Below are 243,793 nucleotides of genomic sequence, written 5' to 3'. Positions count from 1 at the left end.
ATGCATAGTTAAGGTGACATCTCCCCCTAACTCTTAGATATATGTAAGAACAGTAAGTGAAATTTTAGGCATAAATTGATTCTTTTAAGTTCATGTCCCTTTACAGCCCCTAACTTGCTCAAAAATAGCTTTAGTAAAGAGAAAAACCTCTCATAATCATGGCAGAGCTCATGCCTTTAACCTTCTGTGACACACACTTTTTTTATTTTTGTAACAAAGGGCTTCAGTCCTAAAATTACATCTGGTAACTTGTGTTCCTAAAGTGTATCTCACAATAAATAACAAACACTATTGTTTTGATCATCTTGCCCTAAATCCTGCATTTACTATAATTGTGTACTAAACATTTTATTTAGGCTCTACAGCATAGTGTATGCCTATTAGCTAGCTGATAGCTGTAGTAATGGGTTTCATGAAAAGTACCATCTGTAGGTTAACCCTAGGCAGGTGCAATACTGTCTTTGTTTTGCGTAGTTTAAAATAATTGAACAAACACCGAGGCAGGGCTGTGATCTAGCTGAGAAAGTTTTATAGTCTCATGCACCCCTACATCCACCCTGGCTTCCAAGTGATGAATTTTCAATCCCCAGAGCAAGTTCTTGCAGCGGAGCAGCTCCCGGTGCGTTGAACAAGGCGCTCGGGAACAGATCTGCAGAAGCCCAGCGTACTGCACTACCCTTGCCGCAGCTAAAATGATATGATTCCAACTCCCAAAAGGCACGAAATGGGTAAAGCGGTTGCGTCCTGGCTGAAGGCTTGTCGGATAGGGCCCATGCACATGGTGGAGGAGCTACGACCTTCCCCCCCGTGGAGTGGCGCTGCAGGCCGGAGTCCGTAGCCGCGTGTGAGCTAAGCAAGCTCGGGCGGCTCTGCACGATGCACTGTACCGTAGTGGAGTACAGCGGCTGGAAGGAGGGCTACCCGTGTGGCTACTGCGCCTCCGCCCAGGGGAAAGTCTCCACTGGTAAGTGGGTAAAGGGCTGGGCTAGAAACAAGCCCTGCAACACCGGCTCTCGCGAACGCAGAGCAGGCAGCCCCGATCTCCGTGCACTGCCCGCCCGGGAGCAGGGCGCAGCCCTCTCTGCCTGCCGCTACGTGGGGCGGAGTGCACAGCACTTCCGCCGGTGCCTGGGCAGAGGTACAGCCCGCCCAACACAGCGGGGGCATCCCGACCACCACTGGGCTGTGCCGGAGGCCTGACATACCGCTGGGACCCCGTAAGCCGCTCCCGTGCCCTTAGTAAAGAGGACGGCCCCGCCCCCTGTATTTCTACTGGAAAACCTGTGGGCTGCCTTTAGTAAAGATGGCGGAGTTCATGACCGTGTTCATTCCTATGGTGACGCAACCAAGCCGGGCTTGCCCATAACTAAAATGGCGGCGACGGCTGCTTCCGGGTTTCCCCGGGGTCTCTGGTAGAGTTCCAGGCCCGGCGCTGTCCTGAGCTGGTGGGTCAGTGCGGACTGTGGGGAAGATGGCGGCGGCCGACCGCTCCTCGAGCATCGTGGAGTACTTCGGAGGAGAGGCCGGCTACCGCTGCGGCTACTGCAAGAACGTGACTGGCAACCTCTCCCACGGTGCGGGCCGGGACCTCCTCGGGGGCGGGGGCTGGCGGGTAGGACACTGGGCGCGGGGAGATGGAGGAGTAGCCGGGGGGCGGGAGTTGGTTGCTTGAGCTGTTGGGCTGAGGAGCCCCGGGACAGGTTAAAGGGAACTGAGGGGCAGTTGGGCGGGCGGGCCGACCTGGAAGATAGCCTCTGGGGAGGGACGGGTTTGATTCTGGCTGCAGGACAGGGAGAGTTGCCCGTGTGAAGGGGGCCAGGGGAGAAGGAGAGACGTTGGGACTGGGAGAGAGGGGACTTGGGAGCATGGGTGCTGCTTTGTTTATTTTGGGCTGAGGGAAGTGTGGGAACCCGGCACGTTCATAGGTTGGCTGGTGGAAAGGGTAGGCTCTGAGGGTTAAAGATCCAGTAGCAACCTCTTCATATTAAAATACCTTGGCAAAAGCTGTCCCTTCTCCTCTTAAGCCTTTTTGTGAACCCTGCTTCCCCCCACCCCAATTTCTATCAAGCCTGTATCTGTGTAGAGTTTACATGTGTGCTATTCACTCCCAAAAGTTTTTAAAAGATCTCCTTAAAGTAGGCTATGCCACTTTTGGCTGTGGGAGATGTAGCATTTGTGGACTGAGGGAATTTGGCATTCAGATTGATAGGAGAGGTATGGGATGTGTCTGACCTTGCTGTTGACTTGCAACATGACCTTGGCAAGTCCCTTAAAGCCAAAGTTTCAAACCTGGCCTCTAATGTGGGTGCTTCCGTTTTTGGATTCCTAGCTTCAAAGAACATAGTTCTTGACATTCGAGGTGCTTAGAACCCCAACTCATAACTCAGCTCTACTCAGTGGGAGCTGTAGTCACTGAAAAGTTAGGTACATAGGTTTGAAAATGTATCCCCATACCTTTGTGGGCCTCAATTTGCCTATTCTTAACAGAGGAATAATATTTACTTATTTCATAATCAAATATTAATTTTATTTGTGAAAGACTTTCAGCTCTAAAAAGGAAACATTTAAATATTGTTTTTACACTATTAATAGATGGGTATTTCATTATGATCATTTTAATGATTTGTCTAGATGTACTTTTTGCAAGTATAAGTAGCTATTCAGTGTTGAGCAGTGTGAAACTGACAAGAATCATGTCAATTTCATGCAGCAGCTGTCCAGGCTTACAGGGTCTGTACTTGGGGAGTGGCTCCACCATGTGGGCTGCTCATGGCTGGATGCACAACAGGGCTTCTGTGGGAGTTGCTAAGCCATCCATCCATCCTGGAAGTTTAGAAGCCCAGGTATCTCTAGCCCAGGACAGTCAAAGCTGCAGGGCTACCTCAGAGCTGCAAACCCTCTCAGGTCATCCAGACTCCTAGCTGCAGAGCCAGGAAGCTGGAAGCCCTCAGGGTATGTCTGTGCTGCAGTGTTTTTTTTTTTCTAAATAGTTTTCCTTTTAATAGAAATAGACATTGAAACCAAGCAAAAAAAGTTCTATTTGAAACACAAAAAGCTAAAATCTATACTAGGCTAATACACTCTTATGCATATTTTCTCACACACATTCTTCCACCCCAACCATTGGAGTGAGGTTTTCTACCAGAACTCCTTACACTATAGGGGGGGAATTCAATCAAATCAACTTTTCAAGATTAGCCATAATTTCATGTATGACTAACAAAACAAAAAAAAAAAGACAACTTTCAGTTTTCCAAAATAATTCAAATTATCACACAATTAGTCTCTTACTTTTTAACAAAGAACTTCACCTATAATTGGTGGGAGTTGTATCCCAGCCTGGGTAGACAGACTTGAACTAGTAGGGCCTGAGCTATTGAGCTAAAAATAGCAATGTGGACATTACGGCTCAGACTCTCAAGCCCACCCGACCCCGTAGGCCTGTGATCCTGAGCTGGAACATCCACGTAGCTATTTTAGCATGGTGGCTTGAGCTAGACATAGCCTGAGTCCCGTCTTGAATTGATGTGACAGGTTTGGTCACAGAAACCCCCTTGGGACTGTCACCTCATGTGCTGAATTTGCCTCTGAGCCCATTTTCCCTGCCAGCTTCGGATTTCAGAACCCTGCCTTGTTGAGCCACACTAGCCATCTGCAAACATGCCCCCAAAACTGCAGACTTTGGGTGATCTGCTGAGCAGTTTCTGGTTATCTCCAGCGCCCAGACACTCAGCTCCCAGTGGGATCCAAACCCCAAATAAATCCATTTTACTCTGTATAAAGGTTATACAGGGTAAACTCATAAATTGTCCGCCCTCTATAACACTGATAGAGAGATATGCACAACTTTTTGCTCCTCCAGGCACTAATCACTTGCTCTGGGTTAATTAATAAACAAAAGTGATTTTATTAAGTATAAAAAGTAGGATTTAAGTGGTTCAGAGTAATAACAGAATAAAATAAGTTACCAAGCAAAATAAAACAAAATACGCAAGTCTAAGCCTAATACATTAAGGGTATGGCTACATTTGGAATTTCAAAGCGCAGTGTGAGTGTAGTCAGAGCGGCAGCGCTGGGAGAGAGCTCTCCTAGCGCTGCATGTAAACCACATCCCTTACGGGTGTAGCGTGCAGCGCTGGGAGCCGCGCTCCCAGCGCTGCTGTCCTGATTACACTGACGCTTTACAACGCTGTATTTTGCAGCACTCAGGGGGGTGTTTTTTCACACCCCAGTTGCAGCATTGTAAAGTGTGAGTGTAGCCAAGGCCTAAGAAACTGAATACAGGTAAATTTCCCCCTTAGAGATGTTCCAATAAGCTTTTTTCACAGATTAGACTTCTTCCTAGTCTTGACCCAATCCTTTCCCCTGGAACAGTTCTTGTTAGTTCCAGCTCAGGTGGTAACTAGGGGATTTCTCATGACTGGCAGCTCCTTTGTTCTGTTCCACCCCCTTTTATAGCTTTGGCCCAAGGCAGGAATCTTTTGTCTCTCTGGGTCCCACTCCTAAATGGAAAAGCACCAGGCTAAAGATGGATTCCAGTATCATGTGACATGTTCACATGTTCTGTGAGCCCCCATCTATTTTGCCAGGACTGGTCGCACATATGCAGTGGAGGCTTGAAGGTAAACAGAGCCATCTATGCTTAATTGTCCTAGTCAATGGGAGCCATCAAGATTCTAAACCACCACTTTGCATAATTACAATAGGACTTCAGAGTAATAGTTCATATTTCTAGCTTCAGATACAATAATGATGCATTCATTTAAATAGGATGAACACACTTAGTAGATCATAAGCTTTGTAATGATGCCTTACAAGAGACCTTTTGCATAAAGCATATTCCAGTTACATTATATTCACACTTACAAACATCTTTTTATAAAACATGGAGTGGGGCTTGAGCTTTTGAGCTAAAGATAGCAATGTGGACATTATGGCTCAGGCTGTCAAGCCCACCTGACCACGTAGGCCTGTGACCCTGAGCTGGAACATCCATGTAGCTATTTTAGCATGGTGGCTTGAGCTAGATATACCCTGAGAGTCCCCTCTTAAGCTGGTTCTTAGCCCTGTGTTCCCCAACCTTGGCTTCAGTCCCCTTAGTGGGACTGCCACAGACTCTGGCTCCTCAGCAGCACACCAGAAAAACAGGCTGGCTTCTGATGGAGTTTTTCAAACCTGAGATGTTTCCGTGAAATATTTCAGATTCAACACATTTGCATTTTCCTTTGAAACTGTTTGGCTGGAAAGTTCCTGACCAACTATAATGCTTCAGAACCAGAATTCCAGGATCCCCACCCAAGAAGACAGCATTATATTCATACAAGTAGTTCTGCTGTTTTTAGGTAGACTACTCTTCTGAGTAAGGGCTTGTCTACATGGGAAAGTTATACTAATATAAACTAAGCTGTGAATTTAAACTGATACACATGTGTGGACATTCTTGTTTTGGAATAAGAGTGGCTTTTTTTGGTTTAGCTTATGCTGCTTTGGAAGGAGTTTAAGATTACAGCGCCCCCCCAAAAAAAAAGAAAAAAAGAAAAAAAAGAGAACCAACTTTATTCTGGAATTATACTGGTATAACTGGTTAAACTTTCCTGCGTAGACCTACCTTAAGGATCTGCAAGGTTAGGCCCTATACTGGAGTAGCAGGAGCATGTGGTCATTTTCTGTGCACTTGACCTAATCACCTGTACAGTTCAGGCCATTTTATGGTCTATCTTGCTTCTGTTGGCTTGAGGAGTGCTCTATTTCTTGCGTTCAGAGTCCCATTGTCAGGTGATATGGTACTAATTCTTATCTTTTCATGTTGGGAATGTGGAATCCTGTTTTAAAGTTTTTATCAGAACCATCACTGCAGTAGATACCGCCGTAACTGATAGCATAGTAGGCACAGGAAGAAACTTGGATAATTCCTCCCATTACTGTGTGCCTTTTCATCTGCATTTTGTTTTGCCATTTCTTCTCGAGTTAAGGAGCTGAAACTCCTGGTATAAATCTGCAACAGGTGACCTTACAAATATATCCTGAGCTACTCACATCTAAGAAGTGGGGTATTTTGCTCCTAGCCTTGAATGGCATCACCTTAAAATTGGGGAACTATTTGTGATTGTCTCTTTCAGACATTTGTCAGTGGGGAATTTGGAGAACTAATAAATATAACCAGATTATAAAGTCTGTTCTACATTTTATATGGATGTGTTTGAATAAAAAGCTAAAATGACAAAGCACAAGTATTTTAATGCACTTAAACACAGTGACTAATTGACAGTAAAATGTTCTAAATTTAAAATAATTGGATGATTGACTTTCAGTTTTACTTCAGTCCTGTTTTCCATTGCCTGTTTTGAAATCGTCTCTTAACAAATTTTCCTTTAAGTTTTTTGTCTCTTTATTCATTGAAATGGTTAATATGAAGTTTAGAAATACAAGGAACTGTTTCTCCTAAAAATTGTGTTAGAAGAAATCCCAAATTAATCTTTTAGATTTAGAATAAGCTTTAAGTAGAAATTGCTAAATTTCAATGTTTTAAATATAACTGTGACAGTGACCTGTTGTTCATTACAGGCATGTGGGCGCATTCAATGACTGTTCAAGATTACCAGGATCTGATAGACAGAGGATGGCGAAGGTAAATTAAGAAAAACAATCTTCAAAGGGATGCTGTCATTTTAAGCTTGGTCCAAAGTTTATATTTTGTTTAAGGAAGAAAAAGCTTTCATAATACCTAAGATCAATAGAATTTTTCACTAATTAGATAGAAAAGTGAAAACAGTTTTATATTTAAACAAATATACACATTGCAGCACTGAGGAACTGAAGATGATTTTCCTTGTCCTAACTGATATACATGTAGTGTGCAAAAGAATAAATTATGGCAAGTGAATTCGATTTTCAAAACTTTCACCAACATAGGTGAATACGTATTTGTTTCTAACATACTGTTTTTAAATTATGTCCATTTGAATTATCCTTAATACAAAAATACTTAAATATTTAACATGAGGCCTACTTTTTCCTTTGGAGTTTGTGACACTAGATGACTTCTATCCGTTGACTAAGACTTGAAAAAAAGTGGGTGCCTAAAGTCAGGCTTCTAATCCTGTATTTAGTCATTCAAATAAATGACTGGGTTTTTAAAAGTGCTGAGCACCCAGCAGCACCTGTTGACTTCAGTGGGAGCTGCTGGGTACTCAGTGCTTAACGAAAATCCAACTATGTAATCAGATGACTAAACATGGGTTTAGGAGCCTAATGTTAGGCAGGCACTTCATTATTATATCTTGGTGTTTATGTTTTAGAACAATACTGAAGTACTTTATATGTCTTGAAAATGTTACTCTAATCCAGATAATCTGTAATTGCATGAGTTGGGTCAAACTGGAGAAAGTTCTTTTCACAATTCCCTCCACCCCCTTCAAAGTTGGAAGATATGGATGTGGTAGCCACCAACTCTAGCATCTCCCTGCATGGAGAAATGAATGAAGAGTGTCATAATCTTTAAAAACTGAAATATTTAAAACATATCTGTAACATTCCTGTTATGAATGATATGCAATAATTTATTTGTACAGTATGCATGAAAGAAGAAAACATATTTTGTTCAAAAAAAGTTTCAAGTACTTCTTGTTAGTAAATAAGAGAACTGCCATACAGATATGATTTTTATTCATGTGTCAGCTCTCAAAACTTTCATCAGAGAACTACTGGCCAGAGGCTAACCCTTCTCACTAGCTGCAGATATGAAAAAATACCTCATTGAGAATCCCAGCTCATGCTCCAACTATCAATAAAAGGGGTGTATTCTAGAACAGTGGTTTTCCAACTTTTTTTCTGATGACCCAGTTGAAGAAAATTGATGCCCGTGACCCAATGGAGCTGGGAATGAGGAGTTTGAGGTATGGGATGGGCTCTGGGCTGGGGCAGAGGGTTGGGGTTCAGGAGTGAGGGCTGCGGGGTTGGGCTGGGAATGAGGGGTTCAGGATATGGGAGAGGGCTCTGAGCTGGGGGTGCAGGGTCTGGGGTGGGACTGGGAATGAGGGGTTTGGGGTACAGGAGGGGGCTATGGGTTTGGGGGGGCTCAGGGTTGAGGCAGGGGATTTGCTGCGACCCAGTACTGCTCTGCGACCCACAGTTTGAAAACCACTGTTCCAGGATTCTTACCAAGGTGCTATCCTTGAGTATTTTTGTAGATGCCATTTTTTGTATCAAACTTTGACTAGCGGGGACGGGGTAATAAAATTTGAAGCTGAATTTCTGTATTTGAAGAAAAAATCATTGTTTCACCTCCTTCTGTCCCCTAACCCAGAGTCTAGTGGTTGCTGCAAGGAGGAATGCTACTTTACCTTTTCCCTAGCTTCTGTTGTTTTGGTTTTCCTACTCTGTGGATACCAATACTTGCTTCCACAGTTGCTCATAGTTTCCCCAAGGAGCAGTAGCAGAAGTATAGAATTGCCATGATCCTGATTCTTGTCAGTTTCACTGTTGTCCAGGTCTCTACAGTATTCATGAAACTGACCATTCTAACTTGTCAAGTCATTCCAACTTGACTTGGTTGTGGCTTGCAACAGCTGTGAGCAAACAGATGACTTGGAGGTATAGGTCTGGAGACTCAGATATACAGTCCTGTATCAGGAAACATCTGCAATTATAAGAACTAGGCATGTAACTTAAAAAAAATAAATAAATAAAAATAGGAATCTCACATTGTGTAGAAATTGTTAGTTTAGGACCCTCCACTCTCCAGGATAAGCTTCCATAGTAATAGGCAAGTAGATTTTTCAAGCCCTATTCTGCTTCTAATTACAGAGAATTGGGGATCACTATAATTTATATTATAGTTAAGACACTTTTTTCAACAATCGGGTAGGAAGGGGTTGAAAAGTTTGATAGGGGATGGGGCTGCATGATCAAGATAAGAGTTTTTCATAGTAGTGTTTCCAGGCCTCAGATGGCATTATTGAAAGACTTAAATATGACCTGATAAATTTAAATGTGGAAGTGCTTCGATGTAGCAGGCTGGTGAAAATGCTAAAGTACTTGCTATTTCAGTTTTGTTACTCTATTCAGTACAGGATTTTCATATTTCTTGCAGGAACAGTTTTATGTGTTTTTAGAACAATTTAGAAATTTCTGTGAATGAATTTTGTTTTGTGCTTATAACAAACATCATTACAAGTTTAATGAAGTATTTTATTATAATTTTTAGAAGTGGGAAGTATGTCTACAAGCCCATTATGAATCAAACGTGTTGTCCTCAGTATACAATAAGGTAAGAGTTTATTCCATGTGAATAGTGCCTTTAAAGCTGTGTTACAGATAAAAGGAATAATTTAAAACATGACAGTAATGAGAAAAATCATAACATCTAGGGCCACATGTTTAAAAGTAACTTGGCTTGATCATTTCCAGTTGAGATCGTGGTCATACAAACATGGTTATCTGGGGTGTTTTAGTTCCTTCTGCTTAAAATAATCAGTTGGATGGTAAACCTATTTTTGAATGGTATTGTGTTCTTTGAATGTTAAATAAGACATAAGTGGGTTCGTGCTAGCTACGACAGGCTTCATAATCTCTTTCTATTTTCCTGCACCATCCAGTCATGAATGCATCCTGGCCTATTTCATCTAGCTTGCCAGCTCAGAGCAGCAGTTACGTGAAGGCATACATGAAATGAGTTGTTGGTTGCAGACTGGCTCTTAATGGATGTCTGCATCCTACATGCAGTCTTTTTAGTATCGTCAAAAGGGAATACTGTGGATTGAATAGTCATGGAGAATGAACTATCTTTACTTCTTGAGAATGGTGGTGGATAGTATCAAGGAAGCTGTTCTTTGGATAACTGGATGACTCCCAATAACTTCTTTTCTCAAGCAATAAAACTCGCTTTATATTTTTTAACGAGAATGTACTCCTTTATCCATATACAGTTGTAAGAGTGTATAAAGGTGCATATTGTAAAGGCATCCATGTAACATAAGGTCAGCAAGTTGAAAATAATCCTTTTAATAAGTAGTTGAGCTAGTCGTTACAAGAGAATTTAAATAGACAAGAAATGAGTTATAGTATTTGATACAACTATTCATTTTTCTTTATTATAACTTTCTAGAGTTCTTCATTTTCTTTTAACTATATTTCTTGTAAAAAAAATGTAAAAATATTTGATTTCCCATTTTAGATGTCGACCTTTACATTTTCAACCTTCCAAATCTCACAAGAAAGTTCTAAAGAAAATGTTGAAATTTCTTGCTAAAGGGGATTCTTCCAAAGTGGCTGGTGATGGTAAGAAATTCTTGGTCATTGAAAAAGTGTGAGGATTATTCCCACAGAAGAGCTACTGTAGCCTACTATGTTTTTAGAAATAGTTCAGGCCCTGAAAGGGGCTTTGAAAGTTTAATGGGAGGTGTGGGGTAGGTAAGAAGTACTCTAATTTAAAAAACCAAAACCAAAACAAAAAGCTAAAAACAAGATAGAGTCTAGCCTCAGTGTTTGTTGGTTGGATTCCAAATACTGTATCTTTACAACCTGCCCTACGTTGGCTACATTGCCCTAGGAGCAGACTAGGAATGAATTGTGACAATTCATCCTGTGCTACTTCCTTTTCTGTCGAGGAGTAAGATTAACTTTTTTTTTTCATATAGCAGCTTGCTTCCCCCACCATGCACCTGGCCACTCTCTAGCTAGAGGAGTATCAGGCAAGCCTTGTCTCATCCCTGTAACTGAAGTTACAATCTGAACAGGATCAATGGAAGGGTATTTGAGGGGCCCTTATTCCCATATGTGATTACAAGAGCCCCTACTCAATAAAGCTCTGAGAAATTTAAAGAAAAACAAAACTGGCTAATTTTTTTGTGAGCCTTGCAGTTATTTTGTGCTTCCTCTATTGGCTTTGCCAAAGCAGGTTATTAGTATGAGTATCTTTCTTGTTTGAAGTGAGATTAGTTGCAGTTGTTCCATTTTAAGAAAGCAAACAGCTGTTATCGTGGATGTGTGGCACAAAGAAGACATTTGATTTTTCAGGCTTCTAAGAGGGTATTGCAAACAAACAATAAATATCTTTTTTTATGTTGGAAAAAACTTGTAAAATGGGGAAAGTGCAACACAGTTTTGGATGTTGCCATGAGCAGAGTGTGAGCTATAATTTATATAATGAAATTCAATCACACAATTTTTTCTATGCCATTTAAGCTTCTTGTTGGCTAGGCAGAGGAAAATTGTAAAGATGGAGAGGATATGTAGTGCTGTGCATGTTGGAGTCTCTATGACAGCACTGGGCAAGGTATTGTGGTATTGGAATGGAGAGTATTATTTTATTGGTGTTTGCCAGTGTACATGAAGCACAAGTACATGAATCTAATTCTTACAACCAGGGCCGGCTCTAGGCACCAGCTAAGGAAGCGGGTCCCTGGGGCAGCAAATCTGCAGGGGTGGCACTCCATCCGTTCCTGGGGTGCCACTCCGAGTTTTTTTGTTTTTTGTTTTCCTTCTTCTTTGCTTCGCCGCTTGGGACGGCAGAAAAGGTAGAGCTGGCCCTCTCACATGAGTTAATGCAGGCTCCATTCCCATCAATAAGATAGAATAGCAGTCGGAGTTATAAGTATAAGATTTCAGGCCTAAATCTGCTTCTGAATCTGAGTTTCCCTTCATGCTGTGTATATAGGCCCCCAGCTCGTTCGGAAGCTGACTGACTATCTTGGGTGGGGAGGAGAAACATGATTGTAAAACCAATCCTAAAAAGTGGGAAAAAAAGACTTTTCTTGAATATTTTTATTATAATCTTAATTGTTACTCATAACTAAGGTCCTACTTAACTTGCGATGCTGAGGAAATTGTGGATTCTGCAATATTAGGCTTCAACCGCAGTTTTGACAGTGGGAGCCCTGCCGTGTGTGTGGGACTGACAGTGGGAGTCCAGGCAGCCCGGGCCCTCGCTCTCAGCCCCGGTGGCTGACAGCAGGAACCCCCCGGCTCTCAGCCTCAGGCAGCTGACGGCAGAAAATCACGGAAAAGTAATAATGGACTTTATTACCACAAATAATAAGGTCCATTATTACTTTTCTGCATTTTTCCCTGGCTTGTCTGCAACTCAGCCGCAATTTTTTGACAGTCATCTCACAATTCAAGTAGGGCTTTACATGTGACATTAAAAGGTTAAAAAACCAAAATCTGGAAGTGATTTTTAAGTGGACTGTCTCTTTAAGTGTTGAATAAAAATCCAGTGATATATTTTGTGTTATGTAATTGCCAAAGACAATTATACCCACTGTCCCTCCCTTCTTTTTTACATGTTACTATTTCCTATCTTGATATTCTGAAATTGATTGTGTCAAGATCATAACTGTCTGCATTCTTGCTAGCTGTTGTAGCTTCTAAATGATTTGGATTCACATGAATGTTAATATAATAACTTTGGTGTGGTATGGATGTGGATTGCCTGTCTGACATTGACATTTTGTCATCTGTCTTAGTTACAGAAGAACCTATGGATTCCCACAGAGAAGACGCTGTTGCTTGCAGTTTTGTATTAAAAAATGACTCTGACATCAGTCAATCTGAACTGAAACCTCTAAGTGTGGAGGAGACGGAGAGGGTGGAGACTGAAGATAATAACGAGGAGGAGGAAATGAAAAAAGGAGTAACTATGAAGAAAGTGGAGTCAGAGCCTCCCCAGACATGTGTGGATAAAGACAGCACAGGATCTGGTGAACGATCAGATTCAGCTAAACTTGTTCATACAACACCTAAACCAGGTAGCCAAAGTTTCTTTATTTGTCCCTCCCCCTGCTTATTTTTCCCTTCATATTAGTTTTGTTAGGGTGTTATACCTTGGCTGGTAAACTTAGGGCTGTTCCTCTTTATTTCTGATGCCCACAGCTGCCCAGGGAACTACTGTCTGTAAATCAATATATGGTGCATATTGCATGACTTTTTAGTGCTCCCAATATTTTTCCAGTTCATTTTGTTCAGTTCATTGGAGCCATCCAGCAGGTATTTATGTCCATGGCTGCTAGTTTCTATGGCTTCCAGTTCATGGAAGCTTTGAGAGTCATCTAGGCTCTCCAGCCAAATAGGCAATTGATAAGTCTCCCCTCCTGAGCAGCAATAGAAAATCAAATTAGTGTCTAAAAAAGTGGACTTCATTACTTCCCTTCATGAAAACTAGTTAGCTAAGGGTTGTCTTCCTTTAGGTGGTATGTCTAGTTATCCTCTAAATTATTTTCTCTGGTATAGTTGCCTGTCTTATTGGTGCACTTTTATAAGTTCTTTTCTTCTTTTTAGGGCTTTTATGTTTCTTACGCACAAAAAACATCATTTGTATATATCCAATGGACTAGGGTTGTAGTTTCCATTTTCTGTTCAAGGACAAGTTGGGGATACTTTGCTGCAGAAGCAGAATACTAGTGTTTTTGCACTCCAGAGAAGGATAACTTTGCCTTGGCCTTGAGCCCATGGAAAAAGCCTCTATAGAAGTGCCCCTTGGCTTGTTTCATGTGTTTGGGTTGTAGCCTTATTTTTCTTTGAGAGACTTAAAGATTTAAAAAAAACCCACCCTACTTGACAGTAAAATGTGAGATAATGGAACTGTATTTTTTTTATTGTATGTGTAGTATTTGCATTTCTCTTCTTTTATACAGCAAAAATAGACATTTTCTAGTTCCTTTCACTTTCACAGACTCATGCCTTTGGACAATGCTGGGGATTTTGTGTATCAAACACTGCACAGGAATTTTTGCTAATAGAGTTTTTCTTTGGAATTAAGAAGCAGAATAGTGGAGATATTTTTAACATTTTTCGTAACTTAGGGGTAGTTTTGCATTTTTATCACATATTTGCATTTTATCAATCTCTGAACTGCCTTCAGATATGTTGTTTTCCAAAATATTCACCTTTCAAGGCAGAAACTAAGTATGAGACGTTTATTCCTAAAAACAAACAAACAAACAAAAACAAAACAACAAAGCAAGAAACAACAAATTGTGCATTCTAAAGGAATAACTTGAACAGGAGTTCTTCCATGCTGAACTCTTCTGTTTATGGGAGCTGTGATATTGCTTACTTTGGCAAAGGAGCCAGGCACTTTATAGCTCACGGACTAGGTTTTCTGAAATGATCAACCCCCGTGATGAATTGTCTTTATTAGAAAAAAGGGTGCGTTCTTACTCCTGTTAGTGAACACATGCTAACTATATTGGGTGAAACCGTAGTGAAGAAAGACAAGGCAGTTGGTAGTTTTCACACATGTTGGCAGGTAAGTGTACAGACTATGGGGGAGCCTAGAGGTTAGCTTTACCTGAAAACGTGTGTGAAAACTACACACTGCCTTCTCTTCATGAATTATTTCTTACATTAGTTAGCGACTGGCTAACGTGAAGTAAACTAAGAATACACCATTTTCTCCTAGCAAAGACTCACCCAGAGAGTGCCAGATTTTCAATGACACAACTCCCATTTAAGCACCTAAATGAAAGTGCCAGACTTCTTGTAAAAGTGCTCAACAAGAGCATTGGGAAAGCTGCTTGTTCAGCACATCTGTAAATCTGGTGCCAGATTTCTAAGACTTGTTAGAATATGGTGATTGCGTTTTTAAAAGAGTAAAATACTTTTCTACCCCCTTGTGGACATTTTACCAAAAAACAAAAAAACTAACTGTTAAAAAGACAAAGCTTTGCCGTAAACTAAGTGAACTGTTTTCCTAGACCTTGAATGCAAACTAAATAGAAATTAACAGCAGATGGCAGCCATGAGTAAAGATTAGTATAAATTGCCTTTTTTTGAAGTCAAGGTACAGTCCTCAATTTGTATAAAGAATAACATTGTGTGACACTTTTTAAACAATATAGATGCAGATACAGGAAGTTTGAAATGTAATGTTTGTATTCATTATTTCAAAAATTAAGCACATATTTTAGAAACAAATATCCGGTGCTGTCCTTCTCCTTTTTGGCAAGGCTTAAATAAAATATAAACGTGAGTTACAAACCCACCAAATCTTATTCAATATATCTATAATTTTAAATGTAGTTAGTGTTAAAGGTTACTTCTCTCAATCTGGAAAGTTTTAAACTAGATGTTTAGTTTTTGCCTTGGAAAAAGTTGATGTTTTCCATGATAAAATTTGTTTATGTAGAAATAAAAACCTCTTTACATAAACAGGTCATTGTCCTACAGAATAAGCGGTCTGTTTCTGCACATTTTCATAAGGAAAAAAGGTTTGCATATTTATATAAAAAAAGTTAAACCAATGAATTTATTCCTTTGCACGGCCGGCCCACAACATTTTGGCACCTAAGGCGGGGAGCTCAAATGATGTCCCCATGCCCTCTCGCTTGGGCCAAAACTTTGAAAGGTCTCAGTTCTGCCTTCTTCCTGTTCTACTTCTCTCATGGTACTGCTCTGCTACCTACCCCAATAAAGGAGAACTAACAACTTAAAATGCCTTGTTAAAATTTTTTAAATAACACTTAACTTTCAAACACTTGAACAGCAAATGTAACTTTTCTTGTCTGCCTAGTCTGCCTAATAAACACTGGCATTTTTCTCTGTTTGAATAATCAAAGTGGTGCTTTCCATGCCTTCTTGGTTGCAAAGATTTGAACTGCTTCCTGAAGGTCCATAGTCTGGGCCAGCTCATACTCTATTGAGATGGTTGCAAGGCCGACCAGCCTCTCCTGTGTCATTGGGTACGTCTACACTACGGGATTATTCTGATTTTACATAAACCGGTTTTGTAAAACAGATTGTATAAAGTTGAGTGCACGCGGCCACACTAAGCACATTAACTCGGCGGTGTGCGTCCATGGTCCGAGCATAGCATCGATTTCTGGAGCTCTGCACTGTGGGTAGCTATTCTGTAGCTATCCCATAGTTCCCGCAGTCTCCCCCGCCCCTTGGAATTCTGGGTTGAGATCCCAGTGCCTGATGGGGCAAAAATCATTGTCGCGGGTGGTTCTGGGTAAATGTAGTCACTCATTCCTTCCTCCGGGAAAACAACGGCACACAATCATTTTGCGCCCTTTTCCCCTGGATTGCCCTGGCAGACACCATAGCACAGCAACCATAGAGCCCGTTCAGCTTTTTTTTTTACTGTCACCGTATGTGTACTGGATGTCGCTAACAGAGGTGTTACTGTAGCGCTACACAGCAGCATTCGTTTGCTTTTGCATGATAGCAGAGACGGTTATCTGTCGTTCTGTACTGTCTGCTGCTATCATGGGTGCCCCTGGCTGAGGTCGGCCGGGGGCGCAAAGGCAAAACTGGGAATGACCTCCCGAGTCAATCCCTCCTTTATGGTTTCTAAAAGTAGAGTCAGTCCTGCCTAGAATATGGGGCAAGTGTATTAAAGAACCAGTGTATCAGAGAGCACAGCTGCTCCGTGTCAGATCCCGCAGAAATGATAAGCTACGTACCATTCACGGGGGGTGCCCCTGCAACAACCACACCCGTTGCTTCCCTCCTCCCCCAACCTTCCTGGGCTACCGTGGCAGTTTCCCTCCCCATTTGTGTCATGAAGTTATAAAGAATGCAGGAATAAGAAACAGTGACTTGTTAGTGAGATAAAATGAGGGGGAGGCAGCCTCCCGGTGCTATGACAGTCCAGGCAGGACATTAAGCGGTGCGGGGGAGAGGAGCCCAGCATGCCGCTGCTATGATAGTCCAGGCAGTACAGAATCTTTTCCTTACACAGGAAAGGAGGGGGCTGATAGAGCTCAGCCCCCAGTTGCTATGATGAGGACGGTTACCGTTCTGTACAGCCGTTCTGTACCATCTACTGGGAATGACTGGGAATTATTCCTATTTTTACCCAGGTGCCCCCGGCCAGTCTCACCTGAGGCCAGCCAGGAGCACTCATGGGCTCATGACAAGGACGGCTAGCAGTCCTACTGCGCCATCTGCCACCAGGGAGGGGAGAGGAGCGGATACTGCTCTTCACTGCCGCAGCATAGTGTCTACCAGCAGCATTCAGTAGACATAGAGTGACATTGAAAGAAGTCAAACGATTTCTTTCCCTTTCATGTGGGGGCGAAGGGAGTAGATTGTCAAGCTATACCCTGAACCACGCCGGACAATGTGTTTGAACCTACAGGCATTGGGAGCTCAGCCAAGAATGTTAATATTTTTCGGAGACTGCTGTGGACTGTGAGATAGCTGGAGTCCTCAGTACCCCCTCCCTCCCTCCATGAGCATCCATTTGATTCTTTGGCTTTCCGTTACGCTTGTCACGCAGCACTGTGTAGCCTGGAGATTTTTTTGAAACGCTTTGGCATTTCGTCTTCTGTAATGGAGCTCTGATAGAACAGATTTGTCTCCCCATACAGTGTCAGATCCAGTATCTTCCATACGGTCCATGCTGGAGCTCTTTTTGGATTTGGGACTGCATTGCCACCTGTGCTGATCAGAGCTCCACGCTGGGCAAACAGGAAATGCAATTCAAAAGTTCGCGGGGCTTTTCCTGTTTACCTGGCTACTGCATCCGAGTTCAGATTGCTGTCCAGAGCGGTCACAGTGGAGCACTGTGGGATACTGCCAGGAGGCCAATACCGTCGATTTGCGGCCACACTAACCCTAATCCGATATGGTAATACCGATTTTAGCGCTACTCTCGTTGGGGAGGAGTACAGAAACTGATTTAAAGAGCCCTTTATATCGATATAAAGGGACTTGTAGTGTGGACGGATACAGCGTTAAATCGGTTTAACGCTGCTAAAATCGGTTTAAACGCGTAGTGTAGATCAGGCCATTGTGGAGCATAGATGTGTTTTTATTACCTTCAGCCTGGAGAAGCTGTGTTTTCTGCTGGCAACTGTTAGGAAGTGTTAGAAGTATGCGCTGAGCAACAAAAGCGTTTGGAAAGAGGGTGGTTATCTTATTTGTGCACATATATTCTAGAACAGCCTTTTGAGTTGATCCTGCTGAAATGTATCTTGAAAGGGCTTTCAGTTAATCACCTAAATCACTCGCATCAATATCACGCAGGTCATCGTGTGTCAACACTATGTCTAGTGCCCTGCATTGCTGGCGTAGGTCTTCTTCAGGTATAGTGAGGAGTTTTGGAATATCATACAACATCCCAAATATACTGCTGTGTTCCTTGAGCTGCATGAAACATTCTTCAACTGACTATTGCACAATCTAGCACATGGTTAATTAAAGAATTCAACTTTGAATTGTTGTTTGAGGTCTCTTATGGGATTATCCCATGCCTCATAATCAAAATGTCGTCGTCTTCGGTGACTCTTATATTCTTGAATGAGTGGGAAAATAGCTTCAGTGTGAAGTTCCTCTGCTAACTTCTGTGCGCTCTTCAGAACGTTTTGAAATCCCTCATCTGACTGGTAAGACTGTAGGTATGACTTTGGTTTGTCCAGTTGTTCCATTGCTCCAGATATATCAAGGTCAGCATCTTGGAGTCTCTTGCTTACAACATTTATTTCAAACAGTATGTCATGCCACAGCACTAAGCCACAAATTTGAAGTTATGTTTGTTTCTGGTGATTGCATTTCCTTCTGACACTGTTCTCCCACGTCATAGCATTATCCTCCATAATGGCAGCTATGGCATCATCTATCTTCCCAGTTTGGTGTCTGATAGGCTTTATCTCTCCACTTGACTTTCCCATTGTGTGGCACTCAGTGGTTTCAGTGTCAGAGAGGATGTTCCCAGATGTTGCTTCAAAATTTGCCATCGATGGGTTGACGCAGAGAAAAATATATAGATACTTTGAATTACATTAAAAAAATCAGCAGCCTCACTAGTAGCTGATGCTGCATCACTGACCACCAAGTTCAATGAATGAGAACTGCATGGGACAAAAAATGCTCGAGGGTTTAACTCTCGGATCCATGTCTGCACTCCTCTGTTCTTTCCTCTCTTGTCAGCTATTGCAATTCCCATATTTTCCAGCTTTTTTAAGAAGCATATTTGTCATACCAGCTCCTGTAGTGACATCAGTGTCAGCAAATTCTAGAAAATGCTCTCTGACAGTCACCATTGCAGGAACATTTTCACTAGATTCTGTTGTTACAGAACGCACTGTTAAAGTCATTTGTTCCTTATGGCTGATGTCAGGTGTGCAGTCCAGAATAACAAAGTAATACCTTGCTGACTTCAGATCTGCCACAATCTTCTGTTTGACTTTTGTTGCCAGTAACTGTATGATCTCATTTTGAATCGTTTTTCCAAGGTAGTTGTGTGTGTGTGTACGTTTCTTGGATGCTCCTGGAATACGGCATCAAACTTGGCCATCAGCTCCACAATTTTAAGGATGTTTCCATTGCTTGGCACATACAGCTGATCTGAAGTGCCACGCAGTGCTAGGTTTTGGGTAGCAAGCACTCTCACCATGGCAATGAGCCTTTTTAGAACATTTTGCCAGTAAAGAGACTCTGATGCAATCTTTTCTTGATGCTGATCATCTATGGTGGCCTTTAACCTTAGTCTCATCTCAAGCTCTTTCCATCTATGGAATGCTCTCTGGTGATTTGCTACCTTCTCATGGCATGCCAAATTTCTAGCCATATTTTTCCAGTCCTTTGTTCCTGTAGAACCCAATATGGCTGGCAAATTAGACTTGAAAGAGTTTGCAACGAAAACAGTATGCAGCATTCTGAGTTTTTGGGTACATAAGCCATGGCCTCTCCAGTTTGTCACCGTTGGGGATTTCATGCCAGTCATGTGTTGGATGGAAATTTCTATTTTCGTTGCCTTTGGGGAACATGAAGTTTTTCACTTGCTTTGGCCCATGCAGTACAAGGAACGCTCAAATGAGTCCACAGTCCTGGATCATCTAGGCTTAAGGAACTAAACTCAGCAGCAGCTGTTGCTTGCACCTTCACCACACTCTTCTCTGATCTACAGTTTCCTTCAGGAATGTACATGGTTACATCCATTTGAGATGGTGATATGGATGCTGCAGTAGCTGCCAGGTCACTTGCACTCTAACTGGAAGATCAGACATCTCGTCACCACTCACATTCTCACTGGGGCCGGAAGGCTCACCGTGAACATTTGTATCTATGTATCTCAGGAGAGCTCCTTCCTGCTTAGATAGAAAAGCTTCCTTTGCTTGCTTTCTTTTTCTGAAGACTTCCCCAGAGGGGCGTTTTCTTTTTTTACTCATGACTGTGGTTCTATGCCAGCTATAGCGGCTCTCAACACTCAGTTGAAGGGGACAAATAAACAGGCTGGTAGCAAGGCCTGAGTGAGGGAAGATATCAGCGTCTTAAGGGCCTAACTGGCTCCTACTACTTCAGCTGACTGCCTGTTCTCCTCAGGTGGGTTTAGGGAAGCAGCAGGAAACAGGAAGCTCCCTGAGAAGCTGGTGTTAATCAGTCCAGGCTCCTGGGGGTGCTAGAGAGGTACATAAGAGGCTTCTCCTCCTCTTGCTCCCAGCAGCTCCTGCTGCTTTCTGTTATTCCCTCTCACCTTTTCTCCTGCCTGCCTGTTATGTCTCTTGTGCTCTCCTTTCTCCAGCACAGCACTCCATCTCTGTGCATTTAGAGCAGAGAGTACATATGCACCAGCAGCAGACACAATTTTCTATGCTCTGGGTCCTAGTGGCTCCCTCCCCCCCGTCTGGCACCTGCAGTGGCCGTCTCAGTTTGCCTCATGGTAAGGCTACCCCGTTCCTTTGCTTATATATTGTTTGTGAAATTTACAGCAGAAATGTGAAATTAAACAGATGCTGAGGACAGGCTAAGTGCTCAAAAAAAAAAAACCTCTTCAAGAGTATCATGAATATTTTAAACTCTTCTGCTGACTACTTCTAGCATCTTGGCACATAACAATCCTTGTGGTTTCCCAATCTGTCAAATGGGGATAATGATGCTTACTTATCTTTGTCAAGTGCTTTGAGATCTCTAGATGAAAAATATTATTCACCTAAACAAAAATGTTAGTTAGCTGAACAATAAGGATGATCACTTACATTGTTTTCATTACATTGGCAGGAATTGCAGAGGAAAAGAGCAGGAGTGTTGGTTGGGTGTGGCAGTTACAACCTCCTAATTATTGGCCAGTCATGCCTTTTCCCAAGGTCCTTGGGAAGTCTTCACCCTCCCAGATGTAGTGAACACTGCTCAAGTCCAATAGATTAGAACCCTTCTGGTGAATCATAGCTTCTTCCACTGGCAAGCCTGCCACCTCAGGAATGCAGTATGGTACCTCTGCTCCTGAGGCACCTTCACTCCCCTTCTAGCAAGCTTCCCATGTTTCACCAGAGGATAGTCCTGGTCTGATGGAACAGGTCTGCTGGAGAACAGACTAACTTATGGGTGGGGGACCATGGATAGACTACCTGCTCCTCTCTGATAACCCAACTGTCTCTTCCTCTTGTCTCCGTCCTCCTGCCCATATCTTCCCCGTATCTGTGAGGCAACATCACCACAGATTTATTCATATATTTAAAAGTCAGAAGGGATCATTAGATCATCTAGCCTGTCCTCTTGAATAGCAGTCCATAAAAATGTTACCTAGTTTCCGCTGTATTGAGCTCCCCTTGAAGAGCCCTGGTTGTGCTAGAGCCTCTGCAGCAGGTATCACACCTTGGAAAACAAAGCCTATGTGTGTCAAGACATCAGCCTGTCCATCTCTGGCTCCCCACAGTGCTAAGGCATGGTGTACCTGATGTTGGACAGTACAAATTTATTACCTGGTTAAGTAGCATTAGATTAGTGTGCTTATTTCTTCAAAAGTAACGAAAATGGCTGAAGAAGCCTGGGTTCATTTTTTTTTCCTGTGTGGCTCCATTTCGAATATGCATGCATGTCTTTTTTTCTACCTGACAGCAGGTCTGTAAGCTTTTCTTTGCCAATCTGTGTTGTTTCTGGCCTTCACGTTTTCACTAGCAGTAGACTGCATGAGGAATTTAGCTAACAGATGTATGTTGATGTGCATTCCAGGAAAGAATCCAACTCACTCTCCCATAGCTTTCTTGATGGTTCAGTGCTAATAGGAGTAAAAAGTAAAGTAATTTGTCACTAAAGAAAGTGGGTACTATTTCTAGAGTCATTTTCTGGATGATAATCAGGGTTTGAGAAATCCACTTGCCAGGTGCAACTGGGAAACTTTCCTGGGTGTGCCATGCCATCAGTTTCTGTACAATCTATTTTTAAAAGATAAAGTTTCTAAACTTAACAATTATGAAGATAAGTCTCCCAGTGGGAACCAATGCAGTGTCTTGCAGACATCTAGCTACAGTGTTTTTACTGTTGCACAAAATTTCCCAAATGGTAGCACTGGAGGCAGGCACTGGTGCTATTCAAAACTGAAGAGAAACTAAAAAACCAAACAAGCTCCAGAGGCAGGGAGAGAGTAGGGCAATGGAAGCCATTGTCTTCTCTCATCAGTTAGGAAGCTCTGATGAGGGCAAGGCAGAAGGAAGAGGTCCCTTCTGTTTAATAAATGACTGGTAAAAAAAAAACTAGTTTTTAAGCCCTTATTTTACTTTAACAAAAAGCCTTTGGCTGACATTATGGAAGCTTTTCTGTCTTTCACTGAGAGTAAAGAGATGGTGCTATCTGCACAAAATTCTGTTACAGACACTTTACAGCACCCAACTTTTCCCTAAATTTGTTGCCCGTGCACACTAGGGCATCCCACCTCTACCTAGTTCCTAGGGCTCAAGGCATAACCTGGTTGATTTAGGCACCCCATCCTTTCCTAGTTCTTTGGGCTCCAGGCACATAACTTTACTCCTCCGAGGACTCTGGGCTCTATTCCTCCATGGGCTCAGGGCCCATTCCCTGTCGACTCAGGGCTTAATGTTTTGGGAGTTTTCAAGGTCTTTTACCAGTGAAAGAGCCTTACACAGTAATACCCTACTTAACCTCTATTTATTAACAATCACCAAAACAGTGCACACTCTAAGCATACAATGCAGATGAACTTTTCTTGATGACCATCCAGGATCAGGTCATCTGGGGGACTTCAGCTTCTGCACGGTGTCATTGGTAGGGTGTTGAGGGCTGCCAGCTCTGATCTTGGGCCTGTGTCCTGGAGCTGGTTTCCAAGCACTTCCTTTTGGACCCCAGTTAATATAGTGAAACTTGAGTCTTGCTTAGCTGTCCCTTAACCAATCATTTTACTAAAATATTACTAAACAATTTTCTAATCAATCCTAACATATTGTAAAACAATTCTTTAACCAATCCTTCCCCACCACCATAGTTGATTTGTACCTAGCAAAATTAGTTATGCAAGAGACAGAAACAATCAAAGAACCAGACAGAGGCCATACAGATAAACAATAGCAAAGTGGGGACCGTAAGAAAAAACAAAAGTAGGGATTTTACAACCACAACTGTTGATAAGCGATTTCTTGCCAGACGGAATGCTATCAGGCAAAGTTTTCTTAAACCACCTTAAGATCAGTTTCTTTATCTGGTAATGGTGGGTACTATTAGGATAGGACTGCCTTCTTAACTTCCCGGTATTACATTGTTTTTAATGTAATTCAGGTGTCACATCTACACATTCCATTCTGCTTCTTGGCTCATGGCTGCAGAGAAAGGTCTCAGACTTACAATGTGAGTATAGGAAAAGGCCTTATCCTTACAGTTGGTTACCCACAGTCACAGTTGGTTAGATTATCCTTGCTTAGTTAGTTTTTATTCTCGTGTATGTGACCATAGTTGAAATGTTTCATAACTTTGACACTTCTGATGATGGCACTTGATTGTCCAGGATACTTCCAAAATTAAAGATAAATATCTTTACAAAATAGTCACAACAGCTAATTCTGAAATGTATTGGTTCCAGGACAACACTAATGGCATCCAAATGTTTCTTCAACAATTTGTCATAAAGTATTTGCTTACAATGGTCTCTTTTTTCATTTGCAAAAATAAATGGCCCCATTCTTCCCGATGTGGAAATAAATCCATCTCTGCACTGCCCTCTTGGTCTCTTATAACCCTTTAGCAGTAACGATCTTTCACAGCCACTAACCCAGTTTTAAGGCACGGAAATGAAACATGCACAAGGTAATGCTGACTCTGTCATTAGCTACCCTACCTTGCCATGTAGTTTTGGGAGAAGACAATGTAGCAGACAACAGCCTGTTCCTTTCTGACCTTGGACCTTGCAGAGTACCTGCAGAGTCAGGGACAGTATTGTTGCAGAATTGGCACTCTTTCTGTTTCTCTCTCCCCCCACGGCCCACTCACAAAAGCAGAGGGGATCATGAGACGTACTTAACAGGTAACACTGGCTTATTTGAAAGATATTAAAAAACAATGAAAGGCAGTACCTGAAATGTTGGGAAAAAATCGCTTCTTCACACTGTCTCTCGTGGCCTATAAATATTTTAATTTATAGATTTACATTTGGCATAAGCAGTTAAAATTAGTGTTTCATTGTAGGCAGACTGGTGCTGGTAATGAATATATAACTTATTTAAGGATGTTTTGTTGAACATTTTGTTTAAGTGCTCCTATGAGGAAAGCACAGGAAATAGTTGTTCTTTCTTCGAACTGGATGAAATCAATGTTAATTTTCCAGCTATTGATATTCCCCATATCTTGTGTTCTTAACATTGATAGCTTTTGCCTCATTGTCAATATCATACTTATAAAATGAATGGTAAAATGGAAGATTACAGTTTCTTAAGTTCTGAGTTCATTTTGTTGTATAAAAGTTCCCCGCTAAGTGATCTGGGTCTTGCTTCATTTAAGTCTTGGACCAAGGCCAAAATATTACTGCTGACTTGAAGGATCAGTCACTTTTGAAAGGTTCAATATCTTGGCCAAAGAAGCTAAGTAAAAAAAAAAAAAGATTTAAAAGAGTGGAATATTTTCTCCAATTATCTTTTTCCAAGTCTTATGTTTTCTCCAGTATACGTAATTGGACTTCATCAAAAACCATAACACAACTACCACCACCCGTAATAAAACAATAACACAACTTAATGGAAATTTTTTGACCAGCCCTGTTTATCATTGTACAATATCTGTAGAGTTTGGGTACAGAGTAGTGAGTTAATTCTTAACCCTTTAGGTTATGGAAGTATTCAGCACCCATTATTTTTAATGAACAAAAGGGAAAATTATAATTTGTATTGCCTTAATTTATGTACCTTCAACATTTGTTTGTGAAAGACCGTTTATCTGTAGCATGTAGCTGCTGGTTTTAAACTCACTATCAACCATGAAAATCAGAAAAATTCTAATAAGGGGTCTGGACTCAAGCATTTTTGTGGTTTCTCTCTCCAGAGGGATCGTTTCTGCAAAGGGAGGCTTTCTCTTCATTTGTTTCTCTGCATCATTCCAGATATGTTTTTTACCAAATGCACTAGTAGAAGGTCCCTTTGTACCTCTGGATCGGAGGGGTATGCATAAATGTAAATGATTGTCTCTCATACTAGAAATGGAAATAGGCCTGTTATAGTTTATTTAAACTCAGACATACAGTTCAGCTTCATGTGAGATAGGAAAGTGACATATCTGAATATTTAGAAAAGATGTCAGTGGGAAAGAGAGGCAGAATTTGAAGGTGAACAGGAATTCAGTGAGTCTAGTCATAAATTAGCAGCTTTAAACAATAATTAATATTGAAAATATTAATTTTGAAGTGTATAGAAATACTTTAATACCTTTCCAGTGAAAAGCAGGAGAAAAATTGCATTAGCCCATATCTGTAAGTATCAGGAGAGTTGTAATTACTGTAAGCAATGTGTTGTGTTTCCTGCCTCATGATGGGTCCAATGAAATCTAAGAATATACTCTGTGAATTAATAACTGTGACTTGCATGAATACATGTAATGTTCTGCATTCTGTCAGTTGTCTAAAAATGAATATGCTTTCTTAAAGGCATAATTAATAAGTGTAAGATTTTTCCATTTTAACTGTTTGACGTCAGTACTCCAATATGTCTGTCTTCAAGTGTTTTTACAGGTACAAAGCTTGTATATGGTTGGAAAAAGCTTTAAAAGGCTTGATTATTTTTGAAAATAAAAGCTCACTGTTTGTAAAGCATATAGTATTAGATGTTTCTTCTGTAGGTAAAAAAAATCTGAATTTAAATATGATACATATAAAAATAAAGTGAGATTTTCACAACAAAGCCAAGAATATTTTAACTTTTTTTGTAGCAGTATAATACATATTACGGCTTATGTGCCATTTTAATTTGATAAAGAAGAACATTCGTTTATTAAAGTGGAAGTGAGAGTGGTTGGTAATTTTTTCAGATCATGTAAATTACATAAATACTAGAATATCAAAATGCTTTATGTTCTAGAGAGACCTGTTGTAAAATATTGTCCCAAGTGTCTTCTATACATTATCCTGTTTCCAATGTGACTTAAATAAGATAAGAATGATATTTTGAATATTTATTTGCTTCTGAAACAAATGGAAATGCTAGAAATAGAAATACAGGAAAATATTGTGAAATTATACATTATTGTACAGTTTTTTTTCATAATTTAGAGTTGTAGATACATATTCAGACAGTAAAATTTTCAAGAACATTGAAGTCTCATTCTCAACATGATGAGGGCACTTAAGAGCTTTTAAGTCCCATTGAAAGTCATTTTTTAAGTCAACCACTTCTGAAAATGAGAATTAAACTCCAGTCAGTTATGCACTTCTGAAAATTTTACTTAGTATTCATGATCAGTTTGTAGTGGTGAAGCACTACTTTTCTCACTTATGTTATAATATATATGGTCCAATAATCTTTAAGCTATTACTAATGACTCTTTCCCATACACTTTCCTCTTATATATCTGTCTTCTTTTTAAAAATAAATACTATTTCACAACCAGACATAAGAAGTAACCATATGAGCCGACATAACAATGTGCACATTCAGAATACTGCTGACAATGGGGTGGCAATAGAGTTATTTAAAATTTTTTAAAAGTAGGCAAGGTTGTTAGTACTTTAGACTACACACTTACCTGGCCTTTAATTCTTATCTGCTCTGCATATTAGAGCTATTGGTGATGACTATATGTATGTATCAAAGGGTTTCCTGGCAGTGTGAAATAAATTCGTTCTGCTTTGTGTCCTGTGCATGATTCTGTCAGGTTGCCCTCTGCGTTGCTGATGCAATATGTCAATTCTCAGTTGGTGGTGACAAGTCTTTCCAGTGCCTCAAGGTGATCCTTTTAGTTGCTTGGATATACTGCTGTTTTACACAGTGCAGCTAAATAGGAGCAGGCCTTTGTTTGTGGATAGGTGTGGTAGTGATTTAAGCACAGTGTGTGTCAGGAATTGGGCAGTCTTGATTTGTATCCTTGACTCTGAAACTGGCTTGGGGTCTAAGCCAAGACCTTTAACTATCTACCTCAGTTTCTCCATCTCTAAACAGGGAATGATATTTGCATCATGGGGCTATTGTCGGGGCCTTGTTTATTTTGCACTTCTGCCACCACGGAATCCATCATTTATGGTATAACTTTGCTACAGAATTTAAGATTTCTTTTAAAATAAATAGGTATTTTGGTCCTTGTGGTTGTGAATATCAGCATAAAAATGTGAATGAATAAGTATAACTAGATTATCCTCCTGAATCTGTAGAAAGCAGGAAAGAGTAGCTCTGCCCATTTCTCTCAGTGGGGCATTAATTCTGAAACCAACCATTTTATTGGCTGAGCATTTTAGCTGAAATGCTCACCTACTGTGTTTACCTCTGATTTCAAATTGACTTCCATGCCAAACATCCCATTTCCTACTCAACAGCTAAAATCCTTTGTAATTTATATGAAGCAGCTATGCATTTAGACAAAAATATGCAGCATATTGGAAACTGAGTTCAGGGTACAGTGTAAAATTGAATTCAATGTCAAAATGAATGAGGGCTACTGTAATGATTATATTTTTGTTTAATTCATTTTAAAAATCTCAAATTTTAATGTAAGTGAAGCTACCATAGGATTTCTAGTTTGCCATGTCAGATCCTATGAAAGGAATGATCTTGCACCAGTTTAGGTCTGGCTTGCCTTAAGGCATGTGGGATCCTACCTAGTGGTTGCAAAATGTTCTGAACACGGAAAAGAGTGCTGTGTAAATGCTAAATATCATCATGCTATTAAAAGAAAATCTTTTGTAAAAGTATTATTCGTAACCAACTCCCTTCTGTCCCACCTTTCATGTAATAGCTATTTTTCTTGTGATATAACCTTGTTCTTTAATTCTTTATGTCCTTCTAGGAAAAGGGGCTGATTTGAGCAAGCCGCCCTGTCGAAAAGCTAAGGACATTCGGAAGGAAAGAAAATTGCACAAGCTTCTTCAAAACCAGCCACACACACTTGAAGGCTCTCCAAGTCAAGTGGAACCTCAGATTTTACTCTCTCAAAACTCTAAATCTAAAGCGAATCAACCTAAGTCCATTGAAGACTTCATTTTTGCCTCCTTACCTGATGATGCCACACATCAGTTAGAGGTATTGTCAATTACATTGCTATTAATTTATTTTTATGCACATACATAAGATAAATAATTTCTACCGTTAGAAGCAGCTTTCAAAGAAAAGACTTGTGAAAACATTTGAAGTGGAAAAGGCTCACTTTTAAAATAAAAGCATTGGAACAATGATAAACACTATTTACATTTCCAGCACTTAATTTGTCAGGTTTTGAAAATATATTTTGCTATAAAATATACATTATCAAGGAGATTTTCAGATGTACCTTAGTTATTTAGAAACGTGCTCATAAATTGCCTAGCCATTTTAAAAAAAATTCCCCTGGATATCTGATGACTGAGAAAAAAAAGGTGAGCCTTGCTGGGCCTCTAGAGGGCACTCTGGCTCTTACAGTCAGGGGCTCTGATTAACTCTTATTATTTAACAAAATACTTTGAATCATGGTGTATAAAGTCAGTTTACAAATGAAAGACTTAGAATTAGCTGAGTGTTATGAAGAGAAAAATGCAATGTAAAATTTCTAAAGCATATAAATATTTAACTGCCTATGATGATGAATCTAATAGGAAAGTAATACCTGTTCTTACAACTGAATTGAAAAGGTGTAGTACAAAACTCTTCCCTGTAAACACGTCTGAAATGATTTATAGCAGTTCATTAACATTTGCATCTGTAATTTTTTTTCTTAACTAAATGTATTGACTGCCATTATCTATTAAATGAGTTACAAAAGAATTAGTAATATACTGGTTACCAGCTGGCAAGTCTGAGTTTTGAGAACTTTCTAAGCTTTTTGTTTGTTTTTTAATTGGACAAACATTGTTCCTGGAATATGAGACAGAGAATAGCTTATAGAAGACTTTCTTGCCTCTTCTATAAACTAGCACCTGGTAGTTATTGACCACCATGAGCAGTAGCATTCATAATATTGACTGAAGTTGAGAAATATAGTGCTTTGTGCTAATAGGTTGAAAAGATCACCAGTGTGGAAAAATAATGGCTTCATTTGTACAGCCAAAAAAATAAAGAAAGAAAACCCCCAGAGGCCTGGCTCATTCTTCCAAGTTTTCTGATACAGTTAAGTTACAGGAGAGTAGGAGAGGACTTATGTATTAAGAAGGAAGGAGGGATAGTTGACAGGAAGAATCTAGACCTGTGGAATCTAGGCCAAGAGTTTAGGAGGATTTGCAGGAGGGAGCCAACACAACTGTCGAAGAGTGATTCCATGAGTTTTCATGGGTCATGGTGGATTTTATAGGCAATAACAGAATCTGCCCAGAACTGAAAATAATATTGTTTCCATGCTATCCTGGAAATTGAACACACCCTCAAATATGCCTGAAGATACAGGGTGAAGATGAGGTTGTCTATAGGGATATCACTTTTTTTCAGTCTAGGAAGCAACCATTTTCACTATAAACTAAAGTTTCCAGTTATTACTTTTCATTGGTCATGAGGATGCCTGCTGTTGTAACTCACTATTAAATTCCAATTTCTGAAGCAACTAACAAGTAGGAAATGGGGACAGCAAATGAAAAATGATTACCTAGGAAAGAGTACTGGAGAAAAGTATCTGGGATTATAATGGGGACTCCAAACTAAATATGAGTCAACAATGTAATACTGTTGCAAAAAAAGCAAATATTCTGGGATGTTTTTACAGGCATGTTTGCAAATAAGATACGAGAAGTAATTCTTCCACTCAGCATTGATAAGGGCTCAGCTAGAGTACTGTGTCCAGCTCTGGGAAAAATGTGGACAAATTGAACAAAGTCCAGAGGAGAGCAACAAAATGAGGACAGGACAAGAAGTAATGGGCTTAAATTGCAGCAAGGGAGATTTAGGTTAGACATTAAGAAAACTTCTTAACTATAAGAGTAGTTAGGCACAGGAACAAATTACCTAGGGAGGCTGTGGAATTTCTATCATTGGAGGCTTTTAAGAAAAGGTTAGGCAAACACTAATTGGGATGGTCTAGATCAGCGGTTCTCAACCAGAGTCCATGGCCCCCTGAGGGGGCTGTGAACAGGTTTCAAGGGATCTGCCAAACAAGGCCAGTGTTAGACCTGCTGGGGCCCAGGGTGGAAAGCTGAAGCCCCACCCGGGGCTGAAGCTGAAGCCTGAGCAATTGCCCTGCTTGCTACCCCATAACATCAGCCCTGGCTTTTATATGCAGAAAAACAGTTGTGGCACAACCAACTGGGCTGTGGAATTTTATAGCATGTTGGGTTGGCCTCAGAAAGAAAAAGGTTGAGAACCCCTGGTCTAGATCAATGTTTGTTTCCCAAACTTGGGACGCCTCTTGTTTAGGGAAAGCCAGGGCCGGCGCTACCATTTAGGCAGCCTAGGCAATCGCCTAGGGCACCAGAATAATTGGTGGGCGCTGTTTTGCCGCAGTGGTGCCTGTGGAGGGTCTGCTGGTCCGCAGCTCTGCTGGAGCTGCCGCAGTGGTGCCTGTGGACGGTCGACTCCTCGCTCGGCTCTGGTCAACTGCCCGCAGGCACGACTGCGGCAGCTCCACCGGAGCCGCGGAGCACCGGACCCTCCGCAGGCACCACTGCGGCAGCTCCACCGGAGCCTTGGGACCAGCGCGCGGGGTGGCGAAATTGCCGTCCGCCTAGGGCTCTCAAACCCCTAGCGCCAGTCCTGGGGAAAGCCCCTGGTGGGCCGGGCTGGTTTGTTTACCTGCTGCATCCGCAGGTTTGGCCTATCGCCGCTCCCATTGGCCATGGTTCTTTGCTCCAGGCCAATGGGAGCTTCTGGAAGCGGCATGGGCCAAGGGACGTACTGGCCACCGCTTCCAGCAGCTCCCATTGGCCTGGAGCAGCAAACCCTGGCCAGTGGGAGCTGCAATCGGCTGAACCTGCAGATGCAGCAGGTAAACAAACTAGCCCAGCCCACCAGGGGCTTTCCCTAAACAAGAGGCATCCCAAGTTTGGGAAACACTGGTCTAGATAATACTTAGTCCTGCACTGGTGTAGAGAACTAGATGACCTCTCCAACATTTATATGATTCCTGTGATTTTATGATTCCTCTCTTCTTTTCCTTTTAATTAGGAAAAGGTCTAACTGTTCTGCTGTCATCACCGCAATGGAAGAGTGGCCTCCCTCCAAAAAGTATAAAGTTCAGACTTCTAAGGCTTAAGTGCATCTAGCATTTTTGCAGCATGATGTGAAATTACAGTAAAAGCACATTTTTAAATGATGGAGATCAGTTAGTGTCTTGCATTTCACTTATTGGCTTAGTTTTTGAACACTATTAGTATATTTCTAATATAAGAGATTAATTACCTTAAAATTAATACTTAGAAAAACTCAAGTTTCATGCACTGAGAATATAAGAGAACCTTCTTCATTTATCTGATACATGGTAGATTTTTTAGCTAACACACACCTGAAAAAAATTGAAAGGTTGAAGCCTGATTTATTAATTAGACTTTAAAGCTTGATATTTTAACTGCGATCTGTTTTGCAGAAAGTCCAGATTGCTCTACTTGTGGTATCTTTCATCAACCTTTATTTATGTATGTAATTATGTGATATTGCAATAATGAATCTGTCTTTAACTTCTTCTGAAGGTGAGGGTAGTGAGATCATCTCCACCAAGTTGCCAGTTCAAAGCCACATTTCAGGAATCTTACCAGGTCTATAAACGTTACCAGATGGCTATTCACAAGGACCCACCTGATAAACCAACCATAAGTCAGGTCAGAAGGCCAAGTATAATTTTATGCAAAACCTCAACTTCCCCTCGATTTCATATGTCTTGGATGGATTCTGTGAGAAACAAATTGGACTTTATATCCATTATATACCTGTAACTCTACAGCATGAAAGCATGTAAATCAAGAGAATGGTGAATTAAACCAAACCAACATCCTGGAAGTGCAAGCTGTTTTTGGTATCTTATTGTAGGTGCCACAAATATGTAAACTTTATTGCAGACAAAAAAATGAAGAAATCGTGGGCATGGTTCAGACCATTTGGAAGAACTATACAGTAAAGCCATAGGGGAGCAGGAGAGGTGGACTATGGGAGGCACTCAGATACTAATATGAGGAGAACCATATACATATTCAGCATTTCAGAGGGGTAAATCCCAAAGCAGAGTTTCATTGATTTAGATGTGAGTCCTTACATGAGGAAGGCAAACATAATATGAACCAAAATGGGTGAGCGATAATAATCACATGCAAAAAATTGCCTGTTCAGGTTTTACTGGAGTTTGTATAAAGCTCTTTGCTACTTACAATTTAAACCAGTTTAAAAGAAAACAATATAAAAAAAATTGTGTTGTCACTATTTCACACAATGAATGGACATCATGCCAGGTATATTATTTCTCTGAAGCTAAACAGAAACCGGGCGGGAGGGCAACTTAGGTAGCAAGTATTGGGGATGTGCCTCTAAAATGAAGACTTTCAATCACTCTCTGAACTGTGCAGTCAAAATAAAATGTCTGTTGTTTTGTTCCGTTTGTATTACCAAAGGATAAGAGGACAGAATAAATTAGTACCCGCAGTATGACAGCATTATATAAATTCTAATTTAAAATATCTATAATAATTTAATATCACAATCCTTTAAACTTATGGGGTATACTTGCCTTACCCCATTTAAGATCTGATGCTAATGGCTGCGGCTTTGAAATTGCTATGAGGAGATCTTCCACTAGCCTTACCTTCAGGAGCATATAATCTGATTAGGTGTATTTAAATATTTTGCTTGTATTTTCCTTGCTCTGAAGGTGAGGTTAGTACCTGTCTCCTTTGAAGACCCACAGTTTAATTCATCCTTCAGCCAGTCAGCTACTTTATTTGCCAAGTATCAGATGGCTATACACAAGGATACACCTTCTGAATGTGGCGAGTATGAGGTACGGTTCACTGCATGCACCTTTACCAATATTTTTTGATAATGTTCAGATAAGTGGTAGCAAAGAGTATACCTTTGAACTAATCTAAGCACTGAAAACTTTACTGCTATTACAATTTGGGAAGGAAAAATAAAACATTGCATTCAGTATCTGTGCCAGGTTTTAGCTCAGAGGAAAATTTCTCAGCAGGAGAGAGACTGGATGTGTTATTGCAATCATAAAAAAAGTACTGACACCAGCAAGTAAATAGAGCAGTTGTACATGGTTTAATTAAGGAAATTTGAGACTGACATCTACAGTGAAGACAATGAATAGCAATGTGATGACTAATGACTAAATATTCTTTACATGGGTTAGAAAATGTTAGATTCAGGATACTATTTGGTAGCTGTGACAACTTTACATTTCAGATGCCATTCTTCACTGTATTTTGATGTTGTGTTGCTTCTCTATTTGTTTTGTTTGCACTACATTGCTAATGACATCATGTATGATCTGTTTTTTCCACTGCAAAAGCCAAATTAGCTTTAAGAATATGCTACAGACTGGTGGTTGCACACTCAACAAGAATACAAAGACTGTAAAGAAGCTTGCTTTCTTAAACCCCAAAAAGTGTTTATCAGATTTTAATCCTAGCTAACCAAATATACATAAGTGATTTCTTGAGAGGTGACACAAACTTTAGCTAGCAAACTTTACAGAATTTATGTCTTGTAATCTAGTTCTCTCTTTTCTACTAGGCACAAGTATAAAGTTTATATGTATTCCTTATCTAGTCAGATACTTCTTCCAAGGTTATACTTAGCTAGAACATTTCATTCTTAGGAATAAGATTTGTACCAGCAGAGGTGGTATCAGATAACTCATGGTTGCTTTCCACTTGGAATAATAAATACAGTAACTTTCTCATTTGTTTTCAGTACAAAAGTTTCAAAAAAATTTAAGGGAGGTGTGAGGGGCATTACTGAAGAATTTCTAAAATACCAGACTGTAAAGCCATGAACTCTGATTTTTCACTTCATTTGATAAGGTAGTTTTATTATAGTTCCTAACTTAGTGAAATCTGAATAATATTTAGTCATTCCTTTCACTGGCATAACCGTAGGCTATTACACAGCAAACCATGGAAAGCAATACTGGGGAGAAGGTCTAGTTGGACTCTTAGTAATATTCATGATGGTTAGATCATGAAATTTCTCTTGTTTGGGGTACAATGACTATTTCCAACTTTAATGTCTTGAGTTTTAGTCTGACACAACATCCCTTATCTTTTTTGCTCCAAAGATCTTGCTGACACAAAGAGGCAGAGATGAGGACCTGCTACTTCTAATTTCTCCTTGTTTTTTAACTAAAAAATAAATGAGGAAGTCTTCAATCATACTTTTATGAAATGAAGTCTTCATATCATGTAGCTGTTTGATTTGCAGTTCATCTTTGAACTAGGGATCAGGAATTAGAGGTGATATGAGACTTGGCAGCTCTTTGGACCAGTGCAAGAGGTCCAGCATAGGCTTTGATGGCTGTGGGCCCTGTTGATTTATTTTAAGAGGAGAGACCTGGAAAAAACAACTTGAGGATGGCTTGGTTGGAATCCTAATTTTCCCTCTCTCAAGGTATCAAGAGTGCCAGGAGGCATTTAGCTGAAATTCAGAGTGGAAGGTGGATTTTCAAGAACTTCTTAGTGCGTCTTCATCCTCCTCATCCTTGTGTAGAAATGCAGTGTAACATACTCCACTTGAATGATTTTACTGTTCTTTTTCTTGAGTATCAAGGCTAAGTGTAGTAGCCTGCTTGGGAAAAAAGACCTAGTGCCAAAGCTCATTGAAGTGAGTGGAAATACTTCTTCTGACTCTAATGCAGTGTTTCTCAAATGCGTCTACCAGGAGCTTTTCTTGTGGCCACAGTCTCCTGGGTGGTGATGGGGGGAGGGGCAAAGCAGCCACCCCTCCCCAGGGCCACCAGCAGGGGCTGGTCCTTGCCCTCTTCTGGAACCACAAACACAGTAGGAGCAGGCAACCAGTGTGAGTTCCCCACCTTCCTGGGGGCGATGGGATTCAGGCTTTGGCCCTGAGATGGTAAGCAGCAGGCTCTGACCACGTGGTGGTGGACTCCATCCCCCAGCCGCTCACCTTCCCTTCGCCCCTGGCTTTGCCTGCCTCCCCCCTCCATCTAGGGCTTAATTTGTCCCCAGCTTGCTGGGGCTAAGTAAGTCTGCTGTGAAAAGTGATATTAACAAATACACAAATATCACTTTTCACAGTAGCAGACTTACTAGCTAGCACATCTTTAAAAAAAAATCAACCAAAAAAGGCAAAACATGCAAAGCACCTTATTTGTGTTTCTATTCTGTTTAGGGCCAGTAAAGAACAGAGGCAATTGTAAGTTACTTTTGTTATTGAGTCTGCAAAAAAAAACCAACCAAACCTACATAAATAATTACAATGATTTGGATATGTATATATGCATATTTATTTATTTTTCCTAAAATTAAGTATTTTAGGAAAAAGTGTCAGGGCGGCCACCAGCAAGAGTTGGTGGCTGCACTCTAAGGTCACCAAAATTTTTGTTGTGAGAACTCCTGCTCTAATGGCCTTGGATCAGGCCCTTTGAAAGCATTAGTAAGTCTCCTTTGGTAGAAGTCATTTGAAGAAGAAGTTGTTTACCCTTAGGATTTTTTGATTGACCATTAACATGCAATGAGGCAGAGCAGGGTGACCAATGAAATAGCTAGAGGAAATGCAAGATGTTGTGTGACCACAACCAGTTGCTTCTTATGTCTGCCCTGACTTAGTCATTGTATGGTAGCAACCAACAAATATGACAAGAAGTCCAGTGCTTGGACATTGAGCAGAGAGGGTTCTGTTTTGGTTTGTGAAGGAAATAGTCCACAGAGTGGATGCTGCATACTGTTTGATATATATTAGAAGCGCCTAATTTTTCAAACTGGGGGATAAGTAAGGTGTCCTTAAGTCCTTGATCCAAGTCACTTGCAGGAGAAGATGGAAATCACCACATACAAGATTTTAAGAGCTCTTAAAACACTCTTTTCTCTCCTCTTTAGTCTATTTAATAAATTATTCAGACATTAAAAAACCCCCACTTTCTGGAGCCAAGCACTTCCTTCAGTGAACGTAGAATTAATTCTCTCTCTCCTGCGCAAGGCTTCTTATCAGGGCAGCCGCAAGAGTGGATTGAGTTTAAACTGATAAAAGCTAGTTAATGCAGAATAAAGAATAAAGACCCGTACTTCAAACAGTTAGGTCTTGTCTAGATATTGTAGCGCACATGGGTGTAGTGGATAATCTTTCTGCTCAGAAAGAGAGTACCACAATTCTCATATTTGGAGTATGGCTGGGTGCCAGTTCAGAAACTTTCCTTAGTTTTAAATTCAGCAAAAAACCTCCTGAAAATACTATGGGACCGGCCCTTTGGGAAGATGATCTTGAAATGTTGGCATAGGTATATACTGTGTACTCATATTGATATATATTTGTAGCTCAAATATTTCTCATTGCAGCAGATGGCAGTATTAGGAATAAAATAATTTTGTGACTGACAGAAAAAACTTAAGATGAAAGTTGTAAAGTAGTTAATAAAACTCTTAATCTTTGAAACTGAGTACTGCTAATATAATATGAAAGAATATTCACTTCCATGCAGGTTTAAGATGAGAACATGTACCTTTTACATCTGGATGTCAAATGAGAAGGGGGTAATGAGCCTTCTCTAAGAATATCATATTGACTGGATTTCCTGTAGCATGGCACAAGCTGCAACTGTCCTAGCTCTCAAAGACTTTTTGAAGCATTGGCTGTTTAGTCTCATTCTGAGGCCCGTGCTCAGTGTTCTTTAGAATATTTAGTTTAATTTCCTTTCTGACCACGGTTCGCTAAAAATACTAGAATAGTGCCTTTCATTCATACCTCTCAAACTGCTTTACAAAGGAAGGGAAATATAATTACAGTAACTCCTCACTTAATGTTGTAGTTATGTTTCTGAAAAATGCAACTTTAAGCGAAACAGTGTTAAGCAAATCCAATTTCCCCATAAGAATTAATGTAAATGGGGTGGGAGGGGGGGCTCCAGGGAATTTTTTTCACCAGATAAAAGACTAATTAAAAATATATACACCTCTACCTCGATATAATGCTGTCCTCGGGAGCCAAAAAATCTTACCGCGTTATAGGTGAAACCACGTTATATCAGACTTGCTTTGATCCACTGGAGTGCACAGCCCCGCCCCCCCGAGCACTGCTTTACCGCGTTATATCCAAATTCATGTTATATCTGATCGCATTATATCGAGGTAGAGGTGTGTACACACACACACAGAGAGTATAAGTTTTAAACAAACAATTAAATACTGGTACACAGCAATGACGATTGTGAAGCTTGGTTGAGGTGGTGAAGTCAGAGGGTAGGTTATTTCCCAGGGCATGCCTTACTGCTAAATGATGAACTAGCAATCGGCTGAGCCCTCAAGGGTTAACCCATTGTTGTTAATGTAGCCTCACACTCTACCAGTCAGCACAAATGGAGGGAGGGGAGGGGAGATAGCAAGGCAGACAGAGACACACACTGTATGTGACACACAGAGAGAGACATGCATTGCCCCTTTAAGTAGGGGGGGAGGGATAGCTCAGTGGTTTGAGCATTGACCTGCTAAATCCAGTGTTGTGAGTTCAATCCTTGAGGGGGCCACCTAGGGATCTGGGGCAAAATCAGTACTTGGTCCTGCTAGTGAAGGCAGGGGCTGAACTTGATGACCTTTCAAGGTCCCTTCCAGTTCAAGGAGATTGGTATATCTCCAGTTATTACTTTTATTACCTAAGTATGCTGACTCCACTCTAAGTACACTGCCTTTTTAAATAGATCAGCAAGTTGAGACAGCAGCTCCTGCCAGCAAGCTCCCTCTGTCTTGAGCCCTGTCGTGTCACTCCTCTACTCTTTGGAAATGGGGTAAGCGGGGTGCAGGAGCAGGGGGGAGAGGGACACCCTGACATTAGGCCCTCTCTTTCCTCCACCACCCTTGCACAGCAAGCAGAAGGCTCCGGAGAGCAGCTCCAAGACAGAGGGAAGGAGCAGCTTATGGTAGTGGGGGGAGGGACAACTGAACTGCTGGCAATTGCTAGCCTCCTGGGTGGCTGCCGCACAGGGAACTTAGGTGAGTGGGGAGCTGATAGGAGGGCTGCCAGTCCACCTGGTTCCCAGTCCCCACCAGCTAGCTGCAACGGGCTGCTCTTCCTGCAAGCAGTGGACAAAGCAGGCGGCTGCTAAACGGTGTTATAAGGGAGAAATGCGGAACTTTAAATGAGCATGTTCTCTAATTGATCAGTAACGTAACAACATTAACCGGAACGTCTTTAAGTGAGGAGTTATGTATTCACTTTAAGTTGGAGAAAAACTGAGATACTGAGAGGTTGTTGGTGGAAGTGATGTGCTGCTTTCCTGTCAGAACAGGCTTTCTTTTTTGGCATGTTCCTTACTCCTAGGCTAATATGTCTAACCACTGCAGTGATGGAACTGAATATCCTTCTCAGCTGCAGCTGAAGGAATTGTTTGAAAGATTGTAAAACTCTCTGTAGGTTGGCCCTCATTTGTTTATTTTACGAGTAATATGCTCATTCTGGAGCGTGTCCTTAGGGTTCCTCTTAGCATGGATCACAAGGATTTGGAGAATCAGAATCTCAGTTTTCAACAATGTTCTTTAAAAGGAAAAACTCACTGGTGCTGGAAGAAAGACTGGAGGTGCTCTTTGAGTATATGGTCAATAGCGAGACTTATTCACTGAGGTATTACTACAGATGGAATCTGACTGATATTGACACACCTGCTGAAGAGTTTTTCTGGATACCTGGGGAAATTATCTCTAGGTCTTCCCCTTTGGGCACTGTCCCTGAAGTTTCATTTGTTGAACTGGACTGAAATTGACCTGTAAACTTTGCATGATTTTGTATAGTCCAATAAACTGACCCTTTCCCTTTGGCTTTTACGATGTCTGGTATAGGCTATATGTACACTAGAGAGCTTATAGCAGCACAGCTGTATGGTCTCTTGTGTAGCTGCTCTATGCCAATGGGAGAGAGCTCTCCGGTCAACATAATTAAATCACCTCTAACAAGCGGCAGTAGTTATATTAGCGGGAGAAGCTCTCCCACTGACATACCACTGTGTGCACTATTACTTATGCTGATGAAACTCATGTCGCTTAGATGGGTGGTTTTTTTTCATGATTCTGAGTGAAAAAAGTTTTGCTGACATAAGTACTAGTTGGACATGTCCTTAATCAACTCTTCTGGACGACTTCAAGTGTCTGGTCCAATATGTATAATTGTACTAATTTGAAAGAATAAATCTTGTATCTGGCTCTGGTAAATAATGAGCATTTCATGCATGGCTTGAGGGCAGTATGTGAGTGGAACTTGTGTTGTGGCCAATATCCTTTTGCCCTTGCTTGATAAGATTGCAAAAATGACAAAAGCCAGATATTAAAAATTTCTTATGTGCCATGAGTTCCTTTATTATGATATAAAAAGGTGCTTTTTAAGACCGTATTGCTAGATTTTTTTTTTTTAAAGCAACTCAAACACTGAATTTAAAAAAATGCCTCAGGAGTTAGTTGACATTCGGGGGGTGTTTTGTGTATGTATTTTTTTTTTTTTTAAACCCTTGATTTAATTTGTGGTGTCTTTCCAAAACCACAGATATTTGGTGTGATATTTTTGCTCTGTCAGTGTGCACAGCTCTGCCTGAGCATGTGCACGAGAGAGGGTAATGGCCGTATTCTGAACAGGAAGTTAGTTGGTGTATTAACTCTGAAGTTTTATTCTCTAATATTTCTCCTTTCTTTTAAATTTAAAAGACAAGCTTTGCCTTCCTAATCAACAATTTCTTTAGTGGCCCATAAACAGCCACTCTACCTTCCTGCTCTATGTAACAACAGTAGAACCACAAGACTAACATCATTCCTTTAATAAGAATAGAAGTTTGTTCAGTTGAGTTCAGTGACTAGTTACTAGTGAAAACTGACTGAAATAATTGAACAGAGAATAGCTGTGTTCTGCTGCTGTCTGCTTCATCTGGCAGTCAAGTTTTTCTCTCTTTTATTTTATTTTTTTAAGTGTTTACATTCTACAAGTGCAAGACAGTCTCTCTTTTTGGTTCTCAACTCTCACGATTTATGTAAATTTATAGCTAGGCTAGTTGCTAGATTGAGCTCTACTTGTAGCAAAATATGTCATAGGTTATATATTTTGCTAATTTCTTGTTCCAATTAAGGTATTGTTAATTTTGGATATTAATCTCTAATAGGTTTGTCAAAGACCACAAAATGATGGTAGTATAGCTATATTAAATATAGTGCGGAAAGGAAAAGGAAGGGAGACGGTTCACTTTTTTTAAACATTCTGATGCTACGTCTCATAGCTTTGTCTTTAGCTCACTGCCTTTGCCAGTCTGTTTCTACTGGACCATTGCCTGTATCAAAAATCTCTCTCTCCCTTTCTCTATAAAATACATATTCCTCACTTAATCTTTTCTCAGTTGCCAACTACAGTGTTTTGTTTCCAACGTCCCGTTATTCAGCAGTGTCCTGGAGACGGCGGTCTTCTCGCCCCTCAGCAGCATTTCTCAGCATAGTCTTGGTGACAACTTTTTCTAGTTTTCACCTCTGAGTTTGCCATTCTCCTTGTAAGATTGTCACACTTCTTTTGGACCAAAACTGAACAGAAAAATCTTCCCTAACTCACTTAGTCCTGTTCTGAGCTGGCTCTGTCCCCCTCCTGACCCCCACCCCCCAGTTATACATCTTGGCTACCAAATAACTTCTTCTGTCTTGTGTTAACTTAAGCCCCAATCCTGCAAACCTTTACCCATGTGTTTAACTATACTACTTTAAGTAATCTCATTGAAATCAAAGCAACAATTCTCAGTAGTAGAGTTAAGCAGACAAATAAATGTTTGCAGGATCTGGACCTTAAAATTTAAACTTCTTGGACAGGAACTCTCTTACTTTTTAAAGACCCTGTATTTGTACAGTACCTAGCAGAGCAGAGCCAAACCATGGTCATAGCCTTTGGGTACTGCTATAATACAAGTAATGATCCTGCACGGCATCGAGCACATTCCAATCCCAACTTTCCCTCCACCTTCTCACTGTATCGTTCCATTCTTCCCCATGCAAAAATACCTGCTTCTTTGCCACTTTTGAATTTCAGTTTTCATTTACTCACATTGTGTACTTAAATTCATGTTCAGCTTCCTTCCTTCTTTCCTTCCTGAGTTTTAGTAGTAAACTAAATAATAAACAATCTTGTCTTCTGTGCACTGAATACACTAAAATTTGTACTGTGTTTCTCTTCTGCCTCTTACTTATATATGCACCCAATAAAGTGCTCACTCGCTAAAAATGTTTTCACCTTCATAATTGTAATTTTGAAATAGTTAATGTATAGATATCGAAATAGCAATCATTTAACAAAAGACAGTCATTTTAGTCCATTGTATTTCATAAGTATTTTGCTCAACATTTCTTTTATTTTGTTTTAAACAACACATATAATCACCTAGACAAAGCCTTAGCGTTACTTGTTACATGATCATTTGTTATACCATATTCATGGCTGTAACATTAGCGTTAAAGCAGTTCCCATTTTGTAAAGATTACGCTAAGCAACTGTATATTCTATTTGCCCATTGATACATTTCTTATTAATAATACTTTGATAATTGCATCTATGGAAACAATATATTAATCAGTGAGTTTAGTAAACCTATGATAGTTGTGAATCAAATCTCCTTCCCTCTTTGTCAGTTACAAATACTATCTAAATGATATTCATAGACTTAAGGTCAGAAGGGACCACTATGGTCATCTAGTCTGACCTCCTGCACAATGCAGGCCACAGAATCTCACCCACCCACTCCTGGAACAAACCCCTAACCTATGTCTGAGTTACTGAAGTCTTCAAATCGTGGTTTAAAGACCTCAAGGTGCAGAGAATCCTCCAGCAAGTGACCCGTGCCCCATGCTGCAAAAGAAGGCGAAAACTCTCCAGGGCCTCTGCCAATCTTCTCTGGAGGAAAATTCCTTCCCGACCCCAAATATGGCAAACAGTTAAACCCTGAGCATGTGGGCAAGACTCACCAGCCAGCACCCAAGAAAGAATTCTCTGTAGTAACTCAGATCCCACCCCATCTAACATCCCATCACAGACCATTGGGCATATTTACCTGCTAATAATCAAAGATCAATTAATCGCTAAAATTAGGCTATCCAATCATACCATCCCCTCCATAAACTTATCAAGCTTAGTCTTGAAGCCAGATATGTCTTTTCCCCCCACTACTCCCCTTGGAAGGCTGTTCCAGAACTTCACTCTTCTAATGGTTAGAAACCTTCATCTGATTTCAAGTCTAAACTTCCTAGTGTCAACTTGTTGTACTCAAGTCAGTTTCAGGCTTTGCTTAGGGTTAGTGTTCTATTGGATTTTGAGCATTTGCTGTCAACGGCTGTCAGTACAATGGTTTCTGTGATTCACCATGACAGATACACTGGAGGTGAAAGTCCTGGTGGAGGTACTCTAATTCCAAGACCCACTGAGTGCGATAATGTATTAAAAAAGTTTTGTTGTGATTGGTTCTCTAGTTGAAGACATTTCCTTCTCTGACATCTTCTTCAAAATCTCAAAACCAGTTCTGACTGGTGGGTAGAGAAAATGGTTATGCCTGGAGCATGCTTGCCCTTTGCAAGAATGCTGTAGTATTCTAGGAATACTTTTGAGAACCCAGTTGCTCCTGGAATCCGAGTTAGCTTTAATTGCCAGCAAAAATATGTTTTCATCTGTGCTTTCGTCTTGATTTGAAAACTGCACTATTTTGCATGTAGATCTTGCATCAATTAACTATTCCCTTTGTCTATCTGTTTACTATATATTGTGCTACCCTTGGAAGACCACTTTAAAGCTACAGACATCAGTGACCACTTGCTTGGAGATGTTAGCCATGTGTAGAGCATGTTACTCCAGTGCTTCAAAGATTGCAGTGGCCATCTCTTTGCTTCCAGGTCCAATTCATGTGCTGATATTAATATGTGAAGTCCTAACTATCCAAGGCCAGCCCTCCAGATGCTCATTATAACAGAGTAAATGAAGCAGGGTTCCAGGGGAAAAATACATGATTATGTGACTGAAAACTCTCAATGCATTATAAATAAGTAGAGGTGTGCATGAACTGGATTTTTTGCTTTGGGGAGAGTGTCACAAATTTGAATTTTCTTCTATTCTGGAAGAAAACCAAAGTCTTTGAAACTTCCTAGAAGCTAAAATTAGGAAAAAGTTGATCAAGACATTTTGTATTGACATAATCTAAACATTTCTTTCTAATTTTGACTTCATTTTGTAGTATGAAATAAACTGAAAAAAGTAATTGCAAAATGGAAAATCAAAACATTTCAAAAAGGTTGTATTGACCTTTATAAAATGCTTTTTTATTTTTAGTTTCTAAATGAATTTTTGTTAAAAGGCAACACACTTCCTCAGGATGTCATGATTTTGATGAATCGGTGTTTTTCAAAGGAAAAATGTTCTGTAGGAAAATTTCCAACCAGCCCTACACATGGAGGGCCAGAATTAGTGTTCCTGGGTGCTCTTGATTCTGCTATTTTCTGATCTGTGCGCTTGACTTTTCAATCTTAACTTTCTTTTAACATAGGTTTTTTGTATATAATTTCCTAGGTTATTTTAAAAAGAGGAAAAATAAATTGTATTATGTGCAATTGTAGGGTATCGTACGTTCAGGAACTTTAGCATTAAGGCTCTAGCAAGCTTCACAGAGCAAAATACAGACAAGAAATGGTGATATTTGACAGTTTATAACACAATTAAATCTGAAAGGATTTTAAGGAAGAAAACAAAAGTCTCCTTTGTGACCCTAGGGTCATCACTGCACCAAATTTCAAGTTCCTGCTACAAACTATGGTGGCGGTAGATCTCTTTGGGGAAAAAAAAAAAAAGTCAAAACATATTTATAATGGAAAATGTTAGGCAGTATGAATATAGAGTTTGCCTCCACTCCTTGTATCATAAATTTGCTACTGTATCAAGCTTCAGCTTTCCTTTTTCTTGCTTAAGCATTGGAAGCCTATAATCAGACCTTTTAGTATGTAGAAAGATGCTAATGAAATCAGTGCTGCAAGGATTTATTTACAGACTTAACAAAATTATTTGCTTATTTGTACTGAACTTGGGTGGTGGTGATGTGGGTTTGGTAAGCCAAAGGAAATGATTCAAGCCATAAAGTAAGAGGAGAAATTACTAAAGGTAGGAAAAAGTAAGTATAGATGTGATCTCTGTAATGAATAGCAATTTAACATGATGTTCTGATCACTGACCAAAAGTATATTGCAATGTATATTTTGGAGAACTTTACTCTGAATAGTGAATTTTGTGCAACCCTCCATTAAACAAGTTTTTAAGAAGTATTGATTTTTTTTCTTTTGCTGTCAGATGAATACCGTATCATTTAAAACAAGAATTTTACAGATCAAGAACACTATAGCTGTTCAGACAAACCGTAGTAAATGGAATTTTGTTCACTGATTGTGTTTTGAAGTGTTTTTAGAGTTACACATTTGTATTTGTCTTCGAGTGACTAGGACGAAGTGGTTTATGAATTTGTGATATTGTTTGGAGATGTGAGTAATTTTCATGTTGGAAAAGCTAAGTGTTAAAATCCATTCCATTTTTCTTAGGAGCGTTAATCTTAGTTTTCTGCAGTAAACTACTATAAACCTTGCATACACTTAGATAATACGTATGAAAATATTGGCTTCTTTGTTAAACCCATACACAACTGTGTATTTAGAAATCAACTTGAGGTCAAACTCTTGTGAATCATTCACTGAAAAGTACATTTAAACTATGATATTTTCACCACCTTATTTTTCTTCATCTTGAAAGACATTCAGTGGCTGCCAATATATAAATATTAGAACTGCCTCTGAGCTACAGAGACTATGAAAATGATACAGTAAAGTAGTTGCTAGGAGAGAGTAAATAATTCACTGTCATACTATTGCAAGCAAACACCCTGGCAAACCCTTTCTTCCTTACCTCCCACAGCAAAATGGGCAAAAGGGAGATATTATGTTCCTTCTAAGAATTTTGAACACTTCGGCTGTGGCAGCAGCAGGGGCACCAAGGGAAAGGAGTGAAGAGACTGGACTTGTTCGGCTGTAAGCTTTATTCAATGGGAGGGCTGCAATTCAGAATTGCTAACTAACTTTTCTAAGTCGCTATGACTACTTTCTGGGAGAACATGATGAAGTTTAAAGGATCAGGAAGGAGTTTAATGTGATGGAGGAGGAGGACAGGCCAGCGGCCATGACAGCTTGGATGTGGCTGAGTCAGCAGCTCAAACCATGGCATCTGCCATAAATATGAGAAGATGTTTGTGGCCTGAGTCTTCAGATTGTCCTCCATAAGTGCAGCAGGTTACCCAAAAGAGACCTTTTGGAGACCACTCCTTGTTTTCAGAAAAGACAGATGATAAGGTACAAGGTAGCCTAAAAAGATTCCAGAGCAATCCTGAAGTCATTGGTTGGAATCTATACACCGGTGATGAAAAGGAAGCAGTTCAACTGGAAACAGATTCTCAAATGTCCAAAATTTATACCTTGGTCCCAAGATGTGCAGAAAAAGAGTAGTAGAAATTCCAGGAGGTGACTCCCTCTCCCCTACATCTCTGCATGGCAGCTTCCTCTTGACCAGCAGCCTGAGTTTGTCAAGGGCAATATAACTATCGGTTCCTACCCCTGTGTTTTCCGGTAGTCTATCCCATTTCCTTCATGCTTGGGGGGACACAACATCGGATCAGTGGGTCCTAACCATGGAGGATCTGGGATACTGCCTTCACTTTTCTATCTGCCCTTCCCTGTCACTATACAGGGACCATCCTCATGAAGCTGTCCTTCAGCAGAAAATCCAATCTTTTTAAAGCAGAGGTCATACAGGAAGTTCCTCGGTTCCTCAGTGGGAAGAGCTTTTATTTCTGCTATTTCCTTATGCCTAAAGTGAAAGATGTTCTCTGGCCTGTTTTAGGTCTAAGAGAGTTACAAATACCTGAAGAAAATCAAGATCTGTAAGGTTACCCTAGCTTCCATTATTACTTCCCTGGAACAAGAGGACAGGCATGCGACCTTTGATTTTTAAGAAAAACATTTCCATGTAGTGATCCATCAGGACCACAGGAAGTTTCTCAGATTCATCGTGACTGGCACCCACTATTAGCAGCTGATTGTACTTTAATTTGGCCTGTCAGCTGTGCCTTTCATTTTCACAAAGTGCATGGTGGTGGTAACTGTGTTTCTTTGGAGGTTGGGGGTCAGTGTGTCCTCTTATCTAAACGATTGCCTAGTGTGAGGCTGGTCCAAGTCTCAACTGCTATCCAGTGAGACCATCATCAGGCCCACCTTCAGTACACTGGGGTTATTACTTAGTCTGGACAAATCAATTCTGAAATCTGTGCAAAGAATAGAATGTGTCAGAGAACTCCTGGATCCTACAAAAGCCAGAGCATTTCTACTTCAGTTGAGGTTCCAAATGCTGTGGTGCTTAATCATGGAAGTAAAAGCACATCCTGCTACCACAGTGCACACTTGCCTTGGGCACAGGGCAGCATGTACCTACATGGTACAGCACACTGGGCTGCCCCTCGGGAAGCTTCAAGGGTGGCTAGTATTGGTGTATGCCCCCAGGCATCAGTACCTTCTAGACTGAGTGATTCGCATATCAGAGGTAGTTTTGTTCTTCTGGACGGTTGGACAGACCCTTTGAAAGTTTGTATGGAAGTTGCCTTTGTTTCCCTGCAACCAATGCTCATATTGTTAATACATCCCTACTCCTTGGGTTGGGGGCACACATGGAAACCCTGCACGTTCAAGGTTTGTGGTCTTTTCAAGATCTGAGGATTCATAAATGACAGGGAACTGCATGCTGACCATCTAGCTTGTTCGGCCTTCTATCCATATATCATGGGAAAAAATCTGCAAGTGTTAATGGACGACAGCAACTATGTTTTATCTAAACAGGTAGGGGAGGAGAGTGTTTATCGCAACTGCATCAGTAGGTGATTCTCCTCTGGGAATTCCGCATAGCCAGATCCATTCACTTCAGAGCTGCATACCTTCCAGGGGCGCAGAACATATTGTAAGGTCACCAGGGCAATGGTATTTGACCTTACTAACCATTTCAGTCAGACCTCTGATATCTCTCCTGTTGGATCCAGATGCGATTTCTCAGGGCAATGGCTGTCTGGTCCAGGCCAGCCTGCATACCCTCCAGTTGACAGAGTGAATGCTTCATGGCTAACACTGTTGGAAAGGGCTTTCATAGATTCATAGACTCTAGGACTGGAAGGGACCTCGAGAGGTCATCGAGTCCAGTCCCCTGCCCTCATAGCAGGACCAAATACTGTCTAGACCATCCCTGATAGACATTTATCTAACCTAGTCTTAAATATCTCCAGAGATGGAGATTCCACAACCTCCCTAGGCAATTTATTCCAGTGTTTAACTACCCTGACAGTTAGGAACTTTTTTCCTAATGTCCAACCTAAATCTCCCTTGCTGCAGTTTAAGCCCATTGCTTCTTGTTCTATCATTAGAGGCTAAGGTGAACAAGTTTTCTCCCTCCTCCTGATGACACCCTTTTAGATACCTGAAAACTGCTATCATGTCCCCTCTCAGTTTTCTCTTTTCCAAACTAAATAAACCCAATTCTTTCAGCCTTCCTTCTTAGGTCATGTTCTCAAGACCTTTAATCATTCTTGTTGCTCTTCTCTGGACCCTCTCCAATTTCTCCACATCTTTCTTGAAATGCGGTGCCCAGAACTGGACACACTACTCCAGCTGAGGCCTAACCAGTGCAGAGTACAGCGGAAGAATGACTTCTCGTATCTTGTTTACAACACATCTGTTAATGCATCCCAGAATCACGTTTGCTTTTTTTACAACAGTATCACACTGTTGACTCATATTTAGCTTGTGGTCCACTATAACCCCTAGATCTCTTTCTGCCATACTCCTTCCTAGACAGTCTGTTCCCATTCTGTATGTGTGAAACTGATTGTTCCATCCTAAGTGGAGCACTTAGCATTTGTCTTTATTGAATTTCATCCACTTTACCTCAGACCATTTCTCCAATTTGTCCAGATCATTTTGAATTTTGACCCTGTCCTCCAAAGCAGTTGCAATCCCTCCCAGTTTGGTATCGTCTGCAAACTTAATAAGTGTACTTTCTATGCCAACATCTAAGTCGTTGATGAAGATATTGAACAGAGCCGGTCCCAAAACAGACCCCTGCGGAACCCCATTTGTTATACCTTTCCAGCAGGATTGGGAGCCATTAATAACTACACTCTGAGTATGGTTATCCAGCCAGTTATGCACCCACCTTATAGTAGCCCCATCTAAATTGTATTTGCCTAGTTTATCGATAAGGATATCATGCGAGACCGTATCAAATGCCTGACTAAAGTCTAGGTATACCACATCCACCGCTTCTCCCTTATTTTGCTCTAAGGATATTCTGTAATTACTGTTGAACAGTAGAAAGCCCAGGTGTACTTACCTGATGATTTTTTTTTCCTTTTAAATCTTATATCAATAGAAGTATCTCTTGGCATAGCAGGCTTTTACTAGCCACATATTGGACTATTTTTCACACCTAAAACATCAAGGTCTGACAGCTATATTAAAGTATATTTGGAAGCTATTTCAGCTTTCTATCCTTCAGTGGATAATAGATTCATTTTTTCCAACTGCATGACTATCAGATTGCTACAAGGGTTATGGTGATTAGACCCACAGGTACAAGAACCTGTTCTCCATAGGATCTGACTCTGGTGATGAGTATTTCAAAGGGCGGCCCCATTAATTTTACCAAGACTTGCTCCCTGCTCCCCCTCTCTACGAAAGTGATGTTTGTGGTTGCAATAACTTCATCAAAGACAGCAGGTGAGTTGAGAGTTTTGGTGTTAGAGCTTCCTTATACAGGTTTCTCTAAGAGTAAAGTTTACTTCTTCTTCGAGTGCTTGCTCATATCCATTCCAATTAGGTGTGCGCGCGCTGCGTGCACGTTCGTCGGGGACTTTTTACCCTAGCAACACTCGGTGGGCCGGTATGGCGCCTGATATATACCCCTGCTGGCCCGCCCGCTCCTCAGTTCCTTCTTACCGCCCGTGTCGGTGTTTGGAACTGTGGAGCACGGCTAGCTGTTCTCTACCTCCCTAGCGTTTCACTCCTGTGTAGTATCGTGTATATAGTTCTTTTACTGTAGTTCTAGTTAGTGTTTAAAATTAGCAATTTATAGTTCTGTATATAGTTATAGAGGATCGGGGGTTCGCCCCTTTTCCTCCCCCCGGTACCGGGGCCCATGCCCGGTTCACCGGGTTTCAAACCTTGTGCGGCCTGTCATCGGCCGATGCCCACAGGAGATCCGCACAACTCCTGTCTGAGGTGCCTAGGCGAGTCCCACCTTGCGGACAAGTGCCGGATCTGCAAGGCGTTTAAGCCCCGGACAAAGAAAGAGCGGGACAGTCACTTAAAGCAGCTCTTGATGGAGGCAGCGCTGACTCCCCCATCGTCGGCACTGACTCTGGCACCGGGACCAAGCGTTTCCTCCGCTCCGGACCGCCCGGCACCGACAAGGGCTTCGCTTCCCTGCCCTTCACTGGCCCAGCACCCCAGCCGGCACCGCTCCCTCTCCCCGAGGAGCAAGAAGCACAAGGCTCCTGTGGCACCTACAACTGCACCGCAGTCGGAGCGTACTTCTAAACTGGACCACCCGGCACCGTCATCTGCCGCGGCACCGAGTATCGCCGCACCGTCGATTCCAGCTCCTCTGGAGCCGTTGAGTCCGGTGCCTCTCAGCTCCCCAGCACGACCTGCGGTTGAGCTCGTCGCACCCTCCACACCGGAGACCTTCTCCGTGGCACGCGACCTCATCGTTCTCACAGAGCCTGAACTGCCCGAACCCCCGGCACAGCCGGTGCGGGTTATTCAGTCGATGGGCAAGATCACCATGGTGCGGCCGCGTTCGCCGGGCACTACCGAGCACCGTTGGTCCCGCTCCACATTGAAAGGCTATCAGTGTCGTCACTCAAGATCCCGGCGCCGCTCGCAGTCCCGGTACTGTTCCCTGCGGCACCGGTCGTACTCGCGGCAACGCTCGAGATCCCGGTCGCCGTCGTACTACTCCCGGCATCGGTCCAGATTGCGGCACCGACGCTCCTACCGCAGCCGTTCCCGGCATGACAGCACACGGCACTGGTCGACCTCCCGGCACCGAGCTGGTAGCAGGTCCCGGTCCCGATCGAGATACCACCACGACTCCCGATACCGCTCACCGGCACCGCGCAGAGGCGAAATCTATGGGTGCAGAGGCCTCGCACAGTCATCGTCAGCTCCTCCGTGGCCTTCACGTCACGTGTCCGCCTCTCCACATGGGGACAGCGCCTCCTACGGGGGTTCTGATGCACAGGCCCACCTGGATGGACCACCGCAATGGTCCTTTTGGACGCCTTGGGCCTACCACCAAGCCCAGGGCGAGCCATTGGGCCTACCACCAAGCCCAGGGCGAGCCATTGGGCCTAGCATGCTCCAGCCATTCGGAGCACTGTGCACCAGAGGCCACAGTCAGCCGGCCTCCCCCCTCGGGTACGGAGGAAGACCCTGCACGTTCCCTGGCACAGCAGGACGTCCCAGAGACGGAGGTCCCTCAGGACGAGGCTTCCGTACAAGAACCACTCCTCCCTGGGTTATCTTCTTCCTCTTCCCCGGATGAGGAGGTAGCAGGCACATCATCATCGGGGCCCCCGCCGATTGATCTCCGGGCACATCAGGACCTTCTGGGGTGCGTTACCCAAAATATAAACCTTCCTGTAGAGGAAGTTCCTGAAGTGGAGGACCCGGTGGTCAGCATACTCTCTGCAGAAGCGCCGACCAGGGTGGCCCTCCCCTTCATCAAATCCATCCAGGCAAAGGCGGACACCATATGGCAGTCTCCGGCCTCCATCCCACCCACAGCCTGCGGAGTGGAAAGAAAATATATGGTGCCATCCAAGGGGTATGAGTACCTCTACGTTCACTCCGCCCCCTTCTCGTTGTTGGTACAATCAGTCAACGAGTGGGAGCGCCATGGCCAACAAGCTCCTGCGCCAAAATCCAGAGAAGCCAGGCGCATGGACTTGCTGGGCCGCAAGATTTACTCTGCGGGAGGCCTTCAGCTCCGTGTGGTGAACCAGCAGGCCCTCTTGAGCCGATACAGCTACAACGCCTGGGAGGCTGTCGGCAAGTTCACTGAATTAGTTCCCCAGGACTCACGCCAGGAATTTTCAGCTCTTCTGGAAGAGGGAAAGAGGGTCGCCAGGACCACACTGCAAGCGTCCTTAGATGCCGCAGATTCGGCAGCCAGAACGCTGGCATCTGGTGTAGCCATGCGTCGCATTTCGTGGCTTCAGGCTTCCGGACTACGGCCCAAGTTGCAGTATACAATCCAAGACCTGCCATTCGACGGGCAGGGTCTTTTTTCTGAGAAAACAGATCCCAGACTACAGAGTCTGAAGGATAACCGGGTTATCATGCGTTCACTGGGAATGCACACACCCCAGACTCAGAGACGGTCATTCCGCCCACAATCTTAGCGCCCTTACCCCCCACCTTGACCCAGACAAGATTCTACCCGGAGATGAGGCTGCCCGAACCGCAGACGTCAGTCGGATCCTCAAGGGGGTAACAATTCTGGGTTCGCCAAACCACCGCAGGGACCCAAAGCAAACTTTTGAGAGTGCGCCCGAGAGCAGTATACCAATCCCATCCCTGGATCCTCTTCATTTTCTCAACCGCCTCCACCCCTTCCTGCCGGCGTGGTCCCAACTGACCTTGGACCGTTGGGTCCTACGCATGGTGAAGTTTGGATACCGTCTTCAGTTTATTTCTCCACCCCCCTCCCATCCTCCCTCCTCGTCCCTCTTCAGGGACCCCTCTCACGAGCAACTTATCATCCAGGAGGTTTGCAAGCTCCTATTCATCGGAGCTATAGAGGAGGTGCCGGAGGCGTTAAGGGGCAAGGGGTTTTATTCCTGGTATTTCTTAATCCTCAAGTCAAAAGGGGGCCTCCGACCCATCCTGGACCTGCGAGGACGGAACAAATTCATCAAAAAGTTCAAGTTCCGCATGGTATCCTTACGAACCATCATTCCTTCCCTGGATCCCGGAGATTGGTACGCTGCTCTCGACATGAAGGACGCATACTTCCACATTGCAATTTTTCCTCCGCACAGGAGGTATCTGCGCTTTGTGGTAAATCAGGATCGCTACCAATTTACTGTCCTCCCCTTTGGTCTCTCCTCGGCCCCTTGGGTATTCACCAAATGTATGGTGGTCGTCGCTGCTTCCCTGCACCGTCGTCGTATTCACGTCTTCCCTTACCTCAACGACTGGCTTATCCGAGGCACTTTGGAGGCGCAGGTGATCGGCCACGTCACCATCATCAGGGAGCTGTTTGTGAGTCTAGGGTTGACCATCAACCCAGACAAGTCCACTCTGGTGCCTACACAGAGGATAGAGTTCATCGGGGCAATGCTGGACTCCAACCTTGCGACAGCCAGTTTACCCCTGCAGCGGTTCCAAGCCACAGTTTCCCTGGTCAAAAGTCTACAAGCCTTTCCGACCACTTCTGCTCGAACTTGCCTCGCTCTCCTGGGGCACATGGCGGCATGCACCTTCGTCACGAGGCATGCAAGACTGCGCATGCGCCCGCTGCAGACCTGGCTCACGTCAGTCTATCGGCCAGGCAGGGACGCCATAGACACAATCATAACGATTCCACCAAATGTTCTAGGCTCCCTTGGCTGGTGGACGACGTCCTCCCAAGTGTGTGCGGGCCTACCGTTTCACCCCCCCAGCCCTCCGTGTCCCTGACAACGGACGCGTCATGGCTGGGCTGGGGTGCCCACCTGGGGACCCTACGCACACAGGGTCTCTGGTCGCCAAGGGAGCTAACGCTCCACATCAATGTGCGTGAGCTGCGAGCAGTCCGATTGGCATGCCAAACGTTTCAACGCCATTTACACGGCCGTTGTGTTGCGGTGTTCACAGACAACACAACGGCCATGTATTACATCAACAAGCAGGGCGGGACTCAGTCCTCCCCGCTGTGTCAGGAAGCAATACGCCTGTGGGACTTTTGTATAGCCCACTCTATACATCTAGTGGCCTCCTTTCTCCCGGGAGTACGGAACACCCTCGCGGATCACCTGAGCAGATCCTTTCTATCCCACAAATGGTCCATCCGTCCGGATGTCCTTTATTCGATTTTCCGGAGGTGGGGATTTCCCCGCATAGACCTGTTCGCCTCCAGATCGAACAGGAAATGCCAGGGGTTCTGCTCTCTACAGGGTCGCTCCCCGGGCTCCCTGTCGGACGCATTCCTGATCCCGTGGATGGGTCGTCTCTGTTAAGCCTTTCCACCCTTTCCTCTTGTCCACTGAGTCCTGATCAAGATCCGGAGAGACAGAGCCTGCCTCATCCTGATCACTCCGGCTTGGCCGCGGCAGCCCTGGTACACCATGCTGCCTGACCTGCCCCTGGCAGACCCAATTCCCCTGCCTCTTTGGCCGGATCTGATCACGCAAGAATTCGGCAGGATGCGCCATCCGGACCTACAGTCCCTCCATCTAACTGCATGGTTCCAGTCGGAGTTGCGCTGTTCCGCAGCAGTACAACAAGTGTTGCTGGGCAGCAGGAAGCCTTCCACGCGTTCAACCTACCTCGCAAAATGGAAGCGCTTCTGCCACTGGTGCAGCCAACACGGCCATTCTCCACATTCCGTAGTAGTCCCCACTATTCTGGACTACGTGTGGTCACTCAAGCAGCAGGGATTGGTGATCTCCTCTCTACGAGTCTCTACGATCTCACGGCTATATCCACCTTCCATCCAGGCGAGGCTGGTAAGTCAGTTTTTTCCCACCCTATGGTGTCAAGATTCATCAAGGGCTTGGAGCGACTATAACCTCAGGTCAAACGGCCTACCCCTACTTGGGACCTGAACCTTGTCTTAACCAGGCTCATGGCGCCCCCCTTTGAACCTTTAGCCACATGCTCGCTGCTGTACCTGTCCTGGAAAGTGGCCTTCTTAGTCGCTATCACCTCGGCTAGACGAGTCTCGGAGCTTCGGGCACTGACTGTGGACCCTCCATATACTGTATTCCATAAGGACAAGGTACAGCTGCGACCACACCCGGCGTTCCTCCCTAAGGTCGTCTCCGCCGTTCATGTTAACCAGGACATCTTCCTGCCAGTCTTTTGCCCAAAGCCGCATTCCTCCGGACGGGAGCAACAGCTCCATTCTTTAGATGTCCGAAGGGCTCTCGCCTTCTACATTGAGAGGACCAAACCCTTCCGCCGTTCACCTCAATTGTTTGTGGCAGTGGCGGAACGCATGAAGGGCATGGCAATCTCCTCCCAGTGTATTGCGTCCTGGGTGACATCCTGCATTCGGGCATGTTACGACTTGGCCCATGTTCCGACGGGTCCTCTTACCGCCCATTCTACCCGGGCTCAAGCTTCATCTGCCGCGTTTTTGGCCCATGTCCCCATACAGGAAATCTGCCGCGCGGCCACCTGGTCTTCGGTACACACCTTTGCATCACACTATGCACTGGTCCAGCAGGCTAGAGACGATGCCGCCTTCGGCGCAGCAGTTTTACATTCCACAACGTCTCGCTCCGACCCCACCGCCTAGGTAAGGCTTGGGAATCACCTAATTGGAATGGATATGAGCAAGCACTCGAAGAAGAAAAGACGGTTACTCACCTTTGTAACTGTTGTTCTTCGAGAAGTGTTGCTCATATCCATTCCACACCCGCCCTCCTTCCCCACTGTCGGAGTAGCTGGCAAGAAGGAACTGAGGAGTGGGCGGGCCAGCAGGGGTATATATCAGGCGCCATACCGGCGCCACTCCAGGGGGCGACCTGCCGGCCCACCGAGTGTTGCTAGGGTAATAAGTCTCCGACGAACGTGCACGCGGCGTGCGCACACCTAATTGGAATGGATATGAACAACACATCTCGAAGAACAACAGTTACAAAGATAAATAACCGTCTTTTCTGCCTTCACCTAAAGTTCCTAAAGGTAGTGTCTAATTTCCATATTAATCAGTCAATTTATTTTCCAACTTTCTTTTCAAATCCTCACACTCAGAGAGATGAGGAGAAACTTCATTCGTTTGATGTGAAAAGAGCTTTAGCTTCCACTTGGACTGCTCTAAATCCTTTAGATCCTTAATTCCGTTGTTTGGTTTCTGCCTGCAACTGCAACAATCAGTTTCCACTCCTAAGATTTCCTCTGGTATTCCTTCTTGCATTCATTTGTGCTACCAGTTAGCTAATGTCACGCCAGCACCTAGAGTGTTAGCCTGTTCAGTTAGAGCACAGACAGCTTCAGCATCTTTCCTGGTGCAAGTAGCCCTTCAAGACATTTCCAGAGTGTCAACTTGGTCATCAGACTACAACTTTGTTGCTCATTATGCCATTTCCCAGAATGATGCTAGTATTGCATGGGTTGTTGTCCAATTGCAGGTACACTAATGTGGAGGCAGGAATGGACATGTCCAATCACTTGAAGAAGGAGAAGAAATGGAAAGGTAGGTGTCTCTCCTTCTTCAAGTATAGCTCTTTGAGATGTGTTGCACATGTACATTCCATGACTCACCCTCCTTTCTTCTCTGTTGGTAGGAAGGAACTGAGGAGGGTTGGGGCAGCTCTGTCCCCTTATCTCCATGCAGTTATGCATGACACCAGAGGATATTCGAGCTGCTCCAACAGATACCACTGAGGAGAAAAAGTTCTCCAATAGCTGTGCATGAGGCGTGCACACACACCAAATATGGAATGGACATGTGTAACACAAAGAACAACAACAGTTACAGAAACATAGGTGGCAGTTTCTTCTCATAATATGGCCTTTCACTACTTTGGACAGAAGAGTGGGTAGCTCCATCCAGTTCTTGCTTGAGGGTAAAATTATTTAAACTTTTTTCTTGTCCTTAAAGAAATATGTAGACACCAAATATCCTAGTTTTCTTGACTCTGGCAGCCAAGCTTTCAGCATTTTGTACAATTACCTTCTTTTCGTTAGTTGAGGTTTTTTGTGTTTTTTTCCTCCCCTTACCATCTCTTTCTGCTCTGTCTGCCACTCTTTGAACTATGAGATCCAGCCACCTTAGGACAACGTCTACTCTCTGTCCCTCCACACCTGGCAGGGGAAGCTTCAGCAGTAGTTTGCTCAGTTGACTTTCTTTCTCTCCCTTATGGCCGCTAGCAGTGGCTTAGTTTTTTGGATCACCATACTCCTTAACTGCAGTGGCTTATTGGTTTTGATCTCCAGTTCACTGAAACAGCCGTGGGCAAGCCATCAGCCATATGAACTGCAGCAATGAAGGTTCCTTCTCATGGCCTTGGTATATGCACACCTGGTTATTAGACAGATAAAGATGATTGTGGGGATGCAGAGAAAAGCAACAAAGTTAGCCGCAGACTTAATGTATTATCTTAGGCCAGGTCACTTAGAACCTGACTCTTGTGATGCTCAGCACGTACAGTCCTCAGTGAATTCTGCTGGAGTTTTGAGTGCTCAGCACTTCTGAAAAATCTCTGTGCTCGTGTCATCTGTTAAATAATACATCCTCACTTTACATGGTGGTTGAAACTAAATAATTCATATTTGAAAGGTGCAACTACACTGTAAGTGCGAACTGTATTTATTGTGACTGTCAATAGGAATAGGCCAAAATCAGTAGGGAAAACAAGTGTTTTGAAGAAGTCACTACAATGAATGGAAAGCTATCAGAAAAAAAAACAGCCCAAAACATTTTTTAGGCCTTGTTTGCTTGCTAAAGGTACAAGAAGGGGTGCCAGCTGTTCTTAAAACCCTGTGCTAGTCACCTCCAAGGGGAAACATTTCTGTTTTTTGTCTAAGGTTTTTTTTTCAAGGTCTGTTCCTGTATTATTTCTTTTTATGGACTCAGGCTGGTCTCTTTCAATAGCTGAAGTGTACTTAGCAGCCATTTCCTTCCACAGTGATCCTGTACAAGGAATTTGTTGGCTTTTCTCTGTACCTGAGTGAAATAGTTCCTTAAAGGCCTGGTTAATTGATATCAACACATATGAAGTCCTTACTGTCTGTGGGATTTTAGTCTGTTTTTTACTTGCCAATCGGTAGCACTTAAATTTGGGAATTACCCGGTTCTCCTAAAACCCTGCCCAATAATGCTCACCGTGCTACAACTGGAGCAGGTCTGGAGGGAGAGGAGGATAAAAGAATAAAAAGTTCAGCCTGGAAAGACGAGCCCACAGAGAGAATCCTGAGGAACTTCCATTTGGCTTGTATGGAGTTGTCTTCTCTCTGTGTGTTTGTAGTACCTGAAGAATGCCATCAGGGGGAACTGGCAAACAGTTTGAAGGAAGGAAAAAGCTCACTAGATGGATCTTCTGTCCGTAAAATTCCAGGAAGCCCGCAGAAAAGCTGTTTCTTCTGCAAGCTCCGTGCACCAGTTTCCTGCAAGTAGCCTGCAGTGCAGCATGCAGCCCCCTAAATCAAGCAGAACTGCAATAGGTAGGAAGAGGGAATGGGCTTGCTCCAGAACTCATGAAAATATTCTGAAGCCACCGGATAAGTGGACAGTTGGCTGTCTTTGTGGGTGAAGATAGATCACTTTAGTTTTCAGGGCTGAGAGTTTGGCATCTTCCATTTTAAATGTTAAAACTCTGTTCAAAGATTAAGTTCACAAATAACCCTGTTTCCCCAAGGGAAACTGGCAGCTATTAATCTGCCTCTGTTTTTCAAAATGAATTGCAAAGATAAGCAAACAACTAACACTGTCAAAAAGAATATTCCTTTCCTTCCCTCTGAAGAGCTCAAATCACTATACAATCATTAATATGAAGCAAGACTGAGAGCTAACCCTTTCCCCATACATGCTATATACATTGGCTTTATGGTTACTATTTTGCTTTTAAAGAACCCATGTTGTTAGAAGTAGGTGTCATTTCCCCATAACATCAGATGCAGCTCATAATTTCCCACTAAAAAGTCAGAAAACTTATTTTTCTAGAAGCATGTATTTATCTTTTCTACTGGTTTCTTTGGATTAAAACAAAAACTTCCCTACGTTCTTTCTATACCTTTTTTAAAGTATTGCTTTCTTAATGTGGCTTTTTGGTAGAATATTCATCTATTTTTTATTCTCAGTTGTATTTTGTTTTAAATTAATTCCCCAAGAGTTTTTTGGTAGTGGTAGGCAATTTATAATAATCATTGGATTATGATGATAAATTAATGTAGCACTCATTTTATAATTGTTCACTGTATAAAAGACTGAAAGTTATTGGTTTATCTGAGGTTAACATTAGAAAAGTTTGCACTTGCCAAAAGATGTCCAGTAATATTTGCAAATAACTGTTGATAAAAGGTTTATGCTAAATAAATGCAGGCACTGTGGCGACTTACCGCCTGCATTTGGGGCGGCGCTTTAGAAATGTGTTTGTAATTGTCTTGCATATGAGAATGAACTTGAATTCTACATTCATGGCGAACTTCAGACCTCCTCTTCAAATTGGGTGAATCTGAACCCAAAAAAATTACCTTTGTTTTGCTGGTCAGATTGCATTTTTTATGAAAGTGAATAGCAGATGTGGGCATCCATCAAAATTTAACAACCTTTCTGCCTCTCACCAGTCCCACTGCTGCCAAAAATTACAGCATCATTGAATCACTTATTTACGATTACAGTAAAAAACATGGCACTGCTAGTTTTAGAGAGATTCTTATGTGTAATATGTTGGAGAGCTTATTGGTTGTTTGTTTGGGCTATTTGTTAATATTTGTCTATATCTTCACTATCATTCTATTTTGGTGAATTTGAAGCACTGATCTGGTGAAGCCTACTTCCTAACTGCAATTATTATAGTTTGTTGTTAACTGAAAATCATGTGGAACTGAAAGGTAAACAGAAGTTATCTAAATGTTTACATTTAGATTGGAAACTAAGTTTCGTAAGTTTACTTACAGTGTGTTATGCTCCTGGATTATATTAAACAATTTGTGTTGATTTTTCTGAAATTATAAATATAGAGTTCATTCAATCTTAGATTTGCAGGTTCTATGGAACAATCAGTTCCTTGCTTCTTTAAAATATTTGACTTTCTTAGGTAAAATGTCAGGAAAGTTAAATCAATAGATGTATAATTTAATATGAAAACTTTAGCAGATATGAATAGATGAGGAAAGTAACGTGCAATAATTAGATAAGAAATCAAGTGGATGACTTGGAATAGTTAGTTTCCCATAAGATTGTGAAATAATTCTGAGTTATTACTTCTCCAGTAGAAAGGCTGCTTCTGTGTTTCCAGTATTTTCTTGGAAGCTGACTTTTATCTTCAATGATCTGGGGTAGCTGTGGTAGTGAGACTGCATTTATGACAAACAGTAAATAGATAACTGTGGCAACATATACTCTCTGGTGAGTGGCAGTTTTGGCTGTGGAAAATAAGTTTTAGGTTAAGATAAAAAATGTTTTTTAAAATCAAATGACTTGCACAGTAGGGCCTTAATCAATAAAACTGTTTGAAAAGTGTCTTTGGCTCAGCCTACTTACCGATAAGAGTAAAACTTGCACCATAAAGCTAGAGTTACTGATTAAGAACTATGGGGGTCTTCTGACATCAAAATTAACAACATTTTTTTTTTCTGGTGCCAGAACCTTCTGAAACTATTAGCTATAATGATTGATATCAAGGTCATAGAAAACAGACAAGCAATGTAGGAATTTATAAATCTCTGCTCCCTTTTTAGCCTGTGTGCCTCAACTTTGAATGGCTCTTTGGAAAACATAAAACTTGTGCTTTTTTTCAGAATCCAGAAGTAGAATTAAAATATTACAACCATACATTTTCCCATGCCTCTGCAATAAACTCAGAATTACTCAGGGTGTTGAACCAATCCTTGTGAGCATATCTGAAAGGGCTAATTATAGACAACACACAGTTCCCTTGTCCTCAGCAGCTGTTTATAGACATTCCTTAAAGCACATGTCTAAATATTTACCATTCATTTGTAGGTTAACATGATATTATGTGTTTGGGAGAAAATGTAAACAAAATTAGTGCCCTAGGAAAAACTTAAATTTTATTTCTGTTGAGCTCTTGATTAATTTACTGTAGAATCAGTCTTTTCTCATATACCATAATATAGGGTTATGACTGACTACTCAGTTAGTACTTCACTGATTCTCCAATTAGTGTATTGCAGGTTTATGCAGCTTCAGGAGGCTGGAGTTAATTTTTAAGTGATCTGTTTTACAGCTGTTTGCCTGTACAAACACTGACTTTCATAAGTAAGGGTTTATTTAGGATATGTATAGCACTTTGGCCCAAGGTCAACAATGCCAGTGTTGACAATGTTGACATTTTTGTACCTTATTCTGTTCTAAGAAAGATAATTTGCCATGGGAAGTCCGTTTATCGATGGTACCGTACATATACTCCTTCATCCTTTGCCTACATCAATCATAGTAAATTAATTAGGGGAGGAGTGAATCAAACTGCACAACATAATGCTATCTGTTAAATAAATTGATTATATTTTAAAAAATCATTTTGGGATACATCGATACCTGTAGTATCTTTAAAATATTGACAAATATATGTGCAAAATAAATAAAAGTTATGCTGCTTTATTTAGAAGATAAATGGCATTAGCTAAATTACATTATTGTATGTTTGTAGTCTTTTTTTTTTTTTTAAATCTTGAACATGATCACAATCTTTCTGTTTGAGTTTCTCCTTTTACGTCAAACTATTTGTGGCACATCAGTATATGTTGAAGAAAAACTCTAGTTTTGATAACACTTGCACTTTCAGAAAGTTGGCTTTCATGGAACTGAGCAGGCACATTTATGACTATGATGTTCTGCCTGTAAATGTTAAGATTTGACTAATCTTTACCACCAAACAGGAAGGCCAAAAAAAGGTGCTTTAGTGGTAAGGATGGTAGGAAAAGCTGCATCACTAGTCGAGGGGATGGAGGAGCAAGAGGTATGGGGGTGGGAAGAGGAACTTTGAGCTTGTTCAGGGCATGGATTGAGAATAAAAATAAACCAGAAGCAGACTTTGTATATGTAACTATAATTTTATGTAGCTTTCTTTAGGCCCTTCTGGCAATTTTGTATTTTTGCCTGAGTTTTGTGTTTAACAGAAGATTTCAAATGTTTTGTAAAATTAGTTCAAGTTTTATCTTCTAGTAGTGGTAAATAAGACATACAGTGGTATATTTTTGGAAGGTTTATTTTAATTTATGGAATCAGCAGCTTTTACTTTCAGTGATTTATTTTGGAAAACAAAACTGCATAGACTTCAGTGTATTCAAATTAACAGAGAAAATTTAACTTCAGTGCTAACATTCTCTTGTTTCTGTTTTGTGTGTTCTGTTTGTTCTGACTATTCTCTGGGGATTGTGCTTCTGATAAATCCGATCCATGCAGTTCACAAGATTCCTCTGCGATTCTCCACTTGAGGTATGAATTTAATCCTAATTCTAAACTTTGGAATTGTTTAATGCCAGGGTATCTTGGTTTCTTCTGCCTTCTGAAACTGTACTTCTACCAGATCATTATCTAGGTATTACAATAAAAGGACATCTGTAAGGGGCATAGGCTGAGATTTTTAAAGGTGCTTATGGGAGAGGCACATTCTTCTTTTGAATTTCCGTAGGAGTTGGTTACCTTAACTCCTTAAGGCTCTTTTGATAAATCCACCCATTGACTCTAGTATACACAATACACCTATATTTTAGTATTGGGGATTGCATAAATTGAGGCAAAACCTGGAAGCCCTTGGTCAAGCAAAGCTCTTCAGGATTGTAGAATCAGGTCATGAAAGGATAATAAGACATCTACATTTCTGATTGATTTTGATTTAAGTTAATGTGAAAAAATCGTGGTTGGATTTTTTGTGTTTGCTTTTTTAATAATGGCCGGGTATCTGATTGAATGTTATAACTGCCATGCTATCTTTTCCCTCTTCTCTTCAGTAGTAGTCACTAATGCAGAATCTATCCATAGTCTGAGAGAGGAAGTTATCAAATTATTAAGGGCATCGTTAGTGTCCCTCAAACATTATAGAGGGTAGGGCCTTCTGGCCCTGCATTCCAGCAACATCAACTTCATTGCCAGTCTAGCAAGGTTTCTTGGCATATTTTGAGGGGGATTAAAGGGGGAGAAATGAAGTAAAATTCTAAAGTTTTCATTGTGTTAATCTGCTTTCCCCAACCCCCACATAGGACATTTATCATTCAATGCTACTTAGGACACCTGGTATTCTGAAGACTAGGCTTATTTTATATGCTAATTGTGAAACATGTTATATAGTAATATCATATGTTAATGGCACCAAGCCTCAGTGAGTGTTTGTCCCTACAAAAGGATGGTTTAACAAGTGAGGAGCTGTGTGTCTTATTTTAAATGGATTATGTTAATGTTTATCAGTTGCAGTGTCTGGTTTTTGTCCTCTTAACTGATTCTCTGACTCTGTTACTACAGTCCAATCCAAGATAAAACAAAACAAATAATAAATTTAATAATTGATGAATATGCCTGTTTGGTTCTATGGTGCAATTAACTTCCTCAGCCATCAACAAACCCCTTTCTCTTCCTTCCTTAAGAGTCCATCTCCAGTGCACAGCCTTAAGCCACTTTTGGGGACGCACCATATAGTAAGGTTGTGGTTGCTCACTAGGTCTATAAAGAGATCCTTTTTTAAAATAAGTCATCCTTGTTTTTGCTTAAAAGGGATGCAAATGGTAAGTTGGTTATTGCATCAGTTGGATTTGCAGAAATTTGGCTAGCATGATTTTTTTATTCTGGTCATCTCAATCCCATTGTTGTGACATTGTACAATAAGACTTTAACCTTTTCAAGATCCACTCTTTTAATGTTGGGGCCTGCATGCCAAACCAGGATGGCTGTTACCAGGACAATCTTTGCGTAAGTGAAAATTCTCACAAGATGTTAAAAGCACAATAGTTTACAGGGCCTAACTGGCTCTGAGATCTTTACTGTGCTCACATGCTTATGATTATATGTGATCACCAATTTTCTGTTCCTTTGCTCTCATTGCTGGCAGAAGTTTTTAGCACAGCCTGACAGCTAGTCCCTGGTTCCTAAATGCATGCTTGTTACATGGATCTTCTGCTGGTTTAAAGTAAGTTCACTAGCAGGTTTCTAGAAAGTGGCTAATCTGTCAGCCTCAATTTGCTTAATATCGTTTTTTCTTGTAAGAATTAAAACCATGGAAGAATACTTGGAGGGGAGGAGGGCGGGCTGGGGGAAAGAGGCTATGCATAATATCTCATGTCATACTTTGGGTTATTATGTCAATACAAATAAACTAGAAATGAGCAAAAAGCAAAATCAATGTTAAGAAATATTTTCAGAAAGATTTTTTACCTTTTTGGCAGTTTGTTTGTAAAAACTGGTTTATTGTGAAGTAAAGGAAGATTAAGTGAACACATCACTTTTTAATCTTATCTGCTTTTGTTCTAAAGAGGAATCCAGGACTAGTGACTAAGAACTGAGCAAGGAGTTCACAGTTTGGAATGATGATTGAGATTACTTCATTTCCAGAAAAAATACTGGGAAACAAAAATGTGGTACTGTCTTTGTATGTCTTAAAGAGTTAACAACCACATGATGGTAATGAAATTGTCAGGTTATAGTAATTACACCAGTAATTTGATATGTTGCAGTTTGAATGAAGCCATGTGTGGAGAGTTTGTTACTTTTCTCTGCTGAATCCACCCCCCTTTACATTCCTGCAAGCTGAAGACTAATAGAGCTCATTAGACTTTATAGGAAAAGGGCTTTTATCACCTCGTCAAGTCAGGCAGCAGATTTCCATTATATTTCTAATTTTGTATGGCTGCATAGATTCTGATGTACGCTTCCCTGCTAGGTTTATGCTAGTATTCTTTCTTACAGACATTTTTTATTGACGTTTCGAAGCTTGAATTAAATTTTGTGTGGCACCACTTACAGATGTCTTCAATTAGATGAAGTTAAATAAAAGGGGTTGTATATCTGAGGCCAAAGGATTCTTGAAATTCTCTATTCTGAAACGATTTCCACAAGCCAATCCAGTAGGATGCAGCTTCTTCCATTTTGAGGGGGAAAAAAATTCAAAACAAAACCTTAAGTGAGTTTGAATTTGTTTTGAATTTTTAATCTGTAATAGCTACAGCAAGTACCTGTATTAAAATAGTCTTCCCACTCATTTTATACTTTGTGCCTTTATTACTTAATTCAGTCTTGAGGTATTGCAATCAAATGTTAAGCATGAATTAAAATATTATTTCCTTTCACACTCTGTAAAGAGAACCATCCTATTTTCCCCACTAAGACTATATAAAAAGCATTCAGTTCTTTATCACTGCTAAAGATTTTGGTGCCCCTTCAGTCTATCTAGACAAGAGCAAGATTGATGGTGTGGTACAATGCACAGCAATCTGCCATATAAATATTAGCAGAATAGCTAAGAATTTTATTCAATGAGTAGAAATAAGCATATCAGTGATGACACTCTCTTGTAGTACTCATTGCTGTTTACTTGGAGAAAATGCAATGCTCTTAAAACAGGAAGTTGCAATGTCAAGTAAGGGTTTGTACATGAAGTCCTCTCTGTGCTGAAATGAGAATTTACCTTACAAAAATACCAAGATTGGGGACGAAAGGAGGACTACAGTAAACGATCTTCTGAAGTTCCAAATGGTTGTGATGTTAGCAAATCTTATTAAGCATAGTTGTTAAATAGATTTTTGGTAATCAGCAAATCTTTGTCGGTTTTTGTTATCTTTTTGTTACCCTCATTAGTTTGCTTTCCCCCTTTTACAAGCCTTCCTATCTGTCCTCTTCCCAGGCCACTTATGTTGCTTCTTTATAGTCTTTTTGCCCTGTCTTTCCCTCGCTTTGTCTCATCACCTCATTTCAGGTTCAGAACTTTATGCAAGACACCTGTTACTAGCATTGACAATGCTGTGCCATAGATTTGCCATCAGCCTTCTAAAGTGCACCAGTCAAACTAGCTTTCAGAGCAAGCACTGCTTACATGTTTCGCTAAACCTTCAGGGTGAGGAATGAATGTGCTTGTGACTGCTGGTTTGCTGGCTGGACAACTTTTTTCTTCTCATGACCACCTCTTCTAAAAATATTTAAACATGCTACTTAATTAATCCCCATCCTCCACCCCAAAAAAGTCATGGGTTACTATTTAAGAAGTTAAATTTAAGGGTTGATTTATTATGAAATGCTTAAAATATGTGGTTTATATTTTAGAAGAATAGAACTAAGAAAAAGTTTGTGCTCCAACACAAATTCAAATTTTTATATCTGACCTTTTATATTCATGCTGTTCAGAAAACTGATAGTCAATACATTTTTGATGTTTTAGAAGAACTAAGATTAATGGGAGTGGTATATAAGGTAATTCTATATTATATCCTGTTGGCCCTTACTTACAATTTGTGATAAAAATAACTGATTTTTTTTTTGGTCAGTTTTCAGTGCAGTTTCTTCCTGTTTTCTATCAGAGCGGTAGTTGTGTTAGTCTGTATTCCTCGTTGTTCCTGTCTTCACTGGTCACAAGGCCAGGACCAATCAATATAAAAACTTTTCACCCTCCTTATTCAGCCCATCATGTTTTTGTCCATCCTTTGCTCTCCACAGTCTTTAGTTGCATTGCTGTGTAGTGGCCATCATCTTTAACTCTTCGTTTAACCAGTTTTAGTGCTAAGTGACTATAGCTGAGGAGACATTGGTTGTGAGCTTTTTCCTTTCAAGATCTTATCCTTCGCCTTTCCCCCCACATACAGATGGAGACATTGGTAAATGGCTTGTCTAGTTTTTGTAAAGTCTAACACACGCGACTGGACTTTACAAAAACTAGACAAGCCATTTAAACACACATTTTGCTTCTCTATAAAGGAAAAAGGACACTAAATTATCTAAACTACTACATGCCACAAGGGGCCACAACAGTAGTGGCCTTAACTCACCCAACAATATTGTTAATTTATCCAGCTATACTCTTAGCCCGGCTGTAGAGTCTGTTCTGTCTCGGGGCCTCTCCTTCTGCCCCTCCACCCCCACGGACATGATACAGTTCTGTGGTGACCTGGAATCCTACTTTCAACGTCTCCGACTGAAGGAATGTTTCAACACACCTCTGAACAGTACTCTAATCCACAGAAACCTTGCTACCAACACTACAAAAAGAAAGATTCTGCGTGGACTCATCCTGAAGGTTGAAACAACAGACTGGACTTTATATAGAGTGCTTCCGCTGATGTGCACGGACTGAAGTTGTGGAAAAACAGTATCACTTGCCCCATAAGCTCAACTGTGCAGAACACAATGCCATCCACAGCCTCAGGAACAACTCTGACGACATAATCAAAAAGGCTGACAAAGGAGACGCTGTTGTCATCATGAATAGGTCAGAATATGAACAAGAGGCTGCTAGGCAGCTCTTTAACACCACATTCTACAGGCCATTACTTTCTGATCCCACTGAGGGTTACCTAAAGAAACTACACCATTTGCTCAGGAAACTCCCTGAAAAAGCACAGGAACAAATCTGCACAGACACACCCCTAGAACTCCGACCAGGGGTATTCTATCTGCTACCCAAGATCCATAAACCTGGAAATCCTGGACACCCCATCATCTCAGGTATTGGCACCCTAAGGGCAGGATTGTCTGGCTATGTAGACTCTCTCCTCAGGCCCTGCACTACTAGCACTCTTAGCTATCTTCAAGACACCACTGACTTCCTGAGGAAAATACAGTCCATTGGTGATCCTCCAGAAAACATCATCCTGGCCACTATGGATGTAGAAGCCCTCTACACCAACATTCCACACACAGATGGACTACAGGCCATCAGGAACAGTATCCCCGATAATGTCACAGCAAACATGGTGGCTGAACTTTGACTTTGTCCTCATCCACAACTGTTTCACATTTGGGGACAATTGTATACCTTCAATTCGGCGGAACTGCTATGGGTACCTGCATGACCTCACAGTATGCCAACATTTTTATTGCTGACTTAGAACAACGCTTCCTCAGCTCTCGTCCCCTAATGCCCCTACCCTTCTTGTACTACATTGATGACATCTTCATCATCTGGACGCATGGAAGAGAAGTTCTTGAGGAATTCCACCATGATTTCAACAATTTCCCTCCCACCATCAACCTCAGCCTGGACCAGTCCACACAAGAGATCCACTTCCTGGACACTACAGTACTAATAAGCGATGGTCACACAAACACCACTTTATACCGGAAACCTACTGACCACTATACTTACCTACGTGCCTCCAGCTTTCATCCAGACCACACCATACGATCCGTTGTCTACAGCCAAGCTCTAAGATACAACCACATTTGCTCCAATCCCTCAGACAGAGACAAACACCTACAAGATCTCTATCAAGTGTTCTTAAAACTACAATACCCACCTGCTGAAGTGAAAAAACAGATTGATAGAGCTAGAAGAATACCTAGAAGTCACCTATTCCAGGACAGGTCCAACAAAGAAAGTAACAGAACGCCACTAGCCGTTGCCTTCAGCCCCCAACTAAAACCTCTCCAGCACATCATCAAGAATCTGCAACCTATCCTGAAGGACAATCCCTCACTCTCACAGAACTTGGGAGACGGGCCAGTCCTCACTTACAGACAGCCTCCCAACCGGAAGCAAATACTCACCAGCAACCACACAACAAAAACACTAACCTAGGAACTTATCCTTGGAACAAAGCCCGTTGCCAACTCTGTCCACATATCTATTCAGATACCATCATAGGACCTAATCACATTAGCCACACCATCAGAGGCTTGTTCACCTGCACATCTACCAATGTGATATATTCCATCATGTGCCAGCAATGTCCCTCTGCCATATACATTGGCCAAACTGGACAGTCTCTATGTAAAAGAATAAATGGACACAAATCAGACATGAAGAATTATAACATTCAAAAACCAGTCAGAGAACACTTCAACCTCCCTGGTCACTCCGTTACAGATCTAAAAGTCACAAGTCTTCAACAAAAAAACTTCAAAAACAGACTCCAGTGAGAAACTGCAGAACTGGAATTAATTTGCAAACTGAACACCATTAAATTAGGCTTGAATAAAGACTGGGAGTGGATGGGTCATTACACAAAGTAAAAACTATTTCCCCATGCAATTTTTTCTCCTACTGTTATTAATATCTTCTTGTCAACTGTTTGAAATGGGCCATCCTGATTATCACTAACATTTGTTTTTCTACTGCTGATAATAGCCTACCTTAATTGATTAGTCTTGTTAGAGTTGTTTGGCAACCCCCATTTTTTCATGTTCAATGTGTATATGTATCTTCCTATTGTATTTTCCACTGCATGCAGTGGGTTTCATGGGTTTTAGCCCATGAAAGCTTATGCCTAAATAAATGTGTTAGTCTCTAAGGTGCCACAAGTACTCCTTGTTCTTTTTGCTGATACAGACTAACATGGCTACCACTCTGAATTAAATACATTGTAACTAGAGCAACCAATGGATTAGACCTTTGATGTCATTCTATCTGCTTAAAAAAGATATATGAGAATCTTGCAGAATAAACTGAGTAGGATCATACAAGCCTCTGTAAAAGGACAAGATGAAATGAAAACAGAAGTAGCCTCAGAAGATATTGCAGCGTTGAGAAGCAGAGGGAAAGATGGGGCCTAGTTGGGACCTCACTTCTTCCAAGTGCCCCTGGATGCAGAACTGTAAAGAAGTGAGGCGTCCCCTTCCTCGGGAGGTCCAGAGCCGATACAGAGCCCCCTTGCTCAAGCCATGTAGGCTGGGGCAAGAGAAAAATTGAAGGGAGTAGCCAGGGTCATAACTCTCAAGACAACAGAAGCAAATGCAAAAGCAGGCTCTGCACCAGACACCTTTGGACACTGATGATGTCGTCAGCCAGCTTTCTACAGTTTTCACTGTGAATCAACCGTGACAAGGTGTCACCAGGCAGTTTCTTTGAATTTATGCCTGTTCCTAGGCGTTCTTACAAGAGGAGTCTGATAAATCAGTATCCTAGTTCCATTAAGATTCATTACTAGAATCTTGTCAAAATTTTGTAGCATTTCCATAGATTACTTAAGCCAGTCACTTACCTTAGACCCCAGGTTAGGCTACTTCTTTCAGTGGGGAGCCTTAGTCCTTCAAAGGTTGTGAGAACCTTGTCTCTTTCCCTTTGAATCTTCATCCTTAAGTTTCTATCTATTAAAGTGAGTTTCTAATGGCTATTACTTCTACCTCCTGTATGGAGGAGAGAGTTATACTTGTGTAAGGAACCTTAAAAACAAGATATGAGGATATTTGGACAACTACCTTGTTTTCTTCTGAAGGTAGCTTTGAAATTTTGCCTCAGGAAGGATATTTCCTTTTCTGTTTTTGTTCCAACCTAGGCAAGAGAAATCAAATTAAAAAGTAAGTACAGGCGAGTCTCATCTTACGTGGAGGTTCCATTCCGTGGTTAGCGCATAAAGCGAAAACTGCGTATAGTCAAAATTACATTGAGTTGAATGGCGGGCAGAATCGCCCGCACTGCAGGTACAATATTTAAATTGTTTTTTTTTGTTTTTTTTTTGTTTTTACTGACCGTGTAAAGCTGAAATCGCGCGTGTTAAATGCACGTAAGATGCAACAGGCCTGTAATAATTTGATCTATAAACTTCAGCTATAAAACTAATAGGAATGTTATTACAGAACATTCAGACAACTTTCTTGATTAAAGACCAGCAGTTTGATCTATGTTAGACAGATATTTGAACTGTGTTGGACAAATTCAGGGAAATTTAGTGTTCCAAAATGAACTCAAATCACTCGTTATAAAAAAAACTTTCATAAGTATATAACTCATGTAGCGAAGAGATGACTCACTGATGTGGTGCCTCCTGCTGGTTGTCTGGGAATTAGCTTTTTTCAGCCTCGGAGTGTCCTCTGCTGGCCAGGTGTCTCGCCTGCTGCTGGCCCTGAGTCCTTCCCGGACCCCGGTGCCCTTTACCTTGGGGTTTTGCCCCAGTAATACCTCTGCTCTCTGGGTCTGCCCTCCCTTTGGAATTCCCAACTCTCTAACCCCACTTTGCCTCAGTGGCTACTGCCAGTCATCATCTAGCCCCTGCTCACTGGGGTAGACTGCAGTCTTTAATGGCCACTCATCATTGGCAAGGAGGTTGGACCAGCTGCCTCTGCCTAATCCCGGGCTACATCCCTGCAGCCCCAGTACCTGTTTAGGCCTTGACCCAAGGCCTCAGCCTGGGGAGTTGACAGGCTGGAGCTTCCCAGTATTGCTCTGTCCAGTACACTGTCCCCAGGCAGCCAAGCCTGTCTCCCTCCAAGGCCGGAGCAAGACTCCATTGCCTTCTGGTCCTTCAGCTCTTTTACAGGGCCCAGCATGGTCCTGATTGGCTGCCTCTCAGCCTTTTCCTATTGGCGCCCCGGGACAGCCCTTTCCCAGGGCTGTTTTTAAGTCCTTCAGGGCTGGAGCAGGGTGATGACCCCGCTATACCATAGCCTTACACTCTTCTGCTATAAGTATTTTAAAACTAGGGCACATTCAAAATGCTAGAGCAGGGATAGGCAAACTTTTTGGCCTGAGGGCCACATTGGGGTTGCGAAACGGTATGGAGGGTCAGGTAAGGAAGGCTGTGCCCCCCCAAACAGCCTAACCCATGCCCCCTCCCGCCCCCTGACTGCCCCCCTCAGATCACCCAACCCATCCAACTCCCCCTGCTCCTTGTCCCCTGAGCGCCCCTTGAGCACCTCCTCCTGGGACCCCCTGCCCCTAACTGCCCCCCTGGGGCTCCCTCCATCCCCCCCCAGCCCCTTTTGGAATATGGCCCTGTGAACATGGGCGGAGGACTCAGGAGGAGCAGGGGCAGCCCGAGAGAAGCAGCAGTTTCCCCTTCAAAGCACCGCTTCTCTCCGGCCAGCTGTACGGCCACCCGGTGCTCCTTCTGATTCCCCCGGCTGCGTTCCCCACGTTCCTCCCACCTGCACCGCCCGCCTGCGCCCCTGCCCCCACAGTGTAGCCCCTCCCTCCCTGTGAGGGGTGCTCCAGTGCTGAGCTGCCCGAGTGCCCAGCCCTGGGGCCCCCTGTTGAGGGGCCCTGTGCCAGGGCACCCTGTATTTACTTGTAAATCTGCCCCTGAGCTGCGCCTCCCGGCCGGAGCCAGCCACACCTCCACGCTGCCAGCATGACGAGCTGAGGCTGCGGGGTAGGAGGGACAGCAGGGGGGGGTGCTGGGGCCAGCCGAGAGTGGACCGTATTTGCCCACCTCTGTGCTAGAGATTATGAACATTAGCATATAAAATCCTCACTTCAGAGCTGTTGGGTACAATGCTTTTTGGTACAAAGATTTTATAATCAGTTTCCCATCCAAGGCCCTAATCCTGCAAAGATGTAAATTCCTGAGTAATTTTTTGCGTTGTGAGTGGTCCCATTGATTCCAATGAGATTTTCAGAGTGCATTAAGTTAAGTATATGTGCAAGTGTTTGCAGGATCAGGGCCCCGCTATCTCCTTTTCCCAACCCAGTTTAGCCTGTGAGATCTGTCAGGATCACATGACAAAGTGCATGACTACAAGCTGCATGTCTTGCTTGTTTTTCATTTTCCCTTTGAAGTTGGATACACCATTTATATACTACTAACAATCCCAATTACTTTTCAGATACACTAATAGTAAGAGCTTACAAATTAGGAAACTCTTTTCAAACGAAACAGAAACCCTATGTAGTTACAACAAAAATATCCAGTGTTGGAATATTTAAGACACCAATATTTTCCCCCATTATGATTAGGGTGACATCCATTATTAATCTTCACCATTTACTTTATTTTAGTTCTCTTTTTTCCTAGAACAGTGTGAATAATTGTTTAATTTCATAATGAAAACTACAATTTATGCAATACTGTTCATGTAAAAAAATTTGAATATACATTTATTGAAGTTGTTTAGAGAAAATAGTTTCTTCATTGTCAAGCAAACCTGAGGTAGATTGTATGCCTAGTTTTCATCCAATAATTGCAACATACTGCAGCGAGTTTGCTTTATTAAAATTGTGGTACTATAAGGCTTAGTTATCATAGCTAATTAAAAATCAGTTTAAAGCTTGTAGCAGTGTTGACGCCTATAAGGATTCATATGAGTCCTGAAATTTAGTTCAGTTGTTTATTTTATGAGAAACAGGAAATAAAAATATTTGGCCAAACTGTGAAGTCATTCCCCATTTATTTCCTTTTGGGTATAGAGAATTATTACCAGCTACAAGAAAAACAGCAAAGATTTACATTTTTCAAATATATTCCAGGAGCTGCTTTTATCAGTGTCCTCTTTGTTGAAAATATATAGCTTACGCTGCATCAACCGAAGAAGTGAGCATGACTGTTCAAAGCCACCAAAACTGAAGAAATTAAAAATGACCACATACTGTAATTCAGTCTGACTAGTAAACTGGCATAATGTTAGTGTGATAGCGTGCAGGAACCTCACACAATTAACTCCAGCATCAGCAGAGTTCCAATAAAAAGTGAGGGCACACCTGGCAAAAGATTCCCTCTAGGACCCCCAGGAGCGTGGCGAGCTGCTAGGTGCATAGAATACTGGGGAAGCATTTTGAAAGCCTAATTTCACTGACCACAGGGAAAACTGTATCTAGAAGCCAGAGATTTCCTCCTTTCCTTTCCCTTTATGGGCAGTATAGACTTGTCTTACCATCTTCTTCTTTACATCCAAAGCAGAAGAGAGAGAAAGTATATGATCCCCTTAATTGTTACAGTTGTTACATTCCATCTGGTAAGTGATAATTGCTGTATTCCAAGATACAGCAGGAATAGGTAGTGACCAGACTATATAGGAGTAAAAATTACACAGTTACCTTGATCGTAAGTTCTTTGGGGCAGGAACCATCTTTTTGTTTTGTTTATGTACAGTGCCTTGCACAGTGGGGTCCTGGACCATTACTCCTAAGTGCCCTGGTAGTACAAATTAATAATAATAAATAAAATAAAGCTTCTATAAGAAAAGTGAAAGTGACTGACATGCATTAAAGCAATCTGGGACATTGACTACAATACGTGAAGTTTGAATGTAACAATTTGCTATAAACATGTTCCACTGTGTTACTGGACTTATGGTCAATACAATATATTATATGATAAAAGTTAATATTAAATATGATTTAAAGCACTAATGATACAACATTGAGATGTAAAAATGTATAGCCAGTATGGTATGATGTCAAAGTGGAATCAAATCCTCTGGTGTTAATAGAATTGGTAGCTAGTTGAATATGATGTTAAAGGGAATTAACATGTAACAAAATATGTTTTATTGTACTTTTTTGACATGATATTAACTAGTTTATCTTTATTTTGGTCCTGGTTTTAGTTCTTAAATCTATATTTTTGACTGCACCCATATCAGTAAATCTTTATCATTCTCACACCAATGAATCATTGATTTTTTTCATATTGATTATATTGATACCTAATATTAGCATTTGTGACCTGGTAGCCTCAACCCTTGAGGGGAGGGGGAGAGAAACTAATTTACCTTATTCTTGTATAAAACTTCATCTTGTTGATTGGGAGCATGGTGTGATATATTCAGATATCCCACACTGTTGTGTTTGGGGATTTAAATTATTTAGTTGATCTCCCTGTGAATGTAAAAGTTGTTCACACTTAGAGATTTGCTGCAGAACATACAGGACATTCTTATTTCTATCATTCTGCCTCTTTCCTTATGTTTAACTTACAAAAAAAAAACTTCCTGGGACTGTTTTACCCTTTTCCCTGCCTGTTTTTTAAATTAAAATGTGATATATTTTAAAAAATATATTCAACTAATCTATTCAAACTAAATAATTACTGAATTTTATCTTTTTTCTTTCTCATTATTTCCTGTGCTAAAAAACAGCAAACAAAACTGTCAAATGTATTCCACTAGATAATAAAATAAGGATATATTAGCACAGGTTAATGAATGGCTAGTGGTGAGACATGAATTGTTCAATTATAAACTATGCTGCTTTCTGTGAGTCAGTGTCTGTTAACTCAGGGTACAGCACCCTGTGAGGGGGTGGGTGTCTGAAGGCTTGGGATGGTACAAGATACCAGCAGTTCCTGCTATACCAGATGGCCCCGGAGCCAGGCCACCCAACAGTTTGTACCTTATTCTGCTAACCTAGGGTTGAATCATGCCCATCGCCTTTGAAATACCATAATAAAAATAACCCAAATATTAGGTCTTGTTTGAAGAAAAGGTAGCATTCAAGGTCATTTGCCTCAGACTTGTGAGGGCCTGGGGTTTTAATAATATTGTATAGCCCTTAATCACAGCATACCTAGTTGTGTTGTGATTCTGTCTCTCAGCTTGAGGTTTAGCTTTTTTTTTTTTTTCCCCTCTAGTATTTTTCTTTTTAATGTAATTTATTAAATGAGGAAAAAACACAGTTAGCTTTTAAAACTCTTATTATTTTTCACTTGGACCATGCTGTCTTTGGACACCCTCTCTTTAAAACCCTGAAGGCATAAATATTTTAAACTGCTTTACTAAGGGAATACTATTTCTAATGTCAGACTGTTTCCACAGAGTGCTTTTGACCTTGCATTTCTTGACTCATTAATCTTAGAAGCCATGGTACTTTCTGTAGTAATCAGAATAACTCAGAGTTTTTGTGGAATAAGAGTTAGGGTGCAGTGTTTCTGGTAGATGAGGTGAGCCCTGTATGGTATGTCTTAACCACCTGGTGTCAATTATGGTGTACTTAACATAGCGAATACCAAAAGGACACTTTAATAGTGCAAGGTGCTGTGCACCCATTTCTTGAGGGACAGATCAATATTTCACATTGACTTTGTATCCTAGATCTGTTGTACCTCAAAAGCCACTAGATGGAATTTCATACAAGTAAGACCTCAAGTTCAATGGAGATGAGCATTCACTAAGATATTGGGGAGCGTGGGGAATAATATGTTACAAAAGATTACTTTGCATGAAAGGAAAATGTGTAAAATAAAACTTTATTCGGTGAGGTTTTGTTTAATATAACATAGATTCCAGAACTCTCTTCTGGAATTATTGGCATGCCTGTAATACATTCATTGTAAAATACAATTTGTTCATAATATTTTACAATAATTGAATTGGTGGGAATTAATAATGGGAATACTTAAGGTGCTTCTTTTGCGGAGGTTCATTGATTCATTTTGGTTGAGATGACATTACAGGCCTTTTCTCCCCCTACTCACTGCCATCTGCGCACACACAGGCATTCTTTTACTTCACAAAACAACTGCACGTTAGCTGAAATGTCGTTCTGTATACTCTGTGCTGCTTGTAATTCTATATACTTTTTTCTGAAAGTTCAACAAATGAGGTTGGACAGTTTTTAACTTCAGATATTTAAGTTTAGACTCTTTTTGCATGTGGATAAAAGCTTACTCTTCCAGCTTCACTGTTTCACAGAGATTGACTTTTTAACATGTGAAGAAATCAGAAGCAGTTTAATTTACAAGAAACACAAGTACTTGTTTGTGAAGCTATGTAATGCAAAAGCATAATACAGCATTTTCTGCTAGATTTAAGGTACTAGGATGTGACTCTTCAAATAGAAGTGCACCTCTATTGCACCTCTGTTGGTGGAATGAGATGAAAATAGAAGAATATATTGCTCTTAATATAATGAGTATATTTCAGTCCATGTCTTCTTGCCGAGGGCCTGATCAACATCTGTTGCCAGGGTGATGTGCATTCTGAGTACATGCAAGGGGCAAGAGCATGATGCTCTGACAATGCTGGAGCAGTGCAACATAACAGCAGGCACAAATTAGAGCAGTTTCAGTTTTGTTTTAACTTGAAATAATGGCTAAACTGACCCTTGACTGCTTGCAGAAAGTGCTTGGTCCGCATGAGGAGCTGGTGCTTAAGGTAGTGTTGCTTTCTCTTGGAATGTATGTGTGAAAATAATCCCTAATGAAGAATTAATCATTAGATCTAATATAGAAATAACTCTGACATATGATTACGGTTTTAATGTTCTGAATTTATTTACTTTAAATGATTCTTTTAAAATGCAAAAATCAAGGTTTTTTGTCTTTTGAGTAGCTGCTGCATGAACAAATAGTTTATATAATGAAAAACATAACTGATATATCTGAATAGAAACAAGTCTGTGTATATGCACTATAGTTTAAGGTCCACATTTTCTATTGATGTACAAGCTGTCCTACTTAGTGTTAGGAATACCGCATTGTAGTTATTGGTTGCAAAAGCAATTGGTGAAATCTGTGCAAGGAGAAATATCTGAGTTTTAGGCCGTAAAGTCTTGAAATTGTTCCGTTTAGAGCTTTAATTTTGACAAGGTTATTTCATATAATTTTTTTTTAAATGGAGGAATATTTTGAAAATATAGATGTAGGGCATGCAGCTTTCATAAATAAGATTTGAATCTTGCTTGTGTACTCCAATCTTAGTTCTGGTTCAATGCATTTAGTTTGTAATGACTATAGCCAGATACTTTCTCTTGTGCCTTTTATAAATGGTCATATTGTAAACAGTACTTGAATGGTCTTTCTCATTGGGATTACTTGTTTGGTAAAAGTGAGTGAATTGTTCGAACAAGTCAGTTGAAATTATTTTTGCTCATGTGACTAATTTTTAACATGTGGTACCTATCAGAATAAGTTCAACTGCCCATCGTCTATTCAGTCTAGGCTATGGTCTAAAAATTCTTCACTTAAACCCACCTTCTGTTGTTGTAATGTAAAACAGTTGGCAATAGAAAGTAATATCAGATTTATTGAGTAAAAAGCAGTTCTTTGTAAAGAACTTGTGCAGTGAAAAACATGACAGGATGGATAATTAAGTTGAACACTGCGGAATTCAGGATTAAAGGGAACTAGATGGTAAAGAAAATGGCATGCCAAAATTAGTTGTGCAATACATTTTAAATTAGAAGATGATTTTCTTCTTAGTTTAAAGAACCAGTCTCTGGCTTTAGATACTTACCTAATCTGCATACTAGACTGCCTGTACAAACACACAACAACAATAAATTATATCCCTACAGCCAACCACTCTGACCTGCCCTCTCCCTACAGAGCAGAGAAAAAAGATCAGCTCTGAAGATTCTTCTGCAACAAATGCTTTACAGTTTGAGATTCTCCACTACTTACTCTGAATCCTCTAAATTACTGTAAACATTAAGCCTCTCAATACCTGTCTGAGAACAATATTGTACCAATTTTAAACAGAGAGAAACTGAGAGACGGAATTTCTCTGGCCAAAGTCACATAACGAATCACTTTTGGTCCTTGGAATAGAAGTCAGGATTCCTGACTTCACAAAATAGTACTCCCTCTATTCCCTCTATGTAAAAATACATTTCATTTTTCTGAAAACTTGGAATGCCTAAATATTACACAAGGGAGAGGAGGAATAGCTCAGTTGTTTGAGCATTGGCCTGCTAAACCCAAGGTTGTGAGTTCAGTCCTTGAGGGGGCCATTTAGGGAACTAGGGTAAAAATCTGTCTGGGGATTGGTCCTTCTTTGAGCAGGGGGATTGGACTAGATGACCTTCTGAGGTCCCTTCCAACCATAATATTCTATGATTCTATGAAAGGAAAACCATGTATTTGTGTGTGTGTGTATATATATATATGCTTCTAGACGTTAAAGTAAGCAGATAGTATCCTATATTGCATTTGTACAAGAGTTGTTTAAGCGTAATCTTCAATTATCTTCAGATACATGATAGGATGGTTCTAGAAACAGTCATGTGCTGACCTATTAATATCCTTTGTTCCAGTTCCTTTCAGGTATCCTTGGGGGTGGAGAGGCTCTCTTTAGCCAGATGATATCCAAATGAATGGTAAACCTCCCAGGGGTTTAAATAGATTTTCTCTTGTGGATGGAGATCCCCTCCTATGCAACATCCAACTCCAAGATGGAGTTTTGGAGTCACATGGGCAAGTCACACATCCATGCATGACTCAGTTTTTACCAGCCAAGCCACATTCCTGGGAAGGCTCAGATGTGGATTGGCATCTTCAAGTTCATTGTTGGCTTAAGTGGTTTTTGACTGGGCTCTTGATTTGCACTTTTCTCAAGAAGCTTACCAAATGCTCTACTAGGCTAGTTAAAATCAAGCCAGTACACAGCCAATATTCATAACTTCAAATACAAAAATGATACATGCATACAAACAGGATGAATACATTCAGTAGATCATAACCTTTACATAGATGTGTTACATGGCATATGTAGCCTAAAACATATTCTAGTTATGTCACACGTGCAATCATAAGCATATGCCATAAAGCCTTATGAGGGGGGGCACCGTCACAATAGGGTAACATGTTTGTTGTGTCTCAATGGAACCACATCACATTTGCTCCATTTAAAAGTAAAAAAATGTGTTTGGCTGAAACAGCACAAGTGACCAATAAGGTAATTTTGGATGGGACTAAAGAATGAATAGCCATCTGTCTCTTTCTGTGCCCTCAGTTAGACATGTGAAGATGCACTGAAAGCAATTGCTGTAACTAGACATAATTTTAGGTTTGCACTTAAGTCACTGAGGGAGCATGGGCTTTCAGACTCTGTTATTAGAGCATATACATGGCTCAAGACATATAGGGAGAAAACTTGAAGGGAATTGGGTGCCATGTCTACATAGATCATAGAGTAGAACTGCGTCTTGCATCATAGCTTATGAGACTCGAGTACTGCATGTTGTGTGATTAGAGATGATTTCTGCATGTCCTGTGGTGACAATATGGACTTGGGTACATTAGCGTTTAGTTTGCAGCAAGCCGGGGTGTGAATCTACCCCACATCAGCCTGTTGCAACTGCCTGTTCAGGTGGACCTTGTTGATGTGCATTTAACAGTTCATTATTACACTTTGATCTGCCCTGCTTTGAAATGGGAGTGGATTAAAGCCCACTAAGGAAGTGTTAATGTACATCAGCAGGGTTCCCATGAACAGTTACTGCACGGCAGGCTATTGTGGGGTAAATGCTCACCCCAACTTTTCATGAACTAAATGTTTGTGTAGACAAGTCCCCAACTTGTATTTGGCAGTGTGGGATATGGAGTTTTTCTAATACTGCTGTATATATCTGGGCATGAGATCTTGGTCTCTCTGGGCTTGTCTACATCAGAAAGTTGCAGCGCTGGTGAGGGAGTTACAGCGCTGCAACTTAGGAGGTGTACACATCTGCAGGGCACCACCAGCGCTTCAACTCCCTGTTTGCAGCGCTGGCCGTACTCCCGTTTTGTCTCGGGTGTAGAGGATCCAGCGCTGGTGATCCAGCGCTGGTAATCAAGTATAGACACTTACCAGCGCTTTTCTTGACCTCCGTGGAATAAGCAGGTATCCCAGCATACCTGAGGAAGCCTCTGGTAATCAAGCTGGTCTCCTTCCCCGGCTTGCTCTCGCGTTCCCCGAACCCCGAGCAAGCAGGTCTCCTTCCCTGAGGTTTGCTGGGTGGTTCCGGGAACGCGAGAGCAAACCGCAGCGAAGCTGGTCTCCTTTCCCGGTTTGCTCTCGCGTTCCCCGAACCCCCCTTGAAGCCGCCCAACAGCGCTGCAGTGTGGCCACATCTAACACCACTTGCAGCGCTGGTTGCTGTAAGTGTGGCCACTCTGCAGCGCTGGCCCTATACAGCTGTACTAATACAGCTGTAACAACCAGCGCTCCAAAATTTTAGATGTAGACATGGCCTAAGTCAGCTTAGAAGAAATGTGCAATTCTGTATCATTTGGTAGGTTTGGAGTGATTGTGGAACCGTCAACATTGAATGTTTTCTGTATATTGTTACCTTTCTGATATTGAGGTATGTCTTTGTCCTCTTGTGCTGTTTTTTTTTTTTTTAAAGAATGAGAATAGCATCCATTGTTTAGAATCTACACCCTCTCTCCCATTGCTTAGTTAAATACAGTCTCAAGGTATTTCAGCGTTCACTGTTTTAAAGGATAGTGATTTTAACTGTAGCAACAGTACAATGTGGACTGCTTAGCCTCTTCAGAAGTTACAGAATTGTCTTGTTAATCAGTTTTGTTATAAGCATGGGACAGGATTGGTCTGTATTGTGTTCTTCCCTTCTCCTCACACTTTTCTTCCAATAACCATATTCTGAAAGTAATATATTAAATGAAGAGGCATGAACAAAATCTTGTCCTGCATTGCAGTTAGTTCTGGGTTGATCTGGGACCATATTCAAAATATTCTTGTCATAAAACCATAAATTATATCCTCAGAAATCCTGACAATTTGTAGTAAAGCAAAAAGTGTTACTAGAGTTTAAGTATTGTACTCTAATATTATATATAAGAGCACATTGCCAAGATTGTTTTCCTGTTTGTTTTTTGAACCCTACAAACCAGAGTACTCATCTTCAAACTTCGTGTTTCAATGAACTTGGCACTTTTTCTTGAAAATAATTTTACAATGGAAACCCTTGATAAAATACAGAAAGCATTTTAAAATGCAAATATTATATTGAAATGGTGTAGCAGTCTTATTGACAGTAAGGTATACACAAAAGGAAGAGAGTACGAAGTAATAATTAAGGTTCTCATAGTAACAGTAATCCATATTGTGCAATATATTCATGTATGCATTTAACAACCTAGTTAGCAACACTCTTTGGTAAATAAATGCATGAGTCAGTGTTGGACCTGCATCCAGCCTTCCTCTAGGGGAAATATATATGTGTTTAACAACATGTGGGAATCTGAGACTATGGCTACACTGTCTCTAACTCAGGAGTTCTCAAACTGGGGGTGGACTCCTCAGGGCATTCTGAGGTTATTATATGGGGGTCATGAGCTGTCAGCCTCCACCCAGGCTCTGCTTTGCATCTAGCATTTATAATGGTGTTAAATATATAAAAACATTTTTTTTTAATTTATAAGGGGGGGGGGTCCACTCAGAGGCTTGCAGTGTGAAAGGGGTCACCAATACAAAAGTTTGAGAACCACTGCTCTAACTGTATTAATGCGAACAAGATACCATTTAATTCTGCACTCAGTGTCCACACAGGGGAGTTATAGAACAGCCCTTTGGTGCACACTGCTGTTTATTCCTCTGTAGACTGAACAATGGGGCACTGTAGACAAGCCTTGAGATGAGCTCCTCAGAGTCCTACTTCTGAACATTTTTGACTTTTCCAAAATGGGAGAAGCAAAAAATAAGTCCCAAAATTAATTTTAAGAATAATAATAAAAAAACCCTCAAACCTACACATTTAGACAGAATTGTTCATATTAATATAGCACTCTGTGCTATGCTACATGATTACACTATTGAATCCTTGAGTCAGTTTGTATTATTGAAATTGGTAATTTATACCAGCAACTGATCAGAAGAGAACTACACCTCTACCTCGATATAATGCTTTCCTCAGAAGCCAAAATATTTTACCGTGTTATAGGTGAAACAGCGTTATATCGAACTTGCTTTGATCCACCGGAGTGCACAGCTCCCCCCTCTCCCCCCGAGCACTGCTTTACAGCGTTATATCCGAATTCGTGTTATATCGTGTCGCGTTATATCGAGGTAGAGGTGTATGTTGGGTTTTTTCCCCATCTGAACAAGATTACACGTGAGGTTCTTGTTATACAAAAAATGGATGTGTTCCAATAATCATAAAGCAGATATGGAGGGATAAATCTAATCTCTTTCCAGCAACTCTGCAAAACTAACATAACATCATTAGCTCAAGGATGTGCTCCTATATCATAGCTTTTTCTGACACATTCTTTGATCTCTGTAGGACCTACTAAATCTAAAAGGTGGCTTTAAAAATTAAGGTTAGATCCTTTATATATTGCACAAGAATCATTACATGTATTCAGATCCTTCATAACTATTTGTTTCATTTAACAATGCATGGTGTTAAGATAAGAGTGCACACTTTCTTTGAAGGGAAAAGAGTCAAAACAGACCGTTCCTGCTTTTTCTTGCTCCCCATTGCTAATAAACTAAAAACATTGCTTACAGTTCTAAGTGCTTAGTCCAACAAGAATTATCTGCAGTCTTCTGTTACACGCTATACAAGACTACAGAGCTTAAATTTGGTTCTTCAGCACCCTGATCTTACATATAATTTTTAGAAAATAAATTCTTAACAGATCAACAAGAGGATATTAATGAGTGGAAGAAATATAAAGCATTTATAAATACCATTTAAATATTTAATACCTATATTAAATGACACACACCTTTGGTGGCATGTCCCTTATAAAGGTAGAAGTAGGAAAAGACTCCTGGCCATATCAGGGAAAAGCATCGTTTGCAACCTGCTTTAAATTGCACTTATAACAATCTGGGGAAAAAAAAAGATAATTTTGAGTGCTCATAATTTCAGCAGAATCCCTTTTCTGATGTTTGGTACACAAAGTTTTGACTAATGATCATGACTGTAGAGAGAACCATGCATTGACACCATCCTGCAAGCTATAAAGCTAACTCTGTGAAATGCATGTTTTTCGAAACAGGAATTGATTGTCCATCTTATTTGATTTTGATACTTCAAGATTTTAGGTATTCATGGATACTTCACATAGCATTATTGTTTAATAGTGATAGGGAACATACGTAGCATGGAAGTGGAGGGTCTTCAAATTGTCTCTCCATCCCTTGTATTGTGGAATAAGATCTCAGTGTGTGTGTTGCTCTCTGCTATCTTTTTTCAGTGTTTATACAGAAAACTTGTTTAATCACTAGTTATCCACTTTTTTTGTTTCCCTTAGGCAGAGAATCCTCCCAGCGGTCCTGATTGTGGTTATGGTTCTTTTCACCAGCAGTATTGGCTAGAAGGGAAGATAATTGCTGTGGGTGTAATTGATGTTCTTCCATACTGTGTGTCCTCTGTGTATCTGTACTATGATCCTGACTATACCTTCCTATCTTTGGGAGTCTACTCTGCATTAAGGTAAGAGGAGAACATTTCTGATCTTCAGTTAGTAATAACTGATATTTGTTCTTACATTTGAGCATGTGTACTGTATTTCAAACCAAATCTTATACTGAAGATGTTAAGCAAGAGTTTCTTGTTTAATTTTGATGAGGGAGAAGCTTGTAGGGGGAAAATCCCTGTATGTAGTTACTCGAGATTTAGCTTAAGTTCTGAACATTCTCAATATTGTCTACTAGTATTCAAGCAGCTATAAAATTTCCATGTAGATGAAAAATATAGAATTAAATTTAGAAGAGGGAAGACAATATTGAAATTAAAGTTTTTTTAATTTGCTTCATATTTTTATTTGGATTAGGAAATGGAGTTTTTAAATGAAGGTTTTTATTTTTTTTATTAATCAAGCTTTATATCACGATAGACTAGATTCTGCCATTCTTTGGCCAAGTCTACACTGCAGACTTTTGTTGGTATAACTACATTGCTCAAGGATGCGCAAAATTCACACTCCAACATAGTTATGCTGACCTAATTCCCGGTGTAGACTGCACTATGTTGGTGGGAGAGCTTCTCCTCTTGACATAGCTACAGCCTCTGACGGAGGTGGATTAACTATGCTAATGGAAGAAGCTATCTCACTGATGTAAGGGCATCTTCGCTTAAGTTCTTAAAGTGCAGACATGCTCTTACTCATGTGAAAGTAGTCTTTCACTCCTCAGGTTGTCCCATTGATTCAGTGTTTACTATGCCTCTGAATATTTTTCTGGCAAATAAACTGTTTGCAAAAAAGGCATTTTTCAGCTGAACAAAACTCAAAAATTTGATACAAATTCAACAAATAGTTTAGGACAAACAAATTTTTGTCAGGACTGAGATATTGTCCACAAAACAAGAAGAGGTGAGTGAGGAAGAGGAAGTGGGGTGATGGTGCTCTCCTTATAACTTTTAGCCTACTGGTTAGGCCACGCAAATGGGATGTGGGAGACCCCAGTTCAATTCCTCACTCTCCCTGATGTGGAGAAGGTATCAGAACTTTTCTCCCACGCTGCAGGAGAGTGGCCTAGCCACTGGGCCATGAGATGCTCTGGTGTGGGTGTCTCAGTCTGTCCTGTTGAAGCAGTTTATAAATAGCTTTAAATAGTCAATTGAGCTGGGACTTGAACTTGGGTCTCCCACATCCTATGTGAGTGCCCTAATTACCAGGCACTAAAGTTATTGCATCCCTCTGGCCCAATGGCTATTCCTCATTGTTCATAGTGGCAATTCATAATGACCACCACAATCGCCTCCTCCTATTGTGTTAATCTATCCCTTTAAAAATGCTTGAAACAAAATATTTTGGAGAGAGTGAAACATGTTTTGTCTGACCTGGAATGGATTTTTTCAATATGCTGAAATGTTTTCAATTTTTGGTTTTGTTTAATCTGAATCAAAATTACATTGTTCTGTTATCTTCTGGAAAGGCCAGAGAACTGAAAAGTCAGTCATTCACTCAGCTCTGGTGTTTACTATCTTCAGTGGGGCTGACTGATGACTTAAGGACCTGCTGCACATCAATAAGGATGTCAAAATCTGTACTCAAGGCAAAATATATCCATTTTATTGTGGAAATTATAGAAAAAATATTTTTCAGCAAGAAAGCTTTTACTGATTGTGAAATGTAAATTATAGAATGTTAGATACATACATTAATATACAATTACCATGAAATTTGTTTAGCTTTTTTGTTTTCTATGTCAAAATTTAAGAAAGGAAGATAATCTATACAGAACATTGACTTTTATGATTAATAAATAATTACCTAAAATTGGTTAAAGAAAAGCCCTGACCACAAATATATGATTCCTCAATAATCTGAAGTCTGTGAAATTGAAGAAAATGTCTGGGCTACCAAATGAATGCTAAATTTTCTTTAAAGATCAGTGCTTTTTGGCTGGTGTAATTCACTTTAATTATTAATTGAATTAAAATAGGAGTTCAATATTTTAAAGCATATTAGTTATTAACTTTTCTTACTACATACTTCATTGAAAGATTCCATTAAGAAGAGGAGACTAGACAAAATGCTGATTTAAATGAGACCAATGTCACTTTTATTGATTACCTCAATGTATTTAATGTAGTTAATTGTGGTACTGAACACCAAGGCCCCATCTCGTAGCCTTAAATATGTGCTTTATTTTAAGCATGAGTCATTCAGTTGAGTTCCCTTAAGAATTTAAGGACTACCCTTGTACTGAAAGTTAAGCAAGTGTCTACATCTAGTAGGAATAGGGTGAAAACCTTTTATCAGTAGATTATGTTCAAACGTTTAATTGAACACTGCCAACTTGAAATGTAATAATCTATTAATTGTGTCTGCTTACCACTGACTGCCCCCGCTTGGCCAATTGTGGCATCATTGCTCCTTGTTGAGCTAGCACCGCCTTCAACAATCACTCTGGTGCTGTGGCAGTTTCTCTGCTTGCTGGTAATTCATCCAATGACTCATCCCTCTGGCTAGGTCACAGTTTTTGATCCACCCCTTCTGGGGTCACAGTTATCCAAATTAAAAAGCCCCCAAAACATCTTAACATAAAACATTCAGTGTCTTCCCTATTTAATCAGAATTTCTCCCAGGCCTGCCTACCTGCCTGCCTGGAAAGCTTTTTCCCAACTGACTCAGGGCCCTGCAAGAGCCTTCTTGCTCTTTGTACTCTTTACACGTACAGTGGCATCTTCCTCGTCTTTGCCCCTTTCACTGCCATGTCCTGCTCTGAGCTTCTTGCCTTTATAGGAACTTCCCTCCCCCTCTTTATCACTACTGAAGCCTGGCTCCTTTTATGTAGGAATCATCTGATTCCTCTTAGGTGGGGCTCATCCTGTAATTAGGGTTGGCTTAGCCCCTGGCTCTCCTGCCAGTGGGATAAGCCACCATGTTACAAATCCCCATTCCAACTTCCAGTGGAAGTCAGACTGGGCTCCATTCTCTACACCTTATCTCTGTAAATGATCTAATTCAAAACATGGCGTTAACTGTCATATTTTTGCTGGCAAATGTCTGCATCTATTTAAACTAAAATCTCAGATTTTTCTGTTATCTGCTTGTAAATGTGCAGCTGTCAATTCAAGCTCAACCAGGACCAAAACTGATCTCTTGTCTCCCGACCCCCTTCCTCCCGATACATGGTTCCTGTTTTTTCAGTCATCGTGGACAGCATCCTTCCTTTTTCTCATTAAGGCCTGTATTCTCCACTTCATCTCTGGCTCACTCTTTCTAGACTCTGAAGTCCAGGACATACCTAAATCTTGCTGCTTCTTCTTGTACAACTCCTCTTAAGATCCAACCGTACATATTCATCCACACAGTTAAAACTCTCGGCTGGGCCCTCCGTAATCTTGCATCTTGACTACTGCAACCACCACCTTTCTGGTTTTGGCAAGTGCTTGCTTGTCTTCCTTAAAACCTTTAAATATGCTGATGAAAAAGTCAACTTCCTAGCTCATCAGTTTGACCATGTCACACATTCATTCTCCTCATGTTCATCACAAACAACCAGTATCAAAAGTTCGCAGAAGTTAGGGTTGCATTGATAGTGAAAGGGTATTTTCAGGGCACCAACAGAAAACTGCTTCTCAGCTCATTTGCCTGCATTAGCTCTAGAAAAGCATATAGGGTTTCCAAAACAAGTAAGTAAATATACAAAATACATTTAGAGGTATTCTAGCCCAGATGAAAATAGCTAATAACACGTTTCCCATAGAGAGACTAGCTGGGTGAGGTAGCATCTTTATTCAATCAACTTCTGTTGATAAATGAGAAAAGCTCCTCTTCATTTGTGTGTGACTCGAAAGCTTGTCTCTCTCATCAACAGAAGTTGGTCCAATAAAAGATATTACTTCACCTGCCTTGTCTCTCTAATATCCTGGAACCAAAATGGCTACAAATACACTGCATACACCAGTTTCCCATTGTTCATTTAATTATTAAGAATGCAGTAGGTGGGAAACTAGTTGAAGAGTGGAGACCCTATAGAGAGAGAGCAAGGGCAGGTGAATACTAAGTTCTTATCTTTATATCTGTCAATTTTTTTCTGAAAATCCACATGTACTATGAGGCCCTTTGAGGATATGTGCTGACACTATTCTCTGTATACCTTTGTATGTATTTTCGTGTACCTGCTGTATTGTATCGATATATCAGTGGTACCTGTAGTATCTAAGCTCCTGAGGGTAGGGACCTATGTTTCTGTCTCACTTGGTGTATGATGTCACTGTCAAGGTTTCTTTCCCCACTTTGAACTTTAGAGTACAAAAGTGGGGACCTGCATGAACACTTCTAAGCTTAATTACTAGCTTAGATCTGGTAACACTGCCACCAGCCAGAAATTCAGTGTCTGGCGCATTCCCTGTCCCCCCCCCCTCCAGACTTTCCCCTCCCTGGGTTGCTTTGGGAGGCTTCACCAATTCCCTGGTGAACACAGATTTAAACTCCTTGGATCTTAAAACAAGGAGGAATTAACTATTCCCCCTTCTTTCCCCCCTCCAGTCCCTGGTGAGTTCAGACCCAATCCCCTTGGATCTTAAAACAAGGAAAATCAATCAGATTCTTAAAAAGAAAACTTTTAATTAATTTTTACCTTTTTCTTTCTTTATCTCTGTAAAATCAGGATGGAAAATGCTTTACAGGGTACTCAGATTCACATAGACCAGAGGGACCGCCCCCCCAGCCTTAGATTCAGAGTTACAGCAAACAGAGGTAAAAATCCGTCCGGCAAAAAGGAACATTCACAAGTTGAGAAAACAAACATAAGACTAATCCGCCTTTCCTGGCTGCTATTTACAATTTTGACACGACAGACTGATTCAGAAAGGTTTGGAGAGCCTGGATGTAGGTCTGGTCCCTCTTAGTCCCAAGAGCGAACAATGAACAAAACAAAAAGCACAAACAAAGACTTCCCTCCACCAAGATCTGAAAATATCTTGTCCCCCTATTGGTCCTCTGGTCAGGTGTCAGGCAGGTTTACTGAGCTTCTTAACCCTTTACAGGTAAAAGAGAGATTAACCCTTAACCATCTGTATATGACAGTCACAATGTTCCTTATTAATGTAGATGACATTTTAGAAATGCATATGTGAAGAAGGCAAGGTCTTTGGCCTGGAGGAGCTTATACCCTGATTTAAACAGGCATAATACAAACTATTAACTAAGTGGCAGCAGAAGAGCACGTTGTAAAGTGAGATGAAATAAATGAGTTTAGAAGAGTGAAGTTGCTTAGTGAGAGGCTCTTCTAACAATAGAATGAAAAAATGCACAGTCAAGACTGGGAGTAAAAGACAATGGGGGAGAGGATTGGGCGCAAAATCATAAGTTACGGAGCAGGATGTGAGAGGAAACTGAACTGGAACTAGGTCTTGTTAGTTGTGTGGTGTGCTCAGTTAATGTAATGCTGCATAACAGTAACGATTCTAAAATATTTTGTTTGCCTACGCATGATTTTTCGAGAGAGTTGAAGGCTTAAACACTTTTAAGATTTCCTGACATTACTGATTGTCTACACTTGCCAATTTGTCATTTGCAAAAGATCCCTAATCACATTGCATAGTGGTCAAAACAGAATCTTTATAAACCTTTACTATTTGAAAAGATATTTTAACCTTAATTTTTTTAATGATGGAGACGCTCTGTGTTTCTGCACAGAACGGACACCTTTACATGAGTTACTATGTATAGAACAGGGAGGCAAACAAGAGTGCACAATGAGATCATGGTTTCCTATAGCATAATAATTTTTTGGGTTGCTTAGCCTTCCACTTCAGTAGCATAAATTTAGTAAATAAATTTCCAGGTTCAGTATCTTACTAGATTTGATTTTACAAAACTTGATACAGTAAAGCTATGAAGTTTAAATCCTTACATTGACTATCAACCTTATGGTGGTATGTCTGGACTATGGAAATAAGCAGTGGTACCATTTATGGGAATGTTTGCAGGATTAAATCCATACTGATTAGTTTACCTTTGTATATGTCTGAGGCCCTTGTTGGAGAAATTAGGCTCTTACCATTTAAAGACGTCTATGGGGAGGAACAAAGCCTTCTGCAACTGTAAAAATATTATTCCCTCAATATTTTTATTTCCAATTATTGTGAAGGTGTTTTTTGTTTACATGAAACACACTCGCCTGGTTGCTGTATATGGACCAATGCACTGGATCCACATGCTTTTAAGCTCCCCTGGGTCTGGGCACGCTCCGGCTACAGTCTCTGGTTTCTTGGGCACACTTCTCAGGCATAGTCTCTGGTACAGCTTCTAGGGAATGGGACTTTTCAGTCCAGCTCTCTCAAAAAATGTTCACATGGTATGCATGACTGAACCACTTTCACTTTTCACTTAGCATGGCACCATTCTGGTTTGGCCCAGTTGCCTCGCCATGATGACCAAATTTCAATGTTTGGTGTTATGGCATGGAGCACCAGGTTGCAATGCCACTCTGTTTGAGGGGCCATTTCAAATAGGGTTGGGGCCAAATGCCCCTTTGCTCTTCTCCTGTGGCCCTGCCCCTGCCAGTGATACACACCAGGTGTAATATGCATGACTCCTGGCACCCCTATCAGGGATGCCCCAGTTGCTCAAGCACATCTTCCTCAGAGCTCCACCCTCTTGGGTACTCTGGCTTATAGTTTAACACTTCAGGAGTATGTGATGATTGAAATAAGTAACATACAGACTTTTCAGAGGACTCTCTAAACCAATCACACTTCACTCATAGTGAAAGCACAAGAAATACACAGAGCTAGGTACACACCGATCTGCACACAGTTCCCATCCACCAAGTCTTCATAATGTTTGGATCGCTCTCCTGGACCTCTGGGTAAACATGTCACTTTTTAACAGCAGCTCCTAACACCCTTGACTTCGTTCTTTTTTTTCCCTTCCCTGCTAGAGACTTGCTCAGGCCCACCACTCCTCAACCCCCGGAGACAGCATGGGGAGAACTGATTTCCTCTAGGCTGCAGCCATCTCATTCTTTTAGGATGCCTCCATCTGAATGGCCTCCCCTGACCTAGTCTGGGTGGTACATGACACACACCCAGTTAGCAAATGGCTGCTACAGTATACACTGATGCATTCAGTGATACGGTAATTTTATAAACTTCAACCAGAAGTTAAAAGTTTTACATAAAAAAAACTTTCCCAAACTGTCAATATTATTTAAGCAGAGACCATTACTAGACTCACTGAATACTTCATCAGCCCAAATTATGTTGCACAAAGTTAGGCAACTGAATAAACAGTACCTGAATTTTTCAAAGTTGCTGAACAATGAAAGAGAGCTGTATTTGAAGACTTTTTAAATATTTTTTGTATGTATCACTTTGCATTAACAATAGATTGATGTAGACTGTGCATGTGAATGTTTCAAATGATTTAAATTTCCTACATAATAAATTCTAAACTTTATGTAGGCACAACACATTTTCATGGCGCAACAAGCTAAGAGGCCAGCTTATAAATCGTGCTGCATTTGAGGCAGTAAAGCTGAATTCCCAACAGTATTAGAAGGGGCCAACATAGTGTTACTCTTCTTACACACGTGCGCACGCGCACACACACACAGTTAGAGAGAATTTAGGAAATCGCAAAGGAACCTGATATTATAAAACCTGTTACCAATTTTACTCTGAGGAGATTGGAACTACATTAGTTTTGTCACTTCCACTATATGCTGTTGAGAATTTATGCTGCTGAGTGTGTAGAAAGGAAGAGATTTGAAGTTGACTAAGTAACCTAGAAACACAACAAAGAACAAGGAGAGGAGTAGAAAGTTACTAATAAGATATCAGCATTAATGATTTTCACTACATGATATAAACTGATCAAAAATACACTGAGAATTGCATTATTCCCATTCCCAGAATGAAATTCACCCTCTTTTGAATACCGCCTAATGTCATGAAAATTAACACTTCACAATACTCTAAAATTTTTGATAAAACAAATATATTTCAAGTTCTAGTTGAACTATTTTATGTAGCATTGAAATGCTAGTTAAGAGTTTAATGTTAATTTATTTAATGTGCACACAGTAGGGGTATATAACTCACAAGTATACTGTACTTTTACTCAGTGTGCATAATTTTTAAAAGGTCACATACATTGCTGTTTTATAAAAGGTAGTTAAAGGGCTCCATTATCCCTTTTACATGGACTGTATATGGACTGCACAGTTGTATGATATGTAAATTAAAGATGGAGTGGCAGCCTTAACTAAGACCATTCCTGCATTCATCTGATTGAATCAACAGACAACATGGTTCCATAAGAAAAAACAAAAATTATAATTAAAAAGATTTTAAAATATAAAGATAGTGTTTTTCATTTTAAATGCTAACTTTTGTTTAGCAGTTGTTCATTGGGCCCAAAGTAATCTGAATGGAAATATTAACATTGCTTAAGTCACATTGTAATTACTTTTAAAAGGTTTTATTTTGCTTGTAGTATTCATACTAAGCTCTTAAATGCCCTTTTATTTGGCTGGATTTTAAACATATGCAGAAATTGGTTTCTGTCTTGAAAAGTGGATGCCCTGTATCATCTCCGGTTAGCCTTGTGTTGCATGTAGTCATTCCCTACCTCGGTTTCTCACCTCATGGTGGGTCTTCTTGGCTGTTTATGCTCTAGTCAGTTCTAGAGAGGTGTCTTAATCCTCCAACTAAGTCACAAAACAAGAAACTAAAGAGTGCCAACATACAACAAGGTTCTTCCTCCCTTTGTGGCTTTTCTTCAGTCCCTTTCTGGGCCCTTTTCCCAGTCCCTGTCTGGATTGCCCTTGTCTTTTTCTGCTCTGGGTTATAATGCTGGCCCCCAAGCCATTCCCTCTGGAATTACTCTTTCCCTTTAAGGGGCTGGCTCAGGACCTTACATGAGAGCCTACTCGCTCCCTGTGGTTCCAAGTGCCAGACTCTACTCAGCCATTTTATAAGGCCCAAGTGTTTCTAATTAGCTGCCACCCAGCTGCTTAGATAATTAACTACTCGTAGGTGGAACTGGGTTAGCTCATTCATCCTTAACGGAGAGTATGACAGGTGCACTGCTCCTTGTCTCATCTGAAAGGACCAGCCCTATGCAGCCATGTCCAACTATTTTCTATTTGAATTGAATATATGCGTAGGTATAGAGAACATTTAATAAAATATTTGACACACTTAGTTTCCATTATATGTAAGCATCTTGTAATTTTAAAAAAGTTAAACATATTAGCATCTCAATATCCCCATTAGTAATTGAGGGGAGGCATAGCTCAGTGGTTTGAGCATTGGTCTGCTAAATCCATGGTTTTGTGTTCAATCCTTGAGGGGGCCATTTAGGAATCTGGGAAAAAATCTGTCTGGGGATTAAACTAGATGATCTCCTGAGGTCCCTTTCAACTCTGATATTCTATGATTATAAATTAAAACAAAATATAGCTTATCCCCTTTCCTTCTCAAATACACAGGGACACACAGATCCAGTAGACACTGAGAGTGGTGAGCTTCCATCCAAGTTTCAGCCAGATGCAAATTTAAACTTCCAAGTTACAAATGTTTTAAAAAAGAGCATTGTACTGGAAACACTGACAAAACCTTTACTATAGGAGCAGTGCCCAGTGTCAGATAATAAAAAGAGAAACTTATTGTGAAGTATTGTGATGCTTTTCTCTCCTAATTTACATGAGGAAGTCCTACAAACAGGCAATATATATGTGAAAAATAGCTGTCACTGCATGAAGATAGGGATATTTGCATATAAATCACTAGAACACACACAACGTTGATTTTAAAAATGCTCTGATGTTTGCCTGTACTATTTTAGCCTGTCACTATACAATGACTGGGCCAGATTTCTATAGAACTCCAATGAGCATGAATATTAACAAGAAACCTGTTAAATGGGTGCCTTTAACCTCCTGCATTTGAATTTCAGATCAACCAATTGGTAGGCCAAAAATGAGGCGCTTTTGCTCGAAATGGTGTTTTGAGTTTTTGTGGTTTTGAAATAAAACTGCTTTTGAGTTTACAATTTTCATTCTTTATTTGACTAGAGTTTTCTCCTTTACTTAAGCCATGAGTTAGGGAACTGTAATGTATTTCTTTCATAAAAAGGGTACATATATCTGTGAAGACTTGATTCACAATTATTCCCTTTTCTTCACTTTCACAGGGAAATTGCTTTCACGAGGCAACTTCATGAAAAAGCTTCTGAGCTGTGCTATTACTATATGGGTTTCTACATTCATTCATGTCCTAAAATGAGATATAAGGTAAAATTGTATTTTATTACTATATTAGCATATTTCATGCTGTTTGAAATGTCTGACTGTGATCATCGTACTATTTTATAATTCTCATACTGGATTTTAACATGGACTTTGCAGGGTTACAGTCGAATGTTGGCTACTTTTTAACTTGGCTTAAAAGTTAATTTCTTTTGCAAATTTATTTGTATGTGGTATTTATTACAAGTTGGCTTAACATTTCTTTCGCTAGGAGACATTTTCAAGGATGTCAGATATCAGTATGTCATATGATTGGTTACCTGAGTATCTCAGATTTGCAACATGTCATACAGTGTATTCTTGTCTTTTTTTAAAAAAATCACGGGACTGAAGGTGGAAATGTTGGGCAACAACAACATACCTGCATGAGTCTTGGGTATGCTTGAGTTTCTCCCATTTCATTTTTTGTAATAGGGACACAGGAAGTGCTGTACTGGAACAAACCCAGTGGGCACCTAGTTGAGTATTGTGTTTCAGATAGTGTCCAGAAGCAGATTGCTCAGAAAAAGGTGCAAGAATCCCATAGTAGAGAGTTTGGAATAACCAACCCATAAGTTTAGATCAGCATATGTCCTGAAGCCTGGGGGTTTTTGTCCCTTCTATTTTTGGTGTTCTCATTATCTCTGTGAATGTAAGTTCTTTTTTGACTCCTACTGAGCTGGTGATCTCAATTTTGTTGTATTTTTTCCAAAAAGTCTACAGAACAATGAAGCATAGCAAAATAAATGTGTCCTATTAATACATTTCTTTTGCTAGCTGAAACATCTTTTTCTAGCAGCTTAAAGGAATACAGCGGAAGGTAAAAGGCTCATTGCCGCTTCTTAATATCTGTTCAAAAATAATGAATGTAAAGTTTGAACGCAGTCAGAGGTGTATTTATTTTGAACACTAATTGGTAGAAAGGATGCAAATAGACCTGCTGAGATTTCAGTTTCTGATACGAGGGCTCTTTAATGTCTAAAAAAGCTTGTGAGCTTTCTAAGCTGTCTAATTGAAAATGAAGCAAGAACCATCTCAGTTTTGCTGTGACACATGTTCAGCATGCGTCCATGATTACTTGTTTCTCCCTAGCAGACAATTACTTATTTCTCCCTAGTATAAAGAAGTGATCATCCCTTTTTGCTTTGCCAGCATCAGTTTATCATCTGCATTCACCAGCCAAAGCAAAGAAATAGTTAAATTTGAGGTAGACAAGTCAGTGGATAGCAGAGTACCACCTCTGTCTTCATGTCTCCTTAGACTGTCACATCAGTAGCTGAAACTATGGGTTTTAATTATTTGCCATGACTTTTGGTGTACATTAGACATTTGGGATGACTCATGACCATTTAAGGCACCAGAGTTTAACATCTCTAATATATTATGCAATACAACATTTGTAGAGGAATGTATTCAACTTAATAAAGTATCTGAATAAGAAGAGAGACACCTATTTATAACTGATAAGACAAACACTATGTCTCAACTCTTTAGGATATAATTATTAAGAATCACCTGTCAGCCACTGGCAGTTACTTTACTGAACAAGATAAACTTTGCATCCCAGGTTTGAAGAAAGCTCACATACCAGCCAACGTACTGAAGTAACCAACAAGCTATCATACTGTAAAGACTAAATGGTGCAAATGTATGACTGACTTCCACAGTCTTTTTGCAGTTATATTGCTAACCATAATGTAGCCTGAGTTCTAGTGAGGTAAATTCTACTGTTTGTTGTTTAAACTGACTCCAGTGAAAATTTGACCTTTTGTAGATGCTTCCAGCTTGCACACTGTTTCTTATTACATTCCTGCCATGGAAGTAGGTCTGATTTGATATTCTGTGCCCTTTTTAGTTACTTGGAACCAAATTCTGTCCTCAGTTACACCTGAGCGACTCTTTTGACATCAGTGGGATTGCTAGAGGATACTTGGTCCTTATTTAAACCTATATACCTCGGTGTTTTTAGACAACTTTAAATGTCCCAACTTGAAATTCTGCATTTGCAGTATCAGAAAGACATTTAAAAAAACAACCCCCCCCCCCCCCCAAAAAAAAAAACTATACCTACACAGAACATATGCAATAGCAGGAGAGGAGGGAGAGTGAAGATTTATGGAAAAGGTTTCAGGTTTTTCCACTTAACAATCACCACATATGATGTCATTGCAAACCAATTTGACATTAATTCTGTAATACCCCCCTCATTACTAAGAGTAATACTCTGGAAACAAATCTTAAAACAAAGCATTGAAACCTCTCCTATGGAGTGAGTAATGGTTTTATATATGACTGATGGTGGTTTTAGGGATTAAATAATTACACAAGAAATTTCTAATTTGACATGTTGGTGTTAAATTGAATACTCTGCTTAGTCCTGGTTTTAATAACTCCCTTCCTCCACTGATGCCAGTCTGGAAAAATATGAAGAAATGTGACTAGAAGCTGTTCAGCTGATGTCATGGTGAGCACACTCAAATGATGGAAGAGAGAAGATGAGGGTGAGGGGGTGCTGAGAGAACCAGTCATCCTATAATCTGCTCTGCAGGGTTATACATTTTAAGACTATTTAGAAACTGAATGTAGTTCACCATGTGGCTATTCACCTATTAAGTAGTGACTTTAAAAGGGAATATATATTGTGACAGACCCAGACCAGTGGAGTACAGGAATCTGGTAGAGGGCAAATATACCGGTCACTGGATGAGTAGTTTTCTGTTCCCTGAGTGACCAGAGCAGGAGCTGCACTAGAGTAATCAGGAACCTGCTGGAACCAATTAAGGCAGACAGGCTGATTAGATGACCTGCAGCCAATCAAGGCAGGCTAATCAGGGCACCTGGGTTTAAAAAGGAGGTCACTCCCATCAGGTGAGAAGGAGCCAGAGGAGAGGAAGTGCGTGTGAGGAGCTGGGAGCAAGAGGCACAAAGAGCTGAGAGGGGGAGGGTGTGCTGCTGGACTAAGGAGTACAAGTGTTATCAGATGCCAGGAGGAAGGTCCTGTGGTGAGGATAAAGAAGGTGTTTGGAGGAGCCCATGGGGAGGTAGCCCAGGGAGTTGTAGCTGTCGTGCAGCTGTTACAAAAGGCACTATAGACAGCTGCAGTCCACAGGGCCCTGGGCTGGAACCTGAAGTAGAGGGCGGGCCCGGGTTCCCCCCAAACCTCCCAAATCCTGATCAGACACAGGAGAAGTTGATCCAGATTGTGGGGAATGATCACTGAGGTGAGCAAATCTGCCAATAAGCGCAGGACCCAGCTGGAGTTGAAGATGTTATTGCTTTTAACCAATAAAGTACAAAAAGGGTTGGGATAGGGTTTCATGGGTGACCTCCCTTCTTTCTGTGCTATGCTGCTGCAGTTGATATATCAAGTCTTTTGATCCCCCCTTGGTTTTAAAGAAAGGTGCTGCTAGCAGAATATTTTCAGTGAAGAAACTTCAGTTTTGGAATTCAGACTCTACCTGAATCATCTCATCTGCCAGAGTTCAAATCTTTTGATCTCCTAAATGGTTTGCTAAGACTACAGTTTTCCCCCGGTGTTTGGGGAAGAGGTGGCTGATGACCTGGGATGTATCAGAGTGATTATGTTGTTATGATTTAGTGAGCTTGTGGGAGTGTTGCACTTCATGTGGATGTAAAATGGAAGTCCTTGATCCTGTGTGTTATGATTTATGAGGGCGGTCTGCTGTTGAAATAACTGGATACTGCGTGCATGTAGCAGTCTGCTTTCATGAGTCACACTCAAGGATTGGGGCCTTAATTGGTTGTGTTCAGATTAAAAAGAGACCATATTATGCAAAGTGCCTACTGCCCTGGTGAGCATTTTAAAATCTTTAATAAAAAATGTGGCTCAAAGCGGAGAATGTAAACTCTCATTCGTAAACGCTAGAACCCTGTTCTGACTCGGCACTTTTATGGAATGCCGATCGCTGACCATATCTCTTTTGGACATTGTTTCTGTTGTTGAGACCATGTAATATTCCAACTTAAACATTTTAGAACAGAATAATATTGTGTAGTCACTATATAATAATGGTTTCCTTTTTCCTTTGTAAGTAAGTGCTTTATTGCATTGCGTGCAACATGGAGAGCAGATGGGAGGTTGCTCCATCTCTAGTTTTTATACTCATCACCATGGTAATTGGGCATCTGAAATGAATTTTGCTGAATTAAAATTAGAGGCCTATGTATTGTATATCTTCTGTGTACTATATTTTTATAGTTAATGTAAATCCATATGCAAAAGTGTCTTGGTTTGGGCAACCTTCTTTAAGTATAGTCTGGGCTTAACACCAATATTGTTTTTAGCAATGCTGAGCAAGTCTGTACAGACAATGAATACGTTACATCTTTAATAGTAAATGTGGGCCCTTTTCATTCATGAGATGCTGTTTCCACAAATACTCATATGACTCTTGGCACACAGTGATAAATAGTGTGTAATGCTGGTTGAAGATCAGAGGCTAGAACATAGAGAAATAGAATCCTCTGAACCTAAGTCCCATGGCACTATAACAACACTTAACTATTCTGACTTCCAGGCAAAGGGTTGAATGACTAAAGGATAATTTTTCAGCCTTGGGAATCAGACATGTAGCTACGGTAGTTATTAAAAAGGAGTAATGTTTGACACTTCCACCTTTCAGATCTCCCATTTGACTATAAATGTGTCTTAGAACAGTAGTTATAGCACCAATTAAATTATTGTTAAACTGGAAATGGGGGACAGGAACGTTCAAAAACCTTGTCATGAGTTTTTAATATTCATATCACTTTCCAGATTTGCTTCCATAATGGGTTAATATTTATTTAATTGGTGAAATAAAACCCCCATAAAGCACAAACTTAAGGATTTCTGTAAGCTAGTTAACCAATATGTTAGTGTGTGGAAAAAATACAATGAATAAACATTAAGCAGTGATATTATTCCATTTATTTTAGGGTGGAACTAAAACTTTTCTATGCAACCTCATGTCCTTCTGGTAAAACTTTTCAGACTTTCTCTGTTAAATGGGATGGTTTTTATGTTGGAAAAAGTAGTCTACTGGAATGTTCAAGAATGTCAGTGTTTCCATGTTAAAAGTATAAGAGGGGTAGCTATGTTAGTCTGGATCTGTAAAAGCAGCAAAGAATCCTGTGGCACCTTATAGACTAACAGACGTTTTGGAGCATGAGCTTTCGTGGGTGGGTCAGATACATCTGACAAAGTGGGTATTCATCCACGAAAGCTCATGCTCCAAAACGTCTGTTAGTCTGTAAGGTGCCACAGGATTCTTTGCTGCTTTTCCATGTTAAAAAATGCTCTCCAAGATTCATAATGCATGGTGCCTTTTTTTCTTAGGCCTTTTGGAGTCTGTGACAAAGCTCCAAGCACAAAAAGGCATTTTATTTTATAGTAATGGTGGTTTCAGACTGTTCCCGTGTATTTTAACAACTGTTAATGTTTCCCAGTTAAAGGTCTGTGATAACTGGTACAGTTACGAGATCAAATAACCAAATTCAGCTAACAGTCACTCCAGAGAGATCCTTGGGAAGGATCCTTTCTTTCTCTCTATTGAGCCTCCATTTGCTGCTTCTTGCTTCGTAATTCAGAATGGAGAACTTTGACTGGTCAGTGGCTGCACATGTTTAAACAACCTAATTCTTCCAGTCTCTTCTGACTAAAGGTCCCCAAAACAGTGTTTTTTACTTCCTTTACACTTTCTGTGACTGTTGCATCCTGGCTCTCTAGTGGTCCATATCAAACTGCTGTTCCGGTTTCAACAATTAGTGTGTAGTTTGCTTCTCTGTTTTTTAACTTCTATTCCAGATTGACTATAAAATAGAGTTTTATTTTATTTTGTGTTGTTTTAGACTGAGCTTGCTTGCCCTCTTTTCCCAGGGTCCTTCAATTCTAATAGTTGCATGCAAATTAATTTTATTTCACATTGTCACTTACTTTGGCCAATGATCTGCTTTTGCATAAACTGTGTGTTTAAGTGTTTGTAAATAAAAACTGAAGTACTTTAAAGTGTGAAACAGAGTTAATAGCTTCTTGCATGCTATCTCTGTGTACTGTTTTAAGGACATTCTCTGATATCAAGAGGTGTTTTGACTAAACTCTTTATCCAGACTTGTATGCAGGCCAAAGTAAATGGAATTATTTCAAACAGTCTACTTTAGTATCATGACGTGGCCAGACATCAGATAGATGGAACACTAGAAAGGACTCTGAAAAGGCAGAAAAGAAACAAAAGGCCAATTCATCTGTGATTAATCATTCTTAAACTAAATACCTCAGACTGACTGTGGTCATAAGCAGTGCCCCTGGAATTCGGCAGAGCTTCAGAGCCAATTTCTGTGGCTGATTTTTAGGGAATTCAACATCACTTCTGCAACTGTGAAAATATGTTCAGTAGTAGTCTGCAATTTCACATCCGCGAAATCTAGAGTTGGCTGTCTAATTCCCAGAAGTCCTGGCTTTTTCACAGTTCCCTGACCAGGGAATTTAGTTAACCTTTTCAGTAAACTTGGATTTGCTGCATAGACAGAAATGAAATAACCACAACACGGTACAGTCCAACAGGATGTTGCTTACAGCCTCATGCTGTTGTGACTCTGCCAGTGAAGTGCTGAAAAGATTGCAAAGTACTTCACTAGCTCCACACAAAATAGAGCTAGCTTTTGTACCCTTGTGATGGATTCTTTATTCAGAATCTAATCAGTTATCAACCAGCCATTCTTTATCATGTTAATACTTAGCCTGACATTGGAAAATGAAAATGAGATAAGAGGTTGCTTTAGAGGGAAAATAGGAGGATTTAAGACTAAGCCTGCTTAAATCTATTAAATGTTTTTATTGAGTTTCCAGGGTTGAATGTTTTGTTGGGTTATTTGTAACAGTAAATAGTTACATAGTGCGATATGAGAAACATGCTGCAAAACCAGTTACATTATATGATGGAATAATTAGCTCAGATCACAGGAATCTATTCTTTTTTCTTAACTGAGAATCATAGTTTATAGACAGAAAAATTGTTACACTCTCATACAATAATCCTCTCTCTCTCTCTCTCTCTCTCTCTCTCTCTCACACCCCCCCCCCCCCCCCGGAAGGAAACTCCAGCATACAATGTTTGATTTCTCATGGGATTGGTAAAAGACAAACTAAAATTGACAGGTGCTGTAGCAGCAGAATAAACACTCCTGGTTTGTCCTTCAATGACAAATTAGATCTCTTCCAGACTAACTGACTGCCTTCTAATAGTAGCATCAGTTATAATGAATGTAGACAACGTGTAACTTCTCTGACCTCAGCCTTTGTTACAGCTGCCACCACTCTAGAAATCTGTAATATCAAGTTAAGAGAGCAAAGAAGTGTATGTCAACCCTCCACTTGTGGAATAATAATACATGGAAATTATATCTTGAAATCACTGTACGAACTTGAGCTAAAACCCCATGTGTAGTGAAGTATATCCAGTTTACAAATGAGGTATTGAACACAGAGATTGGGATTTGCAGTCATGCAGTGAGCTGGGGTTAGAATCCAGAAGTCTTGACTCCTGATCAGTTATCTAAAGGCTAAACAACATTTATCTGGACAAGAATATAAGATTCATGTAGTATGATGGGGAAGAGAGTGGAAAGTGCTTTTCTTCAGTAGACTTTTCCGGTGATTAGGATACTACTCTACACTAGTCAACATTCACTTCTGTTTAGATCCCCATAGTTTGAAAGCTGTGAATTTACCCCATGTGTTCTGTTTAGTGTTTTTGATTAGGGACTGGCAATCAGGACTACTCCTGAGTTACATTACTGGTTTTGGCATTGAAACACACTGTGGTTTTTGGAAAAATCACTCGATCTATCTGGCCAAGATTTTCAACAGTGAGTTTGGATGCCTCAGTATTTGGTTGCCCAAACCATAACACTTTAAAAGAGCCCAATTTTTAGAGTGTATTGCTCAGCATTTTCTGAATATCAGGCACTTTTAAAAATGTCTCGGGTTGGGCACTCAGAATCACTAGTCACTGCTGAACATTTTGACTCTCATATACTGTAAAATGAGGATGATACCTATTAGGCTAGGTCTATACTAGAGACCTATATTGGTATAACTTCATCACTAAGGGCATGAAAAATCCACATCCCTGAGCGATGGTTATACTGACCTAGTCCCTGTGTAGATAGTGCTGTGTCAACAGGAGCAGCTCTACCATTGACGTAGCTACCGCCTCTCGGAGAGGTGGATTAACTACGCAAGTGGGAGAAGCATTTTAAGTGTAGACCTTCCCCTTACATAGTTTACAAATTAATGTCTGTACAATGCTTGGAAGCTTATCTATTATGACTTTTTGAAAGTAGGTTAAAGAGAGAATTCAAAGTGTTGCTTCCTTTTAAATGGAAATGACATAAGATGACTTCCTGATTCCACTGTAAAAGTTGATTTTTCCTGGGCATCAACATCTAAGGGACAATTGTCAATTACTGCCAATTACCCACAGTCAAATCCAGTGTGCTTATGAGTTTTCCACTGCCCAAATAGATACAATAGGTCCTCTTATTCAAGGTGTGGAATACAGGTCAGGATGAGTGATAACTATTAACCTTGTAAAGTCCACACACAATCTCCTGATTTTATCCCTTTTAGGTACCATCACAATGGGAGATCCCAAGGGGCTTTTTGATTTAGTAATCACCTCCATATCCAGAATGTTTCCCACTTCCTCCTGAATTTTCTTCTGCATTTCTCCTTTAGAACGATATGCTTTGCTAGGAGCAGGGGGAAGCCCTGTAGTTTCAATGGAAAGTACAATCTTGTCAGTTAAACCTGACCGGTTAGAAAATACCTGCCTGTGGTGTTGCAAAAGGTCTAACATCTGCTTTTGAGTGGGGTTCACACCCTCCCAGATCTCAGTGCTCTCCAGAGGAACTTCTTCCTTATTCTCCCTGACAAAATCAATTAAGGGGACAGTAAACGTTCTCTCATCAGTGTAACAGATCAGATTCACTGCTATCTTCTTTTCATCTATAGACACTATATGCACAGGTACCCTGTCATGGGGTTTCCTTATATAAGTGACCTCATTCTTTCTATCACCTCAAAAGATTCTTTCCAACATGCTCATATTTTGTTCTTCACTGGAATCAGTGCTAATACCAAATCACTTATGCCAAAAGATCTGCCTTCAGCATACTTATCATAACAAGCTTTTTGAACCACCTGACTCCTTCCAGGGATTTGCTGTATTAAGTCCATCATAGCCTTTAAATTCTCTTTAAAATGAATGACATCCTTCCCTACAGGCTGTCCTATCTCCTCTGCACTACCCTACCAAGACCCTTGAGTCAAATCTAGGGATCTCCTCACATGTCTCCCGTAAGGAGTTCAAAAGGGGCACAGCCACTAGTTCTTTGGGAACACTTCTATGTGTGAATAACAAATAAAGGAGTAACATCCCAGCCATTCTTTCACCTTCAGCATAGCTTTCAAAGGCCCATTACATCTTTTCACCAGACCATTAGTTTCTGGGCAATAAGGGGCAGCCTTTGTGCCTCATTCCACACAATTCCCATAACTTTTTGAAAACTACAGACATGAAATTTGCACCATGGTCTGACAAGATTTCTTTTGGGAAACATACTCTGCTGAAAAAAGTGATTGTGACAGTAGCCACCATCTCAGCTTCTGCATTAGGTAGAGCTATGGCTTCTGGGTAGCTGGTGGCAGAATCCACCACAACAAGTATATATTTCTTTCTCTCTCTTCCTGGAAGGTTTAGTGAGAGGCCCTACAATATCTATAGACAGTCTCAGGGCCGGCTTTTGGCCGATTCCCCGGAATCAGGCCCCGCACCTAAGAGGGTCTCATGCCATAGGCGCCTTTTTAATTTTTTTTTACTCTCCCAGCAGCAGTCCAGGTCTTTGGCGGCATGGGTCCTTAACTCGTTCCGGGTCTTGGGCAGCATTTTGGCAGTGTGGGGTCCTTTAGTGCCGTGGAAGACCCGAAACGAGGGAAGGACCCAGTGCTGCTGCCGACCCAGACTGCCTCCAGGTATTCGAATCGGGCCCCGCAGTTCCTAAAGCTGGCCCTGTACACTCTGCAAACACCTCCTTGATGCTGGCAATGACTGCAAAGAGACTTGCTGGAGCCCTTTAATCTCTTACTCTTCTAACACCCATTGTTTCATGTTCTCTGTGTATATATCTTCCTACTGTATTTTCCACTGCATGTATCCGATGAAGTAGGTTTTAGCTCACAAAAGCTTATGCCCAAATAAATTTGTTAGTCTCTAAGGTGCCAGAAGTACTCTTCACCTGCTTTGGACTCCCACTTACCCTGGGTCTCCTTTCCCTCTCTAAGCCACAGGAGTGACTACAGACTTCCAGAGTGTAGCCACCATCTGCCCTCATTTCCTGGTGTTATACTAGCCCCACCTGCTCCTGCCCAGCTGGGCTCCATCCTTAATCAGTGTTTGTCAAGCCTAATTCTCCCTCAGATGTGAATTGTCGGTTACTTATCCCCCTCTGAACCACAGGCTATTGAGGGGTGAACATTCCATCACATGGGGTTTCAACCCATCCAGAGCAAGCAAATATAGAATTTCATGCAAGATTTCCAACTTGTTTTCTGATATATGAAGGTTCATATAGGGATTTGAACTATTCAGCTGGAATGTTTATCAAATATTGTTGGTTTTGCTTTTCACTTCCTACTTTGCCAGGGAGACATTTTTGCTTTTATCTTTAACCAAATGTATACACAGCGGACACGTTCTAATAACCTTTTACATTTGTAGTGCTTCCAAAATCCACCCCTTTCCTCTTGCTTAGGTCCTTTCTGAGCAAGTACCAAGATAACTATGTAGCCATTCTGTGTGCAGAGAAATGCAGTAGATTGCTTACAAACAGATGTGACTTTAAACAACAACAAAAACATTCAGGTTGCTTTGACAGAGGCCTTGAAAAATGAAAGTCTGTAAAAAAAATTCTGAAACTTTTAGATCTACCACAGTTGTGATTTTTTTTTTAAAACTACTCATTCATGTGGAAAAATGAATAATCTTGATGCTTTTAAAACCGGTGAGATTGGTATACATGTATATGGTCTGTATTTTATTATACAAATTTTCATGGTTAAAATGGTACACCTCTACTTCGATATAATGCTGTCCTTGGGAGCCAAAACATCTTACCGCGTTATAGGTGAAACCATGTTATATCGAACTTGATTTGATCCACTGGAGCACGCAGCCGCCCCCACCTCCCCCAGAGCTCTGCTTTACCGCGTTATATCCTAATTCATGTTATATTGGGTGGCGTTATATCGGGGTAGAGGTGTATTGTGTTAATTAAATAAATATATGTATTATGTTGCATTTTAGTTTTACACAAATCCTTTGGCTAGCAGTTGCTTTAAAAAAAAAAAAATAGTAGTTCCTGCTTTCTTCCATACAGGATATTTTAGGTTTCTACCTTCGCTCTATCTCAGCTAGAAACTTCTTTTACCAGTACCCAACTGAGGAAGACTGAGTTAATGACTCTAAAACATCCTGGAAAAAACAACTGTATGGATAGTAGAGGAAGATGAAAGATGTGGGAGAAAGGAACAAAATATGTAGTTCTCTGTGGAATGGCAATGACTGGTAGATAGTTTTACATATTTCTCGTTGTCCTGGGCTAGTACTCTTGCACGGTGTTTGAGATCACTTTCTCAGCTGTTTTCTAATTACAGGTGTTTTGTTTGTGGGTAGTATATCACAGTGTGTACAGTAAAGAGCAGATACTCTATTCTGAACATCAGCAGCCAGTGCTGACCAGGGAAGAGTAAAACATCCGTTTCCACCCTGCTTTCACCGTATTGAATTGCTGTGAAGATAGTTTGTTGATGTCTTTAAAAACAAAGACCCTGCTTTGTTTTTTGTTGTCTTACTGGTTCTTTGTTAAATATTACTGGTCGATTTTCATTTTTTTCCCTCCAGAGTTACAGTGCATAGTACTGTTCACCAGACACTGTGTACCATATTCTCATTTTTGCGCACACAGTCCAACCAAAGCCTCGATCCTGCAATGAGCTCCAGACACAAATGCAAGAGTCTGTATAGGGTTGCCAACTTTATACTCGCACAAAACTCAACATCCTTGCCCTGCCCCTCATTCATTTTCACCGGGCTATTTCAGGGGCTTGGGGTGCAGGATGGGGTGAGAGCTGCAGCTGGGTTTGCAAGCTTTGGGGTGGGGATTGAGGTGAAGGAGGGGGCTCTGGGCTGCAGCTGAGGGGTTTAGCGTGCGGGGGGGCTCTGAGCTAGAGCATGGGTTGAGTACAGGGTAGTGTGAAGGCTCTGGATGTGGTTGCGGGTTCTGGGGTGGGGCTGGGAATGAGGGGTTTGAGGTGCAGGAGGATGTTCCACGCTGGGACCGAGGGGTTGGTGTGCGGGAGAAGGACCAAAGCTAGGGCAGGGGTTGGGACACGGAGGGTGTGAGGGCTCCGGTTGGGGGTTCAGGCTCTGGGGTGGGGCTGAGGATGAGGGGTTTGATGTGCAGGAAGGTGCTCTGGGCTGGGACTGGGACTGAGACAGGGGTTCAGTGTGTGGGAGAGGGATCAGGGCTGGAGCAGGGGGTTGGGGCACGGGGGGTGTGAGGGCTCCAACTGAGAGTGAGGGGGCTGGGGATGAGGGGCTTGGGGTGCAGGAGGGTGCTTCGGACTGGGATCGAGGGGTTCAGAGGATGGGAGGGGGTGCAGGCTCCAGCCGGCACTTACCTCAGGCAGTTCCCGGAAGCAATGCCATGTTCCTCCTCTGGCTCCTACATGGAGGCATGGCCAGGGGTCTCTGTGCACTATCCTGTTCCTAGCGAATGGGAGCTGCGATGGTGGCGCTTGTGGTGGGTGCATTGCCAGAGCCCCCTGACTGCCCTTACGCTTAGGAGCCAGACAGGGCACTCACCACTGCTTCCAGGAGCCATACAGAGCCAAGCCAGGCACCTTAGTCCCACTGCGCTGCTGACCGGAACCGCCAGGGTCCCTTTTCAATTGGGTATTCCGGTCGAAAACTGGACACCTGGCAACCCTAAGTCTATAGGAATCTCATTGCTGGTTTGGGGCCTAATGCGGCTGCATGCAAAGGATTTGCTGGGTCTGGGGCAGGGCCAGCTCTAACTTTTTTGCTGCCCCAAGCAAAAAAAAAGAAAAAAAAAGAGAGTGCTGCCCCGCGGTAACATCTCCCTCCCCGCGAACGCTGAGCCACCCAAGCCCTCCCCGTGAGCGCCACGCCACTCCCGCCCCCTCCGAGCGCTGTGCCACCCAAGTCCCCAAGCGACATGACGCCGAAGCCCCCGGCTCCCCTCTGAGCACCGTGCTGCAACACTTAAGTCCCCGCCCTCCCGAGCACCACGTCACTGAAGCCCTCTGAACACTGCGCCGTGCTGTCGAAGCCCCCTGCCCCCTCCGAGTGCCGCACCATGCTGCCCAAGCCCCCGCCCCCGCCGAGCACCGCCCAGCCGAAACAAAAATAAACCAAAAAAACCCCCTCCAGCGCCGCCTGGCCGAACCAAAAAAAACCCCCAAAAACAAACCCGAGCACCGCCCCGCCCCAAGTGGCCACCCCAAGCATGTGCTTGGTCCGCTGGTGCCTGGAGCCGGCCCTGGTCTGGGGGAAAATAATGTAAAGCCTTGACTTTGTCTTTAGCCTAAAATGAAAGCTTTTATCACTTCACACTGTTGGAAGGCTATTATAGGCCTGACACAGGTTTTCTTATCACTCTCTTAGCTGCACTGGGCAACACAGATAAAGATGAAAATTAAAGATGGAAAGTCATTGTGAAGGAAACATCTAAAGTCTTATAGTTTTTCTGATGAGGCACCGAGTGATACCAATTACATTTTAAATGTAATTCAATAAAACATTGGCGTTTGTTGAACATAGATACTGCTTCACGTAGTGTTTGGGCAAAGTAGCATCATTTGCACTGGGGAAACCAGATGGAATCCTGTTCTGCTCCTGCAGGAAAAACGCCTCTAGGGCTGTTTAATATATTAGTTTTTTGAAACACCGCTGATCAATGCTACCTTTTTATGGTCGACTGAAACCCCTTTAGAAAAAAATACAAAAACATACAGTTCTAGTTGTGCTCTTCTAAACATATCTGCAGTGGCTGTTCCTTATACCAAGCTGAACATAACTGAAGTATAAAACAGCTGACACAAAGGAAAATAAATACATTTATGACTTTGTACGCCAGTCTGCTTGAATCAGCAATGAATTAAATGCTTGTTACACAGCTTTTTGTGGGCCTCTCTGCTCCCTCGTATGTGACCAAGTCTCCTATTCATTACAGCTTTTTTCCTCTGAGGAAATAACTAAACTAGTGGTCATGAGTCTGAAAACAGACATCTTTGGCTGTTAGTGTATATGTTTATTTAAGCATTAGAGAGTTCAGCCTCAAATACTATACATTTGTATGGTGTGGACTTGCTACTGTACTAGTAATCTACCTGGCACCATTTACTTGGCTAATGCCTTACTCACAGGACAAATTTCTGCTGAAATGCTTGATTAAACTTTGTTTTTTGGAGTGTGTATTACTTCTGTGCTATATTAATGGATATTTTCTTGATAGAGGAGGGATAACCCCTCTTAAATCGTCACATTTGTTGTCTTTTGTACAAGACTGATATTTTGTTTATGAATACACATTAAATACACGAATTCCCATATAGTTTTTCAGAGATTTTCAAACTCCTCTTTTATGTTCTATAAGTAATTTCAAACAAGATAAAATATCTGGCATATGTAAATGTTCCATCTGTCTTGTGCGAGTGGTATATGTTTATAAATAATCATATGAATTAGTCATTCAGTGATAAGTTTAAAAACTCTATAGAGATTAAATTGTTACGTCATTCATGTGATACTTAGTTTGGGCATGTGCATTTGGAGTAAGCTTACATATTTTGCCTTGATTGCGTTAAATTATTTTGGCTTATGGCTACATTCTTGTGGAACTTTTACAGTAACTGTTTAATCTTATTAATTTGTGTGTTACAATCTAACAAGTTTAAACTGTAGTTAGACAACGAATTAACTTTCCACTTTGTACCATTATATCTGTTTTTGTAAAAGATAGCTGAATTGCAAGGGAAATCTGCAGGGGTTAATGGCTCCAGAGTTATAAGGAGCAGTTTGACTACTGCTGTCAAAGAGAGCTGCCAAAAAGATTAATTCAAGATCATCATAACAAGCCTGAGATAAACTGTCCTCTGAATAATACACTAGAGAGAAGTTTATCATGTCTAATGCATGACCCTATGCAGTCATAAACTCACTGATTACAACAGAACTCTTAAATCTTCTTTGTAGGCTTATTCATGAACTCCATGGCAACTATAAAGCAAGTCACATGAGCACAATGAGAACCATACTCTGTGATTTATATAGCCAAAGCTTTGATTTTTTTTTTTTTAGTACCATAAGCAGAGTTTACATTTCACAAGTCACTGAGTCCTCCCACACCTGATGTAATGGGATACAGCTCCATTTTCTAGCATTGATAAAAAAAAATCAAGTTCTGTAAACTGGTTTTGTCATTTTGAGAAAGTATAAGAAATTTGGCAGAATATTGAATATATTTCTCAGGTTATAATGAGCAACTGATTAATGTCGTATCGACATAGCTCAGATTAATTTAATTTTCCATTAGATTGGGTCATTTTTTGGAGGGTCCCATAAGGACACTATTAATCTCTTTTTTGTGTGTGTGTGTCTTTCTCTACACATCATCTTAGACATTGAAATTTTTTTTCCAAGTTAAAGAGAAGTTGGGAAGAACTGCCATAATTGATTATATTGGTTGTCATACTAACAAAGCTATTTGCACCCTTCCTTCTCAGACAATGATTTCTCAACATGCATATGGCTATTTTCACGATAATGGGCGAGACATTTTGGCATCAAAGGTCTGGTGTTCTAGAAAGAAAATGGCAATTAAATACAGTCACACACACAGACATTGGTGGTAGACACATCCATACAACCAGATTTACTGAATCTAGTGACATTTTGAATACTATATCACTCATTTAGCTATAAATAATATAGCTCATATTGTATCCTTTTTGATTGATGATTGTATTCATTACAATTGTTTTCATTAGGCAACATTGGCTAGTGGATTTTATTGGGGCTGGAAGCCCCTGCTTCCCATCGTGTCCTCAGAATGGAGAGAGGTAAATAGTGGTGTTAAAACCCAAGCAGACTGTGAAGAGTTACAAAAGGATCTCTCAAAACTGGGTGACTGGGCAACAAAATGACAGATGAAATTTAATGGTGATAAAAGCAAAATAATGCACATTGGAAAGCATAATCCCAACTATACATATAGATGGGGTCTAAATTAGCTGTTACTAGTCAAGAAAGAGATCTTGGAGTCATTGTGAATAGTTCTCTGAAAACATCCACTCAATGTGCAGTGGCAGTCAAAATAGCGAACAGAATGTTGGGAATAATTAAGAAAGGGATAGATAATAGGACAGAAAATATCATGTTGCCTCTATATAAATCCATGGTATGACAACATCTTGAATACTGTGTGCAGATGTGGTTGCCCCATCTCAAAAAAGATATATTGGAATTGGAAAAGGTTCAGAAAAGGGCAACAAAAATGATATGGGGTATGGAACGGCTTCCGTATGAGGAAAGATTAATTAGACTGGGACTTTTCAGCTTGGAAAAGAGACGGCTAAGGGGAGATATGATTGAGATCTATAAAATCATGACTGATGTAAAGAAGGTAGATAAGGGAGAGTTGTTTACTACTTCTCATAACACAAGAACTAGGGGTCACCGAATGAAATTAATAGGCAGCAGGTTTAAAACAACCTGTGGAACTCCTTGCCAGAGGATGTTATGAAGGCCAAGACCATAACAGGGTTCAAAAAAGATAAACTCATGGAGGATAAGTCCAGCAATGGCTATTGGGCAGGAATGGTGTCCCTAGCCTCTGTTTGCCAGAAGCTGGGAATGAACGACGGGATGGATCACTGTTCATTCCCTCTGGGGCACCTGGCACTGGCCACTGTCAGAAGACAGGAGGCTAGGCTATATGGACCCTGGGTCTGACCCAGTAGGGCCATTCTTATGTAAGTTCCTTTGCAGATTGTTTATGGCCCAATTTCTTATGTCCTCACTTTATCTACATTTCAAGTTTATAATTTTAGGGTATTTGACTTATCTCAACTAGCCCAAAAACACTCTCTCTAGCCCAATACTATATTACACCTTTGTTTAAAGTTTAACCTTGCACTGAAATCCAACTACCTGTCACACACTTGTTTACAGTTTAACATTGTACTCTAACCAAACTATATGCAAGTTTACTAATGTCCAGCAACATCTATGCCTGCAATAAGTAGTTGTGAATATATTATAGGATAAAACAGGGAAATCTCTTTATGAGAATGAAAAGCTGTAGGGTGTCTTGAACTGAAACACGGTCTGAGTTATTTGTAGTGTTTACATTTGTGGTTAAATTAATCTGAAAATGGACTTTGCATGGGGGTCAAAATGGTACAGAGATTTCTGTGTGTGTTATGTACAGCTGCTGTAGAAGCTTGGTGGACAATTTTGTTTCATTTTGTTTCACATATTAAATAGAGGAAATGGTGCTTAGAGAAAGAAATAGGTTAAAGGAATTAGAAGGAAATCCAGAACAACTTTTCCTTAGTACTGGAATCACAGATGATCATAATTAGTTGTATTTAAATAATAGCAGAGAATCATTATAGAACTTATTCCATAGTATCCTATGGTAGCTGAAATTTATTCAGGCCCATGTAATTTAAAAGCAAAATCACAGTCCCAGTGCCCTAGTTAATATTAGAGGCACTGCATTCCAGGCCAAGACTGTGGAGTCAGGCAAGCTCTTGGCTGGTGCCGTGTTTTCAATAATAGCATCATGAGGGCAATAGAACTTTGGCATACTGTGCAAAACAGGGCCCCAGACAGAAGAATCAGTGGAGACGTTAAGTATTTTTGTTACAATTTAAAAAAAAAAAGTTTTGATTAATTCCAATTAAACAATTCCCAAAGGCTCTTAGAAATTACTGGTACTTTACTAGTAAGATCTGGAAGCTTGGCAAGCTGTTGTCTTTGCTTTCAAAACATGAGGTGAAGTCTTCTACAGAAACACTGCAGTTTCCAGACAGTGCCTAGGGCTTTCGAATGACCATAAATAAGGTTTTAAAAATGTACTTAATTTTCTCTTTATTCAGTTACTTAATGTTTTTCAGCTGCATAATTAAACTGTATTAGAAATGAAAGAATTTAAAGTGTTTCCGTTCTGAATACAATTAGCAATATCTGTTTGTGTTGTATGGTGTGTAGAATATTTCTGAGATTTTTATAGTATATATTTTTTTCTTGGATAGTGTGTTTGATATGTTCTCTTCCTTTCCTTCCCCAATTAAAAACTGTAAATAGTTGGGACATGTTTGCACAAGTAAGAAGGGTGGTAGAATGGGGAGGAAAGAGATTTAAAAATGACACTGTTAACTAGCTGAACAAGGTTGCTTGGAGCAAAAGTACAGTGGAACTGATTTGTTCATCCCAGCACAAACATAATATTGTTTTATGGGTAGGCAATGAAGAGAGGAAAGAATGAACCTTTTATTCTGCTGACCTACTGATTTTGTGGGTTTAAAAACGACTGTTCTAAAAGGCAACTTACAACGAATATATACTGTTAAGAGACAATTCCCAAGCTATGCTGCTCTTTATTTTTTCCATCATACCCTGTTACTAGCCAGTGTAATTCTGTTTGCTACAGTTAACTGTTGTTTAGCTGTCTACTTTTTTTTTTTTTTTTAGTGTTTGGTAATACTAAAAGGGATAACAATCCTTCTAAAATCCAATATATTATGTGTTTAAGTGCTGGGCAATGAGAATGGAAACCAACTTTGCTTTTCCCCACAACCTCAATTTATAAGCTTTGTATTGATGATGAAGACATTAAATAAAATGCTTAGATTAAGAGTACTGAAAGAAAAGGTTGGTGTGGTGGGCTGGAGGTAGCCAATTCTGAATTCTGCCTTTCACTCCTCCCCCTGGAAGGACCTGAGGATGCTGGGGAGTATAGGCAGCCAATTTCCTAGGGGGGAAATGAGCCTTAAATTGGCTCCACATTGATTCTTAATAAGTCAGGAGTGGCATTGATGGGACTGCGGAGTTATCAGTGATCTAATTATAACCATAACAGTGTGATATTTTGTGTGTGGGGAGGTTCTCCTAGTAAATAATTCTGTAGCTTTGGTAGAGATATTGCACTGTCTGTTTAAAATTCGGCATTTTAGAATAGAAACTGACATTTCCTTCCAAGGAGACCCTTTTCTGTTTTTGTTTGTTTTTTGATGCTGATGACAGTGGCTTATGTAAAATAGCACAAAATGCTACCTGATCAATAGGCGATGATGAAGAGACTTCACATGATGGATGGCCTTCCTTATCACATGGCTGAATGAATTGTTAGCCCCAAAATAACTGGATTAGAGATGGGACCCACTTCTTGGTATAGTTCTAGGTCCACAGCATGTTTTACTTTGTGATCTGTACTGTGGAAACAAGATTGTGTCATTGCCCACTGCTGAAAATCCACATTCAACCTTTTATATGTTCTTTCAAAACAACATGCTTTGGGATGGAGAAAATTTAGGATTGCCACAAAAGTATCTTATGTCTGTGGTACAATAAGAACTAGATGCTCTGTAAGATGTGATTTTTTTTTTTAATTTTATTGATCCTTCTATGCGCTGATTGCAGTTTTTTTAGAAGAGCAATGAAAAGAAATAATGGGTGTGAACCTTTCCTGAGAGAGACTTAAAATTGTGAACATTGTCCTTTTTGGGGATTTATGAATTTTTTCCCCTAGGTTTAGGGTTAAATCTTTGCTACCTGCCTTCTGGCTGTCTTGGCTAACACAATACAGTTGAGGATTGAGCCCACAGAATCCACTCAAACTATGATTCCATTTCAGCACAATCAAACTCCTTAATTCCATTCAGTTATATCTATATAAGGAGCTACTTATAAACCAGTTTACACTGCTACATCATTTGTATAGTATACAATGAACATTAATTCCAATATTTTATTACATTATGATTTATCTGTAATCTAGCAAGATGAACAGAACTAGATGTGCGTAGAGATAAACATGTGCTTAAGTGTTTTTGCTGGATCAGGGTTAAAGTTTGTTTTAGTACAAGTAGGGGAAGATCGTTCGTGGGACAACTTTTTTATTTTTCTTCTTTGGTTTTCTGATTCTGTGAAGATGAAGCCTTATGCTTGTACAGTACAGCACAGATACTAAAATTTTGCAAGTGTATTTCTATTTTTAATATACTTGTCGGAGAAAAACAGAGTTCTCACTCTCAGGTTGGGTGCAGCAAGCAATTACGTGGAGGGAGAGAGCAAAACAGGTCTCTCACAGGTAAACGTTTACAGCAAGTATTTATACCTTTTGTTATAGACAGTAATGGGCGACAGATGCATTTTGTTTATCATATGTCATCCTGATATCTTATTTTCCTCCACAATTTAGATTATATCTACATTCCATACTTATCTAACACAAGGTTGCACCAACTTTTCACAGTTCTTTCCCACTCGCCTCACACAATCCTCGCTTCTACAAATTTCGCATTATTAGGGTTACAGCTAGACTGTCTCTTGCTCGCATAAGCAGCCTATGTGGATTTGAAATCCCCTTCAAATCCTTGTCAGTTCTTTCTCTGCTTCCACATATGCTTACTAATCATTGTGTTGTAGATATGTTTTTCAATATATTCTTGAAATACCATAAACTATCGGTGTCATGAGGATCTAAGTAACATATAGTATAGTTGGTGGTTTAACTCATTTGTGTGCAAAGTTATTTTTTTATTTTGTTATGGCAGTTTAAGAAAAAAGAGAACAGATGTAAGGCTGCTGAAATTAAAAACAAAAGAAATACAAAGTAGTGACATCTTGACTTACTGTCTATTGGGATACATAAAGCTTAGTTAAACAGAAATTATCCAGAAATGTAAGTGGACATATTTTAAGGCCCAGAGTATTTCTGAGCTAACTGTAGCTAGTGGTAAAACACAATAGCAAATTAATCTAGTCATTCAAAAGAGTGTTGTTGAACTCAGGCCATCTTGCATTTATGTAGTCACTTGGCAGAAAAACATCTAATATTTTCTTTCTTTTAAAAAAAAAAGTGAGTTTTGTTTGCTAGTAGGATTTCTGAACTTACTCCAGTCTTACCATTTATGTCACTTTACTACTAATTATCAAAGTTAAAATCATAAATCCAACTTGATAAATGTTGAAAAATCTCAGTATTAAACACTTTGTTTTTAGTGCAGGAGACAGAATTGATTAACATGAGTAGAAGTTTGGAAAACAAGTCAGTTAAAAAGCAATTATACAATGCAAAGACCTTTTATATATTTAATACATTATGTCCTAAGGCAGTCAGCATTCTCCCCAAAATAGCTTGGCATAAATGCAATACATTTATCTTCTTGCTTATTTCAGGCCATATTTTCTGCACATCATTCCTACAATTGTTTACTATTTTAGTAATTGGATTCCTTTCCCTTATCATACGTTGAGCATAGTCCAGAAGAGACTCAAATGGGTACAAGTCCAGAGACTCTGGGGCCCCAACATCTCAACATTTATTGTAGCATCTAATACTGTTGCATTCTGCATTTCATGTTCAAGTCTCACTAAAGTGGAGAAAATGAATGGAAGCTTGTATTAGCTGAAACACAGTTCACAATCTGCTTTGTACTGTTTTAGATCTTTCAGCAGTTACAGTAGGTACAGTTGTTGAGCCACAGAAAGGGCATGATGCTGGCTGTTTTGGGTATTTTAAGTTTTGGGAACCTAATGGCGTATCTATCATGACTTTTATTGTTGGTGTTAGGTAATAAAGCAAGTCCTCACTCACCTCTCCAGCACCCGAGTTCGTGCGGAGTTGGTATGGGGCACACAATTCTGTCAGAGACCAGACACCAATGCGTTGATCAACGGGCTCACACTATCCTTAGCTCTCAAAGCTTTAGATTAAGTGTGGCCCCTTTATTAGGGGTGAGCATCAATATTTATACACAGAAGTAAACAAAGTGATTAACAAAAGATAATGGTCATGCATAATCAATCAAGATTTTACAGGAAAAGCAAGTTTAACAAGTAAATGCATAGAGATAAAGGCTAATGGCTACTTGAGAAAGGGGGTGTCATGAGTAGTTTGCAGGTCAGTGCTTTGTTCGATAAAGGGTTCAGAAAGGATTATGCAGAGACGGCCAGTCTGGGTGTGTTTTGGCTCCCCAAAGTTCACCAAAAGTTTAGACCCAACATTGGCATAGGTTTTGTCGGACTGATTGATGTGGCTGTTTTTTACCCTGATCAATGATCAGTTAGCTTTGACTCAGGTGTTTTGTAAATTTTTATTTTCAGTCTCTGTGGTTGTGAGAGCCTCTATGAAGTAGAATGGCTTAATACCATAATGCTATTTTGCAGACAAATAGGTTATGTAAGAAAAGAGTTTATTGAACACATTTTACGAACAAGCGTTGGCTAACATTAGAATGTTCAGCTAAATAAACATTCATTTGCTCTGTAAAAGGCAGTTCTGCTAAAATACACATCATTGATGGTCTGTTTTGTACCAGTATTTTCATTTATCATTTAACTTGCTGTTTTTAAGGTTCAGATTCAAACATAGGTGCCTCCAAATATGTGCAGCCCTTTATCCATAAGATCATGCAGGAAAACCAGACAGACTGGTAGTAACAGAGATGGGCATTAATCTTTCTTTCAGAATCCCTGATAACACACACGATGGATATTTTCAAGTAAGCATGAACAGTTTCCCTTTTAGATGTAATTATGCTGTATATATTTGTTTTACATTTTCCCTCTTCAAATTTCCTTTTTATGGAACAACTTACATTTTGGACCAGCTATGTTACAATCATGTTTACTTGAAATTTATAGTACTACATAAATAGGGTTCCACACTAATGAGAATAATTTTTTGGTCATAAATTAGTTTTCAAACATATAGTCATGTGCCGTGGCCTACTGCTTCATTCTAGTTCTCATTTTGTCTCACAGTATTTGTCTTACAGACCTCTTGTACCATGCCCCTACCGAGATAGCTTTGGGTATGGCTACACTTGAAATTTCAAAGCGCTGCCGCGGCAGCGCTTTGAAGTGTGAGTGTAGTCAGAGCGCCAGCGCTGGGAGAGAGCTCTCCCAGTGCTGCACATAAACCACATCCCTTACGGGTGTAGCTTGCAGCGCTGGGAGCCACGCTGCAGCACTGATTACACTGCGGCTTTACAGTGCTGTATCTTGCAGCGCTCAGGGGGGTGTTTTTTCACACCCCTGAGCTTGAAAGTTGCAGCACTGTACAGTGTGAGTGTAGCCATGGCCTTTGACTTCAAACAGTTATAAGTGGCATCCTGTAAACCTGCTATCCAGTCTCCAACAGCTGGAGTATTGTGAAGCTGTTTAGAAGTGCAGGTGGAAACTTTGTCTGTGCCCCCAAAAGATCCAGTTTTTATTCCTCCAGAAAAGCTGTCTTATACAAATAATTTACATGCTGAATTAGTGTTCAGCTGATAACCAATCTCATGCAATGCTACCAGAATCTTCTGCATGGGCAGAAATATGTGATATTACTGTACATTTTAAACTTAAATTAACGTATTATTTTTTTCAGATTGTCATACTGAGAGTACGTCCAGACTACGCGCCGTATTGGCGGGTAGCGATTGATTTTTCAGGGATCGATATATTGCGTCTCATCTAGACATGATATATCGATCCCTGAACGCACTCCCATCGACTCCAGAACTCCACCAGAGTGAGCGGCGGTAGAGGAGTCGACAGAGGGAGCTGCGGACATCGATCCCGCACTGTGAGGACCCGAGATAAATTGATCTAAGATACTTCGACTTCAGCTACGCTATTCACGTAGCTGAAGTTGCATATCTTAGATTGATACCCCCCCCCCACTGTAGACTAGCCCTAAGATAAATCATCAGAAAGAAACATTTGTTTGACGTTTTTACAGGTCTGACTTACTCGCTACACCTCATACACTATTGTCAAGATATATACCCAACAGGTAGCATGTAATATATCATCAGAAAAGTGAAAACTCATCAATCATTAACATTCTTGTGTGATGTATATTTGGTATGTATACAAAGAGTTACGGATATGTGCTAGAATTATGTTCTTAAAATGTGTTTGGTAAGCAGTGCATAAGCGTAGTGTGTGTATTTGCTTGTCTGACCAACCTGATCATCAGGCAGACACAGTGAAGGTACACAAAAAGTAAACAAAGCCAACTAGTGGGGGAGGTGGGCAGGGGAAAGATAGTATCTTAGCTAAAATGATAGGAGATCTGAACCTCAAATGATGATATTGAATCAAGTGATTGTATACAATTACTGTATTATGAAAGTGTATAGAGTAAGGGCTTTCCTGAGAGCCTGTAACACACTAATGATTAAAATTATGAAATGTACTCAGCACTATATGAGGAACTAGGGATTCTCACTGATACTATGTTTAAAGTCTGTGACCAAACAGGTTTTCTCCTTGAGAGGAGGGAAGGCTGCTGTCTACCAGTCTCCATTGTAAATTGAGCAGTATGGAATCAAAACAATGGAACCTCTAATTGCATTCAAATTGGCAGGGGATGGAGACAGCACCCTTAGGAAGCCTTCCTGCCTCCTTTAAGGAGTGTCAGTGAACTTTGGGAAGAGAGCATGCAGCACAAGAGAGAAGCTTTGTCTGTCTGGGCTTACTTTTCAAAGAATATGTTTCCACTGTTTACTGGACTGTAAATAGAAAGGGGAGAGAGCCCCATAGTTATCCATCAATTCTGGGATTCAAGGGGCCAGAGCGCCTGAAATCATAGACTGTTCAGTCCTTCAGCCAAGAGGATTGAGGTCTCTGGGAACTGAATATAGGTGAGAAACGTGCTTAGGCAAAGATTGTAACTTGCTGAAGTTGAGTTTGTGTTAGAAGAATATTTTTACATTTTGTTTGTACCCTTTCTGTCTTTACTCCTTATGCTTGGTATTGCTTAAACCTGTGACTTTTTGTTTTATAAACTTGTTTTACTATTAAATAGAATGCTGTGATTGAAATGAGTGTTTGTCAAACCCCAATTAAATTAGTAAGTTGCAGTGTATTGTCTCTTTAAAGGAGCAACAAATGAAAAAACTCCTGAGAGTGTTCCAGGAGAAGGCTGGATACTATGGAGGCAGACAGTTTGGGGAAATTTGATCCTGGGGCTGGTGTTTGGGGTCAGTCTACAAAAAGTAACTGGTTGGTGGAAGCAAAGGTGTGACCTGTATGCTTGTTGCAGGCTCTTGGTGTCAGGGCTGTGAGCAGAATAACATTTCAGGTATCCAGAGTTGTAGGGCATGTAGTGACACAACCCCTTAGTGGTCTGGCTTGAACCTCAAAAGCATTGAATATTTTTGAGATCAGCTAAGCTGAGTATTTTACTCATGTTTCAATACCTTATGGCTAAACAGAAATAATCATTGTTTAAAGTCAACATTTGTTGGTGCTTTATAATATATTATCGATTGCCACAAATATATGTATCAGACATCTATGACTTGGCATACACTGTAAATGCTTTTTAATGCATGTAAAACAGTATGGAACTAGCCATTCAGAGTACTGTTTATTTTTCATAAGTGATGGCAAGCAAATCTACAGTTCCAAAAATATTAAGGGTGGGATTTCTAAAATCACTTAAGAGATGTAGGACTTAGGATAGTACTTGTGAAACTAAGGGCTGGTCTACACTAGGAGAGGGGATTGATCTAAGATACGCAACTTGAGCTACATGAATAATGTAGCTGAAGTCGAAGTATCTTAGATCGAATTACTTGCCGTCCTCACGGTGTGGGATCGACCTCCGCAGCTCCCTCTGTCGACTCCGCTACCACCGTTCGCGTTGGTAGAGTTCCGGAGTCGACAGGAGCGCATTCGGGGATCGATATATCACGTCTAGATGAGACGCAATATATCGATCCCCGAGAAATCGATTGCTACCCGCTGATACGGCGGGTAGTGAAGACGTAGCTTAAGTCACTTCAATGCTTCTGAAAAATCCCAATTTAAGTGCATGGCATGCCTTAATCTGATGCCTACATCTCCCAATTTAATTTCTAATTAGGCACGTATGTCAAGTTGTGCATTTAAACATTTTCACTGGGGTGGGGAGGAGGGCATGGATAAAACCTAAAGACAGCTATAAATTACTCTAATAGTTATTATGCTCCCAAATAAGAACTCAAGGTTGAGTAAGTGGGTGAACATGGAAATAAGATTTCTCTTTAAATGTGCAATTATACATTTGACATAAAGTAGGCTACCATTGTATTTGCACATATCAATAAATCATAATTTGTTTGAAATTTGCAATAGTTTCCTTTAGTTTCCTCAATCATATTGCAAATCATATATTTGATTATGTAAATTTTTATTTTTTAAATTGCCATTCTATTAAGTCATAAAATCCAAAAAGCACTAAAAATACGCAACTATTAGCCAAATATATAAAATGTAAAAACATATTTACTATGATTTACATAGGGCTAATTACCATAAACCTTTTTATCCATTTCTAATCTACTAGGAAGTTCTTTTCAAGTAAATGTAACTCACAATATTGTTTGAATTTTAAATTTAGTTTATCTCAGTGTCCAGGTAAATGATCATCATAGTTTTGCACTGACAGATTACTTGATGTTCAGTAAGGACAAAAATGAGACTGATCTGCTCTGTATCAAAGAATCAAAAGGCCTTAATCCTGGAAGGAGATCTTTATGGATACACACTAAACGCACACAGATCCTTTCTCAGGCTCAGGTTACAAAAGGTAGACATGTGGCTCAAACAAAGATGTAGGAAAAGATGGAGTTGTGTAGGCTCTTAAAGGTGACTCTAAGCTACTTAAATGCAGATTTACTTTCAAAGAGCCCTGTACCTAATCAGCTTTTAAACCTGATTGAGCTTCCAAAACCACTTTGTACTTTAACAGTTCTGCATATATGTACCTGCCGCTTGTGTTTACGTATTGTGTGTGTACAATGTATAATACCCAATGATGATTTTCATTTTTGCTGGATACAAGAAAAGAACCCCTAATATTCATCCATTTCATTTAACACACACACAGGCAGACAGACAGTATTGTCTCATCAGCTTTTGCCAGTTCTGCAAAGGAAAGATATGGAATGCATGTGATAGATGCTTTAACGTCTTTTTTACTTTTCACAGCTGCCAAAATAAGCCTCTTTTGAGATAAACATTATTGGTGGGTGTCTCTACTGCAGCATTCCACTTGAGGGCTCCAGTTGGGTTTTACCTTTTTTGTCACAGTCTGTAATTTTTTTAATATCCATTTCTGAATTTGATGCCTGATCCTCCTCAAGATCTTCTGCACTAAAAAATTTAAGGTGGTCACATTTCACTCCAGTAATCACATGGTTTTATTTTTGAATATTCTCCAGCACTTTTGTTTTAAAAGTTTAAAGCTGTATAGTATCACTTACTATTAGCAGACTTCTTCAGATTTCTGAGAGTCAAAGATAATGAGCTCCACTTCGTAGCCCTTTTCCTCCTACTGTACTTGATTTTTATTAGTAAAATACACAGCTATGAAATTTAGGAAATTTAATATCATTCAGCTTACTTACAACTGGAATCCATTTCTCTGTTTTCCCCTCAGACTTCCACATTAACTAGTAGTACTTATCTTCCTAAGGTTATTCTGTAGTCTCCCGTTTATTCTTCTGCTACTTAATTTTTGCTCTCATGATGATTAGGTACAGTATGACCAAAAGGGTCAGATGAACCTCAGTTCTCTGCTTCAGAAGAGTGTCCATGCTATACAGCCTTTAATGCGGCTGTTTTCACTATTCCCAGTTGGTTATTTTTAATGGGCACTCCTGCCAAAAAGGTCTTTTCCAAATTATTTGAAACCACTTTAGCTTTGTTCTGTGCCATAAACCTTTTGTATCTGCTGCTATATCAAATTCTAAGTAAATCTAGAAGCTTGCAATACTGGTCAGCAGCACTAGCGTTAGCTACAGTTAAATTGGTCCAGCAAGGTCCTCAAGACTAGTTATAAATCTCAGCCTCCCAATTGCCATAGTATGTTTGGCTCCGTCAAACTTTGCTCAGTTTTATGTACGTTTTGGAGAGTTATTTACTATTTCTGTTATCTTGATCCTTGCATTTGGGGGGTGGGGAATCACATTTCATGTTTACCCACAGTCCACTTAGAACTGTTTCCTGCTCAGAATTCAAAATTTGTGAAATCATCCCACTTTCTCCCTCGCTCTCATATTGTCAAATAATAGTAATGTGGCTGAGGTAATTGTTTCAGACATGTGAAGCAAAGCTTGAACTCTGAAAGTAGGAGCTGGTGATCTCTGGTAAGATGATATTGGGATCTGGCAGAATGCTAAGATGAGAAAATTAGTTTTTCCACAGTGTTTCTGTGTTTACACAATCGATTGTATTCCTGTGGAGTTGTTCTGAAAATTTTTTAGTGTATTCTCTCTGCGTAGGTTAAAATAATGTTTACAAGTACAAATTGACTGTCCAAATAGAGTGCAGTGAATTTTATTCTTGTTCTTGGCTCTCTAATACATTGTGTGTGCTCTCCCTCCCATTTCAGCATTATTCCCCTAGTTATCTGCACCATATTGTTGACACAGGACACAGTGTCAGAGAGTTCAATCTTGCAGTTGGCTTTACAATTCAGTTTCTTCACGTTTGGCTGCTGTAGTTCATAGAATCATAGAATATAAGGGTTGGAAGGGACCTCAGGAGGTCATCTAGTCCATCCCCCTGCTCAGAGCAGGACCAATCCCCAACTAAATCGTCCCAGCCAGGGCTTTGTCAAGCCTGACATTAAAAAACCTCTAAGGAAGGAGATTCCACCACCTCTCTAGGTAACCCATTCCAGTGCTTCACCACCCTCCAAGTGAAATAGTTTTTCCTAATGTCCAACCTAAACCTCCCCACTGCAACTTGAGACTGTTACTCCTTGTTCTGTCATCAGGTACCACTGAGAACAGTCTAGATACATCCTCTTTGGAACTCCCTTTCAGGTAGTTGAAAGCTGCTATCAAATCCCCCCTCATTCTTCTCTTCTGCAGACTAAATAATCCCAGTTCCCTCAGCCTCTCCTCATAAGTCATGTGCTCCAGCCCCCTAATAATTTTTGTTGCCCTCTACTGGACTCTCTCCAATTTTTCCACATCCTTCTTGTATTGTGGGGCCCAAAACTGGACACAGTACTCCAGATGAGGCCTCACCACTGCTGAATAGAGGGGAATCGTTGGTCCATTGACTACTGGAGCTTCCCTTAAAGTACCAAATACTGAAGTAGTGCAGATGTATTTTAACCCCCTCTTCCTTTGACATGTATGCCACTAGTTTCCTTCAACAGAACTGAAGTGGATATTGCCTGTCTATTGAGGATCAGAAAGATATATGCCCGATTCTGATGGTATGCAAAGTTTTGACGTTCCTGGGGGGCAATCCGTATAGTTTTTAACTATTTCCATGGTGGTGATATCATGTGTTGGACTTTCCTGGTGATGTGTTCAGTCCAACCACATTATGAGGGTACAGAAAATATTTAGAAAAAAAAGTTTACACAATTATCCTGTTTTATGTAAGCCTTTTGAGGCTGTGCATACTTGCAATGCTTGCCTTTGTTTCTCAGTTTGAAGAACTATCTTTCTCATTCATGCTTGTCTGTCATTTGGATGTTGTTATTTCAACTTTGGATAAACATTCAGCCAACTTAACTCTGTTCAGAGTCCATAAACTTGCTGTTTCTATCATCAACAGAGTGAAACCAAGGTACAATAACCACTGTAGACTAAATAATGTTATTTATTAGGCTTGAAGAGGCCATTTGTTAATCTTTCTATTGTCTTAGGATACCATGAAACACTAAATATATTGAGGTCTTATACCTCATATTTATTGCCTTACTTTTTATAATGCAGATCATGACAGTTAGAATGAAATGTTGAATTGTTTTGTTAATCCTCTCTATTCATACTTCCCAGAGAAACGTTACAGCAAAATTTCTAAATGTTTCTCTTGTGCATGCTTAGAACACCAAGAAAATGCAAGATGGCATTATATATGAAGAGGAGAGAGATAATGTTAGTGGTCAGTTGAAGAGCAACCCATTAAAAGTGGAGTCAGCACTTTAAAAGTTAGAATGTCTTTCCTCACCTCCCTGTCTTCCTTCCTTCCTATTAAAATGCTGCAAGATTTTGTTGGGCATTGTGTTCAGTCATGTAAACCACAGAAATATATGCACATGTTCAGCCCAGGAGTAGTCATTCTTTAGGAATGCAGATATAAATCAAGTAAATATGTACATGCAAACAAATAACAAGTACCTGAGGATCATAACTCAATGCACAAGATTCAGTGAGGGGGAGGGGGAATATGAAAAACAAGAAGCTGTGATGAGAGGGAACAAATTGGTTATGAGATTAGAGAGAGCAAATAAAAGATATTTTAAATTGTGTGCTCTGAGGTATTGCATCATAGATGGGATGGGAGAGAGTGGTGGTATTAATCTCTCACTATTCAGCTTTGGGAAGATGGCATTTAATATGTATAATTCTGAGTAGTGCAAAATAGACAAGCTTTTTCTAAAAGGAGGGAATTCAGAGAACTGCAAAAAGAATGATAAAAGAAATGGAGAGCGTGGTAAGAAGAGGGATGTAGAAGCTAAAAATATATATTTTGACAAAATTGTAACTAAAAGCTGCATAAAAAATAATATTTGTAGCTACCAAGGAGAATGAGATTGGTTAGCATAGTCCAAGGTGGGGTATAATTTATATCTTAGACTGTACAATAGCATACCAATGCAAGTGGTGGAGGCCTCTTTGCTTGAGACTCTCAAAATTACATTGGACTGAACAATTCAGAACATATTACAGAGAACTTTCTGTCTTGGCAGGACAAATTTACCTGACTGGTCTTTTCCCTCTCTTATTTCTGTGTTTATGCTAAACTAATTCATAAAGCATTCACCTGGCAGTCTCTGATGCTTTTATAAACTTGTAAACAGTAGATCTGTTCCTACAGAACCTAGAACGATTACACTTAGGTAATGACACATTTTAAACCCTCTTTTAGAATCCTGTTGTTTCAGCCTCTTGTGGGCCATTCAGATTTTTCAGGCTGAAGTGCTTTATTTGTGAAGGTTATTTTCCCTTTTTTCCCTAGGCACAGCTTGCTAGGTCTCTGGAGGGCTAGAGAGAAAATTGAGTGATGTCAGCTCCTGTGTAATAAAGGAAATGAGTTCTTCCATGTCTGATCCCTCTCAAGAGAGAATTTTGACAGAAACAGGATTGATAGCACTTACCTCAAAACAAAAGGGAAGCAGATTGTTCCTTCCTCCCACCCCAACATTTCTGATTCCTTCTGCCTTTTACCTAATCCCCCTTAACTCTTTTCTTTTAAAATTGCACACCTGTCCTTTGGTGGAACATGCTGTTACTGAAAATTATTTGGGAAGTATTTTCTTCCTGCCTTCCAGTAACATCACTCTTCATTGTTTCTCCACATTAATGTTGTGTTAATGTAGTGCTCTGAGTTGAGAAACATGCATATTTACATTTCAGCACTTCAGTTTTAATGCACCTGAACTCACCATCCAAAGCAAACAGAGTATCCTCTGACCCCCTTTTCAAATAGAGCTTATGGTAAGGAATATTATGCAATGTTACACTCACTTCTGACTCTTTTAGGAGGAAGAGAAAGGGAGTTACTCTTTTGAGAGAGAGAGATGGTTTAAAGCTTTGGGGTAGGCTATGTGCTCAGCACCCCTTTCCAAACATTGGAGAAAGCTGGAGAAAAGTTGAAATCTGCTTCTCTCAGAACCTGTGGAATTTTTAGCGTGTGTGGGAATTTTTTGGGGGGAGGGGGCGGGGATTTGTGTGTGTTTTGTAATATAAATTTTATATATAATATAGATGGGGTGGTAGCACTGCTTATTATTAAAGTTGCCTGACACTTTCCATTATAATACCCTGTTTGGGCTAAAATTTTACAAACTGGATGACTGCCTCAGCCTGTGCACTTTTGGGGTGGGTGGAGGGGGAAGGGGGCTGGTGGCAGGCCAGGAGTAGAGTTTTAAACCAAAACAATTAATCCATTTCTGAGAGAGAGGTTAGGGGAAAATGTTGGTTTTGTCGATGTTAAAAAAAACAACACACACACACACACACACACACACACACACACACACGATGTTTTCTTTGAAAAGCTTTATCTGTCCTGTGCTTCTGAGCAGGGATTTAAAATTTGACAGGGTGTGTGTGGCCTTTATGTCAGGGATGTCCCTTGCCATCTGTGTGAAAACTCACCCAAATTTAGACAAGTTATAAGGCTTTGAAAAGTCGCAGTTCACTTATGCTCACTAGAGCCTTAAGAGTTTACCTGCTAAATTCCAGAACTATTTTTATGGAATTACTACATCTGTATAAACTTAGCTGATGGTTGGGTCATTTATGCTTGTTTAAAACATTAATAGGAATTTTGTGAATTGTACCTTAATCACAAGGAACAAATCTGTTGAGTTTGTCCTTTCATTTCTCCCCCCAAAAGCATCAGTTCATGCTAGAAGTCCTACTCTTTTTGACCAGTTGGAAGTAATGTGTTCGGATATGTCTAATTTTCGCATTCAGTTCCCATAATTAGACATGCAAATATAGTAGCTGCATGTGTAAATGACTAGTTAGATGTTTAAAAGACTGCTTACACAATGGAATACCCAGTTTTGTAACACAAGTATTGAAAGTTGGGCTGTATGAGTCGGATTTTCAAAAATATGGTAGGCATTGCACTAATTCTGTTCCAAGTAAAGTCAGTGAGAGCTTTATTGCTAACTTCATTGGGAGCTGAGTTAGGCCAGTGCTGAGCACTTTTGAAAATCTCACCCTGTAGTACAGATATTTCCTAAAAAATGTAACCCTATTGTTTAACTTCTTCATTCTGTATGTTTAGTTTTTTTAAGTAAAATCCATTTTGCCTTTAATAAAATCATTCCATTTTTGAAAAGCACATGAATATGAAGATTTTGGAGGAAGACTAGATATACATTCATATGTAGTTTAACTACTGTAAAGATTTGACATAACTTGGAATTTCCTTACTTTTATAATTGTACACTTACTACCATGATCAAATTAATCTGAACACACTAGTAATCATTAGTTCTCACTTAGTCTTCTTCCGTGTACTATCCTTCCATTTCGATTAAAAGTTATGCTGAAGTATCCATAATAAAAACAGCCTAACCATGACATTTTGGGATCATGGTCAGGCATAAATCAAAAGGGTCAGTATTAAATCCACTTATATCTTGGGTCTAATGTATTAGAGTCTGAGACAATGCAAACCTGGTTGTGATGAGGTAATTCCTAAAGAGTTACAAATATTTTTTTCTCAGAATAAAGTCAAATAAATAGGTTTCAGAGTAACAGCCGTGTTAGTCTGTATCCGCAAAAAGAACAGGAGTACTTGTGGCACCTTAGAGACTAACAAATTTATTTCAGCATGAGCTTTCGTGAGCTACAGCATCCGAAGAAGTGAGCTGTAGCCCACGAAAGCTCATGCTGAAATAAATTTGTTAGTCTCTAAGGTGCCACAAGTACTCCTGTTCAAATAAATAGATAAGTCTGGTTAACAGTAATGTTTCAAATCTAGTAGCTAAAATCACTTAGATCAAACAGTTCAAACTTTCACGTAGTTGCCAGTCTTTGTGAATGAAAGGGAATAAGCTTTTGGCAATGTGCCTTGGAGAAAAAAGGGACCCTTGAAAATAGTTAGCAGAATATGTGCAGTGCATTAAATTATATTTCCTTCAGAGCTATGGCACCAGAAGCTGATAAAACAGCAGACAGAAATGCAGGCTTTGCAAATGCTATGGTCTGACTGCTATTTATAATAATGAAACAACAGTCTCTTGAATGTACTAATTGCTCTTAACTTTGAGTTTAAATCCAGAATTATCTTACTGACTAATATGGTGCTGTCAGTAAGGATAATGGGATCTGTTTAATATTAAGAATATGGCTATAGACACAGATTATCTATTGTAAAGCACTATTGATTGGCCAACTTGGTCTTTCTGATGTCACACTCTCAACAGTTTACAGCTGGGACTTCATCTCATAAACGCACACAAAATTTGCTAATCTCATGTTCTGTGGGGGAGTAGGTGAATGTGGTTATGGAAGAGGAAGAAATGCAGCTGAAGGAGAGAAGTCACTTCAAAATGCCCCCTCCTCCAAAGTGCAAGCTGATCCTTTCTGCAACACTTCTTGGATCTTTCAGAGACATTTATCTCATTTTCTAGTGTAAAAGTTAAATGAGAACTATTCAATAGTTCAGATTATTTTTATGAAAGAGAGCAATTTGAAAGTAACTATTAGGCCAATGACTTTTTTAGGTTCTGATGATAGAAGTGTCCAAGTAACTCAGGGAACCTTGAAAAAAGTGAGAGAGGGCTAGAAAAAAAATTGACAAACTAAAAATGGACCTTCATTTCTCCAACTATTTTAAATACATGTCAACGATTCCCTACTTTAGCTTTCTTGTAGGAACTGGTTTTCCTAGTTGAAGGTTATGTCTCACAGAAGTGGTTATCAAACAAGATTTAAAAAAAATAAAAATAAAAGTTAACTGAGATGAGCTGTACTCTAATAGCAGTAAGCCATAACAAGGTGTGCAGTAGTAGGTTCTTGGCACACTGGGGATTGAAGACACTAGTCGGACTCAATGGAGTCATCAAACCAGGTAAATCCTATTGGTTCCTAACCCAGGGATATGAAAAGGGTTTGAGTGTGAGAGAGAGAGATGCCTTGATCAGGGCAGGGCCTGGACCAAATGTCAAGGAGCTTCTTCGGCACCCTCTCCTCCATTTGTTAAACTTTTGAATACCGTTTTTTTATTGCCTTTGTAGCCCATTTCACAAGTTTGAGGCATGAATTGCATGCATAATTTATCCCTGTTATATGAGAAGATAAATTTGCATTCTAGGAGCTGTACATCTGTATTTATTCATGCCATATATGAGCAAATAAAAATTAGTTTTCTCTAAGCTTACAGAAATTTTTTAATTTTAAGAATAACTGAAATGTACTATCATCAAGAAATTGAACTGTGCACCCACATTGAGTGGATAAGTATTAAATAGTGGTACAGTGGGTGACAGCCTTAGAATGTTAACCTTAGTCCTTTGGTTCAAATGATCGCTTTTCTCGCCTTTGCCCTCGCAAACTGAAGCAGAGTGCCAGAGAGGTACAAAGATTGGTGAATGGTATTTTCAAATGATAAAATAGCAAGCAATATCAGTCTTGTGGGCCGTCATCAGTCAAAGATGTTTTAATGAGCCTGAGCTTTGAAAAGCCGTGCTCACGACTCACAACTGTGACCAGCAGCATGAGCAGAATCCCCAAAGCCATCCACACATTAGGAAAAGTGTCCTTCAGCTCTGCATCATGAATGAATTGGAGAAGATGGAGTGGAGAGTGCTTCCTGTGTTGCAGAATGGGATGGATGTTGTCCCATTTGACATAGAAGTCTTTATCATTGACATCTGAACATTCCCCATGTCTCAGCGTCTGGTGATGGTCCGTACAATTGTTCAAAAGTGTTTTTCTGTCTGCCAGCAGCTTATTAATATCATATAACACACACCCTGGACTTGTTATGCTGCTTCATTTGTCCAAATCTTTCTTTGATGGTCATTGAAGCAGTGTCCACAAGTTCCCTCTTGAATTTTTCTTCTGAGTTTCCCATCACCTCATCTCTGCCCTCATAACCAAACTATCTCTTCTTCTGATGAATACAAATTTCCTTGAAGACTCAACTCCTAGGTTTTCCACCATTTATTTGGCAGCGGTGATGGGCATCTTCAAATTCATTGTCTCTGTAGGCCACAACGAAATCAAGGCAGCTTCTCATCAAAGTAGTAGCAGTCGCAATGTCCATCAACTGCGTTTGTAATGCTTTACTTACAATGTTTACTTGAAATAGGATATCATGCCAAACCGCAAATGAGACCAGAAATGTCGTCAGTGATCTGACTTGTGCCTCCTGTCTGATTCCAGTCTCAGCTGTATTTGACTGCGCCAGTTCCATCAGGGCATGATAAACCTCAGTCACTTGATACGTTGCTGGACTTATGCTGTCAATGTGGCACTCCCAGTGAGCATCACTTAGCAGCTTCATGGTCAGATTTGTAATGCCTGTGAGGATCTTCCACCTGATAGTTGATGATAGCTGAAAACAGGAAGCATATTCTTTGCAGTACTCTGAAGAGAGATACTGAATCTAAAGAAGATGACACTGAATCTGACACAACCAGATTGAGGCATGAAAAAAGCTATTGGATTCAGCATAAGGATCCTTGCTTAGACACCACTATTTCTTCCCTTCATGTTTATGCCATTGTCATAGCCTTGGCTATGGCAGTCCTGAAGCTTTATTTTGTTCTCATTCAAAACATTCATAAACAGTTCTGTTAGGCCTTTCTAGTAGAGTCATCCTCAGAGCAGAAACAGTTAGTGTTCCTTTACTTGGATACAGCTGGCCTCATTGTCAACAAATCTTATTGTAAATGACATCTTTTCGCTTTATCTAATGTTGAGTATGCTGTCCATTATTATAGCGTAGTAGTTTGCTTTCTGAGCCGCATCAATATGTTATCAAGCACCGTCCTTGCCATAAGATCAATCAGTTCATTTTGAATTGTTTTGCTACAGTAATGGTCCATAGCTTCTTTACAAACTACTCGACTAGGTGCTCACACTATCGTATTTCCCAAACCGAACTGATGAAATTACCGTTATGTTCAGTGAACAACTTATCTGACGAGCCCCAGAAAGCCAAATTATTCTTTGCAAGGAAGAGGATAATTGATATCAGATCCTCGAGCACATTCCTCTGGATTTGTACATTAATAATGCACTGGTTTTCTGCATCTATGCATTTATTTAGCTTGACCTCCATCCATTTGGAGTATGCTGTAAAATAGTCAGGTGACTTTTCATGGGCAACACAGTATGGGGAGGTGGTGAGCAGCCCTCAGTGGTGAAAGAACTGGTTAAGGACTATTTAGAAAAGCTGGACATGCACAAGTCCATGGGGCCAGGTGCAATGCACCTGAGGGTGCCCAGGGAGCTGGCTAATGTGTTTGCAGAGCAATTGGCTATTGTCTTTGAAAACTCATGGTGATTAGAGGAGGTCCCGGACAATTGGAAAAAGGCAAATATAGTGTCCATCTTTTAAAAAGGGAAGAAGGAGAATCCAAGGAACTACAGACCTCACCTCAGTCCCTGGAAAAATCATGGAGCAGGTCCTCAATGAATCCATTTTGAAGCCCTTGGAGGAGAGGAAGACTATCAGGAACAGTCAACATGGATTCACCAAGCGCAAGTCATGCCTGACCAACCCGATTGCCTTCTGTGATGAGAGAACTGACTCTGTGGATATGGGGAAAGCAGTGGACATGATATTCCTTGACTTTAGCTTTGATCTGGTCTCCTGCAGTATACTTGCCAGCAAGTTAAAGTAGTATGGATTGGATGAATTGTTTATAAGGTGGATAGAAAGCTGGCTAGATCGTTGGGCTCTATGGGTAGTGATCAGTGGCTTCATGTCTAGTTGGCAGAGTGCCCCAGGGTTTGGTCCTGGGCCGGTTTTGTTCACCATTTTCATTAATGGTCTGTATGATGGGATGGCTTGCATCCTCAGTAAGTTTGTGGATGCCACTAAGCCTGTGGGGGGTGAAGGGGGCAGAGGGGGAGGTAGATATGCTGGAGAGTAGGACTAGGGTCCACAGTGACCTAGATGAATTGGAGGATTGGGCCAAAAGAAATCTGATGAAGTTCAACAAGGACAAGTGTAGAGTCCTGCACTTATGACGGAACCGCTACAGGCTGGGAACCGACTGGCTAAAACAGCAGTTCTGCAGAAAATGACCTGGGGATTACAGTGGATGAGAAGCTGGATATGAGTCAACAGTGTGCCCGTGTTGCCAAGAAGACTAATGGCATATTGGGCTGTATTAGTAGGAGCATTGTCAGAAGATCGAAGGAAGTGATTATTCCCCTCGATTCAACACTGGTGAGGCCACATCTGGAGTATTGTGTCCAGTTTGGGGGCCTCCACTACGGAAAGGATGTGAAGAAATTGGAGGGAGTCCAGCGGAGGGCAATGGAAATGATTAGGGGACTGGGGCATATGACTTATAAGGAGAGGCTGAAGGAACTGGGCTTATTTAGTCTGCAGAAGAGAAGAGTGAGGGGGGATTTGATAGCTGCCTTCAACTGCTATCTGACCTGCCTGAACGGGGGTTTCCAAAGACGATGGAGCTAGGCTGTTCTCAGTGGTGGCAGATGACAGAACAAGGAGCAAAGGTCTCAAGTTGCAGTGGGGGAGGTCTAGGTTGTATGTTAGAAAAAACTATTTCACTAGGAGGGTGGTGAAGCACTGGAAGGTTACCTAGAGAGGTGGTGGAATCTGCATCCTTAGAGGGTTTTTTTCAGGCCCAGCTTGACAACAAAGCCTTGACTGGGATTTAGTTGGGGTTGGTCCTGCTTTGAGCAGGGGGTTGGACTAGACAACCTCCTGAGGTCTCTTCCAACCCTAATCTTCTATGATTCTGTGACTTTATGATTCTATGTTGCTTCAGAGTCTCAAGCTAAGTTTTATGCCATAAAGCAGGATCTGATGTACTAATTTGTGGTATGCAGTTTTTCTCACTGCTGTTTCTGTCATCGTGCAAGGCTGATTCTTCTTTATTATTTCTCTTTTTCATGTAAACTAGATTTTTTTTTGTCATTACTCTCCTTTTTATGTGAGCCACATTCTTCTTTAGCATCACTCTCCTTTTATGCTGCCAGGAAAACTGGACGATTCTCCATCACTTTCCTCACATTTCCATTCCTTATATTTTCATAATAGGACTTCCATCATTTACACTTCACTCCTCAATTTCTTCTGCACTGGGATGATTGCTATTGCCTAAAGCCCAGCCTGTGTTGTTCTGTTTCAGATATTTTCCCATCAAATTTTCCCCTTTCTGCAAAGTAGATTGCAGTTGAGGTTTTCGCTTCCTGTGCTGAGTTCCTGACTGGCGACACCCTGTCCCTTACATGCTCATGAGGGATGGGTGACAACATTCTAAGAGGTTCAAGGAAAATGTAGTTCTCAGAAAGTCTGGAAGGGTCCACGAGATTCTAGAAAGGTCTAGAACATTCCAGGAATTTAGTGAAAAATGAATCCAGATATTGAATACTTAAGCATTTTACTTGAAACATTTTATTTTCCCTTTTGTTACTAACAACAAAAACAGCATTCCAAACTTGGTGTGCCCCACACCTCTAAATCTGGCCCTGGTCTTGAGGGGCAGGCAGCAGATGGGGGAGACACTCACAAGGAATTCAGAGATAGAGTGACTCTGCAGGGAAAAAAAGCTAAAAATAAACGAGGATGATGGGGAAGCTTGGTTGAGGTTTCTTTTTATGTAAGTTTAACAATAGACAATTTCCGATGAGTTTTGGTCAATAACTATCTGAGTGTGCACACATTATGCTAAGATATTAATGTTGAGAACTGAGCCTGTTTTCATTTCTAGAACTGAAATTTAATCTCTACACTTTGAGTTAATTTAAAATTTTTTAACAGATAGATACATGTAACCTAGTGTGTGTTGTTTACCTTAAATGTCTTGAGGAACCTTATCACAAACTTTTTGAAAACCAAGCAAATTATACACAACCGGGTAAGGGTCAAACTCCTGATACATATTAAAAACTTGTATGTGATAAGAAACAGCTGTCATTACTAGTTGTTCTTTAGAAAGAATGAAAGTTAAGTTATAGTCTAATGTTTATTAGTATATTAATGACTGACAGTAGAAAGTGAAAGAAAGTTGGTGAAAATTTGGTTAGTCAATGCTAAAGATCATGGAAACTCTAGACATGTAAATAAAATAGGGTAACTGATAGAAAAAAATTGCTTGACTAAAGAATAAACATAAGTTAGTATCAGAGTAATTTAAAGTATCAAATGTAAAGTGTTTATAGATATTAGCAATATCTATAGTAGCGTTACTAGGCCACAAAGAAGTAATTGGTGCACCATCATTCTATGTGTGTTTGAAGTGCAACTGTAAAGGATGTGTATGTTTTATAACTTGAGGAAATAAAAAAAGTGAGGAAAAACATTTATTGAATATCCTTTCTATGTACAAAACCAGTAATAGCTACATCACTCTTTATTTTATCTTCGGTGGCTGCTAAATCTTTCATTCCAAAGACTAGACACTAATGATATCACAGTTGATAAAATGTACACAAAGGAGAGAAAAGCTAATGCTGAGTGGAAAGAGGTTTCTCCTTGAATTTTGATTTTAAACTTCTAGAGCACAAAAAAGAGATGTGGGTATTGCAAGTAACATCCCTTGTCCATAAAAAAAGCAAGAGGTGCAGCCAACTATCTCTAATGCCCTAGGAGTGTGTCTGAATAGGAAAAGTGCAGTTAAACTTTCAAGAATATTCTGTCCATGTCCTGGAAAATCTTGAGCATGTGGTTTTAACAATATATTTTGAAGATTACTTAAAACTTACTCATTCACGGTATGTTTTAGAAAACAAGATGTGGCTAAAATAATTTAAGAAGACTTATTATTATTTACATCCAGAGTATGCTATGTGCTCTACAAATTGTCTGTTTGCAGATTAACTCCTTTTTATTCTATAATTTACTTCAAAGGAGGTAAATTAACAAATGTGTGGTTTTATGTATGTACAGAAATATGTGTATGAAACTAAAAAAGCTTCTTTACCATTAGAACTGTGTGGGATAGGTAGAATTTCATGATTTTGAAATTTCTTCTGTTTCAGAACAAGGACATAAAAAAATTAAATATTTCCAGTGAATTGAAATACTGGGACGGAAAAAAATTGTGGTTTTGGGCTAATCAAACGAAACTTCTTTGTTTTTCAAATTTATACTTTACATTTTATATTACATAAAAATAAACTCAAACAAAAAATCTAAATGTTCCATTCCAAAAAGTTCAAAAATGCTTTTTTCAAATTTAGTTTCAAAACCAATTTTCATCACAAGTGGTATATTTCTTGAAAAATTTAGCTGTCGACAAAGAAACGTTTTCTGACAGAAAAATATTATATTGGAACATTTCCAACCAGTTCTACTTAGAATTGAAGTTTGATTGTATATTAAAATTACTTGATATTTTAAAAAAATATTTGAGCAATATATTGGGCGAGGGAGTTCTGCATTTTTAAGTCTTTTAGGCTCACCTCTTGACACACGGAATACATAGGAGTGATTTCTGAATGTTAGAAGTACAAATGGATTCAGATGTTTAGCTCTTTGTCTCTGCTAGTTCTGGCTCACCTCACTGACTCAGTGTAGCACAGACCAAACACAGTTTGTGAAAACAGAGTAGCTAGAGTTACTTGCAAAGCGCTCTCTTGGGGGCCAATAAAGTCTATCTCTGTTTATGTAATGAAATCAGGGAGCAAGGGTCTGCTGTAGTTTTTTGCTGATGGGATTCCATTGGTATTGTCTTTCAATGAAAAGCCTGAATTTATTAAACCTTTAAGGCTGACTTACTCTTTCTCATGATGTGCTGCCTAGCCCTAATGGATTGCTGTTGATAATTTGGGTTGTTTTGTTTATGTAGTGTTAGAGCTTCTCTTTAAGCAGCTGGCTGGAAACTGAGATGAAGGCTGCCTTAATTCACTTTTAATAAAAGATCAATGGATTTATTGTGGAAAAATAAAATACAGATGTAAACTTTACCTGATAAAAGAATTAAATGTGTGTTTAACCTTTCTTTCTTGTTTGTTCAGTGCTACTGGTATTTAATCCTTTTTGGTTCTGAGACTGTTATCTTTCTTTTGTGCTTTTACATTTAAAATTTGACTTAGACTGTGAAAACAAACTCTGCTGACTATTTTCATCTCAAATGCTCACCAAATCCCTCAGATTTTTCAAAATATTTAAAAAGTAATCTCCAGACTGAAGTCTCATTAAAACCTTTGCCCTTGCTCTGGGACAAAAGTTCAGAGAAGCGTCTGATGATTTTGATTTGAAACTGTAAAACAAAAAATGGCATGGTGTGAATTGTTAATTTAAGTTTTATTGTAAGTCTGCCAAGCTTGTCTCCAGAAGTTTCCAATTAATATCCAAAAATGCTTAATAATATCCTGGATGTCATATTAAAGATTTTTTTTCTCTTTTTATATTAAATATAATAAGGAAAAAAGCCCACTAGTGAAAATAAAAATAGAGCATGTCTTATTTTGGTAAAGGAAATTGCTCTGTGTTTACATGACAGTAAATTAGCCCTCTAGAAAGAAACATCAGTCTCAGAGAAATCTTTCAGTGATTATTGTTTTCAGTATCTTTTTTTTTTTAAACAAATCAATTGACAAGATGTGTTGTGATTTTTATGAAGACACTAATTTTATTTTTGGCACCTGGAATGTATAGGATTTTAGATAAGAGTTACTGAAGTGCTGCTCGTCTTTTCTCCAAGGGAAATTAAAAACAACTACTTATGGAGGGTAATCCCAACCCAAAATGCACTGACATTTTGTCTTCTTAACAAAATTGGTTTTTGCAAATTCCTGGACATTTTCCCCATATGGAATTTTCCGACAAAATTTTAATAGCTAGAGGTTCAGGGCAGGCAATGTTTAGTCTTGGGACAAGGACAGGCATAAGCTCCAATATCTCATAAATCACCAGATCACCAGCTGAACAGCATATCTCCATCCCCCTTTCTAATATTAGAGGGCATTTGTTTCTAGCTATGGTAGATAACAGTGTAGTGTAAACTGTACATCTGTATCGAGAATAAGTCTAAATCTAAAAAAGAAGAATATTGTAGTTAATTTATAAATGTCAAACACCATAGAAGGAAGTTGGGATGATTTCACTCCTTCCTATATGCACACATCTTTTGTCTTCGGTATTTGTAATTCAGGTCCTTTTCTTTCAAAGGTAGTGATGAAAACTTTCAGGTGACAACAGAATGATTCCAAGGACTGCAATATGTTTTTCTCCTCTCTGATCATATATACTCACTGACAGATGTAAGATTTACTACGAGTTTATATTGGAAAAAAACCTTTGTATATGTGGTAAATTTCCATCATGGATATGTTACATCTATTAGTATAACTCATGCATATAACTTCTTTTATGCTGAAGTAAGTTTTAATGGCACAGTATAAATAGAAAGCCAATATGAATTTAGCCACACAACTCCCATTTTAGAAATTAGAGTTTTAGTGAGAGATGTGAAACAATACTCCAGTCAACTTTGAAATTTTCTCAAATTTCTGCTCTACTTAATATGTAAAGAATTGGGTTTGGGGATATATCACTGAAAGTATGAGTTCCTGGGAGGGGAGGGAGGTGTCGTTGGGGGGGGGGACTCTAAACTGTTTCAAAGCTGTGATAGCCCTAAATTAGATTGCATTTTAATGCTAAATCTTATGACAAAAATGTTCCATGTGTAATGAAGGTTTGTGGATTTGCCAGGGATATAATTAATAATTTTAATTTCAGGCCCCACTTTGTTTCTTGAATGTGGTGTTTTTTCACAGTTACAAATCACTATCCATTTTTAAAAACATCTTGGACGTCTGCTTTTGTACTTGCCACAGGCAGTGCTTGAGGTAGCCATTTCTTTGACATTTTGTGTTATAAAGTTTTGAAAAGTTTGCTCTCTGCTGTTGTGTTGTGCACCACTCAAGAGGCCCATCATCTTTTCCTTTGGTTTAGAATCTGCCAGTTAATAGTTTTATTCTCGTTAATTTTATGCCTACAACTTCACCTCAAAACACAAACAGAATCGCACAAATAATCCATGTAATTTTTCAGAGGGCTGCACATTTATTTAATTTTCAAATCTCAGAGAGAAGCTTAAAAGCAATATATTTTCAAACCCAGTGTAAATGCATTTTAGAGAAAATTGAGTTCAGATGAGTGACCAAGCTCTCCTTGCTTATGTAGATGAAAGTACAGTATCCAAGAGACTGAGCAAGAGTTAAATTGCCTTACCCCATTGTTTAGGTTGGAAAACAGCTCTCAGAGATGGTTACTTACATATTTTTCTACTCTTGACCATTTGAAAAAAGGTGCTTGAATCCATAAATAATTACACTTGTAATACAAACAGTTTTTCACTCAACCTAGCTGAAAAGACAAACTGGTTTCCAAATCCCCAAATAGTTTTGTTGGGGTAATGGTGACTTAAATTGTGCTGAAGTGTTACACTGACGTTTCATTCAACCAGCTCTGTTTAGAAAGCATAACATTTAAAAGTGGTTTATTTAATAAAGCAATTTCTAGTCTTTGGCTACGATGAGACTGTTCTAAAGCCATGAGATTCAAGCTTATGCTTGGAGTTGAGGAATATTCTTTTAACTTAATGTAGAAATTTGCTTTTAGTAAACCAGCAATAATTACAAACTGATCCTGAATGATTTTCAAAGGAGAAAATCAAGGTCATATAGTGAGGTTTTTAAAGTATTTGTTTTATTGTGTTTAAGCAAACACTGTATACAGTAGGCTACTCTAAATGAAAACTTCCTAGTTGTCTGTAAATGCAAAGTAATCAGTTTAATCCAACAAAAGATATTGATTATACAGAAGTCTTAAACAAAACCCTACCAACTGGAGTCATTGATGATTGGAAAGAGAGGCATTGCTAGTGAGCAGAATGAACTATCATTTGAAGTGGAAGGATGAAGTGAATGGAGCTGGGAACCGTTAGAAGGATTTGGATTGCTAGAAACTTCAGAAATGTACCCTGGACATTTGATGTGCTTCTGTGTAAAGCTGATTAGTTCATCTTATTTTTTCAGTGATCAGTCTTAATATTGCAATTACTAGGTGGTTGTTTCTCATTCTAACTGTAATAAGTATGAAAGCTGCTGATTAGCACTATAAATGGGTGGTTAGTATTTTAATTGTATGACATCAGTGTATGAATTTCTATCTCAGCATGCCTAAAGTTGAACTAATTGATAGGAAGCAATTAATTGAAAGTAATAAAACGAGATCATCTAAATATTGTCAAGAGTTTAGTAGCAGGAGAGAGGATTTATGCTTTTTTCAAAAAATTCAGAAAATCTATTTCTTCTAATTCTTCACAATCAAATGTGCCACTGCATAAAGATTTGGATTAATTTGATTCTGTGAATGAGATGGTTTCAAGGACATTGTTGTCATTGAAGTGTAGCTGCAATAACAACTTAAGTCCTTTTTCAGATCTTCTATCACAGTGTTTCTCAAACTTTCGTACTGGTGACCCCTTGAACATAGCAAGCCTCTGAGTGCAACCTCCCCCCCCTATAAATTAAAAACACTTTTAAATGTATTTAACACCATTAGAAATGCTGAAGGCAAAGCAGGGTTTGGGGTGAAAGCTGACAGCTCACGACCCTCCATGTAATAACCTTGCGACTCTCTGAGGGGTCCCGATCCCCAGTTTGAGAACCCCTGTTCTATTAGCTCTTTAGCGTCAACTTTTTTCAAGAGAAGTCTCTGCCGGTTTTTTGGCAGTAGGAGATGAGCATCAACGGATTGCCTTTTTTATTACACAAAATGAACTGTTTGAAGAAATGGCTGAAATTGTTTGAGATACAGGCTCCTGACTCTGCGACGTTCCATGTAATTTGTCATCATTCCTCTCTTGAGCAGTGGGGTTTAAGACCCTATGTCTCTAGAATTTGTTCTTCGCTTTAGTGCCTAGCATACCCCTTGTTTTTGTAACACGATACATGTTTTCTGTTTGAAAACTAGTCATGTTTGATAGTGCCAGCACATTCCTTGAACCGTGTGTGGAGGTTCAGTGGGGGGAGTGACTAAAATGAATAATAGGTCAAAGGTGGGGTTTCAAAGTAAGTAACAGCTTAAAGATCCAACTTGTTTTAAACGGGGTGAATTGACTGATTAGAGCGACAAATTATTGCTGAGGTGATAATTTTCTTTACCTGCTGGGATAAGGAATATTTTTGTTGTTTTTTCATTTCTAGAAACACTTTGTAATCTTGGGAAGATTATCGTTTTAGCAAAAATTCTATCTCTGGGGCTTTCCTAATCCTCCTTTTGATATTCTTGGAATGACTTGGAACATTTTTGTTAATTCAATATACATTTTTTGTTTTGTATTTTAATATTTCATTAAAGGGTATACAACAAAAAGGTTCATAACTAATAGTTTGCTGCCTTATTGATGGGTGCTTTTTTTATTTTGAATGAACATTTACGACAAGCTGCTTTTGTAGTGTTGAGTTTTTTATTGTCAGCACCAACTCAACAAGACTGTAGGCAATAACTGAATTTAGAGTTCAAAGAAGCAACACTAAGACTTGAGTATTCATCTTGGACACCATAAAATATATTAATATATAAAATTAATATATTATATAAAATTATCTATATCTATATAGATATTAATTTTAGAAACTTTTTTTTAAAAGATACCAAAATCAAGCTTGTGTTTCTGAGATGGTGCAGAAGTCGCTGGCAGGGTCACTTAGTGTTTATGGTGAAGTTGTTTCTGGATCATTTTGTTTAGACTTGATTAAAACCATTCCTCGCACATAGTGAACTCTGGAGTCTTGTAGCTGGGATGTTGTTATGTAACTGATATGTCTATTCTTTTTTTATTCTTCTTCATAGGGTCAGTATAGGCCGTCTGACTTATTGTGTCCAGAGACATATGTCTGGGTACCCATTGAGCAGTGTCTACCTACACTTGAGCACTCTAAATATTGTCGCTTCAACCAGGACTTAAAAGCAGGTAGGTTTATAGTAAAAGGTAGGCCTGCAAATTGTCTAACTTATTTTTACAATCTATCACTGTCATTATCTGCTGCTAAGATTTCCATAAATCCTTACGTCTATTTTTATAAACATCAAAAAAGCACTTCCAGTAATCACAGCAAATAGAGAGTATGTCTTCAGCTGTCTATTAACAGTATGCAAATGATGAAAATGAAAAGGTTTCAAGGTATAATACATTCCATAGAATATATGTAATTTAAAGGGAATATTTACTAATGGCTTTATGGGAACATATACATTATTTATTCAGTCCATTTGATGAGCTAAATGACCAGCTTTTTCCTTCTTTAGAGTTCAGTCTGATGCAAATAAAGAAAAAGAAAATAAGTCTGTTAGGATAAATATCTTAAACTGAAAAATTGAGTTAAAAGGGATCTCCAAATGCTTTTATTAACAAACAAGATTAAGTACCTGTAGGGGATTATTTGATGAATACCTCAAATAGTGAAGGTAAGAGGAGCATTGTTTATATGACTAATCTTGACTTCACCTCGTTTTACTTCTTAGTGCCTGGATTGCTGCTTTCACACAGCGATTCTCCAGCATGTGCTGTTCTGATCAAAGCCATCACTGTTTAGACTATAAAATAATAAAAAAGTTTAAAAACAACATAATAGAATAAAAAAAAAGCACCTCTCTTGTAGACCAACTCCATGCTCTGGAAGGATTCTGTGGGAGTATTATAGCACTGGATAGTGCATGCATGAGAGAGGTGGCACTGGGACAAGAAGCCAGCACTGCATGTCTTTGGGAGACCTCATTTAAAAAATAGTTTAAAATAAGGTGCTGAACACCCTTCTTTTTCACCACAAAGCTGTCTCTTCATCTCCCCGTTCTGTGAGGTCACTGACCATGGTACATTCAAAGACATAAAACCATTAGAGTCCACATGGCTGGAACGCACATCTTGATGTTTGAAACTGTGGTTCCCTAATGATACTCCATTCTTTTTTTTTCTGTGAGCGTGAACAGTAATGGAATGAAATATTATTTGTCCTATTTTTCCTTAATTCTTACTTAAAATAATAAGAATATGTCCATGTGTTTTAGTGTTGGGGTTTTTAGTGTGTAGTTGATAGTTGAATAAAGAATTAGTGTTTCAATGGCAGTGTATGTGCAGTGAGGGGGAGGAAGGAGGATGTATTGTCCTTTCTTACAAGCTGTCTGGTTGACTGAAGGGGTTGCTTTGGGCCTTAGAAGGAGCTACATTCAGCCCTGCCCATCAGTAGGAAGATTATGGCAACACAGGGAACTTTAAGAATTGGGAGTTCTAAAGGAATTCCCTCCCTCCTCTCCCACAACCCATGTTAAGATGTGCTTTTTTTTGGTTTGTTTTGCTCCAGAGGTAGGTAATAAAGTATCTGAAAAGGGATATATCAATATCTAGACACTTAAATGCGTTTGAAAGGAAACAAAAAAAAATGTATTTTGTACAACTCCTGAGCTGAATTTTAACTTGAGGCAATTTGCAAAGTTAATTATCTATAAAACTCCTGAAAAGTAGAGCCCATTATGGAAACCTGGGCAGGATCTTGTGTGTATAAATAATATACCCTTCCATTCATATTGCCACCAGTTATATCTTCCTGTTTCATCAGCCCGTGTTGAGTTAAGGGACATCATATGCAGTAGTAGCGGTACAAAGTGATACAATGTCACTGTTTTGCTCCCTACAAGTAAACAGTTTCAGGGAATAAAACAGTAGCATATGCTGCTTGTTTGAAAGTTAGTGCAATATGTGCACTTACAATAGGACCTGTTTATCATGCAAACATTTATTAAGCTCTTATCATGGCAGTAAGTTAGGTGTGTAATATGCTTTCTCACCATGCGATTACTGTAACATGGTTAATATAATATGGACATTGAGACCACTGAAATTGAAATTTAATGCGGAATGCAGCAGCCCATTTTTTAAAAAGGGTTTTTTCTTGGGAACACACAACACCAGTGCTCAGTGATCTCCATTGGCTGCCAATAAGTTTTTTGGTGTATTTCATGGTATTGACCTTAATCTATGAAGTTCTAAATGACCTGATATCTGAAAGACCTCCATTCTCCCTCTCCAGTACTGCCACAGTGTGATCAGTAGAAGAGTGCAAAGTGCCTCTCTTGCTGTAAAAATGAAGATTGTTGGTAGGGTATTTTCCATGAAGAGTTTTCTGCTTTTAAATTCGCTCCTCTCCCCACCCATTGGTCCACCAGTGCCTAGATCAGTTTTACTGGGAGGCATTGCTGCAAAAAAAATTTTTCTCCTGGATATTTGGGGAGAGGGCCAAGGCTTAGAGGAGGGTTATTATATTTGCCATGGTGGAGTGTATGTTTTAATTATCATTCTAATATGCTAGTGAATATTTATATATTCTTTGACTTTCTAAAAGAAAAACTAGTTTTTTGTATTTGCTGCATTTATTAGCCATTACTGATGTGTGCTACTATTGACTAAATCAGGGTCAGCAACCTTTCAGAAGTGATGTGCCGAGTCTTCATTTATTCACTCTAATTTAAGGTTTTGCGAGCCAGTAATACATTTTAACATTTTTAGAAGGTCTCTTTCTATAAGTCTATAATATATAACTAAACAATTGTTGTATGTAAAGTAAGTAAGGTTTTAAAAATGTTTAAGAAGCTTCATTTAAAATTAAAATGCAGAGCCCCTGCCGGACCGGTGGCCAGGATCCAGGCAGTGTGAGTGCCATTGAAAATCAGCTCACATGCCGCCTTTGGCACATGGGCCATAGGTTGCCTACCCCTGGACTAAATGATTTTATTGGATCACTAGCTGTAAACTCCTTTGCCTCCTTTTGCATTTATTTTGCACAGTTCCTGAATCTGAAACCCAGTGAGATTATGGAATAAGGAATAAATCTACAGCAATGAGGTGTGTGTGTGGGGGGGGGGGAGTTTCCTATGTTACCTGGTGAAGAAGGTGACAAATTCCAGTGCTTCTCCTCCCTCATCATACCCTGATTGCTGTAAAAGTGGATACCAAGCATGTCACATGCAGTTCAAGAGCCAAGCCTACTCCTTGCAATGGGCTTCCCGCATTATGAAGGCTTATATCATTGCTTATATAACAGTTACCATTAAAATATCAAAATTTACCAAGCCACCACACCTTCCCTTTCCTTAGAAAGCTATTGTATGGTAGTTATTGACATATGTTGAGAGGAAGGATTCCCCCAGTGGTAGGACTCAGAAGACCTAGCTCTGCTACAGACTTCCTGTATGAATGGGCAGATCATTTAGTCTCTCTGTGACTCAGTTCCCCATCTGTAAAATGGGGATAATAGCACTTCCTTATGTCACAGGAGTGTTGATAAACACACTAAAGATTGTGAGGCGCTCAGATACCACAGTAATGAGGGCTATAGAAATACCTAGACAGAAATGTTACCTTTTAAATATTTAATGCGGCCATATGTTTGGTATTGTACAAAACACAAAAACAAAGACTGTTCCTTCTCCAAAGTTTTTATAATAGAGCTACAACAATAACAAGGCGCAGTGGGGGAAAAAGAGGAGGGAACTTATTTGGAACTTTGTTTTTAAGTGCTTGTGGATATCATGAAAAAAGTAGTTTTGAGGAGGCATTGAAATAGGGAGGATGGGCTTGACAAAACAGGACTAAAAAGTCATTGCATTCCAAAGAGAGAGCATGGAAAAATGTGCAAAGATTCGAGTGGGATAAGGAAATTGGTTTGGAGGCTGGCTTTGTTCCTTGCCCCTGGAAAGGAAAATGTTGTTCTTGCTAAATAATCAAACCAAAGTAGGCTGGTGATTGTGTGGCAGTGAATAAACTAGAGACTTGGAAGATAACCCTATGGGGTAAAGGAGCATCAGCAGCTCTGGGCTATTGAATCCTTATCACAGAAGAAACATTTGGAAATTTTAAGTTGTAAAACTTTGTATCTTTATCAGTATTGAATATCTCAGTCCAGACACTATTTGAAATCAGACTTATGTCCTGTGGTTTAAGGAAATGAAAACATAGTTACATGCTGAAATATATGAGTCCTGCTGTGAGCTTACAGTCATTTGAGGTTTAAGTAGCTGCTGGCTCTAAGGAAGCTGCTCTCTACTGCAGGGCCAGTTTCCTGCAGCACAGCCCCAGTACAGTCAGTAATATGAGAGTCTTTATTAATACTGTTCTATTTTAGATGACTGGACTTTCCATAACCCTACCTGTAGGTATTCTATTAAGAGCTCCCAGTTTATCAGCTACAGGCCTCCCTACTATCAGATTAGTAACTAGTCTCAATAAACAGCTAAAAGAAGCTACACAACATTTTCAGTGTCACCTTTTTGCAATAAAAAGTCACTGGAAATTCTCTTCTCCCTGTCTTCCTTAACATATATTTTTCAAGGTGAGGACATTTTGCAGACATTGATCAAGATAGGAAAAGAGCCAACACCTATTGACACTTTCTAAAAAAACCAAACACTGAGCAATGTAGAACTTTTTTAAGCTCTTCCCTCCCCCACCTCTGTAATACTGTTAAGATTTCTGAAGGCTCCTGTGTCTACCATGTCCCAGAAAAGTATCTTTCCTTAAATCAGCTAGAAAAAAATACTTCTGAGAATTTTCCACATTTGGATTTGATCAAATGGTGAAGCATACTTTAAGAACAGAAATACCGTGATAGTATTTGCATTTCTGATTTCAGAGGATTATGCCTGTTCCACATTTTTTGTGTTTTGATATTTGGAACATTCTGCCCTCTATTTTTGTAATGGCTTTAAACTGTACCATTCTTTCTCCTTCCTCATAGTCTGCTTCTCCAGCATCTAATATCTTTCTCTGCAGCAGCAGATTGAAGAGAGAAGGAGGTACAGATGGGATAAACTCCTTCAGTTATTACACAATGAAGTGATTAAACCAAAGGAGAGTCTAACATAGTGTGACAAAGTTCCTCCTCTACCTTGGTAGGTCTTGCGCTTATTGGCAGATTTGCTTACCTCAGTGATCTCCCCCACAGTCTGGATCAACTCCTCCTGTGTCTGATCAGGATTTGGGAGGTTTGGGGGGAACCCGGGCCCGCCCTCTACTCTGGGTTCCAGCCCAGGGCCCTGTGGATTGCAGCTGTCTATAGTGCCTCTTGTAACAGCTGTGTGACAGCTACACCTCCCTGGGCTACTTCCCCAAGGCCTCACCCAAACACTCTCTTTATCCTCACCACAGGACCTTCCTCCTGGTGTCTGATAATGCTTGTACTCCTTAGTCCTACAGCAGTACATCCTCTCACTTTCAGCTCCTCTCACACACTTCCTCTCCTCTGGCTCCTCCCCCATCTGACTGGAGAGAGCTCCTTTTAAAACCCAGGTGCCCTGATTAGCCTGCTTTGATTGGCTGCAGGTGTTCTAATCAGCCTCTCTGCCTTAATTGGTTCTAGCAAGTTCCTGACTACTCTAGTGCAGACCCTGCTCTGGTCACTCAGGGAGCAGAAAACTACTCATCCAGTGACCAGTATATTTGCCCTCTACCAGACTCCTGCACCCCACTGGCCTGGGTCTGTCACAATAGATAATATAAACAAAATGTAGGCGCTAGCCATGCGTTTTGTTAAGCCTAAAAGAATTTTAAAGGCTCTAATTATTTGGAGCTCTGATTCAGGCTAGTTTTCAGGATGGAAATCAGATTGGACTCATTTCTGATTCTGGTCAATACAGTAGGGCTCAATGCACTTTATTTAACAAACAAACAAAAAAATGCTTCCCGTTTTACAGAAATAGTCAGATCTTGTGCCAGCAAACCCTCAAAACTGATTTTGTAGTGATTGAGCATGTTGAAAACCTCTAGAGATATAGCTTCTAATTTATGATATGTAACAGTTAAAATAACAGGGTTCATCAAAAATTGTTATAGTGTTTTATAATTACTAGTTAAACTTCAGATTTTAGTACATACAAGCTGTGCTTTGTTAAAATATTCTTTCTTTTTATATATGGTAGTTAATTCAGTGTTATGAGTTGAACCATGCACAAATAGAATTTCTGTTCACTCTCTTTGCATAGGTGGGTACCAGTTTTCAGGAATTGTGGTAGATTTAAACCTTCTGCACCTTCAATTCCTCATACTTCTCTGAGGAGGTATGTTAGGATCCTGATAGAAATCATTTAGGCAGCACCAAATATCTTCACATAAACAGGATTTGACTAATTTAAAAGTAAAGACAGGAAGCTAGTACAACAATGAAACATACTGATAGTTTTTTGGGGGGGGGGGTTATAAAGAGCGGTTTGGAGAGCGAGATTCTTCTGAACTGTCATCTCTGTGGCGTACAGATCATGACTTATCTCTAGAAATGCTCTGCTGTAACTGAGCAGCCTATTGCAGACCAAAGGTCTACTGTATATTGAAACTAAACTCTCAGTAGCAATACAGAATGCCTCTAAAGATGTGCTTTGTCATCCATTATCATTAAAATATTCATCTCCTTCTTCACTAAAAATTCCCTGGAGCTTTAATAGACATTGTGTTAAGTATTCTACAAAAGACAAAAATAAGGACAGATTCCTGTCTAAAGTTGTGAGAATAAATACATTAAAAGGTACATACGTACATGTAAGTACCTAAGATAGATACACACAACAGTGAAGCGAAAACAAAATATTGAATAGCTGTCCAATAAGTGAGCACTGTCTATCCTGTGCACTGAATGAGGCAGGGGTCCTGTGGAAAAAAGTGAGTATGATCATGTAATTAAAAATTGTATCATAATTAGGGCTCCGTGTCTGTCACGGAAGTCATGGATTCTGTGACTTTCTGCGACCTCCGTGACTTGTGCAGTGGCCAGTATGGTTGACCCCAGGGCTGCCCAAGCAGTTGGCTCTGGGGACAGCCACTCAGTAGGCCCTGCACCGGCTGCTACTTGGGCGGCCCTGGGCAGCTGGTGCTGCTGGCCATGCCCTCCCCAGCAGTGGCCCCCCCATCCTCCCTCCAAACAGCAGCCCCCACAGCCCGTCCCTAGCAGTGGTCCCCGGCAGCTGATGCTGTTGACCCCAACATTTAGTCAGGGGTATTTATAGTATAAGTTGTGGACAGTTATTGCTCATGACCTATCCATGACTTATAGTATAAATACCTATGACTAAATGATAGCCTTAATCATAATATATATTCACAAAGGGGACTGACTTAAGGTTTCACAGGTAACACTGCTCTACAGCCAAAATGCTTCTGATATAAATGTAGTCCAACTTTACTAATTCTGGGTCACTGAGAACGAAAATGATGCTTAAAATTGTTGATTGGCTCTAGTTTTCAAGATATGCTATTGGGTCAGTATATACGACCCTTGACTTGGGAATGGCGGAGGATAAGTGAGTTATAAAGGGAAAGGATCTCAATTTAAAGCAGAAATGACTAAAATACATCTTTGACTGGATCTATGAATAAATCTATGACTGGGTTTGGACAGTACTTGCTTTTTAGGCAAAACAATGAATGATGCAATCTGAAGCTGGTATTGCATCATACATGATATGAATTGCATCATGTTATTCCTTAGAAGTCATGGATGATGCAATCATAATGAAGCTTACATCACTCTGCTGAACAAATTGCCCTATATCAGCTCTAGAAATCATACAGTGTCGTGCTCTCTTATTTGTCAGTGTTTGATTTTGCAAAGGGACACATTTCTGTTTAGCCAAAGTGAGCAGAGATGCCTCGTACTTGTGTGAACAGTGCAGATAACTTCTGCTATGTTTGTGGTGAAGTGACTTTTGCATCCCAAAAGCGCAGTATAACCACTATGGTTGAGAAAGCCTATCACCTTTATTTTGGCTGCAAAATTGGATATCAGGACAAGAGGTGGGCCCCACACATATGCTGCAACACTTGTGCAACAAATCTTCGCCAGTGGTTGAACAGGAAAAGGAAATCTATACCTTTTGCAGTGCCAATGATTTGGAGAGAGCCAAGAGATCATACTTCTACATGATGCCTCCAGTTGGGAAAGGTGTGTCAAAGAAGAAAAAGTGGATTGTGCATTATCCAAACATTCCATCAGCTATACGCCCAGTACCCCACGGAGAAGGACTGCCGGTTGCTGATGCACCAGAATCATTCTCACTTGAGTCAGACGAGGAAGAGGATGAAACTTCTGGTCTTGAACCATCAATGTCACAGGACCTACATTTTCTCCCATTCTCCTCCGCTGAACCACACCTCATAACACAAGGTGAACTGAATGACCTTGTCAGGAATTTGGAACTACCCAAGCGTAAGGCAGAGCTGTTGGGCTCCAGACTACAGCAGTGGAATCTCCTGGCAGGCTATCAGGGCAAATTGAGCCCATCAATGCTTGCAGACTATTGCTAGACAGTGACAAGAGATGCTCCATTTAATGAATACAAGAGACAAGCCAAGAAGCGCCGAGTAGACACTGAATAGGACTTAAACTATGTACATAATAGTTTTTTCCCTTTTGTTTTATAATAAATTTTATTTATATAACCCTTTTGCTGATTTTTAAAGTGTTACATAAACAGGACAGGTGAAATATTATCATGTAAAGCAACCATAAACACATGAAAAGATCTAGGTTTACAATTTATGATTAAAATTCTACTATCTACACAATATACATAGACATAAAATGTAAAAACTTAAATATCTTAGAAACAGTAGCCAATCAGTTGTTTTAATTGTCATATTTGAATTCAGCACATCAAAATACATAATAAATATCACATTTTATCTCTGAAGCAGACGACTTCTCAAAAATTGTAGACCAGTGTAACCTTAAATCTGATATTTCCTAACTTTTGACTGCTTGATTATGCAACCTTAAAATTTTTCTTTTAATTTTGTTTGAGTATAATATAGTGTATATTTATGTAACATAGGTAATTGAACAAATTATTTGTATTGCCCTTGTTGACACTCAGAAAAATGTACCAAAAATGAATTATTTTAAAAAAGAAAGTGTGACAGGTCTGGTCACAGAGACTCCCTTGGGACTGTCAAGTGAAGTGCTGAAATTACCTCTGAGCCCATTTTCCCTGGCAGTTGGGACTTCAGAACCCTGCCTTGTTGAGTCAGATGCGCTAGCCTGCTGCAACACAGACCCAGGGTCTGGTTCACATCCCCAGAGCTGCAGTCTTAACTGAAAACAGCTCAGCAGGTTACCTGTCCCGAGAACTCAGACACCTGGTTTCCAAACCAAACAAATAAACTTCAGTGTTTTAAACATTTCTCCTGTATGATCTGCAGTGTCAGACTGATCATAATTTAGGTGTTCTCAACAGTATCACATGCACCTTCTTGAGGAAAAAAAAATCTATTAAAAACAGAGTAGTTGCCTTTTAAAAACTCAACTTGTCTTAAAATTACCACACAGTAGTACACCTCTACCCCGATATAATGCAGTCCGATATAATGCGAATTTTGATATTATGTAGTAAAGCAGTGCTCTGGGAGACGGGGCTGCTTTACTTCGTTATATCCAAATTCGTGTTACCGCAAGTGGTTCCTCTGCGCCCGTCCGTTACTTGCTGCAGCTGTCCCCGGGATCCCCCTGCCCCAGCTCACCTTCGCTCCGCCTCCCACGAGGACGCTGCAGCTCTGCTTCTCCCTCCCTTCCAGGCTTCCTGGGCCAATTGGAGGAGAAGCGGAGCTGTGGCACGCTCGTGGGAGGAGGGGGAGCGGAGGTGAGCTGGGGCAGGGGGACTGGTGCAAGTGGGGGAAGGGGTGCAGAGGAACCACTCCCTGCTCCAGCTCACCTCCGCACCACCACCATCTCCTCCCACGAGCACGCCGCTCAGCTCCGCTTCTCCCTCCCAGGCTTGCCGCGCCAAACAGCTGATTGATGCAACAAGCCTGGGAGGGAGGAGGGAGAAGCAGAGCTGCGGTGGGAGGAGGCGGAATGGAGGTGAGCTGGGGTGGAGGGGCCCCAGGGAAGGCCGCATCAAGTATAGGGGGGTGCAGAGGAACTGCTCCCTGCTCCAGCTCATCTCTGCCTCCTCTCCTGAGCATGCCACCACTCTCCGCTTCTCCCCTCCCCTCTTCCAGGCTTGCTGGGTCAAACAGCTGATTGGCCTGGCAAGCCTGGAATGGGGGGAGAAGCGGAACGGCGGCAGCATGCTCAGGGAGGAGGCAGAGGCGGAGCAGAGGTGAGCTGGGGCAGGGAGCAGTTCCTCTTCCTACCCTGATATAACGCGGTCTCACCTATAATACAGTGAGATTTTTTGGGGTGGGAGTTGGGGGGGAGGACCACGTTATATCGGGGTAGAGGAGTATCAGAAATTACCACATTTTCCTCCTTAGGAGGTAGCTGTGGTAGCTGTAAAGGAGGTTTGCAAATGTTAGCTTTTTAATAATATCTCTTGTACATACGTCAGCATGGGACAAATATGAAATAAGTACATTTTCCTATAAGTGAAAGAGAACTGACTATTGTTTTTGTAGCACAGTAAAAGCTTTGTTATCCAGCATGGTTGGGGAGTGAAATACCAATTTTCAAAGAATTAGAATACAATAAAAAGTATAGAGTAGTACAGTATAGGGCTATTTACCAATCTAGTAGTAGTACTGCACTGCAGAGTGGTTGGTTTTTTTGATGCCCTTAGATGTATACAAGTAAAGTTTTCTATACAGTTGGTTATCTTCTGATACTACATATCACTATGGGCAGCGCATGGCATAAACCCAGATCACTAAAAATACACTTAACACAAAAGCTATACTGAAGATAATTTAATCTTTCTTTGATGATTCAGAAGGCACATCAGGATCTTGCAGTGTCTCAAGGGTCATCATTATCGACTTCAGTTATTGTAAATGTAGAAGGGTGTAGGAGATTGGGCTGAATCTGTAATGACCTTATGATACACCCTGGAAGCTGCTTTTTTGAATAAATCCCTGGTAGCACCTTGCTTGCTTGTCTTCTGCCTCTTTTGCATAAAAGTAAAGTGCAGAATGTGCAATTGCATAACCTCCTGGGCAGTATACTAGTCCTGGTTACTAGATTGAAGATTTGTATTGGGAGATATCAGAAATGCCAGTTAATAGAGCTTTCCGGTTGATAAAGTGCCAGATAACACAGCTTTTACTGTACTTGTGATCTTGACAATCAAAGATCAGTTCCTTGCTCTAACAGAGACTTCTTGTGTGATCTTGGACAAGTCACTTAGCCTCTCTGTGTCCGTCTGTAAAATAGGGATAATAGTACTCCCTGCCTCTCGGAGGTTGTGAGAATAAATATATTAAATATTGTGAGGTGCTCAGGAACTATGGTGATTGGGGCAATATAGCTATCATAGCAAGCTTTACAGCAAATGTGCAGAATTGTGAAGTCCTTCTCAGTCTTATTTATGGGGACACTACTGCTGTATTGTAATACATCTGGTATTTACCATGTTTTTTAAAAATAAAGTCACTTCTGATTCCTTTGGGTACTTCAGAGGGCTGGGAGTGGGAAAGGGCATTATTACAGTCTAGTAGATTAAGAAAAACAAAGATATGTTTCACAATTAAAAATTGCAAAAGGGCTAAACTTCCTTTCTCTAAATGCAGCCAAATGTGATAGGCACGAGTTGTATAACCAGCAAGGAAAGACGCGTATCAATTACTCCTAGCAAGTCTTTAGAATTTTGCATCTCGGTAGTTCATGTCTGTTTCTAATTAAGTTTATAAACTCTTGAAATCAATTTGAAGTGAGTATTTCTAAATCCAGCCTGATCCTTGATCACAAAAGGTATTTAAACAGTGAAGATAGTGCTAATGAGCTGTAGCCAAGCAGATTTGTCAACTCTTCTTAGTATGTGAAGAAGGCGGTGGGGCGGGGGGAGCTAACATCCAAATGAAATGGAAATGATCACTCTTGGATTTTTCATCATTAGTTAAGTTTTTAGAATTAGAAGAAGGATCGCACCATAAGATCATCTTCTTGGACATTAGCTGTTCTAGTGTTTCTTAAAGGCAGGAATGATAATTTAATCTATTTTAGCTGATTTTATTGAGATACTTAATCAACCATCAGTGACTACAGACAAAAGTTTAAACTGTGCAAATGTAGGAAGGTCACAAAAATTAACCCCCATAGAAGTTTAATTTGTGCACCTTTTTATGTTAATATGTACAAATGTTATGCACTTTTAAGCAAAATGTTAAGCTGTTGAAAAGTTGGAAGAAATGCTTTCAAGATGTTCCTCAAAATAACATTATATACCGTATACACTTGTTCATACACCGAATTTTTTTAGTAAAAAAGGGAAGCATCAGAGAAGGGGATCTGCAAATGAATGGGTATAGAGAGGGGGAGAGGTGGGACACAGCCAGGCCTCCCCCCTCCCCCGACAAAGGGGTCAAGGAGAGGCAGCAGAACCAGAAGGGAAGAGGTGGGGCCAGATTCTCTCTCCTCTTCTGGCCACATTGCTCTCTCCCCAGCCTCTGAAGCAGCTGCAGCTCTCTGTGTCCGTCTGGGGCGTGCTGCTGCTGCACCAAACAGCTTGGCCTGCCGGAGCAGCTCCAGCCAGGCCAGAGACATCCTTCCCGGCCCACCCCAGCTAAGGTGGGAAGGGATGGGACGGGGAGACGGTGGGGGGTCCTGGGCTAAGGGTGGGGTCATGTGGTGGGTGGTCACAGGGGTTACTCCCCTGACCCCCAGCTTCTCCCCCCCCTCAACTCCCACCCCAGTTGCTGTCCCAGCCCAGCAGGATAAGTGGCTGGTGCGCCAGGACACTTTGTTTACTTAGGTTTATCTCCATGCCTGCTGACACTCGAGGTAGGTAAACCATCTTGGCTCGCCAGCAACTTATGCTGATGACTTGGGAACCGAAGTTTGCCAGCCCCTGAATTATAGAGTCAGTTATGAATGGGTCATAAAAATTCGCCATTTTACTTATCCATCTTGGGGGGGTCAGCTTATAAACTAACCGCCTTATGATTGAGTACATATGGTATTTGTTTTTATCAAGACTGTTGCATATAGTAGTTGCACAGGTGACAGCTGTGTTCATTTTTATATTTCTCCAGGTAATTTTGTCTTGGAACTTTCCCATAAAAATTGGAAAGATTAGGAATGAGTCCACATATCAATTAGATTTTCATCCAGGTTTATGTAGCATAGGAAATGTACCTGTACTGTGTTCACTTTGACCTTACATTTCCTTACAGTTTTTTCCAGGACTAAATAAACAAAGTATTTGCGTGATTGCAAAAAATCTCATCTTGGAACTATCCCTTGGAATTTCAGATGTACTTTTCAACATTTATTCTTTTGATAGTTCTTATGTATTTTGTGCTAAACTATTTTGTAGTGTTCATGTAAACTGTTAAACAGTTGCCACATTTCACCCAAAGGCCATTTTAGGTGTGCTTGATGTGATCCCTATGTACGGTTTATATATTAATTAAAAGGCAAGAAGCTGTGAGGTTCTGAACACCTCTCAGAATGGGTATCTTAGTTTAATAAGTATTTTAGGGTCTTTTAACTCAAAAGATACACTATAAATGTTAAGATAGTCATTTGGAATTATTGAATGTCATCGGTTCTGCAACAATAGTTTCCAGAACAGTGAATTTTAAAGAAGAAACATATTAGTTCAAAATATGACTACATAAAAATCTTTCTTTTCTAAGCCATTGCATGTGATCATCTGCTGTAGGGAGGCAGACCATTAATACTGTGAATCCATTTGTCATGCTTGTTTGTTTTTTGCCCGTATTCCTTCTGCTACTAGTATTTCAAAATTTGTGTGCTCAGTTTACTGACCTTCTAAGTAAAGCTGCCTTTTGGTGAATACAGACAATGCATAGAACTCCATAGGACCCCAACCATGGCTCTTTGTATTCCTGTGGAATGTATAAAATAATTGGGAATCCTCATCTAAGTTATCTTCAGAGAGATTATGTGGCACCCAGTGTTTCTTATTTAAATATTTTCAGTTATCCGTATACCACATTTTAACAACCAGTGAAAGAGTACTCAAAGAAGCCTAGGGAATGTAATAAGTTTTGGAGTTCCTGGATAAAGACAACTTTGTGAATTGTGATAGCAAAAACCATTACTTTTCCAAAAGCGAAATACTTTATATTTTTGAAGTTGTATGTATTCTGTTCAAACTTTGCTTGAAAAATAAAAATCTCCTGGCAAAATGTTTATGCAAAATATTGTAAGGAAGGATAATTTTGGGAACTATGTGTCAAAACCTACCTCACCATGGTAAATGTCCTATTTGTAGTTTCTTCTCCAAATCTATGATAAAATAGCATTTCCATGCACTAGTTGTTAGTATTCAGGCAAGTATGCTACATGTGTAAGTTCATTGTGTGACTAAAACTTTTCCTCATTTGTCAATATCAAGAAATTAGGAGAAGATTAAAATTTGTGAAACCATTTTTCACACTTGTAAATTGTTCAGAAAAAATGGACAAAATTCTGAAAATAGTTGACGAGACAAGGTGGACTATTCAGGCTGAATTGTTTCATGTAGAAGATAACCAACATATGGAATTAGTTACCAAACAAGATAAAAGCTAAAAGTATAATTGAGCCCAGATATACAGCAGCTGCTATTAGTGGCCCCAGGGATATGTGCTAGGCCTGCCTTCTCTTCCCACCGAACCAAGAAGAAGCCACTAGGGGGACACTGGGTTTCAGCCATGCACCACCAGCTACCGCAGCTAACTCTTCAAGGGAAGACCATTTTGTAAGGCCTTCACAGTTTCAAAACGTGTTTACTCTTCCTCTGCTGTCATGACATCATCCACTCTATTCATGTGGACTTCTTTAGACCATAATTGATTCCATACTTTTACTTATTTTTTCCAGTAATAGATAGATCTAATGTGATTTATGTGGCCGATTTGCTACTGCCAATCCAGTCAATCTTTGCCTCTTTCACGACGACATCTGCATTCATCTTTGTGGTTTTCAAATTTATCCGTTCCTCTCTCCCTCCTCTTCACCTCGCTCATTCCCACCTCTTCATTCTTTACCACAATGAGCACTTTCCTTTCCCCAGCTTCTTTGCAGATCCTCCTACCTGCTTTAATCTATTTATCTCCTTTGTCATTTCCACCATCACATGATTCAAAGCTACCAGAGCTTATCAACCGCATCCCCCCGGCAATCATGCTATGTTCATAGTCTAGCAAAGCAAATGCAACAACTTGTAACTCTTGTCATCCATGCTTTCTTCCATTCTGTTGTTTAACTGCTGTATGTCAAAATTTGGGGCTCAGTATTACAAATTGCAGAGTGTCACCAAGTGTCACTGAAATCTACAGGTGGTGGCGGCTTTGTAAGGGGAGGGACCATGGGCCAGATTGGTTCACTTCATTATAGTGCTGCTTCAATTTACACCAGTTGAAAATATGGTCCTGTGTCTATTTGTCCAAAAAGTGCTTGTCATACTTTAGACACTGTATAAATATATTGTTTCTGAAAAAAAGAGGAGTTTGTAAGGATATGGCAAAAGAAAAAAACTCCAAGAAGATGAGACTAAAATAAATCAGAAAAAGACAGGTGTGTTGTACTGGATTACTTTTCTCTTTGAGTTTAAAATTTTTTGTTTTAATAAGGTATTTCTTGCATCAGACCCAGAATATACAGATAACATTATTTAGGACCTCAGTTCCTTAAAACTCAGGATAATCATCCCCAATTTTAGGGATATTTCAGATATCCACAGTATATTCCTTTAATTTGTTTTTAATTTGAAATGGCTGAGGAAAATGTCACTAAGCCTTGGGCATCAAAGATCTAACATGTATTTAAGCTTAAAAATAAAAGGCTTTACCCATCATAAGTATAAATTTGCTATGAAATCCTAGATGTTGAAGGATTTCAACCATCTTTCTGGAGGGATGTTCAAACGCTGATTTTATGAAGGCAGTCATGACATTATATATGTGCATCACTTATGGCAACATAAATTAAACTGGCAGATTAGCATGATTTTGCCATATAGAAAATTACTGTTTACCGCAGAGAGAGAGATTTTTGTATCTTGACTTGGTTTCTGTTATCTTTGTTTTCACAAAGAGTTAGGGCTTTAATTAGTGGCTAAAGTTTTTTTCTCCAGTTAGTATTTCTTCTGTACTGCAGTCATTTTAAAATATTTCCTTAAGCAAAATGTGTTCAGAAAAGTAAAGTGAGCATTCTGTGTTTATCACAGATGCCCAGTGTGCTAGCTGGTTTCAAAACTTGTATGTCTTGATGCTCATGTAGTTTTCTGCATTTGTTTATTTGAGCAAACTGTTTTGACCAGAGAATAACATGTTATGTTTCTGTTCTCCCTAATGAAATCCTCAGTCTGAGTTCCCTGCCATGCGTCATGACTCCTACCCATAATTCAGCCGTCTAGCTGTTAGGTATGCACACAAAGCTAATGATCCAGCTGAATTTACAAAAGGCATTATCTCTGTAGCTGAGGTTTATTACCTTTCTACCACCTCAAGCAGTCTTGGAACCATTCTCTCCTCATCTGCTGCAGTTAGTTTATTTGACCAAACTTCCTTTGTTGGTGTTTGTTGAAATTTACTTACATAAAATTAATTTTAAGTAACGTTTCATCTTGGTATATGATACAGTCAAGGTGGTGGTACTTCTAGAGAAGTATTCAAGCTCCAAGAATTGTGCTTTATGCAACAATAGAGGTGGCCCTCAGATCAGATGTCAGTGTCTAAAAGTCGCTGGGAAAGGGAGCTCAGCACCTGGTGTTTGTTTCACAGCAATAAGCAAGTTGGAGAGATGCCTTCAACTGGAGCAGGTCTTTTCCACTCAGCCTTGTTGATTACTGATTACTCTCGCCCCTTGCTCCACCGATATGGCCACCAGGTGCCCGTTATCTACCGGGTAATGAGCGTTGGGGTAGGGCGGAGGTTCGATCACTGGATGCCCTGGGGGGGGTGTCAAGTGCCCACGGGTAGCGACGGAGAGCACGCAAGCAATCACTCTTAGTGTTCAAGAGAATAAGGGTTTATTAAATGAATCACAGATAATGATAAGGGAGAACACGATTAGTTACATCTGGGGCTTACAATACACTACCAAAGCAAATAATACAAATACTGCAATTACAAATAAAAGCTGGCCCTGGTATTTTTCCAAGTCCCAATAGTTATTTAGGTCGTTCCAGGGGTTAGTAGAAGTGATATTGGTGCTATTAGTAATCATAAATGCAGCAACTAATTTCCCTAAATAAATTGTGAGGCTCAACTGATCCCCCTTGCTTTCAAGATTTCCTGGTCAACGGGTTTCCCCTAGCAGGAATCTTGGGGCGGCTGGAATCAGTCTTTGCCTCTTATCTACCAGTACAAAATACTTAGCAGCTAATTATACTTACACATACAAACCACAAAAGTTTCATTACGGCCGGCAAGCGGTTAGGCTTCAGGAAACGCGTGAGCCGAGAGAGTCTTCAGGGTGATCAGGCCTGGATACGGTTTCGACAGGAATTCGGGGTCTCTCCGCCCGTCCCCGGGAGGGGACCGGCAATATATAGTAAATTTGTCGTCATAGTTTGTGATAAGCCAATTGGGGGGTCGCGAGTGGCAAATGCCCATACAAGGGAGGCAGTGGGCCCCAACGTCCCTACCCAGGAAGCAACCGTAGTGAGGGGAACTTGGTCCCTCCAGGCTGGCTGACCACAAGGCTGCTTGTCCTGTTGCAAGTTCTGCTTTCTGAGCAGCTACGTGACCAGTGGCAGTTCTGAGGGGTGGGGGAGAATTCCGTTGGGGGATGGAGGCCGGAGCACCCGTAGTCTGGCCCTGGGGCCCCACTTGGGGGTCTAACAAGCCTGTTGTAGAAGTCTCTGAAGAAAAAGAGATCCTTGGCTCCATACCCTCGAACAGTATAGATTTCTCTGTAGGACTGCCACCTTCTCCCAAGAAGGTCTTCATCTATACCAAGAGACTCCAAAGAAGAGGCCTCAAAGTGCTCTAAGTCTAGGTGCAATTTCTTTCTCCTTTTATTGACAGCAGTGGTTTCCAGGCGATTAAAGTGTGCTTAATATGAACTTAGTCATTCGAATTAGTGCAGTCCAAGGAAAAAGCACTCCAGATACTTTGCGGACTCCGTTCACAACTCCATGGCCTTTGGAGAAAAGTCTAAATTTGAAGAAGTCTGCATCCAGGCCTACTATTAGCTGGTATGATTTGCAGCACCAGAGAGACTGGGGTGTGACACTACCACTTAGAGCTCAAGTCAATCTTTTATTTAACCTTATTCTCTTCACTTTTGGAGCTAAATCAGATGCTCATTTCAGCTGGCAGTCCTTCAGTCTTTATTTAATCAACAGTTCCCATGGGTATTGCTAATCTTTGGCAGTGGAGCCCTTCAGAAGCAATTTCATGTGGGAAAAAGGAAGGTTACTTTTGGTAACCAGTGTTGTTTAAATACTTCTACAACTCTTCACAGGCCATTTCTCCTTCCCTACTCTTCATAGCATAACAGCTAGATTAAATGATTAGTATGATTGTAGTGACAGTTATAAATGTTGTTTCAACTTCATATTCCTGTATTGTTTTATGTTTACCTTAATGGTTAAATGGCTTTAGAAGGATTCCAGAATTGTGGGCCATGCCATACAACTCTTTTTAGTGTAGATCTGCATAGGCAATGTATTCCAAGAACTCCATTTACTAGTACATACGTCTTTTCCAGATTGCTGCAAGTAACAGCTGAAAGGTTGTTTATTAACTTACTTTGTTGGTATACAGAAAATATCTTCCAGAGATATTTCCAAGAATATCTTTCCATTTGTCTTTAGTATTCAAATAATAAGCGTCAGAATACAATTGCTTAAAGTTTCTATTAAGGCAAGTCTGGTTTATCAAATTTTGACTATTTGTCAAGTGTTTTGTCGTGTGGTTACTAAAGGTTTAATTCTAAATCAAAAACCAGTGATATGATTTCAGGCTCAAAGCCAGACAATTTTAGAAGATATGTATAATATTTATTGCATTTTCCTCTTTCTACCCATCCATCTTAAGGTTTAATAAGTTGTGCTTGCAGTACTGTAATTCTTTTATCTTAATTTGTTAAACAATCACAGATGATGTTGAGATAAGATGCATTTTTCCTCTTAGGACAGAAAATTTGCCTTTTGAATAGTGATTTCAGAGATTACTGGCTTCTTTTCTGCTAGAGTAAGTGAACTGCAAAGACTTGGCTGAGTCAGACCATCCTGAATGTTTTACTGTACTTCCTTTGTGAGTTGTTATTGCTGGTTTTAATTAAAAACTTTTTTTTCCCCAGTAAGGTGTTTATGTTAGCTAATGCTTCCTTTTAGCTGTGCTTTTAGTTCGGTCTGAAGTAGTAGTTTTTATATCATGAGGGATGCTGGACATTCATTTTTCTTGATGAATGAGTTTGACACACAACTTGAGACAAAAAAAATGAACTTATTGTTTTGCGTAAATATTAATATTCTTGTGTCCAACTTGTCTGAATTGTGTACTGTATCTTTCTACTAATATTTTATACTATGCTATTTTTCGAAAGGCTTCCTGTATCTAGTAGCTGACACAAAAGAAAACATGCTTTACAATCAATAAAAAGCAAATTAAAATAAAATTCAAAGTTAGCTAGCAAACTGTAAGTCCATTAACATTGGTCTGTACATCTTTAATTTCGTTTATCATTACAGATCTGAGCTGTAAAATTTGAAAAGGTGGTAGTACACAGCTAGTTTCATTTTGCTCTGAGTTCTGAAAGATCACGTGATATGAAGCACTTATAACATTTATAAACTAAATTTGTATTTGAATTGAAATTTTTAGATATTTTAGTTTCCTGCAAGTTACCACTCCTTTTTTATTTTATTTTATTTTATTTTATTTTTTTAAAGCATCATTTTTGATGTTGGCAGTATAAGGCAACTCTCATCCTGACACATTGTATATTCCGCTTCTTTGCAGGTTTAACACACTAGAAATCCTTGAAGTTAAATACAAAATTAGCCTTTATGACTAGTGAGTTTCAAAGCAAAGTGCAAACTGGTTTATAGTCTCTTTTATACGGTAATTTCTTTAAAAGCAGCCTCAAAAGCTGCCAGTCACAGAGATCCAACTTTTATTGTTAATAGCACATTTTTGTGCCTCTCACACTGATTTTAAATTATGGAGTGATACACTGCATTGTATGACCATTAATTCTTCAGTTATTTTCTCTAAGTTATTAAATATGGAGCTAGATCCTCTAGTATGATAAGGTTGTTTTGCCCAGGTTAAGCAGCACGAAGAAGCCCTAAAAACAGTATAACTGGCAACTTGAGCGTACTCACTGGTTACAGTGAGTCCAGTGGCTCCATCCAGTGGCTCCAACAAGGCTCCCCCATTCTCACCCGATAGCTAGCAAATGAAACATGGTAACTGGTATTCGACAGAATATTATTATGCCCCAGTGATCCCCCAGTGGTGAAAGGGCTCTTTGGACCCTGGGCATCTAGCATAGATTAGAGCTGACCTGGGGACGAAGTTAAAGTTGTGCATACAATTGTAATATTTCCTTTGTGTTCAGTTATTAGGGTGTGTTCTGAATCCAGTGAGCAAGTATTTACTTGCTCTGTGAAGTAAGTTTTTGTTTCAATTTTTTTTATATGGGGGGTGGTGGTGGTAAGTTTAGGTTTTTGCATTGTACCAATGGCCATAAGATCTAAACTGCAGTAAATGATATATGAAATGTAAGTTCTTGGACTGAAACTAGAGACTAAGCAGTATTTTTAGAGAGGTAATTCAAGCACCTATCTCAGGCCTGGTCTACAATACGCGTTTAAACCGATTTTAGCAGCGTTAAACCTATTTAACGCTGTACGCGTCCACACTACGAGGCCCTTTATGTCAATATAAAAGGCTCTTTAAATCGGTTTCTGTACTCCTCCCGACGAGAGGAGTAGTGCTAAAATCGGTATTACCATATCGGATTAGGGTTAGTGTGGTCGCAAATCGACGGTATTGGCCTCCAGGCGGTATCCCACAGTGCACCACTGTGACCGCTCTGGACAGCAATCTCAACTCGGATGCAGTGGCCAGGTAAACAGGAAAAGCCCCGCGAAATTTTGATTTTCATTTCCTGTTTGCCCAGCGTGGAGCTCTGATCCACACGGGTGGCAATGCAGTCCCAAATCCAAAAAGAGCTCCAGCATGGACCGTACGGGAGATACTGGATCTGATTGCTGTATGGGGAAACAAATCTGTTCTGTCAGAGCTCCATTACAGAAGACGAAATGCCAAAGCGTTTGAAAAAAAAGTCTACAGGCTACACAGTGCTGTGTGACAAGCGTAATGGGAAGCCAGAGACTCAAATGGACACTCATAGAGGGAAGGAGGGGGTACTGAGGACTCCAGCTATCCCACAGTCCCCAGCAGTCTCCGAAAAGTATTTGCATTCTTGGCTGAGCTCCCAGTGCCTGTAGGTTCAAACACATTGTCCGGCGTGGTTCAGAGAATAGATCGTCAGTTTACCCCCCCCCACACACACACACACGTGAAAGAAAAGGGAAAGAAATCATTTCTTCTTTCAATGTCACCCTATGTCTACTGAATGCTGCTGGTAGACGCGATGCTGCAGCAATGAAGAGCAGTATCCGCTCCTCTCCCCTCCCTGGTGGCAGACGGTACATACTGATAACTACTGAATACCCGTGGCTGGCCTCAGGGGCGCTTGGGTAAAAATAGGAATGATTCCTGGTCATTCCTGTGTAAAGAAAAGATTCTGTCCTGCCTGGACTATCATAGCAGCAGCATGCTGGGCTCCTCTCCCCCGCACCACTTAATGTCCTGCCTGGACTGTCATAGCACGGGGAGGCTACCTCCCCCTAATTTTATCTCACTAACAAGTCACTATTTGTTATTCCTGCATTCTTTATAACTTCATGACACAAATAGAGACACTGCCACGGTAGCCCAGGAAGGTTGGGGGAGGAGGGAAGCAATGGGTGGGGTGCCCATGAATGGCATGTAGCTCATCATTTCTGCGGGATCTGACACGGAGCAGCTGTGCTCTCTGATACACTGGTTCTCTAGTACACTTGCCCCATATTCTAGACAAGACTGACTCTATTTTTAGAAACCATAAAGGAGGGATTGACTTGGGGAGTCATTCCCAGGTTTGCTTTTGTGCCCCCCGCCAATCTCAGCCAGGGGCACCCATGATAGCAGCAGACAACACAGAAGGACAGATAACCGTCATCTCATTGCCAGATTACATTGGCAGCAGATGGTACAGAAGGATTGGTAACCATCTCTGCTATCATGCAAAAACAAATGAATGCTGCTGTGTAGCGCTGGAGTATTGCCTCTGTCCGCGGCATCCAGTACACATACAGTGACTGGAAAAAACAAAAACAAAACAAAAAAAAATGCTGAACGGGCTCCATGGCTGCCGTGCTATGCGTCTGCCAGGGCAATCCAGGGAAAAAGGGTACAAAATGATTGTCTGCTGTTGCTTTCCCGGAGGAAGGAATGACTGACGACATTTACCCAGAACCACCGTGACAATGATTTTTGCCCCATCAGCCACTGGGCTCTCAACTCAGAATTCTAAGAGGCGGGGGAGACTGCGGGAACTATGGGATAGCTATGGAATAGCTACCCACAGTGCAGCGCTCCAGAAATCGACGCTAGCCTCGGACCGTGGACGCACACCGCCGAATTAATGTGCTTAGTGTGGCCGCGTGCACTTGACTTTATACAATCTGTTTTATAAAACCAGTTTATGTAAAATTGGAATTATCCCATAGTGTAGACATGCCCTCAGAGTTACACAGACATTTCTACATGTAGAAAATAATGTGCATCTGATCTTTGGAAGTTGAAGCTAGGCAAATTCAGACTGGAAATAAGGCATACATTTTTGACAGTGCGGGTAATTAACCATTAGAACAATTTTCCAACGTTCATGGTGGATTCTCCATCACTGACCTTTTTAAAATCAAGATTGGATGTTTTTCTAAAAGGTATGCTGTAGGAATTATTTGGGGAAGTTCTATGGCCTGTGTGATACAGGAGATCAGACCAGATGATCACAATGATCCCTTCTGGCCTTGGAATGTATGAATCTGTGAATTTATCTATACTTAGAAATGCAGTTTTTATCTTTTGGAGTGCATCAGTGCTTCCTACTGTTATATATTCATCTGTGCTATGAAATCGCTAGTGAACCTGTTTGTATAATGTCCTCTTGATACCTTGAACATGTATCTCAAACCAGATGACAGCAGTTAAAGAAACATAAGCAATCTTATTGGGAAAATGGTCTTGATGGCCAAATATTTTGCCTGGTATAGGGATTTTATAGTGAAATTTAAGGAAATGTAGAGTTATGATCAGAGAGAGCCTCATATCAGAGTTTAACTGGGATATCATGTTTCTTTCTTCATTAGAAAAAACATAACCGAATAAGATTTTATGGTGAGACTCTAAATGTATCCAGTCTAGAAAAATATGAGGAGTATTCTCCTAATTAGTGACTTAAAAAAAATTGGCAGTTGTCCAATTTCTTTTCTGTTTTAAATGGCAATAAAACTGACACTTTAATTTTTTTTTGGCTATTTTTACTTTTTTATTTTCCTGTCATTCAGAATTTTATGTACTTAAAAGATAAGCTTTTAGCTTGTTCTTTTTTGTTTCTTGCATAATTTGAGAATTGGTGTTCATCAGCAGTCCGTTAAATGAGAGAGAAGAATCAGGCAAAGTGTGTACCCTTCAGTGATAGCATCTTCAGGTACTGCCAGTGCCCCTCAATTCTGCTTTGATAGGCCTTTAGCCTCTTAACAGGTTCTTTGTAACTGGGCACATTTTTTGTAACACATCTTCTCATACTCCTACTCTTATTTCTGCTCATTTCTGCCACACATTGAAAACAATGACTTTCAGGGACTGTGTTGTTGCTGTCTTCGCTAATCTTTTTTCATCAAAACTATTTGAACCCAACAACCCGAACTTGAAAAGCTGATTAAGATTTAAAAAATTTGCAGCAAAGAAGTTTTGAACCATTAAGCTTTTCATGTTGTAGTGCTGATCTAAAGCATATTTATAGTTGCAACTGTGCATTTGTACAACTATGTCTACATTTTCTTAATCTTTCTGTGTACTTCCAAAAGGCCCTGTCCCCTGTTACTGCCAGAAACATGTAAACACAAAATCTAATGTAAAATTCTCTAAATCCCTTTAAGAAACCAGGGAAATCTGCTTGTTCAGCTGATATCAGGTCAAAATTAAGAAAATAAAAAAAAAAATCTTTGGATTAGATTCAGGAATAATGTCAGAGAACAGAAAGATTTGGGCTCTAGCTGCTCAAAATCTTTATAGGAATAATAAGTAAAAAATAAATTCCCACAAGGATTTGAAAAAAAGAAAGCCAAAGCTTAAGCTCTGAGAATCTGCAGTTGTGACACACTCTCGATGTTCACCTCATTCTTTGTATGAATAGAATGGCAAAATACTTTGTTTTATTAAAACACTATCTTTCACTAGTTTACTGAGTAAGTGAGATTATTGCCAAAGTTAGCATAATATTAATGTTCATGCACTACAGTTAGGGCTGTCAAAATCTCAAGGCATAATTTGCAAGTTCTTCTTCGAGTGATTGCTCATATCCATTCCAGTTAGGTGTACGCGCCGCGCGTGCACATTCGTCGGAAAACTTTTACCCTAGCAACTCAGTGGGCCGGCAGGTCGCCCCCTAGAGTGGCGCCACCATGGCGCTCCATATATACTCCTGCCGGCCCACCCGCTCCTCAGTTCCTTCTTACCGCCCGTGTCGGTCGTTGGAACAGTGGAGCGCGGCTTAGCTGACCTCCACTTCCCTAGCTACTCGTTTTCTCGTATATAATTATGTAGTTATAACACTTTTATATATATATTTGTATGGTTATACGTGTTTTCTTTGCTAACATGGTTAGTTTAGTTAGCGGGGTTCAGGAAGTAGCCCCTTCCATGAGCCCAGTGCCGGAGCCATGCATGGCTCACCGGGTTTTCAAAGGGGCCCGGCTTGCCAGAAGCCGCGGCCGAAGAGAGATCTACATGACTCCTGTTTCAAGTGCCTCAGGGAATCGCACTTGACAGATAAGTGCCCCATTTGCAAGGCTTTTAAGCCGAGAACAAAAAGGTGCGGGACTTTCACTTACCCCTCCACCTTGGCCGCCAAGCGATGTTCAAGCGGCGGGCAGAAGCGCCTCCTCGGCACCGGACCCCGCCGGTACCACCAAGGCCTTTCGGCACCGACCGTCGCCGGCACCGATGTCGACTCGGCACCGCTCCCTTCTTCCGAGGTCGAGAGAGTCTACGATTCCTGCTGGTGCCTGGCGGCTCCCCGGCACGCGCCGTGGTTGAGCCCCCTGCTCCCGCTACTTCCGTGCCACCTGCATCGCAGCCAGAGAGCTCGCCTAAGTTGCGTTATCCGGCACCGTCACCTGCAGAGGCACCGATGACTTCGGCTCCGTCGATTCCAGTCCCCCAGGACCATGGATTCCGGTGCCTGGCAGCTCCCCGGCTCGCGCCGTGGTAGAGCTTACTGCTCCTGCTGCTTCTGTGCCAGCTGCACCACAGCTAGACAGCTCGTCTAAGATGACTCGCCCGGCACCGACGACGTCGGCACCGTCGATCCCGGTCCCACGAGGGCCGTAGAATCCGGTGCCTGACGGCTCCCCGGCACGCGCCGTGGTTGAGCGTATTGCTCCTGCTGCTTCCGTGCCAGCGGCACCGCAGCCAGAGAGCTCATCTAAGTCGGATCGCCCGGCGCCGACACCTGCTACGGCACCGATGACGTCGTCACCGTCGATCCCGGTCCCACAAGGGCCGTAGAATCCGGTGCCTGACGGCTCCCCGGCACGCGCCGTGGTTGAGCGTATTGCTCCTGCTGCTTCCGTGCCAGCGGCACCGCAGCCAGAGAGCTCGTCTAAGTCGGATTGCCCGGCACTGGCACCTGCTGCGGCACCGATGACGTCGGCTCCGTCGATCCCGGTCCCACAAGGGCCGTAGAATCCGGTGCCTGACGGCTCCCCGGCAAGCGCCGTGGTTGAGCTACTGCTCCTGCTGCTTCCGTGCCAACGGCACCGCAGCCAGACAGCTCGTCTACGTCGGATCGCCCGGCACCGACACCTGCTGCGGCACCGATGGCGTCGGCACCGTCGAGCCCCGGTCCCGCAAGGGCCGTAGGATCCGGTGCCTGGCGGCTCCCCGGCACGCGCCGTGGTCGAGCTAAGGCTCCGGCTGCTTCCGTGCCAACGGCACCGCAGCCAGAGGGCTAGCCTAAGTCGGAGCGCCCGGCACCGACACCTGCTACGGCACCGAGGACGTCGGCACCGTCGATCCCGGTCCCGCAAGGGCCGTAGAATCCGGTGCCTGACGGCTCCCCGGCACGCGCCGTGGTTGAGCTCCTGCTCCGGCTGCTTCCCTGCCAACGGCACCGCAGCCAGAGGGCTAGTCTAAGTCGGATTGCCCGGCATCGAAGCTTCTGAGGCACCGACAACATCGGCACCGTCGATTCCAGTCCCACAAGGGCTATCGAATCCGGTGCCCGATGGCTCCCCGGCACGCGCCGTGGTTGAGCGTATTACTCCCGCTGCTTCAGTGCTGACGGCACCGCAGCCAGACAGCTTATCTAACTCGGTTCGCCCGGCACCGGCACCTACCGAAGCTCTAATGACCTCGGTACCGTGGATCCCGGTCCCACGAGGGCCGTCGAATACGGTGCCGGACAGCTCCCCAGTACGCACTGTGGTTGAGCCTGCTGTTCCCTTCACGCCGGAGATGTTACCATCGGCGAGGGCTCTCAGTGCCATGACAGAGTCAGTGCTGCCTGACCCGGGCACCGCCGGTACGGGTAATACAGTCTCTTCAGGGGACTGTCCCCTGTCAGTACAGCAGAGCGGCACCGTTCATGATCACGGTCCCGCAGACACTCCAAGTCCTGTCGGCACGCCGGACACCACTGGCAGTCCCGGTGCTGTTTTCCTCGGTACTGGTCACACTCGCTGCACCGGTCGGTATCACGTTCGCCGACCCGCTATCGGCACTGTTCCGACATCTGGCACCGGGGCAGATACCTTGACTCCTGTAGCCCTTCTCCGAGCCTCGAGATCTCGGTCGACCTCCCGACACCGTTCTGGTTGCGGGTCTGGATCTCGTTCCAGGTACCGATACGCCTCCCGATGCCGGTCCCCGGTGCCGAGTTGGGCAAGGTCCGAGTGAGTCAGAGACTCGGCCCGTGCCTTCTTTTAGTACCTCCATGGCCGTCCGGACACGCATCCGTGTCATCCCATATGCGCAGATTTTATGCTCAGGACCACGATCCTGATATGATGGCCAGCGGGCGCCAGCCCCGAAGCAGAAAGAGCCTTGGCGAATGCAAGGTGTACTCTGCAGGGGCCCTGCAGCTCTGGGTAGCAAAGCAACAAGCCTTGCTTAGCTGCGATAATTATAGCACCTGGGTGAAGGAGTTTCTCACTCAAAACTCCCACCTGGAGTTCGCTGCCGTCTTGGAGGACGGGGGAAAGAATTTACCCTTTGTTGGTAAAGGCATCTTCGCGGCAGAGACAGCCCCAGACTGCGAAGCCTGCTGGACAATAGGGTCCTAATGCGTCTCAGCATGTATACGCCAGCGACCAAACGCAGGCCTTTATGACCCCAGCCGCCATACTCTGTGCCTAGCCAGAGGCAGAACTCTGGAAAACGGCAAGGCCAAGGTGGTCGCAGACAAACGTCAGGCCCCCTAAAAAGCCAAAGTCAAGGTCCCTCGCAATTACCACTGGGACCAAAGACGGACCTTCCAAGGTTCGCCGGAGGGCGGTGTACCAGTCGCAGGACGGGATCCCGATCCCGCTTTTTCCTGGCATGGCCCCAGTTACTTTTAGATCGCTGGGTCCTGCGCACGATGGAGCATAGGTACCACCTTTAAATTGCTCCAGCCCTGTCCCCCTTCAGCGGACGAAAGGGGCAAGGGGTTTTACTCCCGTTATGCCCTAGTTCCCCACTCGAACACAGGTCTCAGACCTCCCTGGTCCTGCATGAACTCAACCGGTTGGGGATAAGGTTGAGGTTCTGCATGGTATCCCTGGGAACCATTATTCCATCCTTGCCTCCTGGGGGCTACTATGCCGCCCTGGATATGAAGGACGCGTACTTTCGCAATGCCATCTTCCCTCCGCACGGGAGATGCCTCCGCTTTATAGCCAGCGGTGAATACTCCCGGTTTACGGCCATAGTCGCCGCCTACCGTCGCTGATGTCGGATATGCGTTTTTCCGTATCTGGACGATTCGCTTATCCGAGGAGACTCTGAGACACAATATGATTACTATAGAGCAATCCACTCTGGTTCCCACGCAGAGGTTGGGCTTCCTAGGGGCTATCCTGGTCTCCTACCTAGCCGGAGCCTGCTTATCACAACTGCGGTTTTAGGCGATGGCAACAATCATCTGAGGTCTGAAGGCTTCCCCAACGACCTCAGCTCGTTCTTGTCTCAGTCTCCTGGGTCCATGGTTGCCCGCAAGTTTGTAACCAAACACGCCAAGCTCCGCCTCCGTCCTCTCCAAGTCCGGCCCACCTCGGCGTACCGCTTGGACAGGGAGCCAATGGTCATGGTAGTCACCGTTCCCTCGAACGCCTTAGGCTCCCTAGAGTGGTGGCTAACTCCCTCCTTGGTGTGGACAGGGATGCGGTTTCATCCGCCCCAGCCCTCACTGCCCCTGACGGCGGACGCATCATCTCTCTGCTCGAGTGCTCATGGTCACCTCCGAGCTTAAGGCCTTCGGTCTTCTAGGGAGCTGGCATTCCTCATTAATGCCCCAAAAATGAGAGTAGTCCGCCTGGCATGCCAGGGGTTCCAGCGGCAGCTGCGAGGCCGTTGTATCTCGGTGTTTACAGCCAACACAATGGCCAGGTGCTTCATAAGTATTCAGGGGGGACATAGTCCTCCCCCCTTTTTTGTCAGGAGGCCATCCATTTCCGGGTCTTTTGCATGACCCACTCGATGGAGCTGGCGACGTCCTTTCTCCCAGGCGTTCGGAACGTCTTAACTCTTTGACTCAGCAGGTCTTTCCTGTCTTACGAGTGATCACTCTGCCCCATGTGAGGCGTCCCGCTTTCCGGAAGTGGAGATGGTTCCTCACACAGACCTGTTCGCTCACCGCGAGCGCAGGAAATGCCAGGTGTTCTGCTCCTTCCAAGGTCTCTCCTCGGAATCGATCTTGGACGCATTCCTGATGCCGTGGAACGGCCAACTGCATTATGCCTTCCCACTGTTCCCACTGGTTCGTTGGGTCCTGCTCAAACTCCGCAGGGGCAGAGCGCGCATCATCATGATCACTCCAGAGTGGTCCAGGCAGCACTGACATACCACGTTGCTCGGCCTGTCAGCCCAGACCTCATCACTCAGGGCAATGACAGGCTTTGTCACTCGGACCTGCAGCCTCTTCGCCTCACGGTGGCTCCTGCGTACCTGAGTCGGAGTGACAGGCAGCCTTCCACCTGGTCAACGTACTGGGCCAGGTGGAAGCGTTTCCTTTACAGCTGCAGTACGCTCGATCTTGCTCCTGCTGAGGTCTCGATCCCCTCTATTGGCCTGCCTCTGGCCTTCAGCGGCAGGATCTGGCGGTATCATCGCTGAGGATACTCTCAGCAGCCATCCCTACCTTCCAGCAGGCTAAGATGGACGTTCAGTGTCCCACGCTCTATGGGTTCGAGGTCCCTCAAGGGCTTGGAGCGCTTGCACCCTCGGGTGCGCCGCCCGGCCCCGCCCTGGGACCTCAACCTAGTCTTGGCCAGACGGGTCTCTGAGATCAGAGCTCTTACGAAGATTCCACAAAGACAAGGTGCAGTTATGACCGCACCCGGCTTTCCTCCCTAAGGTGTTTTGGCCTTTCATGTTACCCACAGCTCAACGCAATGGGCATAACCGTTGCACTCCTTGGACATCTGTGGAGTATTTCCTAAGGTGCCCCAGCTCTGCCCCGGTAGCGGGCCAAAGGGAGGGCTTGCTTGTTTTCCTCTCAGAGGATCTCATCTTGGGTGATGGCGGACATCCCCACTTGTTATGATTTGGCTCATATTTCCCCAAGCCACATCACCGTGCATTCTACCAGGGCTCAGGCTTCATCTGCCGCCTTGCTGGCTCGTGTTTCTACCCACGAGATCTGTCGCGAAGCTCCATTGGTCCTCGATCCATACCTTTGCTTCGCAGTATGCCCTGATTTAGCAGTCAAGAGAGGCTGTAGCCTCTGGTTCAGCAGTTTTATTCTGCCACATTTCACTCCGACCCCACCGCCTTTGTAAGGCTTGGGATTCACCTAACTGGAATGGATATGAGCAATCACTCGAAGAAGAAAAGACGGTTACTCACCTTTGTAACTGTTGTTCTTCGAGATGTGTTGCTCATATCCATTCCGCACCCGCCCTCCTTCCCCACTGTCGGAGTAGCCGGCAAGAAGGAACTGAGGAGCGGGTGGGCCGGCAGGAGTATATATGGAGCGCCATGGTGGCGCCACTCTAGGGGGCGACCTGCCGGCCCACTGAGTTGCTAGGGTAAAAGTTTTCCGACGAATGTGCACGCGCGGCGCGTACACCTAACTGGAATGGATATGAGCAACACATCTCGAAGAACAACAGTTACAAAGGTGAGTAACCGTCTTTTTTGCTTTCCAGTTTTCTTTGCAAATTTTTTTAGTGTTTTTCAGTTGCCTTGCGAGAAAAAAACAAAGTTGAAGAAAAACTGGTTTAAACTGCAGTAATCAAATAAAGGCTACTCTCTCCATACACCTCCACTCCCGCTAACGTTCCTACCAGCTGCCATATTGCAGAAACATTCCCTAGAATGAGGGCTGATTGAGATTGCTACTGTTAAGTAAGTGATCACTCGGTGTTTGCTATGTAGCAACTTAAGGCCCTCACTCCAGTATCTGAGCTGGCTGTCTCAACAGATCTCATACCTTTTGACTAGAGAATGAGTATCCAGGCCAGGAAATCTAATCAATATCTCTTCTAGCAAGACAGAACACTAACCGCGAGGCCTCTGGGCCAGCCCTACTGCTGGTTTCTTTTTCATTGATATTTGGCAAGCCATTAGTCCATAATGACAGCTAGATACTACAAATGAGCAAATGATTAAAAATATCAGTTGGTAGCATTCTCTTTGACTTGTGTAGTTATTGGTCATGTATGAGATTTCAATAACTTTTTAAAGATAAGGAAATGCCCAGACAAAAACTGAAATTAAGGTTGCAAGTGCATACCAGTAATTTAAGGGTACAAACCATTACAAGAGTGTTATGATTATCTCAGAAACAAGCATTCCCAGGAAATTCACAGTTAAACTTAAAGAAATTTAAACATATTAAGATATAGAAATGGATGGCTAATGCGCCCAAAATTTTCATTCTGCCCTGATACACTGGGGGGGAGGTGCAATCCCAGTATCCATAAAAATTAGTTTATTCTAACCTAGAATGGTCACAACCACTAAAATGCATTGATCATAGTTTATAGATATTGTGTGGCTTCAGCTTTAACTGGTCTACAGTGAAATGTGTAGAAATCTCTTTTGAAATCTAGTGGTTTTAACATGATCCTAATTTAATGATGATGGTAGTTTTTTGCATGGCAGCTAGGACTGTGTGATAAATAGGAGACATAAATAAAGTTTATGTAATTCAGCTATGTCAAGCAATTTTGGTTTAAAAAATAAAAATCAGCAGATGACTAGTACATAAATTACTTTGTGTGTTTGAAAAAAAGTGGAGAAGGAAAATATTTTTAAATTAACTTTATTCAACAAAATTTCCATATAAACTTTTAGCTTAGAGATTTTAGTAATTGACCGACTGCATATTATTTCTTGAAAGCCTGAACATAGCAATTTTCCCAAATTTTGCTGAGCTTTCAGAAATATTTCCATTCATGCTTTGTGACTTGTTCTGGATAAATTACTTGAAAGAGGAAAAGAAAACTTAAGATCAATGTATCCTGTTAAAAAGTTAGTTGATATGCACTTTGCCTTAAAATTACCTATTTTTATTCAAAATGTTTCAAAGTCTGTTTCCTATTTGGAGAATAAGTTTTGAATTGATTTATTCTATACTCTGGCATAAGCATCCAGAAAATTGTTGCAAATCAATATGTGAACATGTGAGAGACTAAATCACTGGATTATACTTCTGTTAAAGTTTGCCTTTTTGAAGTAGAAGCATAAACCAGTTTGGGTTTCTTTAAACCAGAACCATAATATGGGTAGCCAAAGTTTTATATTGCGTTGTATTGAGGCTTTTAAAGCTGTGTGCATTTTTGGAGCTATCCTTCCACTGGCAACTAGGAGCCTCAACTTTTTGCACTGACAGCCGCAGTTGGCTCTAGGTTCTTAAACCTCATCCTCTGTAGTGTTGAATTTTTAAATCCTTTGACTTTTTCAATATGTAACTAATGTCCAGATTCTGCTGTGTAGCTGCATGGAACCATAAAGTGATCTGAGTCGGATCCTGTACATTCTAGTAAAATGAGTGTTTGTTGTTCTATATTTCCTTGCTATGTACTATACAGAAAGGATAGACATGGGTGTTAAAGGTGGGGGAGTAGCAATGGACATGAAACATTCTATAGACTGTAATGAAATAATTCTATATAAAGAGAATTTGCATGGATACAAATCCAAAGTCATAATAATACAAATCTACTAGTGGGTTTACCCTTTAAGAGACATGTTGTGTATGTAGTTTTGGGGGAGATCCAACAGGAAACTAAATCTAATAAAAGCAGTAATGATGGGTGACTTCACCCTAATCTAAGTGCATATAAAGTTAGGGTTGAGGGTTAGGATTTGGGTAGGTCATCAGAATAAAGTTTAGAGTAGTGATATTTTTGAAATCTTAAATTGTTTCTTGGACTAGTTAGTTCTAGAGCATACAAGTGATAATCATTTCCTAAATTGTATTAAATAGCACACTGGAGTTGGTTTAAGAAGTAACTATGTTTAGTGAAGCCATCAGGTAATAGTGACCACAAAATAATTAAATTCAATGTTTTGAAGGGAAGGATTGCACCAAAAAGCAGCACTGTGACATTATAGTTTAGAAAGGAGATTTTTTTAAAAAACTATTAAAAAAGAGCCTGAAGTCAAAAGTGAGGAAATGAAAATCCTTAGGCTCAGCATGGAGGCTGCTTAAGCATACCAGAATTGAGTCACAGAAAATATACATACCCCTAAACAAAAAAAGGGAAAGGAAAGGAATAAAATTATATTGTTAAATGACAGAGTCCAAGAGATTGAGTTAAACAGGTATCCTTAAAGAAACAACAACAGCAAGAGAAATCCAGACTAACTGACAACAATAGAAAGAAACGTAAACTATCACAAAAGTAATGTAAGATGAAAATTACAAGAGCTGAGAGAGAATTAGCTGAAGACAAAAAAAAAATTTAAATACATCAGGAACATGCAAGACATTCAGTGAGTCTGTGTACAACCAGGCAGTAAAAGGAGAAATGGAAGAGGATACAAACATAGCAGAGTAGCTGAATGGTTACTAAATGGTTGTAGTGGCCTTCATGGCAGAAATAATTACCCTAAATCAGTGATTCTCAACCTGGGGCCCCTTGGGATGACTGTGAGCACATTTCAGGGGGTACTCCAAGCATAGCCAGTGTTAGACTAGCTGGGCCCCAGGGCAGAAAGCCAAAGCCCCACTGGATGGGGCTGAAGTCCGTGGTCCTGAGCCCTGCCACTCGGGGCTGAAGCTGAAATCTGACCATTATAGCTTCGTGGGAGCCCCTGTCAATTGCCCTGCCCTAACACCAGCTCTGGCTTTTATATGCAGAAAACCAGTTACTGTGGCACAGGTATACCTTGGAGTTTTTATAGCATGTTGGGGGAGGGGCCTCAAAAGAAAAAAGTTGAGAACCCCTGCCCTAAATCTTGTCTTTTTAAGTAATAAAGATAGAGCATTGCCAAAGACTGAGGGATCGAAAGAGGAAGTGTTGAGATAATTTAAGAAAACAACAACAAATCCTCAGGACCAGATTTCATTGATTCAAATAGGCATAACAGATGGGATTGAGAAAAAAAGCTTTTAGGGTGAATTTCAAAAAAACCTTCTTGACAGTGAGGTGTGATATGCATAGAAACTCTCTTCTGCAGAACATTAAAAACTGGACTGGGGGGAAGGAAATATACGGTAAATAACCTTGAATGATCCTGAGGGTGAACTGGTTGATCAAGTCTTTTCTGCCTCCAACATCTTTAATTTTATGAGCCTTTTGATACTGAAGAATAAAGCGCACAGAATTGGGGGGAGAAACAGAGGTCATTGAGTGGTTCATGAGAATATACTGTGAGAAAGCGTGGTGAGAAAAAGCATCTTTTCATTTTATTTTTTTAATTATAACAGTTTATCCATTTAATAAGGTTGCTGAGCTGCCCTTTCTACTTTAGCTGCGTCTGGCAGGTGGTAACCCATGAGAAAATTGGGGAAGGAAACTAGGAAAACACTAGTTAAAACTATTTTAATAAGACACAGAAGCAAGATTAGTTGTTGGGCTTTTTTCGTGCTTTAAAAAAACACTGTTTCATTTACATTAATATACTACAGATTTCATTCCAAGCTGAGATGAGAGCGGCATCCTGTTTTGCACCTATGTAACAGCACAGTTACATAGAGAAGGGACATTGGCACTCTTATTTGCAATAATTATAAAAGTACAATTAATTGTCTTTAATGTGCACTTAATATTCAGATTTAGCAGCAGCAGATTTCTGATTTTTATGTTTGTCGGGTCATTTCTTCTTTAAACGATACCAGAGCCCAATATGTTTTTATTTTCCATTAAATCCTCTGGAAGCCATCCTACCTTAAGTAGGATGGCTTCCAGAGGATTTGAATGAATAAAGTGAATACTTTCCTACACTCATATGATTTTGGCACTAGAACAGTAGCAACTGGAAGCTGACTAAATTGTTTCTTATGAATTTGGTATTGTGGTGACAGAACTTCTTATTCACCCTTTATAAAAGCCTAAAAGCGTACCTGAGATTAGTTTAGTGATGACTTAAAGTTCAAGTAAAACTATTTCTTTTTCAGATGCAGTTTGAGTCATATTTATTTAGTCATTCAAGTACTTTCACAGCAGGTTCTTTTTATCACATAACTTTATTCTTTTATGGGGTTGATAAATTATACTGACAAGAGACAGGTAATCTCTCTAAAAGAACACCTATGGGGAAGGATTGTATTATTCTGGTCTTTATGTAACATCTGTAAGAATCATGAATGGGCATTGAATAAGAAGCGTAAAACATAAGTACGATCACTAAAAGCAGAAGTTAGGGGGCCATGCATATCTGAGTTTAGCATACTGCCCTTTAAAACTGTTTTTATGTCCACATGTGCACAGTCTCTGCAGTTGTCGATGCAGCACTCAGGATGATTCTTGCTTCAGCAATGTTCAGGATAGTTGCAAGTTTCCCTGATTGCCCTGTAAGGGTGCATTTTTCTGAAGACTTATGAAATGGTGCAACTGTCCAAGTAGGCACTGGTTTACTGCGTGGTTTGAGAAGCGTCGTTCTCCCCCAGAAAATGCTTTCCCCCAGCAACGCTAAAACCCTGATAGCAATAAGTATGTTGCACGGTCTGATTCTAAAGAGGACAATGCACTAAGAACTGATGTAGTGGGTAAAAGTGAGCTAAGTATATAAAACCACCTATTCAACAACCCAAACAAAATTCAACTGAGCCAGTGAAGACTGTAGAGAAGTTGAAGGTGCAGTAGCTTTAGTTACTGTAATGCATACAATTTGGGGCCAGGAGAAATACAAGCCAAGAGATTCATTTGCCCACAATATCTGGTTTCAGTTTTAAATAGAAGTAATAAATATCAATAAGTAAGTAAAGAACAGCCCTAAAAGTGCTCTCTTCAGACAACTTGTTGTGAAGACTAGTTTTGGCACCAGTCCAATTCTGGTTACAATACTTAGCCTAAAGGTGTAGTAAGTACAAACCTTTGTCTCCTATTTAAGAAGTTAAAATAACTTTAATTGTGTCACCTTCTGAGGCTGAACTTACAAATTTTGTTCTCTTTGAACTTTCACAAAGAATGAAAATAGTATAGAGGAGTGGGAAGAACTGGTAGAAAAACAAATCCATTAGGATACCAAAAAGGTATTGGCAGCACATCAAAAAGCCTAATGGATTTCAAAGAGGGAGAAAAAGCCAAAACCAAGTGTTTTTTACTTCAGTGTTTATCTAAAGCAAGTGCCAGCAATAATTAGTGGAGAAGCGAATCTTAGCATGTACTATTCAGATTTTCTTCTTTTACATCCCTCTTTCCTGCTCAAGGACATTGTACCTTTATGTAAGGAACCACAACAGATAAAAGTAATGAAGTCATTCTGAACTGGATGAAATCTAATGAAGCTCTATTTTACGTATTAATATCCGGATTCAAGCAATCAGCAGAAAAATTCTGATTCTGCAAGCTTCAGTGGTGACTTTCAGAGGAAAAACATTGTTAGTGACTTCTTTTGTTTCTTTGTAATGCATAAAGAAGGCCTGAAATGGGTTTTAAAACTCTTTTTTTCATAGTGAGAGTCACAGTTTAATAGACATTCTCATGAACATCCTCCCATTCCCCATCACATACGCCTATCTCCCCTCTCTTTCATGATAACTCAGCCTACCTATGGCAGCTACAGAGGTTGCTTACATGGAAAGAATATTGGTTTTTTTAACCTTTGTGTAACTTAGGTGTTGGAAACCAGGCAAACCAGCACCATGTAATTAACCAGCTCTCCCAAGACCATCAGCAGGTATTCCAAGGACCACCAAAGACACCAGTGTGGCAACACTTGGACTAAAGGATGCAGCATGAAAATCTCTCTAGGTTACATTAGACCTGAACAAACTACAAGTATTCTATTAACTGCCTGTAAAGAATTTCAGATGCATTTCAGGGCCCCCTGGATGATTGAGATACAAAAGGAGCGCTTAAAGACGATAAAGTCATTGCGGAGAAACTAAATGAATTCCTTACTTCAGTCTTCAAAGCTGAGGATGTTAGGGAGATTCCCAAACCTGAGCCGGCTTTTATAGATGACAGATCTGAGGAACTGTCTCATATTGAAGTACTAGTAGAGGAGGTTTTGGAATTAATTGATAAACTTAACATTAACAAGTCACCAGGTCTGGATGGCATTCACCCAAGAATTCTGAAAGAACTCAAATGTGAAGTTGCAGAACAATTAACTAGGGTTTGTAACCTGTCCGTTAAATCGGCTTCTGTACCTAATGACTGGAAGATAGCTAATGTAACGCCAATATTTAAAAAGGGCTCTAGAGGTGATCCCAGCAATTACAGACCGGTAAGTCTAACGTCAGTACCGGGTAAATTAGTTGAAACAATAATAAAGAATAAAATTTTCAGACACCTAGAAGAACATAAATTGTTGGGCAAAAGTCAACATGGCTTCTGTAAAGGGAAATCGTGTCTTACTATTCTGTTAGAGTTCTTGGAAGAGGTCAACAAACCAGTGGACATAGTGTACTTAGATTTCCAGAAAGCCCTTGACAAGGTCCCTCACCAAAGGCTCTTACATAAATTAAGTTGTCATGGGATAAAAGGGAAGGTCCTTTCATGGATTGAGAACTGGTTAAAAGACAGGGAACAAAGGGTAAATTCTCAGAATGGAGAGGGGTAACTAGTGGTGTTCCCCAAGGGTCAGTCCTAGGACCAATCCTATTCGACTTATTGATAAATGATCTGGAGAAAGGGGTAAAAAGTGAGGTGGCAAAGTTTGCAGATGATACTAAACTGCTCAAGATAGTTAGGACCAAAGCAGACTCTGAAGAACTTCAAAAAGATCTCACAAAACTAAGTGATTGGGCAACAAAATGGCAAATTAAATTTAATGTGGATAAATGTAATGTAATGCACATTGGAAAAAATAACCCCAACGATACATACAATATGATGGGGGCTAATTTAGCTACAACGAGTCAGGAAAAATATTTTGGAGTCATCGTGGATAGTTCTCTGAAGATGTCTACGCAGTGCGCAGAGGCGGTCAAAAAAGCAAACAGGATGTTAGGAATCATTTAAAAAGGGATAGAGAATAAGGCGGAGAATATATTATTGTCCTTATGTAAATCGATGGTATGCCCACATCTTGAATACTGAGTACAGATGTGGTCTCCTCATCTCAAAGATATACTGGCACTAGAAAAGGTTCAGAAAAGGGCAACTAAAATGATTAGGGGGTTAGAACGGGTCCCATATGAGGAGAGATTAAAGAGGCTAAGACTTTTCAGCTTGGAAAAGAGGAGACGGGGGTATGATAAAGGTGTATAAAACCATGAGTGATGTGGAGAAAGTAGATAAGGAAAAGTTATTTATTTATTCCCATAATATGAGAACTAGGGGCTACCAAATGAAATTAATGGGCCGCAGGTTTAAAACACAGAAAAGGAAGTTCTTCTTCACACAGCGCACAGTCAACTTGTGGAACTCCTTGCCTGAGGAGATTCTGAAGGCTAGGACTATAACAATGTTTAAAAGAGAACTGGATAAATGAATGGAGGTTAAATCCATTAATAGATTCATAGATTCTAGGACTGGAAGGGACCTCGAGAGGTCATCGAGTCCAGTCCCCTGCGCTGATGGCAGGACCAAATACTGTCTAGACCATCCCTGATAGACATTTATCTAACCTACTCTTAAATATCTCCAGAGATGGAGATTCCACAACCGCCCGAGGCAATTTATTCCAGTGTTTAACAACCCTGACGGTTAGGAAGTTTTTCCTAAAGTCCAACCTAAACCTCCCTTGCTGCAATTTAAACCCATTGCTTCTTGTTCTATCCTTAGAGGCTAAGCTGAACAAGTTTTCTCCCTCCTCCTTATGATACCCTTTTAGATACCTGAAAACTGCTGTCATGTCCCCTCTCAGTCTTCTCTTTTCCAAACTAAACAAACCCAATTCTTTCAGTCTTCCTTCATAGATCATGGTCTCAAGATCTTTAATCATTCTTGTTGCTCTTCTCTGGATCGTCTCCAGTTTCTCCACATCTTTCTTGAAATGTGCTGCCCAGAACTGGACACAATTCTCCAGTTGAGGCCTAACCAGCGCAGAGTAGAGTGGAAGAATGACTTCTCATGTCTTGCTCACAACACACCTGTTAATGCATCCCAGAATCACGTTTGCTTTTTTTGCAACAGCATCACACTGTTGACTCCTATTTAGCTTGTGGTCCACTATAACCCCTAGATCCCTTTCTGCCGTATTCCTTCCTAGACGGTCTCTTCCCATTTTGTATGTGTGAAACTGATTTTTCCTTCCTAAGTGGAGCACTCTTCATTTGTCTTTGTTAAACTTCATCCTGTTTACCTCAGACCATTTCTCCAATTTGTCCAGATCATTTTGAATTATGACCCTGTCCTCCAAAGCAGTTGCAATCCCTCGCAGTTTGGTATCATCCGCAAACTTAATAAGCATACTTTCTATGCCAATATCTAAGTCGTTGATGAAGATATGGAACAGAACTGGTCCCAAAACAGACCCCTACGGAACCCCACTTGTTATACCTTTCCAGCAGGATTGGGAACCATTAATAACTACTCTCCGAGTATGGTTATCCAGCCAGTTATGCACCCACCTTACAGTAGTCCCGTCTAAATTGTATTTTCTTAGTTTATCGATAAGAATATAATGCGAGACCGTATCAAATGCCTTACTAAAGTCTAGGTATACCACATCAACCGCTTCTCCCTTATCCGCAAGACTCGTTATCCTATCAAAGAAAGCTATCAGATTGGTTTGACACGATTTGTTCTTTACCAATCCATGCTGGCTATTCCCTATCACCTTACTACCTTCCAAGTGTTTGCAGATGATTTCCTTAATTACTTGCTCCATTATCTTCGCTGGCACGGAAGTTAAACTAACTGCTCTGTAGTTTCCTGGGTTGTTTTTATTTCCCTTTTTATAGATGGGCACTATGTTTGTCCTTTTCCAATCTTCTGGAATCTCTCCCATCTCCCATGATTTCCAAAGATAATAGCTAGAGGCTCAGATACCTCCTGTATTAGCTCCTTGAGTATTCTAGGATGCAGTTCATCAGGCCCTGGTGACTTACAGGCATCTAACTTTTCTAAGTGATTTTTAACTTTTTATTTTTATTTTATCTTCTAAACCTACCCCCTTCCCATTAGCGTTCACTAAGTTAGGCATTACTTCAGACTTCTCGGTGAAGACCGAAACAAAGAAATCATTAAGCATCTCTGCCATTTCCAAGTTTCCTGTTACTGTTTCTCCCTCCTCACTGAGCAGTGGGCCTGCCCTGTCCTTGTTCTTCCTCTTTCTTCTAATGTATTGATAAAAAGTCCTCTTGTTTCCCTTTAATGGCTATTAGCCAGGATGGGTAAGGAATGGTGTTCGGAGCCTCTGTTTGTCAGAGGGTGGGGATGGATGGCAGGAGAGAGATCACTTGATCATTACCTGTTAGGTTCTTTCCCTCTGGGGCACCTGGCATTGGCAACTGTCGGCAGACAGGATACTGGGCTAGATGGACCATTGGTCTGACACAAGTATGGCCGTTCTTATGTTCTCTTTAGAAAACCCATTAGAAAAATATCTATCTCAATTTTGGAAGCCTATATATTTTTTCCTCTTTTTAACTAAAACTGTTTACCCATAAAGTAACTATTAGAATTATTAGGATTTCCACATTAGTGGTTTGATTGAATCAGCAGAAGACATCATCCCAGTTGTTTATAATTCATAGTGCAAAGGGAAATGGTGTAGAATGGACTCCAGCAAGATTCATTTGAGGGGGTCTTAAATCTTACACCCTATGGGAAATGGATTTTGTTACATTGGGGTGGCAGCTTTTGTTGTAATGAAGCACAATTTTTTAGACACGAGTAAATTTGAAATATTAAAGAGATTGTTAGATTATTTGAATATATATACATGGATCATGAAATGGATTAATACCTGCCCATAAGAACTTTGTAGCCAAAGTGTCTTTTGAGCCCACAAAAATATTTGGTACTCTTTGTATAGCTTATGTCTTATACACTTACATTGTAATGAATGTCTTTTTGCTCTGTTTTCACTTAGCATTCAAATAGTTCTACTTTCCAAAAGTAGCTTTTAAGCTGATTTTTATATTAATGGCCATGTAAACCTAGTGTTCAGCAAAGTCAGTGTTTTCTTTAAACAACACTTTGTAAAAACCTTATTAATGTATCATGCAGCTGCTTTAGGCACATGGCTAGTTGTTCTCTTACTTAAATTAAAACTTTGTTTCCCAGTTACTCTAGAACCATTTTGCCTGAGATGTAAACACCTACACAAATGAGAATTCAGCAATAGCAGCAAGAACTGAATGCAAACAAATGAAGTTTTAACTTACTCTGCACAATACTCTTGCATGGTGCTTGTTAGAATAAATCAGAGTGGTATTGTACATTAGGTTAATAAAATGCAACTATGGATGAAGCTTGCTGCCTGTCTGGGTTCTGAAAGCCTAGGGAAATTTGACAGGCCAATGCTGTCAACCCTGTTTATTGGGTCTCGGGTCAATGGTATGAGACTGGGAAGGGTTAAGTAATAAAGGACCTCATTCCACTACTGGACCCAGCTGATGGGTATTCATGAAAGAGTGCATGAGAGACTAGGAGTTGGTTGGGGATAAAGCTGTACTCAGTTTGGGAAGAAATTTTGTTGCCTCTTTTATACCACAGGAAGAATTATGTGAGCACCTTTCTCAGCCAGCAAAACAGGGATCCCGTGCTAGCAATAACATTTGGAAACAGTGTAGTTGTCAAAAACAACAGTGCTCTATGGCTACTGTGGGAAGCCCGTTTTGGTCAATTATATTGGAAAATAGTTTCAAATACAGTATTGCTTCTGGCATGGATCTCCCCTGAACACAAATTTAAATATAGCTTTTTATGTGTGTTAGAAACATCATACCTAATTACTTCAAGTGGGTAGATGTAAGATTTATTTTCACTCATCATGGATACGTGCTTTTCAACTTATGATTTACATTACACCAGAATCCATGCATATAGATCAGCTCAGAACAAAGTTATCTTATTCTTTAGTACTAAAGAGAGCACATAGGTACATTATCTTTTCTTAATCAAAGAAAATAAGGTGAGGAAATGCATACTAACAAGGACAATATGTTTATTAACTTGTGGTTTTTTTCTTTTTGCAGTTGATGAAGGTTGTATTAAAGAGCTGGGCCGAGTTCGGGTTCTTCACAAGAGAACTGTAATGCCTTACAGCATGTATAAGAAAAGACGGAAGGGGCCAAGCGATGAAGCCAGCGTTCAGCAGTATGCAAGTTTGGTGGGACAGACATGTTCAGAAAGGATGTTGTTGTTTAGAAGTTAAAGAGTTATTAAATGGCTCTTCTATGCCACTATATTTTATTGCACTGCTGTTGGATGATAAATAATACAGTTCTGTATGACTATTAAAATAGAGCAGTATAAAATATAGATATCTGTAATAGGCTATTATGAATACATGCTAGTATGCTTACAAGCAAAATCCGTTAACACTTCAAATGATTTACAGCAAGGCTTCAGCAATATGTGGAGTGTCTTAGCTAAACTTGCTTGCAGGAATTTTTAAAAATTGGGTACTTTTGGCCTTTCTTTGCATTCTGAATACCTTGAAGTACCCAAGTGAACTGAATACCAAATTATTATTTTTTTCTGTAGAGGCAAAGGTTAACTGTAACTCTCCTCCAGATGAACAATACATCTGTTAGAAAATCTCTCATATGGCTCCCTAGAAATCTGTGATTAAAAATTGTAGAAGTTATAGTGAAATGTGTGTAACTCTTAGGTTTGTACATGAACTAATGCAAGAGACTTGAAGTGTGCAGTTACTTAATACAGAATGCTACACTATTATATCATAGTTTATTACCATGTAATGTAAATGTATACGGTGGCTCATAATTTCACTGGAACCATTTTATGTTATTTTTAAATAATGTGTATTACAGTGACGGAGATCACACTGAACTTGGAAATTAGATTGATTTCTCAGTGAAAAGGGTGATAAAGTTTTGGAAAGCTTTCCCCTTTAGAGATGAAACTGAGTAGTTCCATTATAAAATTACTAAAGAGATACTGCTAAGTGGTACAGTGCGTAAATATGCTAGCCTTTTACTTCTGAAAAGGGTTCATATTGGAATGTGGATCACATGTGTAACTGAGTTTGGTAGCTAGCTCATGCTTATGTGTACATATTACAAAACCATACTCAAAAAACACCCAGGCCTTGACATGAAGTACCACTGCTATTCCGCACTGAGGTTCATTTGAAGAATTGTGTGGGGAAGCTTGCACAGCACCTACCTATTCTGTAGGCCTTATAGCTAAGAGTGTTAGCATCCCTGGCCTTCATTTACACTGCAGCCACTCATAGGATGACACATTTCATTTTATTTTTGAATAAATATTTGTACTAGTTTAAAAATTCAAGAGGTTGTGTTGCTTTATTATAAGCACTATATTATCTCATATATTTGAATATTATGTGTGCTCTTTTGCCATCTTTGTGTCAGTATCTGCTGATAGAACCCAGTTTTTAGATAGATCATCAATAGGTTGCAATATCATAAAACTGCACACATTTGGAGTTTTGTTAATGTTTTTGCTAAAGGAATCAGTACTTAAACTGAATCAGTTCGAAGTTACATATTATCCTTTCAAGAAAGTGATTCCTGTTGGGAAAAAAAGTGTCTTTAGGTGCTTACACTCTAATGTACATAACCTGTGGATTTAAAAACCATCTTCAATCCTTTAGGAACTTTGATTTAATTTTAAATAGGAGCCATGTACAAACTTTGGCACTAATGATAATTAATTGGAAATGGAACAAGAATAACTAATTGAGGTCCAAGCAATGAAATTCAGGAAGCCATTTTTTCTTCCGTTCTACTCCCCATTTATGATGATCGTAATATTTGGTTTCAATTCAAGTTCAAGAATATTTTTGGGAACTCTTGTATTTTACTCAACATGGTTACTGCATTGGTCTAGTCAAAGTCATGTGGCAATAAAGAAATGATTATAAGTGTTAGCATCACATCAAAAGTGTGATGGTCAAGCAGTTAGAATTCAGAGGTAGTTTCCATATGCTGTAATTCACGTAGTTTATCCATGATTCAACTGATAGTATTTTCACAGAAGAAATACCTACAGTCTTGTTTTTCAATGTGGCCTAAACAGTTGATTTCTTTCTAAAGAGGAAATACTCTTCCTACACTGTGTTAATGCTTCGAGTGATGCACAGTGACAACACAAAATATAACCTTTTTAATACTTTCTACCTACAAAATATATTGAAATGTAGTAATATCCAAAAATAACTTTTAATGTAATATACATTTATACAAATTGATCAGAAGAGCAGCAGCTCCCAGGGGTCTTGGTATTAAAATGCAACACTATGGATGGTAGGCTTCAGACTTACCAGGTTTATTTTGGTTTGCGGACACTTGCGCATTTCATACTAAGGCCCCTAATTGTCTGGGGTTATTCTTTTGAAGAGCAGAGCTCTTGCTGTGCACTCAATTAACGGAGGCACAGAAGGGTACAGAGATGATGCTCAAACTTAGGATAGGCTTTTCCAAAACACTCAGTGTTGGCCTAGCTCTACTCCCCTTGAAGTCATCAGTTAAAGCTTGCATTAATTTCAAAGGGAGAAGAGCTAGGGTAATGCTGAGTGCTTTTGGTCCCATCCTTAATGCCTCAGATAGATATATTAGGTTGGTTTTTTTAATTAAAGAATGTTACAATTCTTGGAAAGATGCTTTGACCAGATATTCAATTAAAGAAATATGAGTTATTTAACCAATTGAAATTTGAGGACTGTCAGGCTTGATGTTGCCCTGTATAGTTTGACAAGATAATGTACTTGTCCATTTCCTAAATGAACACTGAATAGGTGTCGCCGCTCTCCAAATTTCATTTCAATTGCAATGCTATGGCTATGTGGACTTTTGTATTCTTTCTGTTAAACTTTACCACTTAGTTCATCCAATCTAAAAGACTGAGATCTGATTTATTTTTTCTTTTCTGTTATTTCAAAGGAGATTATTAATACAGTATTTGTCAGCACCGCGCACTCTACTCTTGTTTTGGAAATGTTAAAAAATACCTAGGGTGAAATCAATGGGAGTTTTGTCGTGGACTTCAGTGGGACTGGGATTTCACCACTAGTCATTTTTAATTTAGTATGATGTCATGTCGTTGAGAACTACTTTAATTAGAAGTTCTGAATTTAGGAAAAAATATTTTAAACATTACTTTTTTTTCAGTGTCAGTAAAAGCTGGAAAGAATTACTCTCCAAATGCTAGGTTAATTTTTTAAAAATCTGTGTGGTTTCTAAATGAACAGAAAAAAGTCAAGAAAATGCAAAATGATGGCAAATACTAATAGAATATTTAATTTTAATTAGAATTAGCTGAGAAGCATATTAATTTCCATCATCAACAGACTTCAGCAAATGTAAAGGAAAGACTTGCCTGCATGTTGAGTTTATTGTATTTGTAACTGCTTTTCAGCTGGTCTGCTTGACATTTCAATACAATAAATAAAGTGATTTCCTGTTTGCTTTGAATGATTATAAATAATTAGTAGCTAGATGATTGTGGTCTTCAGTGTTTCTCTTTCTGAACAACCAAGACAATTGTTTCCTAATGTGTACAGACAGGACACAGAAGTCAAAGGACAACATTGTTTAGGTGGCATGTGTATCAACCCAAATGCAGCTTTTCTTTGAAACTACTCATTTTTGTCCTAACTAGTAAAATTAAAACAGCTGCTTACCTAATACCTTGATACAACCAATTGTCTATTCTACTATGAATAGAATAAAATCTAGAGGTATTACTTTTCAAATATAGGGAGAGGCACAACTAGTCACTTCAATTGGTCTTTACTATTTCCAAAAGGAAGTTTTAAAAATTAATTACCTGACCCAGGCAACCAAATGTTCTGCAGTTTACAAAGGAATACATAGGAATAATGCCAGAAGCACTGCAGTATGTAACAGTGTGTATCTATTATCAGCAGGAGCAGCGCCAGGGTTTTTGGCGCCTTAGGCGAGGGTCCTTCCACGCTCCTGGTCGTTGGCAGCAATTCTGCGGCGGAGGGGTCCTTCTGTGCTCCTAGTCTTTGGGGCACTTCGGCGGCGGGTCCCGGAGCGAATGAAGGACCTGCCGCAGGACTGACGACCTGGAGCGCAGAAGGACCCACTGCCACCGAATTGCCACTGCGGGTGGCAAAATGCCTCCCCCTCAAATCCTAGTGCCCTAGGCAACCGCCTAGGTCACCTAAATGGAAGCACCAGCCCTGATTATCAGACCCTGAAAAGCACCGAACAACTGAGAACTATATATTGCTCTATATGTGTTTGTAGTTGCACATAGGTACTTTCTGAGAGCTCAAGTATATAGCTCATTTTTACTTTGCATTGATGGTGATTTGTGCAATCAGATCTTCACTCCAGACAGTACAACATGGTCAAAACACAAATATGGGATTTCTTATGCAATCCTTATAATGTTAATACATGTTGTGTGGGTGGGGGGGATGTTGTTAACTCATCTGAAAAATGTCACTTTGCCTGATACCTGGAATTCCAGGTTTCAACCCAAAACCCGATATTTTTGCTGTGTTTATCAAATCTGAGAAATCTGGTAAATTAATAACATTGCATACTTATGTATAATTTTTCGTTTTATAATCATTTTGATTTTTTAAAATCCTGGCCAATGAATGCTGCCTTAGTATGAGGACCTGCTGATGCCATCCCGAGGGTTAGAGTCTTTCTGCCAGGACCATCTTCTGCAGGGTTCAGACTCAGGTACCCAAATTGTCTCAACCTGGTTAGTGCAGGGGAGCTCTTGAAGGACTTGGGCATCTTTGATAAGGAGGCCCAGACTGTGCCACAACCATGAGAAGAGTTCCTTTATCTTTTTCTGTTGGATATGGGCCTCCCTTCTCTGTCTCTCATGATGGCTAAGCAAGGTGGTTCTTTTCCCTCAGAACTAGTTGGGCCGGAATTCCAACTATCTTAGATTTCTGAACAGAGCTTCTGTGAAAAGCTTAATCCTTCAGTAGTTCAAAATTCTGCGCTAAGCACCTGTATAGGCTCCAGTAGATGGGATGTTAGTGTGCTTCTCTTCCCTGGTGCCACATTTTCTGATAGTAGTGATTTTTCCACCCTCCAGTAGCTGCCCAGTGCCTTCAATGAGTTCTGACCTAATCTTTCTCAGTTTATACAGACCTCCTTTTGAGGTTCTCTGCTCAATACATTTGCAATTGCTCACCTTGAAAATAGTTTTCTGATCAGGTGATGACCTTAGCAAGAGAATGGAAGAGCTTTCCATGTTTACCCATATCCCTCCATATTTGGTCTTCTGAGGTGGTTCCTTATAACTGTCTCTGTTTTCATCTGAAGACTACTCTGAGTCTGTCCCAATTCTAATATGAACACTAGTTCTGAGAACAGCCTTAATTCTATTCTTAGAATAGAAACCTTCACTCTCTTCTAGCACTCAAGGAAATGGTCCAAGGAGTCTAGATACATCAGGACCATATTCAGGAGACTGATAAGAGTGTAGAAGTTCTCTCTTAGTGTATACTCTGCTAGAGCCAGGGCCATCTTCTGTAGCTGAGAGGTGAGGTGTCAATACAAAAGCTTCACAAAGCTGCCACCTCTGGTGACATCTCTGAAAAGCTCTCCTTTTAGAGGGATTGAGTGAAGGGGTTAGAAATTCCGTCCTCCTTTCCCCTCCCTCTTCCAGTTTATCCTTGAGTCTTATTCTTCCCTCCTTTTTATAGGATTCTGCTATATAAAGTCCTGTATCAGTGCTAACCCATACTAAGCCAGAGAAAGGCATATAATATTTCCATTTAAAAGGGAATTTGCTTTCTGCAGCTTGGTTGACCACAGTTCCAACTCCCACCTTACTGGGCTTTTGAAGCCCAGGCTTGGACAAGGGCCTTGTTAGGGAGGTAGAGCCATCCAGCAGTTTTCAGAAATTAAACTGGAGAAATATGATTTAGTGAAAAGGAAAATCCTGGGCAGTGATTAATGATCATTCTGCCTATTGGAGCAAGGGAGGAAGAACAGCAGCAGAGTATCTCTGCTGCCTCAACTGAACCACAGAAAACAAATTATCTGGTAAGCGAGAATGTATTTTTCCTTTATATAGTGGGAGACATTCTAGTGTAAAATGCATTCATGTATACATCATATGATTTATACATTGCCTAATCCCAGTGTCACCATAAACCCCACTCAGGTTGCAATATAATAAGCCTTTGGTTTTATATGAAGCTTCTTAAAAAGTGAAGGAAACTGAGGTCATATCTACACAGCACAGAAAAGCCCACAGCTGGCCAGTGCCAGCCAACTTGGGCTGCATTCTGTTTCGTTGCTGTGTAGACTGGGCTTGGGCTGGAGCCTGGGCTCTAAGACCCTGTGGGATGGGAGGGTTCCAGCCCGAGCCCAGAAGTCTACACAGCAATAAAACAGCCGTGAGCCTGAGTTGGCTGACACGAGCCAGACATGGGTTTCTCTTTGCTATGTAGACATACCCTAAGGTCCCAAGTATGCAAATGGATATTGAACTCAAGGCCTGATGGGACTACTTATGCAAGTAAATTTATGTGCGTAAGTGTTGGGAGGATAGGCTTTAAGATGTGTTAACTTCATTGTAAATGTGTATCACCATGTTAATGCAATGCGCTAGCTCATGTCATCACTAAAGATTGCATCCTGATGGTGGTTCTGATTTGTAAATCAAGTTTCTAAATATGTATCTATCCAATAAACCAATATGCTGTATAAAATATGTATTTCATAACAGTATAAAATGTGTCTCACTGAGAAATCAATGTTCACTTTAAGATTCTGGCACAGTTGAATGAAGGAGTTCAAACTGATGCTGTTTCTTCAACTCACAAAATATTGTCCTTTTCCCTCAAACATTTCAGCTGACTGAATTTTTTAGCTCCCCTCCCAATTTGTAGGCTTTTGGCAGTTTGTACTAGGGGAACCCTAAAATCTATTGAACATCATTTTATTTTTAAATGTGTAACTACTGTTAAATGAGGCAAGATGCTTCCTTCATGAAGTCCAGTTTGTCAGAGTTGTTAATTCTATGCTCCAAGACTATGGAGACAAAGCATTTCATTATTAATGGGGCTTTTTGATTATACAACTGTAATAACGCTGTTTAAGTTTGTGATTAGGGACCTAAGACTCTCAATCAAGTCCTATATGAAAACTCAAGAGCCTATATTTAATATACCAACCAAAATTGGAGGCGGGGCAGACTATTACTGGAATGGATGCAAAGTGTCTTTTATAAAGAATTATTTAGCATAGTAAACATTGGGTGTTATAAATTATTAGCACCATGATGGATAAACTCTGTATTTGAAGTCAACAAGAATAATCCCAATGTGCTTGTCTGCTCTATATCTAGTGAAGTTTTGAGAATACAACAAATGGTGCTAGGTGGGAAAGGAGAGTTACCACTGCAAAACTGGCTCCCTTCATTAAGAAATGCTTTAGAAATAGAATAGACTTGTTCCTCAATAGTCACCACAATTTATAGAGAAATGGTAAGTTAACTACTAACCTGTCAAGTAGGTGTAGAATAGTATCTTCCCAGGCCTCTGTCTGACTACTGGTATTAAGTGATTAATTGTAAAGTAGATATTAATTTGTTTTATTTTACTTCTCCAGCCTCTTCATATTATGTAACTTGATAGTTTTCATATAGTACATTTTTCAATTAACTATAGCTGACTTTATTATTTCTTGCAATCTCTCTGAACCCTGAGAAATGGTAGGACTGTAATGTTCTACGAAGTTTCTCCAAAAAGAGAAATCAAATAGTGGAATGTACTTCCAAGAAAATATACTTTGTGAAAAGAGAGGAAATGGAAAATGCAATATGTAGGTACTATATGTATACAACAAGTTCCTTAATTTGATGAAGTGGATGTTTCCATGTACATAAGAACGGTCGTACCAGGTCAGACCAAAGGTCCATCTAGCCCAGTATCTGTCTACCGACAGTGGCCAATGTCAGGTGCCCCAGAGGGAGTTAAGCTAACAGGCAATGATTAAGTGATCTTTCTCCTGCCATCCATCTCCATCCTCTGACGAACAGAGGCTAGGGACACCATTCTTTACCCTTCCTGGCTAATAGCCGTTTATGGACTTAGCCACCATGAATTTATCCAGTTCCCTTTTAAACACTGTTATAGTCCCAGCCTTCACAACCTCCTCAGGTAAGGAGTTCCAAAAATTGACTGTGCGCTGTATGAAGAAGAACTTCCTTTTATTGGTTTTAAACCTGCTACCTATTACACTGCTATACAGCCAAAATGCTTCTGAAATAAATGTAGTCCAACTTTACTAATTCTGGGTCACTGAGAACGAAAATTATGCTTAAAATTGTTGATTGGCTCTAGTTTTCAAGATATGCTATTGGGTCAGTATATACGAACCTTGACTTGGCAATGGCGGAGGATAAGTGAGTTATAAAGGGAAAGGATCTCAATTTAAAGCCGAAATGACTAAAATACATCTTTGACTGGATCTATGAATAAATCTATGACTGGGTTTGGACAGTACTTGCTTTTTAGGCAAAACAATGAATGATGCAATCTGAAGCTGGTATTGCATCATACATTATATGAATTGCATCATGTTATTCTTAGAAGTCATGGATGATGCAATCATAATGAAGCTTACATCACTCTGCTGAACAAATTGCCCTATATCAGCTCTAGAAATCATACAGTGTCGTGCTCTCTTATTTGTCAGTGTTTGATTTTGCAAAGGGACACATTTCTGTTTGGCCAAAGTGAGCAGAGATGCCTCGTACTTGTGTGAACAGTGCAGATAACTTCTGCTATGTTTGTGGTAAAGTGACTTTTGCATCCCAAAAGTGCAGTATAACCACTATGGTTAAGAGAGCCTATCACCTTTATTTTGGCTGTAAATTGGATATCAGGACAAGAGGTGGGCCCCACACATATGCTGCAACACTTGTGCAACAAATCTTTGCCAGTGGTTGAACAGGAAAAGGAAATCTATGCCTTTTGCAGTGCCAATGACTTGGAGAGAGCCAACAGATCATACCAGCAATTGCTACTTCTGCATGGTGCCTCCAGTTGGGAAAGGTGTGTCAAAGAAGAAAAAGTGGACTGTGCATTATCCAAACATTCCATCAGCTATATGTCCAGTACCCCACAGAGAAGGACTGCCGGTTCCTGATGCACCAGAATCATTCTCACTTGAGTCAGATGAGGAAGAGGATGAAACTTCTGGTCCTGAACCATCAATGTCACAGGACCCACATTTTCTCCCATCCTCCTCCTCTGAACCACACCTCATAACACAAGGTGAACTGAATGACCTTGTCAGGGATTTGGAACTACCCAAGAGTAAGGCAGAGCTGTTGGGCTCCAGACTACAGCAGTGGAATCTCCTGGCAGGCTATAAGGGCAAATGGAGCCCACCAATGCTTGCAGACTATTGCTGGACAGTGGCAAGAGATGCTCCATTTAATGAATACAAGAGACAAGCCAAGAAGCGCCGAGTAGACATTGAATAGGACTAAACTATGTACGTAATAGTTTTTTGCCTTTTGTTTCATAATAAATTTTATTTATATAACCCTTTTGCTGATTTTTAAAGTGTTCCATAAACAGGACAGGTGAAATATTATCATGTAAAGCAACCATAAACACATGAAAAGACCTAGGTTTAAATTTATGATTAAAACTCTGCTATCTACACAATATACATAGACATAAAATGTAAAAACTTAAATATCTTAGAAACAGTAGCCAATCAGTTGTTTTAATTGTCATATTTGAATTCAGCACATCAAAATACATAATAAATATCACATTTTATCTCTGAAGCCGACGACTTCTCAAAAATTGTAGACCAGTGTTATTTTCATTTCGTGACCCCTAGTTCTTGTATTATGGGAATAAGTAAATAACTTTTCCTTATCCACTTTCTCCACATCACTCATGATTTTATATACTTCTCTCATATCCCCTCTTAGTCTCCTCTTTTCCAAGCTGAAGAGGCCTAGCCTCTTTAATCTTTCCTCGTATGGGACCTTCTCCAAACCCCTAATCATTTTAGTTGCCCTTTTCTGAACCTTTTCTAGTACTAGAATATCTTTTTTGAGGTGAGAAGACCACATCGTACACAGTATTTGAGATGTAGGTGTACCATGGATTTATATAAGGGCAATAATATATTCTCAGTCTTATTCTCTATCCCCTTTTTAATGATTCCTAGCATCCTGTTTACTTTTTTGACTGCCTCTGCGCACTGCGTAGACATCTTCAGAAAACTATCCACGATGACTCCAAGATATTTTTCCTGACTTGTTGTAGCTAAATTAGCCCCCATTATATTGTATGTATAGTTGGGGTTATTTTTTCCGATGTGCATTACATTACATTTATCCACATTAAATTTAATTTGCCATTTTGTTGCCCAATCACTTAGTTTTGTGGGATCTTTTTGAAGTTCTTCACAATCTGCTTTGGTCTTAACTATCTTGAGTAGTTTAGTATCATCTGCAAACGTTGCCACCTCACTGTTTATTCCTTTCTCCAGATCATTTATCAATAAGTCGAATAGGATTGGTCCTAGGACTGACCCTTGGGGAACACCACTAGTTACCCCTCTCCATTCTGAGAATTTACCATTAATTCCTACCCTTTGTTCCCTGTCTTTTAACCAGTTCTCAGTCCATGAAAGGACCTTCCCTTTTATCCCATGACAGCTTAATTTAAATAAGAGCCTTTGGTGAGGGACCTTGTCAAAGGCTTTCTGGAAATCTAAGTACACTATGTCCACTGAATCCCCCTTGTCCACATGTTTGTTGACCCCTTCAAAGAACTCTAACAGATTAGTAAGACACGATTTCCCTTTACAGAAACCATGTTGACTATTGCTCAACAGTTTGTTTTTCTATCTGTCTGACAATTTTATTCTTAACTATTAGACTTACTGGTCTGTAATTGCTGGGATCACCTCTAGAGCCCTTTTTAAATATTGGCGTTACATTAGCTAACTTCCGGTCATTGGGTACCGAAGCCAATTTAAAGCACAGGTTACAAACCTTAGTTAATAGTTTCGCAACTTCACATTTGAGTTCTTTCAGAACTCTTGGGTGAATGCCATCTGGTCCCGGTGATTTATTAATGTTGAGTTTGTCAATTAATTCCAAAACCTCCTATAGTGACACTTCAATCTGTGACAGTTCCTCAGATTTGTCACCTACAAAAAAAAGCCAGCTCAGGTTTGGGAATCTTCCTAACATCCTCAGCCATGAAGACTGAAGCAAAGAATCCATTTAGTTTCTCTGCAATGACTTTATCGTCTGTAAACGCTCCTTTTGTATTTTGATCGTCAAGGGGCCCCACTGGTTGTTTAGCAGGCTCTCTACTTCTGATGTACTTAAAAAACATTTTGTTATTACCTTTGGAGTTTTTGGCTAGCTGTTCTTCAAACTCCTCTTTGGCTTTTCTTTTTACACTCTTGCACTTAAGCTGGCAGTGTTTGTGCTCCTTTCTATTTGCCTCACTAGGATTTGACTTCCACTTTTTAAAGGAAGTCTTTTTATCTCTCACTTTTTATCTGTCATGGTTGTTAAGCCATGGTGGCTCTTCTTTAGTTCTTTTACTGTGTTTCTTAATTCATAGACTCATAGACTCATAGGTCAGAAGGGACCAATCTGATCATCTAGTCTGACCTCCTGCACAAGGCAGGCCACAGAACCCCACCCATCCAATTTTATAACAACCCCTATCCCAGGACCGAGTTATTGAAATCCTCAAAATTGGTTTGAAGACCTCAATACATTGAAGTTGGGCCTCTATTATGGTGTCATTAAAAAGGGCCCATGCAATTTGCAGGGATTTCACTTTAGTCACTGTACATTTTAACTTTTGTTTAACTAACCCCCTCATTTTTATGTAGTTCCCCCTTTTGAAATTAAATGCCACAGTGTTGGGCTGTTGCGGTGTTCTTCCCACCACAGGGATGTTGAATGCTATTGTATTATGGTCACTGTTTCCAAGCGGTCCTGCTACAGTTACCTCTTGGAGCAGCTCCTGCGCTCCACTCAGGATTAAATCTAGAGTTGCCTCTCCCCTTGTGGGTTCCCGTACCAGCTGCTCCATGAAGCAGTCATTTAAAGTATTGAGAAATTTTATCTCTGCATTTCGTCCTGAAGTGAAATGTTCCCAGTCAATATGGGGATAATTGAAATCCCCCACTATTATTGGGTTCTTAATTTTGATAGCCTCTCTAATTTCCCTTAGTGTTTCATCATCACTACTACTGTCCTGGTCAGGTGGTCGATAATAGATCCCTAATGTTATATTTTTATTAGAGCATGAAATTTCTATCCATTGTGATTCTATGGAACATGTGGATTCGCTTCAGATTTTTACTTCATTTGAATCTACATTTACTTTCACATATAGTGCCACTCCTTCCCCTGCACGACCTATTCTATCCTTCCAATATATTTTATACCCCGGAATGATTGTGTCCCATTGATTGCTCTCAGTCCACCAGGTTTCTGTGATGCCTATTATATCAATATCCTCCTTTGTCACGAGGCACTCTTGTTCACCCATCTTATTATTTAGACTTCTAGCATTTGTGTACAAGCACTTTAAAAACTTGTCCCTGTTTGTCTGCCCTTTTCTGATGTGCCAGATTCTTTTTTATGTGACTGTTTATCATCTGATCCGGCCCTTACATTATCCTCTTCCATCCTCTGTTCCTGACTATAACCTGGAGATTCTCTATCATCAGACTCTCCCCTAAGAGAAGACTGTGTCCGATCCACATGCTCCTCTGCAGCAGTTGGCTTTCCCCCATCTCCTAGTTTAAAAACTGCTCTACAACCTTTTTAATGTTTAATGCCAGCAGTATGGTTCCACTTTGGTTTAGGTGGAGCCCATCTCTCCTGTATAGGCTCCCCCCATCCCAAAAGTTTCCCCAGTTCCTAATGAACGTAAACCTCTCCTCTCTACACCATCGTCTCATCCATGCATTGAGACTCCTAAGCTCTGCCTGCCTACCTGGCCCTGCGCGTGGAACTGCGAGCATTTCAGAGGATGCCACCATAGAGGTCCTGGATTTCAGTCTCTTCCCTAGCAGCTGAAATTTGGCTTCCAGGACATCTCTCCTATGTCATTGGTACTTACATGTACCATGACCACCGGCTCCTCCCCAGCACTACACATAAGTCTGTCTAAATGTATGTAAATTATGTAAATAATAAACGAGAAAAATGTGGATGGTAAATTTTTAAAGTAAAAGATTTTGACCTATCTTCTTTTCCAAAGTGATTCAAAGCTTAATAAGGCTAAAGCTAATTTTTTATTACACTGTGCCCTGATATGGAGCAAAGGCTACTTCCAGTCTCCTCCAAGTATACAGTATAATTCAGTATAATGACAGGCTTCATTCATATTTTATTTTAGTTTCAGATTCATAGGACACTTCACAATTGTGGAAGATCTAGATTTATAATCTGTAGATACAAGAGTTTGCCCAAAGCATTTTGGACCTACAATGATGATAATAGGAAGTAACACACAATTAGATTCTGACCCCTGCAGAGAGTTACATGCGTGTTTTAACTCACACTGAATTGTTCCATTGAAGATTATCTTAATTTATAAATGTAATGTGCCTGTTTAGAGCATGTGGATGTCTTTATTTAATTTTTGGTGTGACATTACAGAGGTCTGCATAAATATTTTGTCTACTGAGATTTAAAATAGCATTATTTGTACCCTTCTGAATTTTCTGTTAGTTTATGCCTCTTTTTTCCTGCATGCTTTCTACAGCTGAATTGTAATCCTCATACAAAATATGCTGTATTCTCTATCATTCTTACTATGCCATTAATCTTTTTTTCTGTAAGGGCAATTAGTAGTTTTCTTTTCAGTCTCTGCAAATGGTACAAATGAGTCATAAGTGATATGCTTTTTTCACAGGATTCTCAGACCCTTTGCATGTTATGAACCACTGTCTGTGTTTTGAAAGGCTGCATGCCAGGCTGAGTAGATAATAGGCATGGCCTTTACCATTCATTGCCTATACATATTCTTTATAATAAAATCATAGAATCATAGAATATCAGGGTTAGAAGGGACCTCAGGTAATCATCTAGTCCAACCCCCTTCTCAAAGCAGGACCAATCCCCAACTAAATAATCCCAGCCAGGGCTTTGTCAAGTCCGACCTTAAAAACCTCTAAGGAAGGAGATTCAACCATCTCCCTAGGTAACCCATTCCAGTGCTTCACCATCCTCCTAGTGAAAAAGTTTTTCCTAATATCCAACCTAAACCTCTCCCACTGTAACTTGAGACCATTACTCCTTGTTCTGTAATCTGCTACCACTGAGAACAGTCTAGATCCATCCTCTTTGTAACTCCCTTTCAGGTAATTGAAAGCTGCTATCAAATCCCCCTCATTCTTCTCTTCTGCAGACTAAATAATCCCAGTTCCTTCAGCCTCTCCTCATAAGTCATGTGCTCCAGCCCCCTAATCATTTTTGTTGCCCTCCACTGGACTCTCCAATTTTTTCCAAATCCTCCTTGTAGTGTGGGGCCCAAAACTGGACACAGTACTCTAGATGAGGCCTCACCAATGTTGAATAGAGGGGAATGATCATATCTCTTGATCTGCTGGCAGTGCCCCTACTTATACAGTCCAAAATGCCATTAGCCGTCTTGGCAACAAGGGCACACTGTTGACTCATATCCAGCTTCTCGTCCACTGTAACCCCTACGTCCTTTTCTGCAGAACTGCTGCCTAGCAACTCGGTCCCTAGTCTGTAGCAGTGCCTGGGATTCTTCTGTCCTAAGTGCAGGACTCTGCACTTGTCCTTGTTGAACCTCATCAGCTTTCTTTTGGCTCAATCCTCTAATTTGTCTAGGTCCCTCTGTATCCTATCCCTACTCTCCAGCGCATCTACCATGCATCCCAGTTTAGTGTCATCTGCAAACTTGCTGAGGGTGCAGTCCACGCCACCCTCCAGATCATTAATGAAGATATTGAACAAAACCAGCCCCAAGACCAACCTTTGGGGCACTCCGCTTGATACTGGCTGCTAACTAGACATGGAGCCATTGATCACTACCCGTTGAACTGGACAAACTAGCCAGCTTTCTATCCACCTTTAGTCCCAGAATAAGGAACTGTGAAGGAATCCTGAAAACCCACTCCCAAACAGGCACACTGGTGTGCTGGGGAAATTCCAAAATAGCTCTCAATATTACTAGTAGGGAGGAAGAAAAGAGGCCACCTGGATCAACCCTGGTGATCAATGGAGTGGCAGATGTCAAAGCCAGGAAAAAGCATGAAAGGAAACCCTGCAAGCTGTGTGCACAGGGAGGAATGAGGGCACATTTCTCTATGGAGTACTGATTAAAAGGCAGACTATTGGTATTGGGTAGGAAAGGTTGGTCTTATGGTCAAGATGCTAGACTTGGATATCTATGTTCAGTTCCCAGCTCTTCAATGAACTTCTGAGATCTTTGGGCATAGTTTCCCATTTGTAAAATAAAGAACACAGGACTGTTGTGCGGATAAATTAATTGTTTGTGGGGTGCTCAGATTTGAGGTAATGGTGGAGAAAGGGAGGCATAAACTATTAGTCTTTCTAAGGGGTGTGTGCTACATTGTGGCCTATGTGGATATATCACTTTAAGATATCACCACCTACATAATAGCTGCAAATTCAAGGGCATAGTTTCTTATATTAACATAAAACCATGTATATGAACTATTCGAACAGTTAACTCTGGGCATTGTCAAACCTTTCAGTTCTTGAATTTCATATTATATTTTTCTTTGAAACCAATATCTGTCACTTTATAAAATATGAATCATGAACATTAATCTGTAACATATCCTCAAAAAGTTTCCTACCATAGCTGCTCTGTGGCTGCATGTTACCGGTTGACACCTATTATCTATTTCTTTGTAATTTCTTTTGTCAGATGTTTGTGCTTCACCAGGTGCTTCACCAGTTACTTCCAATTTTCTTTTGACATTCAATACACCTGTGTAGTTAGTCTGCCTAAAATCCATAATTGAGATGGTTATCAGAGCAGAAGAGAAGTGTTAGAAAGTCTATTAAGTGGTGAGAAGAGCAGGGGAGTCAATAGGGACTAGGTCAGCTTGGGGATCTGAATGTTTCAGGAAAAGGCGGATTCATTTATTTATGTTCATAGGAATCTTTTTTTAAGTGTGCTCAGCGAATGTTCTGAGTGCATATAGTTTAAGAGTAATAAAGCTTGTCACTACCAACCCCCCATTAATCAATTGTTTTCCCTTGCCTGTGATGCTTTGGCCAGTATAAATTGACAAAATGCACGTATGAGGGAGCATCAGTACAGCATAATGGTTTACAGAATGTAAGAAAAAAGCCTTCGGGTCAATGCATATGAGTTTAATTCAGTGAAGTGCTTTATTTAAAGGATGAAATTGCATTAATTTATTACTGTTGGGATTCTCAGTCAGCAACTGTCTGGTTGTTTAGTCATTGCAATTCGTTAGCACTCGTTGGTAACATGAAAGCATACAGGCTATGTATAAGCACACTGAGGACTGTTGGTACCCACAATGCCAGCTGCAGAGGTGGTTGGTCCATGGCCTTGGAATATCAACGTGCAGATTACTTTCAGTATAGGAAGGAAATTTGTGGGGACTCACCCATTAGTGTTCTGAGTTTGGAATGAAAGTCATTTCTTACAGACTTCCCAAAGTCTGTATGCTGGCTCATCACTTTCTCAGTACCGTCCCATCATCTTGTTACATGTTTTAACTAAGATTATATTTATGCTACTGTTTTCCTACTTCCAACAGCTCTATCTTCTGTACACAATTAAATTATTCACCCCAGGCTTCCAGACTCCTACTCCAATCCTCTAACTATGCCAGGCCGTGCTGCCTTTTCTTATGCCTAATCACCTATTTTGTTTTGAGAAAAGATAATACAAATATTACATTAGCTACAATCAGTTCCTTCTAAATGCATGACTACTGCATGTCTGCTCCAATGGGGAGCTACTATAGTAGGTTCCCTCTCATGCAACTAATTGTTGCTACTCTTTCTTTTGCCAAAATAACAATTTTTCACTGTTCTAACGAAACCTCCAGTCTAAATATACATCTAGAATCACTGTTCATCTGTCATACTCTTAGTCCTTTAACATATCTTAACATACCTCTTCTGTTCATATTACTTTGATTAAAATAACTCTCTGATCAGGTTATTCATGTGCAGTCACCAGGGGGCATGTTTCAACAAGGAAGTTACATGGTAACTCTCTACAATGTTAACAAGTGTCTGAATAACAGAATTGTTTTTGGTTTTATCAGCTTTGTCTGCCAGTCTCATTCTGAATTTTGGCTTTTCTTGGAAGGGGAGACATTTTGTTCTCTATCCTAATCATGTCAGGAAAAATAACTTATTCACTGAATGAGAAATTTCTATGGCCATTTGTTCAATTACCCAATCGTTTCTAAATGCAGTCCAGTTAAAGAGTGAGTTATTTCAATACAAGTGATCATGAGATTTTGATGGAATGAATCATGATCAGGTGTACCAGAGATAAAATTAAACACTAAGGACCACTTCACAAAAGCAACCACCTGACAAAATTGTCCACTTTAAAGTATCCTCACCCTGGGAGACAGTGCTTCCTGGGATCCTGCCCTAACACATGACTTTGTTCACTAAGCTATGCCTCAGGACAGTCTAGCCTTTAGAAGATAGAGAGGACTTCACCTTTGGCAGTCCCTCCAGATTTTTCCATTCTATTTCATGGTCACTGTAGATTTTTATGCTTAAAAGCTTGCATGTTTATAGCACAGCGTACTTGACCTTACCTTTATAACTGCATGTTCTTCTGTCCCTCCAGAATACCTTGGATGAAGAGGACGGTTATTACAGTATGAGGAGACAATGTCCATTTTGATCATTCTATTGAGATAGTACTATTTCCTTCTGAAGCTTGTTTTGTGGAGGATTTCAACAATTGATTGGTAAATCAGCATAATCCCCCTGTAATGTAATTAAGGGATTTATTGTGCTAACTGAAATGAACATGGCAGCTGATAGTTTAGGGAAGGAAGTAAAAAAGAATTTTCTGTCCTGCTGAGAGACTGCCAGGGGACTTAGGTGAGCAGAATGTAGCTACCACAGATGGAAGTTGGCTGAGACACAGGGATTAATGCCCTGCCTAACGAAATGTGCCACAAGTCTTTAGTGACCTCAGTTGTACACCTCATCCAAACCACAGCATAAAGTTGGCTCAGTACTGGCTGGGGGGGGGGGGGAAAGGCAGTACCAATACTACCACTTCCTGCAGGTAAACATTCTGTTAAAGCCTTCCATTCAAATACTGGCCTGGGAGTGAAGGGGTTGCTGGCCCCTTTAAGGGAAGTCTGGATCTAGACTACCTCTCAAGTTCATTTTGAAGGTAAGGAGACCATCTAGGCAGTTGATTGAATAACGAGCACCTGAAACTAATAAAAGACCATCAGGGCTCAGTTGCAGGGAGGTGCTCCTAGAGACAGGAGCTCCTTGAGACTCTTGCTGGAGCTGGCCTGTGGACATCTCCCAGGTGAGAGGTGAAAGGAATGAGTACAAGGGAATAGTTGGGGAAAAGCTGACTGAGAATTACAGCTGGCCTGAAGCATAACCCTGTTCCAGGAGAAGAGGTAAGGGACTCCTGGCTTAAAGAGAGTGAAACTCTTTGTTATAAACCAGAGCTGGGAACTCCCAAACTTGGCTGGATGCTTATTGGTTGGTATTAACCCAGGGTCAGAAGAAGGGTTGGACTTGAGGGGCTAATGAGGAGAGGTTTTCTTTGTAATCTGGAAAAAAAGAAAATAAATGAGACCCTTCAAGGGGGAGCATCTGGTTCTGAGTTCCTGGGTCTAAGTAAATCATTGCAATGGGGGAGAGGGGGAGGGAGAGAAGAGGGCAGCCAGCATGCAAAGCCACACCATGCCACAAGGGGGTATTCTCAAGGATGTTGCCCTAGGACACTGTGCTTAGCTCAGTGGATATTCTGGAGATCACAACACAAGATAGTGAAGCTTTAATTGATGCATCTTTATTCTGCTTCTAATACATGAAACCCTGGATTGTTTTTGTGTATTCCCTTTTATTATAAAACAGATTTTTTTCTTCAATAAGGAAAGAAACCAAACACCAAAATATAATAAGGTGACCTGCTAAAAAAGCAAAGCCAAACATATCTAATAATAACAAAAAACATGTTGCCCAAAGAATCGAACCTGTCAAAGGACTACACTTTCTGGACACATTGATCAGGTGTTTTTCCCCTGTACATATCATTGTTTCCTCACTGTGTCCATGGTCCTCAATTTTTCTTTCGCACATATCAGCTCCTTTGAATTCTTGTACAGACTTCATAAGAACTGGTGCATTTCTCTGGAGCTAATCATTCAGTGACACATTTAACCATGCTCTTCATTATTACCTTGTAGAGTGACCTACCTGACAGCAAACAAAGAACACATTGACATTTACAGTTGCTAATCTATTGATTCATGCTGGAATACACATATGCAGTCAACAGGAGAGCTGCAATTGTTTCAGTAAATCCTAAGAACAGCACCCTGTACTTTGATCTAAAATGTCCTGAAGTTGCAGCTTCACAGTGTCATGACTCTCCCACCTGGCATCATATTTTTCAACTTACGCACTTTGTGAAAGTGTTTTTAATAGTCTTGTAGCGTGGAACCAGTATCTTATCGTTTTGGAATATCTTTCCTTAATGTGACCCTGTTGCAGATAATCCACTGACACAAATGCCTGCAAAACCCAGCCATCTGAGCTGTGAGTGATTTCACACTTTTATATAGGTGTTGCTGCCTTTGGGATTGGCTGTTGTGAAAGAGCGCAGTGAGTACTACACAACCTCATATTGTACCTCATCTTTCAAACAAATTATATTCTCAAAGTTATGTTTTTGAAATATAGCGAGGCAAAATTGTCTTGTGGTCAACCCAGTGAACTAGAACTTAAGAGAGCTTAGTTAAATTACCAGTTTTGCCACCAACTTCCAGTGTGACCTTGGATAAATCACTTAATCTTCTTGTACCTCAGTTCTCTGACTGAAAAACAGCAATGATCCTTTTTCCTACCCTTTACTTGCCTGGTCTCTTTAAATTGCACCTTCTTCAGACAGAGACACTTTCTATAGTACCTACTTCAGTCACTGCCTCTAGGTGCTACTGTAGTATGTATTACAGTAGTATTCAGAAATGGGCTGTCAGATGCAGAGAGATGGCACAAGAAAGCTGTTTTGATGGTAGGATCTGCAAAAGAGAAGCAGACCTTTAGTACTGTGGTGGCCATACAGATTTTTAAAATCGTCAACTGCAAGTAAATAGTATTACTACAATACCTACAATATTACTTCTGCTTCATTCAGGGATATGAAAGAGTGACTTTAATTAATTGACCCAAAACTTCAAAGATTTTTGTGGCAGTCATGTTTGGTTCCCTGTGGCCGCTTCTCCTTGTGTTCAGTTGACTTCTCCCGTCCTCCACCCCCTGCTCCATCCTTACGGTCTCTGTTCTCCTTGCCTTGAGCAAGAAGTGTGGATAGTTTCCTCTCCTCTTCCTGTGTCTTGAGGAGGAAAAACTTCATCAGTTGAGGTCCTTACTTCAAGAGAATTTGAGTATCCCAGATTCTTGGGTGGAAAGCTGAGGATCTCCTATACTTGACCACAGTAGCTACTGGGGGTCAGTGTCTGGGGGTATGGGATTTTTTAGCCCTGGGCTCTGTATTTTTCCACACATGATGTTTCACTGATGCACAGATCCTATTCTGTCTTTACAGCATCCTTACCTATGTGTACTTTTTCAGAACATTTTCCACCATTGCTGCTACTCATGTAGACAGAACACCAATCTTCACCCTCACTTTTACCTTCTCAGAGGAGGGATAGAGAAGATAGTGTTAAAAAGGCTCCCAACCTCTCTTCACTGGTGCTGGTGGTAGCACAACAGTTGGAAATGTTAAGAAAAAGTTCAGTTTAGACGCATCCATTGATAGGTCTTTTAGCTCACCCTCTGCTTGATCCTTTCCAGTCCTCTCTATATCCATTGCCCACCAACACATTGTATGGTAAATCCTATTGTTAGCATCTTGGTAGGGTACCCAGAGCCTTCCTGTGTTCTACAAAGATTTGGGTTAAGTGGTAGACTGAGGGATCTTTTAAGTCCATCCTCTGCCCTCTCAACTTGTTTGGCAAACACTGCATGGTCTTTTCCGAGTGTGTATTTTGTTCCCAAATCATGCCACATCTGAAATATTTTCCTATTCATCTGGTTGCACTAGAGAGTTAAATCATTTGGATCAGCAAGATAAATGCACCAGAGGCTGGTGAAATAAAGTAGGGAACCATAAACATTAGACCTTTCTTAGAGGCTTGGTGCCTCAGCCTAACACATTTTTTCAGTTTATTCTATCGTTCAGAAGAGACAGCAGCTTCATTTTTCTGATCTCTGAACTTTTGGGATTAACCAGATAGCCACACACCAGTTGACCGTCCTGTTGGTGGATGTAGCCTTTCTTTCCCTCTCATGGTTTGTCTTAGTTTCCCCTTCCACCCACCTTGATGGTATCTTTGCACGTCTAGTCCTTGAGCATCTGTGGCCTGTTCATAATTCTCTCATTTTTCCCTCTGCCCTAGCTGTCTGTAAGGATAACAATTGGCCATTTGGTGCAAGCCAGTTCCCTTGGAATTTTTTCACTGAGTTGTTCTAGACACTTTTAAAGATTGCATTGGCAAGTCTGAACACTGGGGAGGAAATCGTGGCCTGGGTGCCAAAGTGTCCTAGAGAACTAGACTGGGACTCGGGAGACCTGTGTTCTGTTCCTTGCTCTGCCATTGACCTGCTAGGTGACCTTGGGCAAGTCACTTACTTAACTATAGTTAGAAAGCTTTTTCTAATATCCAACCCAAATCCACTTTGCTGCAGATTAAGCCATTTACTTCTTGCTCTGCCTTCAGTGTATGAATGACTCCATTTTGGCATTGCGGTAAATCAATATGATTTTTAAAAAATTACTTACTAAACTTGACCAGGTTTTTTTTTGAGGTGGGCCCCAGGGAAATTTTTAAGCACAAATAAAAATTGATTTACTCTTTTATGATCATCATCATTTTTCTAATAACACTAAAAATCAAGTAGCAGAGGGGAGGGAGCAGCATCACCCAGAAACCTTAATTAAGGACTAGATTTTGATACTTCTAACTTATGTTGAGGAGCACTTTGCTCTACCAGTTATCCTTTTGCTTTCATTGAAACTCCTCACAGAGTAAGTTATTACTCAATATACCTTATTACTTATGCCTCCTGAACTGAGACACATTCCCTCCCACTGAAGGCGCCAGTTCTGACTTGTGTCTCTATTGGATGTATATCGAAGGATCATATCCACACAAGACTGTGATTTTAATAGGGGACATGCAGCCAAAATCATGCACAGTTTTTTGAAAATGTAAGGGCTGAACTACGTATCCTCTCTGGGGAGAACTCCCTGGGTCTGTCAAAGTGAATTCAAACCAAATGTGTCAGTTTTCCGTGTTTACTTTTTTTAAAATAAATATAGCAGATCAGCAGAATGCGGCTGTTGTTATGAAGAAGTTTTCCCTTTTATTTGGAAGCAAGAGGGGATCTGTATTTTAAATGCAGGTTCTATTGACAGTAAAAAAAATAGTTAATACTGGGCCACTGAACAATTCATTTATAAAAGTGGAAGAATTTCAAGGAAGGGGAAAGAATAATAAAGTTGGAGTAAAGAATGGCAGCTAGTATCCAGAAAATTCCAACAAAGAAAAGCAGTGTTGACCCCCAGGGCTCCTATCAGCTCCACAAGAAATAGAGATTGAAAGATCCAGAATATTTGTTTTGGGGTTAGATTACAGTTGTTCACTTTTATTGGTTGGTGTCTCCAGGTACCTGACCTAGAATGTTCTTGATGGTTTCTTCCCTCTCTGAGCCACTTTTTACTGCACCTTTCCTATACGTTTATGCAAAGGTAACTTGGCAGAATAGGTCCCACTGAGTTAGTATTGCAACTGTTTCTGTTCAAGTCCTGGCAAGTGGTTGGAAACAGTAACTAGAGCATGATGGCAGATGTAAGCAAGATGGATTTGGCAAGTCACTTAATCTGTCTGTAAAACGGGGATGATAGTATTTAACTACTTCTGTTATGTGCTTCAGATGAAAAGTTCTGGGTAAGTACCAAGTATTATTGTTAGTGATCTGGATTAGAGGGCAAGTTATACAATGGGATGCCACCAAGATGAGATAATGACTGATGGAATGAAAGGTGCTGACAGATTGCAGGGAGATTGTGGAAAAATATGGAAATGGGCAACCAACTGGAATTTACTATTGAGAGTATAGGATCATGTTCTGGAAGAAAGGTTGAAAAGCAACTTCTATCCTCATTACTATCTCAAAGGAGCAAAGGAGACATGGAACTAGGGGCCTGAGCCAACACCTGTTGAAGTCCAGGGAAAGACTCTCTCACCGGTTTCAGTGCCTTTGGATCAGGCCTTCTGTGAAGGTTACGATAAGTGATTTTAAAACTTAATGGCTCATGCAAAGAGTTATAGGTGATGGTCTGTTCTTATTGCAAGGTAAGGTTCTGACATAGTTCTGAACTGAAGCTGAAGGTGGAAAATATTAAACTGAATAACAGAAGAGGCTTTTTCTCAAAGAATAATACTGCATCTGTGAAAACATATGGGGTAGTCAGTGTGAAGGACTATGAGTTTATAAGGGAAAGAAATAATATGACTAACCTACTGAGAAGCAGCATGCAGCTGCTCTGAGACAGGAGTTAAAAGTAAAGGGACTTTTGGTTTGATGAGCAGTAATGATTGTTCTTGTGCTTTTTATCAGGATGCTCTCTTAGTAACAGAACTCTTAGACCAGGCATCTCAGCCCTTTGGACATGCACTTGCCAGAGCAGAAGAAGTAATATGCAAATTGTATCTTGCGTTCACACAGCAGTAACTCAGAACCAGTCACTGCTTCTGAGCTATGTGGGCCAGCCTATTTTATTATATAAAATAATGATGAAACTTTGCAGATTATAAATGTATTTCTTCTGTCCTTTCCAATTGAATATTCATAATGGAGCTTGGAACATCTGATTAGATCATAGGCAAAGTTTGACAAAGAGACTGATTACTTTTTGTAGTATGTTCTGTACTCGCATATTAATTTGTGCTCTGTTAGACTTCAGCCCACACTTTGCAGAAACAGAAAGAGTAGGTGTTAGAGAAATACTGGCAAAGGTGCATCTTTGTTAGAATCAGAAAGCAAATTTCAGTGGACTTCTCAGCATGGCAAGTATCTAGGTGTATGATTTTGTTCTAGCTTTTTCTTGGTTGGACGTTCTAACCAATATTTCATACCAATGGAAATAACATTTTAGACAAAAAATTGTGCAATGCAGTGACTGTGAATGTCACCACATTTTTCACATCAAATTAAGAATCTATGACAATTATTGAGAGAAGTGAATGACTTTTGTCAAGCTGATGATTCTAAATCAAAGATTTTATCTACTTTATGTTGAAAGAGGTGTAGTCACAGCTGGAACCTACATATTTATATTAAGAAGAAAAATAGTTCATATTTTTTGGTACAATCTTTAAAGAAATCAGTCACCCTGGTATATTATAGTAACTTAACATTTTATTGTCCTTTTTTCTTCCTAGAAATGTGCTTGAATCAAAACCTAGGATCCAAACATTGCTGACTGTTGGAGTGTTTGAAATATTGATCCCACTAATCAGACACTTGGGTGACGGGATGACACAGGTGCCTATATGGAAGAGAGAACATGTGAGTGAAAATACTTTCTTCTAACTGCTGTCCTTTGCTTTATGGCCACCTCAGGATGACTTGTTTTCCGCAACTGAACCATGCAAGAGGTGTGTGTGAATCCTCCTCTCCGTTTTGAGTCATGTGGGCCCTGACACCCACTACCCACAGACATTTGTGTTTCATATTTGAAATTAAACGTCACCCAAAACTGCCAATTTTTCTCTGATGTCATATCCAAGCCAAAGAAACTCACAGTTTTCTTGATTTTTGATGCAGAACCACCAGGGAATGCCATATTTGTCTTATAGCAGGGGTAGTCAAGTATTTTGGTCAAGGTCCAGACTCTAGAGAAAATAATAAAAATAACAATGATACTAGTAAGTAAGTAAAATTATTTCAGGGTCTATTCAAAAGCATCTAGTGGTCCAGATTTGGTCCATGGTCTGCCTATTGACTATCTCTGTCTCACAGGTTGAGGAGCCTGTCAATGAGACTACTCTGAGTTTTGTGTTTCTGGAGAATTCTGCTTAGTTTGGCTCTGCTGCAAACCTTTTGCATCTCTCTAGCTCTGCTTCTCCTAATTCTTTGGCTCAGTCTGATGCTCTCACCTGGGACTGATATTATGCCTGCTGCTAGTAATGTAATTGCAGGACATTGAGGTTTCAAAGGGAGAATGGAGCTGAGGGTGTGTGGCTGAATCCATCGCACTTCTGCCCTACTAGGAACAAGAGGGCTGCTGGTGGTGCTATCACCCATAGCCCACCTTTGAAAGTGAGTCGCACCTGCCTCTGAGTAGTGGCTCCAGCTAAAAATGAAACTGCACTGTTTGGGGGGATAGTATAATTAATTTGATGGCAGCTATTTGAGATCATTTGAGTTCCATTGCTGTGGGCTGTCTCCCAGCAGCCTCTGCTCAGGCGCTGCTGGGCTCAGAGCTGGAACAAGGGTGTATGGCTAGCAGGCAGGACAGTGCTGCTTCTACCCCTTCTCTAGATGGCATTCAACTCCAGCTCCCCACAATCAACCCCTACTAGCCCCTTTGTTCTCCTTCTGGGCTGCAATCAACTCCCATTTGCCCTCCCACAATCAGCTATCATTGACTCTTTTCCCTACTGTATGGGAAGCCACCATTTTCCTCCCTGCTCCACAGGGAACCAATTCTCCCGCTCTGACACCTGCAAGGAACACTCATTCTTGCCCTCCTCAAAGGCAGTGACACTTTATTTCCCTTTCTTGTTCTGCCCTGTCCCCATCCCTCTAGGTGAGCAGCAGGTGCTGCTGCTTTTCTTTCCCTTTGTTCCTGCTGGCTCTCCTGCAGCAATTGCTGACATTCTTCCTCCTAGCACAACTGGAATGCTTTCCAGTCATAAACCCTCCCTTTTCTTGGGTCTGGGAGATGTTTCCCCCTTCCGCTCCTCCCATCCTGCCCCAATCATGGGGAGTTTGCTGACTGGACTGCCATATGTGACCTGAACGATCAACTTAGGAGAAATGTGCACAATCAACTCCTTTCTGCGCTGAACAGTTTGGCAAAGTGTCAGTCAATTAACCCCCCAGACAGATAGGACTATGGGAGTTGCTCTGTAGCCTTTTGTTGCAGTTATCATAGTGAAAGATGCCGTTTTGTTAAGTACCTCTCTCCAGTGAAATAATCACATCGGTCAGTTGTGCCATCGACCCTCATGATGTAGTTGTGGTGAATTTTAGGTGCTGGCTTTGTGCAATGTTGCAACCCAGGAACTAAAGTGTTAATTATCTGGTTCTATTGTTCGTGATTTAATTAGAAGGCTTCTGTATTGCTATTGGCTAGAACTGCCTGGGACTAGACAAAAAAGCACAATTATAAGTAATATTTGGAATTGCACCTGTGTTTAAGGGGCCAAAATCATCTGTGGTGTAATTCCAGGATGATTTTGACCCTATCAATCTGCTTTGGTTTTCAGTTAGAGGAATCTATAGAATCTGCTAGGACACTGGATTGATAGGAATTTTTGGTGCCTAAATTGGAGTGGATGATTTGTACTCAACAATGAACTTCCAAGACTTTCAGTTTGGACTGTATTCCAGTTGATATTGCATTCAGAATTGTGAAAAGCGAACTGTCAGTGTGCTGTGGGCTTATCCATGTGACTTGCCCAGCAGTAGATGATCAGATGAACAGTTGTGTTTTGAATCATAATAGTTGTTTTTTGGTTTGGCAAAGATCTCACCAGAGTGTCTCATATGAGAAAACTGACCATAAAACCGTAATGCTTGGCATGCTTTAAAACTAGACTATATAGAGCAAAGGAAAAGAGCAGGAAACAAAGCTGCATGAACCCTGGGGGATAGGTGTTTTTTGTGTGTTTAGTTTATGATGAAGACTGTGTTTGCATTGTTTTTATTGTTCTAAAGACCCTAAGCACTATGATGATACAAATAACAATATTAAACACTTCCATAGTCACAGCATGATTTAAACCCAAATAATTTAGTTTTTTTTCTAAGCTAATCAGCACACAGATGCTTTAAATGGGAACTTCCTTCTTTCTTCTGATAAACATGTGGCCAGTCAAAAGTGTTTAAGTGTGGTGCCCAGTGTTGCCCTTCAGTGGGGAGGTCACCATGGTAACAGGCAGCTGGTCTCTGGAAAGCCCCTGTATGCTGCCAGGGGGCAGTCAGCAGGGGCACAGGCTCTGTTGGCTGTATTTAGGATTCCCTCATTGTTTTCTAGGCATAAATATTCTCAATAGGATTAGAATATTTAAGAGGCTAAAGGCTGTGGGAAAACTTTTATGTGCCATATTTTTCTCTTCTGTTGTATCTGAACATTTCCACTTGACGAACAATAGAGTTAAAAACATAAGAGCAAATGTTTTGGTAGTTTGATTTGGAATGATATATTCATGAATCTACATAATAGCCTTTCAGCTGCAGCATTGTTGCTTAATGCACAAGCTAGGAGTCGTGAAAGAGGTGGGGGCAGGGAAGGAACAGGGGAAGCTAACAGTGGGAAAAAAAGGAAACCTATGACTTAATCAAAGGAGATTGAGAAATGGTATGAAATTATATATTTTTTTCCCTGCTCACACATGGTGCCAAACAACCTAGTTTGCACCTGAACCACTTTCATGGAAATAATATGTCCCTTTTCTCTATTTGGTTACTTGCTTAGATTCTTGGGAAGGAGTGGAATAAAGTTGGTCTTAAGCACATACAGCTGGATTTTCCTTTGTTTGATGTGATTAAGGTGAGTGCTGTGGATCCATTGGGTTACCCTAGAATGTTTTGCTACAGTCTGTGGCAATTACATATAATGAAGGGGGAGGTATGTCTCTTAGAAAAGAGGCAAACATGGCAAGCAGCCAGCAGGATCAATTTAGATGGGCAGCTTACAGGAGAGAACCACACAAATTCCCACCCTGGGCAGCTCTGGCTAACACGATCCTCATTTGTGCTATATTCTGGGCATGGTTCGAAGTTTCTGAGCACTGTAAAGCTCTCTTGACTTCACTCAGTGCAGTTATTAATACTCCCGCAAACAGGGCCGGTGCAAGGAAGTTTCGCGCCCTAGGCGAGACTTCCATCTTGCACCCCCACCAGCTAACCCCACCCCTCCCACGGCAGCTAACTCAGCCCCCCACCGTGACAACTAACCCCTCTCGCCCCTGTTCCCCCATGGCAACTAACCCTGCCTGGGGAGACTTCCCCCCTTTCGCTCCCCCCAGCAGCTAACCCTGCCTGGGGAGACTTCCCCCCTTTCGCTCCCCCCAGCAGCTAACCCTGCCTGGGGAGACTTCCCCCTTTCCCCACTCCCCGGCAGCTAACCCTGCTTGGGGGGACCTCCTGCCTGGGTAGCCAGCCCCAGCTCACCTCGGCTCCACCGAGCACATGGTGTTGCTCTAATTCTCCTGCCTGCCCAGGCTTGCGGTGCTGATTGGAGGAGACTTAGAGCTGGGCTGTGTGCCCAGTGGAGGAGGCAGAGCGGAGGTGAGCTGGGGCAGGGAGCAGTTCCCCTGTGCGCCTCCCCCTCGTTATTGTGGGCAACCCTCTCTGTGCGCCCCCGCACCCAGCTCACCTCCACCTCTTCGCCTGAGGGGGCTTTTAGGCGCCCCCAACCACTAGGCAGCCACCTAGTTTGCCTAAATGATTGCACTGGCCCTGCCCACGCCCATCTCCTAATTCATCTTTTATAACTGTATGGATTTTAAAAAATACAGCAAAGACACCGTTGCATCTCCCTCTCATATAATCTTCATCTTTATTTATATTATAGTAATAGCTGGAGTCCCCAAACAAAATCAGGCCACATTTTGCTAGGAGCTGTACAAATGCATAGTAGGGGACAGTCCCTGCCCCCACAAGAATTTACAGTTTAAGGCTACAACTAAACTTATAATTCTACAGCGGCAGCTATGTCACTGTAGAGTTTCCGTATAGACACTCATTACAGTGATGGGAGGGGTTCTCCTGTCACTGTAGTTAATCCGCCTCCCTGAGGCGTGGTAGCTAGGTCAATAGAAGAATTCTTGCATTGACCTAGCATGGTCTACACTGGAGGTTAGGTTGTCATAACTGTATCTCTCAGGGGTGTAGGAAGGGAAGCAGAAGCACAGAGAGGTGAAGTGACTTTCCCAAGGTCACAGAAGTAGCAGAGCCAGGAGCAGAAATTCTCCTGACTTCCAGTCAGTGATGCCATCTACTATACCATGTTGTCTCCCAGTTACTTAATAAATTCAAGGTAAGGCTTTAAAGATGTTTTCCATATATATACTATATAAAATGATGCAATATTAGTTTAATTTACTTTTCCTCAAGGAGGATTTATTTTGTTTCAAAGATACAAGAGCTTCTAATCAGGCTGTTACAAAATCCTCTTAAAGCATTAGAGGTCTTGTTAAATATACTAACTATGGTACTAATTCCAAAGAATGTGTCCTCATAGTGCTATATTGTTGGAAAGTGGAAGAACTTTATACTTCTGCCAGATACACCCAAAAGCATTCACAGGTCTGCCCATCCCTAGCTGATTTGGGGTGGTTAATAAGCAATTAATTATAAAACATATGTTATAGTCTCCAAACATATGTAGATGTGTCCTGAATTACTGAGTTACAAGTGTACATATTGCCAGCAGTGACAGATTCTGGACGTTAACACAAGAGTGCAGTGGGTTAATTCACACAGGGATTTTTCATAGAATGTATTTTAGGTTCTTGTATGGACTTCCATTACTGTAGTATCTGAGCACCTCTCTCTCTCTAATCAATGTATTTATCCTCACAACACCCATGTGTGACAGGGAAATACTATTTCCCGCCTTTTACAGATGGGGAATGGAGGCCCAGAGAGACTAAGAGCCAGATATTTAAAGGTATTTAGGTGCCTAAAGATAGGCATCTCGTGGGACTTTCAAAACCATCTAGGTGCCTAACTCCCAGTGACTGAGCGGACACAAAATGGTGTTTTTCATCCTTAACATTTTTTCCAATGTTTTTACTTAAGATTTCAGCTGTATTGATTATTTAAGTTCCAGTAGTGAAGTTAGTGCTGCACAAGCGACAAAGGAAGGCACAGCCCATGTCCTGGGGAGTTTGCAATCTAAGGGCTCGATTCTCATAGCCTTTACTCTGCTGCGTAGGGGAGTAAGCAGGAGTAAAGCCTCTCCTTGGTCTGCTGCTTGCCTGTCTCAGCACGTTGCTCAGAGTGTGTGGAAGAAAGCAGGGGTTTCTCATCCACTGCTCTCCATTGCAAGTGAGCAGCTGAGGAGGGGTGGAGTCCTAGCTCTCTCCTCCCTGTTTTCCTGCAAGCCTGGCTGGGTACACAAAGAAGAGTAAGGGCTTGTCTACATCAGAAAGTTGCAGCGCTGGTGAGGGAGTTACAGCGCTGCAACTTTGAAGGTGTACACATCTGCAGGGCACCACCAGCGCTGCAACTCCCTGTTTGCAGCGCTGGCCGTACTCCCGTTTTGTCTCGGGTGTAGAGGATCCAGCGCTGGTGATCCAGCGCTGGTAATCCAATGTAGACAGTTACCAGCGCTTTTCTTGACCTCCGTGGAAGGAGGAAGCCTCTGGTAATCAAGCTGGTTTCCTTTCCCGGTTTGCTCTCTCGGTCCCGGAGCCACCCAGCAAACCGCAGGGAAGGAGACCTGCTTGCTCGGGGTTCCGGGACCGAGAGAGCAAACCGGGAAAGGAGACCAGCTTCGCCGCGGTTTGCTCTCTCGGTCCCGGAACCCCGAGCAAGCAGGTCTCCTTCCCTGCGGTTTGCTGGCTGGCTCCGGGACCGAGAGAGCAAACCGCGGCGTTCCCGGTTTGCTCTCTCGGTCCCGGAACCCCGAGCAAGCAGGTCTCCTTCCCTGCGGTTTGCTGGGTGGCTCCGGGACCGAGAGAGCAAACCGCGGCGAAGCTGGTTTCCTTTCCCGGTTTGCTCTCTCGTCCCGGAACCCCCCTTGAAGCCGCCCAACAGCGCTGCAGTGTGGCCACATCTAACACCACTTGCAGCGCTGGTTGCTGTAAGTGTGGCCACTCTGCAGCGCTGGCCCTATACAGCTGTACTAATACAGCTGTAACAACCAGCGCTGCAAAATTTTAGATGTAGACATGGCCTAAGTTGCTCCCCCAACAGGGATGCAGTAATTATTTCTCACCCAGAGAAGTGGGGCAGCTGGCCAAGTGATTGTTGGGCCAAAATCATCCTCTCTCTACAAGGAGAAGTGTGCACAGAGGAGTGTCTTATCTGGGATATTTTTTTGGTTGGTTGGTTTTCATGTAAATATATACATTGCTCATGCAGAGAAGGCAGGTCAAAGAAATGTGCCTGCACCTGGAGCTGACGGTGGTGAAATCTGTGATGGTTCTAGTTCCTGGGGGAGTTCACTCCACAGTCTGGGACTACCCATGGAGAAAGCGCTGTCTTCTGCACAGATGAGCTTAATCCTTATTGTGGAGAATTCTGTTGTGTCAGAGAAGTGACTCATTTGAGCATAGTCTTCATCCTGGAGCTTTAGGCAGTTTTTTAGATATCCTGGGTGCAGGTCATGGAATACCTTATGAAGACAAGTACTGAACCCTTGAACTTGATTCAAAATTTTATGGGACACCAGTGTAGCGGAGGATGGGTGTGATGTGCTTGCAGTAACCTGTGTTGTTGAGGAGACAGGTTGCACTGTCCTGTACTTGTTAGAGTTTCCTGATTGGTGCCCAGGTATGTTATATTGCTGCAGGGCAGCCAAAAAGTGGTGACAGTGTAAATAATTGAGGCCAGGTCATCATCTGCCAGGACAAGATGGAGGCTCATAGCCAGCCAGAAATGATAGACAGCATTACTTGTGGATGCAGCTATGTGAGAGTTTAGCTTTGATTTCTTAGCCAGGAATCTGAGTCCTCCAAACCTAGGCTATGGACTGAACTGGCTAATTTTGGGTCTAAACCTTCAACCAAACCTTCACCCAAACCTTCACCATAGCTGTGAATCCTTAAATGGTTTCCTATGCCTATACGCTTCAGCCAGCTGTTCTTCATTCATTAGCTGATTTCATCCAAGCACTGGACCATTGTGGTGGTAGTGATGTGGTGAAAGATATATAGAAACGTGTTGCATATTGTTGGCAACTGAGTCCGTGTTGTCTGCCCAGCTCACCTAAAGATTGCATGTAGAATGTGGAAGAGAAATGGAGAAGTCCTTTTGGAACTCCACAAATGAGGGGGTCTAATGGTGGAGGTACAATTTCTCATCACTACTCATTGGGTACGTCCTTCCAGAGAGGGCTTAAGCCATTTAGCACATTTCTCTAGACTCCTGCAGCCTCTCTAAAGTGGGATAGAAGAATCTCATAGTTAATAGTGTTGAATGCTGCAGAGAGCTTCCAGGAGGATGAAAATGACTGTTTGCCTTTCTTCCATTTACAAGAGGAGATAAACTGCCTTAGTAGCATTGATGAAGTTCCAATATTGCTGTTGGGATTATATTTCAGCCAGCTCCACAATCCATCTGGAATTGAATTGGTCATTGATCCAATAGTATAGTTGCAAACATGGCAGTTGAACAGCTCGTAACCTCATTCTTCAGTGCCTATATGTTGAGAGTCTTTGGATCGTCTCCCAACGTACTGTAGAAATCCTCTTCACTGGAAGTCTCTGCATCCTCAGTCGCTGCATGTATGGCTGCTTTTTTCTTCCTGTGGTAGCTTTAGCATTGGGATATAAAGGGGTTCTGTTTCCCATACTCCTTGCACTGTTTCCCACAGACTGGGTGCTCTTCTGGCTGTCATGTTTCTTCCCACAGTATATTCACTGGACCATGGTATGTGTGTCTCTGTCCTGCTTCCTGGATTCCTCAAGCTTGAGCCTGTGCACTTGTTTTGCACTAATGGCTCCCATTGTTCTGATACTTTCCCATACTAGTTCAGCTGCCCTTGCTATTTGGAGGCATTTCTCTGGGATTAGATCTGTTTCAATAATCTCTCCTGTAAACTGAAATTGTGTGTTCAGCAAGGGGTCCAGTCTCTAATGACTGAGTCTTTTATGACTCCAGAGTTACTTGTGGAGGCAAAAGTTCTCAGCTCTACAATGTAAATATTAGAGTTGTAGCTATGTTAGTCTATATCAGCAAAAAGAATGAGGAATACTTGTGGCATCTTAGAGACTAACAAATTTATTTGGGCATAATTTTTTGTGGGCTAAAACCCACTTAATTGGATGCATGCAGTGGAAGATACAGTACGAAGATTATATATATATACACACAGAGAACATGAAAAAATGGGTCTTGCTATACTAACTCTAACGAGACTAATCAATTAAGGTGGGCTATTATCAGCAGGAGAAAAAAACCTGAAATTCATTTGCAAACTGGACACCATTAAATTAGGCTTGAATAAAGACTGGGAGTGGATGGGTCATTACACAAAGTAAAAACTATTTCCCCATGTTAATTTTCCCCGTACTGTTACCCACACCTTCTTGTCAACTGTTTGAAATGGGCCATCCTGATTATCACTACAAAAGTTTTTTTTCTCTTGCTGATAAGAGCCCACCTTAATTGATTAGTCTTGTTAGAGTTGGTATGGCAACACCCATTTTTTCATGTTCTGTGTGTGTGTGTGTGTGTGTGTGTGTGTGTGTGTATATATCTTCCTACTGTATTTTCCACTCCAATCATCCGATAAAGTGGGTTTTAGCCCACAAAAGCTTATGCCCAAATAAATTTATTAGTTTCTAAGGTGCCACAAGGACTCCTTGTTCTTTTTTTAAATGTAAGTATTGATTTCTGACAAAAAGCAAATAAAACACCCCCACCACAACAGTATCTCTCTACAGTCTCATTGTGTCTGGGATCACAGTACTCTTCAGACACATTTATCAGCTGTTCAGTTTTTCCAGCATTATTTCTGGCAACGGTCTCGCTCACTGCTCATCCTTTTCATTAGTCAGGGCTGATTGTAACTTTATGCCCTAGGACTGAAATTTTCTCGCACCCATCCTTATTCACTCTGAGTAGTACCTTTACTTGCCATTGATTTAGTTCTCAGTGCAGACTGGGGCTTGTGATTGGGGAGAAATTTGATTTTATAAGGGCCAGTTTGCTTCCCCTTAGGATGACCAGATAGCAAGTATGAAAAATTGGGACACTTTTTTTTCCCCTGGGGTTGGGAGTGTAATAATTGCTTATATAAGACAAAGCCCCTAATATTGGGATGGTCCTGATAATATTGGGACATCTGGTCACCCTACTTCCCACCCTTCCTTGTTCATGCCGAGTAATAGCTGACTCCATGAATAGTCTCATTGAAATCCATGGGGATATTCACTGAGCAAGGTGGTGCTCAATGTGATTAAAGGGTATCAGAATCTGATCCTTAGGGTGACTGAATGTGCACAGCGTTCTATGAGTTCTTTGACAATGCACGGCAAGAATTTTAATAATTTTATTTACAGGATGCAGTTGTCATTAAGGAAACCATAGCATTGAACTCGGATTTGCTGTAATGGAATATAATTTCTGAATGTCTGTGATGTATGATGCCTTTCAGACTGACTTTATTTTTTTTACTTAACGAGTGTATGAAACTTCTTGTAACTAAAAGTCCAAGATGTGCTTTTTGGAAAATTATGAATACCTCCTTGGCAATACTTTAGAGGAAAAATCTAGGCAGATTTTAGGGCATAGGCCAACAAACTTGCCACTTTGGGTTTAAAAAATATTAGGTCATTATTAATTTTTTTCCTTACCATTTTAAAATTGATAGGTAAAATATTATGGAGACTAGTATTTTGCTCATGTAATCGGTCTTCTCTTCACTGGACGTTGACTCACTTCCCCTAATGATAGAGTAAACAAAAGTAAGACGTAGGGAAAAGAGAATAGAATAGTTGCACGATACTAGCTGTTGCAATTCTTTTTCTGCAGCTGTTGCTATTAGTGCTTATGTCACCTTAACACGTCAATGAATAATGTTAAACTTGTGAAGCAGGTGTTTTCATTATAGGATGTAGCATGATGAATATATCTAGCCAAATGTGCTTGCTTTTACTTACATTCATTTTCTTTTCTGAAAGGCAAACCTAGAAGCAACTTTCACTGTGATGCCTTACACAGTATTACACTTGATTGCTGTCATGTTAGAACACTTAGATTGCTTTTGAAATGTAACACTTAAAAAAAAAAAAAGAATAGATCCTTTCTCCCCTCTTTCCCAGAAAATTGTTTACAAAAGAAATGTCATGATTTGAAGAAACACATATGAACTGTCTTATTCAAGGAGTTTCTTTTTTAACGAATGAAACTGTCTTTTGCAGCAGTCTCTTCCACTTGAACAAAGGTAAGCACATTGTCCATACCAGTGTAAACATGAAAATATTAACAGAAGCATGTCTGTGGGTCTTGAGCACAGACAACAAAATAAAAGACAGATTTCTAAAATCTGCTTTCATCTTGATGTGCCAAGAGTTAAGATATAAATCCTTTTGCATCAAGATAATAGACCGCTAAGAACACTGTTAATGAGAAAAATGAGCTAAACAGAAAAAGCAAATTCTGGCTAAGATTGTGGGTGCTAATGTTAATTTAAAAATGAAAACCCAAATCATTGCAAAGTAGAACAAATAGAAAAGTATTAGTAAACTGCTTCTTTTTTTTGAACAGATGTTGTGCTGTTAGCCATCATTGTCACCTTTGACTTTAAAAGTACTTCTTCACAAAAGGCAGTAAAGGCTTTCTGCCATTCAAGGCAATGACAAAAATCCCACTCATTTCAATTTTCAATAGATGATCAGGCCCCAAATGAGCCGTGAGGCAGCAGAATAGAAATTGACATCACTGTAGCATATTCTGTGTGTTTTCCATTATTGATGCACTTAGTTTCCTTCGTAGCTATCATATAAGGTAGTTACTTAAAAACTGACCTGTTCCATTTATTTACACATTGTTATTTTATATAGTTAATCCCCAGAAGCATAGCAATTTTATTTTTTCTGATACAGTTAACCAGTGTCATAGCCTCAATTCAGTAGTGCCAAGCATGGATGCATTTGAGCCCCTGTGTTCAGATGGGCTGTGTGCCTTATGAAAATATTTACATGCCCTTCCTCCCTTCCCCCATTCAAATAACTGGAAAACAGCTTTTAAAAGAAAATTCTTATAGAGCTTCAGCTTAGTGAAGGCGGGTGGCTTTGCTGTGTTTAAGGGGAAGAAGGGTTCTAGAATGGAGGCCTATGGTACATGCATGCTACATGGTTTCCCACTAAACTTTTAACATGCTATGTGATGAAGCTCCAAATAATTATGGGACCAACTGTATCTGGAGTGTCACATGTCTGAGTCTTGTGTTAGGATGACCAGACAGCAAGTGTGAAAAATCGGGACGGGGGTGGAGGGTAATAGGACCCTATATAAGACAAAGCCCCAAATATTGGGACTGTCCCTATATAATCGGGACATCTGGTCACCCTAGGGAAGTACAAATATATTAATGTTGTATTAATGGCTCAGGATAGGATTTTCAAAACATCCAAGTGTCTTAGATGACTGAAAGTCAATGGGTTGTGTGCTTCTTAATCACATTGGCACTTTCAAAAATCCCACCCTGAGATTTTAAACATGCACAAGTCTGGAAATCCAAAGTTCATGGCTCCTGCAACAACCATCTCTTCCCCTCCCCCTTGTGCATATGTTAAGTCAGACAGAGCTGCATCTGCTTACTCCAGGCCTGAATTTGACCCCTTGTATTTGCATATTGTGTAATGGTAATGTTAATACCATGTGCCTTGTAACAAGATTAGGACCTGATCATGCAATGGGTTCTGTGATGATGCAGGGATCTGCCCACTCAGAGCCCATTGAAGGATCTGGACCCTAATTTTGTTTTGAATGTCATTAGAAGTGGTGTCAATTATTGCTACTAATATCAATATCAGTGTTTTAATATTTCTGTTAGAATAAAGAACACTCTCTGAAATATACATTTGGAAAATGTGATTTGAGCATCATTTAAAAAGACAGTTGTAGAAATCTACTAAAAATTTGGTGCCATTTTTTTTAAATTATAGCTTAGTGCTGATTAGTAGAAAGACTAGTCTAGCATAGACTTTAAACTTTAGTTCCTGAATCAATGAGACACATCTATTAAAATATAGGAATATCCTGACATATACTAACATGGCACTTGGCCCCTGTAAAGAAACCTCTTCAAGTGGATTAAATACTTTTTTGATTTTCATTTCTTCCTAAAGTACTAATAAGATCTGTGTGAATAATGGTAGGAACATGTTTTTAAAATTCTCAAATTCATTGACTAAACTGGTTTATGAGTCTGCTTAAGAATTATTCCATCAGCTTGTTAAGCTAGGCATATAACAGACAAATATTAGTTAGGCAATTTGTTCAAAAAAGTCTCAACTTGAAATATTTATTAATATTACTTTAATCAGACCTGATACTGACAGAGATGCAGCTTGCCTTAACTCTGAGTAAGAACTTTCATCTAGTTCAGCTATATCCCCAAATCCCTTCAGATACAGTATTTGCAAACTTGATCAGGAGTAACAGGTTTTTCTCATGACCTGTTGTATAGTTTCCCTCCTGAATGGGCTGTTGTGCTAGAACATCTGCAAATAACTCTGGCTTCAGCATAAAGGGCTCTGTTTTGCCCTTATGCCCTTGCGCATTTCACACTGGTACGTAATTTCAGTTTAGAAATGGTGCTATATGTCTATCTCTTTCAAGTTATACCGAATGGTTCATTTTTTTCTTTATTCACTGAGGATTTAATTGCCCTGCAACATCAAAAGGAGAATATACCCCCAAATTACCATTCTCTCTCCTAGAATTTATATGTGTCTCAGGGAACTTGCCAAGATATGCTGGGAGGGGAGAGGGCAGTGGGGGTGCGTGTGGTGGTGGTGAGGGAGAAGCGTGCATCCCAATAAGGGCTGTGAGAGGAGTGCGAAGACACAGACTGGAACAAATAAGAGAGTGTTAAGTGTTCTCCTTTTTCCTTCAGCTTCCATTTGTTTGCAGGAGACATTATTATCCCTCTTCCCATCTTATCTTGATGATTTTTAGCTGCAGAAAAAGGCTGAGAAAGCCTTTCAGTGTTTGAGTGCTTCCCTCGCGAGCTTGATAAATGAAGGCTCTGATCTATTCTTTAATACTATTGCAGTGTTTTTGCAAGTTGTTGGATGTCCATGCTGTTTAAAAACCAACCAAATAAAAAAAACACACCTCCTTTCCTGAACTACCAGCTGGAACTACAGTCTTTTGTCAGTTAGCAGCAAGTATTTAAGGGGGGAAAATCAGGACAGCTCCAAACCTCTTTGACAACCAAGGCAATAGAAAGACTGGATTTCAGTTTGCTACAGACTTCCAAGCATAGAGTCAGAGAAGTGTAGGACTGGGAGAGATCTCAGTAGGTCATCTAATCCAGTCCCCTGCATTCAAGGCAGGACTAGATAATCCCTGACAGGTGTTGGTCTAACCTGTTCTTAAAGCCTCCAATGACAAAAATTCTACAACCTCCCTACACAGTTTGTTCCAGTGCTTAACTATCCTGACAGTTAAGAATTTTTTCTAATATCCAATTTAAGCTGCTTGCTTGCTTGTCCTATTCTCAAGAGGTCAAGGAGAACAAGTTTTCCTCCTCCTCTTTGTAACAACCTTTTATGTACTTGAAAACTCTCTTCTCTTCTCCAGACTAAACAAACCCAATTCTTTCAATCTTTCCTCATAAGTCATGTTTTATAGACCTTTAATCACTTTTGTTGCTCTCTTCTGGACTTTGTCCAATTTGTCCACATCTTTCCTGAAATGTGGCACCAAAACTGGATGCTATACTCCAGTTGAGGCCTTATCAATGTGGAGTAGAGCAGAATAATTACTTCTCGTGTCTTGCTTACAGCACTCCTGCTGATACATCCCAGAATGATGTTTGTGTCTTTTGCAACAGTGTTATAGTGTTGATTCCTATTTATCTTGTGGTCCACTGTAACCTCAGATCCCTTTCTGCAGTACTCCTCCTTAGGCAATCATTTCCCATTTTATGTGTGTGCAACTAATTGTTCCTTCCTAAGTGAAGTACCTTGCATTGGTCCTTAATGAATTTCATCTTGTTTACTTCAGACCATTTCTCCAATTTGTCCAGATCATTTTTAGTTTTAATCCTTTCCTCCCAGCTTGGTATAATCCACAAACTTTGTAAGTGTTCTTGCTATGCTATTATCTAAATCATTTATGAAGATATTGAACAAAACCACAGCCAGGTCTGATCCCTGTGGAACCCCAACTCAATATGCCCTTCCAGCTTGAGTGTGAACCACTGATAAATAATCTCTGGGAATGGTTTTCCAACAGGTTATGCACCCACCTTATAGTACCTCCATTTATGCTACATTCCCCTAGTTTATGAAAAGGTCATGTGGGACAGTATCAAAAGCCTTACTAAAGTCAAAATATATTGCATCTACTGCTAACCCCTATCCACAAAGCTTGTTACCTTGTCAAAGAAAGCTGCTAGGTTGGTTTGACATGATTTGTTCTTGACAAATCCATGTTGACTGTTACTTATCACCTTATTATCTTCTAGGTGTTTGCAAATCGATTGCTTGACTATTTGCTCCATTATCTTTCCAGGCACTGTATTTAAACTGACTTGTCTGTAATACCTCAGTTAGTCCTTATTCACTTTTTATAGATTGGCACTATATTTGCCCTCTTCCAGTCCTCTGCAATCTCTCCCATCTTCCATTAGTTTTGAAGATCGTCACTAATGGCTCAGATATCTCCTCAGTCAGGTTCCTTCAGACCATGAAATCAGATCTCTTCTTTTTCCAAATGCTAGGGACTCCCTAAAATTTCACCGTGGGTAGAAATTCAGTCTCTGTACATTGTTCACTTCTCTTTGGAAGATGCTAAGCACTTCAGGATGATGAGCCTACCAATTGTTTTCCATGCTGCAGACTGGTGTTTTTGGAAACATGTACATTTCTTACCATCTTCAGTCTTTCCAAAAGCCAAGTGCATCTTGAATTGTGCCAGACTGGAAGCTAACACAACCAAATTATTCAAAACGATGCACGTTCACCATTGAGAGAAAGCAGAGGAGCTTACCATAGTGGAAGTCACTGTCTCAGAGCAAAAGATCTGCCCATGAAAAATCTGTATCTCCCCTTAGGGATCAAAACTAGACCCCTTGTGAGTTTGTTTTGCCCATATATAAAATTACTGGAAGTAACAATATACGCATCCACCACCTGGTCTCATATCCTTCAAACACTTATGCATGTGCATATCTTTAAGTGAATATTATTGCTGACTACATGAGTGCTTAAATGTTTTTTTGAATCAGGCCCTTCTCTTCCTCTTCCTCCTCCTTGCTCCCTCCTTTTTTGTATCTTGTATCCTTTTCCCCAACTTTTCATCTGTTTTTGTGATTTTAAATTTCCAGCTTTTTAGGGCCCTGATCCTGACTGAAGCCTGTGGGCATTTCTGTGGTTTTAGTAGTAAAAGAATCAAACAAAGATTGCTTAGAGTTTGTCAAGATATTCCATTCTTGCTATGCTAGTCTTCCCCCCCCCCCATCCTTTTCTGTCAGAAACACTGGTGCAAAATGCTAACTGGTTCATTCAGTGGTTGGCAAAGCTCTCCCTAGATCCACTTAAATAGAATGCCCTTCAAAGGAAACTAGGAAGTTGGAGAAGACTTCAGTAGAGTTGGAGATCACAGTGATAGATGCTTTTAAAATAGATGACGTGATTGAAAAAAAATACTGTTTATCCCCAAAATTGTTTTGTGTGTGGGGGGGAAAAGTATATTTATACTTGTAACAAGCGGTTCACATCTCATTCTCCTTAATTCAGGATAACACTATTTAATAAAAGTCAAGCAATCCCTTTCTTAGTTTGACCCAACTTTTCTTTGCATATAAAATCTAAAATCATCACTCTGCAAGCTGAGACACTGATCTGCAAATGCTTCGGTGTGTGCATAACTTTAAGCACATGAGTAATTCTCTTAAATCAGTGGGATTATTCATGCTTAAAGTTAAGCACGTGCTCATGTGGTGGCAGGAGCAGGCTCTACAATGAATTACAATGAGCATGTGCATGAATAAATGTGGTAGTTTTTAAATAGTTTGTTTCAAATTAAAATATTTTACAAGGGAAAAGATAGTGAAAGATAAATGTTGTTTTCAAGTATGTCCAGGGCACACGAAAACATAAGGAGAGACAGTACTTCAGTGAGGACTGTTTAAGCAGCTGGAAGAAATGCCATTTGTCAAAGAATTATGATAGTCTAGTCTAGACAAGACTAGCGCCTGAACCAGACTTTCCAAATCCTGACGAGTCAACATGTGTTGAAACTTGGAAATATTTGTTAGATTTTTAAATAGGAATTTCTATTATTATTATTACGTTTATCAAGGAAAAGTTATTCAGATCACCACTGAGATTTGTAACTTAGTTGTCTTGTCACTGGGACCCCAGACTCATCAGGCTATTTGGGGTGTACCCAATTCAGACTAATATGAAACCATTATTTCCCCCCAGCATTTAGCTGCAAAAAATTAGCAGTAATTCAGACTTGGATCTGAGACAAGCAGGTGGTAAGCAGAGACATCACTTCATTAGACTCTGCATGAGCAGGCAAGAGGAGCTGGGGATCATATCCATAAATAAGATAATCAAAGTAAGTTATAAATCACCTTTTAGGTTTTTTTTTTTTACATGTTTTTTCCTCTACTCTTTTTTAAAAAAAATTAAGCCACTCCGCTCCCTTTGCCATCCTCCACAACAAGCAGCATGGAATGGTCTCTGGGAGTAAGCCATTTTGTCACACAAGGTCATACTGCATTGTGGTAGAGATCTAATTAGCCAAACATTTTCACAAGATCTACACAACATCTATCCATTATCTTTAAAATATATAAGTAAATAAAAAAAACCACACTCAGATGCAAAAATAAAAAAAGGACACAAATAAAAAAATACACAATTTTTATGGGTGTAATTAAATTCTTTTAGAAGTTATGGCACTTTTTTTTAAGCAATAAATTGCAAAGTTTTGTTCTGAGAACACTTAATGAAGTTGATCATGGTATTCCCTATTGTTGTCAGCTTCTTTTAAAATACAGTGCCCAGTTTCATTGAATGCTGTTCTCCCTCCACACTTCCCCTCTGAATGTCAGACTTTCACTGCTAGCATTGGTTTTCGTTATTAGGCTTTACACTTCCAGCATCTGGGAGCAGCATATATAGCATATGTGCACATAATTTATTTATATTTAGAGAAAGTGTTGTGTAGGTTGTACAATGTTAAATTCCCCTTAGGATGGCTGTTTCCTTAATGTGTTAGCACAATGTTTTCAAGAGTATTAGTATTTCCTGCAGTAAAGACTTGATTCACGGTTGTGTCATAACATGAATTCTCTTGATACCAGTGCAGTGATATTTTTAGTTTAAAATGAGGTTTCTGATGCAGTGCAACATGCTGCGGTCAAGACACTCGTCTTTTTAAAACACTTTTTATTTTATTTTTTTGTTACATGTTTTCTGAATCTTGTATGCAATTTTTAATGAGGCAACTTTAAGAGACCCAGAGCAAACTTTCTAACACAAAAATAATTAGATGGAGTAAGTATTGTCTCAGATCAGTTAATAGGTAGGTATTTAAACATTTCTAGTTTAAGTTCAGTTGTTTTCTTATCTTTGAGGACAGCATTTCTGACTAATAGCTGCAAAGAGCTGTGTGTGTGAAAAAGACTCTTTCTTTTTCTTTTTTTAAGCTAACCCAGTCCCTCAGAATGTTTTGGAAATACGTGCTCAAATCAGATCAAAGCATCCAGGAATAGTAGGCCTCTTCCTTACCTGAAAGCAGGCCTTGTGTAATAGCTGTATTCATTTGAGTTAAAATTAAGTTTCTGTGGTATTAACCTATAGCCAGCTTTTCCCACAGGACTATTTATTTTAAAAAATCTAAAATAGTAATGGGCATATGGCATATGCAGTAAACTTGAGACAGTCAGGCTCTCCGTTTGGACTAAAGTTGTCTTTGTATTTCTTTGGTACTTGGTGCCCTAAAGGAAAAGTGTGGCAGTAAGCTAACTTCCCTTTCCAACACATGGAATACGCAGAATTTTTAACTTGTTTGGAAGTAAAGCATTTCAGAGGGCTTTAAACTTGGAGGAAAATAATAAAATCCTGACTTGAATTGCTAGTATTCTAGTCTATTAGAGTGTAGGGATAAGTTAACTTGTAGCTTAATTTGCTGTTGATACCAAAACCTGTGGGTCCCCACCAGTCTTCCTATTGTGAATCTAGTTTTGAAAAGAATAAGACTGAGATGGATGTTGTTAAACCTTTTGTAAGAAAACGGAATAAGGTTTATGATGTGACCATGACTTAGAGTTGTATAACACATCAGTAGAGCAAATAGACTAGCATTTGTATGTTGCATGCTTGCTTAGTTTAGTTAGTTCAGTACTCCTGTAATTACCTGGTGAGCTGAAGCCCTTTATCTCTCCACAGAAATGCTATAACATGGCAGTGAATTTCCTGCCAACAGTGGCAATAGTTGTTGGAATTCCCTCCAATACACCCTTCTTCCCTTACACCCCTGTAGAATGAAGCATGGTTCTGCCCCCGCCAAAGTCCGGAGTTCTCAGAGAATCAGAGTATGGGGGCTGTCCTTAGGACACAAGGCCTAGCCAGTATAGTATGAGGGAACATTTTTTCCTACAGCTTAGTTAGGTGCGTTTTGTATATAAATGACTCTCATGGACTCTGCCAGGTGTATCTGAACCCAGGAGGTGGTGTGACTAGTGGATAGTTCAATGGACTGGGGTTCATGAGACCTGAGGGGAGGGATAGCTCAGTGGTTTGAGCATTGGCCTGCTAAACCTAGGGTTGTGAGTTCAATCTTTGAGGGGGCCACTTAGGGATCTGGGGCAAAAATCAGTACTTGGTCCTGCTAGTGAAGGCAGGGGGCTGGACTTGATGACCTTTTGAGGTCCCTTCCAGTTCTAGGAGATAGGTATATCTCCAATTTTTTATTTTATTTTTTTTAGGTGCTATTTCCAGCTCTGCCACTAGTCTGTGCATGATTTTGGGCACGTCACATCATATTTTCTCTATCCGTAAAATGAGGATAATGACACTGACCTCCTTTGTAGAGGGTATTGGGATCTTTAGATGAAAAGTGCTCTCTGAGAGCTAGGTGGTATTATTTATTATTATTATAATATTATATGTGAATATTTCAAAGGAAGATTTAAAAAAAAATTCACAAATGCCTCCCATATTCCATCTACTAACTCTTAAGAGTTTTTTTTTTCTTATTAACAATCCCAGGAGGCATTGCTGCATTCACATATACATTCCGAACCATGATGCACCTTGCGGGGGGTGGGGAACAAAAAGAGATTAGAGCTTAATAACTAGCATTTAGTTCCTGTCAGTATCTTTGTCTCATCCCTTGATGAGAGTCCTAGGCTTCCTTGTGCAAAGTCCAACCAAGGTGGACTCATAAATCAACGGAAGTGCAATTGCACTGTTTTTGACACCTCCTAAATGCCCCTGGTTAATTTGCAGCAAGATAAAGCTTAAAAAACCAAATTCCATATATTCAAGTCAGTATCACTGTAGAGTAATTCAGTCACCTAGAAAAATTCACACGTCAAAGAAAAATCTTCAGACAGAAGCTATATCACTGCCACATACAAAATGAATGCTTGATACTTTAATATGAAGGGAAATTTACAAATTATATTTTGGCTTGGCAAGACAGTAACATTAAATATAGTAACTTAAAATCCCTTTCAGTAAACAGTCTACATCACTGGTTATAACTGCAATGATTCCAGTCTTTTGTTACTCACTGGATCAGAAGCACAGAAGGAATTACTTTTCCTTTCCTTTCCTTTCTCTTCTCTTCTCTTTATTTTTGCAGTATATGCAGACATATATCTAAATCAGAGAAAAGCCTGGAATAAGTGAGAAATACAGCTTTTATGTTTCTGTACTGGATGATTTTTATTTTTTCACAAGCTAAGAGAAGAATATTTTGTGGACTTTTTACTCAGCCACCAACAGTCTTGGTTTACTTAAAAGTTTGAGATCTTCAGGGAAAAATAGCTTCATAAATTTAGGTCAGTTCTATAAAAACCTACAAAAATAGGCCTAATAATAGTAATAAAATGTTAAGGTGAAAAAGCAGAGAGGAAAGAATGTGGAGAGTCCCCAAAGAGTTATGTAATTCCAGGAAGATTTTCCTACTTGGTGGACTCAGTTTGACAGGTTCAATGGGCCTGAGTGTGAGAGATGATGGACATGTCTAACCCTCTCTTGTTGACTTTAACTGAAGTCATGGCTTTGCAGCCCCTCTTACCATCAGGCACATATACTTCTCTACTTTAATATTTCTCTCTTTTTTAATTAGAGAATTAGCCAGCTTTGGGTGTGGCAAAATCTGCCTGGAATTCTTAATACATCTGGATAGGCAGAAAATGATATCATTTTATATTTTTATTTATTTATTTATTTTTGCATGGTACAACAGCTAAACCAACACTCCTGCCCACTGACTTCCCGCTGAGTGCCAGACTGAATCAAGAGCAGGAAAGAATAGTATCAAGTTTGAAAAACAAATTTATTTGACCTTTTAGGTGTGCAGAAGGACCTGTTTCTGTTTGTTATGCACATACCTTTTAGTGAGCACTTCGAAAATTCCCTCTCAGCTTGTTTGTATTGGCATGCACAACTCTGCACAATGGAGCATCTGCCATAAGGCTTGTGTTTCTTACAGAACTTGAGGATTGGGGAAGAAGATTGAGGAGGTTACAAAGTTCCGTTATTAGACTTGGGTTTAACATCCAGTAGTTCAAATCTTTTAGTCTGTTTTGCTTGCTTGCTTTATAAGCAAATGCATAGAAAAAGCTCTATCTGTCAGTTTATTGGGTGAATGTTAAATTTTAATATTGTGTGCAGTATTAGAAATAGAGAGCCTTAGCTGTGCTGAATTCACATGGCAGGTATCCTTTTTCTGTATGTTGCTGGAGTCCTGCAGAATGCCGGCATTGTTAGCAGAGGCAAAAAAGTCTCTCTCTTCCCTGCATAACCTTTTGCTTCTGCCATGCCAGTAAAAATAAGAGATTGAAAAAGCTTAAATTGCAGACCTCCCTCAAAATAACTTTGTGGTCATGAGTTGAGGGCAGAAATTGTTCATGCTCTTTTAGCATGTATGAGATAAAATGTTTTGCATGATTGTGCCTTTCCTGTCTTACTTTTGAAAGAGGGGTTCAGGTTTTCAAGTAATTTCCTATGAGCATGATTTTCCTTTGAGATATTGTAAGAAAGCTAATAAATACATATTTTCATTGGAAATATCCCTTGAACTTTCTTTTTCCTGCACTGGAAAAATGCCACATTTTTAGAGACCAAATTAGAATATTTTGAGGCATGATTTTACTCCACTTTATCAATTCTTCATTGTTTTTGTTAGATTTGTTCCTTCGGATAAACTTTATTTTGCTAACACAGACTACTCAATGTTGCAGAATTTCCCTCCTTTGTTCCTCAATATTACCCTAGTATATTGTGGAATGAGAAAAGCTTTGGAATGCTGATGCACTTCTCAACAAGCCCACTTATTGGGATTCTGAGATTAAAGTTCTTCTTTTCATCAAGATAAAACTCTGACCCCTCCATTTTCTTATAACTCAGCATCCTCTAGATGGCCCTGAGGCATAGCTCACTGCCTGGTATGTGGGGATGGCTTAATAATAGAATTTCCTGCAGTGAGCTTCTTATGGATTCTGTGAAACCCTGGAGAGAGTCAAGGAAATCTGCATTATAATACATTGTTTGGTACAGATTTGTGCACTGAGAGGGTATACAAAAGGTAACGGAAACTAAATGTGTCAGGCATCATCTCTCTAATCCAATATGGAGTCTGTTTAATCTCTTCCAAAAAATGTCTCAAGGACTCCCACTGACTTCATTGACTGAGTCTTTACAATTGATCACTACAGGGAATGGGAGTATTGCATAGCAAGGATGTGCTGAATGCAATGATCTCTCCATTTTGGAAGTTGTTCAATCTATGTACATGGAAATTAGACTTGATTAACTCATAGAGGTGCATCTCTTGCTAGTGTGTCCCTGCCAAATGCTTCAATCAAAGGCTCAGAAGGGACAAAAATGCAAAAGACCATGGAAGAGGAGAGTGTCAATTTGGAGGAGGTATTTATGGTGCTGTAGGGTGCATGAAGAAAGGATGGAGGATGCCTGGCATTTTTGTCCCAACAAGGAAGCTCAGAAAGGCTTAAGCACAGCTCTTTAGATGCAGTGGAGGGTGGCAGAACTTTTACAATTGGACATTATTCATGATTTGGGAGCAATACTTTGGGTTAGTTGACAGATATCTGGGACCCCTGAAAAGTCATTTAATTGAGGCTGACATGGGCCAGGCCCAAGATTCAGCATATGCTTCTCCCTCTACAAGCCTCAAACTCCTATGCAAATTGCAGGAGGTTGAGCCCTATCATGAGGAGCGAATAAGAAGGGTGTGCAGAGTTGTTTTGTGGGGAGGGGGACGGGAGGGATGTAGAGTACAGGACCAGCTCTAGGCACCAGCAAACCAAGCACGTGCTTGGGCCGGCACAATTCGAGGGGCGGCACTTGCGCTTTCGGTGGTCTTTTTGGTTTTGTTTTTGTTTTTTCTTCGGCAGTTGCGCTCTGTTTATTTATTTATGCTTGGGGCAGCAAAAAACCTAGAGCTGGCCCTGGTAGAGTAATAGCAAATATTTTTACCATGAGATTAAACATTGGTTAAAATTGATGTTCCCAGGGTGGGCCCAAACAATGCTGGCAAACCTGCAGCTAATGGAAATCTCTGGAGCATAGGGTCCCTTCTAATGCTGCTGTGATGTTTATTCCTTAGGCCCCAATGCTGCATGGTGCTAGGTGTGAGCTGTTTCATGCTGTCTGAGAACTATCTGAGGATAACATCCTGAGTGCCTTGGGGTGTCAAATAGAAGGCGTGGCAGATGTCTTAACAACAAAACCTACAGCAACATGATATTTATATAACATAGGCAGAAAGTGTATAACCAAGCAAACAAATGAGAGAGAAATAGAGAATGATATAGGCAGGCCAAACTTTCAGTATCGATCATCTGCTTGGTAATATAATCTGACTATCAACTCTTGGTGGATAGCTTGCCTTTCCCAAAGGCATTGGACAAGAGACAATAAATGACCAAAGACACAGACAACATGAAGCAAACTTTTCTTGTCGGAGGTCCCAGGTCATCTTTACTGTAATAACATTTAAAATGGCAACAACATATTCTAAATCAAGAGCTGGCTGAAACATCAAGCTCAGACTATACAGTATTACATCACACACATGCACACACACAAAACTTTAAACTTTGCAAGCACCCACTGTGTGGGGGGAGGGGGAAGGAAGAAAGAGACAGAATCCCTTTAGAACCTATGTTCCAGTTCCTAGCTTGACCATAATTTAAGTGATAACAAGCACACCATGTACTTATTAACCAAATACTAGAACTTGTATATAAATGCCTGTACAAAGATAAAAACCGCAATACGCCTATGAAACATTCAAGTGTTGTGTCTCTCTGTCTGTGTTGGCATCAGAATCATCAGCTCCATCCAATTTTTGTCTAGCAGGTTTTCAGCTGTGCTACAATTACAAAAAAGATAAATCTTTCCAATATAGTCATCGTTGCAAACCCGTGTTTGGTTAAATAAAACAAAACCTGTCTGTTGCTTTTGTCTAAAGAGATTGTTTGTTTGAAAATCTTGCCATCCAGGTACACAGCCTATTACGTAGTCAGTCAATATTTAGATTGACTTCAGTGGGAGTTTTGCCAGAGTTAGTTTGATTAAGGGAGGCAGGATTTGCTCCCCCTTGATGTGCATGTGTATCAGGGTTTGAAGAGAAGGGGATTAATAGAGAAGTGTGTGTGTGTGTGTGTGTGTGTGTGTGTGTGTATATATATATATATATACACACACACACACAAAAAAAACCCTTATAAGCAGTCTATAGGATTTTCTATTAGAATCTGCATTTTTATCCAATCACCACTCAGAATAATAGCGGCAGATCCTTAGCTAGTGTAACCTGGCATAGGTTCTGCTTAGTCAGTGGTGCTTATCTGATTTACATCAGCTGAAGTTTTGGCCTCAGGACTTGTGTTTTACTCTCCAACTGATGTTCACAAACAGAACTTTAAAAGGCATTGGAGCCCTAAGATAGATGTACTTAAATTCTGCTCTGTTGAGGAGTCTGTGTAAATAATTCAAACTTTGGGTCGTGCAATAGAAGCCAGCTTGAAATCAGCTTCTACACTTCATAGGTTAGCTTTCCTGTCAATTCTGTATGCCATGCCCCGTAAGTAGGGAAAATGACAACTTGACAGCACTGGTCCTATCATATTCTGGGTGCCGCTGAAATACTGATAATCAATATAGGCCAGATCTTACAATAAAAATATATGTCTCCTAGTCACAGGCTTGGCTTTCCTGTATCATTTAGCTGATTTCTAGAGGTTCTGGTGTCTGGAAACTATAGCAATGGGTGCATTAAAAATGCATGGACCTACTCCTGCTTATGTCAGTGGCAAAATCCTTTGACTTAAATAGGCTCAAGAGTGGGTCCATAGTCTTGGAAAAGAGATAACTAAAGGGGCATATGATAGAGGTCTATAAAATCATGAATGGTGTGGAGAAAGTGAATAGGGAAATACTATTTACCCCTTCACATAACACAAGAACCAGGGCTCACCCAATGAAATTAATAAGCAGCAGGTTTAAAACAAACAAAAAAGCAAAAGGAAGAACTTCTTCACACAATGAACAGTCAACGTATGGAATTCATTGCCAGGGGGTGCTGTGAAGACCAAAACTATAAATGGATTAAAAAAAAGAATGAGATAAGTTTAGGGAGGATATGTCCATCAAGGGCTATTCTCCCAGATTGTCAGGGATGCAACTGCATACTTCGGGTGCCCCCAAAACCTCTTACTGCCAGAAGCTGAGACTGGATAATGGGATGGATCATTTGACGATTGCCCTGTTCCGTCCATTCCCTTTGCAGCATCTGGCATTGGCCGCTTTTGGAAGACAGGATACTGGGCTAGATTGACCATTAGTCTGGCCTAGTATAACCATATATAAAAATCCATTACACGCTATTACTATGGAACAGATTCTTCCCTTTACCTAGGTGCTCAGTCAAGGGAACTATGTTGATTTGCATCAGCTAAACATTAACAGAGCTTTTAATTGCCTAATTCTCTTTCATAAAATGACAATAGAAGTTGAAAGTATCAGATACACCTTTATAGCTTCTCATAATGTGCTGCACCTCTATAACTGGTATGATCATTTGTGTTAGGATTGTATGCTTTTTAGAGCCGGTAAAATGTTTCAAATGAAACCTTTTTTTAATGAAAAATTACCTTTTTTTGAAAATGAAAATGTTCATTCGTTTTCTGAATTTTTTTTCAATTTTTGATAAAAAATAAATGAAAACTGAAAACTTTTCTTTTTGAAACTGAGAACTCCTCTGTCCCTTTTCCAGTGCCAAGATAAAGAAAGTGGTGGGAATGGGGAAAAGAAGGGGAAACACCAAAAACTGAACAATTCAGAGAAATGTCAAACTTTTTTGCAAAACATATTTACCATTTTCCAACTAACTGTACTACTTGGTGGCAAAGGAAGATGATGGGGGGAGGGATAGCTCAATGGTTTGAGCATTGGCCTGCCAAACCCAGGGTTGTGAGTTCAATTCTTGAGGGGGCCATTTACAGAACTGGGGTAAAAATCTGGGGATTGGTCCTGCTTTGAGCAGGGGGTTGGACTAGATGATCTCCTGAGGTCCCTTCCAACCTTGATGTTCTATGATTGCAAAGAAATGTAACTTGCTTTCATCTTCTGGTTCAAACAGCTGCTGGGAATATTCAAATTCACCTAGTTGCATTTTATGACACACATTTTTTGTGAAAAACTGTTATTAAAACAGTAGCTGTGAATGAAGGAACAAGGATTAAATTGGGAAAAGTTTCATGCTTTCATTTTAAACTTGTGTGTGGGTTTCAACAGGGTCTTTCATCTCTGGATTCAGCCTATTTCAAGGGTTCTTCACTTTTTTCAAATATCCTTTATGAAAACCATTTGAGACTGAGAGGTTGTGCAAACATTAACTGGCCATGGTAAGAGTTCAGCAAGGAACTCTTAAAATGTTTCTGCAGTGTGAGGCTTTTAAAAACAGTGCTCTGGGTACACAGAATGTTTGTTTTTTTTTCCTCCCCACAGTGGTTTTATTTTGTGGAAGCAGGTTCCTTAGGTGTATTGTCTATGCTGTCATAAATCTGTCCTATCAAAATTACAAACCATTATATTTTAGCATCGTTTCACTGTGGTGGATTTGTTACATCATTAGCACCATACAGAGTCAAACTTTGCAGCTACAATGGGTTGAATCAAAACCCAGGTCCCAACTCCAAATATGCTTATGGCTTTTATGCTTATTTCCCATGTCTGTTTCCTAGGCAGGTTGCATGTCAAGGCTAGTTAGCAGAGGGATATGTATAGAAATGACTGTGGAGAATGTTCCTGTATCCTTGCCAAGCACAGGAAAATCAAGGAGGAGAACTGGTTAATCAGCTTTACTAAAGATAAAAACTATTCAGTTTTCTTTCTTTTAAATGTGTCTATCATATGAGAATATCACTATATACTAAGGAACTGGGGAAAGGAGGGATAATTTAAGCCCTGGTTCTGCAAAGACTTGAAGTCAAGCACATGTATAAGTCATTGCAGGATTGGGGACTTAGATGGCTGATGGGTATTAACAGAATCATATTTTGCCTGTAGTGAATTATTTGTGACATAGAAATATACTGCTTATTGCCCCGCAATTAAGTTCTCCAGCTGACTTTCTTGAAGAAACAAGCTGTAAAACAGTTATTTTAAAAATCCTTTTAAGTACACTGTTGTTCATTCCACCATAGTTCCCATGTTTTGAATTCAGAACTTTTCTAGTGAGATGATTCATCTAAATAAAAGCTCACCTTCACTCTTTTTGGTTAAAACCCCCCCAGCAAACCACACTGAGGACAGCTCTACATATGAGAAGACGGGAACTTGACCGCCTCTCCTAACTCTCTAATTAATAACATGCTGAATGCTTTTCCATTCCACCCAAGTTGCATAATTGTTCAGAGGATGAAATGAACTGAATTTTGTGTAATATGTTGTTGATGAGTAATTTCAGCCAGGGACATGGAAAGACTGCTGTCAAGCCTGGGAACATAAACAGTTCCTCGAGTAAACAAACATCATGGATAGGTTTTTAACATTTATTTCATTTGATTTTTCAGAATGCAGAAGGTGTTCCTTCTCTTGCCCTTTGGTCTTTTAGCTTAGGAACATTTTTGAAGCCTGATTTAATTAATTTCTCCCTTAAACCAATTAAAGAGGAAGAGGAGGTAGCTTTCATCTTTTTCCTTTGGCAAGGAAGGTGGCATTCATGTCTCTCTGTGGATGACTTGTACACTTTTACCTGTCTTTGATGGGGCAAATAGGGAGTGTATGGTGCCATCCTCTAAAAATTAGTAATTACTTTGGGAATGGCAATGGGTTATTTTCCTGTTGGAAAAATAAATGAGGGAACTGGAGTTCCAGTGGGATATTTTCAGCAGATGGCACTGCTTGCTGACCCAAATGTATCAATGGTGTAAATCCCTTGGCTTCAGTAGTTATTTTTGGGATGAATTTGGTCCATATCTCTTAAATCTAAGTTTACTGCAACTCCTGAGCTGTCTAGTATTCTCAGGGTTCCTAAATACACAGTCTCTATTCCAATTTATCTAGCGCTTGAAAACAGCCACAGTATGCAGGCTACAAAATGAGAAGCTGATAAATACTTCTATTCTCAAAGTGGTTAAGGAACAATTGTTATTTTTCTGGAAAGAGGATCTTGATTTGAGGAATATTCATCTCTATCTCTCCCATAGATCCTGTGGACAAAAACATTGAGTACCCTGTGAAGAAATGATAAATTAGATGCAGTGGAAATGAAATTTCCATTCAGTGGACATTACTCACACAGCAGTTTAAATGGGCAGCAAAGTTTGTGTTGAAGAACTGTAAGAGATGGAAAAATTCATCAGACAGAAAAAAAGATATTTGTTATTGCCAAGTAGCATCAACACTTCCATTATGCCAGCACTCACTGGATATAATGTTGTACATCTTCATGTTGCTGCACAAACATCAACTAGTTAAGAGCTAGATGAAGCCTTTAAACAGTGATCTGAGTATGTGGTGGCCTTTGTGAATATTCATTTGCTACAGCCCTATACTGGGTGCAAGCTTCCCTCTGTGTCATAGTGGCTCAGTTCTGCAGGCCAGTATCTCAAAGGTGTGAAAAGCTAATGTTCTTCTATATATGTACCTATTTACATCTACACAGGCACAGATCACTCTTCTAATTTATGTAGTTCTTACAGTGAGATTTCCAGAGCAAGTATGAATTATTACAAATCGGGAATTCATATTTTAAAAAATATTCTCCAATATGACTTAAAATTCCTGGTTTCCATGAATTTCCTACTAGTGAATTCTTTTTTCAAAATATTTGCTGAAAACCAGCACAAGAGGTCAAACAGTCAAAACAAGTTAATTTTAAAATATGAATGAATTTTCAGGGGTCATTATTTTTTGCAGCATTCACACATTGACTACCAGACATTGAACTGGAAGTGTAAAGTTCCAAAACCCATTGTGAATCACTTGAGCTGCCCAATCTCCCTGCATTAGTAAAACATAAGGTCATGCCTATGTCGATTTGCAAGCAGATTTAGCCACTAATTTAACAGTGAGAATCTCCAGAGGGTTAAGTCTTTTTTAGACAGATTTAATATTCCGCCTGAAAAATACCAAGTCAATCAAAAAGATGTATATTATTCCAGAAATGATAGATTTATTTTTGGCAAGTGTTCAATAAGCTTGGAATTAAAGGGAGGGTCTGAGACTCATGATTCTGAAATTACAAGAGATTTTTTTCAGCCCACGTTACACTGAAAAGGGAGGTACAGCTTTTGTTACAGTGCTGCAGTGATTATGCGAAGTTGTCCCACACAGTCAGTGCTTCTATTTTGAAGGGTTTACCCAAATGCAGGGCAGAGAGCGCTGTGTACTCTCACAAATTCAGGTTTCTGGAAAATGTTTTCTGAAACAGATAAGTTCCTTCAACCCTTTCAGTACATCTGTCTAAAACAAAATAAACATCTGTAAACATTTTAACTGGTTTATTATGTGGCTAAAGGTGTGACACATGAAAATGCTGGTAAAAAAATGATCTTTATTCTCTGACTTCAGTCAGATGACATGGATCAAGATTAAAAAAAAAGTTGTATCCCATCACATAAGAGTGATCTACACACACTGACTCCAATGCCTAATGTTATAGCTGTAGCTGTTCCATGATTAAAGCCACTGGGAATACATGTTGTGGTGCAGTATTTGAAAGAACTTCAAAATATCAGCAGAATATGCTGGACATAAGTGTATGCATCTATCTGTGGTACTTATGTGGCCCTCACTACTGTAGTACCTGAATGCTGCACAGTCTAACACATTTATCCTTAAAACACCCTGCTGTGTAAAATTATCTCCATTTTACAGAACAGAAACTGAGGCACAAAGAGACACAGTGAATTGTCCACAGTCACACAGGAAGTGTGTGGCAGAGCGGGGAACAGAACCCGCCTTTTCCAAGTCCTAAGTGAGCACCCAAACTACTGGGCCATCCTTTCTCTTGAGGCTGTAATTACAGCTAAATATTGGAAAAGGTTATTTGACAGTAAACTTCAGCGTCAAAACCCTTTTACATGTCAAAGAGTTAAAATGGAACGTAGCCACTTTCACCTGGACCAGCAAACTTGATTGTTTGGAGTTGGCATTGCCATACTTCAGTTTTCCAAATGTTTTCTCTTCCTGTTACACTGGGGGAGTGGAATGCTTTACACCTGATGCACTCAACACCTCACAAAATAACATGGGTGTTGCAGATTGTAAAATAACCAGGGACTTGTTTGAGCTGGAAGGGATAGGTCATAGGTCACGTAGTCCATGCCCGGCATTGTGGCAAGCTTATATTAATTATTCATGAAACGTGTAATGGATGGATGTAAAATCTGTCCTTGATTTTTGTCTGATTTGGGTGATTTCACAATTACAGTGGCAGCAGAGTCTGTTGGTTGCTTAATCTATTTCACTAGGCATACAACAGCTCCTTACATATTTGTAGACCATAATCTTCTCTCCCCTCACCCTTCATTTCTTAAAGATAATAGAATTACGTGAGGGATGTATTTGTCATTTGTTTTTCCTCAGAAATTTGGTTGAATATAGGCCTTTCTGTGTTTAATTTCTACATGAACCACTTCACACATTCTATTGAATCCAATTTTCTCTCTTACCAGATTCTTTAACTCTGTTGATAACAGAATAAAAGTAACAGGGTTGAATGTGTCGTGTCCCTCGGGGCTCATTATTTGAATAATTCAATCTGTTCAAATGCTGTAGTGTAAATGCTGGCCTACGTTACCACATCATAAGGGAAAATGATCTGATTTAGCTATTTGTCGCAAAAAGTAAATAATGGTTTCAGGTATAGTAATATTTCAAAAAAATATATATTCAGATTTCAACCAACATTCACCAAACATGATGAAATTGAAGGTTCTGGCTTTGTCCATAGTTTACCACATCATGGAGTCTGAAGGAAGTGCATGTTAATATCCTTTTATCTTCTTCCTAATTAAGTAACCTTGAGAATCAACCTGCATAGCAAGAAACTTAACACAGAGAAATAGGGCTGGCTGCTTCATCTATGCTATGAGATATTGCGCCAACACCTAAAATCAACAAATATAATAACCACTGCTCATCTAGAGGCTCATGCAGTTTCCTGGTATACCCCTCCCAACTTTGGGGACAGAATAGATTACGATGACTGCAGCCGAAACTGACAGTGGTTCACCATCTGATATTTTTAATATAAATATTACAGATGGATATGAATCAAACACATGGTACCAGACACCCCAAAACTTTATTATATTTTTATTATACATTTTCCTAAGATGAATAATTATATAAAAATAAAGTGATTGCATTTCTTTTCTTAGGAAAGCTCTATCCAGTTGTGCATGTGCCTAAATTGAATAACCACCTGCTCTTATTATGTAACTCCAATTAGCTCTTCCATTCCTCCTTTTTTAAGTACCTTGAAGTGTTGTCATGCCTAACTTCTGTACTGTTACATCTCCAGGGCAGGGACCGTGTGTATGTTCTATAATGTCCCTATTGCATGTGTGGGTGCTGTAATACTAGCAAAAATAGTAGGAGCTATGGGAAATTTTAAAATCTGAATTTTTCCTCCTTTAGCTTATCTCTAGTAAACACACAAAAAAGCCCAGCTATAGTTAACTTAGCATTAAAGTTGCAAATGCCACCAAAGCAATAATTTTAAAACCAAGAAAATTGCTGGTTAAGCCAATGTTCATGTCCATGCCAACATCAGCTTGCATAATGTACTGCTTTAACGTACTATTTCCTGAACACAAACCCTTACTCACTGTCAGTGCTGTCCATTAAGCTGGGAAGGTGTGGTTACTGTTGAGCCAGGATGTGTAGAAGAGGGGAGAATTCTGTGCAAGTGGGAACTGTGGTGATGGACAGTGTTGAGGGCCAGGACTGTGCTTGGAGTCTGCCTTTGGGAAAACCCAATCTCTTTGTGCTGAAGGACTGACTTAGAGGGACTTTCCTTCAGCTCGTCCCTAGGCCTATATCTTCTTCACAGCTGTAGTTATTCTACTACATTTACCAACCCTTGGGCCCACAGCTTCAGTCACACACACTCTTCCCATTCTGCCTGTCTGGATCACCCAGAGTAGTTGTAAAGCTCAGCTGGTGAGTCGGGGAGGCAACATCTGAAAATGGAAGTCTCTGATAGAGGGAGTCTGTTCTGTGAGCTACTCTTAGTGTAGCTAGTATAGGTTATGCCGAAAGACAGGAAAAACTTAAAAGCTTTTATTAGATGATATATTGAACTGTCCAAAGTGGCATAACTGAGAGATGTTATCGGAGTGTGTGAAGAGTTTGGAGTATTATGTGACTGTGGTTCTTTAGCTACAGGCAGCTGAAAAGGTCAGACTGTGACGACCAAATTTCAGAAAGGATTTGTTTCTAATAAGTGTCCTAGGCAGACTTAACTTAGACACTAAAAGGGGTGAGGGCAGACCCTCAGCTGGTGTAAACGTCAGTGGAGTTATGGTGATTTACATGAGCTGAGGAGCTGGCACAAGAATTATAGTCCTGCTTTGTGTGCAAATCTTAGCTTTTGAATTACAATTGGTCCCTCGGTAATTACTACATGTGAACTTGCTGCAGATTGTAGATTCTGATATTAGGTTTAACCCTGTTAGTCTGGGTATAGCAGCAGAATTGTGCTATTTAAGAGAGGAGTAGTGTCAGCTTGGTTTGTTTTTGTCATAAACTTAGGTTTTTTTTTCTTCTCACTATTGATTGACAATATATATATCTAACATCTCCAGTACTTCCTGGCTATGTCGGTGTCAAAACTAACAAAGGAGTATCTCAAAGTTTTTCATCCAGTGAGGTGGGTTCTCCTGGAACTGGTGCCAGATTAGATGAGAAGGGGTCACAGGGCAGAGTAGAGAATCATAGTGTGTGAAGGATATTGCAAGACCCCATATCCAGCTGCTCTCTGTGCACCCTGCAACACTGTGGTCTGTGTAGGCCTACATTTGTCACATCCCTTTTGAATTTGGACTGCCAGGTGCTACTATAGACTTCTGCCTTCCTCCCTCTTTCAGCAGCAGCCCAGACACCTGCTGCTCTTCACTGTAGTCTAGGAGTGAACTTTATAAAGTGGATTGGCCTGAGGAGGGGGTACAGCATGGTGCAACACTCCTCTGACTCCACCCCTCATGCCATATCCTACTTCCAGGGAAGCAAATAGGAAAAAGGCTGGAGCCCAATGGGGTGGAGCTAGATTATAGGCATAAGGAGGGGCTGGAGCAGCTGGAATGCTGTGCAGCACCATGCTGTGCTATAATAGTGAGGAACTTACCTGAACACAGGGGCCAGAAGGTCAGCTTGGAGGTGGGTGATGGGATGTCTGGGGACCAGAGCACCATCTCCACTCTATATAAATACATGGTATGCCATCTTGAATACTGTGTGCAGATGTGATCGCTCCATCTCAAAAAAGATATATTGGAACTGGAAAAGGTTAAGAAAAGGGCAACAAACATGATTAGGGGTATGGAGTGGCTGCCATATGAGGAGAGATTAATTAGACTGTGACTTTTCAGCTTGGAAAAGAGATGACTAATGGGGGATCGTGAAGGATAGGTCCATCAATGGCAATTAGCCGGGATGGGCAGGGATAGTGCCCTAGCTTCTGTTTGCTAGAAGGTGGATCAGGCGACAGGAAATGGATCACTTGATTACCTGTTCTTCTGATTCCCTCTGGGGCACCTAGCATTGGCCACTGTCAGAAGACAGGATATTGGGCTGACTGGACCTTTGGTCTGACCCAGTATAGCCCTTCTTCTGTTATGTTCACACTCATGAGCACAGCATGAGTGGAGGCTAACAGCAGGATTTTCTAGGGGGTGTGGGAGTCTGGGACAGAGCTGGAACAGTGAATCAGAGTCAGTAAAGTGTAGCTGGGGGCAGGGTCATGCAGCATTGCTGAGATGTCAGGGTGGTGGACTTTTCTCCTCCAGCTCTTAACCACAATTTTAGACCAAGAACAGGAGCTTGAATAGAAAGAATCCTTTCCCCCACATCCAACTCCATCTGTATGGCTAAGCCACTGTCTGACAGTCTGTAGGGGGCTACTCTGAGATCAGTACACCTGGCACTGCTTCACTGCCTGGGTACCAAGTGTGTGGCTCTGTATGTGGTGAGACAGGATTCGACGATAGCTGACAGACTTGGATCTCTGAACGGAAAGACTGAGTGCTGCACACCACCAGGAGAGCCTCCCTGCCTCTTGCTGCCCAGAAGCTGCTCCCCTCATGCCAACTGTCAGCTTTGAGTTGCTTACCCAGAATTTCCTGCACAGCTGAACAAGTCTCAGCTTTTAATTGAGAGAAGCACAGCATGGAGGCTGAAATGTTTGTTGAATCCTGTCTCACTCCAGCCTTGGAAAATGATGTTGAAATGGACATCTCTGGAAAGATCCATTTGGATTTTTTACTTGAAAACATAGAGGAGCTGCTAATGCAGTGGGAATAGCTTTTGTACAAGTCTGCCAAGCAAGAGAGGGAAGGAGCATTTAAGATGCGTACGCTGCCTTAGTTTGACTTTTGTAGCCACACTACTCTTTGCTGCATCGTTCTTCATTCTCTCCTGGATGAACCTGGAATGCAGCCCTGCTGTTTAAATCACTTGACTTTACTGCTCACTTGTGGCTAATAGTTGCTCCTCCATATTGCAAGTGGAATGCAGTAACGCTACTTCACTTTACCATCACGCAGCTGAAAAGCAAGCAGACATCATCCAAATTCAGATGATTCCTTTCCACAATGCACTTGGCATGGAGAAATACCTCCACTCGCCGCCCTGGTACCCCCTACCAAATACCAAATGGAAGGCTACTTTATCTACAAAAAATACTCAAACAAATTGACAGCCCAGATATACAATGGATAGATAGATAGATGAGGAATGAAAGGCAGCTCTTATTCCACCCACTAACGGCCACATATTTTAATGGTCTGGAACTCTGCCTTTACATTTGAACCTGCAATTTTCAACCCACAACCAACTGTGGACTCAAACTTGCAGCTGTCATTCACTGGGGCAAAAATGACACAATTCCATATTCTAACTACCAAATCCAAAGGAACAATGAGGCAATTAGATGCCTAAATGCCATCATTTGTGCCCACAATTAATTATGGGCAGAGAATTAGAGGCCATTAAAAAACTTCTGCCCTAAATAAGCAGATTTATCCTCTCCTAGTCATTAATTATACTTCAGTAAGTGGTCTCAACAAGATCCTCCTATTAGTTGAGACTGCTCATGAGAGATAACTGATAGTCCATTATGAATATATTTTTTATTTGTTTAATGATGTTAAAAAACACCTCAAACAAACAATCCATAATACAACCCAGATGGAATATTTAAAAATATTTTAATTACTTTTTTCAAATCCAAACTTAAGCTTTTTTCCACACAGTTTAAAATGCAATGTGTGCAACACCTATTGCTCAGGGCTGTGCCTGAAGGCACCATTGAGCCCATAGTCTTTAAAAAGAATGGGTGGCAATATATAATTGCACACCTTATGAGAGACACCTATTTGTTTGAAAGTCTGACTCTCCTAGTGTGTAAGTGGTTCTTTGTGACATTGGCTATGTAGTAATATGAGACTTATCCCTGCAGCACCTCCTGCTGGTCTCTTCTGGGAATTACCTCTGCCAGCCTTGGAGCGCCCTCTGCAGGTCGGTATCCTACTGCCACTTGGCCCCTGTGTCCCTCCCTGGACTCCGTGCCCTATTATCTGGGGTGCTGTCCCCTGGCAGTACAACCCTTAGCCTCATTGGGTCTCCCCTCTCTGGGAACCCCCCAACC

General features: G+C 40.6%; 1 protein-coding gene across 11 annotated transcripts; it reads left to right on the top strand.

Moving 5' to 3' along the window:
* The first annotated feature begins 418 nt into the window (after positions 1-418).
* ATE1 (arginyltransferase 1) lies at positions 419-186,235 on the top strand. 11 transcript variants are annotated; one of them, XM_030571238.1, is made up of 12 exons: positions 419-964; positions 6,565-6,628; positions 9,206-9,268; positions 10,175-10,278; positions 12,471-12,746; positions 28,150-28,382; positions 33,112-33,240; positions 61,836-61,868; positions 83,201-83,382; positions 93,548-93,647; positions 140,495-140,615; positions 182,818-186,235. In XM_030571238.1, exons 1-12 carry the CDS (start codon positions 877-879, stop codon positions 182,994-182,996), a joined length of 1,572 nt encoding a protein of 523 aa, XP_030427098.1. In that variant the 5' UTR covers positions 419-876; the 3' UTR covers positions 182,997-186,235. The 11 variants fall into 11 exon arrangements, with proteins under 11 accessions (XP_030427098.1, XP_030427097.1, XP_030427096.1 ...); XM_030571237.1 differs by lacking the exon at positions 33,112-33,240 and adding an exon at positions 31,943-32,071 and having other exon boundaries at positions 420-964; XM_030571236.1 differs by lacking the exon at positions 33,112-33,240 and adding an exon at positions 31,943-32,071 and having other exon boundaries at positions 431-964; positions 12,465-12,746.
* Positions 186,236-243,793: the final 57,558 nt, after the last annotated feature.

This window comes from Gopherus evgoodei, chromosome 7, assembly GCF_007399415.2.
Source record: "Gopherus evgoodei ecotype Sinaloan lineage chromosome 7, rGopEvg1_v1.p, whole genome shotgun sequence".
NCBI lineage: Eukaryota > Metazoa > Chordata > Testudines > Testudinidae > Gopherus > Gopherus evgoodei.
Note: the sequence above shows the minus strand (reverse complement) of the source record. Positions and strands in the feature narration are given on the sequence as shown.

Excerpts from the sequence above, each read along its gene's own strand:
- ATE1 (XM_030571233.1), top strand. The coding sequence starts at position 1,472 with ATGGCGGCGGCCGACCGCTCCTCGAGCATCGTGGAGTACTTCGGAGGA. Across the intron at positions 1,575-6,564 it reads GACTGGCAACCTCTCCCACG|GCATGTGGGCGCATTCAATG; the intron begins GTGCGGGCCGGG and ends TGTTCATTACAG. Across the intron at positions 9,269-10,174 it reads TGTCCTCAGTATACAATAAG|ATGTCGACCTTTACATTTTC; the intron begins GTAAGAGTTTAT and ends TTCCCATTTTAG.